The sequence below is a fragment of the Schistocerca gregaria genome, chromosome 2 (genome assembly GCF_023897955.1).
Source record: "Schistocerca gregaria isolate iqSchGreg1 chromosome 2, iqSchGreg1.2, whole genome shotgun sequence".
NCBI classification, from domain to species: Eukaryota; Metazoa; Arthropoda; class Insecta; order Orthoptera; family Acrididae; genus Schistocerca; species Schistocerca gregaria.
The window spans coordinates 702,893,190-703,181,547 of NC_064921.1; the positions used below are offsets into that span (position 1 = coordinate 702,893,190).

Sequence of the window (288,358 nt, forward strand, 5' to 3'; positions counted from 1 at the left end):
TATTGGAAAATACCTTTCTTTCTCTGTAGCATGCCCCTATTTTTCTCACATTTTACATTGTCGAGTGCTTCTTCCAGCTCGGCAAATCCTGTGAACGCGTCTTAATTTTTTATTTTTTTAGTCTTATTTCGATTATCAATCACAACATCAGAATTGCGTCTCTGATGCCTTTATATTTCCTAAAGCCAAACTGAACCTCATATAACACAGCATCAATTCTCTTTACCATTCTATTGTAAATTATTCCTGCCAGCAACTTGGATACATGAGCTGTTAAGGTGATTGTGCGGCAGTTCTCGCACTTGCCGGCTCTTGCGCTCTTTGGAATTGTGTGGATGGTATTTTTCCTTTAAGTCAGATAGTATATCGCCAGACTCATACATTCTGCTCATCAGCGAATAGTCGTTGTGATGCGACTTCGCCCAATGATTTTAGAAATACTAGAGGAATGTTATCTACCTTAATCGATCTTACGTCTTCCAAAGCTCTTTGAAATTCTAATACTTGATTCCCTATCTCTTCTACATCGACTCCTGTTTCTTCTTCTGTCACATCATCAGACAAGTCTTCCCCATGATAGAGGTTTTCAGTGTACTCGTTCCACCGCTCTGTCCTCTGCATTTAATAGTTGAATTCCCATCGCATTCTTGATGTTATCACCCTTGCCTTTCATTTCGTCGAAAGCAGTTTTGACTTTTTTACGTGGTGAGTCAGTCCTTCTGACAATGATTTCTTTTTCGATTTCATCATATTTTTCATGCAGCCATTTCACTCTAGATTCCCTGCACTTCCTATTTATTTATTTCACAAGTGAGTCGTATATTGGTATTCCTGAATTTCCCTCAACATTTTTGTATTTCCTTCTTCCTTCGATCTTAGTTTTCCTGCTACCCGTTGTTTCTTCCCAGTTACCCTCCTTGTTCTTATGTTTTACTTTCCAGATTCTGTGATTGTCCTTTCTGGAGATGTTCATTCGTGTCCAACTAAACCACCTACTGAGCTATTCCCTATCGCAGTATCTATAGCCTCAGACAACTTAAAGCAAATCTCTTCATTCCTTAGTACTTCCGCATCCCACTTCTTTGCGCATTGATTGTTCCTAACAAATCTGTTAAACTTCAGCCTACTCTTTATCACTACTAGTTATCTGAGTCAATATCTGCTCCTGGGTATAATTTACAATACAGTATCTGATTTCGGAATCTGTGCCTGAACATTTTCCAAGTATAGATTCTCCTCTCATGCTTCTTGAACAGATTATTCGCTGTTACTAGCCGAAATTTATTGTACTACTCAGTTAGTCTTTACCCTCTATTATTACTTGCACCAACCCTACATTCTACCGTAACCGTTTCTTCTACTTGTTAACCTCCAGCACATTCCAATCCTCCACGACTATTACATTTCCATCTTCTATTACTGAATTACTCATTCAGGAATCTTATATACTGCAAGCCGTTACTGCTTTAATCGTAAGTATATGTCTGAGTGATGCTAAATGTTATTATCTTAACATACAAAAGTGTTATCTTCTCAATAACCTTCAAATTGTGAGTTGCACCCTTCATTTCTCTGTGTGAAATGAATGAATTTACTCATGGCACTTTTGTTGCTTATGTCTGCGGTCACTTTCAGAACTCAATTTAATAACCAAATTAACTAATTTAATGAAATTGTACCTTGAGTTTCTGGTGTATCCATATATCACAACAAAAAAATAAAAACAGTGAATATTTGAGGGTGTATGAATAAGAACAGTGGCGTATTTAAGTTTACAAAAATAATTATTAGTTTTTATTAATCCTCTTATAACTGCAAACAGTTGATAAATCTTACAAAAAATGACGAACACAAATCAGGAAAGGGATGGTGCTTGATTGGCAAAGCACTAATTGGGGTGGAAGATATACAAATTCTCTCCTGCATCAATCCATTTTAAAACGCAATCTGACTTTGTTTACATGAATCTACTGTGAGACTCAATTTTATTTAAACGGAATCAACTATGACCACACACACCACAAAACTATGGTTCGCAGGAGAACACGGAGCTGTGAATATCATTTAACAACCCTATTTCGGTACAACAATGCTTTCCTCTTGTTCTGATTATGAGAACGTGGGAAGCTTCCCTATGAGTGCCCTGAAATCCAGGCAGATTTCAATGTCAGGCGCACCTGTTGGCTGGTGTGGCCTACCCAATTTGACTCACAGACACGACAGTCAGTGCTGGAATTGTCAAACATCAAACTGCCGACTCAGGAGGATTAAGTTCACCATCGTGACACACGATATGTCCGAGACAATACGCAGTTCCATTGTCGGTACAGTTGGAAAGTGCCACTGGCTCTTAGTCTACCACAAGTTACAGTCTCACCCACTAGGGAAAGACCTGAACTTCCCCACCAGGGGAGGAACGGAGGACGAAGAAGGCGAAGAATCACAATCTCTTTCCACCAAGCCTTGATGCCGAAATAGCAAAAACCAAACTGCCTCCACATTATACAAGCCAATGGAAATACTGATCCTCTACTCATTAAAGCTCACCTCTTTAGTGTTCTGTTTACCTGGTAGTCAATCCAGGCACAGCACCGGTGTTCCCAAGTTGGGGGAGCAAGCCTCTGCTTTGCATATCCTAGGAGGAGCCAATCAGCGAGCAAAAATCTCTCTTGTCTGAAAGAAGAAGGTTTTAGACTAGGCAGGCGTCGTTCTCATCGTAAGCATGCCCATGTTTTGGTAAAAAACATTTAACTAGACGGGACCACAGTCTTTTATGGACAGGTCTATTTTATGGAGAGATCTATTCTTTCCAGGCCGACCATTTCTAATTTCTGAAAGAAGGCTTTTAAGCTTCCCAGACAGTCGTGCCCATGAAATAAATGTTTTTCCTACTCGCTAAAAGAACCAGTCCCTTTTAAATGGCTTCTTCCACCCACTTTTCATACTGCTTCCCAGAGCCATTCGCACAGCCCGGTTGCTGGACTCAGCATTTATGGCCCGCTTCCTGTTCTTCGTCGCCTCCTCTATGGCCCCTTGGGTACAAGTTGTTTACAGCCTGCACTTGTAGTTGTATGAACATTCCGTCTACAACTTCCTTATGTAAAAAAGCAGTAAACCACACATACCAAACGTAGTACTGGGGAACACTGAGATCATGACCTAAAATATTAATATTAATCAGACTGACAGAATCGTTAAAGTGAGAGAGTGGCGTGCCATCTCTCAATACTTTCTCTATCCCTTCATCTTTGGCTAGCGATGTTAGCATGAATACCTGAACTATCGTTGTTGCTTTTTGTTTGCTGTCGCTTCTGATGAGAACAAACCTTTCACTGAAGTATCAACAATAGCTCACCTACCTTCCAATTCATAACCGATCCTACTCCTGTTATACTATTTTAAGCAGCTGATGATATTACCCTACACTCATATGAACATAAATCCGTATCTTCTTTCCATTTCACTTCACTGACCTCCATTATATCTAGATTGAACCTTAGCATTTCCCTTTACAGATTTTCTAGGTTCCTTATAACGTTCGTACTTATGACATTCTACGCCTCGACTTCCAGAACGTTATCCTTTCGTCGGTTAGTCAGTGACATACAGGGAAAAACCCTGCCGTCATTATGGTAGAAATTACGGTCCACAACGGGTGTGCTTCCCTCTCATATATGTTAAGAGGATACAGAGCAGTGCGCGATTCATTCAGAACGCCGTTCAACCCGTGCCATATATACAAAATTGGGGAAATCTGCTCTTTCAATAAGACAATGCCCACGCACGTCCTTCTAGCACTGCCAGTGTGGTCCACGTTAATGAAGACAACCTTGACCATTTGCGACGACAGGTCGATGCAAAGTGTAACACTATCTCACTGTACTATCTAACACATATGCTTCTTACTAATTTCTCTATTTTCGAAGGTATGATGCTCTCAATGGTCTGTAGGAGAATAAGGCAACGAAAATTTTGTCCGAAAAATCTGTCCACAGATGATAGGTTCTGAAGTTATAATCACTCACGGTGAATAGCAACATGTAAATACATGAATAAAATATCATACGTGTAGAAATATTTCTTCAGTGCTTTTGCTTTCCATTTTCCGCTTGTATTCATTCATTTTTAAAGTGAGCAATGAAATATTATAATGAAGGTCATTTTTCAGAAAAATAAAACGTTGCCTTCATTGCTTCTTCGTACGGAAACTGATTTTAGGTATTAAGACATTACTTTCATTCACTAATACTTTCAAATGGCGCTGAATAGGTACTCGAAATTTTAACCGGAAGTTTGAATTTCAGAGGAAAAATTTCAGAGAAATTCTGACAACAAAGACGTTTACCACACCTACAGCTCGTGACTATGTTTTCTGTTTCCGCTTTCCAAGAAAATATGTGCCCTCTTCATGAAGTGTATTCCTTCTATATTTCTCCGTTCACTTGGAAAATTGAAACATACTGAATTAGTTCTCCAAATTCGTCCCGTACTTTGTTACATTAAATGGTTTCGGCACCTACAATTGAAAATTCTAGCCGGCCGCTGTGGCCGAACGTTTCTACGCGCTGCAATCCGGAACCACGTTGCTACTGCGGTCGCAGGTTCGAATCCTGCCTCGGGCATGGATGTGTGTCCTTAGGTTAGTTAGGTTTAAGTAGTTGTAAGTCTAGGGGACTGATGACCTGAGATGTTAAGTCCAATAGTGCTTAGAGTCATTTGAACCATTTTTGAAAATTTTTGCTAAATGATACATCGAACATTAACCAACAATCACTAAGTTTAATCCTTTGCACATTAATAAAAGCAGAAAGTGGACAAGATTAAGTTTTTCAAATGCGGCAGAGAAGACTCAAACCGCTTTGCTGTTTCTTCAATGTTAATGTACTATACCTGCTGCCTTTGTTTTTAGTCTCTTTTATCCGCAGTTGCAGATATTCAAGTTGTATAGGGTAATTTCCGCCCTTAGCAACTGTAATACAAGTTTTAATAAGAGTTTTATCAAAAATACTAAAGATGGCATTTAACCAATAGAACTTGTATATATACTAGCTTCCTGACTTACAGATCCTGTAGAGACCTAAATTAAACTAAATTGACAGATTTTTTGCGAGTGCTTAGTATGCCTTAAATGTCGCTTTAGTTTACTTTCCACTTGTATTCGGGAGGACGACGGTTCAAACCTGTATCTGACCACCCTGATTTAGGTTTTCTGTGATTTTCCTAAATCGCTTCAGCGAAATGTCGGGATGTTTCCTTTGAAAGGGCACTGAAGACTTCCTCACCCATCCCTCCCTAATCTGATGGGGTCGATGACCTCGCTGTTTGGTCCCCTACCCCAGACCAACCAACCGTTTCTATTAGAGCCACAGCGCTCCCGCTTGTCTGATGTTGCTTTGATCATAATGTTTCCCACGCACTTTTCAGGGGCTCTGCTTAACCTGCTGCTATTCAAGGAAGAATCAAATTACCAGATTCTGTTTAGTTAGCCAGAAACAACTGCAACAGGGAATCGAGAGTCTGACTACATGGCTTTCGATTTAGTTTTTCATAAATCAATGTTTTATTTCTCTAAGTTTAAGTTTACTTGACTATGTGACAACACATATGAACAAATTTCAATTAAACAAGAGATGCTGGAGTCTCATTAAGGCGTTTCGCGTTATGTCATTCCGTTGCCAACAGGCGCGAGGGGCCTGCACCCGAATTGCGTATTACGAACGCCCACTGACTCAACGTTACGTCAGCCGCTGGCGCAATACGGCGCCTTACTCAGTAACGCCTTACCTTTAATGCATATTTAACATTACTCGGGAATAGTACCTTAATAAGAACATACGCACATTAAACGTTATTGTGGAATAGATTTCGTGTGAACATCTAAGCTTTAATGTTTTTTTTCTGTAAGTGATTTCTCACCTTCTTGGAATTCTATCTGCTGGTCACTAGTGATACATGAGATATTCGGCAAGCAGCAGTTTGTTTCAATGCTAGAACGGGGACACTAAAACAAGGGAAGAATTATTCATGACACATATTGGTACCTCATAAGATATTCAATATACATATTGATAACTCAATACCTATTCATAAAAACATCGTGAGCCAAACGCATGACCTTCGTCATAACAATTGTTATTATCACTACGAACTAAATCAGCAAATAATCTTAGTCAATACACTTATGCAATGTTGTGATATGTTATCAATAGGTTTTCTCGGAAAACAACGAGAACCGTGAGTAACAGGCTAACGAATCTATTCTCAACGTCTCCAAGACTAAGGGGGTCAATTTTATTAACATTTTATTGTGTGTAACTCCACAAAAAAGTCACAATCGTTAAGATATGCACTTCCTGCAGCCCATTCTGTCGGTCTAGGATGACCTGTCATTTGTCCTGGGAAGTGGTTGTCAGTTCAGATAAGAATACAATATGAAGGGGATTGTCTAGCAAAAATACAAGGTGTAGAGCGCTATCCCGATTCAGAATTTTTTAAAAGCGGTTACATAACCTTAAGTGTATTCATACTCTCTTCACTATTCATTGTGTCCTTTTAAAGATCATGATCTGTCACGCTCGTCGCTTTCATGCCACACTAGCCTATAACTTTTAACATAACTATATTCTTCCAACTAAAGGTTATGTCTATGAACACCAGTGGTGGTCACAATGACCAGGAGGAAGTTCGCGGGCTGATTTGGACGTCATGGTGAAAGTACTAATCCTTTATTCAAAATTTTATCAGTCGTATAATCTTGGACTTCTCATGATTCTCAGCCAGTCAAGTGCCAGGTTCCAGACCCAATCTTGTCTTCCCTTAGCCCCGTTGTACGTGGCGGCAGTGTCACAAAAAATGGAAAGAAAATAGGTATTCAACTGAGAGGCTGCACTACAGTTTTCAAACCTTCTTTACGTTTGTGGGATTTTAAATGTAGCATTTGAATACACCTTTGTGTTGCGTTGTTAGTTGACTGACGCGTTAGTCCTCCATGCTTAGCAAGTGGCACGTACGCATTTAAATTGAGCAAAACTAAATTTACGCACGTACTAAGAAAAAATAGAAACAAACCTCTTTCATATGGACTAGCATTCTGAACTAGCTATCTCAATAATCCTTATCATTCTTTCCTCAAATCACAAACTATATTCTGGAATTCATGTGACGTACACAATTTCAGTAAGTACTTCGGTCAACTGGTCGCATTTAGCAAGGTATTTTCATAAGTCGTGTGTAGCTAATTCCTCTATTTTTGTCTTGATGTGTAGGATATGCAAAAAGAAGACTAAAAACTAATGCTGGTTAATCAAGATATAAAGGTGCCGAGTTCGAGTCTCGGTCGGGCACACAGTTTTAATCTGCCAGGAAGTTTCATATCAGCACACACTCCGCTGCAGAGTGAAAATCTCATTCTGGAAACATCCCCCAGTCTGTGGCTAAGCCATGTCTCCTATGTATCCTTTCTTTCAGGAGTGCTGGTTCTGCAAGTTTCGCAGGAGAGCTTCTGTAAAGTAGCTTCTGTAAAGTTTGGAAGGTAGGAGACGAGATACTGGCAGAAGTAAAGCTGTGAGTACCGGGCCAGAGTCGTGCTTCGGTAGCTCAGATGGTAGAGCACTTGCCCGCGAAAGGCAAAGGTCCCGAGTTCGAGTCTCGGTCGGGCACACAGTTTTAATCTGCCAGGAAGTTTCAAGATATAAAGTCTTAGAATATATTGGAATTAACAATTATTTCAGTGCATTTCTTTCCAACGAGCAGTGGACCTCGATGAACAAAGAAACGCCATGTCAGTAGTGTATAAAGACCACAAGAAAGAAACACACAAAATTCTCACTATTGCGTCAACAGTTTTTATTTGTTGGGTATAAAATACTGATCAGAACACATTTACACACAATAAATACAAGAATTTGCACGCATCATTCTTTAAGTATCGTTTGCCTGCGAAGTTACTAACGTAACTTAACCCAGGATAGCCTTGCCGTAGGCGGGGGCGGCGTAGGCAAGAGGAGCAGCGACCTTAGCGATGGCGGGGGCGGCGTAGGCGACGGGGGCGGCCACCTTGGCGACGACAGGGGCGGGGTGGGCGCCGGCCTCCTTGTGCACGACGGCGTTGAAGCCGTTGACGGGGTCGGCGGTGTAGTCGACGGTGCGGATGGAACCGTCGGGCTCGACCAGGCTGTAGCTGCCCTGGACGACGTCTCCGTTGCGGGTCTCCTGCTGAGCCTTGGAGTCACCGGTGAGGGCGTCCTGCACGTTGTAGGCGTAGCTGTACTGGGGGTTGGGGTCGTACTCGGCGGCCACTGCGGCGGGGGCGGCAACGGCAACGGGGGCAGCCCTCACGGCGGGGGCGACGGCCAGGGGGGCGGCACGCAGCGCAGGGGCGGCGTAGGCCACAGGGGCAGCACGGAGTGCGGGGGCGGCGTACGCCACGGGGGCGGCGTAGGCGCGGGCAGCCAGAGGAGCGCCGGGGGCGACCACGGCGGGCGCGCCCAGGTAGCCGGCACGGGCCACAGCCACGAAGGCGGCGAGGACGATCAGCTGAAATATAACGTCATGTTATAAGGACACTGTGCGAGCTGAGACCGAGTAGTCACTCATCAGAAATGCTTATGGCAAGTGAGAAATATTAATCATAGCAATAAAAGCATATCAATAGTGACACAGCCTTAACAGCGATGGAGGAAGGAAGGAAGACAACTTCATCGTCTCGAACTTACCATCCAGTTCCCGTTCATAATTGTATAGTAAAATCACAGGGAGCCTAATTCAGGAAGTTTAGAGGCTATGAAACGTAATTAGTTGCTGCACTCTTGAAGACTTTAGAAATTACATTGTACTAGTTATTGTATTTGGGTTTTTGAGAGATTGTTGACATTTCTGAACAGTCTCTGTGTTCCATTGCTCCAGATTTCTCTGTACAACCGTTTCTAAGGATGCGATCTGTGAAATTGACAAACGAAACGAGTGCTGGTGCTTGTGGAGAAGAATGAATAATTTCTCAAACGGAGGCATAGCCTTTGAAGAACACAAGAACATTAACATTTACATAAATGTGCCATGGGTCACACACAATTCGATTCACTATTACCGGTTTCGATTGTCAGAGACGAGCTTTGTCAGATAATAATTGCCTTCGTGGCAACCCGTAAATATTTGTGCGCTGCTCTTCAAGCTTGGCAAAGCACAAACGTAGCAAACGTAGACATCGGCTCTCGGGGACAGAGTGACTTTGGAAAATGTACGTGTAAGTTCAAACCCAGTGATGATGCCCACGTTTGGCAAAGCAAAGCGCTAGTGGTGAAGGACATTGTCGCGATCTGTGACTGTTTTATCTGAATATGAATGAAATCTGGCATATATAAATTAACTGGCACGTCATTTAGCTGGTAAGTCTTTCAAAGAAGCAACCTTTAAGTAAATAAAAATATTCTCGGTTTTCAAGTCGATTTAATTGGCACTGCTTGAAACCCGAGAATCCAGTTATGCCGCTGCGAATGACTCAGGAGACACAGAAAGTGCAAGTAATTTCTGCAGCGCAACAAGCACATCACTTCTGATTCTGAGTTTTTAAACCACTTTCTGTGCTTGTTTGATTTCGTTAACAACATGTGTAGGTTTTATCCCTTGGTTCTGGATATCTAGATATATTACAATACCCACTTACACAGCGTATAACATAATTAAGGCATCCGCTGCATCAAATTATATTGCAGCTAACTCAAAACTATTAATTGTGTAATATTTATACACTGACGGAAAAAATATGAACACCAAGGAGTTGCGCGACAGAGACGAAACTAGGTAACCGTGTTTCTACATCTGAAAGATAATGTCTCTTCAGATTTCATGCCAGTCGCATAAGTATGGTTTAGTAGCGCCACTATGAGGATGCAAATCAAGTTTGCTTTAAATGCACGCCATAACGGTCGTGAGCGTTAGTTACATTTGAATTTGGACGAGATGAGTTGATGTTAGTCAAGAATGTCTGTAAGGCGACAAAGACGTTATTATCAACACCTCACTAAATTTGAACCAGGTCGTGTAATAGGGCTACAAGAAGCTCAAGAAGCTCAAGAAGCTGGATGTTCCTTCTACGATCTTGCAGGAAGACTTGCAGGAATGTAGCGACTGTACATAATTGCTAATGGTGGTGAAGATGAGATTGTACTGTCGCAAGAAGACGGGGCTCTAGACGGCCACATGACACTACCCACAGGAAAGACCATCGCGTTCGGCGTATGGATCTGGCGCATCGTACTATATCTGCAGCACAATTTGTGCAGAAGGTGGCACCACTATGACTCAATGAACTATTACTAATCGGTTACTTCAAGGACAGCTCCGAGAGAGACGCCCTGTAACGTGAATTCCACTGACTTCAAACTATCACCATTTGCTACTCTATTGGTGTGAAGCGAGGGCTCACTGAAGGGCAGGATGGAGCCCTGTTGTGTTTCCTGATGGACGTTGGTTCTACTCAGTGCCAGTGACGGCGTTTTGTTGGTTAGAAGGAGGGCAGTTGAGGGTCTTCTACCAACGGAGTGCGATTTCGTGTGACAGCAGGAGCCAAGCACCCTAGCTGCAAATTGGTACGTCAATCTTGGGATTCGACCTGTAGTGCTGTCATTCGTGAACACCATTCCAGGGGGTGTTTTCCAACTGGATAACTCTCGCCCACATACTCCTCTAGTATCCCAACTCCAATGGAGCACTCATCGGACAATTCCGGCGGCATCCACAACGATGATTCACTGTTCTTGTACTGACCAATCAAGTGCAACAGGCTTGTAACTCCATCCCACAAACTGACATCCGGCACTTGTACAACACATTGCATGCGGGTCTGCATGCTTCCATTCTACATTCTGGCGGTTACATCGGCTATTAATCTACCAGTATTTCACATTTGCAATGGCTGATCTCACGTTCACATTAATCTGTCGTCTTCCAATATTAATCACTTACATGTATTACCAAGATAAATGAATTCCCGAAATTTCTTTGCTCTACATTAATTACTTTTTGGTGTTGCGATGATATTTCTCCGTCAATGTATATACTGTCCACCTCCACAGCGGAACTGGCAGCGCATCTGACTGCCCTGCAGAGGACTGGTTTCATTTCCCAGTACTGCGAAGGCTTTCCTTAACGGAAAGACTGGAACGGGTCCACTAAATATCATGAAGTCAATGGAGGCACTCCTTGAATGAGAAGTTGCTGCCAGGAGAGCGTCGTTTTGACTCTAAGGCCCTCCGTACAGGGTGAATGACGCCGTAAGGCAGTGGATGACACGACAACCGGTCGCCATCGCGAGGTCCTCTGAGTCTGATCGCGGAGTTAAATTTTCAAGTGTTAGAACTTGTATATATCGACATTTGAGGCAGCCTTAAGCATTCCAGAAAAATAATTTATTCTATGCCACAATGAATCGTTTGCTCTTCTGTTTCCTTGTCTGCGTTTAACATATTGAAAAGTTTTGTTCGATAGTAAGTCAGAGAGTTTTCAGTTTGCTGAGCGGTAGGTGACTCGAAAGTTGAATATGAGTTAGTGAACTGTCAGGCAACAACTTGGAAAGCTGCGCTATTGAAACTGTGGTGGCTTTCTTGCCCCGAGACGTACCTTGCAGGCCATGTTGATGAGTTTGCCGACGGTAGCAGAGAACTGCCCGCTCGGTGGCCAGCTAGCTGTTATATAGCCGCCGCTGGGCGTGGTGGGTCGCGCCGCAGTTTTCGCAACGGGCGGCGGGCCGGCCGGCCCAGACCCGTGCGATTTCGCGGCCACTCCGACCTTGGGAACACTTACCCCACTTCTGCCGGCCGCTGACAGCCACGTTGATCTGCTGATCTGAATGCGTTTGGCGGAGAAAGCAGCGCACGATCGACAGACAGGTTAACACGTCACTAAAGTTCGATGTGGTACGAGTCCATAGTTTTCACATAATTATGAACGCTTAGATAGGAACATTGTTTTACAGTGCGTTTTGGGGAACACCGGGCCACGTTGATCTGCTGATCTGTATGCGTTTAGCGGAGAAAGCAGCGCATGATCGACAGGCAGGTTAGCACGTCATTGGAGTTCGATGTGGTACGGGTCCATAGCTTTCACATAATTGTGAAAGCTTAGGTAGGAACATAGTTTTACAGTGCGTTTTGGGGAACAACGGCCTGGGAGGCTGACAGTTAGTAGGAACATTCACCTGAGGGGCGAATGTCCCGTTTTCTGATATATACGAGAGTCGTTCAATAAGTAATGACCCACATTTTTTTTTTAAATGCCATTATTACACAGACAAACGTCCTTGTTTGTGCTTCACATCTGATGTTTGTAGTTTGCGTGGGTGAAGTTTCGAACCGTTCTGGCAGATGGCAGAGAGCCGTAGTACAGCGTCAAAATGCCGTCTACATACGACTCACGTTATAAGCAGCGTGCTGTTATCGAATTCTTGTGTGCAGAAGAAGAAACCGTGGTGAACATCCACAAACGTTTGTGTGCAGTGTATGGTAATGCTGCAGTTGATAGGAGTATAGTTGGGCGATGGGTAAAGAATGTCACAGTCTCAAGAAATTCAGAGATAGACCTCCATGATCAGCCACGCTCGGGACGTCCTGTCGCAGCCACTGCTCCAGACATGCTGATTCTTGTGGATGTCATTATTCGTGCACAACGGCGCATCACAACTCGACAATTAGCTCTACATTTGTCGTTCAGCATTGGAGGTGGGTCTGCAATGACCGAGACTCTCGGATATTCAAAGAGGCGCTCGCGATGGGTTCCACGAATGCTCACAGCAGACTACAAGGTTCAAAGAAAGGTCATTTCATCTGAATTCTTGGAGCGTTTTGAGACCGACGGAGAGGCCTTTCTGTCAGTGGTCGTAACTAGGGACGAAAGCTGCATGCACCACTTTGCGCCGGAAACAAAAAGGCAGTCCATGGAGTGGCATCATCCTCACTCACCCCAAAAGAAGAAATTCAAGACAACCCCTCTGCCGGAAAAGATTCTCTGACGAGAGTGTCAGTCATGCAGTGAAAACGTGACCACGCTTACAAGACAAAAGCTTTTACCAGCAGAGAATACATGCTCTGCCACAACGTTGGCGTACGGCCATAGAACGTGATGGAGACTACATAGAAAAATAGGAGATTGACAAGACATGTTGATATATATTGTCACCTAATTCTGACTCTTAACAATAAACATGTTCTGAGGAAAAAATGTGGGGCATTACGTATTGAACGACCCTCCTATTAAGCAGTTGTTGAATATTAGGACTTATCTGATGTTTTACAATGACTGAAGTGTTGAAATTTAATAATTCTAATTTTCAATTTAATTTCAGAAAGAAAATCCCGCAGTGTCAAGAAAGTTTTATCAGCCTTGTACGGTATTTTACCTATACAGAAGTAACGAACAGAGTCATTTTGATAATCTTGAGATAAGTTAACAGAGGAATTTGGAACACTTGGTGAATCTGGGTAGCCACATTCCGTGTTCGTCGTAGCTGACACATTATCATCAGAAAAGAGATTGCTCGCTTTTTCAGCTGGGTGGTGATCGGCTTTTGTAGTAATAGTCGCATTCTCTTCGTACATAATATTCTGATCTAGTTTTGTTTCGGATATTTCTGAACCTGAGTCATGTTCTACCGTTGGCAGATCTTCTTGGGCAAGAACATGTGAATGTCCGGAGACAACTCCAGAGACAGAGCCTTCAGAAAATATCTCCTCCGTCACCTGCAGAATCATCTGCTTCTGCTCGACAGATTTACAGGTATTTTTCGAGCCATAGCACTCTTGAAAACAGCCTGAGTTAGGAACCAACATATAGCTGTACTTCCTTGTTGAATGCAATTTATGAAAGGAGAAATTGTGTAAGAAGTAGCTACCTATCTTCAGAAACTAGCAAACAACCAAGAAACAATGGGAAAATGAATTAGCAATAATACATCAACTAAAATTTAATACTGTGTAAAGTACATACCTATGCGCAGAAGATATTTCTAACGAGTAAAACTTTAATTTATAAAGGAAGAGAACCTTACTAAAACGAACTGAAACTGCTCTTAAAAATAAGTAATTTGTTGATTTTATGAACCTTATTCAGTCCAAATTTCTGTAAGCATGATCACTAAAACATAAATTAAGCTTTAGAATAGTCAGTCAACTAAAAATGTCACTTAAAAGAACTTAAAGAGTAACTTGTACTATCTAGCTATGAGGCACAATAGCCCGAATTCAGGATGGTTGAAATGGCTCTGAGCACTATGGGACTTAACTTCTGAGGTCATCTGTCCCCTAGGACTTAGAACTACTTAAACCTAACTAACCTAAGGACATCATACACATCATGCCTGAAGCAGTATTCGAACCTGCGACCGTAGCGGTTCCAGACTGTAGCGCTTAGAACCACTCGGCCTCTCCGGGCGGGTCCGAACTCAGGAACATCAGTCTGTGTGGCGAGTGAATATTTTCTCTTACCTGGAAAATTCCCTTGTTAGGCGATGTACATCTGAAATGGAAGCAAGTGTTGTTGAATAAATCAACACTACGAGGAACGTCACCTTCACTGCACTACTACTATATACCAAATGTGACTCTCGTAGCCCGCTAGAAACGAAGGGCGACCTTGGGCGCCTCTATTGAAACAAACGCAAGCCGTATCAGACGGATGTTCCGTTCTAAGTGTTCAGCATGTCAATTTTCGCTTGCGGCTGTCAAAAGATATTTTATTTTTTATTAATTGCGATAGTAATTTCGAGTATGCTGATCTTCAAGCAGAAATCTCACCTGCAAGCTTTTTTCAGTTAATTTCCACCTACTGGGAGCAGGCCGGCAGGGGCCTTATTGGCATTATTAAACCGTTACAATATAAACTTTCACAATTTCAGTATTAAAAATTTTAGAAGGTGAAATAGTCTGTGACTGAACGATGGTGATGTGAAGCATGATTGGGATGCCTTATAAGCGTGTGTGCTTGTGGGAGGTGGTTCGGTGGATATTATGGGGAAAGGGTGCTAGCGTACTGTCGTCCCACCTTATGCAGTATCTGAACATCTAAGTGCGCGCTGACGCTTGTAATTTGATTCGAGATTTTGAAAGATGGTGATTGTCGATAGAACGGTAAGGAGGTAGACAGAGTGTGGTGCAATATTAGAATGAATGTCATGTCATGAGTAACTTGGTAATGTTCCTACTAACGTTTTGTAGCATTGTGGTTCGAATATTGTGAGGAACCGGACGAAAGCATAATTATAGGAATTTACTGTGTTCATTATAAAATGTAAAGTGCCGCTTCTCCACATTGTTTTTGTACACGATAACAGGAATTATTATCAAGATATTTTTGACTGTATCGTTTAGAAACTACAGTAACGTTACTAAACTGGATTGTCCTTCTCGTCCAGAAAACGTGTTTATTGACAGTACGGCGCCAGTACCTATAAAGTTTATCGTAGTACTAGCACATAAAATATCCTGAATTACTCATACAACAATGAGCAGTCAAGAATAAGTTCTGTCCACAAACATGTAAGTAACCGTCAGAAAACATACGCTGAAGTTTGTTATTTTCATTAAAGTATTTTCAAAATACGCTCGAGTGCATTTTTGAGCTTGTCACATATTATCCGCGACTCACTTTGCTGTGTACGTAGTTAACGCTTTCAGGCACGATCTGTTGTCGTGTGGGGAGTAAGTGATTGCATCCGATGTACTCATGAATGATGAGTTACTGATGTCAACTGTGTCGTGCTCGGATTAAATGTTAGTTAACATGCAAACACCACACTCGTATTATAAAATGTCAAATCAAAACGCCTTCAGCTGTCTAAACTTCCAATTTTATTTTATTTTTGCTACCAGTTTCGGCGTTAGACTATGCGATCTTCAGGACCTCTGACGGACGTGTAGGAAGAATCCCACCTCTTGTACAAACAACATAGTGGCCAACATAGTCACAGAAATCTATAGACTTTTTCTTAACAAAGCGATCCCTCTGAACATCACTTGCAGTAACTGCTTTGTTAAATAGAAGTCTGCGGATACCAATGGCTGTATGCTGGCCCCTATTTTGTTTGAACAAGAGGTGGGACTCTCCCTGTGCTTCGGTCAGGGGACTGAAGATGGGGTAGTGTAACGCTTAAACTGGTAGAAAAAATAAATCTGTAAATTTAGACGGCTCAAGGTGTTTTGATTTCACATTTTATGTTGAACAGCGGAGGTCCCGTGCCGAACCAGTATAAAGTTGGACTCACAAACACTGGTATTATTTTGTAATGCGTCATATATGGGAGTAGGTAGAGGTAGGCAACAAGACCAAATACGACAACGAAAAAAAAATGAACTGATATACTATTAGTTACGAATGGGGCTTGCAAGGGATCTAGGATCTCCATGTGTGAACGAAGTAATAGGTACGAAGTAACAGGTGATACGTAGATGTCAGGATACGAGTACGCCGCCAGGTGGCCAAGGAAAGGGTGAACTGGAGCCTCAGACAGAATGTGGTAGGATGCGTAGGTTAGGTTATGGGTAGCAGGAAGGGTAGATTTCAGAGATGAGTTTATAGACTGGTAGGGGAGGGACATTGAGAATTTGGAGATAGAGGAAAGGTGGGACGTATTGATAGAGGCACGAATGCGATCCAGCATTCTCAGAGATGAGGAGATCGTGTGGAGTTGAGTGTCAAATACTTGTGAGATGTATGCGTATGAGGAAGTGTGGAAACTGTGTGAGGTGATACAGGATACCAGTGGGAGAAGGTAATCGGTTGGGAAAAGTGAGGCGGTGTATGCGTCATTCCATGATTTCGAGGGACCGGTAAAATTCGGGTTAAGCAGAATTCCATGTTATACAGGTGAAGATCAAGTACAAAAATGTACACAGGCATAAATACGATGAGATCATCATGATATACAGGGTGTTACAAAAAGGTACGGCCAAACTTTCAGGAAACATTCCTCATACACAAAGAAAGAAAATATGTTATGTGGACATGTGTCCGGAAACGCTTGCTTTCCATGTTAGAGCTCATTTTATTACTTCTCTTCAAATCACATTAATCTTGGAATGGAAACACACAGCAACAGAACGTACCAGCGTGTCTTCAAACACTTTGTTACAGGAAATGTTCAAAATGTCCTCCTTTAGCGAGGATACATGCATCCACCCTTCGTCGCATGGAATCCCTGATGCGCTGATACAGTCTTGGAGAATGGCGTATTGTATCACAGCCGTCCACAATACGAGCACGAAGAGTCTCTACATTTGATACCAGCGTTGCGTAGTTGCGTAGACAAGAGCTTTCAAATGCCCCCGTAAATGAAAGTCAAGAAGGTTGAGGTCAGGAGAGCATGGAGGCCATGGAATTGGTCCTCCTCCACCAATCCATCGGTCACCGAATCACTTGTTGAGAAGCGTACGAACACTTCGACTGAAATGTGCACGAGCTCCATCGTCCATGAACCACATGTTGTGTCGTACTTGTAAAGGCACATGTTCTAGCACCACAGGTAGAGTATCCCGCATGTAATCTTGATAACGTGCTCCATTGGGCGTTGGTGGAAGAACATGGGGCCCAATCAAAACCTCTCCAACAATGCCTGCCCAAACATTCACAGAAAATCTGTGTTGATGACGTGATTCCACAATTTCGTGCGGATTCTCGTCAGCCCAAACATGTTGATTGTGAAAATTTACAATTTGATCACGTTGGTTGTAGCCTCATCCGTAAAGAGAACATTTGCACTGAAATGAGGATTGACACCATGTTGGATGAACCATTCGCAGAAGTGTACCCGTGGAGGCCAATCAGCTGCTGATAGTGCCTGCACACGCTGTACATGGTACGGAAACAACTGGTTCTCCCGTAGCACTCTCCATACAGTGACGTGGTCAACATTACCTTGTGCAGCAGCAACTTCTCTGACGTTGACATTAGGGTTATCGTCAACTTCACGAAGAATTGCCTCGTCCATTGCAGGTGTCCTCGTCGTTCTAGGTCTTCCCCAGTCGTGTGTCATAGGCTGGCATGTTCCGTGCTTCCTAAGACGCCGATCAATTGCTTCGAACGTCTTCCTGTCGGGACACCTTCGTTCTAGAAATCTGTCTCGATACAAAAGTACCGCGCCACGGCTATTGCCCCGTGCTAATCCATACATCAAATGGGCATCTGCCAACTCCGCATTTGTAAACATTGCACTGACTGCAAAACCACGTTCGTGATAAGCACTAACCTGTTAATGCTACGTACTGATGTGTTTGATGCTAGTACTGTAGAGCAATGAGTCGCATATCAACACAAGCACCGAAGCCAACATTACCTTCCTTCAGTTGGGCCAACTGGCGGTGAATCGAGGAAGTACAGTACATACTGACGAAACTAAAATGAGCTTTAACATCTTTTCTTTATTTGTGTGTGAGGAATGTTTCCTGAAAGTTTGGCCATACCTTTTTGTAATACCCTGTATATATTTCCATGTGGAACAAGTATCACAACGGTGTAGTATTGTAACTCCATGCAAAACCTCAGCAGAAAAAGCCGCAAAACCTGAGACCAGTTGCTCGAGGCTGGCCACTCATCTTCACAACAGCGCTTGCTCGCATAGCCCAAAAACTGCGTGAATAAGGCTCGGAAGTGTTGCCGCATCCTCCTTACAACCCGGACATGAGTCCACCAGACTTCGACTTGTTCCCGCAACTGAAAAAAACCTAGGTGTGGACGTCGATATCTTTCGCTGAAAGAACTTGTTACAACCGTTACCCGAGTCATTCGACAGATGGCAGAAATGGTGTTCTGGGTGGAATAATAGAGCTTCCGAGACGTTCGGGTTCAGTCATAGAGAAGCAGGGCGATTATAATGAAGGTCTGTAACGAGATATTGAGAAAGTATGAATTATTTATGAAATTTCCCTCGTATTTTACCCAACATTAAAACGATGAAGCCAATGACAGAGTGCTATTACAGCAGGTATTAAAATAAAGCAGCCAAAGAGAAAGTTGTTGTGAAATTACTCAAGCTTCATTTGATGTGCGTAAAAAAGGCGCGAAGATATGCAAAAAAAAAAAAAAATGGCTCTGAGCACTATGGGACTTAATATCTATGGTCATCAGTCCCCTAGAACTTAGAACTACTTGAACCTAACTAACCTAAGGAGAGCACACAACACCCAGCCATCACGAGGCAGAGAAAATCCCTGACCTCGCCGGGAATCGAACCCGGAAACCCGGGCGTCGGAAGCGAGAACGCTACCGCACAACCACGAGATGCGGGCGAAGATACGCAATATTTCCGAAAAAATTACGTAGCTTCATATGAATTGGCGCTCCTCAGTTGCGTAAACTGGCGTCTTCATACACACACACACACACACACACACACACGCGCGCGCGCGCGCGCTCACACGCACTTTTCTTTCGTGAGTCTTCATCATCACCAGCAGCATCACTATCTTCCTCGACGTGTTCTTCATCGTCATCGCCTCTTTCTTCTTCTTCTTCTTCTCCAATTTCTTTGCCTTCTGCCTTTATAAATATGTTGTTTTTTGGGTTCATTTCTAGGTCTTGGTCTGTCTTTTTTCGGAACCACTGTTCAGTGCCTCCACCATGCGCTTTCATAAACACATTTTTTTTCTTTGGGTTCACCTCCTTCTCCTTGTTCTGTCTCAATGTCTGTAGCGGATGAGAAAAATGTCTCTATGCTCTTTCCAATGCAGACACAGCTTCAGCTTGCCTTTTTTTCACAACCACAATTTTCTGTGGATATTTCGTCGAGATTCCATTACCTGGCTTTTAAGACAGATATTTCATCCAGTTGAATTGAAAGGCATATTGACAACCACAAAGCTAAACCAGCATCCGAACGTATTACAAGCGAACTCTATCAATTCATACCATTGCTGAGATGTATCGGATAATGTCAAATACAAATATAGTTTTCGAAATTCAAATTTTGGCTTTAATACAGACCATTTAAAAAACGGATAGGGTGCAGTTCGTTCAGACATTCTGTTTAAAAAACGAAACAGATCACAACTTCATTCATACAGACCGTGGTAATAAATGGAAAGGAGTGCAATTTTATTTACACATAACGTTTTAAAAGAGAAAGGAATTGGTATCTGAAAAACGGAACTGGTTGAAACCCCTTTCCCGTGTTAGAATGACCCAAGATTTTGACAGATATGGACTGGAAGGCATAACACGCTAAACGGTTCTACGTACCATCGAAAACTAGTCCCTAGAAACGTTTTTGGAATCTCGGAAAAGTAAAGAAATACGAATTTGTCTAATATAGGTCTAATATAGTAACACGGCATTGTTTGTTGTACATAACTAGACAAAGCTGACACTGAAAAAATTCAGAAACCTCTCCTTCGGCAACTAGAAACGCAACCGCGATTTTAACAAATGCTGAACACTAAGAACCTTCAAAGAGGGTGTGCGTTCAAGTCGACGACATAGAGTGTTCCAAGTAACTGGTGAAATAACTCAACGTATGTGATGAATTCATCATTGGAATACGCCCTGAAAGACAGCAATCGCATATAACTCAACGTTTTGCTCTTTCAGTCTGTCAGTACTTTTGTTACTGATTAATTGATGTTTCACATAATATTCAAAGCTACCTCCCGTCTCACACTCTACAATATCCGTCAGTGCTCGCAGCCTCCTTTGCGAAGATAGACGTGCACCTTGATGCTACCTTGCATGTTACACTTGGTTACGCAGACATAACATTGGCCCTACAATTCGAACAATATTTTCAATTCTTCTGTGAAATCGAATACGACTCCACAGCTACTACTCTTACATAGAATTCTGTAAGTGCAGTGGGTTTCACACAGTTTACCATAACATCCAAAGAATCAGTGTTAAATATATCTTTCCATTAGTTTAAAACCTTACGACATCTTTTCAGTTGCTAGATGCAGAATGTCGTACTCTTATGGTCAACCGAGTGGTCGCATTGCAGAAAGCATACCTTCATGGTTAAAGGAAGTTTGTGTGCTACAATTGGAGGAGTAGTTATACAGGTGTATAGCTGTGCGTATGTGTGGCCGGGTAATACGACAAGAATAACATCGTTTTTGTAGTAGGTATTTATTTTTCACAGTTAAAGTACAAAAATGTACATTAACAATACATTTTATATGTCAAACTATTTATTGGCTGTGAATTTATTACGACAAAACTGTTCCTACTGCGACTGACATAGGATTCCACATAGCAGATAACGAAAGGGATGGCGCACATTTGGAGGAAACAGAGCTATGTTTGCATGGAAGCAACAGCATTCCCATCTCTTCATCGAAACAAATTTTACATAGCTGAGCGTTGCCGATAGCATTCACAGTCACTTGGTACTCATATGACTAAACACTTGCTGCTTTCGGAGTAACAACTCTTACAGCTTCATGAAGACTTGGGGAAGTTACCTGCATCCGTCGCTATAATTAATACCTCTTTGTTATGACATGTAATACCTGCAAAGTCTTTATCCTTCACAAGAACCACAAACATAAAGGTGGGAAACCACGGTGATGGCGTAAGCTGTCGCCAGCATACCGGTTGGCAAAGACGAAGCGCGAAGATAGATAGTAGGCGCTCGATCAAGGATGCTTACCACGAGAGAGGCCAGAGACTCACCGACAAGTAACAGGCCACCAACGCCCTCTCGACAGCAAGTACTTAGGCCGCCGCCGTTGACCAGTTGGCCTCACTGACTGACTCATTCCGGTTTGGCGTCTGTCATTCGTTCGCAGAGCGGACGTAGTTCAGATCACCAGCTACGACAGTACATAGTGATCTTAGCGGCTTGCAGCGAGATTAAAGTTTGTAATGGCAAATGGTTCAAATGGCTATGAGCACTATGGGACTTAACAGCTGAGGTCATCAATCCCCTATAACTTAGAACTACCTAAGGACACCAGACACATCCATGCCCTAGGCAGGATTAGAACCTGCGACCGTAGCCGTCGCGCGGTTCCAGACTGAAGCGCCTAGAACCGCTCGGCCACACCGGCCGGCGTAATGGCAAGATTACCGGCGTTTTCTGCAAGAGATCTATTATTATTGAGGTTGTGCCACAACACATGGACTCTATTCAAGTTTAGTATCCAATACAAGTAAATAAAGAACCGTTTCAATTCATATGTGCATTTGTGTTCTAGAAAGAGGATACCGGCCACCCCTATCAACATCCTCTCCTTGCTTCCCTACGATAGAAGACTCTACAGTGGTGACGAGGATACTACAATCATAGGGTGTGCTCAACCAATGGATCCTGTGTTTCTTCCCAACATTTCAAGTCTCTTCCACAATGAAAAAATACGGTTTGATCTGTGTTACCAGAAAAAAAGAATACAGTTTCAAAGAGTCTGTCTGAACACGGCTCATTAGCTAGCGACCAATCACCGAACGCTGTTAATCTCGCCTCACTTTGAAGTATTTAGGATGAGATAACCCTATGTAGTTGAGGATGGTACGTACATCATACACTTAATTGTATGTTATTTCAGAAGGTAAATGCACACGTATTTCCATTTTCCCCTCCCATCCCTTCAGAACTGTTACTGAAATACGTCGGACAATAGAGCGCTACACTCGAACCATCAACACAGCTGGCGCTGCAGTATTTTACGACTTCCACATCGCTGTCAACGGGTTATGCACAATATTCACGACTTGTCTGAAGAACAGTAAAACTTTACAATATGTATCTATTTTGTGCACAGTTTAATTAGCAATGACTAATTATGGGACACGATCTTAATGTTATTGGAACCTCGTGCATCGGTCCACATCCAGTTAACCACTTCGCCTTACATGGGCTCGATTTTTCGCTAAACACACAATTCGCGCTTCCACTCAATCTCATGTCTCCCACCTCAGTTCCTCTGCCGCGTACTCGCTCTTACGTCACATTACTGGCGTCGGAGTCCACAAGAAATACTGGCCCCGCCACGTACCTGTGACGCCACACTAGTTGGCTTGTCCGCTACATTTCACGAACGCTCGGCTCCGTGCGGGGCCCACGAGAAATCAGTATATAATTAAAAAGTTATCCCCTACTGGTCTTAACTTTGTCGTGTGATATTAAAAACTTGCGTGCACTTGAACACGCAGTCAAGAATTATTAAACTCGTCTTCACTCTGTGACAAACAATACTACATTTCTCTAAAATTCCTTAAGCGTATAAATCCATTACATTTATATCATAATAAAGAAATAACTTACATAGGTTACCAAAACATCCTCCATTTTAAATTTACGAACGACATTTCAAGGTTTACACAGAACATAAAATCAAATAATACACTACTGGCCATTAAAATTGCTCAGCCACGAAAATGAAGTGCTACAGACGCGAAATTTAACCGGCAGGAAGAAGATGCTGTGATATCCAAACGACTAGCTTCTCAGATCATTCACACAAGGTTGGCGCCGGTGGCGACACCTACAACGTGCTGACAGGAAAGCTTCCAACCGATTTCTCGTACACAAACAGTAGTTGACCGGCGTTGCCTCGTGTCACGTTGTTGTGATGCCTCGTGTAAGGAGGAGAAATGCGTACCATCACGTTTCCGACTTTGATAAAGGTCGGATTGGAGCCTGTCGCGATTGCGGTTTATCGTATCGCGACATTGCTGCTCGCGTTGGTCGAGATCCAATGACTGTTAGCAGAATATGGAATCTGTGGGTTCAGGAGGGTAATACGGAACGCCGTGGTGGATCCCAACGGCGTCGTATCAATAACAGTCGAGACGACAGGCATCTTACCCGCATGGCTGTAACGAATCGTGCAGCCACGTCTCGATTCCTGAGTCCACAGATGGGGACGTTTGCAAGACAACACACGTCTGCACGAAGAGTTCGACGACGTTTGCAGCAGCATGGACTATCAGCTCGGAGACCATGTCTGCGGTTACCCTTGACGCAACATCAAAGACAGGAGCGCCTGCGATGGTGTACTCAACGACGAACCTTGGTTGGCAAAACGTCATTTTTTAGGATGAATCCAGGTTCTGTTTACAGCATCATGATGGTCGCATCCGTATCTGATGACATCGCGCTGTACGCACATTGGAAGCGTGTATTCGTCATCGTCATACTGGCGTATCACCCTGTGTGATGGTATGGGGTGCCATTGGTTACACGTCTGTGACACCTTTTGTTCGCATTGACGGCACTTTGAACAGTGGACACTACATTTCAGATGTGTTACGACCCGTGGATCTACCCGTTATTCGATCCCTGCGAAACTCTACATTTCAGGAGGATAATGCACGTCCGCATTTTGCCTTTCTGGAAACAGATAATGTTCGACTGCAACCGTGGCCAGCACATTCTCCAGATCACTCACTAATTGAATGCGTCTGGTCAATGGTGGCCGAGCAACCGGCTCGTCACCATACGCCAGTCACTACTCTTGATGAACTGTGGTATCGTGTTGAGGCTGCATGGGCAGTTGTACCTGTACACGCCATCCAAGCTCTGTTTGAGTCAATGCCCAGGCGTGTCAAGGCTGTTATTACGACCAGAGGTGGTTGATCTGGGTACTGATTACTCAGGATCTATGCACCCAAATTGCGTGAAAATGTAATCACATGTAAGTTCTAGTATAATATATTTGTCCAATGAATACCCGTTCGTCATCTGCATTTCTCCTTGGTGTAGCAATTTTAATGGCCAGTAGTGTATTTACAAAATACAATATTGGCACACTTTTGGGTGACACATCGGTTTTTATAGTTTCACAAGGGCACAAATGTCTTCCGATATACCATATAGCTGATATACTAAATATATTCGCAACTGCGAAGAAGATACCCATCATCTGTAGAATGGGTTGACGACAATGAAAATTTGTCGCTGATCTGGACGTGGCATTCCCTCTTATCGCGAGCGGTCGCCTTAGTATTTGGTTATCCGTGCACGACTCACAGCCATCCTCAAACCTTCATATGTCGTCAACCATGCGTCTACGACCTGGACTTGTACATTCATTATTTATATTCCCGTACAGGTCAGACGTTGTACTTCGTATATGTAGCTGAAGCCACTCACTAATTAGTAAATCCCACAGAACGGTCAAATTTAATGTTGCCTACTGCGTTTCACCTGATGTTTTAAGTTGTCTCTGACATTGGCCGTGGGACTCTGGTTGAGCGATTAAAAATGGTTCAAATGGCTCTGAGCACTATGGGACTTAACATCTGAGGTCATCAGTCCCCTAGAACTACTTAATTCTAACTAACCTAAGGGCATCACACACATCCATGTTCGAGGTAGGATTCGATCCTGCGACCGTAACGGTCTCGCGGTTCCAGACTGAAGGGCCTAGAGCCGCACGGCCACATCGGCCGGCCTTGAGCGATTAGGCGGGCCAATCGACATGCGTGAGTCTTCGCCAAAACAGTAACATATATGTGCAGCACTATGGCCGCGGCTGTCGTCATGTCGGAAGATGGTAGTGTCTACAGGAAACTCTTAATGAAGCTTTGAAAGAAAAGCAATATTTGATTGCCAAAAGTATTTCAATAAACATCCTGATTCGTGTTAATAGCATGAAAAATACCGTGAATCATCGCAGAACTGCTTCTGGCCTCAGCTAAACGCTCTGCACGCTATGGGTTAAACGCTTCCTAGGGCATTCCACGCGTTTCACCACTTGAAAAGAGACAAAATCGTTACTCCTAGGGCCACATTATGCACCTCTATTTGTCTACTGTCCAATTTGGCTCATTGAAGACATGCGGCATTATCCACTCCTGTGAGCTAGGGTCTTTTGCGAGACATCCGACTACAAACTCTATTGCATACAGTTTAATTCGTAATGTTTGCTCGGAAACTGATTGAAGTGGACAGGTATTCATAGACAACAAAGTAATTCCTGTCCTGTTTGAAACCGATTGTCCCTGACAAGGTGTAACACTCTACGTGGGCCCTGTCACTTCGATATTTTTACGAACACTGTTCTCATGAGACGATAGTGGTTCAAATATCTCTGAGCACTATGGGACTTACCACCTTAGGTCATCAGTCCCCTATAACTTAGAACTACTTAAATCTAACTAACCTAAGGACATCACACGCATCCATGCTCGAGGTAGGATTCGAACCTGCGACCGTTGGAGTCCAGCGGTTCCGGACTGCAGCGCCTAGAACCGCACGGCCACCGGGGCCGGCGACAAGCTAGTGAATTGCACACTATACCTTACAGATACGTTGGACAGCCATAGTTGATAAATGAACAAACCGGGCAACTTCATTCATTGTGTGACCAAGGGCATGTCCAAATACTGTAGCTCTTTTTTGCCAGTGTGTCACACCTCCACGTCGGCCCATCTCAGTACGGATTCATACTACTGACTCGTACATTCACACTACTTCATTACCATGACGCAGGTCAGCGGTGGCGAATGACCTGACCTGCTAGTGTCATTTCTGCATCGGCTAAAAAACAAAACTCCACCCAAAAATGCTCGGAAGGCCCAAAGATACCTCCCGACCGTCGTGTCCTTCTCGATTGATAAGCGTCACTGGATACGGATTGGAAGGGCATATGGTCAGCACATCACTTTCCTGCGATTAATTTTATCAGGAATCAGACGATCACCTACATAACGCAAACGTATTTGACGATATCGTAACAACATTTTAAATGTCTTGTTGGTTTAAACGTAGCGACCCGGTGGTGTAAGTGCCGTACAATCTATGAGAAGCCAATCTTGTGCTGCAGTATCACATCGAACTGCTCAGTATGCATTCCATATCCCTAGATACGGCTAAATCGCACAAAGGACTTGATTAATTTCAGTCACATAGCTCCTTTGGGCGTGATGTGGTGTATATTCACGCGTGTGTAGAGTCACCGTTCAACTGAGCACCGGCATTGTGGACAGTGCAACGAAGCACTTCCCAACCGAAGGACTGAAAACATTGTTGCAGTGGTCTTCTAGATACGCAACGTTTTTGTCATTTTTCAACAACAGAATATATTTCTGGAAGTCTGTGTAATCAGTCGATTACTTCCCTCCTTGGTGTCCATTTATAAATGACCCGTCTCTAACAGAGCCCATGGATAACTTGTCCAAACGTTTATTCACTAGGTATCGTCTGTAGACACCATAAAAGAACCATGCTTGCTCTGAGCAAGTCGGAACCCGGAAACCATTTAATATTATAGAATACGTCAGTTATTGTATTGAGTAAAGAAGCCCAAGAGTGAGAAGTAGAAAAAGAAGAAAACCAAGTGATTGTAATTATGATTAATGACGAAAGAAATAGTTCTCTGATAATTGGGGGGTGTTAACTGAGACTAAGGAGAGCATAGGAAGACAACACGAATGTTGTGCTAGATTAGAATACTTTCTGATTGTATTTCTTAAATTCAAATTATTATGCCTGAATACCGATAGCTGTTAGCCACAAAGGCGGCTAAACTATCAATACAAATAATTCATCTACGACTTTCCTCATTTGATTGCATGACAATCAGCAGATGTGGAGAACATTATACAAACTCTCTGATCGGACAGTAAAAGACGGATTTGAGGACGTCACGCCAAACCTCTGGGAAGTTAGCAGTAAACTTTGCCTGATAACCACGGTTAGTGATAGAGAGAAAAGAATGCAGGGTCGTGCAACATGTCTGCAAAACTTCTCAATCCTGATCCTTAGTCCCCCAGTCCTCCTTGATAACAATGGCATACCATTTTACTCTCTTTCTAAAATCCATAAATTTGTTTTTAAATCGAATTTGGTGGTCTCATGTTGTTCTCTGTTTTAGGATGCTGAAATAAAAGCACGTTTGCATAATATTCAGCAAGTATATGTACCAACTTCAAAGACATATAAACTAAAAGCATGGCCATTTAGGTTCATGATAATGTACGTTTTCTTTGTAGAAGGATGTATGTTAAGGAACAAGCCCTTTGAAGACTGTTGTACCTTTTTCTGTTGTATTTGATCATTGTGAGGGTTCATCTGAATTTTGTTACGTTTGTGGTCATATCACGTTCACTGGTGATGGATGATAGACACGAACGTTATCGTTTTAGTTTCTTTGAAACTAAAAGGAGAAAAAATATTCTGAAGTGGGTTGTCAAATCTTCTAGTTTTATAGCCACAGTTCCTCAAACCACAAGAGCAGAGGCCAGATGAATCTCAGGAAACTTGATAACTTTGTAGTTGATAAATGCTCATCGGATATTTTAAGAACGAATTTTATTCGTTTTGCATAAATACGCTGTACAAAATACATTTACACACAATAAATATGGAAATTTACAAGCAAGAAGAAAGAGTGGTTGTGTCAAGGATGAGGAGGAGGAAGGAAAGGGTAAGAGGACTTGCTAAGGGAACCATTGAACTGGCAATAGAAGTACAGAGAAAGTAATATTTACAATTTTGACCAGTGTTGACAACTCTTTGTGAGATTAGTGTATTGCTTCGTTTAACCAATTATTGCCTTTCCGTAGGCGAGGGGAGCAGCCACCTTGGCGATGGCGGGGGCGGCGTAGGCGACGGGGGCGGCCACCTTGGCGACGACGGGGGCGGGGTGGGCAGCGGCCTCCCTGTGCACGACGGCGTTGAAGCCGTTGACGGGGTCGGCGGTGTAGTCGACGGTGCGGACGGAGCCGTCGGGTTCGACCAGGCTGTAGCTGCCCTGGACGACGTCACCATCGCGGATCTCTTGCTGGTTCTTGGAGTCACCGGTGAGGGCGTCCTGCACGCTGTAAGCGTAGTTGTACTGAGGGTGGGGGTCGTACTCGGCAGCGGCCACAGCGGCGGGCGCGGCGACAGCGACGGGGGCGGCCCTTACGGCGGGGGCGGCGTACGCCACGGGGGCGGCGTAGGCGCGGGCGGCGATGGGGGCGCCGGGGGCGTAGACCGCAGGGGCACCCAGGTAGCCGGCGCGGGCCACTGCCACGAGGGCGGCGAGGACGATCAGCTGCAACATGGAATAATCTCTTACAGATACGACCACTTTTAGATTTTCTGTTCAGATTTCGATAAATAAAATTTTGGATACACCGTATTTTTATGAACCTGGATCACAGCCAGTACAGAATGGGGTACTCTGTCCCTAGCAGATTATGCTCTAACGAATAGAGTTTTCTTGATATCCCTCTCTTTTGCCCATAATTCTTCAGCACATCTGCTAGCGTGCACTGAGAATAATTATCGGATATTTCTCCACATAACAATAGTCATAACAGTGGCTGCATCAATATGCTGGACGTATGGTTTGCGACTGAGTTAGTGAAATTATGGTCATTATAGGTGATATTAGTTCTTCATCGTAATATTACCTGTTTCGGTAAAAAAAAAGAAAAAAAGTCGGGCACTAAGGACAATATTAACCGTAGCTCATACGTTAAACATGATCAGCATCCTATGTCCGCCCCCGGTAGCTGAGCGGTCAGCGTGACAGAATCTCAATCCTAAGGTGCCGGGTTCGATTCCTGGATGTGTTGGAGATTTTCTCCACTCAGGGACTGGGTGTTGTGATGTCCTAATCATCATCATTGACGCGCAAGTCGCAAAAGTGGCGTGAAATCAAAAGATTTGCACCCAGCTAACGGTCTGCCCGACGGGAGGCTTTAGTTACATGACATCAATCAATCAATCATCATCCTGTCTTGGAATGAGTCATCACCTAACTTGTGGCTCGTCTAAGCAATGTTCAATGCACTGAGAAAACATGACACAGACATCGATTTAAAATCCAAGCTTTCACTAATTCTTCTGTCTGAATCCTTGTTTATAAGGAAAGGAAATCAAATAGTTATCCATTTGAAACAGGTGATTTTAATATTATCCGTGGCTCATGTTGACTGCTTGTACATTCATCTTTGATAAATACATTGTGTTTATACGTGACTGGTGACATGTAGATTTACAGCACCTGGTGCAGTTCCAATACATACATATCACAAGTCGTACAAAAATTTACTGCGTCCATGTGAAAATAATAGAGCGAGGCCTGTATTTGAAGTTCTTTGACTCGCGTAAGCAACGGACTTTTTTTTTCATTTCGGTATATTTCCAACAATTCTCTTGCTAAATGTGAGCGATTGGAGTTGTGATTAAGGCACTGGACTCGCAAAGGGAAGAAGCGAGATTCAGTTGACTGTCTACCACTTTCTTCATGGAGTGTTCTGAGCTTAACTTTGTCTTTGTTACCAGTTTGCTATTCCAGTGGCTATTATGGTACTGATGCGTAGGTGCCCAGCTAAAAAAAATAATCTTGCATTATTGCACAGTGTCCAGTGTGTTCCTAGTTCCTTGTCGCACACTACGTGTTTCAGTTGGTGGGATGATGCATATCGGCAATAGCTGGCAGATAGACATCCATATAAATAGAATAACTAAAGTTTTCCACTACGGTAGAACTAGGACTCTCCATTAGTGATGAACACATAAAATCTTCGATTAGTTAATGCTATATGCCGGACCGATGGTCGAACCTAAACACTTCTGATTCATCGGCATTTTTCTTGTCTCTGGACTATCCGATCATGCCTCATCAGTCCTTGCTGACACGTAGAAAACGACGACTGTAAGTAATATAAAATGATATGTATTAATTACATGTATCAGTCAGGAAGTTTTGATTTCATCCGTAATGCTTTTCATGAAGTGGCATTCCCAACTTCAACCAATGTATAGTCTCTTTCAGTGAGGCTGAAACACATTGTTTCCACATTAAGGTCACAGTGCATCAAAACGTGCCGTAAATAATACAGAAAATTGTCTGACTTAGGTAGATAACGAATCTATATCGGTACAACGAAAAGCGATCCAAAGTTGCAAATTTCACTTTCTTTGTTTACTCGATGACTAGTTTCGGAGTAAATAAAAAAGTGAACTTTGCAACTTTGGCTGGTTTTTCGTTGTACTGATTAACTGAAGTTGCTGATCTACAATTATTCCAGCATGCTGTAAATTCGTATTCTATACTGTTTTCTGTAGATGCATTGCAAATCCCATTCTGTTGGAATCGGAGCCGTGTGGAGCGTCGCTTAGGACATTTCTTTCACATTCGGTGAGCATGGGGTTCTACTCCTCACCCAGTAATGCCAGATAATGGTTCACGTTGTTGCGATAAATCTATGAAGATGAATCAATTGTTTCAACACTTCATGGCCGATATTTTGTCCAAACCTTGTCCACGTACAGACCGAGCTTCTTCGATATCCGGCCGACCGGTGTGGCCGAGCGGTTCTAGGCGCTTCAGTCGGGAACCGCGCGAGCGCTACGGTCGCAGGTTCAAATCCTGCCTCGGGCATTGATGTGTGTGATGTCCTAAGGTTAGTTAGGTTTAAGTAGTTCTAAGTTCGAGGGGACTGATGACCTCAGATGCTAATTCTCATAGTGCTCAGAGCCATTTGAATCATTTTTTTTCTCCGGTATCCATGTCGCCGACTGGTCGTTGAACCCTAACCTTCTTTCGGGCCTTCTCCGTCTCGATTTTTCCATGTTGTGAAGTGCCCAGTCAGTGAAGGATAAGTGAACTAATAAAATTTTCTGTTTCCTATTTATTTTGTAGGGAACCAAGAATAAGTGAGCATCCGTCTGCAACGCAATTGAAATTTTATTCAAATGAAACTATATAGTTCCAGACACCTTTCCAAGTCTCAAACACCTGATCAAAACACATATGCCTGGGCTTCAGGAAGGATCCCCAGTTTCGTTTGATGCTAAGGTGCTATTCCTTAACAGTAGGACAGTCTCTGTGGCCTGAATGGGAAGCTGTGTTGAGAAGATAGACACGCTAAGTTAGTCCGTGCAGTTGTGCAACACCACTATGCCATGGCGGCATATTGGTTAGCGCATCTGCCTAGTGAGCAGGAGACCTTGGTTCGAATTCCAATCTCAGCACAAATTTTCATTCGTCGCTTCAGTCTGTATATACAGATCGTGAAATATTGTTTCCATTTCTTGCTACATTGATGGTTTTGAGTTCCTGCTAAGCGGCTTTGTCCCTCTATAAGAACTCCTACCTTTGTTTTAAATATGTAAAACTGTGATAAAATTATTGTTTCATGACGAATATGCATTTTGGTCGAAACGATTATGATGATCGTGAACTTCACTACCCCTAAGTCTCACTACCAACTTCAGTAAACTTAGTATTTTTCTCTGCGACTGCCGAAGCCATCCAAGGCCTCTCAGTCCAGGATGTGAGACGGAGCGTATCACTACTCGGCGAACAGCCCAGGTAACTTCGCAGTGGTGGCCGGTACGCACCTTGCAGGCCATGTCGATGAGCTTCTTGCCGTGAGGAGTGGAGAACTGACGATTGTCCTGCCGGGCACGCATTATATACCCGCGGACGGGCGTGGTGGGCGCTGCGTTTTCGCAACGACGAGGCGCGCGGCGCGGAGGCCAACATACCAGAGCTCGTTGGATCAACGCTGTCTGGATCGCCAACCACTGTAGTGGCAGCGAGAAAACTGCGTGGGCAGGAGCCCCCTTGTCTAGCTGTAGTTTATGAAGAGAAACTGTTCATCTTCTTTGTTCAGTCGATAATTACATAATTAAGAATCTACTACCTAGAGTTTTTAAAACAGATCGTACATTTAGCAATATTCATATTACAACAACGTAAATTGCTCCATTTTACAACCGTGTATGACTTTAGTAAATTTTTTCGTAGAAGATAAAGTAATAACAATTAATTACCAAGAAAATCCAGCAAATTAGAAATTGGAGATTAGTAAGAGCATACGGACGGTGTTAAATGTAAATTTTCCGGGAGAGAACAGGTAAAAAAGATAGATTAATACTGGAAGAAGGTGCATAGTCTGAAACAGTGCCAACCGGAATTGGACACGTTGTAATCAAACCTCGAGCCCTAGTGTTTTCTATTGACAAACTCATATTCAAATGTTACAGTGCTTCACTGTGACCGTGATTTTTCCGAATGGCCAGAATTCTCGTTCATTCCGGAAACGGCTTACAGTGTTAATAATTATTGTGCTATTCCCGTATTACAGGTAACTGGTATGTGTGGGTTGGTCATATTGTTTTGTTCATCAGTGATAGGGGTTTCGTCGGAAGTGTGATAGAAGCATTGTTATTTTCTATATACATTATTGGTCTGGCGGATAGGGTGAGCAGCAATTTGCGGCTGTTTGCTGATGATGCTGTGGTGTACGGGAAGGTATCGATGTTGAGTGACTGTAGGAGGACACAAATTGAATTAGAAAAAATTTCTAGTACATGTGATGATTGGCTTCTAGCTCTAAATGTAGAAAAATCTAAGCTAATGCGAGTGAGTAGGAAAAACAAAGTCTTCGTATACAACATTTGCAGTGTGCTGTCCTACACAGTGACGTCGATTAAGTATCTGGGCGTAAGGTTGCAGGGTAGTTTATAATGGAACGATCTTGTGAGGATTGTGGAAGGGAAGGTAAATGCTCCACTTAGGTTTGTTAGGAAATTTTGGGAAGTAAGGTTCAACTGTAAAAGTGACATATAAGACGCTAGTGCGGCCTGTTCTTGAGTACTGCCCAAGTGTTTGGAATTGGCACCAAGTCGGATTAAAGGAAGACATCAAAGTCATTCAGAGGCGCGCTGCAAGATTTGTTACTAGTTGGTTCGAACAACACAAAAGTATTACGGAAATGCCTCAGGAACGCTAATGGAAAACCCTGGTAGGAAGGCGACGTTGTTTTCGAGGAACACTATTGAGAACATTTAGAGAACCGGCATTAGAAGCTGACTGCATAACGATTCTACTGCCGCCAACATACATTTCTCGTAGGCGCAATGAAGATAAGATAGGAGAAATTATGGTTCATACGGAGGCATATAGACAGTCGTGTCTCTCTCGCTCTATTTGCCAGTGGAACATCAAAGGAGATGGATTACGAAGTATGTATGAAGTGTAGATATAGATGTAGGGGATGGACAAAAATACGGAAACACGATAACCAGAACACATTACTGTGGCTAATATGTTGAATAGGAATTCCTGGCATTCAAGACAACTTCTAGACGTCTCGGAATGGGTAAATACAATTCCTGCGCGGTTTTCAAGGGAATCTTGTAACATTCCTCCCGTAAAATTGTGAAAAGTTCAAGTAATGTTGATGGAGGTGGATTGCTATCAAGCACCCTTCCCTCCAAAGTATATCACAAAGGCTCAATAATACTGAGACCTGGTGGCCGGGCTGGATACGTGACATGCAACAATTCATCCTCTTGCTCGCAAAAGCCGTCCTGGACAGTGCGAACTATGTGAACAAGGTCTTGTCGTCTTGGAACACAGTATCACCAAAAAATTTTCAAATGTGTGTGAAACCTTATGGGACTTAACTGCTAAGGTCATCAGTCCCTACTTACACACTACTTAATCTAAATTATCCTAATGACAAACACGCACTCATGCCCGAGGGAGGACTCGAACCTCCGCCGGGAGCAGCCTCAAAATCCATGACTGCAGCGCCTAAGACCGCTCGGCTAGTCCCGCCCAGTATGACAGTTGGGGACAAATATTGTACAATGGGATGTACCTGATAAGCCAAAACAGTCACATAAACCTTGGCAGTAATACGACTTTGCAGAGTAACCATTGGATCCATGGAAGACTGTGAAATAGCTGCCCAAATCATCACCGAACTACCGCCAAGTTTAACTCTTGGTACATAAAATCGGGTCCGCAGCTCGTGGTCGTGCGGTAGCGTTCTCGCTTCCCGCGCCCGGGTTCCCGGGTTCGATTCCCGGCGGGGTCAGGGATTTTCTCTGCCTCGTGATGACTGGGTGTTGTGTGATGTCCTTAGGTTAGTTAGGTTTAAGTAGTTCTAAGTTCTAGGGGACTGATGACCATAGATGTTAAGTCCCATAGTGCTCAGAGCCATAAATTGGAAACAGCGTGCAACATGACTCATCCCAAGAAATAGTTTTCTTCCATTGCCACATAGTCCAGGTTTTACGACTTCAGCAGACGTTTTCCTATTACGGACACTTGAATTTCTGGTATGTGGTTTTGGAATTCCAGCTCTCTCTGCAATTCCTGGCTTATGAAGCTTCCTTTGTGTTCTTCTGGTGCTCTTTGCGAAAGCGACATTCAGTTCTGTAATGGCTTTTGCAGCTGTCGTTCCCTTCTTTTTCGTCACTGTCCTCTTCAATGGCGTCTGTCACGATCACTCAACATATTCTTTATCCGCATTGTGACTTAGTGGAAACTGGAAATTTGTTGTAAGGTCTTATGGGACCAAACTGCTGAGGTCATCGGTCTCTAAGCTTACACACTATTTAATCTAACTTGAACTAACTTAAGCTAAAGACAACGCACACACACCCATGCCCGAGGGAGGACTCGAACCTCCGACAGGGGAGCCGGTGACTTAGTGGACGATGTTTTTCGCTTGTGCGCGGTATAAATATAGTACTCGATACTGCGCCTCTTGAAACAACAAACGCATTGGTTACCTTGGTTACGAAAGCTCCCACCATATAAGAACCCACAATTTTTTCACAGCAATTTTCACTTCCCTCCGACATAATGTATTCACAAACCGTGGTCAAATACAATAACGCAACCTGCAGGCTTGGCTAGTATTTACATTTATGTTCATGTATGCATTTCTCACAGTGGTGCAATATTTTTGTCCAGCCCCTGTAGTGTCCGTTGTCAGCTATAACACAGATGTGACTTTTAGTGTAAACATCCAACAGTGTTCGGAAACAAGTGCTTAAAACAGATATCACACAAATAAACTAACTCAATACTTTTTTGTAATAAGAACAGTCATGTTTCGAACATCGATGTATGAGTGATCAAAACGGATGCGTGTGTCTGCATGTTTGTATTCTCGTGTCTTCATAGGTTTACATGTTGGAGCCTGCGTCACTGTTTGCGTTAGTGGCATCATTTTGGGTTCCCATTTGCGTTGTTCTTTACCCTTCATGTACTGCGATCGGTAATTTGATGAGAAATTCGTTGTTTTGGGTCCTTTTGTTTCTGACTTTTATACTTTCGTAGACGACGTCGTTCGTTATGTGACTTTGTCTGAGATGCACCTCCAGTAAAGGAGGTTGTTCAGGGAATCCTATCTTCACATTCGTGTAGCTAGCCTCCTGCCTGATTTTCATTCGTTGAAAACGGACCAGAATTAGTTAGAGAATGTACCATGCCTCCGATGCAACTGACATGTTCAGTTATTAACTGCTTCTTGACACTACAGAAAAAGTTGAAGATCCTACAGCTATCATCGCTTACCTTTCATTCCACCTGCCAGACGTTTCCCCGCCATTGTTTTTGGTGGTTACCTGTAACTGGCGTTTACACAATTTCTGTTACGTTTTCAGGTCCACCCATTTTTATCCAGTAGGGTGCAACTCTAAAATCTATGCGTATCGCGTATACTCCAAGAACTACGCTGAATCCATTCCCATTGTTTGTCGGCAGTTACTTGTAACTTGTGTTACAGAATTTCTGTTACTTTTTCAGGTCCACCCATTTTAATCCAGTAGGGAGCAGATAGGTATTTAATAGTTATGTCTATCGAGTATGTTCCAAGAACTACGCTGACTCCTTCTATTGACTTAATTCCGAGTGCCCTGATACTCTTGAGCTGCCAGTTTAAGCTTTCGTGAGGAGGCTAGGAAGTTACGAAATTAAGTGAAAAACGGCACTGTGACTTATTTCTACACAAATCGATTACAAAAACTAACAACGTACTAGTGCATTAGAGATCAGGAACAGTAGATACCTTCACTCTAGTATCTTACATATCATCACATCTATGCAAGATTCAACTATTATGTGCATCCCGTATCGGTTTTACCATTTACATTAATTGGTAAGAAATTATCATAATCATTCAGCCAGGGAAAGAGCCACTTTCTGTGTACAACGGTGTTCTGGGGGACACTGCAGCAGCATCCACGAAGATTGCGTTCACCACTCGAACAACAAGCAATCGGGCGTCCCCTGGAAACGACCTAGTCGGCCAATCCTGCAAATTCCGGAGCACCAAAACCAAAGCCACACTCCACAATGGAACTACTTGAGGAGGGATCTGCAGGATTCCAACTACCTTTTACAACTTGGAGGTCATTAAACCGGCTGCGCACTGGAGTAACTGGGTGCAAATCAAACCTATTTAAATGGGGTTACAGTGATAGCGATAGGTGTGAATGCGGAGCAATACAGGACTTGGACCACCTACTGATTTGCCCAGATATGTGTATAACATGCACTACACATCATATTTTGAAAGTTAATGACAAAGCAAACTACGTTGCTAATTACTGGGAAGGGAAGATATAATTGGTGCATCCGGATACGGAAGAAGAAGAACGGTCTTCTACGTATTAGATTCCCCTCACTATAAAGTATTTTCTCCCATGAACCATGTACCTTGCCGTTGGTGGGGAGGCTTGCGTGCCTCAGCGATACAGATAGCCGTACCGTAGGTGCAACCACAACGGAGGGGTATCTGTTGAGAGGCCAGACAAACGTGTGGTTCCTGAAGAGGGGTAGCAGCCTTTTCAGTAGTTGCAGGGGCAACTGTCTGGATGATTGACTGATCTGGCCTTGTAACAATAACCAAAACGGCCTTGCTGTGCTGGTACTGCGAACGGCTGAAAGCAAGGGGAAACTACGCCCGTAATTTTTCCCGATGGCATGCAACTTTACTGTAGGATTAAATGATGATGGCGTCCTCTTGGGTAAAATATTCCGGAGGTAAAATAGTCCCCCATTCGGATCTCCGGGCGGGGACTACTCAAGAGGATGTCGTTATCAGGAGAAAGAAAACTGGCATTCTACGGATCGGAGCGAGGAATGTCAGATCCCTTAATCGGGCAGGTAGATTAGAAAATTTAAAAAGGGAAATGGATAGGTTAAAGTTAGATATAGTGGGAATTAGTGAAGTTCGGTGGCAGGAGGAACAATACTTCTGGTCAGGTGACTACAGGGTTATAAACAAAAAATCAAATAGGGGTAATGCAGGGGTAGGTTTAATAATGAATAGGAAAATAGGAATGCGGGTAAGCTACTACAAACAGCATAGTGAACGCATTATTGTGGCCAAGATAGATACGAAGCCCACACCTACTACAGTACTACAAGTTTATATGCCAACTAGCTCTGTAGATGACGAAGAAATTGATGAAATGTATGATCAAATCAAAGAAATTATTCAGATAGTGAAGGGTGACGAAAATTTATTAGTCATGGGTGACTGGAAATCGGTAGTAGGAAAAGGGAGAGAAGGAAACATAGTAGATGAATATGGACTGGGGCAAAGGAATGAAAGAGGAAGTCTCCTGGTAGAATTTTGCACAGAGCACAACTTAATCATATGTAACACTTGGTTCAAGAATCATAAAAGAAGGCTGTATACATGGAAGAAGCCTGGAGATACTGACAGGTTTCAGATAGATTATATAATGGTAAGACACAGATTTAGGAACCAGGTTTTAAATTGTAAGACATTTCCAGGTTCAGATATGGACTCTGATCACAATCTATTGGTTATGACCTGTAGATTAAAACTGAAGAAACTGCAAAAAGGTGGAAATTTAAGGAGATGGGACCTGGATAAACTGACTAAACTAGAGGTTGTACAGAGTTTCAGGGAGAGTATAAGGGAGCAATTGACAGGAATGGGGGAAAGAAATACAGTAGAAGAAGAATGGGTAGCTTTGAGGGATGAAGTAGTGAAGGGAGCAGAGGATCAAGTAGGTAAAAAGACGAGGGCTAGTAGAAATCCTTGGGTAATAGAAGAAATGTTGAATTTAATTGATGAAAGGAGAAAATATAAAAATTCTGTAAATGAAGCAGGCAAAAAGGAATACAGACGTCTCAAAAATGAGATGCACAGGAAGTGCAAAATGGCTAAGCAGGGATGGCTAGAGGACAAATGTAAGGGTGTAGAGCCTTATCTCACTAGTGGTAAGATAGATACTGCCTACAGGAAAATTAAAGAGACCTTAGGAGATAAGAGAACCACTTGTATGAACATCAAGAGCTCAGATGGAAACCCAGTTCTAAGCAAAGAAGCGAAAGCAGAAAGGTGGAAGGAGTATATATAGGGTCTATACAAGGGCGATGTACTTGGCGACAATATTATGGAAATGGAAGAGGATGTAGATGAAGACGAAATGGGAGATACGATACTGCGTGAAGAGTTTGACAGAGCACTGAAGGAAATGAGTCGAAACAAGGCCCTCGGAGTAGACAACATTCCATTGGAACTACTGACGGCCTTGGGAGAGCCTGTCCTGACAAAACTCTACCATCTGGTGAGCAAGATGTATGAGACAGGTGAAATACCCTCAGACTTGAAGAATAATATAATAATTCCAATCCCAAAGAAAGCAGGTGTTGACAGATGTGAAAATTACCGAACTATCAATTTAATAAGTCACAGCTGCAATATACTAACATGAATTCTTTACAGACGAATGGAAAAACTAGTAGAATCCGACCTCGGGAAAGATCAGTTTGGATTCCGTAGAAATGTTGGAACACGTGAGGCAATACTGACCCTACGACTTATCTTAGAAGCTAGATTAAGGAAGGGCAAACCTACGTTTCTAGCATTTGTAGACTTAGAGAAAGCTTTTTACAATGTTGACTGAAATACTCTCTTTGAAATTCTGAAGGTGACAGGGGTAAAATACAGGGAGCGAAAGGCTATTTACAATTCGTACAGAAACCAGATGGCAGTTATAAGAGTCGAGGGTCATGAAAGGGAAGCAGTGGTTGGGAAGGGAGTGAGACAGGGTTGTAGCCCCTCCCCGATGTTATTCAATCTGTATATTGCGCAAGCAGTGAAGGAAACAAAAGTTCGGAGTAGGTATTAAAGTCCATGGAGAAGAAATAAAAACTTTGAGGTTCGCCGATGACATTGTAATTCTGTCAGAGACCGCAAAGGACTTGGAAGAGCAGTTGAACGGAATGGATAGTGCCTTGAAAGGAGGATATAAGATGAACATCAACAAATGCAAAACGAGGATAATGGAATGTAGTCGAATTAAGTCGGGTGATGTTGAGGGTATTAGATTAGGAAATGAGATACTTAAAGTAGTAAAGGAGTTTTGTTATTTGTGGAGGAAAATAACTGATGATGGCCGAAGTAGAGAGGATATAAAATGTAGACTGGCAATGGCAAGGAAAGCGTTTCTGTAGAGGAGAAATTTGTTAACATAGAGTATAGATTTAAGTGTCAGGAAGTCGTTTCTGAAAGTATTTGTATGGTGTGTAGCCATGTATGGAAGTGATACATGGGCGATAAATAGTTTAGACAAGAAGAGAATAGAAGCTTTCGAAATGTGGTGCTACAGAAGAATGCTGAAGATTAGATGGGTTGATCACATAACTAATGAGGAAGTATTGAATAGGATTGGGGAGAAGAGAAGTTTGTGGCACAACTTGACCAGAAGAAGGGATCGGTTGGTAGGACATGTTCTGAGGCATAAAGGGATCACCAATTTTGTATTGGAGGGCCGCGTGGAGGGTAAAAATCGTAGAGGGAGACCAAGAGATGACTACACTACGCAGACTCAGAAGGATGTAGGCTGCAGTGGGTACTGGGAGATGAAGAGGCTTCCACAGGATAGAGTAGCATGAAGAGCTGCATCAAACCAGTCTCAGGACTGAAGACCACAACAACAACAACTAATAAAACGCAAATAAATGTAACTTGTGCATGATTAAGATATTGGTCCTACGCTTCCATTCGCTAAGTAAGGCATCTTAAGTCCGTTCTTGCTAAACATCCAATTTGTTCGAACAGCTCGGAAGGCAAATGATTAGCGTGAAATGAGCAAACGCCAGTTGGACTTAACGCGTAGACTTTATTTGTTGAACGTCACTTCATATCTGTTACTGCAGACATCATCCGTCTCTAACGGTAACTTTCCGGACGACTCGTCACAATTCATGCCCCACTCACATTGCGTTCATCAAACACATGAAACAAATTGAGTAAATAAAATGATGATGAGTGTGGCAGTTTAACGTAATGGAGTTTTAACAGCAAGTGGAGCTTCAACTATTATTATCGTTCTCAGTGCAAAAATTTACGTCGGTCTTTATGTTTTCGTGTCACGAGCATTCTGTAACAGCCGGCCGGGGTAGCCGAGCGGTTCTAGGCGCTACAGTCTGGAACCGCGCGACCGCTACGGTCGCAGGTTCGAATCCTGCCTCGGACATGGGTGTGTGTGACGTCCTTCGGTTAGTTAGGTTAAAGTGGTTCTAAGTTCTAGGGGACTGATAACCTCAGGAGTTAAGTCCCATAGTGCTCAGAGCGATTTGAACCATTCCGTAACACATTTTTATTCTCGCGACCCCACTGCAACGAGACGATAAGACTTTTGTAATCAGTGATGACTGTTTCAGTTCTTTTATTACGCGGAAGTTTCAAGAATGAATGCTGCACGTTGCCAGTCTTCATCTCTATACGAGTAACCATGATGCGTTAGTGAAACAAAGTGTGTGACAGGTATTTGTGGTATGCGAGCCATTGTTAAGAAGTCTGTCATTCGCTGAGTGAAATGCCATGAATCGTTTAAATGTGTGACTATATATTCGCTTTCTATCAACGAGATTTATTCAAGAAAGCTGCATAAGGTCATCTTTCGTAGCTTGTGAAGCACTAAGATATTCTAACAGAATTTATAGTTACTCTGAACAGTCATCAAAGAATTCCAAAACACTAAAAGATGTGAAAGAAATACTTAATGAGACAAGGAAGAAATTCTTTAAACCTTTTGCCATTCACTGTCCCTCATTCGGAGAGTCGGTAAATTCACAATTCTTTGGTTTACCTGTGATCGTAAAACAGAAAAGACCAGTAGCTGCTGGTTTACTAAAAAGGATAAAATGTCAAAAAGTTATGCCAGTATTGTTTTTTATGAAACAAATATATTATGTCTGACTTTTCGAAAGTCCAATATAGATCTGTGTGCATGCAGATTTGCGTGAACTCACGCATACAAGGGCTAGAGGACCTTAAATTGAAGCCTGGTGCAAATAACAGTTCTTTTCTTGATAAAGAACCTCCAGAATTTCAAGAAGGTCAGTTAGAGTTTCGTGGAAACAGAATACAAGATTCATTGAATTATAGAAGTGTGCTGCCTGCCGCTGTTGGATAAGCAGCTGCAGCAGCAAGTCGTATACCCCTAGCTTACTTATTTGTTACATAGTTTAATTCTTAATTTCTTTGCGCGTTTTTGGGTACTTGCATTGTTTAATTCATAAATTTTGGGCGTATTATAGTATTTGACAGTTGTAGCATCGCGCTTTAGTGTTTACTTCGTAGGTTCTTACTTAAATTGCGTGTGAGTTTCGTACAGGAGGTGTTATTTTGAGTTTTAGCTACTGTAATCGTAAAATCAGGCATATTGTAGCGCAGTCGTTAGGCATTTGTACAGGTTAGTTCATACATTCTTTGCGTGTTTCCCTTGCGTTATCTAGGCACAGACTCGTGTTTCAGTAACGGTTGTTCAACATCGATTAGAATGGACAGGGACTGTGTTTCCTCTGTTCGGATGAGGGCTGAGTTGGCATCCCTTCGGTCACGGCTGCATGCGGCGCTGACCTCGGTCGTGCAGCTTGAGGCTGTTGCCAATGGGCACCACTGTAGGAAGCCGGACTTGGGTATCACGGGGACGTCAACCTCGTCCCGTCTGTCCCCAGATCGGTCTGCCGCTGTGGTTGCTCCGGTTGCTGCCCGCAGTGGAGCTGAGCCCTCGCCTGTGGTTGATTGGGAAGTCGTTCCAAGGCGTGGCAGGCAGCGAAAGACGTCCCCGGGGGCTGATCAGAAAGCCTCCCCGGTGCGTCTGACAAACAGGTTACAGGCACTGTCTCGGGCTGAGCCAGATGCAGCTGCCTGCCCTGTTTCAGAGGATGATTCTCAGCCTTCAAGGTCCGGGCAATCACAGAGGGTGGGCTTATGGTAGTTGGGAGCTCCAATGTTGGGCGCGTAATGGGGCCCCTTGGGGACATGGCGGCTAAGGAGGGGAAGAAATCCAGTGTGCACTCCGTGTGCATTTCGGGTGGAGTCATTCCTGATGTGGAAAGGGCCCTTCCGGACGCCATGAAGAGCACAGGGTGCAACCAGCTGCAAGTGGTGGCACATGCTGGCACTAATGACATGTGTCGCTTTGGATCTGAGGAAATTCTCTCTGGATTCCAGCGGCTATCTGATTTGGTGAAGGCTGCCGGTCTTGCTTACGAGATGAAGGGAGAGCTCACCATCTACAGCATCGTTGACGGAACCGACTGCGGACCTTTGGTGCAGAGCCGGGTGGAGGGTCTGAATCAGAGGCTCAGACGGTTTTGTGACCGTGTTTGCTGCAGATTCCTTCACTTGTGCCATAGGGTGGTGGGGTTTCGGGTTCCGCTGAATAGGTCAGGAGTTCACTACACTCAGCTGTCGGCTACACGGGTAGCGGAGGCTGTGTGGCGTGGACTGGGCGATTTTTTTAGGTTAGAAGGCCTCGGGAAAGTACGGGGTGGGCTGCAATCTCAAAGGGTGCATGCCAAATACAGGACGTGCTTGGATCAAGGAACAACCGGAATTGTAGTTGTAAATTGTTGTAGTTGTGCTGGGAAAGTCCCTGAGCTTCAAGCGCTAATAGAAAGCACAGAAGCTGAAATCGTTATAGGTACAGAAAGCTGGCTACAGCCTGAAATACGTTCTGCAGAAATTTTACGAAGTCTCAGACGGTGTTCAGGAAAGATAGATTAGGCAGAATTGGTGGTGGAGTGTTTGTGTCGGTCAGTAGTGGTTTATCTTGTACTGAAGTCGAAGTAGATACTCCGTGCGAATTGGTATGGGTGGAGGTTATACTTAACAGCCGAACAAAGTTAATAATTGGCTCCTTCTACCGACTCCCAGACTCCGATGATATAGTTGCTGAACAGTTCAGAGAAAATTTGAGTCTCGTAACAAATAAATACCCCACTCACAGGATTATAGTTGTTGGGGACTTCAACCTTCCCTCGATATGTTGGCAAAAATACTTGTTCAAAACCGGTGGCAGGCAGAAAACATCTTCCGAGATTGTCCTAAATGCCTTCTCCGCAAAATTATTTCGAGCAGTTCGAACCCATGCGAATTGTAAATGGTTGCGAAAACACACTTGACCTCTTAGCCACAAACAATCCAGAGCTGATAGAGAGCATCATGACTGATGCAGAGATTAGTGATCACAAGGTCATTGTAGCTAGGCTCAATACCGTTTCTTCCAAATTCACCAGAAACAAACGCAAAATAATATTATTTAAAAAAGCGGATAAATAGTCACTAGAAGCCTTCCTAAGAGATAATCTCCATTCCTTCCGAACTGACTGTGCAAATGTAGGCGAGATGTGGCTCAAATTCAAAGATATAGTAACAACAGCAATTGAGAGATTCATACCTCATAAATTGGTTAGAGATGGAACTGATCCACCGTGGTACACAAAACACGTCCGAACGCTGTTGGAGAGGCAACGGAAAAGCATGCGAAGTTCAGAAGAACGCGGAATCTCGAAGATTGGCTAAAATTTACAGACGCGCGAAATTTGGCACGGACTTCAATGCGAGATGCGTATAATAGGTTCCACAACGAAACATTGTCTCGAAATTTGGTCGAAAATCCTAAGAAATTCGGGTCGTATGTAAAGTACACAAGCGGCAAGACGCAGTCAATAACTTCGCTGCGCAGTGCCGATAGTACTGTTACCGACGACTGTGCCGCTAAAGCGGAGTTATTGAACGCAGTTCTCCGAAATTCCTTCACCAGGGAAGACGAATGGAATATTCCAGAATTTGAAACACGAACAGCTGCTAGCATGAGTTTTTTAGAAGTCGATACGTTAGGGGTTGCGAAGCAACTCAAATCGCTTGATACGGGCAAGTCTTCAGGTCCAGATTGTATACCGATTAGGTTCCTTTCAGATTACGCTGATACTATAGCTCCCTACTTAGCACTCATATGCAACCGCTCGCTCACCGATAGGTCTGTACCTACAGATTGGAAAATTGCGCAGGTCGCACCAGTGTTTAAGAAGGGTAGTAGGAGTAATCCATTTAACTACAGACCTATATCATTGACGTCGGTTTGCAGTAGGGTTTTGGAGCATATACTGTATTCAAACACTATGAATCACCTCGAAGGGAACGATCTATTGACACGTAATCAGCATGGCTTCAGAAAACATCGCTCTTGTGCAACGCAGCTAGCTCTTTATTCGAACGAAGTAATGGCCGCTATCGACAGGGGATCTCAAGTTGATTCCGTATTTCTATATTTCCGGAAAGCTTTTGACACCGTTCCTCACAAGCGACTTCTAATCAAGCTGCGGACCTATGGGGTATCGTCTCAGTTGTGCGACTGGATTCGTGATTTCCTGTCAGGAAGGTCGCAGTTCGCAGTAATAGACGGCAAATCATCGAGTAAAACTGAAGTGATATCAGGTGTTCCCCAGGGAAGCGTCCTGGAACCTCTGCTGTTCCTGATCTATTTAAATGACCTGGGTGACAATCTGAGCAGTTCTCTTAGACTGTTCGCAGATGATGCTGTAATTTACCGTCTAGTAAGGTCATCCGAAGACCAGTATCAGTTGCAAAGCGATTTAGAAAAGATTGCTGTATGGTGTGTCAGGTGGCAGTTGACGCTAAATAACGAAAAGTGTGAGATGATCCACATGAGTTCCAAAAGAAATCTGTTGGAATTCGATTACTCGATAAATAGTACAATTCTCAAGGCTGTCAATTCAACTAAGTACCTGGCTGTTAAAATTACGAACAACTTCAGTTGGAAGGACCACATAGATAATATTGTGGGGAAGGCGAGCCAAAGGTTGCGTTTCATTGGCAGGACACTTAGAAGATGCAACAAGTCCACTAAAGAGACAGCTTACTCTACACTCGTTCGTCCTCTGTTAGAACATTGCTGCGCGGTGTGGGATCCTTACCAGGAGGGGTTGACGGAGGACATCGAAAGGGTGCAAAAAAGGGCAGCTCGTTTTGTATTATCACGTAGAGAGTGTGGCAGATATGATACACGAGTTGGGATGCAAGTCATTACAGCAAAGACGTTTTTCGTCGCGGGGAGGTCTTTTTACGAAATTTCAGTCACCAACTTTCTCTTCCAAAGGCGAAAATATTTTTTTGAGCCCAACCTACATAGGTAGGAATGATCATCAAAATAAAATAAGAGAAATCAGAGCTAGAACAGAAAGGTTTAGGTGATCGTTTTTCCCGTCTTCTGTCAGGGTGTGGAATTGTAGAGAGATAGTATGATTGTAGTTCGACGAACCCTCTGCCAAGCACTTAAATGTGAATTGCGGAGTAGTCATGTAGATGTATATTAAGTACACGATCTGCAAATTGTTAGATATCTTGCTTATAAATTTGAATGAGAGATTAGGCGATTTTGATGCAATGACACAGCTTACGTACCATTGGATCCACGTCTACTTCCACGCTAGTTGGCGATTTTCTGCCTTCTGGAAAAGAGTCCTTCAGCGATGCTAATGCCACTGCTCTGCCCAGAGTCAAAGCATTCTGCTTTTTACGCCTTTTTACACAGTTCTTTCCATTGCATGGCTCAAGTTGTAATAAAAATTTCGTACGCTCCTTTTTTACATAAGTGGCAACACCCTTGCCGCAGTGGATACACCGGTTACTGTGGAATCACCGAAGTTAAGCGCTGTTGGGCGTGGCCGGCACTTGTATGGATGACCATGCAGCCGCCATGCGCTGTTGCCATTTTTCGGGGTGCACTCAGCTTCGTGATGTCAATTGAAGAGCTACTCGACCGAATATTAGCGGCTTCGGTCAAGAATACTATCATAACGGCCGGGAGAGCGGTGTGCTGACCCGACGCCCATCCTATCCGCATCCTCCTCTGAGGATGACACGGCGGTCGGATGGTCCCGGTAGGCCATTCGTGGCTTGAAGACGGAGTACTTACTTACATATATTATTAACGTCTAATCTATTTGCATTTGAGATTGGTTTAAATGTTCAATGTAGCAATGCAGTATTTGCATTTTGAATTGATCTCCTAGAGTGTCAACGAATGCATGTTCTTCTTGGTTTTAGTGATGGTAGCCCCTCTATTTCCGAATGTGGTCCTCGAAAAGAGTTCGATGAAGCCATCTTCGTATCCCTTAGGGATGTTCGCAATTTCAAAAGTTAAAAACTTTTGAAAATTTTAATATCCTATCACAGCAGAATTTTGATAACTGGTTCCATAATTGTGAGATGCCTAAACCGTGCTATCTGTTATATCTTGCTGTGATGAGCTTTGCCAGTCTTCCAGAATGAGATTTTCACTCTGCAGCGGAGTGTGCGCTGATATGAAACTTCCTGGCAGATTAAAAATGTGTGCCCGACCGTGACTCGAACTCGGGACCTTTGCCTTTCGTGTCAAGTGCTCTACCAAGCACTTGCCTCGGGACCTTTGCCTTTCGCGGGCAAGTGCTCTACCAAGCATTGTTTCTTGAAATTTCCGTGAATAGAACTTCGATGAGTGTGTATGTGGACCAGAAAAGATTTATGACTTGCTTACGTCCCGAGACACTTATCATTTCATAATTAAGGTTGTAATTACCAAGATTTAACAGAAAATGGGCACTTCCAAAACAAACTAAAGACAGACAATTCATAGCAGTGTTGCGGCGGGCCGGTCGCGGTGGTCTCGCGGTTCTAGGCGCGCAGTCCGGAATCGCGCGACTGCTACGGTCGCAGGTTCGAATCCTGCCTCGGGCATGGATGTGTGTGATGTCCTTAGGTTAGTTAGGTTTAAGTAGTTCTAAGATCTCGGGGACTGATGACCTCAGATGTTAAGTCCCATAGTGCTCAGAGTCATTTTGTTGTGGCGGTCCTGGCAACAGTGCCCCTCGCCACTTCTGACTGGCTCCATGTCAATCACTCTCTCAGTGAGAGCGTGTAAAATTTGGACCAGGGTAATGGAACCCGAGTAGGACTCGTGCAACGGCAGTCAGTCGGGTGGAGGCCGCCCGAGTCTTGCTCATGCACCGCGTAAGACTTAGTAGGTGCCAATACGCTTCCTCCCTCTATCGATAGCCATGTAGACAGCACAAGGAACGGTCTCGGCACTATGCTACCACGTAGTGTTAGAATTCTCACGTATCCGTATCCGTATTCGAATACAGCGCCTTGCGTGTTGCTGCTCTGTGGTTCGTCCGTACTAGTTTCGTCTATCAGTAACAGCCAGAAGGGAGAAGCGTGCTGACAAGAAACCTCCTGACGGTGTCCAAATTGTGGTGTCGCTCTTAGTAAGCCTGAATGTTTCAAAACATACCATACTGAGGCAAATTTTGTGCAACAACAGCGTATACAAATTTTCTATCGGAATTAAAATGTGGGTCAATTAAACTTACTGTATATCTACTAATTTTACTATCTCATAATCAATCTTTTACGAACAATAAAAGCAGATTTTATCGTTTCAAATGACGAATCACACTAATTTATTGCATTTGTAGTTATAATGATATGATTGTCGGAAAATCTCTTAAAATCAGACGTCCAGCTGCTGCAACCACGGTAACTGAGGTTCATCTCCACAGCGTTAAACAGCTACCTTCTCACTGCTTCTCACATACATATGCGCCGGTCGTAAATTCATGTCTTACTTGAAGCGGTGCAGGAGTCATATGCAGTCAGCAGAAGCAGCTACAGCATTCTGACGATGTAAGTGAATAGAATGAAGAGAAAGGTGAAGCAAATCAGAGATGGTTTACCCACATGGTACCTGTAGCTGTTACTAATGGCCAGCGCTGTCATGGGTCCCGCAATCAAAATGCCCAATTTTCTGGGGTAAAGTCAACTGTCAGTAGTTTTGAAGTGAAAATAATAACACCGTAGCGGTAGCGCTATTCCACACTGTAGCGCCTAGAACCGCTCGGCATCCCCGGCCGGCTACTGTTTAGGACGTTCAGCACTGGATGTATAGACAACTGGCCTACAATGATATTGAATTTCTGTGTTGAAGCTTACTTACATTCGTCGTAGTTGTCTCTTGCTGAACTCCACTGCCTGACAGAAAGTGAAGCACCTAGGCGGTATGGTCGGATATCAATGTAACACTATCGGCAGATGTGTAAATGATTAGATTTTCAATTCTTTGTGGCAAGTAGAACAGCCACCAGGGTCTTCTTCGACTTCAATGATGTTACCAGGCCTCGTTGGGTACATAATAGGAGCGAGCAGCGTCAGATCACTGGAGTAGTCACTGCGAGGTACACCGAAATGCCACATACTCGTGTGAGACATCATAAACAGCTGACATTGTTCGGAAGGGGTTTCATTGTGGGTTCCTATTTGGACCACTAATTGAATCATGCAATATCCATATTTGTGGTGCATTCGAATGTGACAGCCGCCCGATGTTGGACGGCATGAGAACGTGATAGCAGGCATAGTTGTATAGTTTTCGGTTGACCATATGTGATCGTTACAAGGGAGGATGGCCGCATTTCGGACCAACCACATCGTAAGCCATCCACATTTGATCCTGCTGTCCGAGAACTAGTAATCGGCTCTGGAATGTGTGTTCTTATAGGACAACTATCCAAGGAGTTCCACCCAATAATATCCAAACAGCATGCTCTGTACACAATTTATTAAATTGCCAATACTAAAATCTTATAAATAACAAATTCATATAATTTACAGAACTTAACAAATGGTTAAAAGAGTGAACTTTAAAAACAATAACGGCGGCTTGCCACCATAAAATCAAAGAATCTTTTACAATAATCCAATAATAAGTTAACATGGCATTACAATTTAAAATTATTAATATAAAAAAACTTTGATAGAGATAATGGCGCTTGGCACCATAAAATGAAAGAAACGCAACACACACCCAATAAATATAATAATTTGATACAACCAAAGGGCGAGGGCAACTCCTACTACCGCAATCACAGACGAGCGAGCTCTCAACACCTCGGAGGCTTCTCACTAGAAACGGTCCCCGAAATAAACCGCTGAGAGCTCCCCGACATGCCTTCCACAACTGCCCATCACTTACGCACCTTGTTTACGTTCTGTAACACACGACAGATAATATCAACACAAGATAAAATTCAACAATACAATATAACATACCCACAGCACATGATAACCACGGCGACGTTAACTCGGGTGCTCTTAATAAGTGCCGAAAGCCAACACACATAAATGTCAATAAACAATTCTCGCTTCTTAAAACGGAACAATAAAATCCAAGCGCACATGAATAGTGGAACCACAGTTTTAGAAGTGCCTTAACAACACCAAACGCGACTATTCCTCCAAGTTAATAAGAGCAGTAATAAAAATACAGAACATACCACTAAATGCTGTTACACAACCAAATTGACGAGATCGTGTTGTGCAGTTCCCAGAAGACCACATATACCAAGTAGCAGTGATTCATTATGTATATACTGTACAAAACCGCTCTTCTTAGGCAGACTTTACCTATCACATCGAATGCCAAATATATCATACATGAACGCAATTCCGGGCAGGACTCCAGTTGAGCAAATAAATTAGTACCAACAAATATCGTAACGAGCCACACACACACACACAGCAAACAGTTCCAACAACGCCGTCCCACATCAGAATGAAATTCAGAAACCGCTGCTGGAGCTTCCAGGGGAAAATCTGACGAACCAACCGAGCCCACACCCTAACCTGGCAGACGACTCCAAAATTCAGCAACTAGTTGTCTCCCGGGCCAGAGTATCACAGGACCCCACTCGACCTCCACATCAGACAGGCAGGAAGAACAAGTACGCCGACTTCAATTAATCACCACCACATGGCCAGCACAGCGGTGAGTCGCCTCAGCCCCAGACCACTCTGCTCATATTGCGAGGCACAACCACCTTAGCGCTAGTCACTTCAGGTCAGGCAGAGGGAACTTCACGTTCCGTGCAATACCCGGAAACCGACTACCTTCTCGCTTTCCGCCGGCCACCGCAAACACACGCCAGCGACGTCATAACAAATCGCTACCGGAACGCCACCCGCACCAGGACAGCCAACTATAATCGATTACAGTGCGCGCTCTGAACAAGATCACAGGATAGCGGCGCGCTATATCAGGCTCCCTGAAATATTTTGATCGACCTGCACAATTTATCGGAGATCAGCAGCAGCAGGACCAAGGAATTACTGTGCCATGCGTTGGCTGCTGTTAACCCCACAACACAAATGGCTGCGTTTGGAGTAGAACTGTTGACATTTTTAAAATTTTGGGAAATCGCTATACCGATATCTAAAAAGGTCGTTATCAGCATTATTAAATTATTATTATTAAATTATCGATAAGTCGATATTACATATATCGACATGCTTGCCCATAAAAAAATCGGCTGTTGTAAATATAATGGCTACTCTAAATATAATGCCGGGTTTAGAGTTGTATATTCAAGTATTAATTTATTATTAAATAGTCTGTCCATCAACAAGCTGGCATCCTGCCTATCCCCCTTAGAGCAAGAATCGAAAGGAAAACGATGAACGTTCACGCTGGGCTATAACCACTTTGCCAACAGTGGTAACCGCATGCAAGTGGCACAATAAAAGATGTCCGATAGATGTGCCCGTCATTCGGTTTCGTCATACATCGGATTTGTCCGGAACACTTCATGTTGACTTCCCAGATTTTTCGTTTCTACAACTCTACCAACCTATGAGTTATAGTGTCAATATTGCGTGGTGAATTTAAACGTTGCAGTTTCTGTTGATAGCACCGAGCACCGATTACGTCACCATTTTTCCTCACGCGTCTCCGCCTACCGTAAAGACCAATCTTATGATTTAGATTTTTGTTCCTCAGTCTCAGTACCCGAATGGTGATGTGAAGAAATAGCAAACAAGTTGCGTTAAAATTGTTGTGCTTTTTCTTCACATAGGAAATATTGTTGATCCCCCCCCCCCCCCCCCCCTGCAAATCTCGAATTGTCTTAAAGCAGTCTAGGAAAAAATTAATTATGAAACTCATTAGTTGATTCTCTCTGGTAAGCAGCATTTATCATGCATGCCTTGAACGACGCCATTAATCTATAAAAGAACCTAACTCCGCCCGAACGGGCATGAAGGCCCAAGGGTACCGACCAGCGACGGTGTCATCCACACCATACAGGCGTTACTGGATGCAGATATGGAGGGGCATGTGGTCAGCACACCGCTCTCCCGGTCGTATGTCAGTTTACCAGACCGGCCATTAATACATAGGATTGGACAAATACAAGGGACTGTGACGGATCACGTATTAAACAGAAATCTTCTACGTAGGGTTAATTGTGCAAACCGACAAAGTGTTGAGTATAAAGACAAGTAATCGCTCATTAATCTTAAAAACAAAAGAAGGAAACAGCAGATGATTTCGAAGGAAAGCCATTTAATAAACATGCAAGGGATAGCGATTTCTGTTGTTATTTCTTTGTGACAACTGACAAAATAATGATCAAATAATTCTCAAGCCAATTTAAACAGCTTTTAAATTATTTTAATTATCTTCTGCCTGAGCATTTCATACATGTATTTCTTCAAATTAAGAATATAACTAACGGAAACTCTTAACTCTGTGTTAAAATACCGTTGCAACAACAACAAACATGGTTCGTACAAAAATTTTCTACTAAAGACCGATACATAAATATGAAATTTCTAGAGTTTCTGAAAGACTAGAATCTACTCACGCGTAATTGTCCGGTTTGCATCACGGCTTGCAACTGCCCGAATTCTACGCGGAGACAATCGCGAACGAAAATCTTGTCTAGGAGCACCTTTTGCTCATATTTGTAATGATGTTTTACTCTTTTTCCATGAATGCTTGATCTCCAAAGATTTCTTTATACGACGAACGTCAGCGATGTATTGAGTCTTTATCGAACTGTTCACTGCTGTAACTGAGATATTGAAGCGGAACAATGCATTGTGCACATTATTGTCTTAACCATAAAGTTAAGTTAAATCAGCCTGATAATACGTTTCTTTTTGTAACGAGAAAATACAACATGGTGCAGAAGCTTTGAAAACTATTGTTTCTCTCTACTTGTTTACATCGTTCGTTCATTGTAGTTTTCTCCTGTTTTTTCTGTGATTAAAGTGACTTCTCAGCACGCCACTCCGGTTGTTACTTAAACATAAAGGATCTCATGGATTTGGCTTTACAGTGTATAGGTAGTTGTGGAGACGTTACCTTCATCCTGCTGAAAATGGAGAAAAGAGATAATATCTGTTCCCAAAATGTCTACTGTCCTAATTCTATACCGTCTAAATACAACAACAAAATAACAATGAAATTCGACCCAAACTTCTAATTCTGAAACGTCCCCTCAGAAAAAGTAATGAATAACTGTGCTCGTAAACCCCTTACGTTATATGATTTTCAAACAGCTGAGCAAAAGTGAACGTACTCAGACATTTCTCTCTTTACTTTTTCTGATCGTCAATAAACTGACACACAATATATTTAGCGCAACGCAATCTGACTTTCAATAATCCTTACAAAAGAATGGCCCTGACTAACAATAACTTATAACTTTCATGAATCACTTACCTCACAAAAATTTTCTTTACTCGAACTACTGCAATGCAGCGAGCGCCAATACGGCCAGCTAAACAAAAGATTCTAACTACTGAAGGCACTAACTACTGATAGGCATAGTTAGAAAATGAAAGATTTTGATAGAGAACAAACAATGTATTTACCTTAATAATGTTCCAGAGTTATCATATATATATATATATATATATATATATATATATATATATATATATATATATATATATATATATATATATCAGTTCATGATATCCAATATTACAAATTTACTCTTTCTGGTGGACACAGTCCAGATCGTCCGCTCCCAAAATTCTGCCATTTCTCACCCCACATGCACCACTGCTGGCGGCTCACCTCCAACTGCGCAACGCTAACGCGCTGTTCACATCCAACAGCCTAACACTACAATGGCGAATATTCCAACAATACCGACCAGCCTCAGACTGTAGACAGCACAGTCAGTGATTTTCATACAGAGCGCTACGTGGCGTTACCAACATAAAAACCTACACAGTCTACTTACAAATCTACTTCCGCCAGTACTCGTATATCGTCTCCTACCTTCAAAACTTGACAGACGCTCTCCTGTGAACCTTGCAAGACTACTCGTAGAACTCCTGGAAGAACAGATATTGCGGTGACATGGCTTAGGCACAGCCAGGGGGAAGTTTCCAGAATGAAATTCTCAGTCTCCAGCGACGTGCGCTGATATGAAACTTCCTGGCGGATTAAAGCTGTGTGCTGGACCGAGACTCGAACTCAGCACCTTTGCCTCGCTGGTGACTTTGGAAGGTAGAAAACGTGTTACTAGCGAAAGTGCAGCTGTGAGGACGGGTCTTATGTCGTGCTTCGGTGGCTGAATCGGTAGAACACTTGCCCGTAAAAGACAAAAGTCTCCAGTTCGAGTCTCGTTCCGGCATACTGTTTTAATCTGCCACGAAGCCGGCCGGTGTGGCTGAGCGCTTCTAGGCGCTTCAGTCTGGAACCGCGCCACCGCTAAGGTCGCAGGTTCGAATCCTGCCTTGGGCATGGATGTGTGTGATGTCCTTAGATTAGTTAGGTTTTAGTTGTTCTAAGTTCTAGGGGACTGATGAACTTAAGTCCGATAGTGCAGAGCCATTTGCACGATTTTGAATCTGCCACGAAGTTTCATATCAACGTACACTCCGCTGTAGACTGAAAATTTCATTGTGGAAATTGGGCTCTGGTAACCTTGACAACATAACTTGAAGTTTTAAAATTCCAAGCGATATACAGTTATGTTCGAGCAAGTAAAGGTTGAGTAAATAGACCAATCGATATTATGAGAACGAATTTTATTCGTTTTGCATAAATATACTGTACAAAAAACAATAAATAGGAAAATTTAAGAACACGAAGAACAGTGATTGAGTTTTTCACATGGGAAAATGGAGAGGACAGGAAGGGGAACTGGGAACTTAGTTACTGAATTGTGAAGGATACAATTCGACTGGCAGTACAAATGAAAGTGTTATGTACATTTCAAACACTTGACAGTTGCAATTGACACTTTAGTAAAGCGCCGTTCTTGTCAGAATAGAGCTGTGGAGAACATTTTGTTTAACCCAGGATGGCCTTGCCGTACGCGGGGGCGGCGTAGGCGAGGGGGGCGGCCACCTTAGCGATGGCGGGGGCAGCGTAGGCGACGGGGGCGGCCACCTTGGCGACGACGGGGGCGGGGTGGGCGGCGGCCTCCCTGTGCACGACGGCGTTGAAGCCGTTGACGGGGTCGGCGGTGTAGTCGACGGTGCGGATGGAACCGTCGGGCTCGACCAGGCTGTAGCTGCCCTGGACGACGTCACCGCTGCGGCTCTCCTGCTGGTTCTTGGAGTCACCAGTGAGGGCGTCCTGCACACTGTAGGCGTAGCTGTACTGGGGGTTGGGGTCGTACTCGGCGGCGACGGCGGCGGGGGCGGCGACTGCGACGGGGGCGGCTCTCACGGCAGGGGCGGCATAGGCGACGGGGGCGGCACGCAGGGCGGGGGCGGCGTATGCCACGGGAGCAGCACGAAGAGCTGGGGCGGCGTACGCCACGGGGGCGGCGTAGGCGCGGGCGGCGATGGGGGCGCCGGGGGCGTAGACCGCGGGGGCACCCAGGTAGCCGGCGCGGGCCACAGCCACGAATGCGGCGAGGACGATCAGCTGTAATATGGAATATGCTTTACCAAAAGTCCTACAGACAAATGGTTACCTTTTTATGTATAAGTTCAGACTAACGTAAAACTCGTTATGACTGAACCGTTAATTGTGAAGAAATTGTGTTGAGCATAAAGTGTGTGCCCTATCACCATTCGAAAACGAGTACACGTCTGTCATGCACAGTTCTCCAACCATTTAATCACTTGTCCTCTTCTCAGGATTCGAGTCTAACCATCACTTTATCGTCCCTATTATTTCTTCCGTCCTTGTTCAACTCTTAAAGTTCACGACTTTTTCTAAAAATGGCGTGGTTATCTGTTTTAGTCGCACAATTTTTATGATCAGTCAAATTTCGATGGCATACGATTGTTTTTACAGATGGACACAGTAAGTGTTTTTATGACTGGTCGTCTCCATGTGTGGATTTAGTGTAAATTCATACGTGCACACCATTATTCGAGTAGAAACATATTCTGTACCTGTGAAAACAGGAATTCAAGCCGTGAAAAGACGCGTGGATCACGATGAACTCGCTGGAACTAGAGCAGAAAACTGTTCTATTTTATTTTTTCTCCGTATCTTATACATTAACACCTGTTTTAAGCTAGTTGTGCGTTGAAACGCCTATTGAGCGTCTGACTGTTTAATATTGAAGACATTCAATCCTAATATTTAATAGGGAAGTGAAGATAAAGAATACTAAATATAATTTAACCCAGATACTGTTAAACTCTCCTCTTAAAAAGACGACACTCACTATTTCCTGCGACACGAATGTATCCTATGGTTATCTTTGGTCACTTAAGTTTTACACAGGAAGTGCAGTAATCAAAATTACGGCTGAAAATCTAAGACTGAATCATTACAGATGTGAAAACTTAGAACACCTGTTGTTCACTAATGTGACGTTCCGTATCACTGTACTCAGAAAGCCATGTTAGCTTCGTCGCAGTAGTTAGGGAGGAATGGCCACCAGTACGCACCTTGCAGGCCATGTCGATGAGCTTCTTGCCGTGAGGAGTGGAGAACTGGCGTTTGTCCGGCTCGGCACCTGTTATATACCCACGGACGGGCGTGGTGGGCGCTGCGTTTTCGCAACTTCGGCCTGCGTGGAGTGGAGGATAGGGAGCAGCGTTCGTTGGAATCGGGGATCACCAGCAAGTGTAACTGGACTGTACGGACAGTGAGTGAGCAGTTATTCCGTTATGTAGCTTAGAACACGCTAGTTCAATTCCAGTTAGCTCTGGTATAGATATTTCCCGTTCTCCTTTCGTTAAGATCCCTCAGCCGATCGGATTTTGCGATCAAAGATACAGTAGTACTGTGTCAAGTGTTTTTCTCACACATTAATAATGAACCGTAACTGATGTTTGTTGCAAATGACTGTGTACGATGCACTTTTAACAGTTTTCGCATAACAGTCCTCTGTAGGAGTCCAAAACATTTGTCATTTTGGACTAGTTAATGTAAATGAGAACAGTGAGAAACTTAACATTAGGATTAATGGTCAGGAAGTAGATGAAGTTAAGGAATTCTGCTACCCAGGCAGCAAAATGCCAATGAGGGACGGAGCAAGGAGGACATCAAAGGCAGACAAACACTGGCAAAAAGGACATTTCTGGCTAAGAGAGGTCTCTTAGTATCAAAAATAGGCCGTCGCTTTAGGAAGAAATTTCTGGGAATGTACATATGGAGCACAGCATCGTATGGTAGTGAAACATGGACTGTCGGAAAACCGCAACAGAAGAGAATCGAAACATTTGAGATCTGGTGCTACAGACGAATGTTGAAAATTAGGTAGACTGATAAGGTAGGGAATGAGGAGGTTCTGCTCAGAATCGTAGAGGAAAGGAATATGTGGAAAACACTGATAAGGAGAAGGATGATAAGGCATCTGTTAAAACGTGAGGGAATGACTCCCATGGTTCTAGAGGGAGCGGTAGAGGGAAAAAACTGTAGAGCAAACCAGAGGTTGGAATACGTAGAGCAAATAATTGAAGACGTGGGTTGCAAGTGCTAACTTGAGATGAAGAGGGTGGCAGGCGAGCCGCATCAAACCAGTCAGAAGACCGATGACTCAAAAAATGTAAGCTTAACTACAGCAGTCAACCAGCGAAACAGGTTCTGTCCAGCAAAGGGACAGCGTTGTTACGTATTTATTTCCTTTCAGTTTCATTTATTCTTTCCATTTACTAGCAGATTCCTGCTATTGGGTTAACTTGGATGGTTGTTATTCGGAAGGTTCGTCATTCAATAGCAATTTTAATTGTTTAAAGTTTCTCTTTGACTGGTAAGGCATATTGAAAAGCAGTTTATTATGTTGCTTTATTATATTTTTAACCAAAAATATTTATTGTAGTGTTTGCCCATGCACATCCAATTTTATCGGAAGAGTATTTATATAGCACAGTTGGCATATTTTGGCGTCGCTTTTTCACTATTTCTTTTAAATACAACGCATTAACCCCACACTGAAGATTCCATATTTTCTACTAGCCGGCCGCGGTGGTCTCGCGGTTCTAGGCGCGCAGTCCGGAACCGTGCGACTGCTACGGTCGCAGGTTCGAATCCTGCCACGGGCATGGATGTGTGTTATGTCCTTAGGTTAGTTAGGTTTAAGTAGTTCTAAGTTCTAGGGGACTGATGACCACAGCAGTTGAGTCCCATAGTGCTCAGAGCCATTTGAACCTTTTTTTTCTGCTATGTTTGTCTGCTTTGCCAGCTCCATCTAGCAGACACAGTTAACGTGTCTGATAATCGACTATTCAGCACCCGTCGTTCCTCCTCCTCATGCCTTTGTTGAGACAGTAAATTCATAGACGTTACACTTTAAATTGACAGAATGGAGATTAAGACGCCTTTCACACAACAGACAAGCATAAACTTTGATCAGTGACCGCTGATCATAATTACTGGCCTACAGTTAAAGCATAACTTACTAGAACCTCATACACGCAATGAAGAAAAGAAATAGCAAAAAATTTAAAAATCATGAGACTATACTGTTCTTACGGATACACAGGACAGCTGTAGTTCATAACGCATTGAATTTCGTGGCGTTGTCATATTATAGGTTGTTGACCTGCCAATCAACCACTGCATGTCTTTGGTCAAACAACTGTTCTCCAGGCTACTTATTTCTGCTTTCGAAGCCGGATCCCTTATTTCTCTTTCAAGTTGGTCCTGAGTTTGCCAGACAAAGGTGAGTGAAACTTGCCCCAGTCCTCACATCAAGGGATAATCCAAATTGATATTTAACCACGCAGCTACGAAGACGACCAGCAGTTTCACACCGAACAGGAAAAACTAAGTCAGTGCCGTATGATCTCCAATCGTACTTCCACGTATCAACTTTTCACATCTAAATTACAAGTGTCACTTGCATTGCGAGTAATCAAATCACTAAATAAATTATGCCTTTCATTGACAAAAAATAATTTCTTGTTCTAGTCATATCAACGGTAACGTACTCTTCACACGATACAAAGTAATCTATGTTGAAATGGGTCAATAATGCAGTGGCTTGAGACAGGCCATATCTCTCTCTACGATTTGTTTACGCCCAGCGAAGACAGATTAGGTTGGCCGTGGTTAACTGGTTGACAACATCCTGTACCAACGGAAGAAACTGGATATCTGTGAAGTTTTGTGAGCATCAACTACTTTATCACGGTGTCCTGGAAATACCACATAATGAGTACAAAGCTGTTGTTGGCTACGGGTACCATATGGCCGCGACTTAAAAAAAAATAACAGCGACAACAATCCAAGACAGTAGACTGCCCTCCTCAATTCTTATTCAGGCAGAGATCATAGCTCAGAGCTCTTGGTTCCTGATAAACACTAGTAAAATGTTAAAGGATCCAAATAATTTTGAAGTAAAGTAAGCCTGAAGATCACATCGCTACAAGTGAAGCAAGATTTCCTCAACTACAAGGTACTGTTGCCACTGAATAAAATCTTGCAAATGAATAAAATATTATTCAGTAATCATTGAAGATGAACATGGACCTTGGGAAATCCGTGGCACAGATGGATATAATGTGGTGCTGAAAAACGATAAGAAAAATAAAGTGAACAGGTATAGTAAGAAAAGAAGTACTGTTAAGAAGAGTGGGAGTGAAAAGAAGTGTGAAAGTTCTCACCGGAGGAAGAGATAGACATTAAGAACTAAGTAGCTTCCCGCTGGAAGAAGCATTCCAAAAGAAAAAAAAGTGAGGTCAGACGAAGACTGAAAATGTGTAACATGTTATTGCTTTATAAAGATAGGATAGGTTGTCGCGGAACTTCGTCGCTATTTATTATTCTTGTAGGTACACCGTCGTTATTAAATCGGCAAGTAGATAAGATACCAATTTCCAAAACCATACTCAAGTCATTTTTTTTATTTTCTTGACTGGTTTCAGAATAATACATTCCATACGACAACCATACCTCTTATGCCATGATATTGGTGCAGAAATTGCACATTGGTGGAGAAATTGCACACTCGTGGCAACAGTCAAATGCTGTGCCTAATCGAATATTACTGGATCGTAGTGTATGGCCCTATTTGCAAGCCGCGTCCTCCATATAACGATAGGATTGATATGCGGTCAGCTGTTGAAACGGTACAATTCTTCTCCTTTGCAGAGAAATAGAGGTTAGACAATAATGGGTCGTAACTTAAAGAAGAGCCCTTAGTTAAGTCGCAGACGAACGTGGAAGGTAACCAGTCGTGTTCTAGGTGACGGCAGTTTCACAAAATTGTCCAGAAGTTATTTAAGGATACCACGAAATACTTACATCCGAAAGTCAGATAGCTGTTTGTACCAATTTCCCTAGAAACCCCGTGCCAGTTATTTGAGACCATGATATAGTGTGGTATTCGGATTCAGAATTGTCATAATATACAATCAGCTACCAATCCCATCGTTTGTATTCAGTAAGTATCGTGACAAGTACAGGCGTAAGCACAGCAATCTTGGTTTCTTTCCTTCTTCAGTTTTAATTTTTTTCATGAAGAAATGTCTGACACAGCTCTTCGATTCTGCAACGTTGGTAATGAAAATAAAAATTAGTGTAATTTGGACTTGTGTGGTGAAGGTTACGGGCTATACATTTGCAGACACAGTCAGTGTAGTAGTGCTCTGATATAGTGACACAGGAATGGCTACTTCCGAGCACTTACCCACGAATGTTGTACTATATTCACTCCTAGAATCTAGAGGTTGGAGGATTTGGCTCAACAATGAAACAGACATTTTTAACCATTGATTAAAAGTGGACTTTCTATCGGTTTTCGTTACATACAGCGAAATTTGCTCTTGATTAGGTATTAGGATAGACAATCGTACAGTACGTTACAACCAAGGATACAATTTCCTCAATGTCTCTTAATTATTTGATTCTACTGAGCTTTCATTTTTTTAGGAATACTAGATAATTCTAAACATTATTTCTCATTTATTGTGATAGCAGCACTGACGTATAAATTTAGTTTCCATATATTTACGGTAATCGTATGTTTTCTTCCAGTTTACACTTTGAAACAGTATCATACGATTGTCTTTCGACCCACCAAGTCACCAAGTACAATCCATTAGGTAATCACAATAAAATATTTTAGCCATACCTCATATTTGCACAATAACGAGGTATGTGGCCTTTCATTACACCACAAACGAGATATTTACTGCCGACAGAGTCGAATGTGTGTCGAGTATTGTAACAGGTACGGGGGCGGGCTTCCCAGCCAGTAGGTCACGCCTTATTCTTAAGCAGATCGTTACGAAACGCAACAAGTCGCTGGCTGTCGTGCAATCGGCTCGCCGACCGTGGTCACACACTGTTTTGGACTCGTATCTATGCATGGTAGTCGCCAACATTCTGTGCGATAGATTTCATCATCAACCGCTGATGAGCGCTTCTTATTACACATTGGTACTGTAAGTGCTGGCGTATACGATATGGAAAGTGCTTATATTGCTTTAAATCTATCGTGAATTTTGCTCTCTTGGAGAGGTAGTATTTCCTGTCTGTCTACTGCAGAGCGAACCTTCAACCGGTTTCTCAAAAGAGTAATGGGTGCGCAGTCAGGTCTTCTGAACTTGAATCTGCAGACGTGAAGGTACTGGGTTAGCTGGTTCTGCTAGAACATCGTCTCATTTTGTACGGAAGTGAATATGCTGTCTAGAGTATGTGAGAGTAACGCAAGTGCTGTTCTCACATTGTACTGGATACCCATGAGAACGGAAAACTGTCAAGTCGGTTGTCGAGATTCTAAATACACTCGTGTCTATAAGTTAAGCGTAGTCAATAAAAGATGAAAATGGATACAGAACTGAAGAAAACGTGAGTAATGTTCGTTAAGTCTGATCTACAAGCCGGAATCACGACTCCCGTTCAGAAAGAAGTGTTTCGTTTCGCAAAGCTGCAAGTCAGCCACAGATACTGTAAAGTAATGCAGTAGACCTATAATGTCTGAGATGGTTTATTTGCATTCAGTGGAAGAATAATTTAGCTTCTTGACAATATTTACTATGTAATACCATAAAGGCGTAATCTGGACAACGTTTATCAGCATAGAGCCATCGTAGTATTCGAAGCAAGGCAAAGACTGATAGCAGTGTTAGCACCATTAAATGAACCACGAAGCCTTATTAGAAAACAAGTTTAGCACCCGCTGCTCCACTCGCTTAGACGGTATGGACTGCACAGTTTTTTTTTTGTTTTTCTTCGATGGAATTTTTATGCTATTCACTACCCGCATAGCCTTCTAAACATTACACGCTAATTAAGGCCATAGAAGCATGGTCTTTTTCGAACATTCTGGTATTCTGGTATTTGGAGTCCAAGATTTTTGTTAATCATGTCTCTTGTTTTTATTTCTAACAGGTTTATCTTCAAAAATGTTTGAATAACGAAATATTTCATTAAAACTTTCATTCTCTGTTTCACCCCCATAGGACTTGACCACCCCCCAAAAAAAGTGAAAGACGTATTTGTTTTTATTTCTAACCGAGAAGTCGAATTCACGTTTTCATAGATATTGCTTTAAAAATACTTTCATAATAAAATATTTCCATAAAACATTTGATCCACTATTTCACGCTCTTAGAGTCGGATTTCCAAAAATACTGAAATACACTTTTTTTATTTTTAACCGGAAAGTCAAATACCAGTTTTTTCATAGATGTAACTTTAAAAATACTCTATTAACTCAGTAATAATTATTTATTTAAAAAACTTTAATCCACTATTTCACCCACGTAGGGGTTAAAGTTCCAAAAATACTGAAAGCTGTTTTACTTCATTTCTGACCGAGAAACCAAATACCGAGTTTCGTAGGTCTAGCTTCAAAATTGCGGAAAAAGCGACATATTTTCACAAAACCTTTCATCCCCTATTTCAACCCCTTAGAAATAGAAAATCGAACGATCTCTTCTTAAAGGATGCCTACAGTATAAATTTCAAATTTCTATCCTTAGTGATTTGGGCTGAGCGACGATAAGTTAGTGAGTCAGTCAGTCGCGACATGACCTTTTATATAGAGACAGGATGCACTGGAAACATTCCTCGTAGGCATAACGTGAACCCAATGTAAACAATTCACAAATAGATCGCTATCGGACCTTCAATGGACGATAACACCTAATGATATTAGCAGAGCTTATAGCTACACCAGAAGTTGCAGTTTCCTGCCTTTGAGTTGCAAGTTCTGAGCTGAATTACCCTTATGCTGGAAGACCAACAGCGTCTCTTGAGCTCACTGCGGCGGAAAATAAAGCTCGGCTACTGCCACCAAGATACTGTAGAAAAATATAAGTTTGGTGGTGGAGGCTCATCTTTGGGCGGGAGACATATCACGTCCACATCCAGCCGGCAAATTCTCATCGCCGAAATCTCAAACATAAGAGTGTTAACCAGACTGACGGATAAAATATAAGACCTCACTCGCCGCTTGAGCGTCGCTTTTACCTTTTACTTCTCTCTTAATTTACAAATTAGCTGCAGGAACGCCTTAACCGTCGTATCCAGTCACTCAGATCTTTGTACTACCCTTCACCTTCTTAGTTTTTAATTAAGTATATTGTTTTTATAATATGATTGTAATTTTTACTGTCTATTGGGATATGATACAGTAATCTTCAGTTAGCAAGCAATGAATTCATTTCATCAAATAATTTTGACAAACATAATGTTTCAGAGCCCTTAGCTGTGTACATTTAGTTTTGTTATTGAAGAGGAAATGCAGTGCCTACATGACTGATAAGGTGGCACATCCGTTTCCTATATTTTAATCGTAGTAGGTTAAGCCACATCGGTATGAACAGAGCTACCAAGGTTCCGTGACGCTAATACATCAAGTTATATTTCAGAAGGGTCCGAATTTAATGATCAACATAATTTATTTTTTGATTTTGCAAATATATGGCTTCCAATAGGGAAAAAATGTGATAGAGACAATGAACGTATGGGACAACGCAGTGAAACCGACTTAGATGTGTAATCTTGCCAGAAAATTGCCTTTTCTGAATGTACTGGGAGACGCTCTTGGCTTTTCGTTCAATACATTAGAAGCTCCAGAGATTTTCACCGATAGTTTTGTCGTATATCACCTAATGATTTCACACATACAGAATCGTAAAAGGTTGCGTCCTATGGCAAAAGAAATATTCTTACCAATTCCAGGTGCTAACAGGTTTTTCATAAATTTTATAAATCACTTTTCTCCCATTGAACCACGAACAAATTCTTCTCCTTACATCGCTCCAAATCACTGCTGTACCGGTTCTTCCAACTCAACCATCAATGCGTTCATATCTGAACTTGTTCGAATGAGCTAAAGGTACAGTCTATGATTACTTTACTATCCCTTCGCCAAAGAAACGAAAAGTTTTGAGTGCGCCATTCAGACTGACGGCATAAGTTTTTCATGAAACCGTCGGGATACAATCTTAACAATTGTTTTGTATTGATATGTAATTTAATTATTAATAACATCAGACTCTACCTATCTTCCTACGTCGATGTAAGCGCATTGATGCCCGACGTGTCAACGTCAGTTGATAACACGTCGATATTTGGTGGTCGCGATACGTACTAGTCTGTCGCAGTTACGTTGCCAGCTATTTCTACGGTTATTATCACTGTTTTCTGTATTGCCTGCACATTATCCATAGACTGTCGCCGGCCTCTGTGTCCCCGATTGGCCAGCAACGTAATCGCTTTGTGCCATTTTTCATTTCCTTCAGACACCGTCGTAGCTGTCGCACTGGACTTTTTAGGCTTTTTGGACTCATTTCAACTCGAGGTTTTCTCTGACTTCCTCTTTCTGTAATTCCGGACATATTTACCAGTCATGTGAGACGACATTTTGCATAAATCTACAGTTTTCAATTTAATATCAGTTTTCACTTATATTCTGGCGCACATTTCAGTTGTCTCCCTTTGGGTGCTAGCAGTGCTCCGCAAGCTCTACATGATGACATAGAATCAGCGTCCTAGCTAAACGCGTTACCTCGGTACAATAATGTATAACTTTAAATAAAGGTAATTCGTAGCAATCGCGCGATTGCGCTTAGTCTGATACGACAGACACAATCTATCCGTTGTGGCATCAATTACTGTAAACGCATTATTAGTCTCGTACTTATTAGCGGTTCAGATCTGATAGTATTTTCTCACAGATGGAAATTTCACCGACGAGCGAATATCTCGTTTTAGCCCGATTTCGTGGTTGCAACACATTCGTTCACTTTGTGGAGCGTTGAAACTAGGATAGACTGGTAGTGCGTGCCAGGAAATGGGCATGCTGCCGATTGCCTCAGAACGTCGTGTCCAAGCTGTCGCGGGCAGCTTGAAGCGTCGCCTAGACGGACCTCACGCCTCTTGATCCGCGCTGCCAAGAATGCACAGCTCCACTTTCACCCACCGATTACCGGAGCAGTGAGCTGCTCCATGGCTTATGGAAGTGTGACCTCAGCTCCACTTGCTGGTATAGCTGAAAATACCGAGATTCGTAAATTCATGAGTGAATTCAATGTTGTCTGGTAATGTGTTATTTTTCATACTTAAGACAAACACTACTGGCCTTTAAAATTACTACACAAATCAGAAATGCAGATGATAAACGGGTATTCATTGGACAAATATATTATACTAGAACTGACATGTGATTACATTTTCAAGCAAATTGGGTGCATAGATCTTGAGAAATCAGTGCCCACAACAACCACCTCTGGCCGTAATAACGACCTTGATACGCCTGGGCATTGAGTCAAACAGGGCTTGGATGGCGTGTACAGGTACAGCTGCCCATGCAGTTTCAACACGATACCACAGTTCATCAAGAGTAGTGACTGGCGTATTGTGACGAGCCAGTTGCTCGGCCACCATTGACCAGACATTTTCAATTGGTGAGAGATCTGGAGAATGTGCTGGCCAGGACAGCAGTCGAACATATTCTGTATCCAGAAAGGCCCGTACAGGACCTGCAACATGCGGTCGTGCATTATCCTGCTAAAATGTAGTGATTCAAAGGGATCGAATGAAGGGTAGATCCACGGATCGTAACACATCTGAAATGTAACGTCCACTGCTCAAAGAGCCGTCAGTCCGAACAAGAGATGACCGAGACGTGTAACCAATGGCATCCCATACCATCACGCCGGGCTATACGCCTGTATGGCGGTGACGAAAACACGCTTCCAATGTGCGTTCACCGCGATGTCGCCAAACACGGATGCGACCATCATGATGCTGTAAACAGAACCTGGTTTCATCCGAAAAAATGTCGTTTTGCCCTTCGTGCACCCAGGTTCGTCGTTGAGTACACCATCGCAGGCGCTCCTGTCTGTTATGCAGCGTCCAAGATAACTGCAGCCATGGTCTCGGAGCTGATAGACCATGCTGCTGCAAACATCGTTAACTGTTCGTGCAGATGGTTGTTGTCTTGCAAACGTGGCTGCACGATCCGTTACAGCCATCCGGATAAGATGCCTGTCATCTCGACTGCTAGTGATACGAGGCCGTTGGGATCCAGCAAGGCGTTCCGTATTACCCCCCTGAACCCAGCGATTCCATATTCTGCTAACAGTCATTGGATCTCGACCAACGTGAGCAGCAATGTCGTGATACAATGAACCGCAATCGCGGTAGGCTACAATCCGACCTTTATCAAAGTCGGAAACGTGATGGCACGCATTTCTCCTCGTTACACGAGGCATCACAAAAACGTTTCACCAGGCAACGGCGGTCAACCACTGTTTGTGTATGAGAAATCGGTTTTCTCATGTTAACACGTTGTAGGTGTCGCCACCGGCGCCAACCTTGTGTGAATGTACTGAAAAGCTAATCATTTGCATATCACAGCATCTTCTTCCTGTCGGTTAAACTTCGCGTCTGTAACAGGTCATCTTCGAGGTGTAGCAATTTAATGGCCAGTAGTGTAGTTTCAGCGTTTGCCATCATTAGACAAAGTGAAACTTTATTTACGCTTGTAATGCGAGATACAAATAATATGCAAATAGGACGAAAACGGGAAAATACTAGTGCATGACAAACTACCACTATCTCAAGCAACTGAGACATTGTATCTAGTTACAAAGCCGTAAGGTCAGCATGGTTACAGACAAGTGCTAAAATTGTGTTTTCAACGCTCTGTATGAAAACTCCTTTACCAGCGCTCGTAGGTAGTGCATATGTAATGCGGAGTTTCTGTATGTTAACTGTGAAATTATATGTAAATAAACTTGCAACGTAATAACAGTTAACTTAATTTCATCATATAATGACATGATTGATGTCTCAGCCATTAATTATGATATGCCGTGAATTGCACAGTATTTATTTATTTCTGTCGGATCTAGCCAACTATGGATCACGAAGAACATTTATTTAGGGTTTCTTATTTCTAGTGGTATTCTTCTTTTTTCCCAATATTTTTTTCATTTTTTCATTCGGCTTTCTCCTAAGTTCCTCAGTGAAAAGCCTCATCCGCTTGTTTTTTTCCCATTTCTCTTGAAACCTTTAGTCGTTCATCATTTTGCTTCTAGTATTATCAGTATTTTAGATACCATCCTCAGTAACATTCATTTATTCTAGATCTTTTTGAACTTAATCTAGTTATTTAAGTCCTTTCTGCTGTTAAGGTATTGGAATACTGATTTAGTTTGTTTGTTTTCGTTCATTCTTTACTTATTTCCAACGAAAGTGGCATGTTTGTTTTCGAATTGCGCTCGAAAGTTTTTGGAATGTCCTACAGAGTTCCTTGTTCCTCAATAACACACATTTTCCGTTTCCATTTGTTCCCAGCCCAGAGTTTTTCAAAAGTTTTTCTCTTTCTTCTTTATTCAGTATTCATCTCTCTTTGAGTAAAGCAAAGTATTCTGCTGCGTTGAGTACTAGGTGTCTTATGGGGATATAGTGTCTGATTTTAGCGTTTATTGAGATTAATTTATTGTTGTTCACATTCTTAGAGGTTTGCTGTGCATTCTGAATCTTTTTGACTCTGATTTCGTTTATTTCATAATTTAATGCATTGAATTGCATAATTTCTCCAAAGTAGTTGAATTTTAGAACTTCACTGATCCATCCAAAGGTTGCAAACTGTTAACGCTTTCGTGGCCATTTGCTGAAAAATTGCCTGTTGGGTTTTGTTTTGGGTTCTTCAGCCGACGTTCGTCGGATGATTTTTCTGAAGTTTGGCCAGGCCGTTTGATTTCCAAAGATTGTTTCTAGGTATTTCGAAACGTCCAGTATCTTAGTCGTGTACTCCTTTTTGTAAGTAGATATGTTTAGGTATGTTTTCTCAGCAACTTTCCTTCAAAAAATTTTATGAATTATCGTTGAATTTATGTCTTTGACAAAGATTGCTAGGTCATTTACTTAAGCAGTTGATTTTTGATTCTTCTTGTTCATTCTTGTAATACCTCTTCCCATTTCCAGACGATTATTTTCAAGACGCAGTTACAAAGAACTATTGATAATCCACCATTGTGCCTGACTCCAGGTCTTATTTGAAATGGTTCTGAAAGTAAGTGAGTAACTTTAGATTTTATGTTTGTCAGGAATTGATAAAATTTGTCAATTTGTTATCAGTTTTTGAATTCCATACATGGTCAACCCTTGGTTATCAGGTTATCTATTTCAGTTTCTTAAGAATATCGTATCGTCACAAAAAATTTTTAAACCCGTTCTAGATCTAGTTTCATTTTTATTTACATAATTTCTCGTAGAAGTAGGAAAAGTATAGTCTTGGATAGCAACCTTGTTTCTCCAGTGTTCATGCCTATCGCGCAGAACTACTTTAAGCTAATATCTTAGATCACATTGTGTGTTTATTTTCAATGTTTACTTGTCAATGGACGACCGATGTAGCAGTTTCTCGCAATATGCAGGTACTTTATAGCACTGGAGTTTGTGTCTTGCTAGCGCTCATTTGTTTTCCGGTTATGTAAGTACGTCACCTTCCTAAGACGGGACTGCTTCACCAGGTCATGGTGAAAAACCGGAAATAAAACTTGGAAATACTGATTCTGAAGTTTTCGCTCCTAAATGGTTATTTAAATAAAAACTGAAAATCCCGAAACGCAGAGACCCGATAGACTTTTATTCGTAACATATATTTAAACGTTTCTTTCGTTGCACTCGCGAATCTTCAATAATGATGCCACAGGAAGTGACACTCGCTGCTCTTGGTAATGTGCGCCGCGTGAAAGAAATTGCTCTGCAGATTTAGTTGGAAGACTTGTGTTAATCCTCTACGCTGCATCACTATTAATTCGGTCTAAGAAAAGGTTGCCAATCACGCTTTGACCCTCGACACAGGTTAGAATTGTCTCTACACATATACCATTAATAAATACTCTGTGGCAGTCCAATTACTTCCAGAAGACTCTCAGATCCGGACACTTAATTTGAAAACTGACACCGCTAACAGCGACTACACAGCCCCCAAGTTGTCTGTGGCAACTCCGTCAATAATCTCATCCATAAATAAAACAGAATAACAGTTCTAAGACAGGAAGGGTAAAAACGTAAATACTACACCTCAAGTTTGGGTTGATACAGGAACCAATTTATTGTCTTCTTTTAGGCATCGCCAAATCCTCATCACTCATTAAAGACCATTTACAGCTGGCTAATGACCTCACTCCCTGCTGTGCGGTCTCTTCTTACCTAGCACGTTCATTCTCATTAAACTGCAACACTTGCGTAGAAAACTGACAGTTGAAGCTGGATTCCATGCACGCATTTGTGAACGCTTTCAGAGTTTTCTGTACTTAAAAATTTTTCCATTCCGTCGCGGAAACAGTTTATTCGTCATTGAGGATTATGTGCTCCGTGCTTGACATCCTCAACAAACATCATCTCCGCAATACAGGGCCCATGATTCGCTTTCTATGTCCCCGAGGATTGCCCTCTCCCTCTGTTTCGTGACTTCCAGGCAGCTTCACGAAAACTCCTTTCAGCAAGTCAGGTTCAGCAGCAAAGTGCAGACAGTTTCACTGACCATTTCTCACTCAGCCTAATACCACTCTTCTGCAAAGTACTGCTTCGTATTACAAAATTTCAAAAATGTATGTCCCACTGTGTTGGAAAACAGCTGCCATTATGGATAAATCACCAGATCTTAAGCAGACATATCAGCTCCCGACCACAATTCATTTAGTAGATTTGCTGTAAGGCTGACATCATCATCTCCTGGATGACAAAGCTTTCTTATGCGGGAAACCGCCTCTGGCCTCCATAACAGCCAAGAAAATAAGTCCTCAGGGGCGGCTGGCAATGATATACTAGACATTGAACCCATAAAATGTGAACACACAAGAGTACTGGGTTCGTCAAACTCGTACCCTTTCTGCTGGCCGGCTGGTCTGACGGTCTGGATTCTTCGATACGCTACGCTCCCTTTTTCGACGGCAGGGGCATTGTTGCTTCGCGACGTAATTTTTCAGTACTTAACGAGCAGACTTGAGGGTAGGTCGGTGCCGCGAAGCAGATGTGTTGGGCGGACCTTAAAGATGAGAAAATATTTGGAAATTTGTGGTAAGTTCCTATGGGACCAAACTACTGAGGTCATCGGTCCCTAAGTTTACACACTACTTAATATAACTTAAACTAACTTACGCTAAGTGCAACATACGCTCCCATGCCAGAGAGAGGACTCGAACCTCCGACGGGGGAGCCGTGCGAACCGTGCAAGGAGCCCTAGACCGCGTGGCTACCTTGCACAGCGAAGATGGGATAGATCACAGCTAGACACTGCTGAGAGGAAGAATTGTATTAAGTAGTCGAATGGATGTTCGTTAACAATTACAATATCAGACATAAGAAGAAGGAGCAGGTGTTAGGCTCTCTAATGTGGGTAGAACTGAAGCCACTAGTTACAATTTACTTGACTGAACGATGGGTGAGAAACTGTAGTAATAGTAGAAACTGGTGTCAATGAAAGAATTAAGCTCAGTTAAATAGTGTCTTCGAAAAGTGACTGTTCATAAGTATTAATCTGGAAAGCGAGTGTGTCGAAGAGGTAGTTAGAAATGTTCATTGCTAGGAACCAATAAACGAAGTTTATGTACATAATGTCATCCTTTATTACAGATCCTAATCTTGTGCAATTAACAAGTCGATGGCAATTAATTTACAGATACGTCACAGACAGTTAGACACATGGTTTATTTTCTATGTTTCTTTGATTGTTGGGAACCAATTAACCTAGTTTACATACAGCATGTCATCTTTTTATTATAGATCTTGATCATGTGCAGTTCACAAGTCGATGACCATTCATTTGCAGACACATCACGAACCATTAGATACGTGGTTTATTTATGTACCACATTCATGTGTTTTTTTAATTGTATTTTATGTTTATTCATTCATGGATCATCTCACAATGACATAGGATTCGTGAAGGTAATACAATGCCAGACAATACGTTAAAATATAACAAACACTATACCTAACACGCTTTAAGACGATATGACAGAATAGCCTACGGGGATGGAACAGGTGGTCGGCCGTGGCCTTGATTAAGGAACCATCGAACCATCCCGGCATTTGCCTTAGCGCTGTACGAAAACCACAGAAAACTCAAATCAGGATGGTGGGACGTAGCAGCTCCAGTCTCCAATACATGAGGTAAGAATCCTAACGGATGGACTCCCTCATTCGGTAATTCTCTATTGTATAATGTTCCTTCATTTACAAAAATTGTTTCAGATAATTTGCAATATGAGATGTAGTTTTCTTCTTCACTGTCTACACGCTGATGACAGCCCCTGATGACTCCTTGACTGCTTCCGATCCTTTGAAATGTAAAGCATAGTTCCACTTTTCACTGCTGCTTACACTAAGACACTCAGCGATGGGTCCTGGACTGAGATGTTGCTGTGCTCCTTGCTTCAATTCCGGGCACCGTATTCTACTATTCGTTATTTTACACCAGAAAAGCCAAGCCATCGGACATTATTGTCACGCATTATACCTCTTGACAAGTGATCCTTATGAAAGCAGTAAACCATAAACATGTACTGAGATGTGACAAGGTACTGTAGTTTTCCTTTTCGTTGCTATATGCTACTCTAAGCGCTCTAACTTTTCTGCAATTGTGTAATACGCATTACTTGTCAAGAATGTTTCAGCTGCCTTTTTAAACAAATGTGTTCCGGTAATTTTTTTCACTTCCTTTAGCAGTTTATTATGCAGATTTATCTGCTGATACAATATGCTTTTTTTGAGTTTCTTGTTTGTTTTCCTGGATAATGTTACTCCAACTGACTCTTGTTTCGTGATTAAGTACAGACCTATTAGTCCGACTATTACTTCCAGTTATTACCCACATACCCATTGTCTGCAGTTTAGAAACAGTGCCCATGTTTTGCGCCTGCGGACCCTTTTGAATTTTTTTCCCGAAGTGCTAGTTAAATCTTTTACTCAGTCCCTGGGCGTAATCTATTTTGTCAATGGACTGCACCATTTTCTTAGTCTTCTCCTTGAGAGGCATCCTACGGTACTGTGGTCTCAGTATGTACCAGGACTGCAGACACTTCATTGCATACAACAAGAAATCAAGTACGAAACTTTATTTTTTTCGAAGCTATAATTGAAACTTTATGACTACCGTCGTGTTTTGGAATATGACTTAGAAAAAAAGTGATGGAAGAATAATTATGGTTTAGCGTCTCATAAATTCCGAGTGCGGTTGAATGGAGATCGAAATTGGCTGTGTCCTATTCAGAGAAAACCTTCAGGCATTTGCCTTAAGTAATTTAGAGAAACTACTACAAACCAAAATTCGGATTGTCGGATAGTGATCTGAAATACCGTCCTCAGCGAATGAGGGTCCAGATTATTAACCACTGAATCAGCGTCCTTGCTAATGACTTCGAATTACTCAGGGCTATCATTGTACAAGGCGAGTTGTCTTCTCCGGTATAAAATGATGTGATTTTTACACTTCATGTCTGTTTTTCAGGAAATCTCATATTTTAAGTACAGAGTTTGCATTTGCACAATAGCAGTTTTATACATCTCGAAGACAAAAGAACTGTTTGTTGTTACAACTGCACATCAGGTGTAGTTTGGACGAGATAGACAGATACCTGAGGTTCAGCTAGAGCACATGCATGCGCCGAAAAACAGATCGCTTTGAAAACACATGGTTTTCTCGGTCCTTAGACAAAGGATTTTGACCTGGAAATTCATCGCTAGTATAATATTACCGTTCTCTTGGTGTAGCTTTAATACATCTTTCACGCCAGGACGAATAGTAATAACGAACTAAATTCGAGCTTTACTACTACTTTTATGATAAATTACTTGCTAATGCGGTGTAAACGTTGATCCAAGTTACAAACATTACATTTTTCTTGTGTATAATATTGTACAACAAACCAGGGAACGTCTATTTAAGGTTATTCGGAGACATTGTAAATCTCTTTTAAACCGAGGGAGCAGGTTCGCTCAAAGTCTCTGGCATTTCTGCCGGTTTTTAATGTGCCGTTATTATGAGATTCCTCTAAGTACATTAGCATCTACGTCAGAGAATATATTTGATGCCAACCCCGGTTGTTGAAGTTACTCCAAGCGAAGCTCACAAAGCAGGGAGGTTCAGTGTAATACCAACTCTGTTACCACCCGAGCTTCTTAATATAACGTATATAAAAATTAACATATAGTTTTGACATAATGTAGTACGTAACAGTTACGTATGTGTATTTCGTTTTTTGTCATGCATTGATAAAGTGCCTCCCAGTAATTACAGTAACCTTCAAGCAACTGCAAAATAACAGTGACATACTATTAATTATTGTTTGTCCCCCTATTATTATTTGCGTTATACATATTTAACAGCGAATACCATGACAAGTGTGTTGTTACGTTCCTTCGTAAAATGCTCATTTCGAAGAGACAAGATTATTTTACCGCAGTACCGAATTCAAAAAGTTGAAAGTTTCAGTTGACGCAAAAACGTGAATATGCGCTGATTGTACTGGTAATAAACACTTATCATCGATATGTTTATGTAATGTATGGTGAAATGAATATGTTTCACTTTAGTTAACCGCGATTTCTAATGCTTCGGACTTTTACGAAAACAATCTTGCTCTGTACTAGTAATTTTCTCATACACCGAGTCTACATTACATGTTAAAATGAAAATCGAGGCAGCGTTCTCACCGATATTTATGCTCGCCTTAGTAAATGGGGATTCCTTATAAACAGTCCATATTGATTCATCCACCCATCCAAATTAGCAGTTCCAGGAATCACGTTGAAGTGAATTATTCCAAACAAGATTTTTGGAGCACATAGTCAATGCAGTAACACTGGATGGAGTAGAGTCTTCAAGTCTCCCAAAATGAAATTATTGTTGATGCTATTGTACCAGGCATTCTTCTAGCTTTAGTGAAGGCTTGTGAGGTTCTTGTTTCTCGTTACCTGCATTTTGTGGATGTTAAAGGTAAAGCAGCCACCAAGGCCTAAGCTGGTTCGAATACCACAGTACATTATTAGGTGGCTGTAGTGTTTAACGCCGACTCCAAAGCACCTTGCATATCGGCATTTTTTACCTTAATAAACATTTACATAGGTGAAAGCAGTGATAAGGAACAAATAAAAATCCTGAGAATGATATAGAAGTTATCTAGAAAGTAATTCAGATGACGTTCAGATGTGTGTGAAATCTTATGGGACTTAACTGTTAAGGTCATCAGTTCCTAAGCTTACACGCTACTTAACCTAAATTATCCTAAGGACAAACACACACACACACACACACATGCCCGAGGGAGGACACGAACCTTCGCCGCGACTAGCCGGACAGAAAGTAATTCCCTTATATCATAAGAAAAAGCTGTGAATGTGAACGTACGTGTGACTGTTTTTTGTGTGTGTGCATGAGACAGAGAGAAAGAGAAAGAAAGAAATGCGTAACGTTGCTATTCGACAATAGTATCGCAGAAATAATGATTGAAACCAGACGTTTTATAGGCATTGAAAAAATTGTCGTATGTGGGGAACATAATGATCAAAAACATACTGTCCAATGACAAAACTGAGCAACGATTATTACGCATTGTTTCCGGTTTTAGGAGATAAAATTTTATGTCCCAGTAGTTGGCCACATTGTTTGAAAAGCGCTTATATCATATGATAGATTCTTTGAGATGGAGCTCGAAAACCGCTGCATCTACTCGAATAGAACTTAAGGGTAAAAACGTTTTCTTTTTTGTTAAAAAGGAAGGTGACCTCCCGGTTGATGATAGCGAGCTGAGAATAATATGCTGTTCTAAATAATTCACCATGTATGTGGGTGACATTGTAACCACATTCTAGGGCATGTGTTGGACGGACGACGGGATAGCAGGACAGAGGAACTGGACAATTAAAGTTGCTCCCTGAGACACTCTGGACTGAATTATTTGTTGGAATATTGCCTGGGGACGTGAAAAACATTTGCTAGAATCCAACTTCGATCATTATTTTAATCTCTCAGGAAGTTTCATGTGTAAATAGTGTGTTGGGACATGCTATGTGAAGATAATAAAGAGTCAACTTTTTTTGTTTAAGCAAGTTGTTTATTGCAGTGCATTAATGTAATGCACATAACGTGCAGCATGACGTAGTGGTATTTTGCTGCAGCTTCGTTGTTTAGGGCAGCATCAAACTGCCACATGCTGGTCGTTTTAACCCAGGATGGCCTTGCCGTAGGCGGGGGCGGCGTAGGCGAGGGGGGCGGCCACCTTGGCGATAGCGGGGGCGGCGTAGGCGACGGGAGCGGCCACCTTGGCGACGACGGGGGCGGGGTGGGCACCGGCCTCCTTGTGCACGACGGCGTTGAAGCCGTTGACGGGGTCGGCGGTGTAGTCTACGACGCGGATGGAACCGTCGGGCTCCACCAGACTGTAGCTGCCCTGGACGACGTCTCCGTCACGGCTCTCCTGCTGGTTCTTTGAGTCACCGGTGACGGCGTCAGACACGCTGTAGGCGTAGCTGTACTGTGGGTGGGGGTCGTATTCAGCGGCAGCCACGGCGGCGGGGGCGGCGTAGGCGACGGGGGCGGCCCTCACGGCCGGGGCGACGGCCAGGGGAGCGGCACGTAGGGCGGGGGCGGCATACGCCACAGGGGCGGCGTAGGCGCGGGCAGCGATGGGGGCGCCGGGGGCGTAGACTGCAGGGGCACCCAAGTAGCCGGCGTGGGCCACAGCCACGAAGGCGACGAGGACGATCAGCTGCAGATAAGAGAACAAGTCAGAATATGCTGCCTACGGCCTTCGGCGTTATGCGTTGAGTTGATTCACTACTAATTTGGTTAAAGGTCGGATGTCGTGTACTGAAAAATACATATGTTGTCGATACGTTTTTGCTAGTGTGACAGCAACATGCTCTGCGAAAATGGCTGTGGAAAATAGTTCACTGACTTTTCTCAATTAATTCAAAGTCTGTCACATTACAATTAACATGTGTGACTATGGTAGGTAATTTATATCTCTGAAAGTTCCATGTAGTAGTTTGGAACGCTCACGTATCCAAAAGTTACGTACAGCTTTCCCAGCCCTATGATTCACCTCGGTCTGGAGCAGCGATGAATGCCCAGCAAGATAATACTGTCTTGTCCCTCTTCGAGCTACGAGGATGGTGTGGCTGATACTGAAATATCATTCTTAATGGCAGTATCTAACTTCATAACTCCTGTGTGATACTGGCTGGAATATGATGTACCTGTGGAGGTATTAGTATCCATGTTACTGGTATTTCTTCATCTGCAGTTGTCACTGAGCAATGTGACATTGTGAATAAATTACAGCGCATGTATCCGAATGGAAATGAGTAACATCCCTACGTAATCATCCTGATTTACTTTTTCTGGTATTTTCCTAAATCAGATGTGAAGTATGCCATACCAGCTCCTTCAAAACGTTTGCTGCCATTTATTTGTGTAATCCTGCCCGCATCCATATTTTTTCCTCGACGTGAGACGATGTTAAATGATAATCTGGTTTTCTTTCCCTTCCCGTAGTTGTCTTTCAAGATCGATATAGTTTAGAGCGGCTGAAGGTAATCAGTTATCTACAGCCACTATCCACAGTAGTCTGTTGCCAACTGGCACAGACAACCGTTCAACATTTTCCGATATAATCCTGTAGTAAACTATGGAAAGTCAAAAGATAAAATTCCGGGAAGTGAGGAGTGATCGTTGCTAGACCAAAATGATATTGTACTTCAATACGAGTCAAAACCAAGAAACCCAAGTTTATAAACTTTCAGTATAAACCAAAACATTTTCTAGAATTCTTGAATATAGCCGCTATATGTCACCAAGTCCTCAAAACAGGCTACTTCTTTCACTTTGTTCCTACATGGTGGATGCTCATTCTGTTCTAACTCTCATGGCCCTAGTAATAACCCTGAAGACATAAATTTTCCATTAAATAATGGATATAGCGCTGTGTCAATGTATGTGAATATCTGGAAGCTCACTTTTAATTTTAGATGCAACTGTTACTTCTCTTTTGAAAAATTATCAATCCCGAATCTTACTAAAGCGTACCGATGTCAATGAGAGAACCAATTCTGCATGGATATAAGACGCTTTTAAGTCCACATAAGAGATAAAGTAAAAAAAAAAAAAATTCAATTATTTCTTAAATTTTTCAGGCGACCCTGAAGAGAAACATCACCCATTCCAGCCAGTATTATTGCTCTATACTGTATTCCTATGTTTTGTGTCACTGCAGTAGGTCTCTGTAACTGACAATGTCTTTTCTCATTCCTTCGCATCGAGAATTTATATTCAAGAAAACAACACTTGGAGACCGAAACTGAAACTGCGTCAGCGAAATGAGATCAGTTAGAACAACAAGACGAATATTTTCAAGTTGGTGTATGTGATATGTTCTTCCGAACACGCTGCTAATAGGAGAAACTAGCTGTTGCTGTCGCACAAAGCTCCCGATGAACCTCCTTTATTATCTGACAATGCGCTAATATCGTCGACTTTCCTCACCTTGCAGGCGACCATGTTGTAGTAGTGCGTTGGGCAGGTACTGTGTCTGTCGCAGCCTGGTCGTTCTTTTTATACCGAATTGGAACGCCGACCACACCTGCAGCGTCGGCGGGCTGCCCGCTCACCGGGTTGCATATCCCCCAGGGGTCTAGCAGATCGCCACGGACGATAAGATCGCGTGGGCCAGCGTGGATGTGGTTGGTTGTCTGATTGGGTAGCGCCCCTCCCACGAGGGTAACGCAACAGCAGCAGGTTGTGAAACGGCACGGACATACTGCACCGCCACTGTGTTGTGTGGACGGTCTCCAGGTCTATATCTGCACACGAAAAAAAGATTTTTGTCGCTGTGGTATATGTAAGAAAAAATATGCAATACTTCTGTCAACATGGTTTTGATATTGGATTTTGGTTTGGTTAGAGTCTGCTACGTAAGTGAGGAAAAGAACGGAATGGTCGATTCTGTTATGGCTTTCAGTTCGAAGAGCCATTTGATGCAGCTCACCTTTCTAGTCTATCCTGTTTAAGTCTCTTTATCCCTGCTTAACTGTTGCAAATTACATCCATTTGAACGCCCTTACTTTAACCAACCTTAATTTCTTCCCCATCCTCCCTTTCTTGCCTCTAGCATCAAATTAACTATATTTTAAAGCCTCAGGATATGATCTGTCACTTATTTTAGTGAAGTTGTGTCATAAAACTATTTTCTCCCCATTTCGATTCATTAGCCCCTTCATTACATGTTTAATCTTAAGCATTTTATTATGACGCCACATCTTAAGAAACTTCTATTTTCTTCTTGTCTGAACTTTTCATCTTCCGAATTTCACCTCATTGCAGGGCTGCACTCCTGACTAATAGCGTCAGAAAAGACTGACTAACACTATAATCTACGTTAGCACATTTTCCTCTTTCAAAAATTCTTTTCTTGTTATTGGCAGTTAGCTTTTTACACCCTCTCTAATTCGGCCTACATATTTTTATGCCCAAACAACAAAAGTCATCTACATCTTCTAGCGACTCATTTCCCAATCTATTTTACGCTACATCCACTGATTTAAGTCTACTCCGCTCACAAACTTTGTTTTGCTTTTGTTTATGTTTGTCATATAGCCTCTTTTCAAGATATTGTTCACAGATATTTAAGTTCCTTACTAGAATTACAATATCATCAGCAAACTTCAAATTCTTGCTTTGAATAATGAGAAACTGCAGGAGTTACTTGTTTTTTCATGCTTAGCACAACGTGTTTCGGGAAATTATTCTCCTCAATGACACAGTTACAGGTCTTCCAAAAACATCGATTGTGATGAACGAAATCAACTTAAACTTCTTACTTCCTCTGCTTAAACTTTAATTCTCTTGATAAATGTCTCCTTCGCTTCGCCGTCCGGTGTGACCGAGAGGTTCTAGGCGCTTCAGTCTGGAACCGCGCTACCTCTACGGTCGCAGGTTCGAATCCTGCCTCGGGCATGGATGTGTGTAATGTCCTTAGGTTAGTTAGGTTCAAATAGTTCTAAGTTCTAGGGGACTGATGACCACCGATGTTAAGTCCCATATTGCTCAGAGCCATTTTTGAATCTTTCGCTTTCTTCACTGCTTGCTCTGTGTATTATTTTGTTGTTTTGTTCATCTGTCCGAGGTATGTCCTGAAGCTTCTTCATCTCTGCGTATTTAGTGGACCCTCACTATCTGATCAAAAGTATCCGGACACTGGTATGTAACGCAGAATAAAGCACTAGATGTCACAAGAGGCAAGCCCGCCACGCAGTGGGCCAACTCGCTTCAACACCTGGACAGAATAGAAAAACGGATACAAAATCCTGCAAAACTGTGTTCCTTTCAGATTTTTCGGATCACTGATAACGAATACACAATTTACATAATCTAAAATGGCGGATCAATAATTGTAGATGTAGTGGATTCGAGTGAAATTCGTTTATAAAGCGTTTTGAGGTCGAATATAACGAGTTAGATGTCGTAATTTCCACGCGAAATGTTAAACTCCATATTTTATACTTTTTAATTCGAACAGTGGTAATATTCACCGCTTTCATAGTTATTGCTGCCAGAAAGGTCGCCATCGCGTTGTCCACTAGAAGATCGTTAGAAACTCAGAACGTTTACCTGAGTGGTCATCTGTTTATCTTCTTCAGTTAATGCGTTGTTGCAGATTACTGTACATTGTTGCGCAATGACTGCGTACCGTGTGGCACTGTCACAAGGTGGAAAAATGACTGTCCACTAAAAATGCACAAATAACCGAAGCCTAATTCATTTTCACTCGTTACCTATACTATTAAAGGAGTAGGAGAGTCATTTACAAAGTTGAGGCACCGTTAGTAAATTTTGCAGCCAACGATTTCGAATGACAATGGTGGTAGTTTATTTTTAAGTCGGTTAAGTGTCATTTCACCGGTGAAAAATGTTATAACATATCTTCTGTAGTGCTACCCATCTTATTTTATCCTGACAACCGGGCAGTACCGCTGTCGTATATTAAATACCGACACACAAAAAAGTCTGAAACATCCGTCCGATTCATTGTTTTCCGGCAGTTGTGCGGCACGTATCACATCGACTTGGGATTGCCATCGCAGCACTGGGCTCGAATACGCCCAAGTGTCACCTACACAAGAGTTCGTGGTACTAAAGTCCGGGATCGCACCTTTTTCTGCTTCTATATTTTCCTCGTTTTGAAACAACTAATATAAACGGAAACGAAGAGTGTTGTATTATCTGTAGAGAAGCAATAAGTGGATCGGTGAAGAGAGCTCTGTGACTTCAAACGTGGCTATTCACTGGATATCACCAGAGTCACAGATCCATCGGGCACATTTCAAACCTTCTAAATCTGTCGAAGTGACAGCTGGTTACACGATTGTGATGTGGAAACTACAGTTAAACAAAGACCAGGTAGATCTGACGGACTAACGGACAAGAATCGTCGAACATTGCGGAGTGTGCTTGTGGAAAACGATATTTAATCTGCGTAAGGAGTCAGACGCTATCAGCGGTCCGACTAGCACACTGGCTGTGAGTCGGGAATTAAGAAGACTGGAATACAATGGTCGAGCACGTGCTCATGAGGCACATATTTCTGTAGTAATTTGAAAATGACGCTTGAGGTGGTTTGAAGAACGGCTCCCATGGCAATGGCAATGGAAGGGTTTGGGTTTGGCGAATGTCTAAAGAATTTTACCTACCATTGCGTTTAACGCCAGCAGTGAAGTACAGAGGCGACGATGTTATAATATGGGGGTGTTTTTCATTGTTAGGGAGTGGTCCCCTTATTTAACTTGGCAAAACGCCAAATGTGTATGGACATAACACATTTTGCAGCATTGTGTACTGCGCAGAGTAGAGAAACAATTCGGAGACGAAAATAGTTTGTATCAGTGTGACAATGCACCCTGTCATAAAATATCAGTGAGACAGTGTTTTATGAAGAACAACATTTCTGGAATAGAGTGGCCTGCTCGGAGTTCAGAACTGAGCCCAATGGTACACCTTTGCGGTGCGTTAAAACGCTGACTTTGCTCCAGATCCCAGCGCCCAGTATCACTACCTTCTGTGGTTACGACTCCTGAGGAAGAATTGTCTGGCATTCCTCCAGAGGCATTCAGGCATCTCATTAAAAGTAATGAAGGCCTGACATAAAGTCACGTAGGAGGCAAGAGGCATTCTGCTAAAGATGAATATTTTAATATTGAATAGAATTTTAAGTATTAGGAAGTATTTTCTGAAGATATTTTTGTTATTTGGAAGTAAACAGTGTACGATAAACAGTAAAGACAAGAGAATAAGTTCTTTTAAAATGATTACCGGGGCATGCTGAAGATTGGATGGGTAGATCGAATAACTAATGGACGATGTACTGCGTCGCATTTAAAGGACAAGAACCTTGTGACAAAACTTCTCTGAAAATAATAGACAGATTGATACGACACTTTCTTAGCTATGAAGACAAGTTAATTTGTAGATCTGTAGTTCAGCTGGATAGGTCGCATAAAAATCATATAGTAGGTGAATAATGACCTTATTGATCATGAAGTATGCATGACGCGTTTCGGAATTATTTTCATCCTCAGCAATCCAAGTGCTAAGGTTGCACAACGACAAGAGCGTTACCAGTTGTGTGCGTAACGTGAGATGACAGACCAGTTATGTACGCACCTGCTAATGCTCCTGTCCTTGCGTTACCTTTGCATTTGGATTTCATAAGATGGAGAAAATTCCGAAAGCGTCATGAATATTTTGTGATCAATAAAGCTATTTTCCATCTACATGACTTTTTATACGACCTATCCAGCTTAACTATAGATGTACGCGTATTTACCCATTAAAAGTGTCCCCGGCAGAGTTCAAGCCGTCATAAAAGCGAAGTGTAGACATATCCCAGATTATTGTCCTCTTGCAGGTGTCCCAATACATTTAATCGGATAAAGTAAATCCATCTGAACACATTGACTGTAGTCGAGCAGTGACCCATTACTATTGTCGCTCCCCACACTTCCTTATATTACCAAATTAGCTGTCTTTCGTATCTCAGATGTGTCATATCAATCTGTCCCTTGATTCAGCGAAGTTATGTCACAAGGTTCTTGCCCCTGAAATGCGATACACTACGTTTTTCATTAGCTACTCGAGCTACCCATCCAGTCTTCAGCATTCTTCTGTAACCATACTTCCTAACACTTAAAATTCTATTCGATATTCAAATATTTGTTTTTCAGAAATGTTTTTCTTGTTATTGCCAGCCTGCATTTTACATCCTTTGTAATTTTACGATCATCCGTTATTTTGTTGCCAGATAGTAAACGTCATCTACTACTACTTTTAGTGTCTGTTTCCTAATTTAATTCTATCTACATCGCCTGGTTTAATTCGACTAAACTTAAATACCACTGTTTTACTGTTATTCATGTTCCTCTTACATCTTTTCATACCAACAACATTCAACTGATTTTCCAAGTCGTTTGCGTGCTATGACACATATGACACATTTGCAATTTCATCAGCCATTCGTAAAATTTTTATTTCTTCTCGCTCAACTTTAATTTCCTTTCAAATTTCTACTTACTTTCCTCTAACGGTTTTTAATAGATAGATTGAATAACGTGTGAGAAAGGCTGCAAGCCTGTCTCACTCGCTTCACAATTACTTCCTCGCCTTAATGCCCAACTCTTAACAACTACAGTGCGATATTCGGTCAAATTTTGCTCCGTGTATTTTATCCCTGACAACTCCAGTTCAGAAATCGTTAGGGAATTCAGTATTCCGAGATCCATAGTGTCAAGAGTGTACCTAGAGTACCACATTTCAGAAATTAGCTCTCACCAAGGACAAAGCAATGGCCGATGGCTTTCACACTTTCACATAACGACCGAGAGCAGCGGCGTTTGCCAGTGCTAAGAGACAAGAAACTCTGCGTGAAATACCGCAGAGATCAATGTGGAACGTACGACGAACGTATCTGTTAGGACAGTGCGACGAAATTTGGCGTTAATTGGCTACGGCAGCACACAACCGACGTGAGTGCCTTTGCTAATACGACTACATCGCCTGCTGCGTCTCTCCTATGCTCGTGTCACCAGACGACTGGAAAACCGTGATCTGGCCAGATGAGTCCCGAATTCGATTGGTAAGAGCTGATGGTAGGGTTGGTTTGAAGAACATTTTGGACAGTTGGAGCAAATTATTTGGCAACCCAGATCGCCCGACATGAATTCCATCGAACATTTATGGGACATATTCCAGAGGTCAATTCATGAGCAAAATCCCGAACCGGCAACACTTCCTCAATATTTATTTATTTATTTATTTATTTATTTATTTATTTAACCTGGCAAGATTAGGGCCATCAGGCCCTCTCTTACATCTAACCAGGCATTCTACTTATTTTACAGTCATATGTTTCAGTAGGCATGTTAAACTACATCTAATACAAAAAGTGAGATAAACAATTAGAAAGGTACACCTCGAAAAATGCATTATTGAAGAGAAAGATTTAAGATAGGAGTGCTGGCAGCAGGGAGTATGAGGGAGACTCATGGTGAAGGGAGGAGAAGAATAGAGAGACATGATGAAACATAATTAAGGAAAATATAAAGGAAAAGGAGACTGCGTGGCTAATAGAGATAGATGAAGAGGAAGGCATCTCAGCAGCAAGATACGAGACGCTAGCTTTGCTATTTGACAGATGAGAGGATTGGCCTTGCACATTAATTTTGTGGAGAATTTTATGCGGATGATAGTAGGAAATGCTTCAACTTCTTCTTAAAAGCCACAGGAGATTGAATTTTCCTCAAGGTAAGAGGCAGTTTGTTCCAGAGGCGGACAGCGGCAACTGAGAAGGAGTTTGCAAAAGTTTTTGTTTTGTGAGTGGGCACAGTTAGGATACCAGATAAGAGTGACCTCGTGTTTCGATTATGATGGCATGACAGGTTTTTAATCTCTGAAGCTAGGTACTGGGGTGCTTGCGCGATGAGGAGTCGGTGAAGTAGACATAGAGTGTGGTAGTCACGCAGTTTGTCTGGCCGCAGCCACCCTAGCTCGGAGTATGAAGCACTAACATGATCATATCGGCGAATGTTGCAGGTGTAACGCACACAGGCATTCATGGTTAGCTCTAGCCGTCTTTTGTTTTCACTACTCATGCCTTGTTGAATCACATCACAATAGTGGAGGTTCGGTAGAACGAGTGCTTGCACGAGCTGGCGTTTCAAGTCCTGTGGGAATATGTTCCGAAACTTTTTGAGAGCATAGAGACAAGCAGACGTCTTTCGGCACACTGCGACTGTATTCTCCGCCCAGTTGAGATGCTCGTCCAAAGTTACACCCAAGTTCTTCACTGTTTTCTGATATGGTATTGGAGTACCTTCGAGCAGAATAGGAGGTAGCCGTTGGCGGAAATCTGAACTTATTAATTTCTGATGGGCTATTAAGATTACTTGCGTCTTTTTTGCATTTAATTTAAGCCCCAGATTTTTCGCCCATGTCACTACTGAAGACAGATCATCATTCATCAGAGCGATTGCAGTGTTTACGTCTTCAGGTCTGACGCTTAGGTAGAGCTGGAGGTCGTCGGCATAGAAATGATGTTTACAGGAGGACAAAACCGACGAAATATCGTTGACATATAAAGAAAACAAAAGTGGTGCTAAGACTGATCCTTGTGGCACTCCCGAAGAAACATGTTTCCAGGAAGATTTTTCATTTGCGCAGACAACACATTGCTGTCTGTCTTTTAAGTAGCTTTCAAACCATCTCATTGCACTATCAGAGAAATTAAGCTGTTGCATTTTTCTGAGTAATATGTCAAAGTTAACAGTGTCAAAAGCTTTGCTGAAGTCCAGTAGCGTCAATATTGTTGCTATGGACGGCTATAGAGGCAGCATGGCTCAGTATTTCTGCAAGGGACTTCCAACGACTTGTTGAGTCCATACCACGTCGAACTGCTACACTACGCCGGGCAGATGTAAGTCCGACACGATATTAGGAGATATCCCGTGACTTTTGTTCCCTCAGTGTACATTCCGGTCAGCATTGTCAAATACATTCCTTAAGTCGACAAATGCTACTATCGTTGGTTCGCCTTTCTTCAATCCATTCTCTAAGACAAGTTGTAGAGTCAGTACTGCCTTACGTGTTTCAACATTTTTTCGAAACCTCAACTGTTCTCTCCCGAGATCGGCTTCCGCTGTACCAGAAGTTTCATCCTTCCGTGGTAATTTGTGGTAGTATTTTGCAACCAAGAATTTATAGATTGATGGTTCAATAATATATCTGTCAGCTCCTGTCTTCTTCTTTATTTAAATTTCCCATTTACTTGGACTCTCAGTCATACTGTTCGTACAATTTGCCTCTTCCAGTAGGTAAAAATGTAAATGTAAATGGCGTGTGACCACGGCCTCCCATCGTGTAGACCGTTCGCCTGGTGGAAGTCTTTCGAGCCGACGCCACTTCGACGACTTGAGTGTGTATGGGGATGAAATGATGATGATGGTGATGATTAGGACAACACAACACTGAGTTCCCGAGCGGAGGAAACCTCCGACCCAGCCGGAAATCGAACCCGGGCCGTTAGGTTTGACATCCCGTTGTGCTGACTACTCAGCTACCAGGAGCCGACACCGGTAGGTCAAAAAGATAGCATAATTGATTGACCGAACTGTCATCCAATATCACGAACCATAACCATATTGTCAACTAAGATACATTCACTCGCGTGGAATATTCTAAATGGCAAACATTCAGTAACATCTGAAAGCAGGAAATCCAGATTTAAGAAAAAGAAAAGAAAATTAGTGTGTGCTGCTTCATGCACAGCGAAGTCATTGCAGATATGCAGCACGAGCTCCTTTGCCACAGGGGTTGAGATGTAAAGTAGCCGTGTCCTCTTGTAAGTTGCCGTCGCTACGTTAACCTTCAGCGACATAGGCAAAGCATGGACAACTCAAATCTCGGTGACAGGTAGGGGATTTGGATTCCGCTTCTTAATTACAAGGTACGTAACATAGTTGTTACATGAGTCGAGACAATCCCAATAACTTCTCTCGATGACGTAGTGCACACACTGACCTTCCATTCGTCTCTGTACTGTTGCATCAGAGGCCTGATGTTGCCTACGCACAAAACGTGGAGGGTAACGATATTTCTCTGAAACCTGCTTAACAGCCTGAATATCTTCTCTAAGCACACGAAATATTGTTTTCGAAATTCTAATGCTCTATCAGAGAATAAAGAAACACTACAACTACTCAGTTATATGGGACAAAGAAATTGTAGTTTTCGTGACATACAGGGTGCTTCAAAGCCTTGAGTCAGACGTCTATGGGCGATGGTCACCTTATGGGAGAGAGCTTTTATTAGAGACAAAATGTTCGCTGACACTACCAGGTGGCGTTAGGTGTCTTGTAATAGATTTCGCCGGCCCTGGGACGACCAGTTTTCACCAAACTAACAGCATCTGCTTACCCGGTGACTGCATCTGCATACTACTTACCCCAGTAATTTGATGAAGTGATTTTCAACAAGAAAACCTTAGGAATGAACGACTCTAAGCAGAGAAAGATATTTTAGAAGGAAATCAGGAACTTCGACCTACCCCTTTCAAGCGAAGCGGATGACTGGATTACACGCAATAGGCACTGCATACTCACTCTGAAGAATTCCTACGCCCTGTCACTTCTTAGGGCCATGACCGATATTAAACGGTGCTTAGCGTCGCTGTCAAGTGTCAGCGAACATTTTGTATCCAACAGAAATTGTTTCCCATGTCGTGGGTTATCAACGCTAGACGTTTTATACAAAGTATTTGAAAAAAAAAACCTTTATGCACTGAGGTGACAAAAGTAATGGGACACCACCTAATATCGTGTCGGACTACATTTTGCCCGGTGTAGTGCCGCAGTTCGTCGTGGTAGGGACTGAACGAGTCATTGGAACTCCCCTGCTGAACTATTAACCCAAGCTGCCTCCATAGCCGTCCATTATTAAGAAAGTATTGCCAGTGCTAGATTTTGGGCACGAATTGACCTCTAGATTATGTCCCAGATATGCTCGATGGGATTCATGTCGGGCGATCGGGATGGCCAAATCATTCGCTAAACTGTCTAGAATGTTCTTCAAAGCAGTCGCGAGCAACTGTGGCCGGTGAGAAGTCCCGTTGTCGTCAATAAAAATTCCATCGTTTTTCGGAACATAAGTCTATGAATGGCTGCAAATGGTCCAATTAGCCGAACATAACCATTTCCAGTCAGTGATCGGTTCAGCTGAACCAGAGGACCCAGTCCATTCCATGTAAACTCAGTCCACACCATTATGGAGCCAACACCAGCTTGCACAGTGCCTTCGTGCGGTCTGCTCCACAATCGATCCCTAGCGTCAGCTCTTACCAACTGAAATCGGGACTCAACTGACTAGGTCGCGACTTTCCAGTCGTCTAGGATCCAATCGATATGGTCACGAGCCCAGGTGAGGCGCTGCCGGCGATGTCGTGCTGTTAGCAAAGGCACTCACGTCGGTTGTCTGTTGCCACAGCCCATGAACGCCGAAATCCAGCGCACTGTCCTAACGGATACGAACGTCGTACGTGTTACATTGATTTCTGCCATTATTTCACACAGTGTTGCTTGTACCTTAGCACAGACAACTCTATGGGAACTCCGCTGCTCTCGGTCGTTGTCTATAGTGAGAAGTAATGCCTGAAATGTCGTGTTCTCGGCAATCTCTTGACACTGTGGATCTCGTGATATCGAATTCTCTAACGATTTCCGAAATGGAATGTCCCATGCGTCTATCCCCAACTAACACTCCGCGTTCAGAGTCTATTAATTCCCGTCGTGTGACTACAATCACCTGAGTACAAATCACAGCTCCGACCAAGCACCGCTCTTTTATTCCTTATGTAGGCTATACTACCACCATCTGTATATATGCATATCAGTATCGCGTGACTTTTGTCACCTGGGTGCATAGTGGTCTCAGTGATAAAACTAAATTTAAAAAAAAAACTAGTTTAATAGGAAGGAGATAACATAATCTGAATAGTTTGTAACAGATTGAGTGTGTCATGTCATGAGAATGAAAGTTTATACTTGCTGTCGATATGTTTCAGTATGAGTAGTACTAAATCTACATCTTAAACTTTACTTCTTTGCATATTTACTTACATCTACCATTGTAAAATATGTGTCAGAGAATCCCAATTAACTAACCACACTCGTGAGCAACTGAATTAGAATTACCTTCCTAGTAACATCTCGCAGTACCTTTTTTCCACATCGCTGGTTTTTAGATTTTTATGCTGGTGAACGTTCAGATAACCTGAAGCATCTGATTTTACGAGGTAATTATTCCAGCAGGTGGGGGCAAAACTACAATGACAAAACTTGAATCACAAAAAGATAGAGTAAATGTACATAAACTGACTGGCGTGAAAAGAATCTTACAGTTTCCAGCAATGATGTGTTATAGCCGAAAGTATCTATTTTGTTAAATCAGAACAAATTTTATTATGCGTATATTAAGGTTTTGATGAACAAATAGCTTTATGACTAAAGTAATCGAGTCGACGTAGATAGAAAGCTTCTAACGGATCACATAGTAATTGAGGTTATAGTGATAAAAGGAGCAGAGTAATCAACAGAAATGCATCACATTCTCGGAATAGCTGCCACCTACCGTTGCCAAAATCTTCGCTCACGTGAATCACTTCCTCCTGTGTCCTTTAAAATGGTATCCCAGAACTGGTAGTTGGACTGTTAATGGATGTTCCATTAAAGGCGTTTTGTGCTTATCTGTAACAAATTTTGTGTCACGGGTGACTGTTCTACAAATCAGAATCATCAATAACGCTCTTAATAAGAACAGAAGAAAGTGCCCGAATGCCAGCTAGATCGAGAGTCACGTTGTGTTATGTTGGAGGTCAGGGTACGCTGTAAGGAAATATGGTGCATGCACGAGTGATATTCTCGATTATCCCTTTAAAGCATCAGTTATTGCACACATCGTCTCAGTGATATGTGCACCACCACAAAAACAAACGGAAAGGAAGAGCAGCCTCGTAGATAGCCAAACATTTAGACGCTGTCGTCTCAGCTTCCACAGTGGCAATACTGAAAGTACACGGCATCAGCAGATTAAGGATTTCTTACTGTCGGAATGTTAAACGCCACCAGAAACAAAAGCAAATAAAAATAATATCTAGTAACCCAAAACACGTTTACTTTTATATATGTTTTTATTATTTGTGCCGAATTCTTTTAATAAATTACTGTCCTCATTTGAAAAACTGCACTTATTTCTTCAAAGATGTTGCAGTTGGTCACATCTGGCACCTTAATTAGTAAAGGATTACAAAGCTTTTACATAGGTGATGAATGTTGACAGTTTCTTATTATAAAGCTTCTCGGTGTGATATGAATAAAGATAATTTTTAACGTTTGAAAATGAGCGACCCCTACGTAAAAATCTTTCTGCTATGGAAGCGTAAAGAATTTTCACTCGTCCGTAGTGTATTTCTGTATTGCTGGATATTTGTTACGCGCCGACAGTAAACGGATCACACGTATTTAAGCTGCCAATGTTTCTTTAGAACCAGCTGCCTGCTACATTAAACAGAGTGAAAGGCACACGGCACCGTGCATTATATTTGATGGCAACATTAACCTTGATAACTAACCGAATGAACTTCTTTGGTATTACATCATGTGACAATATTTATTAGTCGATGAAGAAGGTGGGTTGTTTCAACCACATATCTTTCCTTCATGACACGTTTTTACAGCTACTCCACTGGACCTTATCGCGAACTGCCTGGAGAAAAGACACAAAATCTTGACCTTCGAAAGTATTATTTTAACTGACATGATCATTTCTAAACTTCCTTACATCGACGAAGTTAACTTCAGAGAAAAATTTCAAAAATTTGGTGTAAAGTGAAACTGTTAGTTACAGAAGAGCTATTGTTTTTAACATCAGAATATGTTATGCTATAAAATCAGATTTTTAGATTCGACAGGAAGAAACCTATAGCATCTGAGTTCTGTTAAATTACGGCCCTTTCACAATACCTCAGTAGCCGTTTTATGCATCGAAATTTACGGATTCATTTTTAAATAACATGTACAGGCATTTGCGTTCCTGGAACATTTACTGTGTGTGTACTACCCAGTGGGATTGCAACCAGCGTATATTATTCCAGCCGAGACTTACAATACCTCTAGTAACGTTTTAGCCTATGATACTAGTCCTCATCTTCAGGGACTGTCAGTAGATATTCATACATAATTGTACGGGAGGTATTACGCAACTGTCTTTTTACCTTCTACTTTCTTGTGTTTGATTGAAACTCTCGCATTCTACACTGGACACCGAAGGAGAGTCATACGCTTTTTTTATTGTTAACTTAAGTCGAAGGTATTTTACAAGTCCAGCGATGAAATAAATGGTGCCAAAAAATATGGATGAGGGTTTATCTTGATTCTGAATAACTATCGAGGACTCATGTTGCCTTTGTCTGTGTTACCCTGCTCTTCCTCGAGATTCCCTGGAGAGTCTACCTTCATTCTAGAAATTCGGCCAACATCTGCTAAGCTCTACAATTTCCTCTGAATTTACTACGTGGATTGTAAATTCGTCGTCCTCGGCACAATTTTCAACGAGGGATCCCTGCTAAACTGCTTTTTGTACAGGAGAAGAGGTCTTACAGGAATGAATGAGAGTATTGTTGGATTCCTGTGTCAATGACAGCTACTGTGGGGAGGCCTCTTCAGCGTAGTTCGATGCATGTACCCTTAGAGAACCACAAACTGCAATAAAACACTTATATAAAACATTACGAGAAAAAGGCTTTCCCAAACTAGCGATTCTGTTGTTAAGCACACTTACATATAAATATAAAAGAATTACAAATTACTGCCTAAAATCTGTTATCTGGAGAACAAATCTGTTTCACAAAAGCAAGGTCTTGTACTGATAATGTTTTCACATTTAAACAAATCATAGAGAAATAAGGAGTGCTCAGTCACGAAACATACATCGCATTTATAGAATTAGAGAAAGCCTTTGTACATATAGATAAGAACATCTTATAGAAGATATTACACAGTAATGGATATCCACACCAAACACTAAGAGTGGTATAAAGCCTGTATAAAGGTACAAAAATAAGAATAAATACTAACCATGCTGTATCAGAAGACATACCGATAAACAGGGGATTCGATAAAGATGTACTTAATCATCCACACTTTTTTAATATTTGCTTTGACTATATGATTGAAACATAGGAACAACAACTTGATCGGGACTAGAGATTATCATATATTTTCTATTACGATGCTATTCGAGACGATCCTGCCAATGTACAGGATAGCGAGACTTCGCTACAAAGACCAATCTATAGACTGAACCAAATTTCTAAAGAACATAATATGACAACGCCCATTCAAAAAAGAAGAGTGATGGGTTTCAAAGAGACAAAAGGCTGTGAATCTAAGGTCTTAATAGGAAACGAAACCGTTGAACAAGTTAGTCCCGTCAGTTACCTTGGAATTATTATAAGCTACCACAGCGAACTCGGCGTTGAAAATAAACTGCAGAAATATCAAATGATATGCAGAACAGTCAATAAAACATTGAGAAATAAAGTGAGAAAAAACACAAAAATCCAGTTTTACAAGGTAATGGGCACCCCCACATTGCTATTTGTAAGCGAAACCTGCACAACGACTAAGAAGCGAGAAAGTAGAATCCAATCGACAAATATGAAATTTCTGAGAGAAATTAAGGGCTATACAAGATTAGATAGACTGAGAAACAAAGACATAAGAGCAGAGCTTGGGACATGTGCTACAAATGAGAAGATCAAGTGCAATTGACAAAGCAGACTGGAATACCTGCAAAGACTGCCAGATTCAAGACTACCAAAACAAGCCTTAAATTTTAAATCGTTAGGTACAGCATCCGTAGAAAGATCAATAACAATATGGCTGGATACTTGGAAGACGGAACAAGCCTATGGCCTAAAACATGATGAAAAAAGAAAAAGAAGAATTACAAATCGTTGCCGTCTACACTGATGAACCAAAACACTGATTACTGTTGACCATGATATTGAATGCAGACTGGTGGCCATGTTGGCAGATGACGCTGCAATGGAAGAATAGAAGCGAAGCAGAGACGAGGGAGATCGTTCTAGCGACGAAAATGCAGAGACATAAATGACTTTGACCAAAGGTAAATTGTTATGACCCAGTGGCTAGGTAACTAGCATATCGGAAACAGAAAAACTGGTCGACTAATCGCTTGCTACTCGTACTTTCCTGAATATTTATGGAAAGTGGGTGAAGGACGGTGAAACTATGAGTAGGTAACATTATGATGAACCCCCACGTCTTATCATAGAACGTGGAGATCAGAGCCTTTCCTACTCCGTGAAGCAGGATAGGTGGTTATATGTGGCAGATCTAACGACAGGGTATAGTGTGGTGCAGGCACAAGTATTTCGGTGCATCCTATTCAGCGCACATTGTTTAACACGGGGCTCTGAAGCAGAAGACTGCTGCGTGTTCCCATGTTGAACCAACGGCATAGTCAGTTACGGTTATATTGAGCAAGGCATTATCGAGATTGGACCGTGGATCAATGGATGAATCGCGTATCTTGTTACACCAGGTTGATGTTCGTGCCTGGACTCGTCGTCAACCAGCAAACGACTGCCTGAAACAAGCCCCTCACCACGGCTGCTAGCCAGTTGGGCATTATTATGATGTAGGGGACGTTCGCCTGGCCTTCCATTGTACCTGAAGTAATCATCTAAGGCACCAAGAGGAGCGTGTACTACATGAACGTTCTTGCGGACCAGTTCATTCCTTCAGGACTGATGTCGTCTCCGATGCCGACGAAGTTTTCTAGAAGGACATCTATACGTCTCACAAGGTCAAGCTCGTGATTCAGCGTTTTGAGGAGAGTGGTAGTAAACCCACGTTGAAGTTGTAACCACACAAATTCGATGGTCTTAACCCAGCAGAACACATCTGAGACACTATCAGGCACCAGTTCCGCACGTACAAAGAACCAGATTGAAAATTTTGCGAATTCATGACCTGTTCATAGACAGCTGATACCCCATACTTCCAGAAAGCTACCAAGGAACTGTCAAATCGATGGAACGCACAGTCGCTGCTACATCGTATTCCAAACGCGGACTAAGATACTGTTAATCAGTAAATTGAAGATGGAGGTAGGTGAAAGAAGTCGAAAGGGAAGTAACTAATAACATCAGCTGCATCGGGAGTTAATGCAGGATCAGCGGCGACGAGTGAAAATGTGTGCCACATCAGGCATCGAACCATGGACCTTCTGCTTAATAGATGAGGTATGGTGTATCGATACCACCTCACAATGTATCAAGGTTGGTAATGGAGTGGCAAGTTTCCGTCTGACGCTGATAGCATTCACGCATGATCTGGTGGACCCAGTGGTGCACGTCTGATGAGCCACACTTCCAGCTCTGTACTATGAGCGCTCTCTGCCACTGTAATATACGATGCCCAGGGCAGCTGCTCAACCCCCCACTTGCTCTCAGAGCCACTTTGCTACTTGTTGCTATGCAGGCGCCACCTAGTCACGGATTCATCATTTGTGCAGAGTTCAGAAAGCGTCCTCCTTATTAACGTTGTGACAGCTAGACTCTGTTTCTTGCTGTAATAAGTGTTTGTGTGCTTGGAGAAATACAAAATAAGTAAGTCTTCTGTTTGTTATGTTAACTTGTGTGGTAATCATTTCTGCTCCTGTCCAGCTACAATGACCACAGTTGCCACACCTCTCTGTAGCTCATCTCTTTTTACTGTTTTGTATGAAGTACTAATAACGTAGGCAGTTGCTTTAACCACTGCGCCATAACTATTTAGCAGGTAGTCATAATTTTTTGGCTAATCACTGTACATTAGAACACATATGTCAAACATAGTCACATACAGTTAATACAAAAAGAATAGTCGTCGCTTATCATCTGCATAATTATTATGGAGGAATGATACATCCTCACCCTCTTTACCTGTGTCCATATACAGGGTGAGAAAAATAAAAAAATGAGCTGGAAAATTCACTGCCACACAAAAAAGCGGAGCACCTTGAAGATTTCGCATCTGCTATTTAAGATGTATCATGAATAATCCACTCTTCTACCAGTGCTTAAAGCAACAGTACCTTATCATACCTCTTTTGATCAGATGAGTCATATTAAAATCTAAGGTCGTGTACTCGCCCCCTGAGGGTTAGGTAACAACGAATTGATACTGATAGGTGATTAACTTCTCATTGTTGTTACCGAGCAGCAGTTAAGTTGCAGTTCAGCCGCTAAGGGGGTAAAAAAGTGGGTGGACATCTTTTTAAAAATAAATCATTATTAAAGAACTACTTAGGCATTTTTAAAGCTAGATGTATGAAAATTGGTATTTGACCTCTCTCTTAGAAATAAAAATATACGTCTTTCATTATTTTTAGATATTCCATCCCTAAGGGAGTGGAATTGAGGATAAAATGTTTTATGAAATTATTTCATTATGAAAAAATTTGCAAAGATAAATCTATGAAAATTTGAATTTGGCTTTTTGTTTCACTGTTTTAAGCAATTCAACCACAAAGAGACTGAGAGAGGGGATGCAAATTTTAAGAAAGTATTTCCTTATGTTAAAATTTTTTTAAAGCTACACCTATGAAAACTGGTGGTTCACTTCTCGGTAAGGTATAAAGAAATTGTGTTAAGGGATGAAAGTTTCTATGGAAATATTGCGATGAACAGATCATTAAACACGTGTGCCCTTCTCACTCACTCAAATGTAATGACACAGGGAGTACTCGGGACTGAGCGTGCAGGAGAAGCGCGTGCGCAGACATGTGACAGCACCAGATTGGTACATCGAAGTCACGATTTCCGGCATTTCATGTGTTGGGCAGTTTTTATGTTCATTAGCAAGGGCCAATTTCGCGCCAGCCAAATATTTTCCGGGCCAGTTTCATTTTGCCCATCCTACATTATGCCACTGTTACGATGTTCAGAGTAATATACTTGAGGCTCTGAAGATTACAATATCAAGAAAGACTATCTCAAATGATTCTAAAACAAGAGAATGAGTAGCCCTATATGAAAGCAATAAATTATCCAAACAGCAGAGACCTATTAATAACACAATATAAGTAGCGCTTTCTTAAAAAAAAGTTTTCAATCTGTTTTAAGCGGAAAGTTTACTACCAGTATCAGATGTAAATCACCATCAATTACCAGTTACTAAAGCAAAGTGGAGCACTACACCTGCTAAAGCCTCTTTGATTCCAACGTAAAATGTTATTACGTAAATTTAATTTTTAATACATAAGACATGTTTATAACAATAGCGGAACGTTGATTCCCAACATTTTGCTATCATGAACTGAGGATTTTAACAACTAAAGATCGCACTAGAATAATGTCTCTCTTGGTGGACCTATTCATTAGGCTAACTCCAGAATTATGCCACATATTAACCAGAAGAGTAGTGGTATACTATTAAAATTTGATTAAACGACTTATTTCAAAAGTACTCTTCATTCGACTAATGAACAAAAATCATGTAAAACACGTACAACTGTAGCCACATCCTATCAGCTAAATTAACATTATTAAAGTATTAATCATAATATTAAATTGCCAGTAACTTCAGAAATGCGGTATTACAGACTCACGAAAGCTAGGACCAGTTACGGTTGACAAATTTTAAACATCAGTTCATAGTCGTTGTAAACTGAGTAAATATTACATTTATTCTATTTTGCTAAGGTCAATTCGTAGTCATTTTTAAGTGTATAAATATTACGTTTATTTTATTCTGCTAAGATTCAAGAACGAGTTGTGGAACGATCAATGGATCCGGTGTGTTTACTACAGTGCTAATATATATTTCGACTAATTTACTTTTGCTAAGATTCCAGAACGAACTGTGGAATGATAACTGTAATCAAGTATGTTTGCTAGGGTATTAACATATATTCCGACTAATTTAATCTATAAAGGTAAAACTCTTTTACTCTAATGCTAATGTACAAAAATAGCACTGGCTTTAAGGTAGCTTAGTTCTATTATTAAGTACATATTTATACTTCGCTTTTGTGATCTCACATCCGCTAAACTGGTGTCCAGAAGCATGTCTATAAATAGATTGTGAAGATGCGCCAAAATGCATCTCAGAGCGAAGTAGCGTTGGGGTAGGTCTTGTATATCTACAAAATGTTTGTATTTCTTTGAGCGCTTTCCAAAATTACCGTAGCTTTCTCAGTGAAGTAGTATTGGAAACGTTGGAGAATGACCGCTAGCATTCAACGAACGATTATGGCTCCAGCATGAACTGGGTCCCACCATGCATTGCCGTTGATGTCAGAGAACATTTAGACAACCTATTCGCCACTTGTTGCATTGGGAGGGGTGAGCAAACATCATAGCCACCACGTGATCCTAACTTCACTACTACAGATTTCACTTTCTGGCGGATAGCTGAAGCGTTTGGTGTAAAAGAAGCCGATAGACATTCCAGAAGATCTGGTTACCCGTTTAACTGAAGCTGTACCCATTACTCTTGAAACACTTGATTGTTCTGAGGGTGTCAGACCATCATTAGCATGCAGATTCCAGTTGTTTCATCAGCATCTCTTAAACAATATTCATCACAGAGCAGTTTGAACAGTATCTTTGAACATCACTAATGTCAAAACCTTAATAGACCACTAGCGGTAAAACGCCGTATCTGTGAAATTTTTGTCACATAAGAAAAGTGTTCTTTATACTCTTCAAACACTCTCATATTTGTAATGTTAGTTTTTACACTCTGTAAACTAGTCTAATGAAATAGTGATAACACCGATATTTTTAATAATTTAGAGTCATAAGTAAATCGTGATCAAAACCTTTTTGACTCTGTCCCCTCAGAAAATTTCGTATAAGCCCACCGCTCTCGGGATAAATACGTCAAGGTTGGGAATCTTTTCCCTTGAGAGTCAGCCGCAAACACTTCCAACGTCACCGTGGTGGTTTAAGATGGTATCCTGCATTGTTGATTGGCATAGTGGGGAAACGCTTACTATGTCGGTTTGAGACGCCACTGAAATCACCGTGTAACAAGTATTCTTGCGCTAGAGCATAATCTAAAAAGCAACCTCCACATCACGGGACTTTGAGAGCCTACGATACTGTCGTATTTTCAGACAAATCCACATCCTATATTTCACTAGGCAACGCCTGGTCATTTGTGGCGTAAAATTTGGAAGCTTTCCTCGATGAGCCCCTGTTACTACAGCCTTCTTGACCTGCACATTTATCTGAAATGTCTCCCGTAGAACGTGTCAAACATGTGGTTCGTAAACAACTTATTGGCCATGCTTCACTACGATCTCTGTTGATGCTTTGACGACCTGCACAAAAGACGCCCTGGAGCTTACCGTATAAGGTAGACAGGCACTCTTTGATTCTATGACAATATGTTTATAGGATATGGCTGCAGGACGTGGAGACTTTACACCATAAGTTAAGTACTGTCCTGTATATATTTTCTGGCATGAATGTCAATACAAGCGTTTGTATCCTTTTTCTCGGTGTCACAAAATTGAAAAGCGCTTTCTGTACTGTACAAGAATGCAACAAGTTATAAAATTTTAAATTTCTGAAATTTTCTTCACATTAACTTGTGATTAAAGTCATCATCTGTAGCGATATCCCGTGGCGCTCATGTTCACTGTTCCTACCGCTTAACGCTGTTGAACCGTCGACACAACTGGTAAGAATTAAACAGACGTTTACAACAAGTCGCCTTCTCAGAAAGTTATTAGATTGCTTCTGAAAGCTGCGGTAGTTATAAGTGCATTGTATACTCCGTATGATTCTGTGCGTACTGTAGGACGTCACATCAGACGAGTGGATTGGTGCTCTGGTGTGTCTTGATGACAGCTTGTAACCTCCGTTACTTGGTATTGCTGGTATTTTTAAGAGCAGTTATGGCGTATGGGATCTTGAGAGCCCAATGCCATATTCATTTCAGAACTTACTTTAAAATTCAACAACGGTAGGCTACTTCTTCCCTGATTCTATTTCGAAATTGCCCTACAAGTGTCACACGATACTTAGTATCTGTGAACTCGAATTGGAAAATCGTAGTTGATAATATTTCCCTAACATAATGGCTTTCTATCAAGACTATCTCTGGCCTAGGATCTTTCATAAGAAAATGGTCCTCTTTTACCGTAAAGTAGTTGTATTACATAGAAAATTTCATCTTTCATTTGTGTGCTTGCATTATTGTCGATTAAAATTTCAACACCATGAAGAAAGCAAGCAATAAATTCAAATTGACAAGTCTATCGATAAGATTTAAATAGTACCACCGCAGAATGCAGGCAGGAATAACGTAATCTCCATGCTCTATATGGGGAAAGATTACGCAGCGAATTTCAGATCCAGAATCACATGTGAGTGTTAATTATTTATGAGAGGATCTTCTAAGGCAAATTTAAAGGAGAAACGTCTACCAGAACGTGTAAGGAATTGACGGCGGCAGCATCATTGCCTATCGACTGTTGTTGCGTTGTTCGTGGTCCTACGATTGTTATGCGAATGTGGACTCAATCGTTGAGGAGGGCCATACTCAAGGCAATGCAAGATCATAGAGACACCTAGCGCTTGACGCCCGCAAGGACAGACATACTGTTCACTCTGCCGTACAGGATGGATCAACACTTAGAGTACGGCTTCTAGAACGCAACTTTTCCTTAATCTAGCTTTTAATATAAGTCGTAGGGTCAGTATTGCCTCACGTGTTCCAATATTTCTACGGAATCCAAACTGATCTTCCCCAAGGTCGGCTTCTACGAGTTTTTCCATTCGTCAGTAAAGAATTCGCGTTAGTATTTTGCAGCCGTGAGTTATTAAACTGATAGTTCGGTACTTTTTACATCTGTCAACACCTGCTTTCTTTGGGAGTGGAATTATTATGTTCTTCTTGAGGTCTGAGGGTATTTCGCCTGTCTCATACATCTTGCTCACCAGATGGTAGAGTTTTGTCAGGACTGGCTCTCCCAAGGCCGTCAGTAGTTCTAATGGAATGTTGTCTACTCCTGGGGCCTTGTTTCGACTCAGGTCTTTCCGTGCTGTGTCAAACTCTTCACGCAGTATCATATCTCCCATTTCATCTTCATCTACATCCTCTTCCATTTCCATAATACTGTCCTCAAGTGCGTCGCCCTTGTATAGACCCTCTATTTACTCCTTCCATCTTTCTGCTTTCCCTTCTTTGCTTAGAACTGGGTGTCCATCTGAGCTCTTGATATTCATACAGGTGGTTCTCTTTTCTCCAAAGGTCTCATTAATTTTCCTATAGGCAGTATCTATCTTACCCCTAGTGAGATGAGCATCTACATCCTTACATTTATCCTCTAGGCATCCCTGCTTAGCCATTTTGCACTTCCTGTCGATCTCATTTTTGAGACGTTTGTATTCCTTTTTGCCTGCTTCATTCACTGCATTTTTGTATTTTCTCCTTTCGTCAATTAAATTCAGTATCTTTTCTGTTACCCAAGGATTTCTTCTAGCCCTCGTCTTTTTACCTACTTGATCCTCTGCTGCCTTCACTACTTCGTCCCTCAGAGCTCCCATTCTTCTTCTACCGTATTTCTTTCCCTCATTCCTGCTATTTGTTCCCTTACGCTCTTTCTGAAACTCTGTACAACCTCTGGTTTAGTCAGTTTATCCAGGTCCCATCTCCTTAAATTGCCACCTTTTTGCAGTTTCTTCAGTTTTAATGTACAGTTCATAACCAATAGATTGTTGTCAGAGTCCACATCTGCCCCTGGAAATGTCTTGCAATTTAAAATCTGGTTCCTAAATCTCTGTCTTACCATTATATAGTCTATCTGATTCCTTTTAGTGTCTCAGTATGGATGTTAAGTCAGCTGAAATCCATCGTCAACTTGCAGAAATTTACGGTGAAGATGTAACGACTGATGGAACGGTGAGAAAGTTGGTGAGACAATTCAATGATGGACAAAACAATGTTGATTACGAAGCTCTGAGTAGGCGACCTTCTGTTGTCAACGGCGGTTTGCCTGAGAAAGTGAATAATTTGCGAAAACAGACAGCTCAGATTTGTGATGAAATTAAAAAGTTTAAAATTTGGTTTTGCGTGAGAGTTTCACAAATCGCTTAAATTTTCGCTAACTGTATTCTCGTTACAAAAATATTTACGGATGTTCACAAAAAGAAGCGACTTGGCTATCCTTTGACATATCTGATGATGGAACTTGTGTTTGCCATGTCACTCGAGAATCAAAACAACACTCCATGGAGTGGAGGCACTCACGACCCCCCTCAAAAAACAAAAATTCAAAACAACGTTGTCAGCACAAAAAATCGTGTGAGTGTTCTTGGACAGACAGGGCGTTCAGCATGTTGAGTTCCCTCCCAGAAGTGAAACGGTCAATGCAATATGATACTGTGGTGCTCTGAGAAAACTTCGGGTCCCCATTCAAAACAAAAGGTATGGAATGCTCGTCCAAAGGATTCTGTTGCTTCATGACAATGCACGTCCCCATTCTGCTGGTGTCACTCAGAACCTTAGTCGGCAATTCGGTTGAGAGCAGTTCGATCTGCCGCCGTGCAGGTACGATCTCGCACCTTCTGACTACCACTTACTCTTGAACTTGGAAGCGTCATTTTCATGGAAGGCGCTTTGACAGCGATGATCACGCAAATAACGGTGTTCAGCGGTGGTTGCCTTCATTGTCGCCATCTTTTTCTGAAGAGGGCATACAAAACTTGATAGAAAACTTGCCTTCTCGCTACGACAGATGCCTGGATAATGATGGCAACTACGTAGAAAAATAGTTTAGGAAATGCTCTTTCCTGTAAAAATAAATTTTAGTTTATTTCTTTTTTTTTAGGAACGGTACTCACTTTCCGGTCCCATGCCTCGAACTTTATCTGCCTATTTTATTGTGGTTGCTCTGAGTTTGGAGGGAAATATTTCGAATCGTGATGGTGATATACATTTTGTTCGCCAGTATTTGTCTTGCAATAGACAAAGACAGTGACGTACATTTCCTGACCACCAGATGTTAGGTATCTTCGCACACTTCCTAAACGTCTCCGCAGTGTCTCATGGAGTGACGGTACCTACCACTCTTAGTACTGGTCGGCCAGTCAGGTGACGATGTTAAACTGATTATCCCTTTGGTGCGATGCAACAGGTGAACTGGCAACGAATTTCTCCGTCTCTTCTTCTGCCCCGCAACCTCAGTGCCAAATACACGAAAACGAGGCGTCAGTATAGACAAAGGCAATGGTCCTTTGCATGCGCCACAAAAGATATTAATTTAATCTTTAGTGCAAATGTGATGTACATGCCTTAGTTTTCATCCGTGCCTCTTAAGTCGGTGATACAGATACGTCAGTTGTCACAAAGCCCACTATGCATTTAGCCGAAGCAGTTTCATCACAGTGCAGTAGCAAGCTTTACACTTTCGTGTTATTGCGTAGCCTCCGACGGACCGTTTCCTAGTATGAGAACAATCCGTTACTGGGTTGCGCAGCGGCTGACCTGCTTCTGCATTCTGGTTGCCACTGACGGAACACGCCTCTTAGGAGTGGCCGTTGGAAACAGCCGAACGGCGACGTAAAACCTGATTTTTACACTTTACTACCAGCGTGTCGAGTTTCAGCGGCGTTGCCGTTACTCGACGACATTATTTTCGGTATACTGGCTGGATGGCAACCAAATAGCGTAGTTTGCGGTTTATACAGGGAAGAAGGAGGTGGCGACTAATTTGAAATAAATAACAGATTAACTTGATGATTTTAACTAATTTCGTGGTATGGCAATATACTCGTCTCCTGCCCACCTTAAGAACAAACTTAAATAAAGAGATAACGAGCGCGTCGGGGTATTCCAGGTTGCTAAACCACTATGAGATTCGATCGCAGGGCAATTGGATCAGACCGAGCTAATAAAAAAATTGTCTTATAGTTCATTCGTGGGTAGCCCAGAGAAAGTTTGAGACACCATTTCTAGGTTCTAAACAGTAATTCATCATCCTAGTTTAGTTACCAGTCGTCTACACAGTTCATATTTTTGCCGTTGGCGTTCATCATTTGGAGAGAGACGTGAAGCTGGGTAACCGACTTTCCGCGTTTCAGTACGATTTGATACTGGCCTACGTTCAGAGCCAAAAATCAAACTGTGTACGTGTTTGAAATGAACACAAATGGTGCCAGACGTCTGCTGGCAACGATTTTTTAGACTTCGATTGCTAGTCTATTGGATTAATATCTGAACCCACTGGCACTGAAATATAGCATTAAGTTCTGAACCTCTCCCTAGACGTGATTCTTCCATTTACCGAAGCATTCAGCATAGCTGCACATGAGTCTCTGCTAGAAATACCTGAGATCACTCGTGTGGATATAACTGTAAGTAACTTTAGCGTATCCTTCAGGTAAAGAAATTGAGACCGTGGCAGAATACAGTTACTAATCTGAGAAGAAAAATGGAAAAGAAACATCTGAGGACTGTACGATGGAGAATGGAAACGATTTGGAGCAACAGAAATAATACGTGTCAAGTTGTATCTTGACTGATACAAATAAGAGTCTGGATATGATTCGAAACACTTGGATGGTGCTATGCTTAGTTTCCTAACAAAATTTAAGTACGACATGGTGTATCCTATGAATGACGGAGACGGCCAGTACTTGATACATAATTCACTTAATTCACTATGACACATAAACGGCCGGCTGGAGTGCCCTAGCGGTTCTAGGCGCTATAGTCTGGAACTGCGCGACCGCTACGGTTGCACATGGATGCGTGTGATGTCCTTAAGTTAGTTAGGAGGTTTAAGTAGTTCTAAGTTCTCGGGGACCGATGACCTCAGAAGTTAAGTCCCATAGTGCTCAGAGCCAGTTGAACCATTTTCTGACACATAAACTGATACAAATATTGTTGAGCTGGTTCTCGACAATTGTGTTGTTGAGATATTGAGAGAAAAATAGTGGATGGCGGGAGGTAGTGGTTGGCTCAAACAGAGCCACTGAAGACGCATAAAAGAGTGACAGAAGTTTGGATGTGAGCACTAGACGCAGTACGCCACCTCCTCGCCCTGCGCCGGCCTTGTCTCCACCAGTGCGGTAACAGCAGCAGTTGCCACCCTCGTTTCAACGACCTGGCTCTCCTTGAACACCAATAGCATCGCTGCATGGAGCACCTGCTCATATATAGTGTTCGGTCTCTTCCGACCCGCACTAGGATGTCGTGTAGACCTGACGGGATGGTTCAAATGGCTCTGAGCACTATGGGACTGAACTGCAGAGGTCATCAGTCTCCTAGAACTTAGAACTACTTAAACCTAACTAACCTAAGGACATCAGACACATCCATGCCCGAGGCAGGATTCGAACCTGCGACCGTAGCGGTCGAGTGGTTCCAGACTGAAGGGCCTAGAACCGCTCGGCCACAGGGTCCGGCTCCTAACGGGATGGCTGACCTTCTTCAACAATAATGAAATGATCTCACATAACTGACTCTTATAGTAAGTTATAGTTATAGAGTAGTTGTTACTGATTTGTGGATATAATTAGTATCAGTAAGAGAAAAAGACTAAACTAATAGGGCAACGACAGGTCTAGGTAAAGAAAATATAACACACATTTTCGGAAATAAAGCAGTGCCGTTAGGATGCATTAACTGTGTCGCCTCAGTTATGCGACTGGATTTGCGGCATCCTGCCAGAGAGATCACAGTTCGTAGTAACTGACGGGAAGTCGTCGAGTAAAACAGAAGTAAGATATGGCTATCCACAAGGAAGTGTTGTAGGCTCTTCCTGACCTACATGAAGGACAAAGGAGACAATCTGATTATCCTTTTTAGATTATTTGTGGATGATGCTGTCATTTACCGACTTTTAAAGTCATCAGATGGTCAAAACCAATTGCAAAATGATTCAGACAAAACATCTGCATGGTGCGAAAAATGTCAGTTAACTCTAAGTAATGAAAACTGTGTAGTCATCCACGTGAGTATTAAAAGTAATTCGCTAAATTTCGGTTACGCGATAAATCACACAAATCTCAAGGCTGTAAATTCAACTAAATGCTTAAGAATTTGAATTACAAATAACCTAAATTGGAACGATCACACAGATAATGTTGTGGGCAAAGCAAACGAAAGACTGCGATTTATTCCTAGAACATTTAGGAAGTGCAATAGGTCTGCTAAAGAGACTGCTTACACTAGGCTTATCCGCCCTCTTCCGGAGTATTTTTCTGCGGTGTCGGATCTGCATCAGATTAGCGTGACAAAGGAAATCAAGAAAAGTTCAAAGAAGGGAAGCTTGTTTTGTATTATCTGGAAATGGGAGAGGGTGTGCCACGGACATGATACGTGAATTGGGGTAGCAGTCATTAAAACAAAGGTGTTTTTCGTTGGGGCAAGATCTTCTCGTGAAATTTCAGTCACCAACTTTCTCCTCCAATTGCGGAAATGTTCTGTTGGCAATCACCTACATAGGGAGAAAAAATCCTCACGATAAAATAAGTGAAATCAGAAACTTCACAGAAAGATTTAAGTGCTTGTTTGCCCCACGTGCCATTTCAGAGGGGTACGGTAGAGAAAAAGCGGGAAGGTGGTTCAGTGAGCCCTCTGCCGGGCACTTAATTTTGAACTGCAGAAAAATCATGTAGATGTAGATTTAGATTAAATAATCAGCAGTTATAAAGCTGCCACTAGTGACAGACGACCACCAATGAAAGAACTGAAAAAGTGATGAGCCTCTGCTGGAGTTAGCAAAGCCTGTGTCCTACTGACAGTAATCACATCGTCTTAACAAGAGGGCATTTGGTCCACTTGCAGTTCTTGTTGTTTATTCACTTATACAACAGCCATATGGTTCCTAATTATGTTTGCGTCCTTGACTTTAACGAACTTTCATTCTGAAAATTTCATTTCTTTAACTCTTTTACCATTTCCATCAGTCAAATTACTGGTGTTATCAATATTGACTAATACTTCAAATCTCGTTACTTCCAATTTGTACACTGCCTCACACAAACGATGCCGTGTACAGCACTCCATTTCTTGAACGTAGGCAGCTGGGTTAATGAGGATTTCATCGCTTTGCTTCCGATACTGAGAGCTATGACTGTGCAATCCGTTTCGTATGCTTCTCACGGCATTTGTGATGAATAAAAAAATGCCCTTAAAAATGAACGACAATATTAATTCAGTGAACAAACCATGGTAGAGAAAGGAGTGCACCATTCCTCAGGCTGCATTTCCAATGGACTTTCAGCAATCAAAATTGAAATGTTTCTATTATTCTTTACAAGAGTTCCTCTCAGTAGTTGAAAGTATTTGGCTGTTCGTGTTGCTTATTTATGCACATTACCGCGAGTACTGAATTTTTAATGTTTTTAGTTCTTAAATTTACGATCAGTATGTTGTGAATTGTGCAGTGGCTCGCCCCATGACAGAATCGCATTGTCTCACAAGATTTTCGGGAGCTTAGGCAAAATAAACAAGTATATAGATCATAACTACTAAAACCTATGTTATCCACACAGCTCTGATTTGCAAACCAACGTACGCAAGGGCAGCTTGTAAATAATAGCCTGGTACGAGGTGAAGTAACAAAAAAGGTCTGAACTTGGGTTGAACTAGAGGTTACGCACTGCCTACTCAAAAATATCCGGATACACCTATGTAATTCGGAATTAACCACTAGATATCACCAGAGGAGGACAGTTACTACACAACGAGGATGGGAGTACTGTCAGTAGGGAAGCAGTAACTCAGAATGGGCCGATCAGGGAAGCTCAGTGACTTCCGACGTGAGCTAGTCACTGGATGTCATCTGAGTAACAAATCCATGAAGGACATACACTACCTCTAAATCTGACCACGTCGACCGTTTTCGGTGCGATAGTGAAGGTTCAAACGAGAAGTAACTAAAGCAAGACCAAACACTCCTCATATACTGATGGTCAGGGACAGTCTAGCATTGCTCAGAATGTAAAAAATCGCATGAAATCAGCGGAACGAGTCAAAGTGAATGGTGGAGTAGCTCCTCACAAACCACAGATTTCTGTAGTCAACGTTTGCGACGCTTGAGGTAAAGTAAGTAATGACGCTATTGGAAAATGGATAACTGGAAACAAGTGATTTGGAGTGATGAATTACACTGTACCTTGTAGGAGACCGATGGGAGGGTTCGGGCTTGACGGATGCCTGGAGAACGTTACCTGCCATCATGTGTAGTGCCAACTGTGAAGAAATAAAGAGGAGGTGGTTTTACGGTATGGCGGTGTTTTTCGTCGTTAGGGTGTGCCCCCCTTAATTGCGCTTAAGAAGGAGCTAAATTCGCAAGAGTATAAACACATTTTACAGCGTTTTGTATTGCGTACAGTCCAGGAACAGTTCGGAGACGATAATAGTTCGTTTTAGCATGATAAAGCAAGCTGTAGTACTCCGTTAGGCAAGGTTTTGTGGACAATAACCTCGCTGGAATGAGATCAACGTTGAATGCGCTGCAGACTCTAGCATCCAACAGCGCTGTCTTCTCTTGTTTCGGCTCACGAGGAAGAAAGGACTGCCATTCCTCCACAGATAATCAGACACATCATTGAAAGTGTCCCCAGCAGAGGTCAATATCAACTAACAGGTGTCCGCGTACATTTGATGAGATTGTTTGTACAGTTGCAGGAGCAGTCATCTACCATTGCCTGAAGGGAGGTTGTTGTAGCTGCGTTTGTGGTTACATGCGGAAAGGCAACGTCGTCGAATAGCAGTCACCATAAAGTGCTCCAGAACGTTATATAAATGAATGTACCATATCTTATGCGAGTATATAACACTGTATTATGGTCGGTTAAGTTACAGGAGATGTGAAGACAGGTGAAAGTAGCCACAGTAAATGTCTGTATATAAATATTCTGGAGATCATAAGATAAATATAATGTGACTGATAAACGCAATACGTGACGTGCAACAACGATCCCTGTGTAACTGTTTGGAGTGCCAATATGTGTCCATGGTAATACAGTCGGTAATGTTTACGCTTTTGAGGGAACTCGGGAGTTTCCACTTTCCTCTAAGCAATGGCAAACACATCTAACAAGAAAATACACTACTGGTCATTAAAATTGCTACACCACGAAGATGACGTGCTACAGATGCGAAACTTAACTGACAGGAAGAAGATGCTGTGATATGCAAATTATTAGCATTTCAAAGCATTCACACAAGCTGGGCGCCGGTGGTGACACCTACAACGTGCTGACATGAGGAAAGTTTCCAACCGATTTCTCATACACAAACAGCAGTTGACCTGCGTTGCCTGGTGACACGATGTTGTGATGCCTCGCGTAAGGAGGAGAAATGCGTACCATGAAGTTTCCGACTTTGAAAAAGGTCGGAGTCCAGCCTATCGCGATTTCGGTTTATCGTATCGCGACATTGCTGCTCGCGTTGGTCGTGATCCAATGACTGTTAGCAGAATGTGGAATCGGTGGGTTCAAGAAGGTAATACGGAACGCCATGCTGGATGCCAACGGCCTCGTATCACTAGCAGTCGAGATGACAGGCATCTTATCCGCATGGCTGTAACGAATCGTGCAGCCACGTCTCGATCCCTGATCAACATATGGGGACGTTTGCAAGACAACAACTATCTGCACGAGCAGTTAGATGACGTTTTTGAAAACTCGGAGACCATGGCTGCGGTTACCCTTGACGCTGCATCACGGTCAGGAGCGCCTGCGATGGTGTACTCAACGACGAACCTGGGTGCACGAATGGCAAAACGTCATTTTGGCGGATGAATCCAGGTTCTGTTTACAGCATCATGATGGTCGCATCCGTGTTTGGTGACATCGCTGTGAACGCACATTGGAAGTGTGTATTCGTCATCGCCATACTGGCGTATCACCCGACGTGATGGTATGGGGTGCTATTGGTTACACGTCTCGGTCACCTCTTGTTCGCATTGACGGCACTTTGAACAGTGGACATTAAATTCCAGATGTGTTACGACCCGTGGCTCTACCCTTCATTCAATCCCTGCGAAACCCTACATTTCAGCAAGATAATGAACGACCGCATGTTGCAGGTCCTGTACGGATCTTTCTGGATACAGAAAATGTTCGACTGCTGCCCTGGCCAGCACATTCTCCAGATGTCTCATCAACTGAAAACATCTGGTCAATGGTGGCCGACCAACTGCCTCGTCACAATACGCCAGTCACTACACTTGATGAACTGTGGTATCGCGTTGAAGCTGCATGGGCAGCTGTACTTGTACACGCTATCCAAACTCTGTTTGACACAATGCCCAGGAGTATCAATGCCGTTATTACGGCCAGAGGTGGTGAAATTGCGTGAAAATGTAATCACATGTCATTTATAGTATAATATATTTGTCCAATGAATACCCGTTTATCATCTGCATTTCTTGTTGGTGTAGCAATTTTTATGGCCAGTAGAGTACGTTAAAGGAAACCTGCGGAATATCCTCAGGGATCAATCAGTGCTCCACACGTTTGAAATACAAGCATTGAACACCTTTCTTAGTGTACAGGCGCACTTAACTAGTAAAGTGAGCCATCTTTGTGGTGGCAGTAGATACCGCCGCCATTTTGGACAACAGAGACTCTGAGGTGCTTCGTCTAATACAGCAGTTGTGTTGACGATAGACTGTCGGCAGTAGTGCGAAAAACTTACGCGTCTATATCCGAAGAGTGAAGTATTACTGAACGCGTAGACTTGGTGGAATCATTGTTACAATCAAAATTATTTGTCACTATTTTGACTAGACCTGAGCACATGAAAGTCATAGTTACAACAACGGGAAATCTTACTTATAAACTGACTAGTGTTGAAACAACAATGTACGGTATACAATAACCATACGATAAGAGTGTTCTAGGTACTGTAATGTCGCCAGCTTCACAATTAATATTTACGCTCTCTGCCCAGTTCAGTAATAGGAGAACACCACGACTCGGGCAGTCCGATGTGTGTGGATTGTTACACATTCCACGATCACTTCACAACGACTCATTTGCAACATCTTACAAGCACTCGGTATAGCTGTCCACTTTATAAAGATAAACTGCAGTATAAATGTTCCACGTTGTCTCGACAAGAGGGTCTTTCAGTGCCGACATACTCCTTCAGGGAGTACATGGAATCTCCTTCCTTCGGACAACGCACAACCGTCAGATTTCAACGTCTTCTTCTTTGCTGTTATGCACATGCCCTCAACCACTTTACCTGTGTTCCTGTTTACAGTAGTAATAACTATTTGCAGACAGCTGTCTATTGTTTTATGTCTTTTAACTTGTCGAAAAGACAAGAAAAGAAAAAACGATAACGAAACGATAATAACTACTAACAATGTGTGCTACAATGTCCATTTTATCTAAAGCCACTTACTACTTACTACTTACTACGTAATGGCAATATACACAGTTTATTTATTGCTTCCTTGTAGTACTAAATTGTAGTAGTAAATTGACTGTTCATCAAATACCATAGGATTATACCACAAATTAGGATAACCTTCATCTTTAGTGTTATAATTACACAGACCGCCACAGGTTTTACAATGTTTGCCCACTATGGTTATAACTCATCGTGAAGCTTTAAAAAGATAATCACCCAATTACATACACATGGGCTCAAATCAAATTTTGTTCGTCCATTTTATACCAAACAATTCTCCTCAAAAATTTTGAACACAATTATCCAGTATCTACAGCATGTGCAGATACTTCTACCCATTAACATTTTATGATTTTCTTCTATATATCTTCTATTCAACAGGTCTTGCCGCTTGATAATTCATGGGGATAGCAAGTAATAAGTATCTTCCATAACTAATTGGCAGTGCTCCTAATACCATAAAAGGGCAAATGCGGTACAAAATTACAGTTCTTAGCAATTATTTTAAAGGTATGACTTTACTGAAGACGCTTCACAGATGTTTTGAAGGAAATTCTGAGTAAATTCAAATGGTTTATATGGCTCTGAGCACTATTGGACTTAAGAGCTGAGGTCATCAGTCCCCTAGAACTTAGAACTACTTAAACCTAACTAACCTAAGGACATCGCACACATCGATGCCCGAGGCAGGATTCGAACCTGCGACCGTACCCGTCTCACGGTTCCAGACTGAAGCGCCTAGAACCGCTCGCCCACACGGGCCGGCGAAATGCTGACTTTTTTTAGCACAAAACCTAAGAGTCTTCTGTTTCAAACTTTTGTCTGTAATGTCGGTAAATTTGTATTTTCATATTTTCGATTAACACTATTGTTTTGGCAAACCAAATACATCATTGAGTTAACCAAATACAAGGTAGCAGAGCAACATACCTAAATTCTAAATATGTCAAATATAAGAGGCTCTGAAATTGTCGAATCGTAATGGTGCATAACGATAAAATATTTAAATGCAGCACTGCTTCATAAATCATGCTCATGGAACAGACCAGACTTGCTACATATGAAATTCAGCATTTCAACGAGAATTTGGTTCAAGGTAAACGTGATCGTACGCCACCAACAGACGTGATTTCATTTAGAATATTAATGAGTTATGTAAATTTATTTCTAGACGTTCTGTAACATGGCCGATGCGGACAAGTGCAATGCGTGAAAGTTAAACAAATGTCAACCATATAATGAACGATAAAAAAGTTGTAGGGTGCAATTATGAAGGCAGTATCACATTTCATCATTTTACGTAAGTGCGTTCAGTACTTTGTTTTAGCACACAAGTGCTGGTGGTACTGACTAGGGGCGCGGCCTGTGGCTTCCCCTCAAGGTAGAGAATGTTACGAACACAAACTCCGAAAGTACCTCTAACTTTCTCTGTACACGCAGTATATACCTAAATACTTTATCAACTCCACCCTATCCGATAAACGGATGGTATCAATTTGCCACATCCGTTATATTTTTAGTGCCTGTTGTAATAGTAGAAGTAGTAATATAGCAGTAACTCGTCTCGGTAATCCGACATACCGGCCTGTCTGTTGTGCTTCCACTGTAGACAAGTCCGGCATACTGATATCTCCGTTAACCTAACTTCGACCGAAAGGCAACATTCTTTTTTTTTTTAGGATTCCGGATATTCGATATCTGTCGATGGTAAGTTTGTCATTTGCCCGAGACAAACCTCTCTGTGCTCTCCTTTCCATTAAGTGAGGAATAGGAGCACCTTAAATGACGCAAATAATTCTCCCATAAATATCGGATGGAATACAGGTAGCGGCGAAAATATTGTTACAGAAAAGTTGTTCAAAGATTACAAATACTTTAAAACTGAAGGCATAATGTCTCCCTGCGCAGTTTATGCAGTCAGTAGTTTTGAACGGAACATGAAAGGACAATGTACTGTTTCAGCATGGAATGTATCACCCATGATTATAATAACTCTTTCTGTCTTTGTGTTTATGTGCTAGACCACATTGTTTCTCGTACTGAATCGCAGTGAAGCAAAAGCTTCATATGACTGGCAGTTTGGGTGCCTGTCTTCTGAAGAGACCGCTGACACTGGAAACTGCTGCACTGAACGTTCGCTTTTGCTGCGACAGGTTTCGCAACATGCATTGCGTCACTACACGTCTGTCTCCTTGACACAGACACGCAGAAACCTTGGAACTGTCGATTTCAAGGTTGACATTCTGAAAAGCGTGTCGAATTCTTGCGTTTAACTGGCCACGAGTGAAATCCCCGATATCACGAGGTATCCTTCCCTCACATTTCCTTGTTCGTAGTGAGTGCAACAATAACGCGCAGTCTTTCTGTATACGGTCAGTTCGCCTCGGGTACATCGGCCTGAACCTACTATGACAAGTAGTAAGTGACGTCTACTTTTACTACGTACATCTTGTAAAAAAGCTGGTTCTCTACTTCTAAAAACAAAAAGAAAACCCTTTTAAATAATAAAACGTGACCTACACAAGGAAACTGATTACCTCTGTTAGTCATGAACGAAAAAAAAAAAAATAGGTAATTCAGTACAGTTATTATATAGATGCGATAAATCACTTTAACAGGGGCCAAATGAACAATTAAAGTCAACATAATTCCAGTAAACCTGTAAAAGGAAAAACAAATTATTGTAGGGGCCTACATAGACATCGCGCATCTGCTAGATATCCACGAAATACATAATTTTGTTTTGAAGCTGACAGCCAATGAGAAAACAGGTGCAGTTTTCAAGCAGTAATGGAGGACAGCATCAGCTGATAATGTACGTAATTTTATGGTAGCTAATTTTACTACACAAAAAAATATGTACTCCCTCCTAAAGAAGTTACAAACAAACATTAAAATAAAATTATAATGAGCAGCAAAATGTCTGAGAAGAATTTTGAAAGAAAATTATTAATTGAACTTTAATTTGGCGGAGTTTCAACACCCAACAAGACGAAATAATGGAAAGTATTTATTGGAAACTAAACAAAATTGATATATTGTGACATTATTTTTAAAATAGTTAAGTTAACTGCAATTGTCTTTAATTTTCAAATGAGAGGGAGCGCAATAATTTTCTTTTAATGTCTTAACTGTTGCTGCAATCAGTGCGATGACGTCAGCGGTGGTCCGCGCGGACGATGTGTGAAGTGAATTCTCGTCCGAGGCGTGAAGGTAATGGTGGCTCCTCCTGTTTCATTAGTATTCCAGTTACGGCGGTGGACCACGTCTCCATTGCCGTCTAATCAGCTGGCAGAACTGGCGCGATAATAATAGTTCCATTATGTGCCTTGTCGTTACGCGCGCAGCGTGTTATTATTAAAAGTTTATTAATCACGCGCTGCGGGTAGGTCGGAATTATGCAACGTCTTTAGCATTTAAGATATATATCCGGTTAATGCCAATACTTCGGACAGTTCTTTCACCGTGTTGTCACAGGAAAACAAGTCACATGTGTTTTTCACTGTAACAGTCCGTTAAATATCGGTTCAATTTACGCCGTCGTCTTTAAGACAGTTTGGACGATATAATAAACGTTTCTTGATCAAATCACAGCAATGTTCTTTTACTTAACATTTTGGTTTGTTCCACATTCACGCAATTCTAACAGTTAGTGTCTGCACATGCCAATGGTGTCTGGTTCACGGCTAATTGTCACAAGTTCACACAGTTTGTGAAATCGTCACCGCAAACACTCGATATACTTTTCAGGTTTTACTGTTCACTTAATAATGCACAATGTCCTATTAACACAGCGGACGCACTGTAATTAATTGTTCCTCCGCGTATCACCGTCTTTCACGCAGAACTTTTCAACGTTTTTTCACCCGCGAACCGACCACGTACCACAACAACTCGCACGCTCTCTATCGATAGTCGTTCGCTCTCTCTCTCTCTGACACAATACTTCTCCGAGCCTAACCAAAGATTTACAAAGCATATAGAAGCAGAACATTCATATTCGTACAATATAAAATATAAAACAGGAGCAAAATTAATGAAGAAACAATGTGACGTGTTAAAAAAATAAAGAATAGTTGAAATAAATGATACATACGTACTATGACAATACAATGCACAACAGAAAAAAATATTATCAACTTTCGGGGAAAGCAATGTCTTTACAAACTGCACGTAGACAAGCACTTTATTTCTTCTCGTAAATCCTTGTAGGTGCTTCTATTTGTTGTATTTTGTTACTACTGTCCTGTTACCAAATGTAAGTACTAGTTCTCGTATAACTTGTCTCAAACAACTTTAACTCCGAATCAACTCTATTCGATGTACGTTCTAGTGTTCTGTCACTTTACATTTCAAAAAGTATTTTCTACTGCGACAGCTGTTTACGCAATCGCTGACCACAGTATTAATATTCTGTCTTTATGTAGTTAACCGTACAAGCAATCAAAATTCGTTAAAATACAAGGATGCTTTACGTCTAACAGAGTATTAAGCTTGGTCTGTGTACTATCTTTTTTAAATGATGAAACGTTCGAATCCATATCTTCAGCGCAATAGCCGAGGCATTTGATAGTGCCAACGATAAAATTTGATTAGAAAAGTCGAACGAAGGGTAACTGAGAAGATGGTCCATGTGATATCCTCTGATACTATTAGCGGGTAAATAGAACCGATATATTGACCAGTCGTTGTTTGTGCATGTATCTAGGAGAAAAAGAAGTAGTGCTGCAGGGTAAAACTGATTTCGAAGATATACGGAGTAGCTCATAACGAAGTTAACATTGGAAATAGTGCATTACCGTGGGTATAAAGTAGAATAAACATAGGCACACCACTATCTTACCTATCTCAAGCCAGAAACGGAAGGTGCACCTTGCAGAATAGGCTGTGCCTACACTGGCCACCACGAAACAATGTTGCCCACAAAATAATAATTACCACATGGAAGCTGTATCGCATTGTACATGCGACTAAGAGCGCTGGGTCTCTCCCTTACATTCAAACCACAGTATTAATATTCTGTCTTGTATGCAGTTAACTGTACAAGCAATCAAAGTTCGTTAAAACATAAGGATTCTTTACGTCTAACAGAGTATTAAGCGTGGTCTCTGTACTATCTTTATTGTATCTACAAATTTCCACTCCCTCCAATAGACCCATAACATGGCCTATTTCCTTTCTATGAAGGATTACAAGATTTTTCAGCACGACTTGTGACAGCACGCCCTTCTTCCCGCAGGTGAGAGATTAATGCCGATTTGAAATTTATTAAATTAAAATGTTCCTCGACCCTTTTACTGAACGACCCATCAGTTTGCCCTATGCATTTTCTTGGGAAATTTTTGCATTTGCTGAAGTTTTACCAGCTGTCTGCAGTATTTTCATTTATAATGTCCATCAGCAGCTGCGGATGCGCTGCTTATCAAATAGTTTGTATGTTCATATCTTCTAACACAAGCCAGTGAATATTAAGCTGAAGTGCAATTGGTCTTCAAATTATTCGACGTTGAGCCTCAACACCCCACTTGATATTTTAAAAAATTAAAACGAATAATGAGCACTCGCTTTGCAGCTCGCAAGACCCTACTGTAAATTGTGTATCATCTGGTACTTAATACTCTTGAACTGCACATGGCAAGATTTATTTAAGTAATGTCAAAGCAGTGTCATTTATTTCAGCTAGTAGCGGTGGAAAGTGACTGCAAGGCGAAGTGCAGCCGTCAGTTGTAGCACAGGTAATCCAAGTGATTATTAAGTTCAGAGCTGAATAGCTTTGTATACATAGGGGATGGTGATCGTCCATTCAGATATTAGTCAGGAAGACACAACTGCTTCGAAATTAATTCTGATAGTATCTTGTTCAGTGTTAATTTAAGTGTTTTGCATTGGAAATTTAAATACCGAAATTATGCATAAAGTATACTCAGCTATATGGTTATCACATATTATAGGTCAGGTGCATACTGTTTATAAGGATTGCTTACAGTGTACATAATTATGCATGCAAATAGTTCGAACATAGAAGTGTCATATGCACTTGATTAATTGTTGGATACAGCTACTAGTAAGCATGAAGTTACATCACATTCACAGTCAGATTAAAGTCTAGAGATTTTATTAAGATGAAAAAGTAAGAACTCTCTTTTGAGAAGTTCGCACAGTATAAAAGTTACTCTGAACATGAGAGTTAAGATATACAGATAGGTAAATTAAAGCATAAAAATTACGCTTGACAACTTTACCAGAAGACGAAATTACTGGAAGGTTTTGGTTGTGCATTTAGATGAAGGTTTTGCTTTGTAGTTCCATTTACCATTTCTGTAACCGATCTTATTGTCTATATGCATGCAGCATAGCATTGCTAGTGAGATGCACTATTTTATGTGGCAGCGTTGTATAAAAATTTATAGTGCTTTTGGTTAGTCAACTTCCCCTGAACAAATTGGAAAGGTTGACACAGTAATAAGTTAGGAGGTAGTACCAATGAGAATGCTGAGTACAGTTGTCATGTAATAGTAAGCTAATTAGCAATTCCTCTAATAGTGAGTGTGGTAGTAGATCAGAATCCACTATACGGTGAAACAGATAATGATGATATGAACGTCCACAACTCGTGGTCGTGAGGTAGTGTTCTCGCTTCCCATGCCTGGGTTAGATTCCCAGTGGGGTCAGGGATTTTCTCTGCCTCGTGATGACTGGGTGTTGTGTGATGTCCTTAGGTTAGTTAGGTGTAAGTAGTTCTAAGTTCTAGGGGACTGATGACCATAGATGTTAAGTCCTATAGTTCTCAGAGCCATTTCAACCGATTTGATGATATGAACCAAGTGGTAAATTAAATCTTGTCTGAAACTGAAATTATATCTGTACATATTTATCAAGAAGTATGTGTGGCATTGTATGGCATTAGAGTCTGATACCAGTAACATTAAAATTAGACCTGAAGACACAGAGGTAGAACCAAGCAAGCCAATCATAGTATTCACAGTGTCGGATAGACCGTCTGTGGCTGAGCACCTCGTGTTCCTGCTGCTAAGAAGACAAGTACACTGTTCGCTTGTTGTATATTTTTATGAACTTCCAGCAGGAGTGACTTATTTATTTACAGATACCTGTGTAGCTATTAGATTATTTTTGTAATTTCTTGCGTATTCGAGTGCCTACTAGGCACAATATTTTATTTTAATAACAGTGTAGCATACCAAACCACCGTTGCTATCGACCCTTATGTCGACCCTCGGATCGTACAGGCTCTTGTTTGTTTTGGTTAGTGTATCTCAGTGTCGTTAGACCATTAGTGAGAGAGCACTTACAATTCCTGCTGCTAACAAGCTGAATACACCATTCATTTGTTGTATATTTTTACAAGCTTCATACAGGAGCGACTGCAGTAATGGCTAGGAACTGTGCTTGCTGTGTACAGATATGAGCTAAGTTGGCGACCCTTCGATCACAGCTCCAGGCTGCACTGGCTTCTGTCACATAGCTTGAGGCTGCTGCCAAGGGGCATCACTATGGGGGTTGGACACAGGGACGCAAGAGACATTGAGCACATCCGTGTCCCCTGTTCCATACACAGCTGTGGCCGCCCAAGGTACTGCCTGCACGGAGGTTGAACACTCACCCATAGTCGAGTGGAAAATCATTCCAGGCAGCAAAAAACAATCTGAAGGACTGATCATAGGAGTCCCCATTTAGTTTGACGAACAGATTTGGAGCGTTATCTGTGACTGACGATGTCTCTGAGCTGGATGCAGTCGTCCACACTGTTCTAGAGGAAGCTTCTCAGCCTGCAAGGTCTGGGCTTTCACAGAGGGTGGGTTTACTGGTAGTTGGGAGCTCCAGCATTAGACGTGTAATGGAGCCCTTTAGGAACCTGGCTACCAAGAAAGGGAAGGATGCCAGTGTGCACTCCATGTGCATACTGGAGGGAGTCATTCCAGACATGGACAGGCTGCTTCCAAATGTCATGAAGAGTACAGGGTGCAGCCAACTGAAGGTGGTGGCTCATGTATGTACCAGTGATGTATGTCGGTTTGTATCAGAGGAGATCCTCTTTAGGTTTCGATGGCTAGTGGGAATGGTAATGACTGCCAGTCTTGCTTGCAGGATTAAGGCAGAGCTCACCATCTTTAGTATCTTCGATAGAACCGACTGTGGTCCTTTGGTGCAGAGCGGAGTGGAGGGTCTGAATCAGAGGCTCAGGCAGTTCTGTGACCATGTAGGCTGCAGATTCCTTGACTTGCGCCGTCGAGTAGTGGGTTTCCCGGTTCTGCTTAATAGGTCAGGAGTCCACTACACACAGGAAGCGCCTACATGGGTAGCAGGGGCTGTGTGGAAAGGATTGGGCGGTTTTTTTAGGCTAGAGGGCCTCAGAGAACCGCGGAAAGGACCTCTGTCTAAAAGGGGGCATGTAAAACACAGTACGGTAGTTGTAGAAACGATCGGTATTGTAGTTGTAAATTGTCGTAGCTGTGTTGGGAAAGAACCAAAGCTCCAAGTCCGAATAGAAAGCACTGAAGCTCAAATAGTTGTAGGTACAGAAACCTGGCTAAAGCCGGAAATAAGCTCAGCAGAAATTTTTTCTAACGATCTAACAGTGTTCAGAAAGGACAGATTAAATACAATTGCTGGTGGAGTATTTATTGCTGTCAGAAGTAGTTTGCCTTGTAGTGCAATTGAAGTAGGTAGTTTGTGCGAAATAGTAGGGTTGAGATAATACTTGACAATCGGACTCAGAAGATATAGTTGCTAAACAGTTCAAAGAAAACTTGAGCCTCATTTCAAATAGGTACCCCAATCATACAATTATAGTCGGTGGTGACTTTAATCTACCCTCGACATGATGGAAAAATTATACGTTTAAAGCCGGCGGCAGGCATAAAACATCATCCGAAAATGTACTGAATGATTTCTCAGAAACTTTTTTTGAACAATTAGTTCATGAGCCCACTCGAAGTGTAAATGGTTGCGAAAGAATACTTGACCTCTTAGGAACAAATGATCCTGGACAAATAGTGAGTATCGCGATGAATACAAGGATTAGCGACCAGAAGGCAGTAGCTGCTAGGCTGAATACCGTAACCCCTACAACTATCAAAAGGAACTGCAAAGTATATCTATTTGAAAAAGCTGATGAAAATGCTCTTAACGCCATTTATGAGACAGTTTGCACTCCTTCCAATCTGATCATGTAAGCGTAGAAAAGTTGTTTATTGATTTCAAAGAGATAGTATCGACAGCAACTGAGCGATATATACCACTTAAATTAATAAGTGATGGTACTGATCCCCCGTGGTACACCAAACGGGTCAGATCGCTGTTGCAGAAGCAGCGAAAAAGCGTGCCAAATTTAAAAGAGCGCAAAAACCCCAAGACTGGGAAACTTTTGCAGAAGTTCGAAATATTGCGCGTACTACACTACGAGATGCTTTCAATAATTTCCACAACGAAACTCTGTCTCGAAATTTGGCAGAAAACACAAAGAGATTCTGGTCATACATAAAGCACACCAGTGGCAAGACGCAATCAATACTTTCACTGCGCGATAACAACGGTGAAGTCACTGAGGACAGTGCCACTAAAGCAGAGTTATTAAACACGATTTTTCGAAACTTCTTCGCCTAAGAAGACGAAGAAAGTATTCCTGAATTCGGAATTAAGAACAACTGCCAAGATGAGAAACACAGAAATAGATATCCTGGGTGTCGCAAGCAGCTTAAATCGCTTAATAGAAGCAAGGCTTCCTGTCCACATTGTATACCAGTCAGATTTCTCTCAGAGTATGATGATACAATTAGGTTTCTCTCAGAGTATGATGATACAATTGCTCCATATTTTGGAATTATATACAACCACTCGCTCACAGAGAGATCCGTACCTAAAGACTGGAAAATTGCGTAAGTCACACCAATACCCAGAAAAGGAAGTAGGAGTAATCCGTTGAATTACAGGCCCATATCACTAACGTCGATTTGCAGTAGGGGTTTGGAACATATACTGTATTCGAACACTATGAAGTACATCGAAGAAAACGATTTATTGACACGTAGTCAGCACGGATTCAGAAAATATCGTTTTTACGAAACACATCTAGCTCTTTGTACTCATGAAGTAGTGAGTGCTATTGACAGGGGATGTCAAATTGATTCCATATTTTTAGATTTCCAGAAGGTTTTCGACACCGTTCCTCACAAGCGTCTTCAAACCAAACTGTGTGCCTATGGAATATGGCCTCAGTTGTGCGACTGGATTCGTGATTTCCCATCAGAGAGGTCACAGTTAGTAGTAATAGAAGGAATGTCATTGAGTGAAACAGAAATAACATCCGGTGTTCCCCAAGGAAGTGTTATAGGCCCTCTATTGTTCCTGATCTATATTAACGACATAGGAGACAATCACAGGAGCCGTCATGGATTGTTTGCAGATGATGCTGTCATTTACCGTAGAGTCATCAGATGTCCAAAATGCATTGCCAAATGACTTAGATAAGATATCTGTATGATGCGAAAAGTGGCAATTGACCCTGAATAAGGAAAAGTGTGAAATTATTCACATGAGTACTAAAAGAAATCTGCTAAATCTCGAATACGCGATAAGTCACAGACATATGAAGGCTGTAAATTCAACTAAATACTTGGCGATTACAATTACAAATACTCTAAATTGGAACGACCACATAAAAAATGTTGCGGGTAGAGCCAAACAAAGACTGATTTATTGGCAGAACATTAGAAGGTGCAACAGATCTGCTAAAGTGACTGCTTACACCACGCTTGTCCGTCCCATTCTGGAGTATTGCTGTGTGGTGTGGGATACGCATCAGATGGGACTGACGGATGACATCGAAAAAGCACAAAGAAGGGCAGTTCGTTTTGTATTATCGCGAAGCAGGGGAGATAGTTTCACAGACATGATACGTGAATTAGAGTGGCAATCATTAAATCAAAGGCGTTTTTCGTTGCGACGGGATCTTCTCATGAAATTTCAAACACCAGTTTTCTCCTCCAATTCGAAAACATTCTTTTGGCACCCACTTACTCAGGGAGAGATGGTCATCAGCATAAAATAAGAGAATCAGGGCTCACACAGAAAAAATTTAAATGCTCGTTCTTCCCGTGCGCCGTTCGAGAGTGGAACGGTAGAGAGACAGCTTGAAGGTGGTTCATTGAACCCTCTTCCAGGCACTTTATTGTGAATAGCAGAGTAATCACGTAGGTGTAGACGCAAAGATGGATACAGAGTATTGGAAAAACTTTTCATATATATATATTGTGTTCATACACAAGAAGTTCAGGATGTGATCTTTATAAAACAAATAATGTATTATATAATGTACGTTGTGACATTTTGTATGGGAAACCTACGAAAGAAGTCTGAGAGTAGACTTCGGTATATTGAAATTATAACAGATCATTACATTGAACAGTATGAACTGAATGTAGGCTGTTGTTGTTGTTGTTGTCTTCAGTCTTGAGACTGATTTGATGCAGCTTTCCATGCTACTCTATCCTGTGCAAGCTTCTTCATCTCCCAGTACCTCCTGCAACCTACATCCTTCTGAATCTGCTTAGTGTATTCATCTCTTGGTCTCCCTCTACGATTTTTACCCTCCACGCTGCCCTCCAATACTAAATTGGTGATCCCTTGATGCCTCAGAACATGTCCTGCCAACCGATTCCTTCTTCTGGTCAAGTTGTGCCACAAACTTCTCTTCTCCCCAATCCTATTCAATACTTCCTCATTAGTTATGTGATCTACCCATCTAATCTTCAGCATTCTTCTGTAGCACCACATTTCGAAAGCTTCTATTCTCTTCTTGTCCAAACTATTTATCGTCCATGTTCACTTCCATACATGGCTACACTCCATACAAATACTTTCAGGAATGACTTCCTGACACTTAAATCTATTCTCGATGTTAACAAATTTCTCTTCTTCAGAAACGCTTTTCATGCCATTGCCAGGCTACATTTTATATCCTCTCTACTTCGACCATCATCAGTTATTTTTCTCCCCAAATAGCAAAGCTCCTTTACTACTGTAAGTGTCTCATTTCCTAATCTAATTCCCTCAGCATCACCCGACTTAATTCGACTACATTCCATTATTCTCGTTTTGCTTTTGTTGATTTTCATCTTATATCCTCCTTTCAAGACACTCTCCATTCCGTTCAATTGCTCTTCCAAGTCCTTTGCTGTCTCTGACAGAATTACAATGTCATCGACAACCTCAAAGTTTTTATTTCTTCTCCATGGATTTTAATACCTACTCCAAATTTTTCTTTTGTTTCCTTTACTGCTTGCTCAATATACAGATTGAATAACATCGGGGAGAGGCTGCAACCCTGTCTTACTCCCTTCCCAACCACTGCTTCCGTTTCATGTCCCTCGACTCTTATAACCCTGTAGTCACCTGACCAGAAGTCTTGTTCCTCCTGCCACCGAACTTCACTAATTCCCACTATATCTAACTTTAACCTATCCATTTCCCTTTTTAAATTTTCTAACCTACCTGCCCGATTAAGGGATCTGACTTTCCACGCTCCGATCCGTAGAACGCCAGTTTTCTTTCTCCTGATAACGGCATCCTCTTGAGTAGTCCCCGCACGGAGATCCGAATGGGGGACTATTTTACCTCCGGAATATTTTACATAAGAGGACGCCATCATCATTTAATCATACAGTAAAGCTGCATGCCCTCGGGAAAAATTACGGCCGTAGTTTCCCCTTGCTTTCAGCCATTCGCAGTACCAGCACAGCAAGGCCGTTTTGGTTATTGTTACAAGGCCAGATCAGTCAATCATCCAGACTGTTGCCCTTGCAACTACTGAAAAGGCTGCTGCTCCTCTTCAGGAACCACACGTTTGTCTGGCCTCTCAACAGATACCCTTCCGTTGTGGTTGTACCTACGGTACTGCTATCTGTATCGCTGAGGCCCGCAAGCCTCCCCACCAACGACAAGGTCCATGGTTCATGGGGGGGGGGGGGGGGTGAATGTATGCGTAAAATTTGAAATTAGAGACTACTGGAAAACAGTGAGGTTCAACATAATAAAAATTTCTTTGCATGTGGAAATGTTGCTAAGCTTGTGCGAATAATAATTTCACAATTTTATTTATTTATTTATTTATGCATTTATTTTACCTGGCAAGACTAGGGCCTTCAGGCCCTCTCTGACACCTAACCAGGCATACTCAGATTGAACGAGTTACAGTTTCTACATAACGTTAAGGACATATAACGTATTATGCAGTATTGATGTTAAAGAGAAAAATAGATATTATAACAGTAGTACAATGATAATTATAACAATAAAAATAATTATAACAATCAAGAATAATAACTATGTATATGAAAGTTAACATACTTTTCGTTTGTGAATGTCAATCCCATTGTTAGTTGGGAATTTTCTCGATGTTCTTGCAGCTTGTGAGTTATTCTCATCGAGCAGAGACATAAGACGAAAGAATGGGCTGAAAGAGATATATAAGAGGTAGATAGGTTAGAGGAAGAGAAATAGAATGGTAAAATTCGTGGCTGTGATGGAGAGGAGAAAGAAAGAGATGGGAGGGGCACAACAATGGTGGCTATACCGTCCCTAATATGTAAGTTTTGAGTTCCCTCTTGAATGTTGAGTAGTTCTGGATAAGATGCAGATCACAGGGGAGCGCGTTCCATAGTCGTATGGCTGAGATGGAGAATGACACGGAGAAAGATTTTGTGTTATGTAAAGTTACAGCCAAGATGATAGACGTATCCGATCTGGTATTGCGATTGTGGAATGATGATAGGTGTTTAATGTGAGAAGATAAGTATTGGGGGCACCAGTGGCTAAGTAATCGATGAAGTAAGCACATCGTGTGGAGATCGCGTGCCTTATGTGGGCGTATCCAACCTAGCTGGGAGTATGAAGGACTGATATGATCATACAACCGAATATTGCACACGTATCTAACGCAAGCATTCATCACTTGCTCGAGGCATCTAGAATTTTCACTATTTGTGCCGTGTTGAACTACATCGCAGTAGTAAAGATTAGGCAAGACTAGTGTTTGGACTAAATTTTGTTTAACATGGGTTGGAAATATTTTTCTAAATTTTAGAATTGCATGTAGGGAGGAGAGCGATTTCCGGCAAGCTGTGACTGTTTGTTCTTCCCAGTTTAGGTGTTCATCCAAGATTATTCCACGGTCTTTTGCTGTTTTTTGGTATGGTAGTTGGGTACCATTGAGGAGTATTTTAGGGACTGTTTCGCGAAAGTACTGGCTGATTAACTTTGGATGAGATATAAGTATGACCTTGGGATTTCTTGGGGTTTAGTTTCAGACCTAGGTTCTGTGCCCATCGAGAAACAGAGGAAAGATCTGCGTTCATACTTGCTACTGCGCCATCAATGTTTTTGGGGCTTGCACTTATGTACAATTGGATGTCGTCGGCATAAAGATGGTAGTTGCAGGAGTGAATCACTGAAGAAATAGGGATCCAATTATTCATTTGCTGGAGTAAGAACTAGCGACTACCACACTGTCAGCTGGGTAGAACTTTGTGTATCTTATTCCAAGTCTCACTCCTCTACCCATCTTCTTTCCTACCTTTAGATTCAGGAAATCGTAATGATCATAATTCAAGACTGTTCATTGAGCAAACCTCGAGTGTAGCTGTAAATGCATAATGAACATCCATTAAAAACAATAGCTTCGTTTTAATAACTGACATGGACTTTTTAACGAAGATTAGTGCTTGTAAAGTTATGTATGTGAGGTAGATCTTAACAACAAATAATGCCAGTCTGTAGAGAAAACAGATACGTTTAGTAGTGGGAGGTGCTATGTTACTGAGTATTTTTACTTCCAGTAATTTATGAATTTCCATTTGTCAGTGTTGTTATACAATACTCTTTCTTATCACATAGTTTGTTGTATGTGTGGACTTTGTTTAATTGCTAATTCCTGTATTGAAATTCTTCTGTGTCACAGTATATAATGTAAAATTTTCTGATCTATTATGGATGAAATTTGTGTTATACATTTATGCTGAATAATTGCATACTGTTTCAGAAGAAGATGATGTATATATATTACATATACTGTATTAACAAGGATCATGTACACATTCAAGGATGTATGATAGGATGTTTGATCTTCAAGTCTATTGTCGTAATGTTAGGAATATGTTTGATTGTATCTTGCTTGGCTGTGAGTAATAAATTATAAAGTAAAGATGAAATGATAAAATATAAAGAATTTGTGAGGAAACATCGATGCTACAGGTAAACAGATGAAAGAGGATTTTTTAAGCATAAATATAAAGTAGTAACAAGTTTATTGTGTATTTATTACCATTTGTTGTAATTTGGTATATCTGTGTAGTAAGATGTAGCGAGTGGAAGAGTGCCCTGAAAATGATAATAATGCTCCAGTTTTCTTCATAGTTGTTCATAATAACTGAAAATACTATAAATGATATACAGAGTATTACCAACAGTGTAATAAAATTCATTTTATTACACATTGATACTATGTCCATGGCACTGCTTGCCTTCATTATGTAATATGTGCAAGACTTAGAATTTTCGTTGTATAAGATACCTAGGGGCATTATAGATTTGTGTTTTCTTTTGTGATACATCATAGTCTCTGTATATCAAACAGTATATAGTTGCTCATTTAATATTTCATTCCAGCTCTTATACTTATTTACCAGTATACTGTCTAATTTTCCTTAGATTAACATTTCATGTATTGTGGACAAGTATGGGAGGTACTCACTTCTATATAGATGTGCAAGCACACATTACAGCATGCATTAACTTGACGGGAGCTCTTGTATTTATGGTATGAACATTGAAGTTTGATGTGCAGTTCTACATCAATTAGCAGTGGATCAGAGACACTTATTTCAGCACTGTGTCAAGTGTTCTAAAATGTAAAAATTACCACACTGCTGATTCACAAATTTTCTCAGTGCATGTCTTTTCACCAGAAATGGACAGGTAGCAATCGATGATGAAAGAGCCGACACTAATGATATTTTTCAGTTCTGAACGTTTGGGTTGTCAGTGTTGGAACTGACTCAACTTTTGTCCCCCCTGAGTCTGCCTCTTTCAACATTACTCTTATTTCATCGAGATATTCGAATTGTCAGTGGAGAAACTGATGACTTTAGTGTGAGCCATCCATCTAACCTTTGTCTGCAAATATTTACCTTTCCCTTCAATTGTGACTACATGAATCAATCAACAGTATGTCCTCTATGAAAGAAATTGTGCTGCATGTGATATTTTGCCATCAGTCAAACATTTTCACTTCCCAGAACATGACTTGATCTCATACATATATTCTCCTTCACTTTAGAAAGACAATTGACATATTATTAAACACACTTAATATTTTATTGTCAGTAGTTGTAAATCATTCAGCTCATTTCCTTGCTTCAAGATGTACATTATTTCTTATTGTTGTTCCATATGTTACATTATTATTTTTACACACAATAATGTATGCACTACACAGTGTTCTATAGATTGTTTTAATTTTGAAGTTTGTTTCATTAATTTCCTCATGAACATAACAGCCTTGGTTCTGTTTTCTGTTACTAATGACATCGTAGATATTTAACTGTCCACATTACATTAACACCACCCATACTTTTTAAATATGTTTTTTATGCTTAGTGTTTCAATTCGCAATGCTTTTGCTCCGTTTTGTAATTGCTGCATGCACAGCTTTATGTATTTTTCACTATTTTTGCGTATATTTATACACCAGTAATCCTATTTCTTATTTTCAAAAGAATCTCTTGAAAATTCATTGTTATATGTCTTAGCAAAAAACATTCTACAAAATTCTTCTTTGGGACTGTGGGGGGGGGGGGGGGTGATGAAAGGTTCTTACATTATGAAAAGTCGCCGTTTTCTCGGTGATATCTGCTGCAGTAAACACTTTTCCTGAGTACATTCATTCCAGAGTTTATTTTGTTGTCAAGTAATCAATCCATGGAAGAGAGAAGCTTTGGCACTGAGTTTTTGTGTCTCCAACCTCTGATGGAGGTTTGAGGGACTTCAGCTGTTCACTTATGTAATAAGATGGAACATCTCCAGCTGTCCTTGCGATGTTATTTATTGTACAGCTACCAGTTCTGGTGTTTCAGTGCACAATCTTCAGGCTTGTATGAATAAACATAACGATAGCATCAGCAATGTATCAATTATGCTATACAAAGACTGATTTAAAAAAGAATAAGAAACAAGGACAATACTCTATAATTTAATTTGCAACAACCATTTGATAAAACCAACAGATAGATCCATTGTCACATACCTAAAATATACCATAATGAATTTTCACTCAATACATTGTACAAATATACTATTTATTATTAAATTCATAAATTAAATATTCCATTATTTTATTGGTCAGTTGGAAGATACATTAAACTGTAAAATCCTGAAATAATGTGCTAAAAGACAAAAATATCTGTGGAAAATGATAGACTTATGAAAGAACTAAAACTTCAGAAGTAAGTAAACCAAAGAAACATAATCTATGCCCAAGTACTCCTAGCAAAAGGACAGCATTACATCATTGCTATACAATGGTCAGCTGAAAACCGAATATAGGCGAATTTATGTCTCACGTACAAAATGAATGTCCAAGAACATGTCAAGAGGCCAAATGCAGAGAACCACCTATGTCGTGGCATGTGCCATACACAAAAATAAAGAACTCAAGATAATGCTAAGAATGGACAACATCTACACATCTGCAGAAAAGTAGGCCTTGCTGAAGGATAACCGAAACGAAATATAAGTGTCAGTATGGTAAGCTGTCAAACTGACAATACAGTGTCATTTCAAAGTATAAAATGTTGGGGTGTAAACAGTAGAGGGACATACTTATGGCATTTACATAAAATTAATGCCCAAGACGTGTCAAAGGAAGAAATATAGGAAACACCTATATCATAATATGAATATATGAAAAATCCTTACAAGAAACTATTCAGGGTAAACAACATTTATGTGTGAATACATCCATATATCCTGTGGTGCTTTAAAATAAATATCACACAGGGACAACTATCTAAGCTGCCTGCAAAAATGCAGTGCACTATAAAGGACAATCCAACAGCATCTGTTCATGAGGTACCAGAAAAGTTTTCTGACTAGTGAACCACTTACAAAGTTACCTATATACATTTAAACACATGTGTACACAAAAAAATAAAATGAAATTTAAAATTGCATATATCTATGAATAAATATACTGCTGTTTAATGAGCTGACTATACATACACTATTACAACAAAATCTCTGGCAATACCACAAGTCATGTCCAGCAGAACCCAAGTGAGAATAAATGCAAACATATGTAAAACTGAAGACAAGTTCATAACCAGTGAATATGTCACATATGATTAAAGTAACTGTATGTCAATTACTACATTCTTGGGCTAACTGAAGCAGGCCTACTACCAAGCATGTAATGAAAGGCCAATGACACCAATGTATACATCAACATAGATCATTACACGAAATATCCTCTAAAGTACGCTACCCACCATTTTTCATATAGTAAACTGAGCATGATTAGATAAACCAAACTAAGTCCCGTAACAATTGTACCATAGAACCACAAAACTACCAATGAGAGTAGGCTAGAGGCATGTACATAGTCGATTCTGTAGAGTTGACAAGGGGGGGGGGGATGTGACATGTGGCCTATTAATAATAGGCAGTGGGCAGATGGGAGGGAGAGAAGAGAGAAAAGAAAAGGTTACAGTAATTTCACAGTCATAAGATTGTAATAGACACCCAGCAACTCACAATTACAAATGATGTACCTCTAATAAGAGAACAATCCAAAAACCCCACAAATATAACACTTTATCAAGAAAGCGTATGTCAGTACAGGAAAACCCTCACCAACGGTTACAGGACTTGCGCCATACACCCATATGAAAAATGAGCACAAAAACACCGAGAACACTGAGGAACTCACCTTAACTAACGCTGAGAGGTAAACTCCAGTCATATATACGATTCATCAATGGCCAATAACTATGAATTGATTTTGGCAGACTACCTTCAGAATGACATACAAACAATGAATACCAGAATGTGCAATTCAAATAACCACCATTAAGTGAATGCCACAAGTACCTGTAACATGATGTGTCTCCAACCATCAACAACCAGCTGTCTGGAGAAAATTCAAAATAGAACGTTAAAGATATAAGTCAACGAATACTCAAAGAAGTTGCATGAAATCAATGGTAAAAGTGTAAGAGTACGTCACTACCAATCAATAAACGAAACAAATAATGTGTACAAGAATATCGCAATTGAACTATGTTGAATAAGAGAATAAAATCCAAAAATGGAGTAGTCAAAGAACTAATAGAAATAGTAAAAGTTTCCATCAAAACCATGTAGGTCATTACCTAGAGATTACAACCTGTCTGTACAATATTAACAACGATGTGTTCTGATTACTATGGCAGGATAATTTCAAACATTCAAGGCACAAATTAATGTCTTTGTAGATAAAAATTACGAAAACAATCAAAGAATAATTTATTTTTCGACTCAGTTTGTTCGTTCAGCAAACAATTTGGTTCTTTGTGGGAATATATATAAATTTCCAAATCTTCTATGATGTCCATTATACCCACTTTAAAAACTTTTAGATTCTCATCTACACCTATGTCAGTATGTCTGATTGTCTTCAAATGTTCTTGGAAGGTTGACTGTTTAATAGTATGTACTGAAGTAAGTTTTCTATACTTTTCTCTAAAAGTTCTAATACTTTTGCCTACGTATATGGATTTACAATCAGTACAGGCTATTTTGCACGTGCCTGATATCTTTATCGGACCTGACTGTTCCACAGAATGTGTCAACAACTTTGATAACGTGTTCTTATTTCTGAATCCTACATTAACATTAATTTTGAGATAAATACGTGCCACATCATTTGACAGAGCGCCCATGCAACTCATATTGGTAAAAATGTTCCGCTTATTTCTATATAGGTACCTCTAAAGAAATTTTATGTAGTAAATCAGAACTCTTTTTAATGATCTTTCAGTATATTTGGTCAATTAATTCTGGCTTAAACACATTTCTGAACGCTATATCCTTTAAAACATGTTTTCCTGTTCTCTTTCATCAGCTTCTAATGGAATCAATAACAGACTGCCAACTGAACTGTAACAGAAAGATGTTTTCTATCCGTTAGGGTGAGCAGAATGACATGAGATAATCGCACCTATAGCTGTTGGCTTCCTATAAATTGCAAATCTGTGACTTCAATTACTATTCATTTTATAATGTCCAGGAAATTACGTTTACTGTTCACATCACTTTTGTATAAACTGTATATTGGGATGTAGAGTATTGAATGCCTCAAAAATTATCTTTAGACACAAATTCTCTTCACTAAATAATAACAGCGTACCATCAACAAATTGATAATAGTACATAATTAAATCGCTTTTTTATTTTTATTTTTATTTATTTATTTCATATTCCATGAACCCATATAGTGATGAATCGCTTGAATGTGGAACGAGTCAGGTTTACATCTTTATAGATGTACAACAAATGTTAGTACAAATGACAAGAATGTAGCAATCTGGTGATAAAAGTGTATAGGGTGAACTAAAATTAAATAGAGCTCAAATAAACATGACATGAACTACTGATAGTAACTTTTGGTACACAAAAAAGGAAATTCATACACTGATCATCTTGGGCAGCAAAGATGGATTACAGCTAACATAGTAAAAACAGAGACTAGAATATAAATCGAAAATACAATAAAATTACAAAGACTGTCACTGATTAGGCCTCCTCTGCAGGTACTCAATGACAGAGTAGAAGGACTTATCCATAAGGTAATTTCTTAATTTAAATTTGAGTGTGTATGGGTAATTAATGTGGGCTTTGATATCAGATGGAAGAGAATTGAAGCGCTTAGTGGCACAATAATGAAAACTTTTTTCTACAATATGTAGCTGTTTTAGATCTCTGTGTAAATCATTTTATACCTTGTATTGCGATCATGGTATGCATTATTGGATAGGAAAAGAGAAGAGTTATTCAAGGCAAAAATCATCCAAGAAAATAAGTACTGACATGTGGTGGTTAATATTTGGAGCTTACAGAACAGGTTTCAGCAATAATATCTTGGATGTGAATACCATTTATGATTCTAATTTCTCTCTTTTGTGCAGCAGAGATCTTTTTGGTTAAAGGTTGATTACTCCAAAAAATTATACCATATGACATGATGGAGTGAAAATAGCCCAAGTAAGCTACTTTGATAGCATTCATATCACCAACAGGGCTAATTACATGCAGGACGTAAGTTGCTACACTCGCTCTTTTATGAAGATCTAGAATATGCTCAGACCAGATCAACTTGTCATCAGTTATATTGCCCATAAACTTAGAGGTGGCACTGCATAACACATTCTGACTGTCACAGTATAGGTTGCTTCATTTTCTTGCGTTGATGCATACAAGTGAATATGTTGTGTTTTTTCAATATTTAGTGTTAATCCATTAGACTTAAATCAGAGTAGGACATCTACGAGTACAACATTATATTTATTTGATAGTTCACAGATTGATTGACTTCCAAGCATTCTAACAGTGTCATCAGCAAAAGAATAATGTTGCTCTTACTGTTTCTACAGAGTGGGAGACCATTGACAAAGAGAAGAAACAGTTAAGTCCCCAAAATGGATTGTTATGGAGCTCCACACTTTATGTGCCCCAGTCAGATGACACAGGACAACAATCAAAACCATTTATTATCATCTTCATCTTCTGCTTCTGTTTGTGTACATATGATACAATCCATCTACCAGTACTATCATTCAAACCATAAACATTGGTCTTCTCTAAGAGAATGTTGTGATCAACACAGTGAGAAGCCTTTGAAAAGAAACACAAATCAAGGAAACTGTCGAACTACATGTCTTACCGGACAGCAGTGGAAAAGTGAGAAAAAGTACACTGTCGTAACATACACTAAGCTCCAGGGCAGGTAACTGGGGCGTTAGCGGCCACTAGGCAGTAAAGTACCACTGGCTGAACTTGACAAACAATAACATAAAGGATGCAACAATTTCCAGTAAACATGGGTTCTAAAACGCGTACCTGTGGAGCTATGAGCACTTGTTCTTCTTCGCTAGTGTGAAACTCATCTCCTCCATTGAACAAGAGGTCATAGACCTTAAGGTATGTTTACTAGACATTTTTCTTGTTTTGGTCCATACTACCACCTCTGAAAGTTGTCTACCCTGCAATCATAGCAACAACAGTACCAGTGCATGTATTCCACAGTTAGGTGTCTGAGAATTGTTTTCGCTTATAATTTTCGACTCGTTCGTTTCCGAACCATGGGCTGATACATTTATCCTTCTCCATCATTCTTGAAAGTCTGTAACATCATCACGGAACCACTTTGATTATACATACATTTACAGGCGCCGGCGCCTATAGCATTGACGTTCTGTATGATGTTTTCGGGCATGTGTTGCAATTTAAAACTTGATCTATTGAGTCCCCTTTGTAGCCTCTAGAAGTGTATAACATGAAATGTGAAAATCCATTTCATCTTTCTAGAATAATGTGAAAAGTGCACACAGAAATATTTGCACCCAGTATTGATGGAAACCAACTGCTCACTACGTCATGACCTACCTGCACCCTGGGAGTCTTCGTCCGCCGTACACGCTCGCTACGCCCACGGTGAACGGCAGAACCGCTGAGTCGATGCCGCCATACAAGTAACCAGCAATGTGAAACATCTTGCTGACAGAAAAAAAGATAATCCAGTGCTCGAATAACTCTCTATTTTATGCCATCTTACAAATGCATATTGTACAAGTTGTAGTTGTTGTAATATTTAAATTCTGTTTTTTTCTTTATTGATACAAACTCTGTCCTAATACGAAAAATCATGTTTTCCTTCGCCATCTCAAAAATTTTGACTGTAATCTGCTTAGTAAGTAACATTGGGATGCATACGCTGTTCATTTAAAGATTATCTCACTTGATATACAGTTTTATAATGTTCATATATCTTGCCCTTATCAATAATGACAATGATATCCAGAATTATTGTAAAGAAAAAGATTCATGTTTGGTATCATATCTGGTGGACGCACTTATGTGGGAGGAAATGTCTTTTGTAGCTTACGTTCTGCTGCTGCAATCGTTGCGGTTTTAGCAACTCTATTTCATCTTCAGGATTGCTGACATTCTACGCAGTGTCACGATACACGACATTTTCCGCCACGTTTCCACGTTTATTTTTGTTGACTCTCTCATAACAGTACCCCCCGTATCAGGGAGTCTGTGACAGAACCATCATTTTTTTCATAAATCATCGTATGATTAAGTTCCAGACAGTGCTCGGTAATGGCTGATTTAGTTTTCTGTCTCAACCGGGTGATGTTCTTGGTATCCGATGTCCACTGTCCTAGTTGTTTGGCAAATATACGACATGTCACGTTGGTCAGGTAGACTACATATTCCTGGTTTTCATAAATCAAGATCATCTTTCACATATCCTAGTAGTCTTCTTGTTGTGATAAGTGGACAGAGGACACTTGATGTTATGCTTATGTGTTTACGTTACATGTGTCAACATTAGAAATCTCGATTTTCACTGGAATCACACCACTTCTAGCGAAAGCTAACTTAAAAAGTTTCGAGAAACAGTGTAAGAATTTAGAAATCTTCTTCGTGCTCCCACATATCGCTTCAGTAGAGGCCATGAATTACCGAAATTACGGCTCGCGTAGAGAGACAGTAATCCTTCCACATGTAACTGGAAGGGAAGCCAACAGGTGGTACCATGAAACTACCCTCGGCATGCCCTTCACAGTGGTTGATACAGTATGTCTGTAGGTGTAGATGCCGAAAACTTTTAATATGCCTTAATGCAGAGTCATTTAATATAGCACATGGGCGTTCTTGAGTATGGCTTTAGTCTCATAAGAAATCAGACGGCGTTTAGCGATCCCTAACAGAGACTAATTCAAAGAATGAGAGAATCTCCATGCTTTCGTTCCCTAACACCTTCACTATCCGTTAGTCAGAGACACTTTCCATGAATACAGTGACCTTTATCTCTGTTTTCGGCAACAACTAAGATAAATAAACCGGTGGTGCTGTACGTGCCTTATGCTGTATTATAAGAAGCACTAGCGGTGGATGAGGAAAAAACCGTCATCGGAACGACACAAGAATTCACAAAAAAATTTGAAGCGAAGGAGGGTCACATTGGATTCACGCTCAAGTGTTTTCTGTGCGTTCAGCGTCGAAATTTACCTTGGAATTTCAAAATTATTTTAGCATTAATTTCTCCACTTTCAATAGTAAGGTTGTTGCATTAATTTGAGGTGTAAGCCGTGCTGCTATTCAAGACCATAAAAGTGGGTTAAAACCTGAGAGCTATGTGAGGCAGTTAACCTTGCATTACTGCCCAACTGTTTCACCAGGTATCCAGTCTAGCTTACCAAATTCCCAACCAGACTAACATTAATTATAATCTTTTAATCGTCATACGATAGCCGGTGATATATATATATATATATATATATATATATATATATATATATATATATATATATATATATGTGTGTGTGTGTGTGTGTGTGTGTGTGTGTGTGTGTGTGTATACAAAAAGAGAAATTAAATAAAAAGAAATAAATCAGTTTATATTTGGAAATTTATTTTAATATTGATTATTGAAATTTCAGCATACTAAACTTGATTCATAACTGAACTGGTGCCTTATTTAGGATTGTGAAAATGTGAGTATGTAATCTTACAGAGCACATCAAATATGGAGCCAAGATTGGGAGAGTGCTTACAACAGTGCATTCATAAAATAACACACGAAGAAAGTTGAAACATATGCAAGAGGAATTTAACCACAACCAACCGATTCAATTTTCACCCAAAGAAGTTACATTCGTAGCGCAATCCTGTCCGTCATGTAATTACCATACACTGGTATACTAAATTCATACTAACTCTCTGTGAAATTTTCCCAAAAAGAATAGCTGAGGGCTACTTTGATGATTACATCACATGCTTCACGTGGTCAACTTGGTTTACACAAAGAGTGTAACTCCACAATAATTTTGATAATTAAAATAAATTAGATCGAAAAGCAATTTACAAAAGAAAAACCTCGAACTGGTTACTATCGTCTTACTATTAACCTGATGGGTCAAACAACTGTATAAGCACGTGGTACTGGTCTCACAAAGTTCACCCCACGTGGGTTGAACATAAGGAAAAGATGCTACATTGAAAAATATTGTCAAGACGAGACGTTATAATCTCACGCACATTCGCATTTAAGATTGATGATCTTAGTTAGAGTTACTGATCAACACGTGGTTCCACTTTACTCACAAAGTAGTGACAAAGCAACTACTGGAAGATATTCTGAAATTCACACTCGAAATACACTGCGTTGCAATTTAAGACAACATTAGATATTTTAGAGCTAAACCTGAAATAAAGGTGATTAAATTTTCAGTTAGGCTGAACTTAAGAAATCCATTGTCCTACGGACTTAGCAGAGACGGGTTTAGCCGGAGATCTTACCACTGCAGACGCTTGCTGCGGACAGACTGACCTGCGCTCCTACCGAGCGTGCTTCCCAGATAGAAACGGAAGTGACCAGAGAGACAGCTTCCTATGCCAACATGACAAGGGACGGACAGGAACATACTAAGAATGGAAACCTCTCTGCTTTTAGAAAGCGTAGCTACCTGTTCCGACGTTGGTCCTACTGTTCTCTAGCAGACAGGCTGCTACCATCAAGCATGTAACTAAAAATACATTTGCTCATTCATCCTCTCACACAGAAGGGAAGGGGGATGACAGTATCTTATCATATACAATATATAAAAGAAAGCGCATGTAGATTCCGTATGAGACTGTGTGACATAAATTACATATAAACTGTGTTTATAGTGTAGTAGTGTAACAGCTCGTTCTTGTTTATACGTAAAAGTAACACGTTTCACTGCTGAGTCTCCTCCCAGATAGTCAGAAACACCACAGTAAGTTTAGAAGAGGAATTTATGCCGTAAATGACAACATATTTAAGAAATTAACATGACAGGAATCCAACAGAGACCTTTCACAATTTCATCGGTACTTCTACTCTGTATGCGCAGAGGTTGATGTCGACGTCGATATTAGCTCTGGATATGTTATCATAGATGGTCACCAGTATAATCCACTTCTCCAACACATAACCGCAACATAAAGGAGAGATTAATTTCCTTCTCGTCAATAAATGTAAGTAGTTTTTAAACAGACTTTTCACCCATTCCTCCGTGCCATCTTTCCGAATAAAAGGCGTCAATAGTCTTCTCTGTAGTGCCTGTTTTGGTATGACAGACGCATCTGCCGTGATGTTCATAACAACCTCTCTGCACTTCATAAAACTGCAGTTTATTACCAATCCTAGATCTATACTTCATGAAACTGTGAGCCAATACGCTGCTAGTTGGTGATTCGTTCAGAACTACGTATCAGGTGAAAATATCGTGACAGAACTCGTGATTTTTTGTTGATTCCTTTGCATTACGAGTTACTTTCTCATTGCCCACTTGTTTGGTTCAATGGAATTCCCTGTCTGGCTAAGTCCTTGTACTCTTTCGTCAAGCAACTTAAGTAACAGCACTGAACAGACAATATAATAGGCTGTTTCTTCATTGATTTACTAACACTACATTCCATTTTTATATGGTAAAAGATCATAATTGGCGCTCTTTATCTCTGGATTAATTCGTTATAGATTGACGCTATTAAGCTCTGCGAGCCAAGTTTCAACCTTCCACCAAGGTTAGCTTATTAGACACGTCAAGGCAGTCAATCGCCTTTCACCCATTCTCTTTTTGTGGCGTAATTTTTAGGGTGCCTACATGTGCATTTAACTTCTGACATGTGTTACATACTCTGAAGAGCCAAAGAAACTGGTACACCTGCCTAATATCGTGTAGGGCGCCCGCAAACACGCAGAAGTGCCGTAACACGACGTGGCATGGATTCAACTAATGTTTGAGGTAGTGCTGGAGGGAACTGACACCATGAATCGCGCAGGGCTGCCCCTAAATCCGTAAGATTACGAAGAAGTGGAGGTTTCTTCTGAACAGCATGTTGTAAGGCATCCCAGACATGCTCAACATTGATCATTTCTAGGGAGTTTGGTGGCCATCCTAAGTGTTTAAACTCAGAAGAGTGCTCCCACAGCCACTCTGTAGCAGTTCCGGACGTCTGTGGAGTCGTATTGTCCTGCTGGGAACGCCCAAGACCACAAGAATGCACAATGGACATGAATGGATGCAGGTGATCAGACAGCATGCTTAAGTACGTGTCACCTGTCAGAGTCGTACCCAGACGTATCAGGGGTCCCATATCACTCCAACTGCACACTCCCCATATCATTACAGAACCTCCACCCGTATGAACAGTCCCCTGGTGACATGCAGGGTCCATGGGTATCCGTACTCGTCCATCCGCTCGATACAATTTGAAACGAGACTCGTCCGACCAGGTAACATGTTTCCAATCATCAACAGTCCAAAGTCGGTGTTGACGGGCCCAGGAGGGGAGCAAAGCTTTGCGTCGTGCAGTCATCAAGGGTACACGAATGAGCGTTCGGTTTCGAAAGCCAATATTGATGGTGTTTCATTGAATGGTGTCCGCCCCCGGTAGCTGAGTGATCAGCGCGACAGAATGTCAGTCCTAAGGGCCCGAGTTTGATTCCCGGCTGGGTCGGATATTTTCTCCGCTCAGGGATGTGTGTTGTGTTGTCCTACCCATCGACGTGCAAGTCATCGCAGTGGCGTCAAATCGAAAGACGGTCTACCCGACGGGAGGCCCTAGTCACACGACATTTACTTTTTACATTGAATAGTTCGTACGCTGGCACTCGTTGAAGGCCCAGCATTGAAATCTGCAGCAATTTGCAGAAGGGTTGCACTTTTGTCATGTTGAACGATTCTCTTCAGTCGTAGTTGGTCTCGTTCTTGCAGGATCTTTTCCCAGGCGCAGCTTTGTTGAGATTTGATGTATTACCGGATTCCTAATAATCACGGTACACACGTTAAGTGGTCGTACGGGAAAATCCCCTCTTCACCGCTATCTCGGAGATGCTTTGTCACATTTCTCGTGGGCCCACTATAACACCACGTTCACACCCACTTAAATCTTCATAACCTACCATTGTTGCAGCAGTAACCGACCCAACAACTCCGCCAGACACTTGTCTTACATAGGCGTTGCCGACCGCAGCGCTGCATTCTGCCTGTTTACATGTATCTGTATTTGAATACGCTTTCCTATACCAGTTTCTTTGGCGCTTCAGCGTAGTCTCTTATTTTTTCATTGTTGCTGGTTAGGAAGGTAGCAACAGTTCATCGAAGCCATGAACTTCCTTCATATCTTATTGTTTTACTGGCTTTACTCATTTTGAATTACTCAACATGTAACCGTTGACATTATGATCAAATTCTGAAAAAAAAAAACAGTTTGAACTTCAATGCTGATTACGCAGAACCTGAAATGTAGTCGCAATGCCTAATAATAGTTCTACTATGAACGATGGTGAAACATAAATCAAGATATGGTTGTGATTAACTTTCTGATATAAATAAAATGTCTATAGCGTCAAATATGTTAGGTGAGAAGATCTAGTGTTCTCACGTATACTAAACGAACCCGTGACGAACCCCCCCCCCCCCCCCCCCCCTATGAACCATGGACCTTGCCGTTGGTGGGGAGGCTTGCGTGCCTCAACGATGCAGATAGCCGTACCGTAGGTGCAACCACAACGGAGGGGTGTCCGTTGAGAGGCCAGACAAACGTGTGGTTCCTGAAGAGGGGCAGCATCCTTTTCAGTAGTTGCAGGGGCAACAGTCTGGATGGATGACTGATCTGGCCCTGTAACACTAACCAAAACGGCCTTTCTGGTTTGGTACTGCGAACGGCTGAAAGCAAGAGGAAACTACAGCCGTAAATTTTCCCGAGGGCATGCAGCTTTACTGTATGATTAAATGATGATGGCGTCCTCTTGGGTAAAAAATTCCGGAGGTAAAATAGTCCCCCATTCGGATCTCCGTGCGGGGACTACTCAAGAAGACATCGTTATCTGGAGAAAGGAAACTGGCTTTCTACCGATCGGAGCGTGGAATGTCAGATCCCTTAATCGGGCAGGTAGGTTAGAAAATTTAAAAAGGGAAATGGATAGGTTAAAGTTAGATATAGTAGGAATTAGTGAAGTTCGGTGGCAGGAGGAACAAGGCTTTTGGTCAGGTGAATATAAAGTTGTAAATACAAAATGAAATAGGGGTAATGCAGGAGTAGGTTTAATAATGAATAAAACAATAGGAGTGCGGGTAAGCTACTACAAACAGCATAGTGAACGCATTATTGTGGCCAAGATAGACACGAAGCCCACGCCCACTACAGTAGTACATGCCAACTAGCTCCGCAGACGATGAAGAAATTGATGAAATGTATGATGAGATAAAAAAAAATTATTCAGGTAGTGAAGGGAGATGAAAATTTAATAGTCATGGGTGACTGGAGTTCGACAGTAGGAAAAGGAAGAGAAAAAACATAGTAGGTGAATATGGACTGGGGCTAAGAAATGAGAGAGGAAGCCGCCTGGTAGAATTTTGCACAGAGCATAATCTAATCATAGCTAACACTTGGTTCAATAATCATGAAAGAACTTTGTATACATGGAAGAACTCTGGAGATACTAAAAGGTTTCAGATAGATTATATAATGGTAAGACAGAGGTTTAGGAACCAGATTTTAAATTGAAATAAATTTCCAGATGCAGATGTGGACTCTGACCACAATCTATTGGTTATGAACTGTAGATTAAAACTGAAGAAACTGCAAAAAGGTAGGAATTTAAGGAGATGGGACCTGGAGAAACTGAAAGAACCAGAGGTTGTACAGAGCTTCAGGCAGAGCATAAGGGAACAATTGGCAGGAATGGGGGAAAGAAATACAGTAGAAGAGGAATGGGTAGCTTTGAGGAATGAAATAGTGAAGCCAGCAGAGGATCAAGTAACTAAAAAGACGAGGGCTAGTAGAAATCCTTGGGTAACAGAAGAGATACTGAATTTAATTGATGAAAGGAGAAAATACAAAAATGCAGCAAGTGAAGCAGGCAAAAGGGAATACAAACGTCTCAAAAATGAGATCGACAGGAAGTGCAAAATGGCTAAGCAGGGATGGCTAAAGGACAAATGTAAGGATTAGAGGCTTATCTCATGAGGGGTAAGATAGATATTGCCTACAGGAAAATTAAGGAGACCTTTGGGGAAAAGAGAACCACTTGCATGAATATCAAGAGCTCAGATGGAAACCCAGTTATAAGGAAAGAAGGGAAAGCAGATAGGTGGAAGGAGTATATAGAGGGTCTATACAGGGGCAATGTTCTTGAGGACAACATTATGGAAATGGAAGAGAAGGAAGATGAAGATGAAATGGGAGATATGATACTGCGTGAAGAGTTTGACAGAACACTGAAAGATCTAAGTCAAAACAAGGCTCCGGGAGTAGACAACATCCCATTAGAACTACTGACGGCCTTGGGAGAGCCAGTCCTGACAAAACTCTACCATCTGGTGAGCAAGATGAATGAGAAAGGCGAAATTCCCTCAGACTTCAAGAAGAATATAATAATTCCAATCCCAAATAAAGCAGGTGTTGACAAATGTGAAAATTACCGAACCATCGGTTTAATAAGTCACAGCTGCAAAATACTGACGCGAATTCTTTACAGACGAATGGAAAAACTTGTAGAAGCCGACCTCGGGGAACATCGGTTTGGATTCCGTAGAAATGTTGGAACACGTGAGGCAATACTGACCCTACGACTTACCTTAAAAGAAAGATTAAGGAAATGCAAACCTACGTGTCTAGCATTTGTAGACATAGAGAAAGCTTTTGACAATGTTGACTTGAATACTCTCTTTCAAATTCTGAAGGCGGCAGTGGTAAAATACAGGGAGCGAAAGGCTATTTACAATTTGTACAAAAACCAGATGGCAGTTAGAAGAGTCGAGGGACATGAAAGGGAAGCATGGTTGGGAAGGGAGTGAGACAGGGTTGTAGCCTCTCCCTGATGCTATTCAATCTGTATGTTGAGCAAGCCTTGAAGAAACCGAAAGAAAAGTTCGGAGTAGGAATTAAAATCCATGGAGAAGGAATAAAAACTTTGAGGTTCGCCGATGACATTGTAATTCTGTCAGACACAGCAAAGGACTTGGAAGAGCAGTTGAACGAATGGACAATGTCCTGAAAGGAGGGTATAAGATGAACATCAACAAAAGCGAAGCGAGAATAATGGAATGTAGTCGAATTAAGTCGGGTGATGCTGAGGGAATTAGATTAGGAAATGAGACACTTAAAATAGTAAAGGAGGTTTGCTATTTGGGGAGCAAAATAGCTGGTGATGGCCAAAGTAGGGAGGACATAAAATGTAGACTGGCAATGGCAAGGAAAGCGTTTCTGAAGAAGAGAAATTTGTTAACATCAAGTATAGATTTAAGTGTCAGGAAGTCGTTTATGAAAGTATTTGTATGGAGTGTAGCCATGTATGGAAGTTAAACATGGACGATAAATAGTTTGGACAAGAAGAGAATAGAAGCTTTCGAAATGTGGTGCTACAGAATAATGCTGAAGATTAGATGGGTAGATCACATAACTAATGAGGAGGTATTGAATGGAATTGGGAAGAAGAGGAGTTTGTGGCACAAATTGACTAGAAGAAGGGATCGGTTGGTAGGACATGTTCTGAGGCATCAAGGGATCACCAGTTTAGTACTGTATTGCAGCGTGGAGGGTAAAAATCGTACAGGGAGAGCCAGAGATGAATACACTAAGCAGATACAGAAGGATGTAGGCTGCAGCAGATGCTGGGAGATGAAGAGGCTTGCACAGGATAGAGCAACATGGAGAGCTGCATCAAACCAGTCTCAGGACTGAAGACAACAACAACAAACAAACAAACTGTTATTTCTACCTTGCGAGGGTCACAGACGTATGAGCTCCACTCAAGAATGGGTCGTCAAGGGACTTTTAAGCTACCTGGTTCATAATCGAATTACATTACTTTAGGACTTTTCCAACCTAGACTGTCATGTGTTTTTCTTAACAACTAAATTTGTGTGGGCGTTACACTTTAGTTCGCACCGTATACATGCTCCCACACACATTACCGTGGTTATTGTTTCCAGTGGCTTTTTGCCAGTCGGGTAATTGAACAAGAGCCTATTTGTTTTTATTGATGGTCTTCTGTCAGTCTTTCACCAACCAATATTCGATTATGTGGAGATCTTCCTGGATTTCGCTACAGTTTTCTGGCGTTCCAACTTCATATGTTGCAACGGACTACGAACAGCTTCTCGGTGGTTCTTTCATTAGCCACCAGATCTTTTATGTACACAATTATAGCTCTACGGAACAAGAAGGCATCTGGGTGTTCTGTAAGACGCCACATGTCTCTCTTTATATATCCTGTGCCTTATTACTTACGTGATCTAACCTAAAAAATGTTGTCAAGTGTTTCAAATAAATTTTAGATTCTTACTGGAAATACATTTTAAACTGAGCAGCGATCCGTGCGTCATCAGTATTCCATTCAAAGTATATACCGCATGTGTCATCACAAATCTAGACCGTCGATTGTAATTAGTTTCGAATTTGGTGCCGTGATTTGTTCTACCCTTATTACATGTCGCCAAAACCTATGGGTTTGAGAAACCCATTTCCTCTGTGACAGGACACAGTACAGCTAGCTCGGCATAAAGATACCTTGAAAAGTTCTGATTAGCCCAGCTGGTAACACATTGCTAATGTCAGTGTCACAGATGAACAGTGGTACGTGATGACCATCTTTCTTTACTTCCGTTGATTCTTTCTTCTGTTTCTAAATAATCAGTTCTCTCCATACGTTGTCATTTTAAAAGTATCGAGTCACGTGTAGGCTTTCTCAAAACTGAAAAATCTCGTTTTCAACTTACGAATCTTACTAGGATGTCTCGGAGCAGCTATGTAACTATAACATCTAATTCGTGTCGCTTTCCACGTCCTCCTAGATATCATGTTTGACATATGTGCTGCTACTTATTAATTTTTTGTCGATAATATGATAAAGGTTCTAAGTTACGTTACATTCTATACACTAAGTGATCAAAAGTATCGGGACACCTGGCTGAAAATGACTTACGAGTTCGTGGCACCCTCCATCGGTAATGCTAGAATTCAATATGGTGTTGGCCCACCCTTAGGCTTTATGAAAGCTTCCACTCTCGCAGGCATTCGTTCGATCAGGTGCTGGAAGGTTTCTTGGGGCGAATGGCGGCCCACCCTTCACGGAGTGCTGCACTGAGAAGAGGTATCGAAGTCGGTCGGTGAGGCCTGGCACGAAGTCGTCGTTCCAAAACATCCCAAAGGTGTTCTATAGGATTCAGGTTAGGACTCTGTGCAGGACAGTCCATTACAGGGATGTTATTGTCGTGCAACCACTCCGCCACAGGCCGTGCATTATGAACAGCCGCTCGATCTTGTTGAAAGATGCAATCGCCATCCCCGAATTGTTCTTCAAGAGTAAAAAGCAGGAAGCTGCTTAAAACATCAATGTAGGCCTGTGCTGTGATAGTGCTACGCAAAACAAGGCGTGCAAGCTCCCTCCATGAAAAACACGACCACACCGTAACACCACCGCCTCCGAATTTTGCTGTTGGCACTACGCACACTGGCAACATGACGTTCACCGGGCATTCGTCATACACACACCCTGCCATCGGATCGGCACATTGTTTACCGCGGTTCGTCACTCCAAACAACGTTTTCCCACTGTTCAATCGTCCAATGTTTACGCTCCTTACAGCAAGCGAGGCGTCGTTTGGCATTTACCGGCGTGATGTGTGGCTTATGAGCAACAGCTCGACCATGAAATCCAAGTTTTCTCGCCTCCCGCTTAACTGTCATAGTATTTGCAGTGGATCCTGATGCAGTTTGGAATTCCTGTGTGATGGTCTGCCTATTACACATTACGACCCTCTTCAACTGTCGGCGGTCTCTGTCAGTCACTAGACGAGGTCAGTCTGTACGCTTTTATGCTGTACGTGTCCTTTCCATTATCCACATCACTATCACATCGGAAACAGTGGACCTAGGGATATTTAGGAGTGTGGAAATCTCGCGTGCAGGCGTATAACACAAGTGACATCCAACCATGTTGAATAATACTTTTCTAGCAGCCACAGGACGCTGTGTTACGACTCAAACTGTGCGCAGTAGGCTGCATGATGGGCAGCTTCACTCCCGACGTCCACGGCGCGGTCTATCTTCGCGACCACAACACCATGTAGCGCGGTACAGGTGGACCCAACAACATGCCGAATGGACTACTCAGGATTGGCATCACGTTCTCTTCACCGATGAGTGTCACATATGTCTTCAACCAGACAACGGTCGGAGACGTGTTTGGAGGCAACACGATCATGGATAACTTCTTAGACACACTGTCCAGCGAGTGCAGCAAGGTGGAAGTTCCCTGCTGTTTTGGGGTGGCATTATGTGGGGCCGACGTACGCCGCTGGTGGTCATGGAAGGCGCCGTAACGGCTGTACGATACGTGAATGCCATCCTCCGACAGACAGAGCAACCATATCGGCAGCATATTGGCGAGGCATTCGTCTTCACGAACAATTCGCGCCCCCATTGTGTACGTCTTGTGAATGACTTCCTTCAGGATAACGACATCGCTCGACTAGAGTAGCCAGCGTGTTCTCCAGACATGAGCCCTATCGAACGTGCCTGGGATTGATTGAAAAGGACTTTTTTTGGAAAACGGGACCCACCAACCACTCTGAGGGATCAACCCCGAATCGCCGTTGCGGAGTGGAAGAATCTGGACCAGCAGTACTTTGATGAACTTGTGGACAGTATGCCACGACGAATACAGGCATTCATCAATGCAGGAGGACGTGCTACTGGGTATTCGATATACCGGTGTGTGCAGCAATCTGGACCACCACCTCTGAAGGTCTCGCTGTATGATGGTACAACATGCAATGAGTGGTTTTCGTGAGCAATAAAAAGGGCGGAAATGATGTTTACGTTTATATCTATTCTAATTTTCTGTTCAGGAACTCTCGGAACCGGGGTGATGCAAACCTTTTTTTGATGTGTGTATAATGATCCTCTGTGGTGCCTGTTAAATATGAATGAGTATGATCAGACTAGGATGTGGATTTCAAATCTTCAAAATAACAGTGCAGCATCTTAACCTCAAAGCCACCACGCTCTGTTCATTTCCAGTGCGTTCGATGAAGGTTGTCAGTGGCGTTGATAGCGGAAAATATCAAGTTCTCACAGTATATGTCTCGTGGATAAAACGCTACGTTAATTTAGTCTCTCCTTGATCGTGAAAACTACTGTGACTACGATATAAGTGTGTAGGCTTCCATGACAAGTTTCGACTCGAATAAAATCATTTTTATTCATAGGACCCGCCATCACCATATTTTATTTTTTATATTATATGCCATGTTCTGTAAGATTAAACTGATACGTACGTCACCGTGGTCATGGAACAAGTCGGAACATGAAATTATAACAGAAGAGTAATAATAGATAAAACAGAACGTACATGAATGCTATACAGACGACAAACCTTAAATTTAAATAAACGTAATTAACAACGTAACACAGGATTTAGCTTAATTTTTTTTCAGGAGTTCCTCGGCAGAATAGGAGGAGAAAGGCATAAAGAAAGTCTTCAATTTGTGAACGCGCGTGGATTGCTGCTAAAATTTTTGAATTCTGGGTTGTTGAAAATGGATGCAGCACTAAACTGTACGCCTTTCTGCACAAGAGTAAGGGAGATGCGTTCCAGATGCAAAGTGCATTTGTGCCTAATATTAAATGAGTGAATACTGCTAACTCTTGGGAATAAGCTGATGTTGCTAATAACAAACGACATTAAGGAAAATATATATTGAGGCTCCATTGTGTGAATTTCCAGAGTCGCCAAGAGGTTTGCGAACTTACACAGCATACTGCTCGAACCACCCGTTTCTCCGCCAGACATATCGTTTTTGAACCATAAGAGGTATCCAAAAAATAAGACCATATGTCGTAAGCGAATTAAAGCAAGCAAAGTAGAATACTGTTCGTGTAGAACTGTCACTTATTTAAGATAATGTTCTAATGGTAACGGCATTTACATTTTGAACAAGACATGGACTTTTCACGACAGTTTACTATCTCCAGAATGAGATTTTCACTCTGCAGCGGAGTGTTTGCTGATATGAAACTTCCTGGCAGATTAAAGCTGTGTGCCGGACCGAGACTCGAACTCGGGACCTTTGCCTTAATATGCCAGGAAGTTTCATATCAGCGCACACTCCACTGCAGAGTGAAAATCTCATTCTGGAAACATCCCCCTGGCTGTGGCTAAGCCATGTCTCCGCAGTATCCGTTCTTCCAGGAGTACTAGTGCCGCGCGGGATTAGCCAAGCGGTCTGTGGCGCTGTAGTCATGGACTGTGCGGCTGGTTCCGGCGGAGGTTCGAGTCCTCCCTCGGGCATGGGTGTGTGTGTTGTAGTTAGGATAATTTATGTGAAGTAGTGTGTAAGCTTAGGGACTGATGACCTTAGCAGTTAATAATATTTCACACACATTTGAACATTTTTGAGGAGTGGTAGTCCTGCGAGGTTCGCAAGAGAGCTTCTGTAAAGTTGGGAAGGTAGGAGACGAGGAACTGGCAGAAGTTCAGCTTACTATCTATCTGGAAGTCTAGAGGTTTCAGCTGTTCAGTCTCGCTAATCATGTGTACATTACGTGTAATCGAAATCTCAGTTTTTGTCGAACTGTGTGTTAGAAATCGTAAAAACTGAGTCTTGTTGTGATTTAGCGTCAATTTACTATCTAAAACACTCGGACTTATGCCCTGAACTGCGTTATTTGATTCTGTGTCAATATTGCGCACGGAATCCTTGACTACCGAGACAACCATAAAACCGACGTTTCGATCGTCTTTTGCAGCAGTCCTCTTCAGGCAACTAAACAGCATATTGTAGATTCATACCGAGAAGTGGGAGACTGCGGGAAACATAACAAAAGCAGAACAGAAAGCAGTTACTGAGTGAACCAAGTCAGTGCCGTTTATTTGCGTACATTCACAGAATGTGCAGAAGGTGTTTCGCTAAGCTGTATGTTCTTCCGTGATGGCGAGTCCGGGCCGTCTTAAGCGATGATCGTCCTGGCGACGCCTGGGGCAGCGTAGACGGGCGCTGCGCGGAGGACGGGGGCGGGAGCGACTGCGGCCTCCTTGCGGACGACGGCGTTGAAGCCGTTGACGGGGTCAGCGACGTACTCGACGATGCGGACGGAGCCGTCGGGCTCGACCAGGCTGTAGCTGCCCTGGACGACGTCGCCGTCGCGGGATTCCTGCTGGCTCTTGGCGTCTCCGGTGATGGCGTCCTGCACGCTGTAGCCGTACGTGTACTGCGGGTGCGGGTCGTATTCGCCGGCGGCGATGGCGGCTGCCAAGGGTGTGGCAATCGGCGCGCGTGGCACTACCAGCTGAGCGGCGGCGGCGCACACCACGGCGGCGAGGACGATCAGCTGCAAGCGGGCAGGCCAGGCTCACTTAGTACACCCCGTCAGATGGATGGCTCCGAGCACTACGGGACTTAACAACTGAGGTCATCCGTCCCCTAGACTTCCAACTACTTAAACCTAACTAACCTAAGGACATCACACACATCCATGCCCGAGGCAGGATTCGAACCTGCGACCGGAGCAGCAGCGCGGTTCCCGACTGAAGCGCCTAGAACCACTCGGCCATAAACCGCGTCCCTCTGCAGTCACCCTACACCTCAGACACGTCTCCCATAAGCTACTGCCGACTCCAGAACAACAGAGAATCTGAATGACTCTCCTCGAGGCTCCATAAGCGGACCACTCTTTTTCGTCTCAAATCCAGAATGTCTTCTTCTGAACCGAATGAATTATCTTAGGAATCATAATCTATTTTCTTCTCCACCCTTTACGTTCTAATTTTGTGGTCTGTCTATAATGACCTTGTAGTGGACGAGAAGTTTAATCCTAATTTTCATCCTTACTTGGTAGAACCTTTCAATCCCTGAAGACTGTCGATATTTCGCTGTATTCTAACAAAAAGAAAACTATAGTGCTCGGAATTCGTTCGATTATTAACGTAAGAGATGTGGAGTACGCTAATACACTACTGGCCATTAAAATAGCTACACCACGGAGATGACGTGCTACAGACGGGAAATTTAACCGACAGGGAGAAGATGCTGTGATATGCAAATGATTAGCTTTTCAGAGCATTCACACAAGATTGGCACCGGTGGCGACACCTACAACATGCTGGCATGAGGAAAGTTTCTAACCGATTTCTCATACACAAAAAGCAGTTGACCGGCGTTGCCTGGTGAAACGTTGTTGTGATGCCTCGTGGAAGGAGAAGAAATGCGCACCATCACGTTTCCGACTTTGATAAAGGTCGGATTGTAGCCTATCGTGATTGCGGTTTATCTTATCGCGACATTGCTGCTCGCGTTGGTCGAGATCCAATGACTGTTAGCAGAATATGGGATCGGTGGGTTCAGGAGGGTAATCCGGAACGCCGTGCTGTATCCCATCGGCCTCGTATCACTAGCAGTCGAGATGACAGGCATCTTATCCACATGGCTGTAACGGATCGTGCAGCCACGTCTCGATCCCTGAGTCAACAGATGCGGACGTTTGCAAAACAACAATCATCTGCACCAACAGTTCGACGGCGTTGCAGCATCATGGACTACCAGACCATGGCTGCGGTTACCCTTGACGCTGCATTACAGACAGGAGCGCCTGCGATGGTGTACTCAACGACGAACCTGGGTGCACTAATGGCAAAACGTCATTTTTTCTGATGAATCCAGGTTATGTTTACATTGACGGCGCTTTGAACAGTGGACGTTAAATTTCATCTTTGTTACCACCCGTGGCTCTACCCTTCATTCGATCCCTGCAGAATCCTACATTTCAGGAGGACAATGCACGACCGCATGTTGCAGGTCCTGTATGGGCCTTTCTGGATACAGAAAATGTTCGACTGCTGCCCTGACCAGAACATTCTCCAGATCTCTCACCAACTGAAAACGTCTGGTCAATGGTGGACGAGCAATTGGCTCTTGATGAACTGTGATGTCGTGTTGAAGCTGCATGGGCAGCTGTACCTGTACATGGCATCCAAGCCCAGGTGTATTAAGTATTAAGGCCAGAGGTGATAGTTCTGGGTACTGATTTCTCAGGATCTATGCACCGAAATTGCTTGAAAATGTAAACACATGTCAGTTCTAGCTAATTAGGGGACGTATTGTTACCAATACCTATAATCTCTGGCGTGCAAAACTGGGAACCAAACGGCGACGGTTTATAAACTGATTTTGGAATTTATTAACTGTTCACTGAAAATTATTTCGTCACGGAGGTAACAAACAGTTCGTTGGCCGATCGCTCTCCTTTCACGTCACCTCTCCCCCCCCCCCCCCCGCCCCCTCCCTGCCTTTAGAGTAACGTCGAAGAAAATAGCCATGAGCACCATCATTCTGACAGCTATTATTGATACAATACAAAAGCGAGGAATGATAGGGAAAATCGAGTATCTTCAATACAGTTTAGAAACCTTTTGAAATTAATAATTCACTTCATTTTTACGTATGTAAAAATAAAAATTCTTGATATTACTTGTAAGTTCAGAAATGTTCAAAATACTGTCTCTAGAATTTGTAATGGATTGAAATGAAGCTAATAGCAGTGCAAGCCATAAATTCAATGGATCTTCCATTAAAATTTATTGTGAAATATTTCTCATATAATAATTTGCCTAATTTCAGGCGTTTCGAAGAGTCATCCAAGAAGCGAACATGTGTTGACTGTTTGTGCTTTGTTTACTTGATTTTTGAGGTTTCCTGAGATTATCTGAACCCTAAGTATTCGGTTTTGAAATGAATAAGCTACTGACTTGAAAACATAAATAGAAAGTGAACAAAGAGCTGTGATATGGCATATGTGAATGAATGCTACACTACGATGCTACAGAATAAAAGAAATGTACAACAATAGAGTCTTTTAGTTCCCGTTTTACGTTCAGTAGTAAGCACTGATAAGTAAAAAGAAAAGAAGTGGACCGGTTACGTAGCCCTTGGGCAACCCTCACTTTGAAACATTCCGGTCGTATTTAGGTTTCTCTTTTCTTAAAACTGGACAGCAGCTTTTCGCTTTATGATTTATAGACACTTCTTTACATGATGCTCAAACTTACGCAAGAGTAAAAGGATTAGACAATAGTAGTAGGAACACAAAGGTATGACTATTGGTTTATGATTAATCTGCATCGCAATGAAAGTTCTCTTTGTGCTGTAGTTGCCAGTTCTTCGCTAGTGGCAGTGGACATTGTGGTTGAGATATACTGCAGACTTGTGTTGGTTCCGTGACAATAGTGCAAACCAACAACGATTATCTGGAGCTACTGTATTTTGTTTCCTGGTAGTATACAAAATTCATGGGTAAATTTCACCTGCCAAATATAATAGTGGAAGAGAAGCTAACCTTACTGATGGTATAAGGAGGCAGGCAAGACCGTTATAGTTCTGATAAGAAGAGTAACAGTAACACAGTACCACGAAAGTGATTTCTGATCATAATATGCGTTTAAAGAGCGCAGAGTCTACAGGACAATGCAAGCGGCACTGAACAAACGAAGACTTCAAGAAATAGCTGTAATTTCAAAACATTTTGTATGGATTTTGAGCGCAAACATGAGGTTTCGGTGATGCAAGGAGCATCACACCTAGACTGGATAACACTGTAAACATGCTAGCTTGGCGATGTTCGCTACTGAGTATGCTTTTCCATCTCGTTAACTCCAAGAAAAGCAGTTATTAATGTGACAATGGTTTGGGTACTCATAAAGCGCTTCGAGAGCGTCCGTCCATGCGATGGCTTTTGTTCCAGGGAGAAAATAAAAGTTGTCAGTGGCCGCTCTCCCAGGGCCGATCGGTTATACGTAGGTTGGAACTTAAATACTGGCAACACTTCTGTGGAGACACTATGCAATGGAATTTGCTACTGTCGCTGATAGCACAAGTTGGTGACATACCTAGCTCATCTCCGAGCAAATGGACTCGCCCGTTCCAAGTCACCGGCGTCCGCACAATAGAGGGAAACACAGTAACTTTTGAGCGAGCAGTCTAACGTAACGGTGTCACTATGTTTTCGAAACAAGAACAACGGAGTTGGATCAAGACTGAATGTGCCAGAGGTCATACAGCACGACAGTGACATTAAGGTCTTCAAGAGGCGTGCGGGGAATTGGCGTTGCCGTGCAGAACAGTGGCATGCTGGGTAAAAGCCTTCAACGAAGGTCAGCAAACTGTGGCGGACATGCATAGGGCAGCTCGCCTAGCGTCTCTGAAGAAGAAGTGCATGCTGTTGCCGCATTCGTTGACAGTGATCGACGCCATACGATTCGTGTGCTCGCCCACGAAACCGGATTAGTGGATACGACTGTGCTTCGCATCCTGAAGGAACGCCTGGGTATGCGAAAAATTGCATCACGATTGGTTCCGCATGACTTGACGGAAATGCAGAAATGGATGCGTTACGACGCTGCTCAGAAGCACTTAGAGCGCTATGAGTGCGAAGGAGAGGCTTTCTTACGCCGTATCGTAACAATGAATGAGACATGGGCCACATCGTACGAGCCAAAACTGAAACGCCAATCCAACGAATGGCGTCATTATGTGCTGGCGCGAAAGTCGAAAGTGCGTCAGAGCCCCAGTATGGTGAAAGTTATGGTGATTCTCGTGTACAACTGTGTTGGTGTTATCCTAACGCATTACGTTCCTCCACGGCAGACAGTCAACGCACAGTATTACTGTTCGTTTTTGGAGCATCACCTGCGACCAGCTTTGCGAAAGAAGCGGCAACACTTTCTGCGCAACCCACACATCATTTTGCACGACAAAGCGCGGGCGCATACAGCGCAAGTTGTCGCTGCTCTGTTCGGTCGATGACACTGGGAAGTGCTGTACCATCCACCATACTCCCCGGATTTAAGTCCTTGTGATTTTGATTTGATTCCGAAGACGAAGGAACCCCTTCGTGGCATTCGCTTCAGAACTGCTCCCGGCAGTAGACCGCTCCATTCACGCCATCACCAGAACAGGCTCTACTAACGGTATACTACGCCTTCCACATAGCTGACAACGGGTTTTACACAACGCTGGTGACTACTTTGAAGCACAGTAACAGGTGCAAACATGTAACTCTTTCGTATCAGTTGTGAATAAATAGTTGCCACAATTTAAGTTCCAACCCTCGTATTTAAAAAAAGTCTCCTCTGGCCTCAACAACATCTGATTTTGAAAATTTGTGGAACTTCCATCGTCATTCAGTAATTTCAGTTTCTCGGCACATTCGTGATTTATATACGTCAACCCCAAGATAATTCAGGACGTTCTGGGAGATGAAGATGGTCCTCCAACGTAGAACGTAGATTGCAGGTTCCAGAATGAGCCGTCTACTTCGCAGCAAATTGTGCTCGATCTTGAACTCTTCCTGGCAGATTCAAGCTGTCTTCGCTGACTGCCAATCATATCTGTAATCTTCGTTTTAGGGGCAGTTTTGCTATCGGCTGAGCTATCAAGTGAACGACTCACGAACAGCTCTTACTGCTTCGCGCCTACCAGTACCTCTTTCTTACTTTACAAAGTTCACGGAGGTCCCCTGCACCCCATGCTGGAATCACATTCCAGGAAGTCGGATTACTAGGGAGAAATAAGTTGGCCAAAGCTTATGGCATTATTTCCAGAAGGAGTAATCCAATCTGCAGCGGAGTTTGCGCTGTTCTGAGACATTTACAATGACTGTGCGTTGAGAGTTAAAACTATGTACAACGGTTGAGCAGCTCCTCGTAAGTTACTCTTTTCAGTAGACTGTGCTTAGCTATGCTTGAGATGGTGTAAACAGCGACATCATGGCACAGTGGATGACTGGAAACCAGTGGTAATCCTATGGAAGGGTCTGGGTTTGGCGAATGACTGGAGAACGTTGTCTGCGTCATGTTTAGTGCCAACTGTGAAGTATGGAGGAGGTCACTATGTATCTCCTACATGTACATGTTTAAATAGTGGTGTACCTATGTGTCGCTATCCGGTTCCCGTCAGATCACCAAAGTTAAGCGCTGTCAGGTGTGGCCGGCACTTGGATGGGTGACCATCCGGGCCGCCATGTGTTGCTGCCATTTTTAGGGGTGCACTCAGCCTCGTGATGCCAATAGAGGAGTTACTCGACCGCATAGTAGCGGCTCCGGTCAAAGAAAACCATCTTAACGACCGGAAGAGCGGTGTGCTGACCACACGCCTCTCCTATCCGCATCCTCAGTGAGGATGACACGGCGGTCGGATGGTCCCGATGGACCGCTTATGGCCTGATGACGGAGTGCCTTTATGTGTCGCTATTCTGTGTAGATGATATTTATAGACCTTCACAAATATTAGTTCTCTATCCAACTATTCTTACAGGGCGTACAAAGAAAACTTTTCGTTAGTTTAGATATACAGAGTGATTCAGCTGCCGATACCATTAGGTTTTATGCAACCCACAACGCCTTCAAATACCACATGCAAATTTTCATATTCTCTCGCTCGCTAAACGCAGACTATTAGTCTTACAAAAAAAGTTAACAGGACCTTTTTGCAGGAAATTTAATGTAGTTAAATTTTGTACTGGGATACGGTTTCACTGGAGGGCACAGATTTCCAGTTACGGCCGCTATCGATAACGCATTTCAGTGTAAAATTTGGCTACATTAAATTTCTTACACAAAGGTCCTGGTCATTTTTTCGTAGGACTAACAGGAGTATGTAAATATTGCACGTCGTATTTGAAGGCATTGCCGGCTGCATCACATACTGTGGTATGAGCAGCTGAAATATCGTGTATAGCCATTAATATGGACTGAGTTGGGAATGTCCCACACATGTACCAACGGCCACTTATCATTTCTTATGTGTTACCAGTATGATTTTTATAGCATGCTACCAGTGTGTATCCTGTATTATATTTTCGTCTTGTTTACTCATTATAAAAAGTGTTCAAATGGCTCTGAGTACTATGGGACTTAACTTCTGAGGTCATCAGTCCCCTAGAACTTAGAACCACTTAAACCTAATTAACCTAAGGACATCACACACATCCATGCCCGAGGCAGGATTCGAACCTGCGACAATAGCGGTCGCGCGGTTCCAGACCGTTACTCGTTTTAGTACAATCTGACTGTAAAACTTGTTTTATGTCTAATCAGTCGTTTGTTAAGCATATGTAACGTCGTACCAGTCTATGTCTACCATAACTTCCAAAAATCTTGTAATATAACATTTCCTGTATTGAAATGGTTGTATGTGCAGAGTCAGAAAGCTGATAAATTTTTTTAAAAATTTTGGAGGATGTGGTGTTATGGTATGTGGATGTTTTTCGTAGTTAAGGTGTGGTTATCTCACTGCGCATGCCGACTATTTCTATCAGTATGATAATGCAACTTGGCGCAAAAAAGTATACGTGAGTCAGTTTTCTGTGGACAGGATATTCCTGAAATGGGCTGATCTGTCCTGATTCCAAACCTAAACCCAATGCGTGATCAATAATTCAAAATGACAGTCACAATCGCATTATTTACTATGCCACCAACCCGTTTCAACCCGCGATAGTGTCATCTTCAGGGCAATTTACACCATTTGGTCGCTCGCTGGAGTCGTCACCCTGCCTGTGCACGATTGGTAACTCAACTGTGACTGTCATTTTGAATAAATGATTATAAGCAAATTAATAGATGTTTATCTCCATACAACTACGTTGTCTAAAAACCAACGGGTGAATTAAAATATCGACTGCAGACTACACCGTTTCTGGTGTCGGTGTTTGAGCAGCACTGGACTACCATTCCTACACAGGCATTCAAACACCTTATTAAATGTGTCTTCAGCACAGTTCAAGCCTTTATAATGGCGAAGGGTGGACACGCCTAGTATTAATGTCCACTAATGGATAGCCGGGTAGGTTTGATCAGATAATGTGTGTAGTTTAGTTCGCGCTACCAGTTACGTGCACTGTTTGAGCAGGGCCAGAGTTGCCATAAAGCGCTTGGCGAGTGTAAACGATGCGGAAGGCGTCAGCGGGGCGTGCTGTGTGCAGCGGAGCGCGCCGCACTTGGCGATGCACCGGCTACGGGCGCGGGCACTTGGCTACCCGCTCTGGCGAGGCGCTGGCCGCTCGCGTAACCGCGGGCCCGCCTGCCAGCCAAGGCCTTCGGGCCGAGCTGGCACTGTGTGGGAGAGCAGAGCCAGCGTGCTAGTGTCTGTGTGTGTGTGTTTGTGTGTGACCCAGTTTGGGCGGCCGGGAATTGTTTTTGCGTTAGATAATAGCCCGCCAGCCGACTGCCGCGTCACTGCCCCTTGAGTTACCGCGCCGGTGAAAGCTGCCGTGTCTACCTGGGCGTGTGTGTGTGTGTGTGTGTGTCGCTACTGGAAGCTGGTCCCCTGCCACGGGCTACGCAGGCCAGTTTTGTTACATCTGAAGGTCACCTTCTCCGTAACATATCGAGCGGACTTCTTAAAAGCGTATTCGACCGAACAGACGGGAAGCTATTCTGAATTCTCAAGGAACATTCAGGGTCTTTGCGACTCAGTAGTCTAAGCTGTAGATTAGAGGTATCTCTCACGACATTCAAAGGAGATCTTAAAAACAGTGTGCCATTTAAATGGTTCAAATGGCTCTAAGAACTTTGGGACTTAACTTCTGCGGTCATCAGTCCCCTAGAACTTAGAACTCCTGAAACCTAACTAACCTAAGAACATCACACACATCCATAACCGAGGCAGGATTCGAACCTGCGACAATATCGGTCGCGCGGTTCCAGACTGAAGCGCCTAGAACCGCTCGGCCACTTCGGCCGGCGTGCCATTTAAGTTTTAGTCTCGTTCTGTTGGTATTTATCATCTCTCGTGTGCAACTGACCGAGCGAGGTGGCCCTGTGGTTAGCACACTGGACTCGCATTCTGGACGACGACGATTCAAATCCCCGTCCGGCCATCCTAAGTAACGTTTTTCGTGATTTCTCTAAATCACTTCAGGCAAGTTCCTGGATGGTTCCTTTGAAATGGCACAGCCGACTTACTTCCCCATCCTTCCCTCATCCGATCGGACCGATGACCTTGCGTTTTCGTCTCCTCCCAGCAACCAACCAACAAACAATCTTGTACAACTTCAATTAGCAAGCTGACTTGCAAAAAATATAAATGTAATCAATACTCTATTTTCAGTACGTAATTATTGTTAAAGCTTTACAAACAAACTAAAGACATTGCATATATAGATTATATGGATTCAGTAGAATTTTCTACAATTGGAAAACATCCACAACTAAAAATAAACTTATGAATCACTATGGAAAAATCCACTCCGATCAAAAACTGTTGTTTAAGGCAAGGAAAGGAAACAAATATCGGGTCTGGTGGTTCAGCGCTAAAGCGCGTGCTTCGAAACTGAAAGCTGGCGGGATCGAATACCGGTCGGAACAAAACTTTCCAGCCTTCGTTTTAACCTAGCCTTCACCTCTGAGCTATGTCAAAAACGATATGTGGTTCGGATTTCACGTTAAACTGCAGGTCGCTTTTCCCCGGTTGGATAACTGGGGTAGGTTAGCGAAATAGTAGTCGCCGAAGTGGCAGCCGATTAAGAGACTTGCACCAGGCCTTTGAGCCACGCGAAATTATTAGTATTATTACAACAAGTCTTCAGTTCTAGATGTTTAGGATGCGATATCAGCTTAAATAACGATAATGATGAAAATAATAAAATCAATAAATTTCGTCACATATGTGGAACTACAAACAAAACATTAAAGAAGAAGACGAGGAAAGACACAAAATTAAAATTTTGCAAAATAATAGCTGATCCTGTCTATCTGGCTCTATGGCAGTGGATCTTGGACTGAATAAAAGAAAGGCTAAACCGCAATACAATCGCCTGAAATGAGATTTTTAAGATCGTTTAAAGGTTGCCCAAGGATATTATAACAAATCTGAATATGCGGAAGAACTAGGAATTTATACTTTCAACCACCACGTGGAAAAATGTTGGGAGATATGGAAGCAACGTCTTTAACGTATGGAAGAAACAAGAATTCCAATCATTCAAAACAAGTACAAACCCTCAGGAAAGAAGGAAAGGAAGACCGAAAAGAAGATAATCTTAAAAACGTGAAGCTTGAACAGGCATATTGCCTAAACTTTGAAGTGAAGAAGAAGAAGAAGAAGAAGAAGAAGAAGAAAGTATTTAGAATTGGCTTTACTTGTAAATATCTTCCCCTTCAGCCTTTTTGATTTAAGTTTTCTTGGGCTCATGTCAGTCAAATGCTAGAATGATTCCTTCCATAAAACGATGACCTACTTAGTTCAATAGATGTGTCCATGTGAACTAGTGCCGTGTATGTAGTCACCATGACACTGGCTAGATGGTAAACTGCAATGAGCGCTTGTTATTTTCTTCTACTGACCTATAACAAAATTAGTCGAGAAAAGACGCCAGCGTACATTACGTGAGTCTCAAGTCATAATATCCTTAGCAAGTTTGAGTGCCTCTTGTTAAAGGGTTGATTCCGTACGCATTGGGCTAGGATCGCTTAATTTGAAATCAAGCAAACAAAAAATGTACTTTTCAAACGCACTTACATCAGTTTCTTATTCTTTGTAGTGCTAAAACTGTTGAATGTTTATGATTTCGCGTGTATGCTCATTAATATTTGGAGATCTTTTCTGTAAACTATCGTAACACTGCGCATAGCTTGAACTTATTGAGCAACAGTGTCGCAATTCGAAAAGCATATTTTTGTTCCAGTAGCACCTACTGTTGACGGCACAAGAACTGAATTTTTTTATATAAATTCATAAATATCCCCTACACATATTTCATGATAAGATAGTGGACAGGTATTTAAAAATGTAAAAAGGGACCAGTGAACTTATTTGCAACTAAACAGTGATTATTTCCTCACAAAGACTGAAACAGAAAGATGAAGCTTACTGAAACGTTCGATATCTATTATCCGTTATAATGAACAGTCATAAAAGAGGAAATGCAATGCAAATATTATTTAGTACAGAGTGATGTTGGTATTTATTTGATTCTTGTATCAGATGTTGCTACTGTAATGCACGAAAACTTGGCCGACTGAGCTGGAGTCAGAATAACATTTGGAAAGAGTTGGGACGAAATCCCTTCCGACTACCGTGCTGGTTTTTCTAAAAAGATTCGGCTAATGCTGTAATAGTTCCTCTGAAGGTGATACAGTTAATCCTGCGTTATCCTTTTCCAGTTCGAGCACGTGTTCGACAGCATGCTAGTGATACAGGAGCGGTGATGAGAGAATGAGTTTACCCTGTTCCACGAAGCTAACGAACGCATTAATATTGCCTGCATTCAAACTGAAACTTAAATCGCCTTATGTAGTGACACTTTCACTAAGGATACTTAAGTAAAATATTTATTGCTACAAATTAGCAGTGAAATAAAATACAATAATCGCAGTGGCTGTTGCTGTGCTAATGGGCACAGCACTGTGTGACTGGTAATGTTGGTGGCGACCGGACACCAAATACTACCGGCCTACAGTATCCAAACACTGCAGTTTCAGAACTAGGGAGTCCAGACGCCATGATAATGTGCCCTAAAATATATGAGAACAGAATGCTGAGTGCCGATCGCTTTTGTCGGATAGTTCTACTAAATTTCTTCCTAAATCACTAAATGATACGTAGCAAAATTCTGATTTTATAAGGAATGCGTTGATGTACAGGCTTTTACAGATGCACTGCTTTACTTCTGCAGAAGAAAACTGCGGTCCTAATCAAATATTTCATCACTGCATCCATACGAGTTTAGCTGAAACTGTTGAAAACAGCCGGGCATGTACGACAACCATTGACTATAGCCATGATTTACACCAAGCAACCGCCTCAATAGTCAAGATCATAAAAGTACACTTGTGATGCTCGATCTGGAAGTAGCTGTTTCAAATCCTGGTGGAGAAGAAGTTTTCACCGCTAATATTTCGCTAGCGTGTTGAAGAAAAATAACAACCGTAATGTTCTTGATCACTACCTACGACACAAACTGTACACGCAATCATTGCTGTCACTTACACGAAACAGTCACGCGCAAGATCACAGAAACCAAAACGTTATGGGGAAGACGAACCAAAGACGGCGTTTCGTTGGCAGAACACTTAACAGATCAATAACTCTATTAAACAAACACCTACAATACGCATGTCTGTCGCCTTCTGGAGTATTGGTGCGCGGCATGATATCCTTACCAGATAGGATTGACGGAGGACTTCGGAAAAGTTCAAAGAGGGGTAGCTCGTTTTCCATCACGGATTTGATACGTGAGCTGGGGCGGCAGTCATTGAAACAAAGGGGTTTTTCGTTTCAGCAACATCTTTCACGAAATTTTAGTGACCAACTGTCACTTCCGAATGTGAAAACATATGGAGAAATGTCCGTAATAAAGTATATCAGAGCTCGCACGGAAAGATTTAGGCGTTCATTCTTTCCACTTGGTACTCGAGGGTGTAGCGGTCGCGAAAGCGTTCTATGCTCTCCCTGCCAAACGCGTCAGTGTGAAATGCAGAGCAGTCATGTAGATTTAGATGGGTATGTAGACACGTGACATACCACCCACTCAAGAGGCAGCAATCAAGCCGTGAACCTTCTCTTCATTCACGTGGAGCAACGGTGAATACAAGCTTCCTATTAGCGACTAATTTTTATCCAAATCCCCTCTGAAATTGTATTTAGCTCCCGCTTCGACGTATCAAGTGAAATAACTATCCAGTCGTTGGTCTGGAATTGCTCCAGAAGAAAATAATCCACTTAATTTCTACCGGAGCGTTGTGGGAGTTATCGTCTTGGAGGAAACCACTGATATATCCGTTCGTACATAAGCGTTCACAGACGAACACTATTTTGTACGGTCCTCCCATTAGTAAAAGGTAAAAGAGAGACCAGATATTAAAAGTGTCTTCTGCGTACCACTCAGTTACTTAAATACGGTACGCTATCATCTGCCTTTGTTATACGTTGTGTTTACTGTTACTTCTTGCTCCGCAGCTAAAACAACTGATACTCTGAAAGCAGTACTCTGGATCCAATGTATTCATAGAAACACAAGCTTCTGTCGTAATTTGTATCATTTATTATGCAAATCGAGCTTTATCCATCACCGTATACGGTGAAACATAGACTTATCTGACAAATAGTTTCATAATATTATCCCAAGAAATGAGACCCATCACTTGGTCTGGTATGTTACTTTACAGATGTCCGTTTCTAAGGTATTCACTAGAATGATCACGTAATCAAAAATACAAGAGGGTGCAATTTCTTTCCATATTATTGGACATTTCTAGACCGAGCCGATCATCTTTAATCACACTCGGCTCTCAGTCTCTCTGAAATTCTTCAGTGTAATTATGTCCACAAAATCTATATGTTTCTGATTCCCACTCACTTAGAGTAAAAAATTGTATCCTGTAAAGTTAATACTACGATTTGGACATGGCAAAAATGTAGTGCAGCTGGAAATTTTTGTCTTTCAGTCTATGGACGCTCTTCCTGGCACTGGAGCAACTCACCTTAGAAGCCATGTTGTTGTTGTGGTGTGCTACTGGAGGTGTACACTGGCAAGACAAAGTGAAGCCCCGCTTTATATACCCACTGACCAGATGCAGACCCACTCCTAAAACCAGCCAGCCTGCATTTTTTCTGCGACGGAAGCTATTTTGAGCACGGACCATCTGTTGGAGCGAATTAATTTATATTTGTGCAAAGGTGCTCGAGTGTGCCTTTAACAGTACGGTATCGGATAATTAATGACTGTGGGTGGCGAACGCTGAAAGTGGTCTCCCCAGCATATGGTACGGAGGTCTCCTGAAATACGAGCGAGGCTGCCGCAGTTACGAGAGTCTCGGCAGGCCATCTGCTGTTCGCTGTGGGAAGTCATGAGTACCTGCTCCAGTCTTGGGCGGCGACATCTGTTGCCAAGGACGCGTGGGCCTGTGGAAAGTATTGCTAGCCTTGTCTGCTACCACGCCTATTGCAAGCCAGAACACTACGAGATATATAGTTAATAAAAACTACCAAAAAACAACGCAAAGACATTTTGATACGGCCAGATTTAATCACACTGCAACAGTAGTCTATCAATTCACGTTAAATGAAATGTTAACACTTCATAAAAAAAATATATGTTTTTTCCTTGTTGAACATCACTATCAATTTGCTGGGGTAGGCGGCAAGCGTAGTTGTTAGATTCTCCTAGTTCTGTGCAATCTCGTAATCCCAATTAGTAAAGAAAGCCTTGTGCTTCCGGGCAGCTTCAACTAACATTTTGTCTCTAGGTAGACTATCACGTCTAGACGTTTCATGCAAAGACTTTAAAACACACTGTATGTAAAAATTAGATAAGATTTGACGAAGTCAGTTGTTATTTTACAGGATGATTTCGTCATGAAGTTACAAACTTTCGGGGTCAATGGAGGAGGGTAAATGTATTAATCTCAGTTAAGGGACCATGATCCGGAATCGACCGATTGGGAAGTTATACGCGAACATGGTTGTGGTGTCTGATAGTGCAATACACGTATAGGCGCTACTGTTGTTGCTAAGGTTGTAGGATAGGCACCTTTCAGAGGTGATAGTAGGGAGCAAAGTAAGAAAAAAATGTCCAGTAAATATGGGCTCTAAAGCGCATGTTCCATCAGAGCTATTGGCATTGTTTCAGTCCAAGAAATGCTTTTGAAAGTGGTGAAAATGAGCAGCTGCTCGTAGCTACCGGGTGATCAAAAAGTCAGTATAAATATGAAAACTTAATAAACCACGGAATAAAGTGGATAGAGAGGTAAAAATTGACACACATGCTTGGAATGACATGGGGTTTTATTAGAACAAAAAAAGTTATCGGAACTGTTTTCTTCGAAGAAATGCATGATTCTGGTCTTGTAACTGCTACCGTGACGGGTGAGAGGTACGCCGATATGTTACAGAATCGCACCATCCCCAGCCTAGCTGACAAACACCTGTTGGAACGTACGATGATTATCCAGGATGGCGCTCCACCCCATATTGCTAGACGCGTGAAAGATCTCTTGCGTGATGATCGTGTGCTCAGCCGACACTTTCGTCATGCTTGGCGTCCCTGGTCCCCAGATCTCAGTCCGTGCGATTATTGGCTTTGGGGTTACCTGAAGTCGCAAGTGTATTGTGTTCGACCGACATCTCTAAGGATGCTGAAAGACAACATCTGACGCCAATGCCTCACCATAACTCCAGACATGCTTTACAGTGCTGTTCACAACATTATTCCCCGACTACAGCTATTGTTGAGGAATGATGGTGGACATATTGAGCACTTCCTCTAAATAACATCATCTTTGCTTTCTCTTACTTTGTTATGCTAATTAATGCTATTCTGATCAGATGAAGCGTCATCTGTCGGACATTTTTTGAACTTTTGTATTTTTGTGGTTCTAATAAAACCCCATGTCATTTCAAGCATGTGTGTCAATTTGTACCTCTCTATCTACATTATTCCGTTATTTATTCAGTTTTCAAATTTATACAGACTTTTTGATCACCCGGTATTTTTAGGTTCGCACTTTAGTGCCCATATTTAATTCACATTTTTTCCTGTTTTGGTCCATACTACATCCTGAATAACATGGAAACCAAAGAGATTGCATCAGAAATATATGTGTTTCATAGTATCAAGTGCTCATAGCTCTCATGGTATCCATTTTAGACCTCGTGTGAATTGGATATTTTTTTCTTGTTTTGGTACATACTACCAGCTCTGGAAATTGCCTACGCTACAATGTAAGCAACAAGAGTACTCTCATGGTATCCATTTTAGACCTCATGTGAACTGGATATTTTTTTCTTGTTTTGGTACATACTACCAGCTCTGGAAATTGCCTACGCTACAATGTAAGCAACAAGAGTACGAGTACGGTACATACTACCAGCTCTGGAAATTTCCTACGCTACAATGTAAGCAACAAGAGTACCGGTACATGCATTCCAGTGTCAGAAGCATCAGAATGATTTTCGCTTGCAGCTTTCAACTTGACCGTTTCCGGATCAGGATCCCTGAACTCAAATTAATACATTTACCCTTCTCCATCATCCGTTGAGAGTTTGTAAATTATCGCAGAATCACCCTACGTAACTAATCTAGCAGCCTTACACATTACATAATGGATTCGAAAGCATTTTCTGAAACTGTGCATTTCAAGCGTTTCCGGCGATAACATGTTAGCATAAAATTTATTACGCACAGCTACACAAAGATCGTAATAACTTTTTAAAAATTCAACGAATTTGTATGTAAACATATTTAGGAATTTTGTATAAATTGTGAGGCCCACTTGTAACGCATAAGGATACAAACAAATTGCATATTAATAATTGCTTGATAGTAAAAACTCCGTCCACGGGTCCTGGCTGCCAAAGCGGTATTTAGCGACCGCCGTGCCATGTTCTGCGAATGACGTCATTGGATGCGTTATGAAGGGGAGCAGGGTCGGCACAGCAGTCTTCCGGCCTTTGGCGATTTTCGTAAGCTGGAGCCGCTGATTCTCAATCAAGTCGCTCCTGAACAGGTCTCAGGAGGCCGAGTCTTACCAACAAGAAAAAAATTCCCGGCAGTACCTGGAATCGAACCCGTGTCCTCCGTATGGCCATCAGACGCGCTGATCAGTCAGCTACGGATTCGGGCAACTTCGTGGTAGTGGTCAGCAAATAAAACGTCTTTTCAAATACTGAAATGATTGAAGAACAAAAATCAGAAAAACTGTGACAATTTTTATAGAGTAAGCTTGTTTGTCAAGGCTGACTTCAGATAATACTAATCTTAATGAGAAATGTAACATTCGTGTCTGTAAGTTGAGCGATCTTTGAGCCCCACGAAAACAACAAAATGCGTACTTAAACCGGAGCGGAACATCACAGAAATTCGTGATGTAAATGACATTCCAGCACGACTCCGATTACTGAAAATACCAGTAAAATTCACCCCCGACTGTTTACAGAATCTAATTCCTATGTATAATTCAGCTTGAAGCGTTTGATTCTTGTACAAATGAGTTAATGTGTTAAATGTTTATGCTGAAAAAATAAGAGAGAAATGTTCCAAAATGTTTGAAGTTGTGTTTGAAGACTGTTGGAAGTCATTAACTGCTCTAATTATAAAGCACTGGATGAATATAGTATAGGTAATTTGCATTCCGTTTTCAGTAAAAACTAGTTATTCATTCATCTAAAGGTTTATGACGGTTTCTGAACTTTCTTACGATGACGTAATTTTTCAGGTACATTCAGTGATACATGTGAATAGTGAATGCAAAATATATTGCAAATAAGGTTAGTGTGAAGAAGTAAAAAATTAAAACGTCATGGTTGATGTTGCAGTTTCAGTGCGCGAATAGCGATAATGTAGTAAGTGACAGACTTTTTCCTTTCATCATTTTGTGGAGGTTTCCAATCAGATAAAATTTCGCAAAGGTTTGAAAGTATGTGTAAAGTTTGTAACAAGTTACAAAATGCTCTTATTCTCAAATAATGGATGAGTATAATCTGGGTATTTCTGTGTGGTGAGTATGGCGTCTCAGGACATATAAACAGTCTAACTATAACTGTCTTACTGTATTAAACCATCAACATAAGATTGTACCTCTTAATGAGTAGATTGTGACAGTATTTTAAATTTTTAAATTCGGTCAGTAATTATACACGCATCGAGAGTGTAATTTTTGTTGACCCTAGAAGCTTTCAGATGGGCAACCTGCAACTAATTATGGACCATGTTAGCCATTTAGCTGCAAAACTCTCTGCCCACCAATGACGCAACTGCTTCTTCAGCAAAATATCCCGCCAAGAATGCGTGTCACGTTAAGAAACTATCACCTTTTCTAAAAACTTTACTCTGTTTTTTCCGACCTCATGATGTCGAAAAATTTTACCAATCGGCGTTCTCGCCCCCAGCAGCTAGCGACACCTCCAGCCCCATGAATCCATGGACTCTGCATGTCAGCAGGGTTCACACCGGTGGAGGCTCTGTAACGCATGCAGTTTGGGACCCCTGCTACGTCTGGATACGACTCTGAGAGATGACACGTACGTAAGCATCCTGCTTTATCAACTGCGTTCATTCATATCCATTGTGTACTGCGACTGACTTGGACAATGCTAGCAGGGCAATGCGACACGCCACGTGTCCAGAATTGCTACAGACTGGCTCCAGGAATACCCCTCTGAGTTGAAGCACTTGCGCTTGAACATATATGGCGCACCTTGCAACGTGCTGCTCAGATGAGGTTTCCACCCCCTCGTACTCTTAAGGATTTATGGACAGTCCTGCAGGATTCATGGTGTCAGTTCCCTCTAGCACTACTTCAGACATTAGCCGAGTGCATCCCACATCTTGTTGGGGCACTTCTGCGTGCTGGCAGGGACCCTACACGATATTAGGCAGGTGTACCAGTTTCTTTGGCTCTTCAGTGTATTTCACTTACAGAGAGTAGTGAAGATCCAAGTCAGCTGTGAAAAGTTTATATGGTGAAAGCACATTTTACATTTTACATTTATACTCAGAGTCCTCGCTTCAGCATATCACAGCACGTCACGAACCCATTGTTCTTACCAATGGTAAAAAATTTTTGTAATTGTTTCCTCTAGTTTATTTTCGACGAGTATCAATCAGATAATAAAACATTTCAGTTTTGTTAACGAAATCATGTTCCTAAGTTCGCCTGCAACACCCCGAAAATTCTACATCTGCATCGCAAGTCACCTGATGCTGTGTGGTGGAAGGTACTCTGTGTAATACTGTCATATATCCCTTTCCTGTACCAGTAGCGACTGGTGCGCGGCAAGAACTTAGATTGGTAACCTACTGTGAAAGCTCCAATGGTTCAAATGGCTCTGAGCACCATGCGACTTAACTTCGGAGGTCATCAGTCGCCTAGAACTTAGAACTAATTAAACCTAACTGATAAAAGGACATCACACACATCCATTCCCGAGGCAGGATTCGAACCTGCGACCGTAGCGGTCGCTCGGTTCCAGACTGTAGCGCCTAGAACCGCACGGCCACTTCGGCCGGCAAGATCCAATCTCTCAAATTTTTTCTTCATGGTCTTTTCACGAATTATTCTTAGAAGGTAGCATTATACAGACTGACTCTTCTGAGAAGAAACGATCTCGTAATTTTAACAGTAATCCACATGGTGACGTACAGTGCTCTCTTGTACTCTCTGCCACTTGACTTGGGAGAGGATCTCAGAGTGACGCTTCCACACATACTAAACGAACCTGCGACAAAACAGGCTGCTCTTTCTAGAATAAGTGTTTCTTTAGCTACTATACATTCTCAGGATTCATGCAGTGAATATGTCTGGCACCTTACTTTCCTGCGATTAGTTTAATGTGATCGTTCCTCTTTAAATCGATCTATACAAATAGTTCCAGATTCTTAAAGCGTAAGTAAACAGTAATAAGTATTTCAGCCTTTTAATGCGTAATGCGTTAATTTTTTATGTTTATGGTCAATTGTCAATTCCTGCATCACGCGTAGATCGTCTACAGGTTTCCTTGCAAGTCGTTATAATATTTTAGTTTTGATATTTCTCTATACACAACAGTATCATCTGAAAACAGTCTCCCTGTACTTACGATGTTATCCACAAGGTTATCTACATGTGCAGTAAACGCAAATGGTCTTAAAACACTTTCTTCGTCTGCACCTGCAGTTACATTCTACAAGTGTAAAACGTTTGAAATATTTACTTCTTATTTCTTTCGATTTTCGATATCTTGGCAGTTGTGGCCAACTATTTATCGAGAAGGAAGGACTTTGTGTGTGTGCCAACGTCAATGCCTTGTACCTCGGCACGTCAGTGTTTGGTGATTCTCTCCGCGTAAGGGAGTTCTGCTTGTTATGCTACGGGCAGCCCGCCATGCAGTCACGTAATGTGGGTTGCCTGCCCACGATTGTCGACACACTCATTTTACGGAAGAAAACTAACGTGCCAATTCTCCCGGTCGAAATAATTACACAGAGAACACATAGATGTGGAGTGGCTATGGCATTCTCTAATGGATATTTTGGGGAGCAAATTCCTTGTCCGTTTGTTCAAATTTCCTGCGCTGCAACGAAAACGTCCACCAAACGCTAGAAAAGTACGCGCCTAGTAGCCCGTGGAGACGCCATTTTGTAATCAAACACTGTGAGGAAGCTTCTTAGGAAACATTGACTAAGACAGAGTTACAAAGTAAAGCATAACTTTGCAGACAGGAACATGTGAATTTAAACGCTCCCAGCTGCATGTCAGATAATACGTGTAGTCTCCACTAACTAACGTGGCAATGTGTTATTGCAGGACCTTCCCCAATACTGGTAATACGTGGAAGCTGCTAATACATAGTGCATTGATATTCTTCTGCATCTACAGGTATGCTCTTCAAGTCACCTTATGGAGTGTGGTGGAGAATACTTTGTGTATCGTTAACAGTTCCCCCTTTCCTGGTCCAGTCGCGAAAGCTGTGTGGCAGGAACGATTGCTAGTAAGCCTTCCTGTGAGCTACAGTCTCTCTAACTTTACTTTTATAGCCTTCACGCGACATAATCATTTAAGGAAGTAATGTTCAGGATGAACCAGAAATCCACCGACAAACTTTCGAGAATGTTCAAGAATAGTTCCAGAGTATTTTGGTATAAGGACGCCAGGGTCTGCAAATTACAGAATGATAATGTCGTTATGATTTATTCGATATGTTACCTCAGTTAAAACCATTTCTCTTAAAATGTCTGCAAAACAGTAAACAACCAAGTAATAATCCATTGTAACATGGAGGGACCCACTTTCTAGTAGGCGAGTATTTACAGAAGCTAAACTACTTTGAAGTAGTTGCAATCACCGCGAAAACAGTTCAGCATAGCGTCGTTGTACAGCTGTTTCACTGCATCTAGCGAACCCCTTGCGAGAGGTGAATGTCAGCCACCTCTTCATCAGTAAACTCATTCGTAGTGCGACTCACGAAACGTTCTCACAGCTTTACTTTCGCCAGTATTCATACCGCTATCGTTTACAGCAAATGTACTATTAAGATTGTTGGAAAACAAGCCTAAGCATTGCTGAATGCAAGCTTGAGGGCGAAGAGGAAAACTGGCTTAACTGTTGTCAACAGCAAAAACCGTGAGTGAAATGAACAAATTTGTTCTTAAACAAGATTCACTGCGCATACCGTCGATATTCTCACTGTTGCGCAGATATTTGCAGCACAATACCGATACAAAACTAATTTGAGCAAGAAACCAAACGAAACGGAATAACTATACAGAGGGGTCCAAAAAATGTATCCACTGTTTAAAAGTCCATAACTGGCAAACCAATTGACGGAGTTGTCTCACCTTTGGTAGTGCAATAGTCTGTAGTTCGGACAGTCGACACACAAGAATTCGATGAAAGGAAGTCAGTTTTTAAGTAGTATTTTAAGTACGAAAACATTGATGAGGTTCATCGGCAACGGCGAAATGAGTATCAAACAGAGTCGTTGACACGTTTAACGATTCGTCGCATTTGAGACAAATTTGAAGGTGAAGGCTGTGTTAAAGATGTACACAAACAATGGTCTGGAAGACCTGTAACAGTAACAAGTCCAGCTAACTCCCGTCGTGTGTTACAACAATTCACTCGCTCACCTCAGAAGTCTGTGAGACAGTGTGCCCGTGAAACTGTAGTGAGTCGCTCAAGTGTTCGGCGAATTTTGAAGACAGCAAAGTGGAAGTGCTACATCCCACGATTGCTACACGCAATGCTCGAGGACGACCCAGATCGTAGAATGGAGTACTGCGAGAGATTTACTAACATTGTGCACAACGATGAAGAATTTGTAGAGATGATTGTGTGGTCTGATGAGGCACAGTTCAAACTCAATGGTACAGTAAATCGCCACCATTGCATCACTGGGCCGCTGAAAACCCGAACGTCCATTTAGACAAAGCCGTGAATCTGTCAGGAGTAAATGTGTGGTTTGGGTTGTCTTACCGGGGCTTGATTGGGCCATTCTTCTTTGAAGGCACATTTGCCGGTGAGGTGTACCGTCAGAAGCTTCAGATATCCATTTTACCTGCCATCTGGGATTTGTATGAGAGATGGAAGAGTTTACTTTCAACAAGATGGTGCCCCAGCCCACTACCAAAATCGTGTTAGGGCGTATCTCGACAAAAATCTACCAGGAATATTGGATAGGCCGTAGAAGTGCTGTGGAGTATCGACCACGTTCCCAAGACCTAGCTCCTCTGGACTTTTACCTGTGGGAAACACTAAAGAATGTCGTTTATCGACAAAAGCCACGCACATTGGATGAACTTCAAGAATCCATCGTACATTCATGTGCAAATATCCAACTGAACACGTTGCAGTCAGTAGTTCGTGCTGCAGTTCGGCGGCATCGTTTGGGTGTGGATATTAATGGTGACCATTTCCAACAACTACAGTGATATCTTTAAGTTAGACTTTAAGCTACACTGTCACCAAAAATGAGTCAACTCTTTCAATTAGTTTGCAAGTTATGGACTTTTAAACAGTGGATACATTTTTCTGGACCCCTCTGTATAATGAGACACCGGAGTCCGTGAGACACTGATGCTAAAACACTCAGAAGGTATCTATGAACAACCTCTGAGAGTTCCTCGATGGAGCTCTGGTTCACGCTGTGTATAGTGACTCTTTTAGCAAAGTATGTTCTCAGAATTTTAGTAGTGTGGCACACCGTAATTCACGAGACGCCTCTCTTGCAGCGTTTGTCACTGGTGTTGTGTGAGCATCGCCGTGGCGCTTTCGCTCTTTCTAAACGAAATTGTGACGATATGCACCGCTGTTTTTTGGATCTTCTGTATTTCCTCTATCTGTCCTATCTGGCAAGAAGTCTTGAGTATTAATATTCAAGTATAGGTCTAACGAGGCTTTTGTAAGCTACTTACTATGTGTGTCGACTAAAGCTTCTGAGGATTCCTCCAAGTTACAGTTTGGAACCTATTAGTTGTGTTTAAAAAAACTAAATCTCTAACTAAAATAAAAAAAACAAAAGTCGCTAAAACACAATACAGCCTCAGTACTGACAGAAGCGCTGTGAGGTTCGCGAGTGAACTAGCTACATTCTCGACCAAAAATTATCTGAGATCGCTTGCGTAAGAAATGTGAGGTCTGTTTGTAAAAAGAAATATCAGAACTGATCCTTAATACCACCGTTCTACACCATTCACTTTTATTTGTCGAAGACTTCTATTGTTCTGAATTCAAATGTTATAATCTACCTTACAAAAAATCACCATGATAGAAGCCAACAAGACAATTTCCTGAAATTACGATCGCATGTTGTCCAACAGGCGCTAATCATACAATGGTAACCAGGTTGAATCTGTTTCTAGAGTTTCTAGATTATTTTGATAGATAGGCACACTGCTGTCTACTTAGGAATATAGGTTCACACTAAATATCTGACAAGGTTTGAAATTAAATTGAGAGAACACAAAAACTCATCCTGGCTGGAGAACCATCTAAAGACAAAGTAATTATAACGAATTTGCCACAGCGAAGCTTAATTCACGTAATTCGTTAATGACTTAGTGGATGTATAAGCTGCAACCTCAAACTTTTCTCAGGCGATTATGTCGTCCATGACTAAGTTTTATGTCATAACAATCATAGTAATTTCCTGTTCGATCTATTTCCGAAACTGGTAACTCAATCGTAGCATAGAGGTGTCTGACGTTGTACAGTCGTTACACAATTTATGAATCACGGTTACAGATATTCATGTATCTATGAGGAAAACTTGTGTATGTATATGGAGTAGAACGGTAACATCCGCTCATCTGTAGATAAAACAAATTATAAGTTTCGATTTATTTGTAGAAGAATGGGAGACTGCAGATTATCTGCATAAGAGAGCGATATCATAATTCTTGTGCACCTAAAATTGTTCAAGAGTGTGGGATAAATGCACACAAAGCACAGCAACACAAATTTCTCTATCTTTCTTCTTAAATATCTATTTCTACGAGTAACATGTCTATAGGCATATCCCGCAAACATTAATAATTTTCATTTTTGTTCATCATAAAACTCTGACCCATACATTGAAAACTGGACTCCTGGTTAGCAGTGATTTTGGTTGATTTTTAACTTGGAAACAGCAACAAAATTTCGCTCTTTCTACAATTGCCTCAAATACTTGTACAGCACTGGTTAGTCTAGTGACCTATTTTAATATTGTAACCTAACAAAATTTAAGGTCGCAGTTACGTTTCTGAATTTCTAAGCCAAAACACAGTAAGTTTCGTTTTCAATTCGTCATTTACAACTTTCGTTAAAAAGCTCAAATACTTTTGTATGAGTGCAACGACTTCGAAAAGACTCGAAGTGAGAAGAAAAAATAACATAGGTGAGATTGAGATGGAAATGAGAATTGCACACTGAGATGACAAAAGTCTACATCTACATGGATACTCTGCAAATCACATTTATGTGTGTGGCTGAGGGTTCATCGAACCACCTACACAATTATGTGTTCTTTCAATCTCTTAAAGGGCGCGGAAAGAACGAACACTTGTATCTTTCGGTACGAGATCTGGTTTCCCTTATTTTATCATGGTGATCGTTTCTCCCTATGTAGGTCGGCGTCAAAAAAATATTTTCGTATTCGGAGGAGAAAGTTGGTGATTGTAATTTCGTGAAAAGATTGCTCCACAACGAAAAGCGCTCCCAAATCCTGTATCAGTTCAGTGAAACAATCTGCCCTATTTCGAGATAACACAAAAGTATTACCCTTCTTTGAACTTTTTCGATGTACTCCGCCAGTCCTATCTGGTAAGGATCCCACACGGCGCAGCAGTATTCTAAAAGAGGACAGCCAAACGTAGTGTAGGCAGTCTCCTTAGCAGATCGGTTACTTTTTCTAAGTGTCCTGCCAATAAAACGCAGACTTTGGTTAGCCTTCCCCACAACATTTTCTGTGTTCTTTTCAATTTAAGTTGTTCGTAATTGTAGTTCCTAGGTATTTCGATGAATTTGTGGCCTTTAGAATTGCCTGATTTATCGTATAATCGGAGTTTAACACATGTTTTTAGCACTCATGTGGATGACGTCACACTTTTCGTTATTTAGGGTCGATTACCAATTTTCGCACCACACAGTTATCTTTTCTAAATCGTTTTGCAACTTGTTTTGATATATTCATGAATTTACTAGTTGATAAACAACAGCGCCATCTGCAAACACATAAGACGGCTGTTCAGATTGTCTCCCAAATCGTTTATATAGATAAGGAACAGCAAAGGGCCTATAACATTACCTTGTGGAACGCCAGAAATCACTTCTGTTTTACCCCATGACTTTCCGTCAATTACTACGAAGTGTGACCTCTCTGACAGGAAATCACAAATCCAGTCACATAACTGAGACGCTATACCATAATCACGCAATTTCACTACAAGCTGCTTGTGTGGTACAGTGTCAAAATCCTTCCGGAAATCCAGAAATACGGAATCACTTTGAAATGCCATGGCAATAGCACTCAACACTTCGTGCGACTAAAGAGCTAGTTGTGTTTCACAAGAACGATGTTTTCTATATTCGTGTTGACTGTGTGTCAGTAGACCGTTTTCTTCGACGTAATTCATAATGTTCGAACACAATATAAGTCCAAAATCCTGAAGACGTTAATGATATGGGCCTGTAATTTAGTGGATTACTCCTACTACCTTTCTTGAATATTTGTGTAAGCTGTGCAGCTTTCCAGTCTTTGGGTACGCGTCTTTCGTAGGGCGAAAGGTTGTATATGATTGTTACGTATGAAGTGTACTCTAAAAGGAATCTAATTGGTGTACAGTTTGGCCCAGAAGTTGTTTCTGTAACAGCGTTCTGGCTCGTTTTGTGTACCAAGGAGGATTAGCTCCGTCGTTTGTTAATTTATTTGCTATAAGTCTGTCAATAGCTGCCGGTACTATTTACTTGAATTCAAACCACATCTAGTCTACACTTATATTGTTAATTTGGAAGGAATGGCGATTGTCTGTCAGGAAAGCGTCAAGTGAACTTTTATCTACTCTCTTGAATAGGTATATTTTTCGTTTATTATTGGATTTGGGGGTTAAAATATTCAGTCTCGCTACGATAAACCTGTGATCACTAATCCCTGTATCCGGTTTGATGCTCGTTATTAACTCAGGAAGCTGCTAAGAAGTCAAGTGTGTTTTGACAACCATTTACTATTCACGTGGGCTCATGAACTAACTGCTGGAAATAATTTTCAGGGAGTGCGTTTAACACAATTTCGGATGATGTTTTATGCGTACTTTCGGAATTAAACATGTATTTTTGTCAACATATCGAGGGTAAATTACACCACTAACTTCAATTGTATAAGTCGGGTACGAGTTTGAAACCAAGCTCAAGTTTGCTTTGAACTTTTCAGCAACTGTATCATCCGAATTGGGAGGTCGGTAAAAGGATCCAGCTATTATTTTACCCCGGTTGCCAACAAAGACTTCTGGCCATACTAACTCACAGGAACTATCTACTTAAATTTCGCAACAAGATAAACTACTTCTAACAGCAACAAACATGCCACCGCCAACCGTGTTTAGCCTATTCTTTCGGAACACTGTTAGATTCTTCGCAAAAATTTAGGCTGAGTTTATCTCCGGGGATAGCGATATGCACGTATACAGACGACAGCAATATCACATACACAAGGTATAAAAGTCCAGTGTATTGGTTGAGCTGTCATTTGTTCTCAGGTGATTTACGTAAAAACGTTTCTGACGTGATTATCACCGCACGACTTTGAACGCGAATGGTAGTGGGAATTAGACGCATCGGACATTCTATTTCGGAAATCGTTGGGGAATTCAATATTCAGAGATCCATAATGTCAAGAGAGTGCCGAGAATACCAGATTTCAGGTATCACCTCTCACCAAGGACAACACAATGTCCGATGGTCTCCACCTAACGACTGAGAGCAACGTTGTTTACATAGAGTTGTCAGTGCTGACATACAAGCAAGTCTGCGCGTAATTATCATGGAGGTAAATATGGGACGTACGACGAACATATCTGTTAAGAAAGTGCGGCGAAATTAGGCGTTAATGGTTTATGGCAGCAGACGACCGAGGCGAGTGCCTTTGCTAACAATACGACATCGCCTGCAGCGTCTCTCCTGGGCTCGTGGCCATATCGGTTGGACACTTGAGTGGAAAACCAAGGCCTGGTCAGAAGATGAGACCCGATTTCAGTTAGTAAGATCTGATGGCGGGGCTCTAGTGTGTCCCAGACCCCACGAAGCAAAGGGCTCAAGTTGTCAACAAGGCAATGTGCAAGGTGGTGGTAGCTCCATTATGGCGTCAGTTGTGTTTACAAGAAATGGACTGGGTCCTATGATCCAACTGAACCGATCATTAACGGGAAATGGTTATGTTCGATTACTTGGAGATAATCTGCAGCCCTTCAGGGTCTTCATTTTGTGGATGACAATGCGCCATGTCGCCGGGCCACAATTGTTCACGGTTGGTTTGCAGAATGTTCTGGACAGTTTTAGCGAATGATTTGCCGACCCAGCCGCGCTCGATTAGCCGAGTGGACTAAGGCGCTGCAGTGATGGAGTGTGCGGCTGGTCCCGGCGGAGGTTCGAGTCCTCCCTCGGGCATGGGCGTATGTATTTGTCCTTAGGATAATTTAGGTTAAGTAGTGTGTAAGCTTAGGGACTGATGACCTTAGCAGTTAAATCCCATAAGATTTCACACACATTTTAACATTTTGCCGACTCAGATCGCCCCACATGTATGAGACGTAATTGACAAGTCGTGTGCAAAACCTGCCCCAGCAACACTTACGCAACTATGGACAGCTACGGAGGCTGCACAGCTCAATACTTTGCAGGGGACTTCCCTTGACGTCCATGCCACATCGAGTTGCTGCACTATGCAGGACAAAAGGAGGTCCGACACGATATTAGGAGGTATCCACGTCTTTTGTCACTTCAGTGTACGTGTCTCGAAAATTTATTACAAAGGTAATCAAAGAATTAAGTACGAAACCTAAACTATGTGAATTAAAAAGTGACCTTTTTATATACTGGATGATGGTATGAGCAGTATGCATAGCTTGCACGAATTATAAATCAGATCTTGAACTGACTGTGAGCCATATTCAAACTGCTAAAATAACCCAGAAGTTAGGCTATCATAGAAGCAGATGGCAGCTTCAAATCCAACTGGAACCAAAAACGGTCATGTGCATAACATATACGTTCACATTCGCTGTCTAGGAATGACTTCTCACACGTTCCCGTACCATATGGCAGTACCCTCGACGCGTCATTTCTTATGCAGTCACACCATAGCAGCTGTGCATACCTGATGACTCGATACAGAGGCGTTCTTGTGACTCACATACCTATTTCTTTCGATAACTATGTTCTCACCATTTCAGTAAACGGTTGAAAGCCATGTCACTCGCTCCCAAATGGATGACGTAAGCGCGCTCGCATGCGAGACGAGCGTGGAAAGAAGTGAGGAAGTTTAGAGACTGCAGACAAGCTTCGGCTGGGATATGACAGAGAAATAATACACGAGACCCTATCAGAACAAGCATCCTAGCATTTGCCTTAAGCGATTTAGAGGAAACACTGGCAAGCGGTCTACAGGGGTTGGAAAAAAATTACGGAAATACCGAGAGAAATGCATGCTTGAACGTAAATGCAGTTGCTAGCAAAGCCTGCAGGTTGCGCTATTGTATCTCAACAGGAACGGGACCCATGAATGTCCTCAATACTTTGCAAGTGTCAGTCGTCGTCAAAATAGTGTTCTCTGGGATTGTGAGTACATTATTTCGGAGCTAAGTACGTTCGCCGTGGGCAAACAGTAGGTGCCCGTATGGCAGGTGGCTCTATAACCAACCCAGCTTGAGTGTTTGGTATATCAAGAGCTCCGTACAGAAAGCTTATACCATATACAGTGGAAGAGGAAAAACATCATACGCTAAGTTACAACCCGGACGTTAAGTGTGTGTTGAGTGCTCATGTCGGTCGGTCATTTAAGAAGAAAGTGACGAAAGAGAAGCGGATGACACCTGCAAAAGTCACTGCAGAACCGAATGTCGCATTCGGGAACCTGGTCATCTTCGAAGGGAGCTCCATAAACTGGGAATTGTAAGGCGAGCTGGAAGTCTAAAACGTCACATCAGTGCTACAAATTCCCGTAACAGCAAAACGTGATGCCAAAGCTATACCCAGTTGACTATGGTGCAATGGAAGACTGTCATTTGGTTGGATTGGTCTTGTTTCACACTGTTCCCAGCTTCTGGCCGAGTTTACGCTCCAGTAGTGAAACATGGTAGGCGTTCAGCGATGATTGGGCAGCAATATTGTGGTATTCCGTGGGCCCCAGTGGTTACTCTGCGAGGTCGCATTACTGTCAAAGATTATGTGACCATTTTGACTGAACAGGTCCTTTCCGTGGCTAAATGCCCGTGGTGCAGAGTTTATTCTCCAGTGGTGACAATACGTTGCAATACCGCAGGGACCCTGTTCACACAGCTCACACCATCCAGGACTGGTTTTCTGAGCCCAAGGATGAACTTTCGCATCTCCTCTGGTCGCCACAGTCACCAGATTCATTATTCTTTAGATTTTGTGGTCTACTTTGGAGAGAAGGGTGCGTGATTGCTGTCCACCTCCATCATCATTATCTAAACTAGACATTAATTTGCAGGAAGAATGATACAAGATGCCTGTGAAAACCGTACAGGACCTGCAGATGACTGGAAGCTCTTTTAACGGCTTCCCCACACCGCATATTAGGCACGGTAATGTGTTTTTAGTGATTCTATATTTTTGTCTAACCTCTGTATAGCCACATAGATTACATTGTATACAATCAAAACAAAGGGGATAAAAGTTATGCACATATGTAATTTTGTAGGGACGTATAATAGAGCAATTTCATCAGCCAATTTGTCCCACAGTAGCGACAAGCTGTTTTTTATTGTTATTTTAACCACTCTATAGATAAGAAGTTCACTCTAGGGCAAAAAAAGACGTACAACGAAGGAATTATCCGAATGGGACGAAAATTAGTAGATGTGATGTACACGTACAGTCGAACAAATGATTAAAATTTCAGAAAATATGGACAGTTTATTCAAGAGGAAGAGCTTCACGAACTGAGCAAGTGAATAACACGTTGGTCCATCTCAGTCCCGTATGCAAGCAGTTTTTCGCATTTGCTTTGATTGATATAGTTGTTGGATGTCCTCCTGAGGGACACCAACCGAAATTTTGTTGATTGGCATGTCAGATCGTCAAAATCCCGAACTGATTGGAGAGCTCCGCACATAATGCTCCAAATGTTCTCGATTAGGGAGAAGTCCGGCGACCTTGCTGGCCAAGATAGTGTCTGGCAAGCACGAAGCCAAGCAGTAGAAACTATCGCCGTGTGTGGGTGGGCATTATCTTGTCGAAATGTAAGTGCGGGATGGCTTGCCATGAAGGGCAACAGAATGGGGGCATAGAATATTATCGATGTACCGATGCGCTATAAGAGTGCTGCAGATCACAATCAAAGCAGCCTTACAAAAAAAATAATAATAAAAAAAATAAGACACGTCAGAGCATCACTCATGGTTGTCGGGCCATATGGCTAGGCCATAGTCAGGTTGGCATCCCACTGCTATCCGAGGCGTCTCCAGACACGTCCTCGGCCTGGAATCTCACTGACTGGAGTACAAACATTTTCCGTGGTGAGTCCTGTTTCGAACTAAGGCCTTGTAATGAAGCTGTAGAAGTAATGGCAACTCTTCATCACTGGGGTTGCTGAAATAATTTTGCTGATTCTTGTTCACGGTAACATCGACTAGTGGACTCTAACCATTCTACAAAATACAGCCCAAACATCACGTACCTATTGCTGTTTAAACTCCTCACTGGACCATCGGAGTACTCGACACCTTGAGAGATTGCAGGGCACTCTCACTTCTAATTCGGAGTTATGCCGCTTCATGTTCTTAGAGAAGTTGATATTCATTACGATTGGACTTCATATATCATTATCAAATGGTGGGCAGTAGTTAATGCTCTCGCTTGCATGCTCTAGGGAAGGAATAACGGTAAGCTTCACCTGCATTCGAAGGAATAGGGTGCTGATTTAAACGACTGCAGTAAAAGTATGGCGACAGTGGGCCGAGGTAAGCGCGTTTTTTCTGAGGAACCTGGGTGGAAACATTTCCGGACAGCCGAGTTCCGCTATCTCATTGTGCAGACACGTTTTTTGGCGCCAGTTGGGAGGCAGCTGCATCCAGGTAGACTGACTATAGTCGAGAAGTCGGCACTGCAATGGGCAGTGCATTGTAGACCGGCAATAAAGCAGAGAATGGACCCTTGTTAGGCAGGAAGCCGACAAGACAACTGTGAGCGTTCTGCGAATTTCCGTAGGACCACTCACTGGCGCCCAGACTCTGTTACAAAACATATCTGTCGAAGCACGAGGCTTTTATAGAGTTTATGGCCGTTCTTCGGAAGCTTCGAAATGTACACAACAGGGGAGATAACAAGCTTTTTATGGAGAGCTGTGGTTCCATGCCGGTAATAGTGTTAGCAGAATACATGGCTTAAATGCGTGGGAAAGAGGCCGCGAAGCTATTTTTTTGTTTTTGTTTTTGTTTTTCCCGATTAACTTCAAAGTCTCTGGTTGGTCAGATCAGTGTATGCAGAGCAAGGGGCGCTCTCCGAGCTTCGTGATTGGCTTATGCTAAAGTGGGGGAAGTATAAGATGAAAATAGACTTTTGCTACCGAGCCGAGGAGGAAAGTGGACAGAAAGAGAAGATCACTCTTGTACTGGTGTTTCGCTAGTAAAAAACTGCAGGTCTTTACCTATAATGGTGAGACTTGTGTCCTTTGCTAGTGTGCCACTCAGAGCCTATGCCAGTCACCTTATGAATCGTCAGAGGTACTGCTTCCTGCATCACGCACACAACGAGTGATGCGTGGGAGTACTTATTAGTCTTGAGTCGGCCGTCTAAACATCATAGTAGTGGACGGAGTTGAATTGGTTTGGCAGACCAGCAAACGGGTGCAACTGCACGCTGGAATCCACTGGGGTTTCAGAGGCTCATAGGGAAGTACCTGCATTCCGAATGAACCGAACGCGAAACAGCGTACTTGCTTTTTTCGGGTGCGCGCCATTAATAACAGATTGCGGCCGCCCATGACTTCAGTCGCCGAACGCATCGTGGTGTGCCGCCTTGACCAGCAGGAGGGTAAAGTATTCGCTGCTACGGCGTAGGGCTACAATATATGTTTCTCAGCACCCTGTTCTTTCGAACCATATTTTTCTTTTTTTGAATAGTAGAGTACAGATGCTTGATGGTGGCGTAGTTTTTGTGCCACAACCTGGATTCACGTGTATGAAGTCAGATAAAAAGATTAGTGTTCTGGTTAGAATCATGTGTCGATCCGCAGCTGATCACTTTGTCCACCACAGACCCCATGTTTGTGAAAGCATTTGTCAAATGAAAATGTTTGTGTGGCGGTTCTTTAGTCATTTTTGTTGTCTTGGGATGTTAAGAATGAATAAATCTGTTGTCATTTAGATCACAACTTATCTCCGTGTTCTGATTAACAGTACCATGCCATTTATATTGAAGTCTAGGTTATAAAAGAAAGTAGCAAGCTTGCAACCTGGCATCATTAGAAAAGAAGAGGCAAAATGGCGAGGTGGACTACACAACACACCCCCAACCAGCTACTGTCAAGTTTCTGTGTTGTTTGACCTGCTCAAGACTTCTCATTCAGAGCAAGGACCCTTTGAGAGATAACCGACTCCAAATCTGCACTGCATCAGTTCCCTTAGCAGTGTTCGCTCAGAAAGGAGTTATGATGAACCTGCTTTCACTGACAGTAGAAATTATTGCTAGGGTATAACAGTAGTCTGCCGTCCCGGTCAGTTATATCTTTCTACACGTCCATGTCCACTGTTGTTAAGCCACGCTACATGGCTGCGAGTGGTATACTGCTTCTTGTAGACACTTTTGACAGTCTACACTGATACAGCAAAAAAATCGGTCATCTAAACACCATACCAGTAGCTCCTTTCTGACATTCTGTCACGTTTTCACATGACTCCGTCTTACTGCCCTGATTCCGTACAAACTACTGCCACATATACACCACCTCACTGACATAATCGGTGACACATGAACGCGTATCATCAGTTCTGCAATGCTCCAAAGCGAACGTAGGTAAAATTTTGTTCCGTGAACGTGCTGATACAAGCAGAAAACTACAAACCTTTATCATTTGTGGGTACCCTACATTATTTTATTTTATTTTTTGGCTTCCAAAATTTGTCAGTACAGTCAGCCTTAGGTTACTGATAACATGCTCTAATCCTGGATGTATAGAGAACGCATTAAAATTCACAAATATTAGAAAAGTGTATGTATCTTTGTATTCTCCACATCTCCTCCTAAACCACTGGATCGATATTAACCAAACTTGTTACAAGTATCACTTACTTTCTGGAAAGAACCACCGTGATGATAAGAAACACTCACCTCTCAAAAGGATGGGGGGGGGGGGGGGGGGAGGGGAAGGAGCGTAGCTCACGACACACTACACTAATAGCCAGACTACATTCATCCAGAAGTTGACAATGAGTACACTTAGTGACTTACAACCAACTCTACACACAATTTCAAGCCTTTGCGAGACTTTCTTCGATGACACATCCCACAAAATGAGAAATGAAAAAGTTCCTCGCTTACCACATCTTCTCTGTTCATGCTGCTAAGTTCTGCATGAATCATGAATTTTAGTGTATTTCTTCTTTACTACTAACTGTATTCGCACCACATTTTTCAGACAGTATTCGCATATACCACTGATTGTACCGCAAAAAATATATCATTGTCCTACACAAGGCCCGCATCTCGTGGTCGTGCGGTAGCGTTCTCGCTTCCCGCTCCTGGGTTCCCGGGTTCGATTCCCGGCGGGGTCAGGGATTTTCTCTACCTCGTGATGGCTGGGTGTTGTGTGATGTCCTTAGGTTAGTTAGGTTTAAGTAGTTCTAAGTTCTAGGGGACTGATGACCATAGATGTTAAGTCCCATAGTGCTCAGAGCCATTAGCCATTACTACACAAGGTGCAGGAGATTTTACGTAATAAGCACTAAGATGCACGAGAAACTGCCGCTTCATGCATGGCGGTTTAATTTATTACTTCGTTACTGCTAACTCTATCCACAACACGTCATAGGCAGTAGCCACATCTACCACTGAATGTACCTGCAAAAATTATATTATACAACACACAGTTCAGGAGTGATGAGGTCATAAATCTGAGATACACTGGTGTTCAAGATTAAAGCAACAAACATAAATGTTGCAAAGTTGAGTTTATTTTGCACAAAACAGTATAAAGAGATGATAGTAAAGTAGAAACAATGTAACAATACAGAATGAAATAACTGCAACATGCATAATGGTAGACAAATATCTTCTTCGTTTTTTCCAGCTTGACGGATTTAGCCACACATTCCGACAACCGGTTAATTTGCTCAGTATGGTGTGTGACCGCCTCTAGCAGCAGTACAGGCCTGACAACGATGGAGCATGCTGTAAGTGATGTCATCAATCTCACGTTGAGGCAATAACGCCCATTCTTTCTGCAGGGCTGCTCGCAGGTCTTGGAGAGTGGTTGGAGGATGCTAGCGTGATGCAACCGGTGTCCCTAGTGTATCCCAGGCTTGCCCTTTGGGATTCAAGTCGAAGGATTGAGCAGGCCATGCAAATTCTTCCGTTTCCAAGAAAATATCAACCATCTGTGCTCTATGCGGCCGAGCATTATCCCCATCAGTACGAAGTCTGGGCCCACAGGACCTCACAAGAATCTCAAATGAGTCCCAATATCTTGTCACGATTCCTGACAGCAGATAAAGCTTGCCGATTCAACCATAAAAGTTCATGAAGCGTTCGTGTGGTCAACACAATCCCTCCTCACTCCATTAGGGACCCTCCTCGATATCGATCTCTTTCCACAATGTTTGAGTCCGGAAATCGTGTTCTATATTCCCTCCAGATGGGAATCCGTCAAGAAGCACTCTCCAGACCAAGTCGCGACTCATCTGTGGAAAGAATATTGACCCACTATTCGATCGTCCAGATGGCATGTTGACAATTCCACTCTGGACGTTCACTTCTGTGAAGACAAATCAAAGGTACACATACAGCAGGTCTCTGGCAATAATGGCCACCCTGCAAGAGCCTTCTGTGCACCTTTTACCTCGATACCACACGTCCAGTGGGTGCTGCGAGGTCAGCTGTCAGTTGAAGTTCAATACTACATCGATACCATCGTCCACTTACAGCCAAATAAAGGTCATCTCTTTCTGATGTAACATGTGGTCGGCCCTGCTCTGGTCTTCGGGATACAGTTTTGGTCTCTATGAACTGTCGCCACATCCGGAAAACAACAGACCGACTCGCGTTAAGCCCTCAGGCCACATCAATTTGCAACTTTCTGCTTCCATTCCTCCTACGTCCCTCTGCAGCAGGGAGTCTGGTAGGCGTTTCAACTCTGCCATACAGCACTGACTATGACTGTGTACGCAGCGATTGTCGATTTGAATTACCTGGCGAACACTACCCTATTTAATAGGTGCCCTTACGTCATTGTTGGCGTGGTTGTTCGTTGACTGGTATGCTGTCTTCCTTGCAGAACACCGCATTACGAACATCTGTTGACAGTTTATATGATTATATCATGAATTAAAGACAGGACGGGGAAATAGTGGTTTGTTACTTTAACTTTGCACACCAGCGTATATGTACAGATTCTTGTGAAATATGTTAGATATACAGGGTGTATCAAAAAGGATGGCGCAAACGTAAGCTGCTGAAAGTACACGATAGTCGAAGCATAAATATCAAGTAAACATGGGCTCTAAAACGCATACCTCAAGAGCTATGAGATATTCTTGATTTTCAGTTTTTTGAAACAAATCTCTTCTACTGCAAGCTCTTTGCTTTCCGTGTTTTGGGAAGTGGTAGTATGGACTGAAACAAGAAAAAAATGTCCAATAAACATGTGTTCTAAAATGAATACCTTAAAAGTTATGAGCACTTGTTCATTAGAAGAGTTGTGTTCCAAACAAGAAAGAAATGTCCACTAAACGTGTGTTCTAAAATGCATACCTTAACACCTATGAACACCTGTTCGTTTTTAGTAAACAAGTGCTCATAGCTGTTAAGGTATGCAGTTTAGAGCACATGTTTAGTGGACATTTTTTTCATGTTTTGGTCCATACTACCACTTCTCAAAATATGGAAAGCAAAGAGCTTGCAGTAGAAGAGATTTGTTTCACAATATTGAAAATTAAGAATATCTCATAGCTCTTAAGCTTTGCTTTTTAGAACCGATGTTTACTTGACATTTGTGCTTTCAGCCGTGTGAGTTTGCGTCATCCTTTTTGATACACCCTGTATATTAAATATATTTGAGAATGCATATGTGGGTAAAGTCACGGTATTCGCGTCCTAAGCCCCTGGAACGATCTGAATCAAATTTGATTCACAAATAGGCTACGATTGCGAAAGAAATACTGTGAGAGTAAGAATCACCAGCGTCATATTGCGGTAAGCGTGATAACGTGGAGAGATAAAGGGACAGGAAGAAACAGACAGACTGCAAGATGGGAGGAAGAGATTGTTACAGATATTGGGGAGGAGGAGGTGGAAAGAATGAAGGGGAGAAGGAAATGGACAGAGTAAGGAAAGAAGATGAGATGGACAAAGAGATGGGAGAGAAGTAAAAGAGGATAATGGCAGAGAGAGGATGAAGGACGAGATGGACATGGAGAGGGGGAAGGAGATGGAGTAATAGAAGACTGGAGTAAATACATACCCCGGAAACGCTGGGCACTCAGCTAGTAATTCTTTAAAAGTGTTCAGTATCCAACGAACGGAAAGAAGCGTCGAACTCCCAGCTGATATCAGTGTTGTCTGTTAAACGAATGAGCAAAATTATGTATAATCATACGCAGTTTACCTTTTTCTGGTGATATCTCACTCTAAAATATTTTAATTTTTGTGGAGTTTTCTTCAGCTTTGGCACAATTGTCTTCGTGTAAATGCCTAAGACAATTATTAGTTCTTACATTCTCTCAGATCCTTTACATATAACTCAGGCATGTAGCACGTAAACTAACTTCCTAAGTTGCCTTAAGCTCTCTGAAAAAGACTTCAGTGCTAGCTGTTTGTTCTAATAAAATGCTGCTTATAGAAAATTGGTCAAATAAAGAGCTGATTCATATTGTTCACAAAATTGTTTACTTTTAGACTGCCCTATGATATGATGATTAGCCCTTCTTCTGGTTGGTACTGATATGTAACGTCGGAGGAAGTCTCAGCATCAGAAAACAGATCTTGTTAGTGTACAACGGTGTAATTGGGACTAACATACAGTCACAGATCCAAGGGGTGTAGGTGGGAAGGAGTTGAAATAGATGACGTGACAACTCGCCCAGAAGCGAAGAACTTGTACTACTCACTAATCCAAACTAAGTATTACGATTATTTTGTAACATATTACATACACTGCCAGACAAAAAAAGTGAAGCACTCACAAGACATGGTCGGATGTCGACACAATTTCATACATGCACATGTGATCTAGAGTTTAAATTCTCTGTGACTGGTGAAATGACCACGAGAGTGCATTAGTGTTATTCGCATTTAGTATTGTTATCAGACATTGTAGGATACATAAGGAACGTGAAGAGGGTCAGATATTGAGAGACACAGAGATGCCACATATTCGTGAAAGACATTGTTATCAGTATGGACAAAGGTGCCTCATTATGGGTCTCCATTTGGCCGAATCATGCAATGTCCAGATTTGCGGGCATTCGGATGTGGCAGTAGCCCGATGTTGGACTAAATGGGAATGAGAGGTCAAGCATACTTGTCATCAAGGTTCCAGTCGATCACATCCGATCATAATGGAGGGCCGCCATATTGTGAGCCAAACACAACGTAACCACTTCAAATTCACATCTGCCACCTGCCACCTGAGAAAACATAATGGACTCCCTGCCACATTGTGTGTAATCCATCTCCATTTATAGGAGACTAGCAGTAGGTGGGCTAGGAATTACCCCCCAATGTATGAAATGCAGTTGACACCACAACACAAACGGCTGCATCTGGAGTGGTGCGATGACAAGGAAGAAAGAACTGCTGATAAAGAGCGTCGCATTGTGTTCACTGGTGAATTGTGGATGTGCATTAGCTTGGATGACCATAATCTGGAATACGGCGGTGACTTCCGATAGGTCCCATTCTTCCAGTGGTTTATGGAGGCACAGCGGTGGTGCCGCTGACGTCATGGTGAGGGACGTCATCAGGTATGGCTTCGGTCACAGCTGGTAGTAATTGAGGGAACTGTTATGGCACAGTGGCATGTTGTACAGTTTCTATGTCCTTATGTGTTACCTCCATGCGACAATATCGTGGTGTTATTTTTCAACAGGACAATGCTCGTCCACACACGCCACGCGCCTCTAAATACTGTCTGTGGTTCAAATGGTTCAAATGGCTCTGAACACTATGCGACTTAACTTCTGAGGTCATCAGTCGCCTAGAACTTAGAACTAATTAAACCTAACTAACCTAAGGACATCACACACATCCATGCTGAGGCAGGATTCGAACCTTCGACCGTAGCGGTCACGCGGTTCCAGACTGTAGCGCCAAGAAACCGCACGGCCACTCCGGCCGGCTTACTGTCTGTGTAATACTGAGATATGGCCGTGGCCAGCAAGAGAGACATACCTCTCCCTGATACAGTCCTGATACAGTTTGTGTGCGACGAGATCAGACATTAACTTCATCCCAAAGACCATTTATTAAAGTTGTGGGCCATCTTGCATCAAGTGAGGATACAACATTGCCATGTTCTTTATAAACGTGACTCGATTTTGTAATCATTGAAATACTGCCATATACCATCTGAATCAGTGGAGTTTAGTTTCCTTATCCCCTTCTTGGTGCTTCACTTTTCTGTCAGGGAGTGTATTCTATTTTTGTTATGTGTGGGTGTCACAGTATGTTATACTGGGGCCGGGAGAAGGGGAGGCAGGAAATCTTTGACCCATGCAGTCCCCGCGCCTGATAACGTTAACAACGTGGGAAGTTTCTTCTGGATGTCCCTAGGTTCCCTACGTATTCGCCCACGACTGGGAGACAAGGTGTAGCACACAAAGTTTCACCGAAAACTCCGTAATTGGTTGCACCTGAGCCTCTCGCCAATGCTTTCTGCATTGCGCTAAGGGGGCAGGTGGGTGGCGCAAGGCCGGCTGGACGCAGAAGCGCTGTTGCCGAAAACTCGAGCAGCGCGACGGACGGCATTGTGGAGGTCGCCGGCGTGTCCGCGGCCAGAGACCGGTCCGGCCGGCCGGTTAAGCAAGCGCGCCAACCGCTCGCTCGCCACGCCTCGTGCCGTACAGCAGCGCCGCTCCCCGGCGTGGCGAGTTGCGCAACCTCGCGCCCACCCTGCTGCGGCCAGACGAGAACAGGGCAGGGCGCGCCCGCAGAGGTATTCGCGCGACACAACCGGGGCACTGCACTTGCGCTGTCTGCTGCTCCCGTTACGGCGCCCGCCGACGCAGTCGTCAAGGTCGCACGCCGTACCACTTCATCATTTCTGTCACTCGCGTTATTAACGACACTAATGTCCAGGCTACAGTTCCGAGTGCTATGTGACAGGGTCTGTCACACCCCAGTTTTCTGTTCACTCCTTTAGTATTACTTAATTTTCAGGTCGATTATTCTAGCAATACTGTTACACGAACTTTGTAAAAACTGCAAGACTGATAAACAATAGACCCAATGACTCAAAACGGTTACACCATGAAACACCAGTCCCACATTTACCAAAGCTTGAGGAGATGTGCATCACACAGCGGGTATTAAGCGGTGATTGATTTCTTTATTAATCCATGTAACAATTTACATTGTGTGGATTTCTTCAGCAAAATCATATACAATACAATATACCTACAATTATACACATAAAATAAGTATTTACACACATTTTTGAGGTATCTTAAATTAGTTTTATATCTTTACGTAATTTGTAATTTTCTTATAGTACTGTACAATTCTGGATTTCATATTATAATTATTTCCTCATGTATTACAATGCAGGCTACTTTAAGTACACTACATGTTTTAATTCAGATAGTCCGTTACTGCATAACAACTTTTATTTAATAAAAAAAATAGTTTTGTTTTGAACTGTCCGATTGTGTCAATATCTTTTATTTTTTGGGGAAATTTATTATATATTTTAACGGCATTGTACAACAAGCTCTGCAGAGTTTCAACTTTATTTTTCCTTTCTAGGTGCAGATTGTATCGGTTTCTAGTTTCATGGCTGTGTACTAAAGAATTTTTCATATAGGAGTCAATTTTTTTTATGTATACATAATACTTTGAAAAATGTATACACAGGGGACAGTTAGGATTTTCAGCTTTTGGAAACGTTCAAGGCAGTGAGCCCTACTGCCACTCTTGGTTGTTATACGAATTGCTCTTTTCTGTAATTTGAAAACTATTTGAATATTTTTACTATTGACTCCCCAAAATATTATTCCATAGGTAATAACAGAGTGGATATAAGAAAAAATATACACATCTGACACATGTAGTATCACACACTGCAGCCAGAATTCTAAGAGCATAGCATGCTGTAGCGATTCTGTTACGAAGTATTTTAATATGGTCTTCCCACTTTAACTGACTGTCAACATACATACCAAGAAATTTTGTGTAGCCTACACATTCTATAGTTTCATCGTTTAACTTAAAGTTGTTATAGTGTGGTTTTTTGCAGACATAGAAGTTAACAGCATTTGTTTTTTTAGTTTATTATTGGATGCCTACTCACGAACATTGTTTAGTGATTGTTCGGCTTTTTCTTTCAGCGCACCTGGTGATTTGTCACTGATTAGAACATTTGAGTCATCTGCAAACAATATTGTTTGTCCATGCTTGATGCTCTGTGGGAAGTCATTTATGTAAATGAGGAATAGTATTGGGCCAAGGACACTATGCTGTGGGGCACCTATATTTACATAATTTGGGTGTAAAGTATGCTTTACAATATAGTTTGAGCAACTTGAAATATGTGAGATTTTAGTTATTTGTCTTCTATTTTTTAGATATGACTGGAACCACTTTTTCACAAGTCCCCTTATTCCCAGTTCATGTAACTTATTTAACAATATGTTGTGGTCTACTGTATCAAATGCTTTAGTTAGATCAAGAAATATACCTGTTGTGTAGGTTCCTTTATCCAATGCTTCTAGAATGTGTTTTGTGAGGTGAGCTGTTGCTGATTCTGTGCTTTTCCGTGATCGAAATCCAATTCGGAAAAGATGTTCATCATCAAGTTGTGACTACCACTGTCACAAATATGAAGCCTATTCTTTTATTAAGGTCCGATCGGATGCGGAATGGAAACGACAGTGAAAGTTAAAAATGTTTCACTTGCGACAGGTAGATACACCTTCCAGCTACGTCTCTACACAGGAGCCTCCCCGAATTAGACATTCGTCGCAGGGTTGTACCAACTTTACATTACCCTCGTCATAGAAGGCAGCCGCCTAAGCTTCCTGATAATTCTTTACACTGGCCTGCACCTTGTTGTGTGTGTCAAAATGTTGTCTTCACAGCCAGCAGTTCATTTGAGCAAAGATGAAACTTAGAGGGAGCCAGGTATGAGCTGCACGGTAGATGATCAAACACTTTCCATCGCAAACGCTGCAGGAGCGTCTTTATTGCGCCTGCAGTGTGCGCCCGAGCATTGTCATGAAGAAGGAAATGCATGACACTCACATTACATGAATTGCGTGAAATCAGGCGAAATCTCTCAGCAGCCACTTATACTTCGTAGGAGACACTTTTGTAGGCATCTTTGCATGCTCACTGTGCACTCAGAACAGGAAAGAGCGAGCTGACGCAATCGACAGGCATACAGAGACACTGTCCAGCACATATGTGCAAAGATTCATCGTATTTTCACTGTGGTTTCCATTTCACGATCGGTCGGACCTTACTTTCGAATAGCCCTCGTAGATTCTGTTCGCTGCTACATGGAAGCAAACAGCCTCCAGATGTCATGTAGAGGATTTTCTTGCGCTGCCTGAAGCACATGCTGTCAGTTCGTGGAGACTGCTGGTTGGGGACAAGTATGAAAGTAAGATATACGTCTTCCCATCACCTCCCAAGCATGTTCTATGGGTGACTAATTAGGGGACTGGGTGTACATTCCTCAAAGCAGTGTGTGGTCTTGCATTATCCTGCTGGAACATGCCATTTGTTGCCCTGTTCGTTGAGGGTCTGACAACTGGGTGTCCATTTTCACCAGATACTGACTAGCACTATTCCTTGAGCCATTATCGAATTGGTCCTATTGTCATATCCATTAACACCCCACATCATGAATCCTGGAAATGGAGAGTTGTGGGTCTTGAGAATCGCTGCTCACTCTAACCTTTCCCTAGGTCCTCTTCGGACACTCTGGCCCCGATCTAATCCCCGCAGATGAAAGCAAGACTCATCACTGAACATAACAGAATTGCATGCCTTGTCATAGTTCGACTCCACTACACATTCAGTATCTAGGCACCTCGCCTCTCTAATAGCCAGACTCAAATGTAACCACAGATGTTTCTGTACACATTTTGGCGGGCTCCACATCTCAGAGACACCTTTCTTATCTTGTGTAGATGAAGGGGGAGCAGATCGTCTTTGCTTTGGGTGCGCCAGACTACGCAGAAGTACCAGAATCTTTTTGCAAGCGCATGTGCAGCTTGATCATCCGTTGGCAACCTGCGAGACGGCATTGTTAGCAACATAGGATCACAGATTGTACCACCAATAAATTATATAAAAATACATACAAATCTGTATTGTCTGTGACGCGGCGTTAACCGTAGATGACGCATGACAACTGGTGATTTCAAACCAACTTCCAAAAATATGTTCACGATGGTTTGTGATGACCCTCCACCCAAATTTCAGCTGGTTTGATCCGTCTATTCTTCAGAACCAGTCGGGAAATCGTACGATCTTCTTGTGATGTATTGCTTCTGAAAGGACTAGTGCCTACATTGTTTGCCTCAATCAATCTTCTCGCAACTAGTTCTGCAGTCATTTCACGACAGCCCACCTCACCATATGGCGATGTAGTGCTCCCAGGTGCCTTGTGCTAATGATTCGGCCTTTTTCAGAGTCCGAAAGATAATAATGAACTCATGCAAATTATTCGGCCTTTATTAGCTTAAAAGATATCAATAAGCTGCATGTGCATATCCTTGTATTCAGGGTGACGTATAGGTCCCGTAGTGGTACGTGTAGTGTGATTTGAGTTTCGTATGGTTTTTTTGTAAGTGGCGAGAAATTAACAATTTTAATGCAGATGTCACGCTCAACACTTTATTTTTTATGACACGGAGAACGAAGTTACTTGTCACTTACGAATCCTTTGTTTGCAGTTCGTTTAGTAAGTTTATACTGCATTTTTAAATCTACGCTGTGCTATACTTGTTGCCAGTAGCTTACGTCTCGACTTACATCTTCTTTTACGTGTAGCAATCCGTTAATACTATTCGTAATAATTGACGGAAAGTTATCGAGTAAAACAGAAATGATTTCTGGCGTCCCCCAAGGTAGTGTTATAGGCTCTCTGCTGTTCCTTACCTATATAAAATATTTAGGAGGCAATCTTAACAGCCGTCTTAGGATGTTTGCAGATGATACTCTCGTTTATAGTCTAGTAATCTCATCAGAAACTCAAAAAACTGCAAAACAATTTAGAAAAGATATTCTGTATGGTGCGAAAACTGGGAATTGACCCCAAATAGTGAAAAGCGTGAGGTCATCCATACGAGTGCTAAAAGAAATCCGTTAAACTTCGGTTATACGAAAAAAAGTCAAATAAATATCTAGGAATTACAATTAGAAACAACTTAAATTGGAAAGAACACATAGAAAATGTTGTGGGAAAGGGAAACCAAAGACTGCGTTGTATTGGCAGAACATTTATAAGATGTAAAATATATACTAAAGAGACTGACTATACTATTCTAGCGGTTGTAGGCGCTACAGTCTGGAACCGCGCGACCGCTACGGTCGCAAGTTCGAATCCTGTCTCGGGCATGGATGTGTCAAATGTCCTTAGGTTAGTTAGGTTTAAGTAGTTCTAAGTTCTAGGGGACTTATGGCCTCAGAAATTGAGTCCCATAGTGCTCAGAGCCATTTGAACCATTTTTATACTATTCTAGTCCGTGGTCTTTTGGAGTACTGCTGCGCGATGTGGGATCCTTACAGGATACGATTAACGGAGTACATCCAGAAAGTTCAAAGAAGGGCAGCACGTTTCGTATTATCGCTAAATAGGGGAGAGACTGTCACAGGACATGATACAGGATTTGGAGTGGACATAGTTGCTGCGGAACCTTCTCACGAAATTTCAGTCACCAACTTTCTCCTCCGAATGTGAAAATACTTCGTTGACTCCGATCTACACAGGGAGAAACGATAATCATAATAAAATAAAGAAAATCAGAGATCACACGGAAAGATTTAAGTATTCGTATCTTTCCGCGCAATCTTCGAGATTGTAATAATAGAGAATTATTGTGGAGGTGGATCGATGAACCCTCTGCCAGGTAGTTAAGTGTGATTTGCAGGGTATCAATGAAGACGTAGTTGTTAATATAATTTTCAAGGCGAGTTGAGGTGGTGGAGTACAGTTCCCGCTCACCCAGCTGTCCTAAACTGAAACTGAAGTATCTGAGATTAGGGTATGTGACACTGTTGGCGGTACACCTTCTGCAGAAGAGCTAAAAACTCGGAGGCCCGCTTGGTGCTAAGAAGATGCAATGTTACGGTCTCTTTTGATGAAGATAAACGTCCAGTTCACGTCGTGGGAGAAACAATTCACCATCGCTGCTTGTGTAGCCATGTGAAAGCTGGCTCAAAGGCTACAAGGGGGGAGTAAATATCCTTACCGTCTAGGCGCCAAAGCCCTGCGGCGTCAGACACAACATTTGGGGATAGAACCTGCTCTCGCTTGCTGCCAACACCGCACTGCTTACCGCCTTAATATAAACGGACAAATCACAGGCCGGAACATACATTTTGGATGTTCTCTTTACTACAAAAGGCACAGTTAAGTTCATCGCAAATAAGTAATGAGTGCTCTGTTCCAGCACTTCATCTGGGGAGACATTTTCGCCTTGTGCAATCAGAAGTTGATATAAAAATCAATAATAAAGGTTTGAGAAACGTCGGGGATCTGACGGATCCTGATTGGCTAATGCAACCACTGGCTGTGTGAGCCTGTTAGGAGGTGAAGGTTCAAAACGACACTAGTTACTGGAACCTCGAGAGGAGTAGGCGTGCCACGTTTAAGTGATGTGCTTTACTGCCGAGGTATGGCTCATCCATCATTTTGCTCATTCGGCGTTGTGTCTTCTACTCAACCATCCATTCGTGACTTTGTTAATTTTAAAGGAAAGAGTTATCCTAGGATAGAATCTGCACTTCCTTACAGCCTTTCAATTATGTATTCGTGTTCAGTGATTAATACTGTAGCTGACATATACATCTTGAGTGATAAGAATTTTTGTGTGATTCCATAAGGGCAATTGTAAATGGGACATGTCTATAGCAAAAAACATCTAATTAACATGACTTTCAAATGTTCAGTTCTGGGCAGTTATCCAGCGGCGATCATGGTGTTTTAGTCATTCCTTTTGATATTGTACACCTACTACATGCAGAGAGTTGTGTGTGTTTGTCGTGCAACAGGGCACATATGTGACAGTGTGGATTAGGAATACTGGCGGTAGGGCAACATAACCCTGGTCTCGATCTGTTCGATTTCGTGGGTAACAGAAATCCGCACGCACTAGGCCTCTCAGGTAACCGCACTATACCTTCATCCTTCATATGTGCCTTTCCAGGACGAAGGTAGTGCCAGTTCATGATAGTTTAGATACCATCATACGTGTCAATCCATAGTCAGGGTGTTACGGACATTCCGTCATACAGGACGACTTCAGACGAGTTTTTTCCGCCAAATCCAACACCTATAACATATTCTACTCATCTTTCTGAAAGTAAGGGAGCAAGGGGTTGTACCGAGTACTGGCGTACCTCGCATCAAGGCAGTTGGCATAGTGACTAAGACATTCAAAGAGTGTACTTGTGTGGCTCGTTTGTCCAAGTAGAACTTGTTCTACATCTCTAAGGACTTAATCGTTGACGGAACGATGAAATCCTGAGCTTCTCCCTTTAAGAACACCGGAAGGACATGCACGTAAAATGTTTATATTCAAACCAACCGGTAGCCACTGTCGTTGAAATATTAAATTAATTACTCCGATTGAAAGAGACAAGATTAATTCACCTACGCCCGCCCGTCTGGCCGTGCCGTCTAACGCACGGCTATCCGGGCGTGAAGGAGCGCCTGGTCCCCGGCACGAATCCGCCCGGCGGATTTGTGTCGAGGTCCGGTGAGCCGGCCAGTCTGTGGATGGTTTTTAGGCGGTTTTCCATCTGCCTCGGAAAATGAGGGGCTGGTTCCCCTTATTCCGCCTCATCTACACTATGTCGGCGATTGCTGCGCAAACAAGTTCTCCACGTACGCGCACACCACTACTCTACCACGCAAACATAGGGGTTACACATATCTGGTGTGAGACTTTCCTTGGGGAGTCCAACGGGGGCCGAACCGCACAGTAACCCTGGGTCCTGTGCGGGGCGGTGGAGGGGTGAAGTGGGTGGGGTTGCAGACTACTGCGGCTGCGGCGGGGACGAAGCCTCAACGTCGTTTCTAGGTCGCCGGTTAACATAACATAACATAACATACACCTACGGTTGAAGCATGTAATTTGGATTGAGTTCGATATTTGACAAAAAGCTATGATGCATGAAAAATTCTGGCCTCGGGGGTGGGTGTGTGTATTGTTCTTAGCAAAAGTTAGTCTAAGTTAGTTTAAGTAGTGTGTAAGTCTAGGGACCGATGACCTAAGCAGTTTGGTCCCTTAGGGCTTCACACACATTTGAACGTTTTTGAAAAAGTCTGACTAAATACATTCAACACACTGAGGTTCTGCGTAAAGTAGGAACACGTAATAAAACTTTTACAATAGCTTTATTACTACATCCTCAACCTAAGCTGCCTACCGTGAGGGACAGAGTGTAAAAATTTTGCCGTTTAATCCCCAAAACTCTGCCAACGAGCCCATTCGATACAGAAATGTATCTAACTAAGACTAAGATAAGCAACGAATCGGCTGTGACATTTCCGAAGGACTCATTCCATGCTCTGGTTTCAAGAAAGTCTACCGTTCTGTCAGTGTACCCCCACTCGACAGCTATAGGCCAGGATTCACAGTGGAAGACCACTGTTTGGATTTCAAACCAGTTACGTAGAAACTGTTGCACTCATGTGTTCGGGCCGTTTCTGTATTCTACATCTACATCTACATCTACATCTACATGACTACTCTGCAATTCACATTTAAGTGCTTGGCAGAGGGTTCATCGAACCACAATCATACTATCTCTCTACTATTCCACTCCCGAACAGCGAGCGGGAAAAACGAACACCTAAACCTTTCTGTTCGAGCTCTGATTTCTCTTATTTTATTTTGATGATCATTCCTACCTATATAGGTTGGGCTCAAGAAAATATTTTCGCATTCGGAAGAGAAAGTTGGTGACTGAAATTTCGTAAGAAGGTCAAAACAGGTAACGGTCCAGTCCTTGTTGTTAAATGTGAGAAATTGATTGGTACCAACTGACCTTGCTGCCGAATGGACGTTGAACTTCAGTTGGAAAAAAATGTAATTCCTCTAAAAATGTCGTTCACAGCTGGCGAGAAAGAAAAACAGATATTTACAAATCGTTCGACATACGTTATTGCCCTCTTTTTAACTGAAAATACTGTGGGTAGCGCTGGTATTACATGTTACGTAGTGGAAACTTTTCTCTTTAAAATATTCTCTCGAGCTTTTGTATGATTCTGCGCTATTGAAACCACTGCGTAATTTGACCAAACTAAACTATCAAATATGATATTGCACTGCCTGTGTTATTCCGAATTACGATGTATTATTCCTTTGGACGTGCATGCATATCCGAAGGAATACACGCTGCGGAGATGGTTCAAAATGGCTCTGAGCACTATGCGACTTGAGAGGTCATCAGTCGCCTAGAACTTAGAACTACTTAACCCTAAGGACATCACATACATCCATGCCCGAGGCAGGATTCGAACCTGCGACCGTAGCGGTCGCTCGGCTCCAGTCTGTAGTGCCTAGAACCGCATGGCCACTCCGGGCGGTCGCTGCGGAGACTACAGCCATCATGAAACGTATGAAATGTATTCGCAGTTGCAAATATGGGCTACCATCAGCTGTATAATGGAATGACGACAATGAAAATTTGTGCCGGACCGGACTCGAACCCGGATTTTCCGCTTACCGCGAGCGGTTACCTTCCCCTTTGGCTGTCCGAGCTGGACTCAAGTCCCAGGCCAAAATTCTAAATATCGTCAACCATGTGTCTATAGCTCTACTCGTATATCCATTACGTATATTCCCGTACAGAGGAGACATTTCACTTGAGAGTCGCTTGCCCGGCGTCGAAGGATAAATATGATATTGCAGAGCCGTGTTATTCCGAATTACGAAGCAATGTTCCTTCGGAGACGCAATTTGTTTTGATTTCTATGCCGTGAAGATTATGAAAGTTTCTTTGCAGTCGACGATTTTACTTTGAACCTGCGCTTTAACCGTTTACGTTGGCTGCCTTAAGATAAATGAATTAAACCATCTGCTTTAAACGGGGCAGTACTTACTTCAAAACCTACTAGCTTGGTAGAATTTATTGCGTGTTAGTTGTTCATTCTTCTATTTTTTTAGTTATCTAGTTGTCTTTTCTGTACAATTATAAGTAAGTCTGTCATTTTCTGAGTCACTTATGGTCCAGTCTACCAGTGTGACCAAAAGCGCTAGGGGTAAACAATTAAAAATTTAAATTTTTGACTAGAAAGAGGTTCGCGAAGGATTGTGTTTAGCAAAATAATACTGATGAAGAAGCTACACCATTCGAATCTCGCAATTCTAGCTCTTGGAACATTAGTATATTCAGAGCTTCAACAGTCATTACGCAGCATTATATTCACAGATTCGTCAGGTAAGACTTGTGAAATAAACATAATCATAATGTATCTATTAGTAAAATCTAAGATTACGAGGTGAATCGGTTTTACGTCGGATGAAATAATGATCTCACTTGACTGATCTCATGAATGAAATGTGAGTCGCGGTTCATATGTCCGTGAGATCTAAAACAACCGGATGTCTGATTCTAGTCTTAGTCTACATGCTTCAGCCATCAAGCGCCACATACGCTTCTCGTTATAACGTAAAACGTTGGCTGTAGAAGAACCTTGTATTATTGTTAATAAAATGAAAACATACATGTTTGTAGATCGTAACCCCCAAATAGCAGCGTATTAGACGTCCCTTTTAACTTACAAATAATCGAGATAGATGCGTCACCTAAGTGAAAAGACGAGACTGCAGGTTATTGAAAGACATACGGTTAAAGTGCGGTCGGGCATTTGTGCACAATAAATCAGTATGGAGTGTGTCTGAAAGCTATCAACAGGCCCCAGTTTCCATAGAAGACGGCCTTACAAAGCACGACAGCGTCATACAATAACATCGAAGAGCTCAGTTCTTGGCCACTACGACTGTTGCATGACCACAAGTTTGTAAACGACAGGGTTAAGAGAACAAAGAAAAATCCTGAGAATCTTTTGTGCTGTACATAAGTAGTGGTTATAATACCCACTCCGCGTGTTTGCATGGATTCTGCACATTTTACTGAATCCGGTATACACGCCAAACACGAAAACATGCGTATAGTGAGATCCGAATACATCAGCTGTTATTATAGACGTTATTGTGTCTAGTCGTAACCTTAAGGCAACTTTGAATGTACGTCCTAGGAAATAAATAGACACAAAGTCCACTGAAGTTATCTGAATACAATGATACACACCGCTAATCGCCAACACCCTTCCTCTCCTTGACGAACAAACAATTAGTATCGAAATTATCTTCAACAAAGGAGATCCGAAGGACCAACTTCGGTTTGAACGTGTCAGCACTAGCGTGCCTTAAGTCGTCGTCACACGGACCGTGCTGTCGAACGTTAACGTTGAGCGAGACAAGGTCAACGTGCTGCTGAACGCTCAGGAACGATGCGACTTGTGCATACGGTACGTGGGCCCCAACGTGGTATACGCGATCGCTACGCACTCCAGCGGTAGTTGAGGGATGTTCTAGTTCGTAATTCACACTGTTCACTCAACGGGCACGCATAAAACTCCCACGTTAGCTTTATTAAAACGCACATTTCCTCCATCGTTCACGAAAGGAAAGTACCACGTACAATCAATAAGGACACAGGATTATAGAAGTTCCATTACAAACAGTGCAGTACAAATTTGGAATACTTCTCCGCATAAGATAAACATTATTTCATCATTCCCATACATTAGTAAAAGCCCAAGGTCAGTCTTACTTGATCACTGTTACTACCCAGTAGCAGAATCTTTGCAACATGTGAATTACGAAGCGTAAAAGAAAAAGGAGCAAAATATCTTTATACAAATAGCGCAAGCTGCCCTGCAGATTAAGCCAATAGAACAAAGTCACTCCTCAAAAAAAGGTGAACTTATGTTTACACAACATCAAATATTAGTGTACATACTTATATTAAACTAATAATAAAGTATCAGAACCTAATAAAAACGCCAATGTTAGGAATAGTGTCAATACATGAACCACCGCCGCATGAAACAACTTTACATAGGACAGTGATGCTAGTCATTACGCTTTTTTTTTATTTGTTCATTTTTTTTGTAACAGCAATAAAGTAAATGACAATCCTAGTCACGGGCGGACTCCCCAGCTATCGGGAGGATTGTGAAAAACACTTCCTAAAAAATTGGAAAAGTAAGTCCTGTATTTCGTATGACTCCGTATGAGCTCGTGTTGTTCTTGTAAATATATCGTACGAAAACAAATATTTCGTCGCATGTCCAGCGATCCAATTGACCGCATATGTCTTTTGTTTGGGAAAAAAGGTCTTGTCCGGTAGAAAAAGTACATCCGATGTGATTTCTGTGTAGTTAGTGCGCTGAAGGAAGGCCAGTATTCGACGCGTCAGCATCCAGACGTCCCTCGCTGCGCCACACATTAAACCATGTTCTTCCGTTGCTAACAGTCCACAGTTGGTGCAAAGAGGAGAATCGACCATATGAATTGTATGTAATCGACTCCTGGTCACAAGTTTACAGTTTATAAGAATATACCACATCGATCTCGCTGCTGATGACAGTAATGGAGTATGCACTGCACACCAAATGTGGTTCCACGTTCTCGACGGGTATTTGAATTCCATTATATTGCGGCCATGGTGATCCATCAAGCATCTATAGATCTCCCGAGTCGTGGGTATTCTCGTCGAAGGTACTTTCAGACGAACATAACTGTAATCAACAAGAAACGAGGCAATGTGTGCAAGAGAAGGCGAAATATTGCCCATCGCAATAGGGGGTTCGTACGAAGGCGGAACAAGTACTTCTATCAGAGCTGACGTTATGGTATGCCTTCTTTGTTGCCAATTTCGTATCATCGCTCGCATGTAAAGCGCCAGAGCTTTGTTTCTCACGTTTGTGAGGTTGAGGCCACCGTTCCGGAACTGTAGCGTTAACGTATCATATTTGATCTTAAATAACATCCCAGTACTAACATAGTAACCAAAGGCAGCCATGAGGCGATCTGCAATACCCTTCGGTATTGGTAGGATCTGCGCTAAATGGAGCAGTCGTGACGCTATGTGAACGTTGGTGTATGCCACACGTTGGATCATGTCAAAGGCTCTCAGTGAGTTGTTGCGTATCGTCAGACGAACATTCTGCAGAAGCCGCCGAGAACTCGCCGCCGCCGACCGCCGTAGTGAACGGGTAAATGTAATCCCCAGACATCTCAGCGATTCCACCGTCTGAAACGGTCCCGATACGTCTTCCAGACCCCGTCCAATGTGCATAATTTTGGATTTCGTCATGTTAACGACACTGCCTGCCGCCGTCCCGTAAGAGTCTAGATGTTCAACAGCCTGACGCACTTCATGTCCTGATCTGACAAGGAGGATCATGTCGTCCGCATATGCGCGGCAAACGAAAGAGTTCTCATTAAGCACTATCCCAGTAAGTGAGCGCCTCATAACACACATCAGCAGCTCAAGCGCTACCGCAAACAGCACCATGGAGAGTGGGCACCCTTGTCGGACTGAGCTGTTAATGGGAATCGAGCCCGCTTCCCGGCCGTTTACAATCACCTTCGATGTAGCCCCTCGTATTAGCCTCATAACGATGGAGATGAAAACAGGTGGAATCGCCATTCGGCTCATGACTGACGCCAAGAAGTCATGGTTTATCCTATCGAACGCTCGATCGAAGTCCACAGATATCATCGCTGCTCGCATTTTACACGTTTCCGCAAGGGCGATAACGTCACGGTATTCACTTAACGCCGAGGAGATGTTGCTTCGCACCCCTAGGCAAGCCTGATCAGGGGATATTGTCCTGGATATCGCCAGCTTGAGACGAGACGCTAGTAGTCTTGCAAAGATTTTATAATCGGTGTTTAGCATAGTGAGAGGCCGATATTGATTAATATTGCGACTCCCCGCCATCTTCGGGATGGGAAGAAGAAAGCCCATTACAAAATCCGACGGTAGGCGCATGTCCGGACGCATCGCCTCATTGTACATCGACACCAACTGTGGCATCATCATGTCCACGAATTCTCGATAAAACTCTAGCGTAATCCCATCTGGCTGTGGTGATTTATGGGCCGCTCCTTTTTTGAGTGCCACCTTTATATCGTCTTCTGTGAGTGGCTCCATAAGCGCTGCCTTATCCGTCTCTGTCAGTGTCGTTTGCAGATGTTGCAGTATCTCTTCCCTCACGAGACGGTCCGTCGGTGTACCGGCATAGAGGTGGCGGAAATGCTCTAAAAATTCATTTGCAATGTCCTGTTGTGTTGTCAGTTGACGGCCATCTAAACCGTGGAGCACTGTTACCAATGACCGGCGGTAACGTTTATGTTCCCGCGACACATGGTGCATCGAGGTACGTTCCCCAGTGATGGTGTCGAGACATCGTGCCCGTATTGGGATGCCACCCAGTCGTCGTCGCGTGATCGATAGGATTTGTGCCTTGACACGACGAACTTCCGCTTGATGTTCTGGAGACGGCACCTGGAAGGACAGCTCACGAAGCATGGTGTAATAATAAAGAGTGTCTCTTTGCCATCTCGTCTTATCCCGACCATACTGTATGAGCGCTCTTCTTATTGTCGGCTTAGTACACTCGAGCCACCATTGAAGCACGGAGGTATATGTTGGTAGACGGCGTTGACATGTGGCCCATACCTCCTCGACTCTCTGACGACATTCGGTGTCTGCCAAAAGTGACGAATTGAGCTTCCATGTCCCGCGGCTTCTCCACACACTTTTCCTAGGGAGTGCTATGGTACATATGTAAGCCAGATGATCAGTAAATGCCGCAGGCCATCGTTCCGCGTCGATCACCTTATCCTGTAGGCCAACCGTAACATATATTCGATCGAGTCTGCTCGCTGAGTGACTGGTATAAAAAGTATATCCCTCACGGTTCCTATGAATCATGTCCCAGGTGTCGCTTAACTCCATATCCCGGCATAGCACATGCAATTCACGAGAGGTATTGTAATGTGGAGTCTGGTCTTTTTGGGCTAAAACACCATTGAAGTCACCACCTATAATGAAATGATCGAATCTGCCAGTAAATAAGGGCACAATCTCTTCCGAATAATATCTCGCACGCGCCCGTCTGTTGTCGGTGCCGGAAGGGGCATAAACATTGAGAATGCGAATTCCATTAACAGTTATCGCCAGTCCTCGTGCCGAAGGTAGATAAGCCAGGTCGCGAACCGGAATCCCGTCCCGGACCAATATTGCCGTTCCACTGTCGTTGTTCGAGTGCGGCGAGGTGTAGGAGATGTAGCCATGGACTTCCTGGAACTCAGGAATGTAGAGTTCCTGTACCATCAGTATATCCACATCCGACGCGTATATCATGTCCCTAAACAACTGCTGTTTAACGGGCGATCTAATGGTATTTACATTCACTGTCCCTATTCTGTATGCCTGGGGTCGAGTAGCTGTCATCTCCACATGATGTTAAAATGACAAAGTTGCACCGTATCGACAGTCCCTTTGCACATCCGCAGAGGGTCGCCCGACGGACGAGTCCCTGCGGTATTAGGTTTCTTGAGATGCAGACGGATGCGAGTCCCCACCAGTAGAATGGTCCGCATCGGTGATTTCATCGTCCTGCTCATACCAGCTGATATCATTGTGGTGCTCCAAATTTTCCTGTGCAGCATTGATGAGTGACAGCTGTTGTTCTTTCGCAGCTTGAGACTCCACCGCAGAAGGGGTAGCAGGCCCCTGAGCGGATGCGTCGTCTGAGCGACATGACATCTTTTCACTGTCCGAATTCATATGGTCTGCGAAATCGGAAGCTTGTGGTTCCAAGTCAGACAGGTCCATAGTGTTAGTCTCCTCTGGGCTTCCAAGAAGAGAAGATAGCGTCTCCGAAGAGTTTAGTCGGCGCTTCTTGGGGCGCTTTGGCGAGCGTTGTTTGCGGGCCCTCACCTCGGCCTCTGGTGTCGGTGAATCTTGTATCTCCTGCAGTCTCGCCGTCGCCACAACGCCCTGGGGCCGTTCCACTTCTGCCTCCATGCCTGTTGTGACGCTGTCAACCTCTTTTTGCACCACCTGTAATGTCTGGGATTGGAGGTTTGTCGGAGCCATTCCTTCGTCAGTGGGGTCCGAAGGCGCCTCAATCAACTGCGGCGTCGGTTCGATAGTGCGTTCCGACCTCGGCGTCACCTCCCCACGAAGCGCCGCCACGTAAGTCATCGGCAGTGACGTTGGTGTAGTCGGATTCTGGAGGTCTCCGCTAGGGAGTTGCACGAGTCTCCTCTGCATACACGCAGATCGAAGATGTCCTTCACCACCACACCCGGAGCATGTCCGGGGCTGTCCATCATAGATGACAATAGCTCGACAGCCGCCGATGTTGATGTATGATGGCGATTTAGTGACCAATGATTCTGGTACCTCGAAAGGCAGCTCGAAGACTCGAATCGTACGCACGCCCAGGCCAGAATGAGCGACTAAAACTTCGCCACTATGACCATCGGAGTGTCGGAACTGGAATCCTCGTTTGGCGGCTTCAATGATCCTATCGCATGCTGCGTCGTCAATCATCTTTACATAAAGAGTGCTGCTCACGATTGATAAATGAATTCCAATGATCTCCGTGTAATTAAGTTGCAATTCGTCCCTCAAGAAACGTTCGATTTCGAAAGCCTTCGGTCGTGCATACTCGTTACAGAACGTGAACTGTATCGTGGTTTTTCGGAAATGATGTGCCATGGCGTTCGATTCAAACAGCAACACACGCGATTGACGACGGTGTAAACACCGCTTCTTCCGCGAACGTTCGCAGCCGGGACGTAAACAAGTCCGAGCTGCTCCGCGGCTAAAGGCGGACTGACATAAAACTCCCACGTTAGCTTTATTAAAACGCACATTTCCTCCATCGTTCACGAAAGGAAAGTACCACGTACAATCAATAAGGACACAGGATTATAGAAGTTCCATTACAAACAGTGCAGTACAAATTTGGAATACTTCTCCGCATAAGATAAACATTGTTTCATCATTCCCATAAATTAGTAAAAGCCCAAGGTCAGTCTTACTTGATCACTGTTACTACCCAGTAGCAGAATCTTTGCAACATGTGAATTACGAAGCGTAAAAGAAAAAGGAGCAAAATATCTTTATACAAATAGCGCAAGCTGTCCTGCAGATTAAGCCAATAGAACAAAGTCACTCCTCAAAAAAAGGTGAACTTATGTTTACATAACATCAAATATTAGTGTACATACTTATATTAAACTAATAATAAAGTATCAGAACCTAATAAAAACGCCAATGTTAGGAAAAAAACTTGGAAGTGTCAATACATGAACCACCGCCGCATGAAACAACTTTACATAGGACAGTGATGCTAGTCATTACGCTAAACCAACCGCGTATGCTTAACACTCAGTATAGTATAGTATAGTATAATATAGTACCCTTTGCTGAAAAACTTAATCGTAGATATGTTACTAATTGAAATTTAATTATAACAAATTGTACCAAGAACAATGCGTTTTGGGTGGCTCTTCAGTGTGTCGCTGCCTTCAAACAGCCTACTCTCATAATACGCAAGCCACAATAATTCTTTTGCCACGAATATGATGTTTCTCACTATTTTATTGGAACGAATCACACAGTTATCAACGGGCTTTCCAGTGATTCTCAATTTGCTGGTGCTCAGAAACGGCATATATACATATAGGCTTGAAATGAATGCCAATATGGCTCCTCACAACTCTGTACTGGAGGAAGACGGCGTGCGTGTGACGTAGGTGGCGTTGTGCCATTTCATTGGTCAACGCTCAGACGCACGCTCAGAATATTTGACATGCCAGATACTGCTCTGCACGTTCGGAAAGACTCCCGAACGTGCTATTCCAAGCTATGACGTCAGAAACTCGGCACGCTCAAAGCTCAGCGTTCGGATGCACGGCCCGTGTGCCGACGGCTTTAAGCTCATATCGTCAGAAGTGTGTACGACTTGTGGACCAGTGGTCTTAGCCATCTTGTCTAAAGAGCCGTAAGCTACGAAATATGTCCGCTTTCAGTAACAAGTTAATTCCATACTATACCATTAAAAAGGACGATTAAAACAGTGATGTGCAATAGATATTATGTTAATACAGGATGGCAATATTCAATCTTTCAGTAGCAGGTAATTACAGTATGACATCATTAAAAAGTACGGGGTAAACAGCGATGGAAATAGATATTATATTGATAGAGGAATGTTTTCGCGATTAATCTGCTGATAATTCGTAGATTACTTCTCCACGTTAGGGAGCCCAAATACAGCAGTAGCCTTAATACGTTATGAAATTAGAACTATATTAATATCTTCAGCTGCCAACGGGCGTTGATATTTATCAACAGGGACAGGTGAAAATAAGTGTCCCCATCGAGACTAGAACCCGAGGTCTCATGCTTACATGGCAGACGCTCTATCCATCCGAGCCACCGAAGGCACAGACGATAATACGACTGCAGGGACATATCTCGCGCACGCCTCCCGCGAGACCCACATTCTCACTTTGTATGTCCGGACACTATATTCGTAGTGTCCCACCCCATCACACTCATTACTCGTTGAAGACATTCTTACCAAGTCCCGCAAGAGTGTGTATCCGCACAGAAGAAGAAAGTCATGGCCGGTATTGCCAGAACTATATACTTATATGGATAAGGTGTCTGTTCTTTCGGACATGTCCGAAAGAACAGACACCATATCCATATTAATACGTTATTGTGCTATGTTCACACAACAGGCGGCCTGCAAAGTTGCCTCACGCCTATCATCACCCGTATTCTGTTTTGTTTAATAGAACATTTAGAAGACGCTTATTACATTCTTTGCTGTAGATTGACCATTTTCTCCACTGGCTTATAACACAGACCTTCCTTTCCTGCGGCAATAATACGATTACTAAAGATATTTGTAAACTGCTGTTCCTGGCATCACAACTGTATTTCGAAGCTACAAACGCAAAGTAAGGGACCACATAATGAAAAATATATTGCATAAGTGATATCTGCTTCGAATATTTTACGTATTTGTGTAATGGAGCCAACGTTTCTCGATAAACGTGTCACGAACACTAGTAATATGACTTGTATCACATCGCGAAAGCTGAAAGTGAAATAGTCCGTAGAACAATATACATGAGAGGTACTTTCTGAGTAATAAATGAAAAGCACAACATTTGCTTTAACAAACAGTGTTTGCAACGCAAAAATTACGCCAAAATACGTCTCCATAAAGTCAAGAAGAACATCCGCCGCTGCAAACAAAGCCGTTGACGTCGCAAGATACACGTGGATAAAGGAAGAAATGAAGAAATAATACTCAGTAAATGTCTGAAGATGGCCTTGTAAGCCGAAACCCGGTTAACAATAAAAGTAATATTGTAGAACAAAAGCAAACTGGTGCTTTTCATTTATTATAATGTTGTTCTACCAAGAACCGACGGCAGATTCTGTTAATGCTTTCTGAGTACCTTAAAAATATCAATAGTCTTTGCTCTAAAATAATTCTCCAACACTTCACTCGGAAAAGAGATTGTTATTGTGTCCTGGAACTTACTTTCGAAACAGACTTCCTATTTTGCAAATCCACTAAGGTAATCTAACAAGCATATGGTACAGCGTGCGGTGACTAGCAACAGGTCCGACAAGTTGCATCAGGCTTCCGCGTGTGCCAAAACGGCCACACCAGGCCGCTGGTCCCGTTCCGTCACATGCTGACGAAACTCAGAACAGGGCATTCTACGGCGCCGAGTGTGGACCATACGAGTCGATACATCTATCGGAAAAGAATTTTTTTAAATACTGGAAGAGTTCACAGTATTCAGTTTAAGCATTCTGAGCCCTTTGTCTATAAGTATCCAAGATTCAAGCTATGACAAAGTTCCAATGGGCTTCATCTTAGTATCGGCCCCAAAACTGTATTTACATGCGCTAAAAACCAATAAATTATTTTAAAATATGGAGATCCAACAAGGTGAATTGACTGTAAAACCTTGCGTTTGGGCCGGCCATGGTGGTCGAGCGGTTCTAGGCACTTCAGCCCGGAACCGCGCGACTGCTACAGTCGCAGGTTCGAATCCTACCTCTGGCATGGGTGTGTGTGATGTCCTTAGGTTAGTTAGGTTTAAGTAGTTCTACGTTCTAGGGGACTGATGACCTCAGATGTTAAAGTCCCATAGTGCTCAGAGCCATTTGAACCAACCTTGCGTTTGGGTACAGCCGGATCAGAGACAATAGACGCACAACTCGCAGAAGAACACTGTCGTCTAAAAGACAATAATGGCGAGCAGATCTACAAGGGCGGTAAATGGGGCAACGTCTGGCAAAAAACTAAACATTTTCTTAAAACAATTTAGAGGACTACAATAATGATTCATTCTTTTTCAAAGTTATATATTTCCTAAAATATTGCCTGTACAAATGTGACCCATAAATAGAACCGTAAAGACACTGAGCTTATATTATGGCTGCCAGCTGGCGTTACGAATGCAGCGCATTGACAAAATAGCGAAGAAGAAAAGAGTTTTTGTTTATTGGCCGTGCGACTGCTACGGTCGCAGGTTCGAATCCTGCCTCGGACATGGATTGTGTGATGTCCTTAGGTTAGTTAGGTTTAAGTAGTTCTAAGTTCTAGGGGACTGATGACCACAGCAGTTGAGTCCCATAGTGCTCAGAGCCATTTGAACCAATTTTTTATGTTTTTGTTTTTGTTTTTTTTTGTTTATTGGAATGTGCGAGATGTTATCTGTTAGAACAATGTGCTTTGAGAAGCAATTATGGGAAAGAGACGCCAAGTAAACAGTGCGTTGCGCATCGATATCGACAATTTAGGGACACTAGTTGTCACTTTAAACACAAAAGCACTGGCAGATCAGTTGCAACCGTGGAGAGGGTGCCGGAGTTTTGTACGCGCTCCGAAAACGTCAACGGTCCGTCGTAAGCCACGATCTTGGAATATCACAGCAAAGTGTGTGGAAGATTTTGAGGCAGCCGTTACATTTCAAATAGTTCCCTCTGCAGCTCGTGCAACAAATACAAAAATGGTTCAAATGGGCCAGAGCACTATGCGACTTAACTTCTGGGGTCATCAGTCGCCTAGAACTAATTAAACCTAACTAACCTAAGGACATCACACACATCCATGCCCCAGGCAGAATTCGAACCTGCGACGGCAGCGGTCGCTCGGTTCAAGACGGCAGCGCCTAGAACCGCACGGCTACTACAGCCGGCCAACAATTACAACCAGAAGACTATGGCCGACTCCTTCAAATGGTTCAAATGGCTCTGAGGACTATGGGACGTCTGAGGTCATCAGTCCCCTAGAACTTAGAACTACTTAAACCTAACTAACCTAAGGACATCACACACGTCCATGCCCGAGGCAGGATTCGAACCTGCGAACGTAGCGGTCGCGCGGTTCCAGACTTAAGCGCCTAGAACCGCTCGGCCACATGCCCGGCGACTCCTTCAATTTTCATCACAATGCAAGTAGCACTTGAATCATGAACGTTTCACTTCCAAGTTAATATTCGGTGGCGAATGAACCTTCAATGTACCTGGGAATGTTAATCGCCAATATATGAGAGGACAAGGAACTGAAAATCCTCCTGAAACGAGATTCGAAGAAGGTTAATGTCTTCTGTGCAGCGTCAGATACAAAGCTTCTGTGAGAATACTGTGACGAGTCTTGCAGTTGTGGTTGTTTCCACATCTGACTGCTGATTCTGAAAATTTTTTCTTCCAACAAGACGGGTCATCCCCTATAGAACATCGATGTTCGCCACCTACACGACGAACTAAAGCTAGTGATGAAGATGATGTAGCCCTGCTCCCTTGATCCCCCTTGTCACCCGGGTCGCAGAGGATTTTTTCCCTTGGCTATTGCCCTGGCACTTTTTTTCCTCTGCCCCTACAACCGCTACCCTTCAATCGCTTTCGACCACTTCTATCTCCTGATGGACCATGTTAATGAGTAATCTTACCCAGACGCATGGACAACATCACAGCCCGCATCCTGTGACGCCTGATTTAAAAACTAACATGTTTACGGAGGTGACAGTAGAACTTTTGGTTTGGTCACCACGTTGGTGTGGGTGTGGAGGGGCCCCATCCTTTGCGAAAATTGTCACCCGGCCTGACGCCTTGTGAATTTTTCCTTCGGGAGGTTACATTCAGGAAAATGTTTATGTACTCCCATCACCAAGCTCATTGGACCGTCTTGGAGAATGCATCAACGCTGATGTGATGACCACTGACCGGTTGTTGCTAAATAAGGTATGGAGCGAACCGGACTATCACTTGAACGGGTGTCGTGTGAGCAGAGGATAGCTTATAGACCACTTGTAGAGTGCAAAATACAAAACTCGGTGAATTAGCGTTCTATTCATGCATCAGTTTAATTTTTAATTTTTTTTCAATCATTTATATTAGCCCTTTATGTTAACACATGCATGCTTACAGAGACATATTTCCCAAAACAGATATTGCTGCGCTGTCTGACATTCTTTCATTATTCATCATGGAAAGGCAAATGTGTAAACTGAAGGAAGTAATTAAAATACATCAGACGGAAAAAGTAGACGTACAAGACAGAGGCAACATGTCGAAGTGTTGCACTATTTTTGGTGTATTCGATCTGCATCATCTCAGTATCGAAAGCCAAAGTGACCACATTACCCACACCTTTACCACATGCTGTTGGAAATCCTGACCTTGAGATGTGTGATCTGACACCCAAATGGCCATCGAGTCACGGTAATACACATATGACGATACTTTGAAATCGATGTTATCTTCTCTCTAAGGAAACTGATGGAAATCTGTAAACCAGAATTAGGGACGCATAATTTGCGTTAATATTCGCCCCGCTTTCTATCGGAAAACCACATCCATTGACCACAGTATGAAAAAATTTAAGAATCAAATTAAAATCCTTTCTCCCATCCTATGAGCAGCAGCTAAACAGCGATAATCAATTCAGTTATGACTTATAAACAATTTTTACGTACAATTAGCTATGTGACAGCTTGAGTTACTCAAAATTTAAGCACAGTTTGTACACCTACTAGCTATTTATTTAGGTTTCAGTCAACGTTGCTTATAATCTTTAATGGTCATTAGCTTAGAACGACTTCATTCATTTTCAAACCATTGCCTGCGTTTCTAATACCTGAATGTAGCTTAATTCAATGGAAGTATCGAAAGCCTTCTAACTTAATTTCAGTCAAAGTTTCGAAAGCCTTGTTCGTATACCAGATTGACATAACTTTGATCTTGTGTATGAACAAAGTTTTCGAATGTTCCATTGGAATTATGTTGTAATCAGATATCGGGGACGGAGACAATGATTTGAAATTGAATGAAACCGTTTGAAGCCAGTCAACATTAAAGATTACAGGGTGTAGAAAAATTTCCGCTGCCAATCACAATAAGAGATTATTTATTCGTCACACGACCGATTTTGGACTTGTGCCCATTCTCAGGTGTTTATATATTCATGTATATGTTTATATTGCTGGAGATCACTGTATAAACACAAAGAAAATTATTTGCTGATGACTAAACAGATACAAGTACAACAATTATAAGTGGCAGGACAGCATTTGTCGAAAATATATCTGTAGTTACATAAAGATGAAGCATCATTATTATAATTACGCCGTAGTGGCAGTTTTTACATTTAGTTGAACATTTGTTATCATTTTCACGTCCATGTTTTAGTTTTATAAATGTTCGCTGCATATTTAACTGTTGCGACGTGCACTTGTGACATACACTGTATTTACAAACAAACATGTAGGCTATGGTCAAAGAACTTAGACGTAGGAGGTGTAAAGATATTGCTCATACAGAAACGTATAGGATATGGTAAAAATACTTAGTCATAGAAAGTGCAAGGATGTTGCACATATAGAAACTGAAAAAGCTATTATAAATAGTGATGTTTTTTGATCCACATTATGAAATTTTTTATCCACGTTTTTGTCCAAGATTTAGACCTAGGAGGAACATTGGTGTTATGTATATGAAATTACTAAAAGCTATTAAAAATTAAAAAATGACAGAACTGTTTTGAGCCACACTGTTGCCAGAGAACGTAGATCTAGGAAGTACAGTGATGTTCTACACATGAAATTTTGAAAGCTATTACAAATTACGAAAATAACAGTTAACGCTTATGTTTACAGTATGACTTTTACAGATTACGATAACGACAAAGGAACTGTTGTATGACTGGTACATCGGATTTCCATGTCATATTACTTTGTTTTTATATCAGAGGATAATGAGGTTTTGTTTTCGAATATTTCACGAAGTATGTGGAGATAAGATTTGTTTGCAAGCTCCACTTGTCCGTCGAGGGTAAGGTGTGGTGAATTGGAGCTATGGATGTAAATTTCTAGTTCTTCAAGCAGATTCATTTTCTTTCCTTTGTTAACAGTGTGTAGCATTTGTAGGTCGTCTGAAATGGCTATGGCTGAGTGACCATGTTCTTTTAGATGCATTGCAAAGGTGGATTTATCAAAGGTATTTAGCCGGAAGGCAACCATATGCTCACGGTATCTTATAGTGAAATTGCTTCCAGTTTGGCCTATGTGGCACTGTGAGCAATTTTCACATAAAAGTTTGTAAATACCTGATTTATGGTGGCATTGGTTATTTGTCTTACTATTGTAGATGATGTATTATTGAAGGTTGTTTTTAGTGCTTAAAGAAATTTGAATACCAATTTTCCAAAGGAGGTTGTCAATTTGGTATGAAATTTTACCTATAAAGGGTATGTGGGAAAAAGTATTTAATCCTTCTTGTGATTCTAATTTGGGAGGTGCGCATTGTTTCTTTTTGATTTTGTTGTTAAGTTTATCAATTACATCTGGGTTGTATACATTTCTACGTGCAATTTCTTTGAAAATTGTAATTTTTTTCTGTTCACCATTGGAGCTGAATGGGATTTTATGTACACGATTAAGTGTAGATCAGAAAGAATGCCATTTTGTGTTCTACTCGATGACATGAGGAGTTGTCAATGACAACGTCACAAGTGGTGGGTTTTCTATTTTTCTGTTTACATTAGATATCGTAAGGTAAAGAAAATTGATGCCATTATTTACTTGATGTTCTACAGAGAAGTTGATATTGTTGTGCATGCTGCTGAGACCTTTAGCTAGTTTCTCAATCTCCTCAGTTGTACCATTGTACAAGACAATAGTATCAGCCACATATCTTTTGGACATAGAAAAGCTTTACACCAACATTTCTATAGATGAAACTATTCAGATAATTAAAAACAACATATTAAAACAAAAAAGCTATCCAAGGTTGCAATCTGTGAATTCATTGAACTGCTAGAACATGTCCTATCGCATAATTATTTTACTTTTTACAACAAAATTAATAAACAAGGAGATGGTCTTGCAAATGGGCAGTAGTTAGGCAGGAATACTTGCAGATATTTACATTAACCACATAGAAAATAAATTTTTCAGATCAAATCGTTCACTTGAAAATAAAATAATATATTACACAGCGAATGTGGACGATACTATTATCTGCCTGCTCTTATTGTTTAAGTTATTTTAACAGATTATATGGTCCAGTTACAGTAAAGTAGTAACTTTACTTACACCGAAATCTGCTTTTTGCCATCACCAATCCTGATAATTAAACTGTCGTTTCGAAAGAAGAATTAGCTTGTATAACCGGGTTATCCTTCTACAACTAGTGTAGTTAATTGATACTGCAACCGATGAACTGTAGCAGTATAATGTCTTTGCCACCATGGGCGTCTTCCGCAGCAGCTGTTGAAATCAATTGTTATTGATTTTTCTGTCTCATGCTTTCTGTAAATAATCAGAGAGTATTTTATATTAGCCGTGTTTCGTTTTTATTTATAAAGCATTTTATGTGGTCTTTCTAGAAATATGCATAATATATTTGTACATTTTGGTATTTGTAGATTAAAATCACACGAATATGTAAAAAAAAAACACTTAGACAGGTGGCCAGCGCTCACAGTCTACACCGAAAATATACGAATAAAAGTAAACACTTGTCTGAGTGCTGAACACGTGGCACTACAGTTGCGTTTCTGTCGTCGAGTTTTACAAAGTGTGATGAAGTGGAGCAAGGCCGACGCATCGGAAGAAAAAGTGTTTTCAAGGAAGGGGAAAAATTACCGGGAGTGACTGTGCAGCCAAGTTTCTTTCGTCCTCAACCTCCGCTAACAACAAAGAATGAAGCAGAGGTTTGCACAATGCGGAAACAAGAGGCAAAAACACCAGAAGTAAATTGTACGCAAATGTTACGAGGAATGATTGTTTTCAATTTACAAAGAACCAAAAGCAAATAAATATTATAAATTCGTATTTCCAGAATGACCACAGAAAATGCTTAATAAATAGAAACGAATCGCGTCTGAGGTAAAATACGCTTTAATTCCTGTAAGCTTAAGACGGAAAAACAATAGTATTTTATTATAACAATGCACCCTTACTTACAAAAAGATACAGTAATCGAAATGACTAATTTGAAATGGAAAGCAAGACAACAGTAATTGTTCACAATTTGAGTAATTTAATTATCTTTATCGTTGAGATGAACGGGTGGCATGGACAGAAATAACATTTGCGTTATATGCTACGCCTTTTGACAGGAAACAAAATGCAACTTTCGACGCACTCAGTCCAAATTTACGCCCGTCCACGTAATGTGATTATATTCGTTTTCTACTGGACCCTCTCTGTATGTCCAATGAAATTCCGTCTCTTTTAGGACGAATTAAGAAGTGGGCGAAAGCTACCTCCTTCGAAATTAGGAGATTTTGGGCGGGGCTTATTTTGTCAGACTATTACTCAGTAAAATTCCTTCAGTAAGTGTAACAGCTACTAAGCAGCTGCTTTGAACGACTTGCAGTAACATTTTCGAAGAGAGCGTAACTAACGATCACTGCGAAACGGTTTCATAACACACGTGCGCACCTTTCTGGTCAATTCATAATACCGCGGATTAGGTGCAACAGCGCAGCTCGTTGCGCAGTACCAGAGACAGCCTTCTTATGTAAGGAGACTACCGAGGCGCGTGCGGCGATTAATGACGTCCAACACAACGTTGCCGAGGCATTACTTACGTACGTGCTCGCTCAGTAGCGTAAAGGCTGCCTCGAGTCTGAAGACGAATCACGCTTCGATGATGCCCGTTGATGTACATGCCGATGATATTTTATCTACTCCTTCAGCAGTAAAAATATTTCTTGACCTAATAACAAATATTCGCCACTGTTTAGTATGTATTAATGAGGTTAAAACTAAAAAATTTAAATTACGAAATAATAATTCGATAAAAATGTACCTTGGAGGATGCGACATGTCTCCAACAGGCTCATCCACGGAGATATGAACTACCTTTAAGGACGCGGGGCGTTTAATAAACAATATAAAAGTTTCTTTCTTAGGTCATTTTCGGTTCAAAAAATGCGGAATTTGTTGTGGGACATCGTGGCCCTTATAGCTTCATGAAGTTCCGATAGGTGGCGCCGCTATATGTAGTCTCTGTAACAGAGGTGCAATCCAAGCAGAGAACTGTCATTGAGTTTCTTTTGGCTGAAAATCAAAGCACCGCAGATATTCATAGGCGTTTGCAGAATGTTTACGGAGACGTGCCAGTGAACAAAAGCACGATGAGCCGTTGGGCGAGGTGTCTGTCATAATCGTAAGTACACAGGCGACTGCCGCTTACAACTCTGCAAAGGTAGTGTGATATTCGTTCGTCAAACACTTTTGATTGTCCTATGCGGCGGTTTGCATCGATGAAAACGTTGTCTCTGCAATACTGAAGGTTCACTCCAGACAGCATTGACTGCGGAAAACCGAATTCTTGAGTAAATCCCGATGTGTTATGACCCATGCGTCTTGGCACAGATTATGATCCCCTGTTTTGAAGTCGCTGAACTCGCAACATGCTGCCATAATCATTGCACACGGGGCTGTAACGGAAGTTTGGATGTCGTGTCTACACTAGTGCCATCCAGAGTATCTCATCCCAACATTCTTGCATCATACATAGCACATCTGCAAATAGGGCAGCCCTTCCGGTGACTGTTGGCCATTCATTTTATTTGGTTTGAGATGCCACGTCTCTACCTAATACCTATAACGATTTTCTTTGCTGCTGTGACAATAGCTTGCTTCTCTAATAAAGAAAATAAAAAACTAGCACTGTTGTAAAAATTAAATCAGCTCATAAAACATAACTTGTAAATAGACTTCATATACAATACAATGGAAATAAAAACCAAATAACGTTTCTAAATACCATGTTTATGTTCCTACGGTGTATATTTTTAATTTAGGGCACGCCACTTTCTCACTTTAACAACACTGTCAGCCACTTTAACGTTCATATTTTATGTCATGGTCTCATTGTTCTCCAGTACTGCGTTTAGTATATGTGGTTTATGACTTTTTTACATGAGGAAATTGTGATCAGAATGTTCATATAATTGCATCTATAGCCTGTAGAGAACTTATACCCCAGGGGCGATAGTAGAGACGAAGGGGAACAAGGAGAGAGATGGATTGCAGTCCATAAATGCTGAGTCCAGCAACCTGGCTGTGCGAGTGATTCTGGGAAGCAGCGCTCCGTGGATTGTCCGTGCAGAGGGACTTCAGGCCGAAGCACTGCCCTCTTTCCACTTAAGATCGGAACAGGTGAGCACCCATTCGCAAAACATTTTACCTGGGCCAGGAGACAGTCCATCGCGAAGGTAGCCAGTTGACGGAAAGTGGATGGAGGAAGCTTTTTAAGACAGAGTGCTGTAAGCTCAGCTTTTGAGCAAACGGTGAGCAGGTCATAAAACTCTGAGCATTCTCTTGTTAGAAGTTGGACGGTACGGACAGAGCAGTTGGTGCACGTGTTCAGTGGAGGCTAGAATATATCTCCCCTGACGCCAGGAAGTCACAAGGGTCTTTTAGTGAGCGGCAAAAACATATATTTCACGGGAATGACTGTCTGGGAACCTTAACAGCCTTCTTTTAGAAATTGGAAATGGTCATCCTGGAAAGTATAGATCTCTCCATAAATGAGTATCTGTGATCCTGTCTAGGTGGACGTTTTCCGCCTAAACATGGCCGTGCTTACCATGAGAACATCGCCTCCCTAGTCTAAAATCTTCTTTTTTCAGGCAAGAGAAATTTTGAGTCGCTGATTGGCTCTGTTCAGAATTTGCAAACCAAAGCCTTGCTCCCCCGGTGTGGGAACCCCGGTACTGGGCCTGGATTGTTTACCAGCCCAAATGATTGGTCAAGAGGGAAGATTCAATGAGTAGAAGATAGTTGTATTGGTTTGTATATTGTGGAGGTGGTTTCGTTTTGGCTAATTCGGCAGCTGTACTGAGGCTTGGTGGAACGTGATTGTGATTATTCGGCTTCTGCTCCTACCCTGGTGGAGAACTTCAGGTTTTTTCCTTAGTGGGTGAGACTTTAGGTCTGTAGCTTGTAGTGGATGGACTAAGAGCAAATGGCAGTTTACAACTGCACCGACAGTGGAATTGCATATCATCTCGGACATCTCGTACGCTGCGAGGGTAAATTTGTCCCTTAGTCGGCCATCTGATGTTTGACAATTCCAACACGCCTGTGAGTCAAATCGGTTTGACCAGACTAGTGAAAGGATGCCCCTCACACTGAAATTTGCCGGGATTTCAGGGCTCTGATAGGGAAGTTTCCTGCGTTACAATAATCAGAACACCAGTCCGCGTAGTTTGCAAATTTTCGTGGACCTGTCAGAACTTTGCAGCTGCCGCAGCTCACTGCTCCTCTACCACAGCGCCCAGTTTTCAGCTGCTGGCTGAATTACGGTGAAAGGGTAAAGTATTGCTGCACCGGCGTAGGGTTGTTAAATGATATTCACAGCTCCCTGTTCTCCGGTAAACCATAGTGGTGTACTCGGTCGTACTTGATTCCATCTGAACTGAAATGGACATCACAATGGACTGATTTAAACAAAGTCAGATTGCGTTATTAAAGGGCTTAATTCAGGGGAGAATATGTATAGATTCTACGCCAATGAATGCTTTGCCACTCAAGCAACATCCCTTTTCTGATTTGTGTTTCTCGTTGTAGTTATAAAAGGATTAATAATTTTGTTAACTTACACACGCGACTGTTCTCATTCATACTCCCTCAAATATTCACTGATTTTATTTTATTGTGGTGTTACATGGGTACACCAGCAATTCAAAGTTCAATCTTATTAAATTAGTTAACTTGATTATTAATCTGAGTTATGAAAGTGACTGCAAACACAGGCAACAAAAGTGGCGTGAGTAAATTCACTAATTTCATATATAAAAAATTAAGGGTTTAGCTTCCTTAAGTAAAAGTAATAACCTTTAGCATCACTCTGATGTGTACTTACGATTAAACCAAGTGAAGGCTTGCAAATTTTTCTCATGTTGTCAGCTGAGTGACAGTATTGTCTCGATGCAACATTTCATCGAGTTTCTTGCTCGTCAGCTTTAAACGGAATGACTTCGAATGGTAATGAGTAGTGAACTCCCCTAAACGTTGCTTCGAGACGACACTACCACTCGCCTTGTAACCAAAGAAAAATTTAATCAGAATGTACACTGACCAACAACAATGGAAGGTCATTTTCTTGAAACCCTGTCATTTTCTCGTTTTGCGACGCGTAAGTTTGAAATATGGGTCGAAGGTACCTACAACCTTCCTCTGCAACAATACAGAAGCGTGGCGCTCTGCAACGCTTCAGCTAGGTGTCGAAACATGCGAAAAGCGGCCAGAGCCCAGTTCATGTAAGGTGTAAGGTGGGTTTAAAGCTCATACTGAAACGAAATTTCATCATCGATCTACTCAAAGACGCCCTGGACGTGTCACTCCATGGGAAGCTCGTTACACTTCCCCTTCCTCCTTCTCTTGATGCCTCTGTAATGGAGGAATGAACGGTGATCCCTGGTGTTGAAATCACACTGGTTTATTACGGGTGGCCAAAGAGAATGTTTGGGACTGAGCACTACTGAGAATCCCTTTGAGGGCGGTTAATGAAACCACATCATCCCTTGGAATGTAATTTTTGCACATTTCAATGTTGGAAACTACAATTTTGATGTGATTTGCAACACAACGTTCACGATAACATATGATATTGCCGACCCCCTTCTAGGACGATTCAGCCATTCTCTTAGGACACTGTAGGTCTGCCACCCCACTCAAAGGGTTCTCATCAGTTTGGAGTATAGTGTGACCGTAATTTTTGCTCTGGTATACAGAGTGGAACAATTAGAGACCGCTAATAACCATTCGACGAACTCTTGTTATGATGCAAAGTAGAAAATTGTTTTATGCTTTTTCATTCCTCCATTTTCAAACTCTTCTGTGGTGGGTATATGGGGAAGAGGAAGGGAGGATGAAACATTTTATTTATTTATTTATATGTGTCCATAGCATCATATATTAAATATGATTCATCATACATATATATATATTACAAGGTTTACAGAGAATATGTGCATATTTATATTCCATGTGCTGTCCAGAATTCTGCTGCACACACTGCCTTATGATTGGTGATAATCAGATCGTCCATGGACACAGCTTCCGACAGTTTCCTGCAGTTGACTAGATGCTGATCGTCTTGAGGTTCACCACACCCACGTAGTTCCTCCCCTGAGATGTATCCCCATTTCTTCATGTTCTCCTTACACCGAGATACTCAAGTTCTCAGTCTGTTGGGTACCTTCTATGTCGTGTATGGGAGATGATGACTTGCAGCAAGTTCTTCCTTGGTGTTGTCCCAATATTTCTCTGATGATGAGCTACGCCAGACTTGTAGTCTGTGGTCTGCAGGTGATGTCTAGATTGGTTGCGTTATCCGGAGAAAACTTTTTCTCGACTTGAGTCTTGGTGTTTAATGTTCGCATCCAAACAGGGGGTGTCCCTGATCCGTCTCCCGCTTCTTTCTCTCCACTTCAGCTGCTGTTTTCCTTCGGATGTCTGGAGGTGCTACGTCCATGAGGTAGTAGATTTTGACAACAGGGGTTGCCCGCAAGCAGCCGGTTACAACTCGTCCTGTTTCATTTAGGGCAATATTTACCTATTTGGTATGGCACGCCATACAGGTGCTGCATATTCAGCAGTGGAGAAGCACAAAGCGAGGGCAGATGTGCGGAGGACCTGTGGGTGTGCTCCCCAGTTGTTGCCGGTCAGTTTGCTAATATTGTTGTTCCTCGCACTGAATTTCATTTTTGTATCTGTACAGTGGTCCTTAAAGGTAAGAGAGTGGTCCAACTTCAAAGTATTTCGGGATGTCACAATGGGTCAGCAGTTGACCTATCCAGCCTATTCTCAGTTTCCTCAGTGACTCTCTGTTCTGTAAGTGGAATACACACACTAGTGTTTTGGAGGGGTTTGGCTTCAGGTAGTTGCTGTCGTAGTAGTTGGATAATGCCTCAAGACAAATACGTTAGTAAAACGGCGAACACTTTAAAAATGTACCTGTGCAGAGCCAGCCAAAACTCTCGTATTTCCTCTTGTTTTAATCCGTTTCTTTCAGTTTTTTTTTTTTAGATAGTCCCATTGATCTTCTCTTAAGTCTCTTGATCTCATTGCTTTTGCATTCCGTCTTTCCTAGCTTTCCTTGGCTGTCCACATTTTCTGCCGTTCGGTGGCATCCTCAGAGCAGTCTTCTAAGGTGACCTGGATTCATCTATTCATTGGACATGATGATACCGTATTAAAGATTTCCATTCGATGTCGGTTGTTGCTGGGCCTTCTACAACCACTCATAATCAGACGTCTTACTTAGGTATTTTCTCTCCTCTGGATATTCGCAATGACCCTCTGAACACAGCTATTTGTCTGGCCTCCAACTTTCCATGTCTATTACCTACACAACAAGGAACTTTTGATTAGATTTACATAAATAATGTATCTTCATTTGTTTCCTACTTCACTGCTGCATACTATTCCGTTTACACGAGAAGTCAGACTTCATGGCTTACATTCGTTTTGTAATTTCTTGATCATCTTTACCTGTTGCATATATTCTACACTACTGGCCATTAACATTGCTACACCACGAAGATGATGTGCTACAGACGCGAAGTTTAAAAGACAGGAAGAAGATGCTGTGATATGCAAATGATTAGCTTTTCAGAGCATTCACACAAGATTGGTGCCGGTGGCGACACCTACAACGTTCTGACATGAGGAAAGTTTCCAATCGATTTCTCATACACAAACAGCAGTTGACCGGCGTTGCCTGGTGAAACGTTGTTGTGATGCCTCGTGTAAGGAGGAGAAATGCGTACCATCACGTTTCAGACTTTGATAAAGGTTGTATTGTAGCCTATCGCGATTGCGGTTTATCGTATCGTGACATTGCTGCTTGCGTTGGTCGAGATCCAATGACTTTTAGCAGAATATGGAATCGGTGGGTTCAGGAGGGTAATACGGAACGCCGTGCTGGATCCCAACGGCCTCGTATCACTAGCAGTTGAGATGACAGGCATCTTATCTGCATGGCCGTAACGGATCGTGTAACCACGTCTCGATCCCTGAGTCAACAGATGGGGACGTTTGCAAGACAACAACCACCTGCACGAACAGTTCGACGACGTTTGCAGCACCATGGACTATCAGCTCGGAGACCATGGCTGCAGTTACCCTTAACGTTGCATCACAGACAGGAGCGCCTGCGATGGTGTACTCAACGATGAACCTGGGTGCACGAATGGCAAAACGTAATTTTTCGGTTCTGTTAACAGCATCATGATGGTCGCATCCATCTTTGGCGATATCGTGGTGAACGCATAATGGAAGCGTCTATTTGTCGTCGCCATACTGGCGTATCACTCGGTGTGATGGTATGAGGTGCCATTGGTTACACGTCTCGGCCACCTCTTGTTCGCATTGACGGCACTTTGAACAGTGGACGTTACATTTCAGATGTGTTACGACCCGTGGCTTTATCCATCATTCGATCCCTGCGAACCCTACAGTTCAGCAGGATAATGAACGACCGCATGTTGCAGTCCCTGTACGGGCCTTTCTGGATACAGAAAATGTTCGACTGCTGCCCTGCCCAGCACATTCTCCTGATCTCTCACCAAATGCAATCGTCTGGTCAATGGTGGCTGAGCAACTGGCTCGTCACAATACGCCAGTCACTACTCTGGAAGAACTGTGGTATCGTTTTGAAGCTGTTTGGGCAGCTGTACCTGCACACGCCATCCAAGCTCTGTTTGACTCAATGCCCACGCGTATCAAGGCCGTTATTACGGCCAGAGGTGGATGTTCTGGGTACTGATTTCTCATGATCTACGGCCCCAAATTGCGTGAAAATAAAATCACATGTCAGTTTTAGTATAATATATTTGTCCAATGAATACCCGTTTAACATCTACATTTCTTCTTGGTGTAGCAATTTTAATAACCAGTAGTGTAGATCTATTTCTTCGTTAGCAATCATGACTTCATCATCCGCAAATTGCAATGTATACAAGCAGGTTTCATCCACATCTAAGTCCATTGCTCTGAATATCCTTTTCCGCTGACTTAGAGCTTTTCTGTGTATAGGGTGATCAGAAACAGACCGTAAAGCTTTTGCGAGTGTTACAGGGGAGGATGTTGTGAGAAGTAATTGTTGGGGAAACAGTTCGATATCTTGCGCCGTTTCCGCGTTATTTAGCACTGAAGTTAGCCAATCAGGTCGCTGCACGCGCAAATTCAAGCATTTGCAACAGCTAAAATGAGGTAATGCACAGACATCTGTGGCTTTGTGAGTTACCACTTGTTGAAATGCTCGTTACCATTAAAGATTTGCCTTTTTCGGATGAAATAAATTTAAGGCAGGTGAGCAAAAGCTGCGTTTGTTCGGTATCAGGAAACCAAAGGAAGAACATATTTGGTGACACTCTCCCCCACGGCAGGCTGCTAGAATCTGTGCGTACGACGACAGATTGGATAACTTAATGCCAAATAACTCGGAAACGGCGCAACGTGTCGAATTTTTTTCTTAACCGTTGTTTCTTAGCACAACTTTCCTACTATAACCTTACCAGATTTTCAGACTGTTTCTAATCACCCTGTACATGTTAAACATGGTAGGTGACACTCAATAGCCTTGACGCAAACCCTTTACGATAGGAAACCTTCGAGATCGTCTATTACGAAGTATTATTCTTGATGTTAAACCATTATACAAATTCTTCAGAGCCCTTATTAAAGTGTAATTGATGTTTGAGTCCTGTAGTATTTTCCAGAGCTTTTGAATAGGTACAACATCAGTGCCTTATAACGGTCTACAAACCTAAGAAGGGCTTCTTGGTTGACGCTTGATCTTTTATCTCTTACTTCTTTCAAACAAAATACGATTGTCGGTGCAAGTCCTACCAACTCTGAATTCTGACTACTGTTGTTCCTTTTGATCTCTGTTTCCTGACTGCACTAAGTATCTGAGACTCCCTTTATACAAATGATTCATCATATTTATCACTGAAATGCCTCTATATTTTTTTTTTTTTTTTTTTTTTTTTTTGTAGTTGAATGGAACCGAGGCATCATTCCACTGATTTGATATAGGAGCGCCGTTTAAGAACCTATTTGAAGGCCCACACCAGGTCAAGGTATTGAATAGTTTCCTTGTTCCACAGTTGATGAGTTCTGCTGGGATTCCGTCTGGACCTATATGTCAATATTTATCACTTCACCTTCCATTAATATTTCTGTTTGTGAAAAAGTTTTACATTCATCCCTGTTTTCTGTTAGTAATAACCCATAGTAGTCTGCCCCCATTATTGGTATACTGGTGTGATTCTTCTCATCTAACATAACTCTTTTAACTAATTTCAATTCTTCTAAACATCTTGCTCCTCCTAAATACGTATTAATTTCATTGCACTTTCTATACCACATTTGTCGTTTATCAGCTGAAATTGTTTGCCTTGTCATTTTCTTCAGTTCCTTATGGTTTCCTTTATCTTTCTCAGTTTTACTAACAATTTTTGGTTTAGATATTGTTTATCTGCTTCACGAAGCTTCTTATTGTGGTGTTGTTAATCTTTCTGTATGCCCACAGAATCCTAGTCCATTCTTTTACGTCGGAATAAGTGTCAATCTACTTTTGAAATTTCTTATACGTTAGCAATCTGTATATTCCTCCTCCAGTACACTTCGGACCAGATTCAAAACAGCGCCCTCTCGTCAGCAGTCAGCAGTTTCATTCTACAATCAAGTCTTTAGTCTGCAGCTAATTCATTTCTCAGCAGTAGCCTTTCTACCAGAAGTGCTAGTTCTAGAAGATTACGGGAAAGTTTGTGCGTGGTTTGGAAACAAGGATGTAAATATAGGCAGAATTCCGTCTGTGAGGAAGAGTCGTGATTCGCGTCTGAGCTCAGTTGGTAAAAGCATCTCCCGTAAAAGGCTTGTTCTGGATTTCCATGTGTGGGAGTTTCTGAATGACAGAAAGTTTCTTTATTTATTATCTAGGCCACGCAGCAAGCTCACTCACCTTGAACTTCATCAAGGTTATGTTGATGGAACGCACACTTTTTTATTTACAGTCTGCACATGTATGTTGCTGTGCTTCAGCTGGGTTGTACCCACGTAATACGAGAGCATTTAAAATCCTTATCCTTGCCAGAGGCAGGAATCTAGCCCTCTAGCACTGATTCCTCTATAGATAAAGTAGTGCCGGAAACTTACCACGCCAATGCGTGTCTGTAATAGAAGTCTGTAATAGAAGTTATCATTTGAGTGAAGAACGTACATATTAATAACAAATTCACTTCACATTCATGCGGAGCAGTAGTCTGTCCATGATCCCCGCTGCGGTATTCATAACAATTAAGTCAATTATGACAAAAACTTTCACTAATCAAGAAGTGAGAAAGAAAATTCTGCTAAATATTTCAATCATGCGTCACCTTCGTATGAGAGAGAGAGAGAGAGACAATCAGAGCGAAAGTCGACGATTTTGGCAAATCTGTCGTATCTCCTAAAATTTTCTAATTCGAGTTTGTGGCCACAATAATTCAAAGTATGAGTATAGTGACTGGAATATATGTTTTAGGTTCTAAAACCGAAGGAAGTTCGAATGACATACAGAACCAATTTAGCACTCGTCTGTACCGATGTTGGCAGAGAGACGCTGCGAAACGTTATTACGGAAGCTTAGTTCTCTTTCAGAGACGCCCTTCCCACTTTCAAAACCAGTTGGCCGAGGCTCGACACGAGGAACTCATGTGTTAGTTTCGCAAGTATGTTGTTTCGAAAACTTTCTAAGGTTGAGGTTTGGATTGTAAAATATAGCGTTACTGGGTGACAGTCTACTCTTGTTACTCTCCTTCATTAGAAGAACATTCTTCGAATTTTGAAAATGAAAACGTAGTCCATGTTGGCTTTATTATTTTTTATTATCTATGTCGCTGACCAGTTTCGACCTTTGGTCATTTTCAGGCACGTATCTTAAGCTTACAGCTTCATTTCACATTATAATAAATCGCTGGCACATGTCGCCAGGAATACATCAAAGATACGTGCTTAAAAATACGCCAAGGTCGAAACTGGCCAATCGCATAGATAATAAAAAGTAAAAAAACCTACCTGGACCATGTTTTCATTCTCAAAACACGTCGAGGCTGTCGACCTGTACAAAAACAAAATTTGAAAATTCTTTGAATTCAAGCAGTGAATTACTACAAATACTGTTAGAAAAGCATCTACCGATGTTTTGTACACAGGAAAGTCATATGACGGTGCTAAATCTTGAAGTGGTTAAGAAGGTAATGTGTACGTGTATATATGAAAGCAGTATAAACAGTTTATCAGTCTTTCTTTTTGTTGCACTGCAATGATATTTTAAAGTAATCGAAGCCTTGTCAGAGATAATTATCTGCATAACCGGAAACAAAAGTCGTAAAAATCATCTTACAAAAATCGAAAAAGAAGTAAGGCGGTACATTAAAAAATCTATCACCTAAAATGTACGTGTAATTTCAACATTGAGTTTTGTCTCATGGATCAAGCGTTTTAATATATAGAGTTCTGTCAAGAATTCAAGTTCTCATTTAAAATTCAACGATATAAACAGCGAAGCCGATCTCTTTGAATTATTTCTTACCGATATTAACCTAGTCCACTGAAAATTCACTTAAACAAGCGCAGACATGAGCAATAAAAATTCTGGAGCGAGTTTCTTCAAACGAAAAGTGGAAAAAATTAAAATATTGCTACGCTAAAACATAGTAAACAAAACTCTGCCGTGTAAAATGCCACATTTCATTCACTCTTACGAAACATTAAGCTTACAACAATCTTACTCAGTAGCTGATTCGATTTTTTAGCGTTGTGTATCCGGTTGTGATGTGAAAATACAGGGATCAGAAGATAAAACAAAAAAGGCATATAATGTTGCATAACAAGCAGTTAGTGAAGAAGAATATCGGTTACTGGGATGGCAGTAACCAAAATATCTCATTTCAATTAGTAGTGGAATTATCAAGCGCTGAGCAAAGATCCCTCAGTGACGTCATATACTTCACAGGTTGTCACTATATTCTTTGGTAACATCAGCTGCAAAATTTCGTAGCTACAGAGATGTCACTGTTCGGGAAAGTGAAATAAAATATTGCATCTACTGCATCACGGCATCTTACGTAAGGTAATGTCCACCCTTAGCACTCATTGCCAGACACATTTACATACAGTAAATACGATGTTAGCGAAAAGTAAACGTGAGAGCTTGTAGAGGCAGTTATAGCTCTACTTTCCTTTAATTCTTCTTCTTTACTATAATTATTGCCCTTCCCATGCCGGGCACTTATGTGTGATTTGCAAAGTATCCATGTATATGTATATGTAGAGGTTTACTTCGGTATCATAAAGCTGAAATCACAACTCAAAACGAGGGCGTGCAGGGAAAGTAATGCCTCCGGATTAAAGCTTTTCTGACAAAACGAACGTTATTAACATTCTACAACTTCATTCTTCATGTGGATACATTTATTTTTCAACATCGTCACCCTGGCGACGAACACACTTCTCCCAACGAGAGACCAGTTTGTTGATACCGTCACTGTAGAATGTTTGCCTTTGTTGATGGAGCCAAAACCTCACCTCTGCTTGCACCGCTTTATCATTATCAAAGTGAAGTCGTCGAAGATGTTGTTTAAGATTTGGAAACAGATGAAAAACGGATGGGGCCAAATTGGGACTGTATGGGAGATGATCGATGATCGATGATCGGTGAATCGATGACCCTGATCCCAAGGCGGATCGATGCAGATGTCGCAGCGCTCTTGTGTGGTCTGATATCGTCATGCTGAAGGGAAGGGTGCTCCGTGCTTTCAGTTTTCTGAGGGCTGCTCACGCACAGAAATAGTTACGTTACACACAGACACGTTACACGCTAAAAGTCGGAGCCCTCTAGCGAAGGAGGAGGGTTATAACTGGCGGTAAAGTCGACCGAGTATATCAGAACTGATAATGATAATAGAATGAAATATATGAATGCGTTGCTTTTCAGCACGGCCTCGTATATGATTCAACAACTACAAAGCACTGACACATGCAAAATTTACGTAATACGAACATTAAAACTGTGCTGCTACACTGCCTTAATTTATTGCTGGCTACTAAAAAGTGTACATTGGTAACCTGCAACCAGATACAAGATTATATGCATTTTATTGACTTCGGAATTGTTCCCCTTCAATCAAACAGGACCATTTTTAGAAATATTTTTCATTCTCTGCATAGAGAATACTGACGCGTGTAGAGTCAAGGATTTTTTAGCCAAATAATATGCGAGCTCTGAACAAGACAGAGGAAGTTCCAAATGGGAATATTTGGAAAGGAATTATCAGTTCTTGCGTTACATCCAAGAGAAACCCCCCTAAAAACTTTTGTCAGAACCGACAGATGGGAACTAATTTTAACTCAATTCTGGGGCAGTATTTCCCAGACTCTTTTCATCCACAGATTTATTATCCTACCCGAAAATTTTTAAGCTCTTTCCATGAACCATTGTTCTTGACCTGGTGGGGTGGCTTGCGTGCAACAACGACACAGATAGCTGTACCATAGATATAATGGAAGGGAATCCGTGGAGAGGTCAGACTAATCTGTGGGTCCTGACAAAGGGCAGCAGCCTCTTCAGTAGTTGCAGGGGCAACAGTTTGGATAATTACCTAATCTGGCCTTGTAATATCAGCCAACACGATCTTGTTGAGGTGGTGCTTCGAATGAGTGAAAGGAAGGGAAAACTACAAGGGTTATTTTTTCCCGAGGACGTGAATCTCTACTGTATGGCTTAATGATCATGGTGTGGGCTTGGGTAAAATATTCTGAAGGAAAATAGTCACCCATTAGGATATACGGGAGGGACCCACTCAGGAGGCAATAGATACCAGGAAGAAGAAAACTGGCATTCTACCGGATGGAACATGGAATATTATATCCTTTAATGGATAGGTAGATTAGAGTATTTAAAAAGGGAAACGTATAGGTTGAAATTAGATGTAACTGGGGTTAATGGAGTGCGGTCGCAGGAATGGCAGAGCTTCTGGTCAGGTCACTTACAGGGTTATCAACACAAAATCAGGTAGGGGTCATGAAGAAGGGGGCCTAAAATGAGTAAGAAAATAGGAATACGGGTAATTTACAATAGCACGATGATCACATTACCGTAGCCAAGACAGACACATTATTACAAGTATATATGCCAATAGCTCCGCAGATGATGAAGAGATTGAAAAAATGTATGATGAAATAAAGGACATTATTCAGAAAGGTAAGACAAACGAAGATTTAATTCCTATCTGTGATTGGGATTCAGTAGCAGGAAAAGGAAGAAAGGGAGAAATACTAGGGGAATAGGGACTGGGAAAGAATTAAAGAGGGTGTCACCTGATTCCTGTGCAGTGCACATCATTCTGGGACCCTTTGCAGGGAGGATTAATCGAAGAGATAGAGGGGATCCAAAGAAGAAGAGAGCATTTCGTCACAGGATCGCTTAGTCGGCGTAAAAGCATTACAGAGATGCTTTACATACTCCAATGGCAGACTCTAGAAGAGAAGTGTAGTGGCTCATAGAGTAGTTTACTATTAAAATTCCGAGGGAGTACGTTCTGGGAAGAGTCGGACAACATCTTACTTCCTTCCACATACGTCCCGCGAAATGACCACAATGAAAAAATTAGAGAAATTAGAGCTAATACAGAGGCTTACCGACAACGCCATTCGCGAATGGAAGAGGGAAGTGAGTCTGAGATAATGATACCAGAACTACCTTGCGCCACACACAGTAAGATGGCTTGTGGATTTAGAAGTACAATTTTTGCGCTGAGCCTAATTTAATCATCACTAACATTTGATTAAAAAATCATGAAAGAAGATTGTTTTTAATAGAACTGATAGATAAAATTTTAAAACCAGATTTTAGAATGTAAGGTATTTCCAGGGGCAGATACGGACACTGACCTAATTTATTGATTCTGAACTGCAGACTGAAACTCAAGGCATTGCAAAAAACTGACAAATCAAGGAGATGGGACATGGATAAATTGAAATTGTGAAGAGTTTCAGAAGCAGCATTAGCCAGCGTAGGCCTGGAGAAGGAATAAAATTAAAAACGAAAAGGTTACTTTGAGATACACTATGTTATCAAAATTGTCCGGGCACCTGGACCATAACACCACCTCCTCCGAATTTCACTCTTGGCACAACACACGCTAGCAGATGACGTTCACTGGACATTCGCCACACCCACACCCTGCAATCGGATCGTCACGTGTGTACCGCGACTCGTCACTCCACACAACGTTTTTCCACAGTTCAATCGTCCAATGTTTACGCTCCTTACACCAAGCGAGGCGTCGTTTGGCATTTGGCATTTACCGGCGTGATGTGTTGCTTACGAGCAGCCGCTCGACCGTGAAATCCATGTTTTCTCACCTCCCGCCTAACTGTCATACTACTTGCAGTGGATGCTGGTGCAGTTTGGAATTCCTGTATGATAGTCTGGATAGATGTCTGCCTATTACAAATTACGACCGTCTCCAACTAGCAGCGGTCTCTGTCAGTCAACAGACGAGGTCGGCCTGTACGCTTTTGTGCTGTTCGTGTCCTTTCACGTTTCCACATCACTAACACATCGGAAACAGTGGAACTGGGGATGTTTAGAGAGTGGAAATCTCGCGTACAGACGTATGACACAAGTAACACCAAATCACCTGACCACGTTCGAAATCCGTGAGTTCCGCGGATTGCCCCATTCTGCTCTCTCACGTTGTCTAATGACTACTAATGTCGCTGATATGGAGTACCTTGCAGTAGGTGGCAGCACAATGCACCTAATATGAAAAACGTATGATTTTGGGGGTGTCCGGATACTTTTGATCACACAGTGTATGATACTGAGTGGGTAGGCACTTAATCTCACATGGGTAAAATGATATGGCGTCGTAGAAAATCGTAGATAATAAGCAAGATATTGAATTTCAATGACGAAAGAAGAAAATGCAAAATGCGGTAAATAAAGCAGTGGAAAGTTAATACAGACGGCCAAAAAATGCGATTGGCAGACAGTGGGAAACAGTTCAGCAGAAATGGTAGAGGATAAATGCAAAGTTGTAGAAGTATACATAACTGAGGGGAAGATAGACAAGAAAATTAAAGAGATCTTTGGAGAAAAGAGAAGCAGCTATATAAATATCAAGAGCTCAGATTAGTAAGCAAGCATGGGAAAGCTGAAAGATGGAAAATTCGGCAGAGGGCTGAGTGTTCTAAGTCGGAACAAAGGGTCTGGAGTAGACGACATTCACTTAGAATTTTTAAGATCCTTCAGAAAGCCAGTAATGACAAAATTATTCCACCTGATGGGTCGGATATGTTACATAGACGAAATACCTTCGGATTTCAAGAAGAATACAATAATTCCGCTCCCAGAAAAGGCAGCCGGCTGGAGTGGAGGAGCGGTTCTAGGCGATTCAGCCCGGAACCGCGCGACTGCTACGGTAGCAGGTTGGAATTCTGCCTCGGGCATGGATGTGTGTGATGTCCTTAGGTTAGTTAGGTTTAAGTAGTTCTAAGTTCTAGGGGACTGATGACCTCAGAAGTTAACTCCCATAGTGCTCAGAGCCATTTGAACCATTTAAACCAGAAAAGGCAGATGCTGACGGGTGCGTATACGGCTGAACAGAAGAATGGAAAAACTGTAAACGTCGACCCCAGGCAAGGTAAGTTTGGATTTCCAAGAACTGTGGAAACACATGAGGCAATACTGTCCCTATGACTTATCCTAGAGAATATGCTGAAGAAAGGTAAACCTACGTTGATAGCATTTGTAGATTTAGAGAAAGCTTTTGACAATGTTAACTAGACTACACTCTTCTGAAGGTAGCAGGGATAAAATAAGACAACGAAATGTTGTCTGCAGCTCGTACAGAAATCACATGGTGGTTATAAAAGTCAAAGGACATGAAAGGGAAACGGTAGTTGAGAGTTGAAAGACATGGTTGCAGCCTATCCACGATGCTGTTAAATCTACACACTGAGGAAACTGTGAACGAAGCCAACGAGAAATTTGGAAAGGGAATTAAAGTTCAGGGAGAAGGAATGGGAACGTTTAAGGTTGCCGATCATATTGTACTTTTGTCGGAGACGGCTAATGACGTAGAAGAGCAGTTGAAAGAACTGAATAGTCTTGAAAAGGCAGTAGAAGACGAATACCAACAAAAGTAAAAGAAGGGTGGTGGAATGTAGCCAAGTTTAATCAAACGATGGCCAGTGAACTATTTTAGAATAAGGACTCTTAAAGCAGTAGATGAGTTTTGGTGTTTGGGCAGCAAAATAACTGATAACGTTCGAAGTACAGAGAATAGAAAAATGAACTCCGGCAATAGCAAGGAAAGCATTATGATTTTGTTCATAACAGTTTTTTTTGCCGAAATAAAACTCGCTATTCAACTGCACAAAAGTTTTTAATTTAACTTTATTCGTGTCAACTGATTTATCTGTCATACTTATATGTCATTTTCGGAAGTTTGATACAGACTTAAATGAAATTAGGGTCGTACTATAAAGGCGTTCTTAGCTACACTACAAAAAATGTAGCACATAATGAAAAGTGCAGAAAAATACACTGAAAAGCAACCAACAAACTGATTATCACCATTGCTTTCCATCGCATTTATTCTGTACTTCTCGCTGTGTGTTACAGTTTCTTGTTCTTTGACGAAGGACGCCTTTATCGTCCGATTCTTAGTTGACACAGGCTTACCTATGATTTAAGGCTGTAACACTTCTGTAGATGACATATTAATATTTTCAAACTGGTAAAGTGAAATTAAAATTTCTGCGTACTTAACGACCAAAACAGAGGAATTTGTTAACATTTAATACCCATAGAAGTGTTAGGAAATCTTTTCTGAAGGTATTTATCTGGAGAGTATCTTGTATGGAATTGAAAGCCGCCAACTAGTATCGCTGATTCCTCTTTAAGCTGAATCACTTCTCTTATCGAATAAAATAAAATATCTTAGAACTGTATGTTGGTGACAATAATTTATCAGTTGTACTGATCGTCGAGCTTCGTGGCTATGGATTTTATTACTTTAAGAAATACGGCAACCAGCCACTTTTTTTTTATTACTTTAAGAAATACGGCAACCAGCCGCTTTTTCGTGCCTCTCGCGCATCCTGCTACACATCAATCCAACAAACAGCGTTATTCGTCTCTCGCACAACACATCGCTCCTTCAAATGTCTCCATTTACCTGTTCTTCACATTTTACAATGGAAATATAATAAGGGGAACTGGCGCACAGACTTTACGCCGTCCACTTGTGTGAAACGTGTTTCCTTTGCACTTTAGACTGTAATCAGAACGACATCTACATCTGTAAATTTATCAACTGAAGACGTAAAGGCTCTGAGCACCATGGGACTTAACATCTATGGTCATCAGTCAACTAGAACGTAGAACTACTTAAACCTAACAAATCTAAGGACATCAAACAACACTCAGTCATGACGAGGCAGAGCACAAACTTTTACACTTTACTGTTATCGAATTCGGCTACTGGCATCTTCAGATCTGTTACAAACAAAAACAGTGGTGGGAACAAATAAGTCAATTTGCTGAAGCTGAATCTATAAAAGATTCGGTGCTACATTGTTGTTGTTGTTGTTGTTGTTGTGGTCTTCAGTCCTGAGACTAGTTTGATGCAGCTCTCCATGCTACACTATCTAATGCAAGCTTCTTCATCTCCCAGTACCTACTGCAACCTACATCCTTCTGAATTTGCTTACTGTAGTCATTCCTTGGTCTCCCTCTACGATTTTTACCCTCCACGCTGCCCTCCAGTACTAAATTGGTGATCCCTTGATGCCTCAGAACATGTCCTACCAACCGATCCCTTCTTCTAGTCAAGTTGTGCCACAAACTTCTCTTCTCCCCAATCCTATTCAATGCTTCCTCATTAGTTATGTGATCTACCCATCTAATCTTCAGCATTCTTCTGTAGCACCACATTTCGAAAGCCTCTATTCTCTTCTTGTCCAAACTATTTATCGTCCATGTTTCACTTCCATACATGGCTACACTCCATGCAAATACTTTCAGAAATGACTTCCTGACACTTAAATCTATACTCGATGTTAACAAATTTCTCTCCTTCAGAAACGCTTTCCTTGCCATTGCCAGTCTACATTTTATATCGTCTCTACTTCGACCTTAATCAGTTATTTTGCTCCCCATATAGCAAAACTCCTTTACTACTTTAAGTGTCTCATTTCCTAATCTAATTCCCTCAGCATCACGCGACTTAACTCGACTTTCTCTAAGTCTACAAATTCTAGAAACGTAGGTTTGCCCTTCCTTAATCTAGCTTCTAAGGTAAGTCGTAGGGACAATATTGCCTCACGTGTTCCAACATTTCTACGGAATCCAAACTGATCCTCCCCGAGGTCGGCTTCTACTAGTTTTTCCATTCGTCTGTAAAGAATTCGCGTTAGTATTTTGCAACTGTGACTTATTAAACTGATAGTTAGGTAATTTTCACACCTCTCAACACCTGCTTTCTTTGGGATTGGGATTATTATATTCTTCTTGAAGTCTGAGGGTATTTCGCCTGTCTCATACATCTTCCTCACCAGATGGTAGAGTTTTGTCAGGACTGGCTCTCCCAAGGCCGTCAGTAGTTCCAATGAAATGTTGTCTACTCCGGGGGCCTTGTTTCGACTCAGGTCTTTCAGTGCTCTGTCAAACTGTTCACGCAGTATCGTATCTCCCATTTCATCTTCATTTACATCCTCTTCCATTTCCATAATATCGTCCTCTATATACTCCTTCCACCTTTCTGCTTTCCCTTCTTTGCTTAGAACTGGGTTTCCATCTGAGCTCTTGATGTTCATACAAGTGGTTCTCTTATCTCCAAAGGTCTCTTTAATTTTCCTGTAGGCAGTATCTACCTTACCCCTAGTGAGATAAGCCTCTACATCCTTACATTTGTCCTCTAGCAATCCGTGCTTAGCCATTTTGCACTTCCTGTCGATCTCATTTTTGAGACGTCTGTATTCCTTTTTGCCTGTTTCATTTACTGCATTTTTATATTTTCTCCTTTCATCAATTAAATTCTATATTTCTTCTGTTACCCAAGGATTTCTACTAGCCCTCGTCTTTTTACCTACTTGATCCTCTGCTGCCTTCACTACTTCATCCCTCAAAGCTACCCATTCTTCTTCCACCGTATTTCTTTCCCCCATTCCTGTCAATTGCTCCCTTATGCTCTCCCTGAAACTCTGTACAACCTCTGGTTCTTTCAGTTTCTCCAGGTCCCATCTTCTTAAATTCTCACCTATTTGCAGTTTCTTTAGTTTTAATCTACAGGTCATAACCAACAGATTGCGGTCAGAGTCCATATCTGCCCCTGGAAATGTCTTACAATTTAAAACCTGGTTTCTCAATCTCTGTCTTACCATTATATAATCTATCTGAAACCTGTCAGTATCTCCAGGCTTCTTCCATGTATACAGCCTTCTTTTATGATTCTTGAACCGTTAGCTATGATTAAGTTGTGCTCTGTGCAAAATTCTACCAGTCACCCATGACTATTAAATTTTCGTCACCCTTCACTATCTGAATAATTTCTTTTATTTGATCATACATTTCTTCAATTTCTTCGTCATCTGCAGAGCTAGTTGGCATATAAACTTGTACTACTGTAGTAGGTGTGGGCTTCGTATCTATCTTGGCCACAATAATGCGTTCACTATGCTGTTTGTAGTAGCTTACCCGCATTCCTATTTTCCTATTCATTATTAAACCTACTCCTGCATTACCCCTATTTTATTTTGTGTTTATAACCCTGTAGTCACCTGACCAAAAGTCTTGTTCCTCCTGCAACCGAACTTCACTAATTCCCACTATATCTAACTTTAACCTATCCATTTCCCTTTTTAAATTTTCTAACCTACCTGCCCGATTAAGGGATCTGACATTCCACGCTCCGATTCGTAGAAAGCCAGTTTTCTTTCTCCTGATAACGACATCCTCTTGAGTAGTCCCCGCCCTGAGATCCGAATGGGGGACTATTTTACCTCCGGAATTTTTTATCCAAGAGGAAGCCATCATCATTTAATCATACAGTAAAGCAGTACAAGAAGTTTTAAAATAAAAACACGTCTATAAGTCGAAACGTTCCAGCATGACAAAACAGTTAAATCATAACCGTACTTACAATAAGATAATTAACAAAACAGTGACCATTAATTAAACTGTCGATAGTTATGCGATCAAGACGGACATGTAAATTTAAAAAATACCTGTCAGTGACGCAAGCTAGCTAGCTTTTTTTTTTTTAAACGCTTCCACCATAGGCCAATAATTTGCCCTACTAACATGGCGGAAGTTGACTTCCAAGTATGTGACGTCGTAACAACTCCCCTTATTAGTTAAATGGATTTTACGTTGATATTAATTTCTCTGGTCATAGTACTTAAATTTCAAAGTATATGCATGTGGAATATTTATACTCATAAAGGTTTACATGTTTCGGATAATGTAAAAAATATAAATAAAAACACGCAAAGAGATTTCCGTCTCTCAGTTAAATGATTTCGTGCTGTGTATTCCAAAGCTTGGACAAATTACCTATGAAGTAGTCAGGTTACCAGCTAATCCTTAATTGATTTGAGATGACAATAAACTGCAGCGAGTAAAACTTTGTAAATAAACTTAAGACGTGAAGACAGGAATGAAGTGGTGAAGTAAGTGCGTGCTACATTCATGCGTTCTGTAAGAGACTGTGGTACACTCTGCAGTGCGTACGCGAAGCTGCACTCAAGATAAGCACATGTTTATGCAGAATGACAGAGCAATGAATGAAAATCAGGAAGTAGTTGATGAAATATTCAGAGTAGTATTACATAATTTGTTTTACACTTTGTTTCGTAAGACAATTTCTTTTATGGTGCGTTATTTAGCACGTCATTTCAACTGAGTTCTAGTTACAGTTTAGTACTCGTAATCATAAGCACGCCCTAACAGTTCATTAGCATACGATAAACCACTAATGGAGCAGACTCGCGCCAAACGTGTTATGAGATAACCAGCGCTGTTGCTCTGATGAAAATGGCTTCATAACTTACTTCTTATTACAATGCAACACCCGTGTGCAGCAAATATAGTCCTGAGCGACGCCAGTACACAATAGAAATACTGACCACCAAACGATATGCAACGTTGCTATAGAAAAAGGCATTATTTGTGAGTGCGTACAGTTCTGTCCTCCGTAGAAAAATGCTGTCACATTAGTGCTAATAAATGTGATCTTGTGTCATTTACGCTTTAGCTGTTTCATACAAATTTACTAATACTTTTCTTTAGAAACTACACATAAGTAATAGATAACTTCTAGACAAAATTTTTCATTGCTTTTTCGTGCATTCGAGTACATTCCTGGCTGACCACTTTTCTACTTTTTGAATCCAATCTATAACGAAATTATTGGAAGGGATGTACGCTCCTTTTCTTGGAAGAACAGTCCCTATAGTAGAATGGTTTGAGGAATCGAAGGGAAATTTAAATAAAAATGAGTTGACATGCATATTAACGTCACTGCGTAAACAATCACTTTTTCTGTCTCTAGATTGTCCATGAAAGACGTTCCCAGAAAAAAGGGCTGCAAAAGATCCGATCCTGCCACGTTACAGCTGCCACACTCCAACAGACCTGTTACTTTTGATTTCTTGGTACGTACGCCGTATAAGCGCTACTTAAACGTTGGAAAAATCTTTTTAGCAAGGAATTGTAGATTAACTAATATTTACTCCTTCATGCTCTCCTTTTCGCGGAGTATGGAGGAGAAGGGGTGGGGGGTAATGGTGAAGCGACGAGTTTCCAGTGTAAAGGGTGTTCGGAAATTCCCGTTACAAACTTGTAGGACTTGTAGAAGGGATTGAGTAGATAATATTTTGATGTTCTGAACTGGAACCCATGGCCGGAAACGTATCATTCCTGTGCTACAGTCATTGGAAAGCTTGCCGGTAACGCGACTACTATTTCAAGTAATTTATATGGCGTGATGTGGTACATCATTTGCGCTACAGTTTCCAAAGAAACAAAAAAGAACCTTAATCGTTTTCACAAACCCTTTTGTTTACAGTACGGTCTCTCCCAATCCGCGTGTGCCACGTCTCCTACTGCCACAACAGTCACGCCTGCTGACAGTGATGTTACCCCTTTCTCGAGCACGTTGCGTAACTGTGTCGGAAAGAGTATGCGATGGAGCTGGACGTTGTGAATAACGATCTTGATGAAGGTGAACTTCGCCATACAGATGGATCATGTCGGTGTATTCTACAAACCTGCACTCAACCATGTTGCTCTGACATTTACAGACGTGTGAATGAAGATCGAACCAGGTCAGAGAGCTAAGACTGATGTCAAATGACATAAGCCGATCCGACGTAAACATCACCCCCACCATAACTATCCTGTTGCATACCTATCAAGCAAACACGTTTGCAAACGGCTAAAGCATAGAAACGGTACGTTTTCGGAGAAGGATTCCAGTTCAAAATATTGTGTACTCAGTCCCCTCTACAAATTCTAGGAGTTTGGAACGAGAATATACAAACACTCTGTACATAATTTGCACGCTTGTACGACACTGCACCGAGCGGGGTGGCGCAGTGGTTACCACACTGGACTCATATTAGAGAGGAAAATGGTTCAATCCTGCGTCCGACCATTCTGATTAAGGTTTTTCATGATTAACCCTAGATCGCTCCAGGCAAATGCCGGTAAGGTTCCTTTGAAAGGCCGCGGCCGACTTCCTTTCCTAATACGATGAGACCAATGACCTCGCTGTTTGGTCTCCTCCCCTAAACAACCCAACGCTACAACACTGCACGGAATAATTCAAGACAGAAAGGGTGGAAATTTCCGAAAGGACGTTTAGCTCTTGTGGAAAAACAGAATTCACAATAGGAAAGAGAAACAGAATGCTACTGCGCAACCAGATATTGATTTTGTTACAGACATAACAGTTTCGATAATATTGTAACATAGGAAATCAACGATGGTTGAATCCGCAGCTCGTGGTCTAGTTGCTAGTGTTGTTGCCTCTTGATCAGAGGGTTCTGGGTTCGTTCAAAAAAATAGCTCTGAGAACTGTGGGACTGATCTTCTGAGGTCATCAGTCCCCTAGAACTACTTAAACCTAACTACCCTAAGTACATCGAACACATCCATGCCCGAGGCAGGATTCTAACCTGAGACCGTAGTGGTCGCTTGGTTCCAGACTGTAGCGCCTAGAACTGCTAGGCTACTCCGGTCTGCTCCGGGATCGTTTCCCGGCCGAGTTGGGCATTTTCTCTGCCTGAGGACTGGGTATCTGTGTTATCATCAACATTTCATCGTCATCATTCGTGACAGTGGCTAGATCGGGCTGTGTCAAAATTGGGGCTTGTATGGGCGCTGATGACTGCGCAGTTGATCGCCCCACAAACTAATCATCAGCATTAACGATTCGTTGGCATAATCGTGTGAAAAATAAAAATATAGATGATAGACATAAGAACCAGTTTTACTGTCTGGAATACATACTCTGAGCCATTATGTGATAATATCTTTTTAAAACTGCATTATTAATTTTGCCTTTCACCAAACATCAAGACTCACTGCACAATTACAATTTAGAATCATCGATATTTTAAATAACCATCATTTTCTCTAAGTTGTATTGTCTCTAATGCTGCTTTAGTATCACAGTTATTTTTCGCAAACTAATTAACATTTATAATAATCAGCGACCGGTTAAATCGTTTCGTTATCATTTGTGCAAAGCGAGAATTGTAAATGGATTTAAAGTCTTGTCCACACAGTAAATTTTTTGCTAGATAGTAAGCCATGCTGACTAAGTTTGGTTGAAATTTCTCCGCGCGTTGTGGAGTTACACTAACATGTAATGCCTTTTCCTTCTCTACCTCAATCCCCACACCCATCTCAAGGTGCAAGGGTTGTCCTAGCCCCATAATATTATTTTTAGATAGCAAGTCATAAGTGTACCAATTTTCATCAAAGTACTTAAAGCCTTCCAAATGATATGTCTCGCTTGCTTCTACCACCATCATAGCTGTGGATTAAATTTCATTGGCCTGTCGCCAATCAGTTCAGCAATCCCGAAAAGTGTGGCTTGAACAGAAAGGTAAACCCTCTCCAATTTTTTTTTAACATGTCACCCATTTCAAATTCACAACCCAAGAGTATGCTTTTCCACTCCGGGGGTCGTTTATGTATGAGTGCGACCAAGAAGTTTCCGTTTAAGGGATTTGTTGCAGGATATGCAAAGTATGGCGACTCAGATGCACGTATATAAGCACCGACTTTTAGGCAATGGATGTCATATTTGTGTTTCTTCGAAGTGCATGCGGTAAAAGCAGAAGCGTTAACTGTGGCAGCGTTATTAACAAATGCGTCCAAATAGAACCAACGTGCTGTTCTTTTTTTGTAGACTGCCGAAGGACAGACACCGCTATATTTCCATCGCAGAATGAAGGCTGTGTATGGAGCAGGATATTTATCGAAAACCAGTGTTGTCGAATGGAGCTTCAAGGGATGCTGCTGCCTCATGATAACGCACGTCCCCATATCGAAAATGTCGTAACGCAGAGGTTATTTCAACTCAAGTGGGAGACACTCAAGCATCCGTTCTGTCGTCCCGATCTCTCCCCATGCGATTATCATGGCTTCGGTCCCTTAAAAAAAAAACCTGAAGGGTGATTCCTGTGGAACGAGGATGTGCAACTGGCAGACAACAAGGCACGACACGGTCTTCTACCAAACGGGTATCTTCAACTTGATGCGTCGGTGGGATGGTTGCCTCAAAGCTCAAGGCGATTTCACCTGATTGGCATTCCAGTTCTGGGCTGTATTGTCTTCGAACGAAAACTTTTTGATCGCCCCTTATACTAAATGTGATCGAAATTAAACCTGACGTTATAGAGTTATTCTTCCTTGTTACGATTTTTGCACACCGAAGACCAAAATTAGAGGTCTCACGAGGAAAGAGATCACTGAACACAGCGAAAGCCTTTTCCAATTATGTGGTAAAACTACCTCTCCGGGTCTCTCATCATACAAAGCCATACAGGTTTCCTTCTATTGAAATCATTTCCGTGTTGGAAGTAGCAAATGCACAGACGCTTGTTACTCGAATTTTCAGTCTCCATACATAGTATTTGAACCATTTGCGATAGATGTTTTCGTGAATGTAATTTGTTTCTGCTGTTTCGAAAAAAAATTTAAGACACCAAACAGAGAAATACTACAGGCCAATGTTTATCCCCGACTATTGTTTCAGAAATTCTCTATGAATGTTAAATATCGAGGGAAAAGTAAAGCATCAGAAATAAATAAAAACTGGGGTGTGTTTAGCAAGAGAATTATAGAAATGAGAGATCTGACGCTAATTTCCTTATGTGTATTGGGACTTTTGAATAGCTAGGAAGAGTGAAATAACAGGCTTACGACACCTCAAAAATTGTTAGAAACAAGCTCTTCTCGATAATGAAAGTATGCTTTAATCAGAGCGAGGTCAGAGAACACGTTGCGTCACCTGTAATAAAAGTGCTGCACATTACTAAACGCGATTTGTAACGGGAAGCAGGAACACTGTAGTACTGTTTCTTGCGAAGGAAATGATTCTCTCACATTTTCCTTGACATTTACTTGTACAGTAGGTAATGGTCTTGGAGATTCGAAGGCATTGCTGTAACATAACTGATTAGGTCAGATTCATTACTTTATGGAAGCTCAGTTTCCCGTCCAGAAGGCATTTCAAACATCACTTTCATTCTCTTCCATTTTTTGTTCTGTTTTGAAGAACATGAGCGGTCATTGTTAATATTTGAAAACAGGAATTTTCTAACTTATTCAGTTATCAATGTGACCTGAGCAAGAGTATCATTAATACAAAATATTGAATTTGTCATGTTGTGTCGCGTGTGTTTTGTTCAAGATGAAAGGAAGAAATATTAAGGTTTAACGTCCCGCTGACATCGACGGAGCACTTTCTCGGACTGTTTCAATGATGGGGAAAGAAATCGGCCGTGGGCTTTCAAAGGAACCGTGCGGTCATTTGCTTGGAGCGATTTAGGACAATCCCCGCGGAAGATTTAAATCTAGTTGATCAGTCGGGGATTCGAACTCTAGTTTTTCTGAATGCGAGTCCAGTATGATAACCATAACGCCACCTCGTTAGGTGTGTTTCGTTTAAGTTGATGAACTAGAATGGAAACCTACCGTGGTGGCGCTGTGATTAGCACAATGGAATCGCATTCCGTAAGACGTCAGTCAAGGCAACTATTGGGCGGTTCCTTTGAAAGTGGAACAGACAGTTTTCTTCCTCGTACTTAATCGGTACGAGTATGTATGCCTTCAAAGATGTCGCTGTTCACGGACGTTTGATCCCAATTTTTGGAAACCGTCTCGCTGTAAAATTCGCTTTGAACTGTTTTCCCAACACGAACTCATCTGAAGCTTTATAATAAGAAGCTTCCTCTACTTTCAGCAGTTTGTAAATAGGCGGTGAAGCTGATGAAGTCTTAATTCTATTATTGGAGATAATCCTCTTGACGCCTCCCCCCCACCTCCATATTCGCAGTCACACATGAAAACATTGAAACAGGTCGCAATATAGTATAGGATGACCGACTGCTAAAGATCAATGAAATGGCTGACAATATAGCTGTATAAAAAAAGGGGTATACATACGACATATATTTGAAAACCAGTGCTCCTGCACAAAAAATCTCGTTTTTTTCTGATTACGTTCTAAGAGGCAAAATAATTACTAGTGAATACTACGAAAGTCATCTGGACCAGCTGGTGAAAGAAAGGGCGAGAAGTGGTCTAGTTAGGCAAATGAAAAATGAATCCCTCATAATGACTTTCAAAGATGGTTAGAAAATGGGAAAACTGAGGGAATTTAATTACACGTGTGAGTAACTGACACTCTCCGAGCTCCACGTATCTCACTTCAAAAGATATTTGCACCTGGGAATCGTTTTCATGCCAATAAAGGGATAGTAACTGCCATAGATGTGTATCTTACAGACCTTCCAAGTGTGGAATCTACTGACTGGAAGCAACAAAAATCGTTGGATTTCATGAGCCGGTATAAATGGCGACTACCTCAAAAGCACAGTCTTATGCTTACCAGGATGGAAATTTTAGCATTACACTCACATGAAGAGATGCAGTCAGAAAATGTATTGAAATAATTCGGGCCAGCGGAGCATCCGTTGATGCAAAGGATACCATTTCTACGAAATTTTCACTATTAAGAAAGTGATGTGTTTTGGGTCTGGTTAGGTGAAAAACGCTTAGCACTAAAGGTTATAATTTTCGGTGTAATCAACGTTTATTTTCATATTTGTTTATTACTTCTAGTTCGTTAAGAACTCGGAATAAAAGTGGGAAAGAAAAAAAGGAAAAACAGACTCGATTTCAACGTCACGTATGCGTCAAGGAATTAAGAGATGAAGAATTAGTTCAGCAAAGGAAGGATCATGGAAACAAGAACTCTCGATAATCAAAATATCCACGGGTGTACTGCCGGTCTATAGTGTCCAACGGGCAAGAACTCTCGATGTTTGTAAGAGACCGCTTCGAATTCATATGGATATGTAAATGGGGGTGGCGGAGGGGAGTTTTAATCCGTCTCATCGAGTAGCTATTGCACAGCTTCGCTCGGTCGGGTCTTGGACTCGCGATGGATTTACGGCGGTGTTGGGCCATTACAACCCAGTCACTTGAGCAAGATAGTCAGTATATGACTTTCTCGTTCTTCTCTAAGTGTCTGTGGTATGAATAAAACATACGACAAATTTCTTCAAACGCCTTGAGTCACTATAGTTGTAGTCAGCTATATTCCTGTTTTGCACATAACAATATTTCGAGTGCTGCTCCCACGCTTATGCAAAAATTGAGTTTTGTTTCACTTTCGCCTAAGTATCTAACGTTACTTCTGTGTCTTCTTCAGCTGTTTTGAATAACGGTAATAAATTCTGGCAGTATTCCACAGTTTAACTTAAAAATTTTCCTTCTTCAGGTTCTTTTTACTTTCTCTTGCAAGCACGGCTTACGTTCTTAAGTATACACTGTAACTATTTCGTCCAGGTGAGTTTGATTAATGTCTATAGTGTAGTACTATATTGATTGCGTTGTTGCTACTGATGGTGAGAGAAGAGGATGCAAGGGTTTTAATCTAGTGCCTGCACAAAGCCTACCAGTCTCCATAGCGCAATATGTGGTTTGTAATTTCCAAGCATTTACTTCAATATATATTTGAAATCTTATTCAGTTCCTCACTAGTAAGTTTTATTCGTAATTATAAGTCTAAAAGTATGGCCGTGCTTCATGCGTTTTGACGTGGTCACCTTATTGCTCTTAAAATAACGCTAAATGCGGAAGGATGTTGTTGTTGTTGTTATGGTCATCAGTCCTGAGACTGGTTTGAAGGAGCTCTCCATGCTACTCTATCCTGTGCAGGATTCTTCATCTCCCAGTACCTACTGCAACCTACATCCTTCTGAATCTGCTTAGTGTATTCATCTCTTGGTCTCCCTCTACGATTTTTACCCTCCACGCTGCCCTCCAATGCTAAATTGGTGATCCCTTGATGCCTCAGAACATGTCCTACCAACCGATCCCTTCTTATAGTCAAGTTGTGCCACAAACTTCTCGTCTCCCCAATCCTATTCAGTGCTTCCTCATTAGTTATGTGATCTACCCATCTCATCTTCAGCATTCTTCTGTAGCACCACATTTCAAAAGCTTCTATTCTCTTCTTGTCCAAACTATTTATCGTCCATGTTTCACTTCCATACATGGCTACACTCCATGCAAATACTTTCAGAAATGACTTCCTGACACTTAAATCTATACTCAATGTTAACAAATTTCTCTTCTTCAGAAACGCTTTCCTTGCCATTGCCAGTCTACATTTTATATCTTCTCTACTTCGACCATCATCAGTTATTTTGCTCCCCTAATAGCAAAATTCCTTTACTACTTTAAGTGTCTCATTTCCTAATCTAATTCCCTCGGAATCACCCGACTTAATTCGACTACATTCCATTATCCTCGTTTTTCTTTTGTTGATGTTCATCTCCTTTCAAGACACTATCCATTCTATACAACTGCTCTTCCAAGTCCTTTGCTGTCTCTGACAGAATTACAATGTCATCGGCAACCTCAAAGTTTTTATTTCTTCTCCATGGATTTTAATACCTACTCCGAATTTTTCTTTTGTTTCCTTCACTGCTTGCTCAATATACAGATTGAATAACATCGGGGAGAGACTACAACCCTGTCTCACTCCCTTCACAACCACTGCTTCCCTTTCATGTCCCTCGACTCTTATAACTGCCATCTGGTTTCTGTACAAATTGTAAATAGCCTTTCGCTCCCTGTATTTTACCCGTGCCACCTTCAAAATTTGATAGAGCGTATTCCAGTCAACGTTGTCAAAAGCTTTCTCTAAGTCTACAAATTCTAGAAACGTAGGTTTGACTTTCCTTAATCTAGCTTCTAAGATAAGTCGTAGGGTCAGTATTGCCTCATGTGTTCCAACATTTCTACGGAATCCAAACTGATCTTCCCCGAGGTCGTCTTCTACTAGTTTTTCCATTCGTCTGTAAAGAATCCACGTTAGTATTTTGCAACTGTGACTTATTAAACTGATAGTTCGGTAATTTTCACATCTGTCAACACCTGCTATCTTTGGGATTGGAATTATTATATTCTTCTTGAAGTCTGAGGGTATTTCGCCTGTCTCATACATCTTTCTCACCAGATGGTAGAGTCTTGTCAGGACTGGCTCTCCCAAGGCCGTCAGTAGTTCCAATGGAATGTTGTCTACTCCGGGGGCCTTGTTTCGACTCAGGTCTTTCAGTGCTCTGTCAAACTGTTCACGCAGTATCGTATCTCCCATTTCATCTTCATCTACATCCTCTTCCATTTCCATAATATTGTCCTCAAGTACATCGCCCTTGTATAGACCCTCTATATACTCCTTCCACCTTTCTCCTTTCCCTTCTTTGCTTAGAACTGGGTTTCCATCTGAGCTCTTGATGTTCATACAAGTGGTTCTCTTATCTCCAAAGGTCTCTTTAATTTTCCTGTAGGCTGGAAGGATATGAACACATTTTACAGCATGGTGCACTGTGCTCAGTATAGGTACAGTTCGGAGACAATGATTGTTTGTATCAGTATAACAATGAAGCCTATCATGAAGTAGCATGTATGAGACAGTTGTTCGTGGGAAATATTGATATTGAAATAGACAGAGTGTCTCCAGGAACTCTGAGTTTGAAGACTTCTGATGGCCACCGAAATCATCAGGCATGAACGTTATTGAGCATATCTTGGGTGCCTTGCAACATGTTCAGAAGTCACGACGAATTATTTCATATAGTTCAATAATGGTCTCCTGTACCCGCCCCCCCCCCCCCCCTGGTACTTTTACAGATTTATGGACAGCCTTGGAGGATTCACGGTGTCAGTTCCCTCCAGTACCATTTCAGACATTAGTCGAGTACATGCCACGTCGTGCTGCGCACTTCTGCGTGCTCGCGGGGAACCTAGACTATATTAAGCAGGAGTACCAGATTTTTGGCTCTTCTGTGTGAATGTCTGGGTACTTTTAATCAGATCGGTTACTATTCCCTGTTTCTCAACAGAAGCCGCGCAGGATTAGCCGAGCGGACTAAGGCGCTGCAGTCATGGACTGTGCGGCTGGTCCCGGCGGAGGTTCGAGTCCTCCCTCGGGCATGGGTACATGTGTTTGTCCTGAGGATAGTTTAGGTTAAGTAGTGTGTAAGCGTCGGGAGTGATGACCGTAGCAGTTAAGTCCCATAAGATTTCACACACATTTGAACATTTTTCTTATCAGAAAAATTAAAACTCGTATTTCGTGTCAAATTATTCAGGTAGCGGACAATGAAAAAAAATGGCGGGAGAGCAATCGTTGAACAATCAAACGGTAGCCGAACGTTTGTTATTGTTTTCTGATTGCCCGTTAGTCTTACAGCTCGTTAGTTTACTGTTACTGTGTAAGAACGCCCGATGGACAGCGATGGGGGCAATAAGAGGGACGGGCAAATCCCGTTACCCGCATGGGGCAGAAAATATAGGCAGCCTTCTTAGCAGAAATAGCGACAATTGTCACTGGACTTTTTTAGTCGTCCACCAGACTCGATTTCAGAACCCAAAGTCTGGACGCTTCGTAGCTTAGATGTGGCTGTTTAAGACCGGACAGTGCCGGAGCTCCGCGAGCCAGCCGGTGTGCCATCAGCGAACCGCGCGTCGTGAGAACGCGCCCAGGCGGTGACGGCAGGGTAGGTATGGGCTCCAGGCCACTGCGGCTGCGGCTGCGGCTGCGGCGGCATTCTTGCACTGGGCGTGACCACTTTCGCCGCGTGGCACCAGCTGTCCCGGCCGGGCCGCGAACTGCACGCACGCCGCGCCGCGCAGCGGTCACTCGTAACCGGAGCACGCCCGGCCCTGCCCGGCCAGGTGGCCCCAATTCTCGTTACAGAATGCCGCCAGGCCGTTGCGCACTCGCCGGCTCACCGGTCAGCCCCCTGCACGGTGCACGCCGGGGACACATGCCGCCGAATCCCTGCCTTGCCTCACTGCTGCTCCGCAAACAAAGTTACTCAAAGGCCTAGCAATCAGAAACCTCTGCAATGAAAACGCCAGAATACTTCCAGTAAGTGATGCCATCAGCTCCTGGCCGGTGTGACAAGCGGTTCTAGGCGTTTTAGTCTGGAACCGCGCGACCGCTACGGTCGCAGGTTCGAATCCTGCCTCGGTCATGGATGTGTGTGATGTCCCTAGGTTAGTTACGTTTAAGTAGTTCTAAGTTCTAGGGGACTGATGACCATAGATGTTAAGTCCCATAGTGCTCAGAGCCATTTGAACCATTTTTTGTCATTAGTTCTCACCCAAAATTTATAGCTGGAGGGTCCTGACAAGGACCGTGTGAGTCCAAGTCTTGTGTCAAATTCATCTCTGGGATTAGCTGTCTGCTTCTGAGCTTTAAATACACTCCTGGAAATTGAAATAAGAACACCGTGAGTTCATTGTCCCAGGAAGGGGAAACTTTATTGACACATTCCTGGGGTCAGATACATCACATGATCACACTGACAGAACCACAGGCACATAGACACAGGCAACAGAGCATGTACAATGTCGGCACTAGTACAGTGTATATCCACCTTTCGCAGCAATTCAGGCTGCTATTCTCCCATGGAGACAATGGTAGAGATGCTGGATGTGCTGGACGTGCAGACCGCGTGAGACGACGCTTCATCCAGTCTCAAACATGCTCAATGGGGCACAGATCCGGAGATCTTGCTGGCCAGGGTAGTTGACTTACACCTTCTAGAGCACGTTGGGTGGCACGGGATACATGCGGACGTGCATTGTCCTGTTGGAACAGCAAGTTCCCTTGCCGGTCTAGGAATGGTAGAACGATGGGTTCGATGACGGTTTGGATGTACCGTGCACTATTCAGTGTCCCCTCGACGATCACCAGAGGTGTACGGCCAGTGTAGGAGATCGCTCCCCACACCATGATGCCGGGTGTTGGTCCTGTGTGCCTCGGTCGTATGCAGTCCTGATTGTGGCGCTCACCTGCACGGCGCCAAACACGCATACGACCATCATTGGGACCAAGGCAGAAGCGACTCTCATCGCTGAAGACGACACGTCTCCATTCGTCCCTCCATTCACGCCTGTCGCGACACCACTGGAGGCGGGCTGCACGACGTTGGGGCGTGAGCGGAAGACGGCCTAACGGTGTGCGGGACCGTAGCCCAGCTTCATGGAGACCGTTGCGAATGGTCCTCGCCGATACCCCAGGAGCAACAGTGTCCCTAATTTGCTGGGAAGTGGCGGTGCGGTCCCCTACGGCACTGCGTAGGATCCTACGGTCTTGGCGTGCATCCGTGCGTCGCTGCGGTCCGGTCCCAGGTCGACGGGCACGTGCACCTTCCGCCGACCACTGGCGACAACATCGATGTACTGTGGAGACCTCACGCCCCACGTGTTGAGCAATTCGGCGGTACGTCCACCCGGCCTCCCGCATGCCCACTATACGCCCTCGCTCAAAGTCCGTCAACTGCACATACGGTTTACGTCCACGCTGTCGCGGCATGCTACCAGTGTTAAAGACTGCGATGGAGCTCCGTATGCCACGGCAAACTGGCTGACACTGACGGCGGCGGTGCACAAATGCTGCGCAGCTAGCGCCATTCGACGGCCAACACCGCGGTTCCTGGTGTGTCCGCTGTGCCGTGCGTGTGATCATTGCTTGTACAGCCCTCTCGCAGTGTCCGGAGCAAGTATGGTGGGTCTGACACACCGGTGTCAATGTGTTCTTTTTTCCATTTCCAGGAGTGTATTTGTCTTGAAGTGAGCACCACCCAGAGGACACGTGTGACGTAAGAAATGACACAGACGCTAATTCATACAAATTATAGAAATGGATATACAGGGTGACAATTATTGAGCTGTATGAAATAAAATCGTCATGACGTCTGAACGGTTTACGTTAGGACGTTCAAACTATACGGTTGGCAGCGGAGCATGATGAGAATAAGCATGCACTATATTGTTTTATTTAGCGAAGAAGTCCACTTTCATTTGGATGGGTTCGTCAATAAGCAAAATTGGCGCATTTGAGGGCCAGAGAATCCGCATTTCCCGATCGAGAAGTCTCTTCACCGTCAATGGGTGACTGAGTGGTGCAGAATGTCCAGTCACGGAATAACCAATGCGATATTCCTTGATGGCACGGTGACTACCGTAACGTAGGTGACGGTTTTGGAAGATGGTTTCATCCCCAGTATCCATAGTGACCCTGATTGAGACAAGATGTGATTCATGCAAGCCGGCTGCTGTGGCCGAGCGGTCCTAGGCGCTTCAGTCCGGGACTGCGCTGCTGCTACGGTCGCAGTTTCGAATCCTGCCTTGGGCATGGATGTCCTTAGGTTAGTTATGTTTACGTAGTTCTAAGTCTAGGGGACTGAAGACCACAGTAGTTAAGTCCCATAGTGCTCAGAGCCATTTGAACCATGTGACTGATAACCTCAGATGTTAAGTCCCTTAGTGCTGTGGAGCCATTTGAATTTTGATTCAGGCAAGACGATCCCATCGACGCAGGAGAGTGTTTGATGTCCTGGACGAGCACTTTGGGGACCGCATTCTCGCTCTGGGGTACCCAGAGGCCACTGCCATGGGACTCTATTGGCGCCATACACTCCGGATGAACGCATGCGACTCCATTTTGTGGGGCTGCATTAAAGACAAGGTGTACAGCAATAACCACAAAACAATTTCTGAGCTAAAACAACCATTCAGGAGGTCATCGAGAGCATCGATATTCCGACATTTCAGTGGATGATGCAGAATTTCGCTGTTCGTCTGTGTCACATCATCGCCAATGATGGCAGGCATATCGAACATGTCATAATCTAAATCCGAATATCTGCAGTGACTTTACATGTTGAATAAAGTGTCCGCATGCAATTGTCTGTAACTGATTTACGTTTTTTTTTCCCCCATATAGTTGAATAATTGTCGCCCTGTATGAAGTATGATGTATGTTACACATCTCCCCTAAATCACAGGACCGATTTCAACCAAACTTGGTACGCGTAGCAGGTCTATTTACTGTCTGCAAAGAATCACTGTAGGGGTAAGAACCACATATCTATGATAGGGGTAGTGGTGGGCGCGAAAAAGCAGTGTCGTCATCGACGCAAGAATACTCATACTTTAGTGAACCAGTATTTGAGAATGCTAGCACTTAGAGACTTGCAACAAACTTTACACCCATTTTCGAACCTTAACTAAATTTTTTTGCACTGACGACGGTCACAAAATGATGAAAGCAAAATACGTTTGTCGTTTACTACGTTTTCGCTGTTCATGTATTAAATCTGGACATGAAGCACGTCATTTCAAGTCTGTACTTATTTACTACTAACTCTATTCATGGCAAATTTTTCGGTCAGCATCACATACTCCAATGAATGGACCAGATACGACTTCATCAATAGTGAAAGTGTGAAACTACCGCATCGAGCTAAACATTTTAATTTATTACTTCTTTGCTACTAACTCTATTCGCGACGCATTTGGCAAACAGTATCCACAAATAACGCTAAATGTATCTTCATAAATATATCAATGTGCAACACAGTTCAGGAAAGGTGACTTCAGATACTGGTATGTGTGAAAAACTGCCACATCATGTGTGATATTTTAATTTATTTCTTCTTTATTTCTAATTTTATTCACAGCATATTTTGCAGACAGCATCATATATGTCACTGAATGTGTCTAGAAAAATTTATCATTTTATGACACAAAGTTCAGGAGATATGATCTCATAAACGCTGAGATGCTTGAGAAACTGCCATGTCACGCATGACGCTTTTGATTTATTACCTCTTTACTACCAACTCCATTCGCAACACATTTGATAGACAGTAGACTGGATGTACCTGCAAAATTATATTACTGTACAGCTCATAGTCCAGGAGATACTACACCATAAATATTAAACTGCCTGAAAATTAAACTGCTGGGCGAAATATGCGTACAATACGCGTGAAATATCCTAAACGTGTGTGAAGTATATTTTACATGTGCGTACGCCAACAAACCCGCGGGGAAAATGCTTATCCTAAAACTTTGGAAAGATTTTTTTCTTTTTTGGTAATTTATGGTAAACTTCTGTGGAACCAAACTGCTGAGGTCATCGGTCCCCAGACTTAACACTACTTCATCTAACTTAAACTGACTTACGCTAAGGACAACACATACACCCATGCCCGAGGGAGGACTCGAACCCCCGACCGGGAGAGCCGCTGGAACGATTTCAATCAAATTTGGCACACATGTTGATTGCAGTCTGGAAAGAAATACTGTAGAGGAAGGAACCACCAGCCTCCTATTGGGGTAGTATGATAATGTGGAGAGGGGGAGGAGGATGATGAGATGGACAGACAGTGAAGGAGAAGTAAGAGATGGGCACAAATAGTTGGAAGAGGAGGAGGAGGAAACTGACAGAGATTGGGGGGGGGGAGGGGTTCAAGCGGAAAGGGAGAGGGGGAGGATAAGCAGAAAAAGGAAAGAGGAGGAGATGCACAGAGACAGTGGGAAGACGAAAGAGGTAGAGAGATGGCAGAGGAGGAGATGGGCAGGGAGGGATGAGGAAATGGACAGAGAAAAGGAAGAGGAGGAGATGTGCAGAGAGAGAGCAGAGGAGGAGATGAACACAGAAGGAAAGTGGAGGAGATGAATAGGGAGAGCGGGAAATCGACAGGGGAGGAGAGGAAAGACAGATGAGGAGGGGGTGATTGAAAAGAAAAGGGAAGGAGGGGATGGAATTCGAGGAAAGAAGAGAATATGGGCAGAGGAGGGAAGAGCAGACTGGGAAAGGGAGAGGAACAGATTGTCAGAGAGAGGGTGGATTAAGAGATGGATACAGAGAGGGTGAGGAGGAGAGGAACGGGAAGCTGGGGGGGGGGGGGGGGAGGGAGGAGGCGGACAGAGAAAGGGGACAATGGAGATAGAGAGAGGCGGAAAGGGTAGACTGAGCAGAAAAAGACTGAAATAAATACATAACCTGGCGAAGCCGCGTACTCAGCTGGTTTATATATACATGTGACATTCCTCCAAAAAAGTCCAGAAAGTTCCGCTATCCGAATGGCTGGGCAATAGCTACCCAACACAAATCCTTCGAAGAAAGTGCAGGAATCTAAAGTTCTGATCTAGATATCTTAAGCCAAAACTTCTGTAAATGGAAGCTACAACTTAAATCAGATAAAACAGAAGTTGCTTGTGTGAATCTGGCCACTACGCACACAGAGACTTTGACGTCTCTTTTGAAGAATGCAAACTACGTCATAACATGCATCCACAGGCATACCGTCGAACAGGGCACTTTCTTTTAATCACATGACGTGAACATCTGCTAAGCTAAAAACGAGAAATGACCTTCTCCATAAGCTCTGTGGGACTAGTTGGTGACTGTTAGTAGATGGTTCAAATGGCTCTGAGCACTATGGGACTTAACTTCTGGCTTAATTGTCCATAGACAGCCTACATATTCCACCTCCTGATATCAGACGGAAGAGTACGCTACTACTTGAATACCAGAATACTATATTAGCCGGCCGGTGTGACCTAGCGGTTCTAGGCGCTTCAGTCTGCAACCGCGCGACCGCTACGGTCGCAGGTTCGAATCCTGCCTCGGGCATGGATGTGTGTAATGTCCTTAGGTTAGTTAGCTTTATGTAGTTCTAAGTTCTAGGGGACTGATGACCTCAGACGTTAAGTCCCATAATGCTCAGAGCCATTTGAACCAGAATACTATTGGTAACCCCGACCTTCCAATATTGAACGAAAAAGAGTGAAAAAGATTAAGTTCAAGATATCCCACTCAGATCATGGTCAGGAACTCAAGGTATCGACGAATGAAAACTCTGTTTGCACCAAAACTGTCCTCCACAATGCCTGTAACTGCCCCGCAACCAGGGAAGCCGCCTGTACTTGACCAGACTCGGGCAATTTGGACTTCCCTAAATCACATCCGAACAGGCCATGGAAGAGTTGCAGTCACTCTTGACAAGCGGGTCAACTCTTCATCTCCTTCTTTTGACTGTGGTGCGGAATGACAGATATTTACTACCGCTGATTCATGTCCCGCACGTTCTTACAAGGATTCTTTCGAAGATTTCCTGACAGTGACGACTGGTCTAATAAACTAGACAGACCTTGATATTCGCCAGTAGCTATTGTCTTTTGTGTTATATTATGCTGAAGACCTATGCTGAAATGTTGATACGCAGTGGTTTAGTAATCTTTGTATACGTACAGCTGTTCTTGTGATTCAAAAGTCCTTAATATATGCCACCATAAAAGTAAACACTCACTTGTTGGATCCCACAAGTTAAGCTGACAATAAAAATTCTATTTTCATTGTTTGCATTCTTAAGCAGAGTTCTGTAGCTTAAAAAGGTAGCACCGGATGAAATTACTTTTTCGGAAGACAATGAGATAAAATTTTCCATTCTTCGATCACATCCCATTCCACTGTGTAAGGATTATATCTTGAGTAGCATCCGTATTTAACGCGTGAGTTCGTCTTATGTTTACGTAGGATGGGTGGCTATTCCTAAGCAAAGCAGTAAATCAATCTCCATGGAAATGGAAATAAGCGTTTGGCGTCATTGGCCGGGAGGCCCCTTACGGGGCAGGTCCGGCCGCCTTGGTGCAGGTCTTATTACATTCGACGCCACATTGGGCGACCTGCACGCCGGATGGGGATAAAATGATGATGAAGACAGCACAACATCCGGTCCCTGAGCGGAGAAAATTCCCAACCCAGCCGGGAATAAAAAAAAATGGTTCAAATGGCTCTGAGCACTATGGGACTTAACATCTGAGGTCATCAGTCCCCTAGAACTTACAACAACTTAAACCGAACTAACCTAAGTACATCACACACATCCATGCCCGAGGCAGGATTCAAACCTGCGACCGTAGCTGTCGCGGGGTTCCAGACTGAAGCGCCTAGAACCGCTCGGACACACAGGCCGGCAGCCGTAAATCGAACCCAGGCCCGTAAGACGGCAATCCGTCACGCTAACCACTCAGCTATCGGGACGGACAATCAATCTCCATCAAACCGTACGATATAGTAACAAACTGCTCAGTAACTCGCGGTTGTTCAAGAACTGCATACAAGAGAAGATTAAAGCTAAACCTTTTAACATCGACATAGCTTCCGCCCGGTGTATTCCAACTCTCTTCCGTCTGTTTAACAGCGAACAAGTGTTCCTGTCACATTGTTAACTGTAACCCAGCTTTCCAAAGCCCTGTCTACAAGAGGCAGTCTAACGAAAACCACACAGATGAAAAAAAAAGTAAACTGTTAATTATTTCAAAAGTTACAGCTGGAACTGTTAATACATGTATCCCACCTTGAGACACTATAGTTGTGGTGTCACCGCCAGACACCACACTTGCTAGGTGGTAGCCTTTAAATCGGCCGCGGTCCGTTAGTATAAGTCGGACCCGCGTGTCGCCACTATCAGTGATTGCAGACTGAGCGCCGCCACACGGCAGGCCTAGAGAGACTTCCTAGCACTCGCCCCAGTTGTACAGCCGACTTTGCTAGCGACGGTTCACTGACTTCTACGCTCTCAATAGCCGAGACGATAGTTCGCATAGCCTTCAGCTACGTTATTTGCTACGACCTAGCAAGGCGCCATTATCCGTACTATTGGTATTGTGAAATATGTACCGTCCAGACCGACGTTAATCATTAATGGATTAAAGTTAAGTTTTCCACCAGCTACGTCCGTTCTCCATTCTAATTCCCTTGTCATGTTCCAGACCTCACAACAGCCTGCGTGAGCTGAGACGCGTGCATTTCGGCCTTCTTTAGTAATACGGTGTTGGCTCTCCTGTCAACCACAACAATAGTCTATGCCTTCAGGCGAAAATGTTTGCTTTTGCTTACAGAACCATGACTATACCTAGGTGTGCACCTCTTCGCCCGAAGATCTGGAAATTGCTAGCGATGTGAAGATCGGCGCCCACCTTTTAACTGTTCGAGGAGTCAACACCAACACTTCGTAATTCAGTAATTTGATACTGGATGGGTCCAAAGCCGGCACACAGTTATTAAACATGGTTGTTTCAGATTTCAGCTGTCAAACAGCTCATTTTTTATTTATTGCGATTTCAATATTTTTATTTGATGTTTCTTCCTGATTATGAGTAGTGACACCCGAAATTGCAATCGCAATAAATAAAAAATAAATTATTTGCCAGCCATAAGTGAAAACAACCACGTTTAATAATTAAATAGGTCGTACTGATGATAACACCGAGCTTTAAAACTCTAACGTGTAGCCATCAGGCAAGGATATCCAATGATGCCTTCGTCTGATGAGTGAAACTAGTCAAACAAATCAGATAATTAGAACACACAACATTACATTCTGTTCACAAACACATACACGCAAACAAATATACAGAACACATACGCACGGTGTATATACATACGTTAATTTCTGGCTAAGATAATGTCCTCAACGAAGGACAATGTCCCAGAAATAAATTAACTCCAATTCCTGGGTTCCGACCAAGGTTCTTCGGAGTTTTCCCTTGCGTTTAAGATGGATGCCAGAACTGGTAAAACCCTCGTATTTGTTTCCCAATTGGGACTTGCTGTGACCCCTTATCAGTTCGCTTGGTACCTGGCTGAATAGAACTACCTCTCTTTAACAGGCTGTATCTATGACACTTCTTGGAGTAGAAAATGAAAAGGTTTAAAAAATAAAATAAAATAAGTAAAAAATTAAAGAAATTTTACATCTGTATCTTGTTAGGGAACAGTCTTTCCAAAAACTGCTCCATAACCTGATTAATAGCCCAGTATCCAAATTAGACTACCCAAATTAACGCAAATTACTAGTGACACAGAAAAGTGCAGATATAACTGAACCAAACATCAATGATTGCAAATCTAATAGGTACTTCTCAACGTCATTTCTTTGGTGAAGGAAATGTCTTACTTTTTTCTGTAAGCTGAATCCACTGACTGACTGTGGGAAAGAGAAGGACGCAGAAGTACTGTACATCGGCAAGAAAGTCATAAAACTGTTTTCAGCTAGCAGGCTGAGCCCGGAGCCTGGTATAAAAGACGGACGTGCGCTGTCAGAGACAAGACCCTCGCAGAGGCACGAATCGGCCAGCTGCAAACTTCCATAGTGGGAAGCAGCGTAAAGACTACTTTCGAAATAGATATAGATTGGCAGGGGGATGAGAAATATGATGCACTCAGAGCTGGTAGAATCTGTGGGTTCAAAGGAGGTCAGTAGTACAACATGTTTAGACTTTGTAAGGGAGGCCCAGATTGGTTCACCAGAATTATTTCCGGAGCGGTAAGGAAGACTCCCAACTATGTACGTGCAGCTCCTATCATTGGCAAAAACAAGAAACTACTCTCTTATTGGGACAGAAGTTCTTTTCTGAGAGAGAAGTGTGTATTACTGCCGGCTTGGGTGGCCGTGCGGTTCTAGGCGCTTCAGTCTGGAACCGCGTGACCGCTACGGTTGCAGGTCCGAATTCTGCCTCGGGCGTGGATGTGTGTGATGTCCTTAGGTTAGTTAGGTTTAAGTAGTTCTAAGTTATAGAGGACTGATGACCACAGATGTTAAGTCCCATAGTGCTCAGAGCCATTTGAACCATTTTTGTGTATTACTGGTTGATCACAGTAGAGTCTTTAGACAAAGGGAGATGGTTGCTAATGTTATAAATTTCTCATTAATCAGAACGTGGACGGTCTCCTGCAATTGACTACTACAATCCAGTGATGATAGAATGAGTAAGATTTTGAGGAGGAGACGAGATAAACCGTCGGTTCTTTGATTTTCCTGGAGAGACGTGACTTCGTCTTAGATCATCAAAAGGAAAACTTCATCTTGGAGACTCAGGGGGGAGTTGCCATCACTTTAGAACTGCAGGGAGGGAGCACTTCGTCCTAAAGTTGACCATATGTGGCAGGCTGAACTTAGAACGCTCAGCACTGCTACAGCCATCCACTGCACATGATTTTACATTGATGGCAAGTATAAGCCGCATTTGACAAATCGTGATGAGGGGACAGCAAAATCGTTTGTTTGAAATCAGATTCTTGCTTTCCTAATTAATTCATGGAGGCACCTTGTTAAACTCTACACGCGCTTCGGCAGGTGAACTGGCGCTTCTGTGTACTTTACTCGGTCTTTTCCTTAATCTCTTGTCTGCTTGAGCGACCACTGTCGGTTTACGTGGACATAGCAGATTGTATCACTTCATTCTCAATTCCACCCACCTGTGCTGACATTTTGTTGTGTCGCTTTTATAATTCTTTTGAACCTTTGTACATTTTACAATTTTTTGTTTTCCCTAGCCAATAATTGAAATCAAGCTTATTCATCTTAGTAATAAACAGGATTTTATCGTAAACGTTGGTTTCCTTTCGTAATTCAAAGAAATCCCTTTCTCATCATACCTATGTCAGCTATAGTACCCATATTTCATGTTTAATTGAGCCATCCCTGTTTAAATTCAGATGCTTATTAGTTTCCAGTTAGAGACTTTGTCATAATATTTCACTTGGTCTCACGGAGAGCGGTCTGTTCACTGTATAGGTCACTGGGTTCATAACTTGCTATCTTCTCAGGGGTATACTAAGTGCTTTATTGTAGGCTCATATTCTACCTTGACGTCTACTTGCTAGCATTATCGTTCGAATACTGGCGTTATTCTAATATACGCAGTCGTCTTATAGGTCGACAAAGTGAGAATTTGCCACTCTGGACTAGGATTTTTTTCAGACATCCGCGGTTTTCTTATGTCTGCAGTCACTTTATAACAAGCAAAATTAATAATTTTTGCAACTTCTAGGCTAAAATTTTTTCGACCACCCGTGTTTTTCTGATGATCAGCTGTCCCTTTTTTACCATTTAATCATACATTCCAAGTCAGAAAATAAACCATGATAATAACAAACTTCACGTCATTAAAATAATATTCAGTAGTGGTGCTGTGTGAATTTTTGCCTTTCTTGTAGCAAGAAGGAGGTAAGAATGGTCAGTCATTGTCCTGAACTTTTGGAGATTTGTTTATCAGTATTTTCCGCAAGGCTTTCATTGCGTTTCTTGCGTGCGTGGCTTTAGTGTACAGTCACAGGAATTTTGTTGGCGTCATATTTAAAGTCATATTTAAAGTATTAGTACCTGTGCAATTGGTTGAAAAATATCGCCGTGTCCACTATTCCAAGCAAAGTTAGTGCAGGAAACTGCATTGTCTATATGAATTAGTTCAAGGGAAACACCCGAGATCCCACTAGCTGAGAGCAGTGCAGTCTGACTTGACATGGGGCACCTTGTACCCGATCAGTGCCAGAATTTTGTGGAATGAACAAGTGTTATTGGCACACGGTAAGGGAATATGAGGGATGCACTTGACAATGTATGTGAAGGAAAAAATAAACAGGGTTTCGACACATACAAAGGCGACATTTGATGTTTAGGAGTAATTATTTAGGTAAGCTTACCGCTGGGAAAATTATTAGTGAAAAGATTTTACAATGTTTTCCACCATAAGTTTGGCATGGCAAGGCCAGTGTTAGGATTTAAATTCGTAAGGGGACATATTTCATTGGATGCATTTACACTTGGTTTCTGATCTTGCATGCCACGTGTGCCACCGGGATCGCTGGATACAGGTTGTTGTTATTCATTCATCTGTTGTGTCAGAGTGGAGTATATGTGTTGCAGTATTTAGCGTGTGAAAAAGCGTTTGACATAGCTAGTATGCGGGGACCGAACTAGAGAGGCTAGTAGGTTCAGTAATGGAATGCAGATGAACATCTAATTGGTTACCACTGGCTAGCGATTCTTTTGTTGGAAAGGTATCGATTAGTCTTTAACGACAGAACTGGTGAACTGAAAAATCATCCACGGAAAGATACATTATGCAATAGCAAGAAATGTCAGTCGGAAGACGAGTAAACTAGAAATCAGTGATCAACTGGTCAGCATGATGAATGCATGTATGGAAACTAAGAAAAGTGAGTATGATATTAAGGTGTAATTACAAGTGCAGGAGGAACAAAGTGGTAACCAGACAGAGATAATCAAGTTACGTCAACAGCACAAGCTAGTGAAGACTTGGTATCGAGGATCATAATTTCTGATTTACTCACCACCCCGAGAACTGATTTCATAACGTAGGCTACATTAGCAGAAAATATCAAAGGTAATAGGGAGCAAGTCACAGAAATCCACCAGAGGAGTGAGAAACTATCGTCAATCCTGATGAAACAGAATGAGGCCCAAGGTAGCGGGAAAGATGAAATGTTCTGCAAAATGGAAAGACACACTGCCAAATTGGTAGTGCAAACCAGTTTGCAAATACCCACAAAATGTTGAAGAAAAATGAAAGCAAAGCAAAGAAGAGTGTAGAGTGTTTCCTCCAAGGTGAGGAGAGAGTGATTGCAAAGATGAGAAGAGAGTGATTGCAAAGACAGGCGAGCAGGTGCAGAAGACAGAAACAACATTAAAGACGATCATGCAAGTGCATCACATCCTTACGGCAGAAATCAACAATGATTTAAAAGCGGTCAAGGAGTGTCGCAATAAGCTGAACTAGAGGTAGCTATTCCGACCGTTAAGGTATAAAAATTCTTAGGTGAACATAATACGAGGTGTGTAGAAGCTAGATGTACGAAGAGTAAGGGAAACGAAGTCAGTTGTTGCTCTTCGCACACGCGAGAGTCAAATGAGCACAACAGGGAAACCACAGAACCGGACACAATGTGCAGAGACCGTATTATAAGCATACTGAAAATCATACCAGATTGTCGACCTCCATCCAAAACTCTGGATTGGTCAATTAGACAGTATAATGCCACTTACGCGGCCGCAAGCTCCATTAATGAGTTTCATATGCTTGTTTCTGTGAGAGCAACCAGCGACAGTTTTGAGTATACGTCGAAATCATGCAGTATTTACGATGAATTTCTGCAGTAATGCCTGAACAATATTGGTCACAAGTACAGCATGAACACGAAAAAAGAGACATCCTTGTACTACCAAAGCAACCAAATTTCAGGTTCAAACAACCCAACAGTGTGCTTAAAAAGTATGGTTACGAAGAACAACATATGTAACAAAGGATAATAAAGAGCTGTTTTGTAAAACTACCACAACACGTGAGCAGAGAAATAGCATTAGCCAGGCGAGGCATGTTTGACATAGCTCAGTTTAAGAGATCGTTAAGAGAAATAGGATTCAATTATGGGATGAGAAGACCCACCGTGCATGAAGTATTAATTGTTTAGAATGGCTGAAGTTCGTGTCCATGCCGATAAAGAGACAGTTTGGTGTTAAATGTAAGAATTTTCACGTGACTTAAATTTATGAGTCTAATAATATCATTTGTGTTAAATTTATGAGCTGTGTGTGCAGTATAATATAATTTCTTGAACTGGCCACACTGGGATATTTTGCATGACGTATTGGTGCACTGCTGTAAGGGAGATTTACGAGGTATTTTTTTTTTTTTTGAAATTAATGGATGGTCCATAATTAGAGTTTATCGTACATGTGAATAGCATTTTTGGAGTCTAAGGAGACTATTAGGTATGTATTTGTCATAACAGTTAGTTAAAAGGGAACATCGAATGAAGTGTTGGAGGAAATTGTATGATTTTGATACCAGTAAATCTGACAAGGAGACAGCGGCGAGGCCGCACTGCACTAGGAATGACTGACTATAAGACAGCTGCAAGGCAGTACTGCGCCAGATGAGATTTGTGTTAAAATAGGTATACTATCCGCGAGGCTGCACTTTGTGGAGAATTTTTTTAATGATTTTGCATGACGTGAGATGCACCACACCCAAGTGTTAATTGAACAGGCTAGAAGGTGGGATGTTCTGTGCTGTCATTGAGGATTAAGATGAATAGCAGGGCACGAGGTCGCACTGTGCTGTATTGAAAATACTAGAACCGAGGTGGCTCTTACGTACGATTGGTAATTATGAGGACAGGCTGGACACCAGGTCACGCTGAGCTCCAAAAGAACTCCTCTTGTCAAGGAGGCAGATGCAATTATTCATGAAGAAGTACATAAGTTCGAGGTCCTGATGAGACAGGACTTTTTTGTTTTTTATTATATTGTTCACAGGGAGGAGAGCTGACATTCGTAACAAGTCCTTATCACTAATAGTAAATAAATAAGGATGAAATTCATAAAACAGAGGTAATCATATCGCCAAAATGAATAAATAAAGAATTATAAAATTTTGCCTACCCAAAGACTGGAATCAAGTTAATGCATCTTAGTAAAGAGAATTTTGTTGTGACCTTTGGTATCATTTCACTGTTCGATGAAATTCCATTCTTTTATGACTATGTGAGCTGCAGTACCCATATTTCATGTTTAATTGCGGCACCCCTGTTTAAATTCAGACACTTAACCAGTTTCCGTTGTGTAACATGAACATATGTTGAGTAGTCCGTTCACTATATAGGTAAACCGAAAATCGAATCAAGAACAAGCGTCAGCATGAGAAACTTAGAAGTAGGTAACCTAGGTGCAGCAGAGCAGGTTAAAACATTTTAGATAGGTGAGGCTTCCGTTCCAGATTGTATACCAAACGAGTTGCTTTCAGAATATGCTGATACAATAGCTCATCACTTAGCAATCATATATAACTGCACGCTCGCAGAAAGATCAGTAACCAGAGGCTGGGAAGTTGTACAAGTCAGAGCAATACCCTAAAAAGCAAATAGGAGTAATCCGCTGAATTACAGAGTGATAACACTAACGTCAATTTGCAGCAGGATTTTGTAACGTATACTGTGTTCGAACGTTATGAATCGCCTAGAAGAAAACGAGATTGACAAATAGCCACCACGGATTCAGAAAATATCGTTCTTGTGAGACACAACTATCTCTTTATTCTCACGAAATAATGAGTGCTATAGACAAGATTTTTAGATTTCCAGAAGGTTGTCGACACCGTTCCTCACAAGCGACTTCTTATTAAATTGCGTGCCCATGGAGTATCACCTCAGCTGTGTGACTGGATTCGTGATTTTATGCCCTAAAGGTCACAGTTCGTAATGACTGTCAGAAAGCTATCGAGTAAACCAGGAGTAATATCTGGCGTTCTTGGAGGAAGTGTTAATAGGCCGTCTATCGTTTCTGATCTATATAACCGATTTAGGAGAAAATATGAGCAGTCCTCTTAGGTTGTCTGCAGATGATGCTGTCATCAAACGATCAAAACGAATTGCAAAATGATTTAGACAAGATATCTGTACGGTGCAAATGAAGCAGTCCACACGAGCACTAAAAAGAATCCGCTAAATTTCAGTTACACGTAAATCACCCAATCTATAGACTGTAAAAGCAACTAAATACTTTGATGTGGATTTCTCACTGCACAGCAATACTCCAGAAGTGGACGGACAGGTGAAGTGTTAGAAGTCTCTTTAGTAACCCTGCTACATTTTCTGAGCGTTCTGCCAATAAGTAGCAGTAATTTGTTTGCTATCCCCACAACGTTATCTATATGATCGTTCCAATTTATATTATTCGTAATCGTAATCCCTAAGTATTCAGTTGAAAATGTTCAATGAAGGGCAGCTCGTTTTGTACCGCCGCGAAATACGGAAGAAAGTGCCAAGGATATGAGACACGAATTGGGGTGTTAGTTAGTAAAACGAAGACGTTTCTCGCTGCGGCAGCACATTCTCGTGAAATTTCAGTCACCAGCTTTCTCCTCAGAACGTGAAAATATTTTGTTGGCGCCAACCCACATGAACATAATAAAATAAGAGTCATCAGAGCTCGCAAAGAAAGTTATCAATGTATACCTTTCTCACAAGCTGTTCGAGAGTGGAATGGTAGAGAAATAGATTAAGGGTGGTTCGATGAACCCTCTGCCAGGCACTTAATAGGGAATAGCAGAGTGATCATGTAGGTGTAGAAGTAGCTTTCTAGGTTCAGATCTTGCTAGCATCTCAGGGGTACGCTAAATGCTCAACTGTGGTGGCACAACCTACAAACATACTCCCCACGCTACCACAGCTGCATCGCGGATTGTAACATGTACCACTACTAGTCACTCCCTCTTCTTTTGGAGCGAGGCAAAAACGACTGTCTATATGCCTCCGTACAAGCCCTAATATCTCTAAACTTGCCTTCGCGGTCCTTATGCGAAACTCACGTTGGCAGCAGTAGACTCGTTCTACGGACAGCCTCAAAACCCGGTTCTCTACATTTTCGCAGTAGTGTTTCGCGGAAAAGAACATCTTCTTCCCTCCACTGAGTCCCATTTGAGTCCCTGGAGCATCTCCTTGATACTCGAGGGAACAATTCCAACAGCACACCTCTGACTTGCTTCGATGATATCTTTAATTCGACCTGTTTTGTATCCCAAACGCTCGAGTAGTACTCAAGGGTGGGTTGCTCTACTCTTCTAAACGCGATTCATTTATAGAGGAGCTACATTTTTCCAGAATTCTGCCAATAAACTGAAGACGGCCATTCGATTTCCCCACTACCGACCTTACGTGCTCATCCCATTTCATATAGCTTTGCATCGTTACGTCTAGATATTTAATCGCGTGGCTGTATCAAGCAGTACACCACTAATACTGTATTTCAACACTACAGGATTGTTTGTCCTACTCGTCTGTGTTAACTTACATTTTTCCACATTTGGAGCCAGCTGCATTTCATCACACCGAATAGAAATTTTGTTTGTCATCCTGTGTCCCCCTGGAGTCACTCAACGATGACCTGTGACTGTTTGTATGAATATTCATCACCTAACAATTTTTAAGCCAAATCAGGTGGGACAACGAATAAGGTACTGGATATACATTCAGGAGAACTGAGGTTCATCATTCGCGGATGCTTATGCACGTTGCTAGTGACCTTCCTAAATTACTACAGGAGTGGACACTTTAAACAGGACACGGCAGCTGATTCTTTCCCCACTGTCGTCCATTTCACCTGTGTTCGGTCTGTAACGATCTCTAATTTTTCGCCGGCCGTTGTGGCCGAGCAGTTCTAGGCGCTTCAGTCCGGAACCGGGCTTCTGCTACGGTCGCAGGTTTGAATCCTGCCTCTGGCAAGGATGTGTGTGATGTCCTTAGGTTGGTTAGGTTTAAGTAGTTCTAAGTCTAAGGGACTGATAACCTCAGATGTTAAGCCCCATAGTACTCAGAGCCATTTGAACCATTTTTCTAATTTTTCCCTACTTTCCCTATGAAACATGTGAAATTTGATCGGAGGTCCGCGAGCATGGTAACATTTATGCATCAGTTCAGTCTGTATTGCAGTCCATTAATATCATTTTATAAGAGTTCTAATGGCTCGGTGGAGGAAAAAAAGTGCTTAGCCCCATAGTATGGATGCAGAGGTCTGGATTTCAATATCTGGTTGATACTATGATTTTTACCTGTCACTTATTTCTTTCACGTTTGGCATGTTTATTAATGGGAAAAATGTCAAGTTGCACCATAGTTCAGAGTACACATAAAACTGTAAGACCCCCTATAACTGGTCGCGTAAATTGTTTCAAAGGCAAGGTAGGGGCATAAAGTCATCTTCAAAACGACCATAGCTAGTAGAGCACCGTGGTGCTCAAACTAACCTTCGGGTCGATGACAACTGTAAGCTTTCGTCCAATATCTATTTTCAAAATCAAAAGAACTTGTTATATTGTCACCTAGTACTATGAGACTCCAGGAAGAAAGTTAACACATGTGATCCTACGCTAAGACCATTGCACAACAAGAGTGGTGCATTGTCGGAAGAAAGTAGCCGGTTTCCTGCTGCTGACAGTTCTGCTGCGGAACGGGTAACAGGTGAGTCACAGTGTGCTAGTGAAGTGACGTGGCAGCTGAAAACGTACTCCAATGCTGAAGTACGTGGAGCAGTACCATTCTTTCGGACAAAACGCCTAAATTCTACATGAATTCACCGTGATATTCTGCTCCTACATGGACCAAACAAGATGTCGCGTCCTCCGGCAGTCAAATGGTGCCAACGATTTGGCCAAGGCCGTCAGACGTGGGTGATTGTGATCGGGAATGAAGGCCATCGACCTCGTCCTCGTGACCACAATGTCCTCGCAAGCGGGGCACTCATGTATTCGCAGGTTGACTATAGCGGCCATTGCTCAGCAGAAGCGTATCTCAGTAGCCAGTGATCGTTCCAGCGCACCAAATCGTCAGCAGTATCGGGAATTGTGCGCAAGCTGGGTTCCACGATCATTATAACCTGCACACCAAGGCGCAAAATTTAAAGATGACGAGGCCCGGAAAGAAAGTTGTTCTCCTGCAAGACATTGCAGCATCCTACACTGCTCGGACAACACAAACTGATGTTGTAGATTTATGGAACACGTTTAACGCTTAAGAATTGGGGAACGAAAATCTCCTCTATAAACTCAACATGGGTTCCGCAAAACTCAACTCCTTCTGTTCCTCCATGAGATCCACAGCGTTGCGAACAACGGCACTCAGATTGATGCTGTGTTCCTAGACTTCAAGAAGGCATTTAATACAGTCCTGCACTGCCGTGTAATGAAAAACAAAATACGAACTTACCAAGTATCGTATGAGATTTGCGACTGGATTCAGGACTTCCTAGCAGACAGAACGTAACACATCACTCGTAAGCAAATAAAATCGACAAATTTCGGTAATACCCCAAGGAAGTGTGATAGGACCGTTACCGTTTACAATATATATGAATGATCTAGCAGAAAGCGTCCGAACTCTTTAAGATTGTTCGCAGATGATGCAACGCCGGAAGACAATATGAATATGCAGAATGTTCTGCAGAGGACTGGTGAAAGCTGCAGGCTCCGGCTGCTGACCCTGAACGTAAATAAATGCTACATATTACCTGTAGATAGGAAAAGAAAACCACTACTGAACGAACAACCACACTTTTTATGACAAATTTCTGGAAACGATATCTTCTGTAATAAATTTAAAGCAATCTGAAGTGGAATCACCACGTAAAAAATGATAGGAAAAGCGGATGGCATACTGAGATTCATGGGGAGAACCTTAAACAAATATAACTCATCCACGGAAGAAGTGACTTACAAGATACTTGTTCAATGGACTCTTGAGTGTTTTCTTTTTGGTCGAACAATCGGGCACCATAGCAGAATGGAAACACCTATGGCAACAAGCAGATGTTAACAATGGACAGCTCATTAAGAACCCGGCTGATCGTGATCCTGGCTTCATCATCCCTAGAAGAAACTGGGTGGCACTAAACAGAATGAGAACTGGCGTTGGACAGTGCAACGAGGTGAAGCCAAATGGGGCTACGTGGACGATCCTCACTGTGACCGCGGCGAAACACAGACGATGCACCACATAATCGAATGTGAAATTCATGTATTTTTTTATTTTTGGGACCTTTCACTAGAGGATCTGCATAGACTCACAGACTGTGCCATTTCTTGGCTTTGTAATTTAAATGTTTCTGCTTGATTGTCAATTTTTTTGACAGATTACAACATGTATGCACTATAGGTTTAAAATTACTGTGATGTTTATAACTAAATTTGTGATGAAGAATGTTTTGTTACATTTGTATGTTAATCAAGTTTCCCATTCTGAATGTGTATAGTACTGTAACGCACCTGGCATATCGAACGCAAAATAAAAATAAATAAATGGGACGCTTACCAGCTAAAACTGATAGGAGATGGAGAAGATCCTGCGAAAAGTGGCTTATTTCTTACCGTGATAGCTTAGTCGACATGAGGGCATTACGGAGATGCTCATCAAATCTTTTATATTAAATTACTTGTCTCAGCGTGATTTACGTCGCTTCGGTGTCTTTTAAACGTTAACACCAATCACCCTCTCTATATATTTAGTTCTTTCTTTAGAAACTGCTCTTTTTCGAAATGAATAGACCCGTCCGCTGTGGCCGAGCGGTTCTAGACGCTTCAGTCCGGAACTGCGCTGCTGCTACGGACGTAGGTTCGAATCCTGCCTCGGGCATGGATGTGTGTGACGTCTTTAGGTTAGTTACGTTTAAATACTTCTAAGTTTAGGGGACTGATGACCTCAGATATTAACCCCGTAGTGCTTGAAATACATAGAGTGTGCAACTAAATAAACTACGATCCAGCCTGAACTGTTGCGTATAAGTGTCCTTACTTTTCTACACTCTTCAAACATCTACCGCTGCTGTTGACACTAAGCAACTGTAAAATGGGTCAAATGGCTCTGAGCACTATGCGACGTAACTTCTGAGGTCATCAGTCGCCTAGAACTTAGAACTAGTTAAACCTAACTTAACTAAGGACATCACACACATCCATGCCCCAGGCAGGATTCGAACCTGCGACCTCAGCGGTCGCTCGGCTCCAGAATGTAGCGCCCAGAACCGCACGGCCACTCCGGCCGGCAAGCAACTGTACTTGACACTTGACTTCATAAATCGCGAATGAAAGATGCTCATAAGCGCAGATAAGGAAGATCTATCAAATCTGAGTGGTTCCAACATTGTTCAGCTACTTTAATGATGCATCGAAAAAGTTATCGATGATGTAACGAAGAGACAAATAAAAATAAAAGATTCCGTATATACCAGTTTCACATTATTTGTTGTTAAGTTCGATGTAACACGGTAAACAGTTTATGTCCTTATTAGTTTGAGGGTCCATACTGCTGTGTCGGAAGTAGCTCGTGTCATTCAGATGCAATGCACTTGCTGCGGAAAATGAACTCGGTGTCTGAAATTCGCCGCATGTTTTAAAGCCTCACACCTTCAGAAGTTTGTTCTCTGTACGGCAATAACAACGGTAGTCTGCCGCACTGCTCCCCCCCTCCAACCCCCCCCCCCCTTCTCCCCCACCTGTCCCACGCTGCCACTCCCTCAATTGGAGCAGCGGCGAGCAAGCTTTCTTTCTTTCGTCACCGCCACCCGGCGCCTATCAGTTACCCATATCTCGCCACTTCTGCTCTCTCCTCTATTACTGCCTCGCAAGGCTCCAGCAGCACTGCCAGTTTTTTTGCCTATGTACCCTGCAATTCCTGTAGCTAATTACCATTAGCTGGATAGTGTATCATTGTGCAACCTCGCAGTACTAAGTAGAACTAGTAACTTCACTGTGAGCATTCCGTTGAAAACATACTCAATACCGTTTTATGTCCCTTTTAGTATACTTAAGAGGAAAACTATGCGACAAAATCCTTTAACAGCCTTGCTTCACTGCTCAGCCACCATCGCCCAATGACAATGCAATGCTCTTACGCACACACAATGAGTTCCAGATCTTTAGGGCTAGAATGATGCAGACGGTAGACGGTCCTAATGAGTAGTTTGAGGTTGGGAACCGATGACCGGAAATGAACATATCAGCACCGTACGAGTTCTCAAGCGAGCGATGTGTGTGTTTCTTCACAAGCAACTGCTCGCCACATCGACCTTACTGGTGCTTTTTGAGTAAAAGAGAAACAATACGTGTGATGTGTTCTCGTTGAAGTTTACCACTGTTCACAGTTAATAACTTGTTGTGAAAGACAGAGTATTACTCATTGCTGGAACTCGTAAACATGGGTTTAATGTGTGGTGCAACAAAATGTAGTGCTCGTGAAGCCGGTTTAATGTGTGGTGCAACAAAATGTAGTGTTCGTGAAGCCGAATGTCTGTACAGAGAAAAATTCCGCAGCTGAAGGATATTTATATTTGTGTTTTTATTTATATTACTAGCTGACAAACGCGGAATTGCCCGGGAATTCATTTTGCCAATTTTCTATTATAAACGGAAACAGAAGATGAGCTGCGTTTGTATTATTGTGACACTCGATATAAATTCGTTTGCATGTATTCGTGAAAACACTATGAACCATTAAACAGTCGTATAAAGAAATATGCGTAATGTACAAATACAGGGTGGTTCATTGATCGTGACCGGGCCAAATATCTCAAGAAAAAAGCGTCAAACGAAAAAACTACAAAGAACTAAACTTGTCTAGCTTGAAGGGGGAAACCATATGGCGCTATAGTTGGCCCGCTAAATGGCGCTGCCATAGGTCGAACGGATATCAGTTGCGTTTTTTAAATAGGAACCCTCATTTTTATAACATATTCGTATAGTACGTAAAGAAGTATGAATATTTTAGTTGGACCACTTTTTTTCGCTTTGTGATAGATGGTGCTGTAATAGTCACCGGCATATTTTCAGACGATTGCTTCAATCACTGAGTGAAACATTAGGACAGGATGGTCCAGTCCGATGGACGCTATTTTGAAAGTGATGCAATATCGGTGACTTTCTGTAAAATACAGAATGTGTAGTTGAGTAATGGTAGGCACTTTTGGGTCTGCGTAGTAAACTGCAATATTCTTAACGAACATACATTGCATAAGGATTGAAGCAGAAAAGTGTAGAGACCTATATAACTGGTTATAAATGATCTGTCCATTACGAATCAGTACCTTAACACTAATCGACATTGTTATTCATCATTATGAACTCTGATATTAAAAAAGCAGGTCAAGTTATTTTAGATGAAAATATTGACAATTTGTACATGTCATATAAGGGGATACAGATGCCTGTACATCGTGGACAACAACGAACCCACAGTGGCAAGCAAGCGCATCTCTAGGAGCAACATAAAGCTTAAAGTTGCGTTTATGCCCTCTCTTCACCTTTAAAGCCAATATATGCAGTGGAGAGTTCTGCTCCCCAAAGGTAAGACAGTCGACTCAGATTCGGAAGCATCAGGTTTCTAATACATGTCCAGTCATCCAGAATTAGTTTTTCTGTTGTTTTTGTAAAACGCATAACGGAAATGCCGGAGTGATCGCTTTGAAAAGGACATGTCCAACTTGCTTTCCTGTTCTTGTCCAATTCGAGCTTCTTCTCCCTCTCTAACAATGCCATCGCCTATGGAAGATTAGACCCTAATCTTCTTCCCTTCCTTTCCGCCACATCCTCAGTGGTGTAAGTAATTATGTGCTCTTGTCAAAGAGACAATCATTTTCATGAATGGTCGTAACAGTTCATACTTCGAGAGAAAAAGATAACCTTCATTCTCAATAATCCATACATACCACAGGACGGATTGTAATCAAACTTGGAATACACATCCCTTACTGTTAGACAACAATCGCTTGCGGTGCAAGAATCATCTACTTATCATAGTTCAGGAGATCTGACGTCATAAACAATGAGATGAGTGAAAAATTGCAGCAACGTACATGACGTTTAAATTTATTGCTTCTGTGCTGCACGGCGGCTACACGGGTAGCGGAGGCTGTGTGGCGTGGACTGGGCGGTTTTTTAGGTTAGAAGGCCTCGGGAAAGTACGGGGTGGGCTGCAATGTCAAAGGGTGCATGGCAAATACAGGACGTGCTTGGATCAAGGAACAGTCGGAATTATAGTTGTAAATTGTTGTAGTTTCGCTAGAAAAGTCCCTGAGCTTCAAGCGCTAATAGAAAGCACAGAAGCTGATATCGTTATAGGTACAGAAAGCTGGCTAAAGCCTGAAATAAGTTCTGCAGAAATTTTTACGAAGTCTCAGACGGTGTTCAGGAAAGATAGATTAGGCGGAATTGGTGGTGGAGTGTTTATGTCTGTCAGTAGTGGTTTATCTTGTAGTGAAGTCGAAGTAGATACTCCGTGCGAATTGGTATGGGTGGAGGTTATACTTAACAGCCAAATTAAGTTAATAATTGGCTCCTTCTACCGACCCCCAGACTCCGATGATACAGTTGCGGAACAGTTCAGAGAAAGTTTGAGTATCGTAATAAATAAATACCCCACACATACGGTTATAGTTGGTGGGGACTTCAACCTACCCTCGGTATGTTGGCAAAAATACTTGTTCAAAACCGGTGGTAGGCAGAAAACATCTTCCGAGATTATCCTAAATGCTTTCTCCGAAAATTATTTCGAGCAGTTAGTCCACGAACCCACGCGAATTGTAAATGGTTGCGAAAACACACTTGACCTCTTAGCCACAAACATTCCAGAGCTGATAGAGAGCATCATGACTGATACAGGGATTAGTGATCACAAGGTCGTTGTAGCTAGGTTCAATACAGTTTCTTCTAAATCCATCAGAAACAAACGCAAAGTAATTTTATTTAAAAAAGCGGATAAAGTGTCACTAGAAGCCTTCCTACAAGACAATTTCCATTCCTTCCGAACTGACTATGCAAATGTAGACGAGATGTGGCTCAAATTCAAAGATATAGTAGCAACAGCAATTGAGATATTCATACCTCATAAATTGGTAAGAGATGGAACGGATACCCCGTGGTACACAAAAAAGGTCCGAACGCTGTTGCAGAGGCAACGGAAAAAGCATTCGAAGTTCAGAAGAACGCGCCCGAAGATGGGCTAAAATTTACAGACGCGCGAAATTTGGCACGGACTTCGATGCGAGATGCCTTTAATAGGTTCCACAACGAAACATTGTCTCGAAATTTGGTAGATAATCCGAAGAAATTCTGGTCGTATGTAAAGTACACAAGCGGCAAGACGCAGTCAATACCTTCGCTGCGCAGTGCCGATGGTACTGTTACCGACGACTGTGCCGCTAAAGCGGAGTTATTGAACGCAGTTTTCCGAAATTCCTTCACCAGGGAAGACGAATGGAATATTCCAGAATTTGAAACACGAACATCTGCTGGCATGAGTTTCTTAGAAGTAGATACCTTAGAGGTTGCGAAGCAACTCAAATCGCTTGATACGGGCAAGTCTTGAGATCCAGATTATATACCGATTAGGTTCCTTTCAGATTACGCTGATACTATAGCTCCCTACTTAGCACTCATATACAAGCGCTCGATCACCGATAGATCTGTTCCTACAGATTGGAAAATTGCGCAGGTCGCACCAGTGTTTAAGAAGGGTAGTAGGAGTAATCCATTTAACTACAGACCTATATCATTGACGTCGGTTTGCAGTAGGGTTTTGGAGCATATACTGTATTCAAACACTATGAATCACCTCGAAGGGAACGATCTATTGACACGTAATCAGCATGGCTTCAGAAAACATCGCTCTTGTGCAACGCAGCTAGCTCTTTATTCGCACGAAGTAATGGCCGCTATCGACAGGGGATCTCAAGTTGATTCCGTATTTCTAGATTTCCGGAAAGCTTTTGACACCGTTCCTCACAAGCGACTTCTAATCAAGCTGCGGACCTATGGGGTATCGTCTCTATATATTTACGTAGATTGAGTTTTTATGAGAAAAGAATTCACTATCAGAGTCAGAACAAAATCGAAGATCCTCAGTGATCTCAATTGCAGACTGTTACTAGCAGTTGTCATGTTTTGGATGTTTAGCTCCTCTTACTTCCCGCGCTTGATGAGAAAAACTGGAGAGAAGTTCCGCCTTATGTAAGACACCGTTTGATTATCCTATTTTAGCCAAACATATTTCAGCCCTCTTTGTACTATCTTCAGTGAGTTTTTACTTATTTTCTTTTCTAACATTGGGCTATCACCTCTGTATGACGACAGTAATATATGCTCTATATTCTCCAGGTTCTCATGGTTGTTTAATGCCGTGCTCTTACTTCTGTCGTCTGTGATGCGTTGAAACACTTATTTCTTTTGCTATCGTTGTTTTTAGCTGTTACATGAACCTTTGGTATACATCATCAGCAAAACATAAGATTCCTGCTGCCTTTCCACCTGTATTTGCTGACAATGTATATGAAATTCATGTGGTACAGCTACAAAATACAATAATAAAAGAAACAAGTGCTTCAATAACGGACGCAGGATCACAGTGTCAAAAGAAAACGACGAGATGTAAAATGTGTGTAAGACGTCAGTTCTACCATCATACATACCTGATAGTGTCATGTGGGAAAGAAACAACATAAAGTCTCCTGAAGATAGCACTGAAAGTACTGAAACATGTTTGCGTAAAACAAAACAGATAAGGCGGTGTCTTGCATAAAGCGTAATTTCTCTCCAAATTCTCTAGCAATATTCCGACAGTAACTAATTACATCTCGTAAAGGTAAATTTTGTATTACACGAATCAGTATAGTTTGTAAGGGAGTGAAGAGGTGTGAATCACACGTTTTTCAACCAAAATAACATCCTCGCAGCAAAAGACTGATTTCCTAACAGATCATTATTTAATGAAAATATGAATGTACGAAGTCATGGAGAAAATTCCTGGACTTGACATCACACAGCGTTGATATTAATAAATTTTTTATCGCTGCATTGCGCTATAACGTAATTCAGGTGTCAATATGATCTACTGTACAGTTTTGTCTACATTGCAATCAAAAAAGTAGTTAGAAGTCCTTGGCCTTGCAGAAAATGTCAGTTGGTTGTAAAAGAAAAGTAATTTTCTGTTAGAAAGATCTGCCCATAAAGCCTCTATGGCAATGGGAGAATTCAGCGATTCGAAGTACGAATTGTTGGTGCAATTAATTTTTGATCAGATTTGGTACCCTCCAATTTCCCTCTTTCCCCGCATATAATAGCACTTTGAGTCCAACGAAAAAAGTCTATAAGCTGCAGATCGGTTTATTTTTTATCTTTTATTTCCAGAATCACATTTTATGAACAGAATGTAAGCAAAGGAAAAACTGTCGACAAATTTGGTTCATCACGGATGGTTTACTGTAAAAATCACGTACCTTATTCCAAGAGGAGTCAAGCATCGTATTACTTTGTCCCACGTATATATCGTGTCATGACAACTACGTTCAAATCAGAGAAATTGGTCTTTCCTTTTAAGCATAAGTCTGCTTATGACTGTCAAATATTTTCAACATTTTTTGTATGAAACTAATACCTGAATACGTATTGAATTGGAAACCCGAAATTTTATCTTCAACAAAAGAAAAGGCAAGATAAATCGCGACTCCTTTACAAATGAAAGTTGTTGAAAATCTCATAGTAATGATAAAAAGATGACATATTAGAATGTGGTTCTTTCTTTATGCATCCGCTATTTTCTTGTTTTCGATTTTTAATCTAATAAAAACACTACACTATAACAGATATTTCCACAAATAATCAACATAAAATGGGTAAGATGATAAAATAATATGTATACTTTTCGTAATGTTCAACAGGAATCAGATTTTTTATAGTCTTCAGTCTTCGCAGACAAAATGGCGGTTTAGTAAAGAAGAAGAATACTTAGTGGCGTCTGAGTACTGGAAACATAGACACGTTCTGTTATTCTGCCGCATATTTTTCGCGACCTAATAATGGGAGGTGGACTTTTATGGTAAAATGAACCTGCATTTCTGACCAGTCACGATTTGTGCGACCTTTTCGGACGTGGTTCGAAAGTGGTCGCTGCGCAAGGTAATTAGTATGTAGCCTTGACCGACAAACGAGACAGACGGCGGGCGTACCTGGAACCATTTCGCCTCACGACAATTACTGAACCCGTTCCGCTTCTGTAAATCTCTACATTTAAATACCAGTGAGACGTGCAGTTGTTCAGAGGTCACCCGCTGATTGTCTTAGAGCTGTTCCTTTCTTTCCCTCTGCACAGTAGACAAACTGTTCTTTACGTCGAAATAGCTCACGATAAGTTGTACCTAGCACTAGTAATTACTGCTGCAATGTTGCAGGGAACGCTTTCTGAATCATGACCACAAAGACCGTGCATTGCTGTTGTCTGCGTTCAACAGAAATAATTTTGTTGATAGTCTGAATGATAATTTATACCCATAAATGGAAATATAATGAGGACAAACGATGTGCTACTAAATAGATGCCAGTAATGTCACCGCCATAAGCGATTACTCTTTGTGTCAGTAAATGCGCATGTTATGATCCAATTTCTTTAGAGGTAACATCACACTTCTTGACCTTCTAAAAAGACTGCTTACTTTTTTCTGTCTCCCATATATTACTGAAGAAATTAAGCGGAAGCCATAAGTTTACGTGAAATATCACACACATCTGTGCAACTGTCGTTACGGCTGAGATACTGCCAATGTATAGAACTGTTAAGAATAGGAGGTAATGCAAGGCGAATTTCTTGGGGGCTTATTACACATGTAATGATGCTCACTCATCACTAAAGTTACACATTACGTTTAGTGCCTTCAGTAATAGTTTACTCCGTACAAAACCGATCCTCATTTCTCGGTAGGACGGAATACGTGGTGAACTTTTCGTTCACTGATTAAATATCCAAAAGATATTAATAGAATTCATCAGTCATGTAACGGAGACGCTCAGACGTTCACAGAATATGAAACCCTCTAACGACACTTCTGCCCTGAAAGTAATACGCGAAGCCTGCGAACTCCTTCATGATCGCTGTAGAAAAGGAAGCGCACGTTGAGTTGCGTGATGCAACAAGTGGACTATGATAGCGGCAGTAGATCACAATCAACTGCTTGCATTTGTATGGTACATGGACTTGGAACAGTAAAAATATTGATAGTGACAATAATGTTTAACCTGCAACTATCTTGCTTTATTATGAAGCATTAAGCCCGTAAGCGGTCCATAAGTGAACCGAGTTCAGTGTTAAAGATAGTTAAACGACAAAAAAAAAGTTCAAATGTGTTTGAAATATTATGGGACTTAACTGCTAAGGTCATCAGTCCCTAAGCTTACACACTACTTAAGCTAAATTATCCTAAGGACAAACACAAATACCCATGCCCGAGGGAGGACTCGAACCTCCGTCGGGACCAGCGGCACAGTCCATGACTGCATGACAAGTGTACAGGGTGGTCCATTGATAGTGACCGGGCCAAATATCTCACGAAGTAAGCATCAAACGAAAGAACTACAACGAACGAAACTCGTCTAGCTTGAAGGAGGAAATCAGATGGCGCTATGGTTGGCCCGCTAGATGGCACTGCCATAGGTCAAACGGATATCAGTTGCGTTTTTTTTTATATACGAACCCCCAATTTTATTACATATTCGTGTAGTACGTAAAGAAATATGAATGTTTTAGCTGGACCACTTTTTTTCCTTTGTGATAGATGGCGCTGTAATAGTCACAAACGTGTACGTACGTGGTATCACGTAACATTCGCCAGTGCGGACGGTAATTGCTTCGTGATACATTACCCGTGTTAAAATGTACCGTTTTACCAATTGCGGAAAAGGTCGATATCATGTTAATGTAAGGCTATTGTGATCAAAATGCTATGTATGCTGCTCAGTATCCTGGACGACATCATCCAAGTGTCCGGACCGTTCGCCGGATGAATACGTTATTTAAGGAAACAGAAGTGTTCAGCCTCATATCAAATGTCAACCACAACCTGCAACACATGATGATGCCCAAGTAGGTGTTTAAGCTGCTGTTGCGGCTAATACGCACATCAGTAGCACACAAATTTCGCGAGAATCGGGAATCTCAAAAATGTCGATTGCACCCGTACCATATTTCTATGCACCAGGAATTGCATGGTGACGACTATGAACGTCGTGTACAGTTCTGCCACTGGGAACAAGAGAAATTACGGGACAATGACAGATTTTTGTACACGCTTTCTGTTTAGCGAGGAAGCGTCATTCAGCAACTGCGGTAGTGTAAACCGGCATAATATGCACTATTGGGCAACGAAAAATCCACGATGGCTGCGACAAGTGGAACATCAGTGACGTTGGCGGGTTAATGTATGGTGCGGCATTATGGGAGGAAGGATAACTGGCCCCCATTTTATCGATAGCAATCTAAATGGTGCAATGTAAGCTGATTTACTACGTAATGTTCTATCGCTGTCACTACAAGATGCTTCACTGCATGACAGAATGGCGATGTGCTTTCAACATGATGGATGTCCGGCACATAGCTCGCATGCGGTTGAAGCGGTATTGCATAGCATATTTCGTAACATGTGGATTGTTCGTCGAAGAGCCATACCATGGCACGCACGTTCACCGGATCTGACGTCCCCGGATTTCTTTTTGTGGGGAAAGTTGAAGGATATTTGCTGTCGTGATCCGCCGACAACGCCTGACAACATGCGTCAGCGCATTGTCAATGCATGTGCGAACATTACGGAAGGCGAACTACTCGTTGTTGAGAGGAATGTCGTTACACGTATTGCCAAATGCATTGAGGTTGACGGACATCATTTTGAGATTTACTGCATTAATGTGGTATTTACAGGTAATCACGTTGTAACAGCATGCGTTCTCAGAAATGATAAGTTCACAAAGGTACATGTATCACATTGGAACAACCGAAATAAAATGTTCAAATGTACCAACGTTCTGTATTTTAATTTAAAAAACCTACCTGTTACCAACCGTTCGTCTAAAATTGTGAGCCATATGTTTGTGACTATTACAGCGCCATCTATCACAAAGGGAAAAGAGTGGTCCAACTAAAACATTCATATTTCTTTACGTACTACACGAATATGTAATAAAAAAATTGGGGTTCCAATTTTTAAAAAAACGCAGTTGATATCCGTTTGACCTATGGCAGCGCCATACATCGGGCTAACCACAGCGCCATCTGGTTTCCCCCTTCAATTTAGTCAAGTTTCGTTCTTTGTAGTTTTTTCGTTTGACGCTTATTTCTTGAGATATTTGGCCCGGTCACGATCAATGGACCACCTTGTATAGTTATATGCTTTTAACAATTGAATGATTGTAGTTTTGAAGATAAAACTTATATCTAATGGCATTCGAAAATTTATTTAATTTCAAAATGTGAACTTCTAGTCATAGTGTAATTACATCTATGTGTAAATATACTTTTCTCTTCCCTTTTTCTTTTCTTTGCTGTGCTAATGGTTACGAGGCTGCACCTGCGTTGCTTTGTTTGTTTCTGAGTGACAGAAGTTAGTAAGCAAATACTAGTACAAAAGCACAAATTTTGCTTTCGAAGAAGTGAGAAGGTTTCATGATGCATACATACGCTGATGATGCAAAACATAATAATCACATGCTTAATAGCGTGTTAGTCCGCCTTCGTAATGCAATATAGCAGCGATTCTGCGTGGCTTGGGATTGACAAGTCTTTCACAGGATTCAGCAACCAGCTAATTTAGGGGACAGTGGTTAGTGAGCACGGAGCTAGTGCCCAGTAACGCCAAAAAATGTTTTCCGTTCAGCTAGAATCAGGCGAATTTGGTAGACAAGACATCAACGTGAGTTCAGGAACATTCTCCAAAAACTACTGTAGCACAATACTGGCCTTGTGACATGGACATTCATCCTGTCGGAAGATGTCATCACCGTCGGAGTAGACACCAAGCATGATGGGATGCAGGTGGTCCACAGTAACTTTCATGCAACCTACAGTAGTCATGGTGGCTTCGATTACTACCACAGGTCCCGTGGTAGCGTAGATCAATGTCTCCCGTAGCTTAATACTCCCCCCACTGGTCTGTGTTCTTGGCGGTGTGCAATTTTCGAGCAGCTGTTCGTCTTGATGTTGGCGTATCCGGACACGTCCTTCAGGCAGATGTGACAAGAAATATATTTCATCCGACCAGGCGGCACGTTTCCATTGTTCCACGGTCCGATGTCTATCCTACCGTGCTAACAGCAGTAGTAATTTTCGACGTCGTTGAGTCAAATAGGAATGCGTAGAGGTTGTCAATTTCAGAATCCCATGTTAAACAATGGATGCCGAACGGTGTGTTCCGAAACACTTGTGCCTTCACCAGTATTGTACTCAATCGTCAGATCAGTCACAGATCACCGCCTACAGTACTTCACAGCGTGGGAGTCTCTCAGATCAATAAATTCTGTGATGAGGTGTGGATGTCTACATCTACATCTACATTCATACTCCGCAAGCCACCCAACGATGTGTGGTGGAGGGCACTTTACGTGCCACTGTCATTACCTCCCTTTTCTGTTCCAGTCGCGTATGGTTCGCGGGAAGAACGACTGTCTGAAAGCCTCCGTGCGCGCTCAAATCTCTCTAATTTTACATTCGTGATCTCCACGGGAGGTATAAGTAGGGTTCAAATGGTTCAAATGGCTCTGAGCACTATGGGACGTAATTGCTGTGGTCATCAGTCCCCTAGAACTTAGAACTACTTAAACCTAACTAACCTAAGGACATCACACACATCCATGCCCGAGGCAGGATTCGAACCTGCGACCGTAGCAGTCACGCGGTTCCGGACTGAGCGATATAAGTAGGGGGAAGCAGAATATTCGATACCTCATCCAGAAACGCACCCTCTCGAAACCTGGCGAGCAAGCTACACCACCATGCAGAGCGCCTCTCTTGCAGGTTTGCTAAACATCTCCGTAACGCTATCACGGTTACCAAATAACCCTGAGACGAAACGCCCCGCTCTTCTTTGGATCTTCTCTATCTCCTCCGTCAACCCGATCTGGTACGGATCTCACACTGATGAGCAATACTCAAGTATAGGTCGAACGAGTGTTTTGTAAGCCACCTCCTTTGTTGATGGACTACATTTTCTAAGGACTCTCCCAATGAATCTCAACCTGGTACCCGCCTTACCAACAATTAATTTTATATGATCATTCCATTTCAAATCGTTCCGCACGCATACTCCCAGATATTTAACAGAAGTAACTGCTACCAGTGTTTGTTCCGCTATCATATAATCATACAATAAAGGATCCTTCTTTCTATGTATTCGCAATACATTACATTTGTCTATGTTAAGGGTCAGTTGCCACTCCCTACACCAAGTGCCTATCCGGTGCAGATCTTCCTGCATTTCGCTACAATTTTCTAATGCTGCAACTTCTCTGTATACTACAGCATCATCCGCAAAAAGCCGCATGAACTTCCGACACTATCTACTAGGTCATTTATATATATTGTGAAAAGCAATGGTCCCATGACACTCCCCTGTGGCACGCCAGAGGTTACTTTAACGTCTGTAGACGTCTCTCCATTGATAACAACATGCTGTGTTCTGTTTGCTAAAAACTCTTCGATCCAGCCACACAGCTGGTCTGATATTCCGTAGGCTCTTACTTAGTTTATCAGGCGACAGTGAGGAACTGTATCGAACGCATTCTCACGTACTCGTGGTTTCATCGTTCTAAAACCAGCTTCCATAGATGCTAACGGCAATAGCTCGCGAACGTGGAACTAGTTTCGCCGTTTACGAGATGCTCATTCGCAAGCACCGGATCATAACAATCTGTCTCTTCTCAAAGTCGCTTATGTTAGTAGACTTCCCCATCTGCGCCCATATCGATGCACCACGAAGAAATTATCCGATATGGACAGATATCGATAGGTGTGATGCACAGACAAACAAATGATTCCAATTTCAGAAAATTTGGATATTTTATTTAAGAGCAAGAGGTTCACAACTTGAGGAATTCAATAACGCATTGGTCCACCTCCGGCCGTTATAAATACAGATTTGGCATTGATTAACAGAGTTTTTGGATGTGCTCCTGAGCGATATCGTTCCAAATTCTGTCCAGCTGGTGCATTCGATTCCAAAAATCCCGAGCTGTTTGGAGCGTTCGCCCCTAATGCTCCACATGTTCTCAGTTGGGGAGGGATTCCATTCACGTGTGGACTGCTATTAACAATCTGCATTACATGATCCTAGCTAAAATTCTGCATATACAATTCCCACTACCTGCTCGTACACATTTCTAGAAACGATCGCAAAACACAGAGTCAGGTTCCACCGAGACTCGAACTCGGATCGCTGGGGAGGGATTCGGCAACCCTGCTGGCCGAGGTAGGGTTTGGCAAGCACGAAGGCAAGCAGTAGAAACTCTCACCGTGTGTGGGTGGGCATTGTCTTGCTGAAATGTAAGCCCAGAGTGACTTGCCATGAAGGGTAACATACTGTGGCGTACAATATTGTTGACGCACTGCAGTGTTTTAGGGGTACTACGGATCTCAACCGAAGGGATTCTGCTATAAAATAAAATGACACACCAAACTACCACTCCTGGTTGTCGGGCCATACGGCGGACGACAGTGAAGTTGGTATCCCAGCACTATCCAGGTCATCTTCTCTGGTCATCGGGATTCACTTCGACGCGGGACTGATGAATGAAGACAATTCTACCCCAGTAAATGGAATTTCAGGTCATAGTGGTATCTCAAGAGGCATCGGACTCAGGTGGGACACCAACCTGATTGTCGCCCCGCCATGTCTGCCATTTTAGCACGATAATGTCCGTCTGCGCGCTGCGATAGTTTCTTCTGCTTGTCTTCGTGTTTGGTTACCCTACCCCGACCAGCAAGTTCGCCATATCTCTCCCCAATTATTAACGTTTGGTGCATTACGGAGCAGGTCCTCTAACCATCTCAGGATTATGACAGTCTAACGCACACCAATTGGATATAATTTGGCACTATCTCCCACAGAAGCAAATCTAGCAATTCTATCAGTCAGTGCCAAATTGAATAACTGCTTGGATAACGACCAGAGTGTAATTTCGTTACCGTTTCACGGGACCTAACGCCGCCAAGCGACATTCAGTCTCGCAGTGTCCATTGGTCAAAATGTTTTTGCTCATCAGTGTATATTTATAAGGAAAGTAATATAACCAAACGTATTACACAATAGAGCACAGAATTCTTGGCTGGAGAGGGTGATTACTTATATTTGCTTCATTTGGAACCGCTGGAGTCTGTTGCGTGAGAATCTCGCTGCGTACCTCAGCGTCAGGTATCCACGACCCCTGCAGTATTGCGACAGTACCCTGGTGACGTGCTGTCCGCAGCGGCACGAGGTGAGATGTGGACTCCACGTCGCGTGCCAGCATGCGTTGCTATTGTCCGCTTCGGTGCACAGGAGAGCATGACTGATATATCTGCAGCCTATTGACGTCGCTGATTTCGCTGACAGCGACTCTTAAAGCTCTCCAATGTGGTTCATCTAGAACGGCGGACTACCCTGCCTCTGTCAAATGCCATTTAGTCTAAACGTATCTGAACTAATATGCGAAACTCTGTTGTGAACAGTGCTAGTTCTGCAAGGTATTCAGGAGAACTTCTGAGAAGTTTGGAAGGTAGGAGACGAGGTACTGGCGGAATTAAAGCTGTGGGGGCGGGTCGTGAGTCGTGATGGGTAGCTCAGTTGGTAAAGCACTTGCCCGCGAAAGGCGAAGGCCCCGAGTTCGAGACTCGGTCCGGCACACAGCTTTAATCTGTCAGGAAGTTTCAAGAATATTGTTACTTCACTTCTGAGAAACGTACTAAATAGTTACAACAAAAAATATATAATGAGTTTTTAAAGGAAAAGATACGAAATGTCATAACAACTAAATCGGTTGAAATTTCCACATTCCGCTTTGGGATAACGTAGCGAGACAATTAGGTATTGGAAGCACGCGTCGTCTACCTCCCCTATAAAATTCAAAGCTGTGCCCTCAGCAGGCAAGGTGATGCTCACCGTCTTTTTCGCCGTCCGAGGTCCTATATTCATCGAATTCCACAACCACGGAAAGACCATTATCCGTGACGTGTACTGTGAGACACGCCGTAGGCTACGTCAGTTAATCGGGTGCAAATGGCCTGGGCTGATCACGGCCGGAGTGGTTCTGCTCCACGATAGCGCGCGTCCACACGTCTCCAAGGTCACACAAAGTGTACTGCCCGAGTGCAAGCGGGAGAAGCTTGAGCATCCGCCCTGCAGCCCGGACATGTTACCCTGCCTGCTCCATGCGTTTGATTCGCTAAAAAAAACATCTCAAAGGGAAGCGCTTCAGCTCGGATGACATACTGAGGGGCACAGTGGCAGTCCGGAACCGCGCTGCTGCTGCGGTCGCAGGTTCGAATCCTGCCTCGGGCATGGATGTGTGTGATGTCCTTAGGTTAGTTAGGTTTAAGTAGTTCCAAGTCTAGGGGACCTCAGATGTTAAGTCCCATAGTGCTCAGAGCCACTTGAACCATTTCATTGCAAGAGCTCTGTGATACATTTCATAAAATATATGTCGCTAGACGACGAAACAACTGCCTTGTCAATATCTCATCTTACGAGAAAATTACAAGTGTTTACTACTAGGGAAACTATCGCTTTTCTCAAAAAAATGGCTCTGAGCACTATGGGACTTAACTGCTGTGGTCATCAGTCCCCTAGAACTTAGAACTACTTAAACCTAACTAACCTAAGGACATCACACACATCCATGCCCGAGGCAGGATTCGAACCTGCGACCGTAGCAGTCGGGCGGTTCCGGACTGAGCGCCTTAACCGCTAGACCACCGCGGCCGGCATCGCTTTTCTGTATGGCATTACATCTGTTTATGTTGCATCACTTTTCACAGATTTTATTTCGAGGGTTCTGTAAAATAGTGAAATATTAATGGTATCCACGCGTATCTCTTTATATTCGATGAATTATTCTGATACAATTCTACCCATGAATGATGTTTACTAATTTTCTATCTTCATACTCGCAGAATCCATGCGCAAAGTAGTTTCATAAAATAGCCATGCCATGAGCGCAGAATTATTCTTTGAAGTACTCTCTCTGGTGGTTGTTAAAAAAAAAAAAAAAAAAAAAAAAAAAGCTTCCGAGATTGTCTTCGTGCCGATTAGCCTGAGCATTATTTGGAGAATTGTAATCTGAATATTGAGATTTATGACAAAAGATAACTGATACTAAATTGTACGCTTAAAATTGCTCCTTCATACGAAAGGTGTGTATTTGATATTTGAGAATTAATGATATTCATCGATATATTGCGTAGTTGTTAATCAAAAGGGAACTTCCGAAAGACTGGATACGAACCTGCATTTAATAATCCAAGAGCTCCATTACTTCTTCGGAAGATTAAACTTCATCAAAGCCAAATATCCGCTTGATCTGAGGTTTCCCGACTGATTATACAAAGCTCCCAAAAATACGAGGCATTTTATTTGTATAGATTAGCAGACTGCTGCAAATCACGAGCCTGCAGAGAAGAAGAATCAGCTCCTGATTTCATTCTAACAAGTAAAATTTCTGAATCATTTTGAGTGACTGAGCTATGACTGCGTTTCCTATTATGAATGATTGATTGCTCGAACGAATTGAGAACTACATAACTACATAATTATATAGATAGGAGGAAAAATTACAGTCACACTATGTTTCACATAAAAAGTGTCATTGATGGCAAAGATGATCGATGCAGAACTGTTTGTGGACTTGTTTATTGGAACAATGCTTGCATTTGACCTAAAGGAATTTATGAAAAACACGGGAAACCTAAAGAAGGATGGCGTGATGAGGATCTGCACACCAGTGCTGCTGTCACGCAATCCATTGGCTCACCATTACGTCATCTTGCCTGGCAGCCTGATGATTAGATCAACCACCTGTTAGAATGCTATTACTGACATCGAATGCCTGACACGAAATTTTAGCACCAGATGACGATATTTCTGCACAGATCTGAGGCAGCACCCGGGCTGAACCCCACCCGCTGTAAGATTAGTTGCCCTGGGCAGAGAAAGTGTCCTTGAGGCAGAAGTGGAGTTAGCCCGGCGACATGCGACGGCTGTAAATCGCCCGCTGCCCCGTTTCGCAGGCTGCCGGCCCGGCTCTGGCCGTCTCGCACGGCTTTACCCACGCACCGTATCTGTCCAGTGCATGCGACTCACGCGCCACCTCTGGAATTCCATTGGTCACGCCGACGTGGGAAACACTGGTTGTGAAAACAAAAGAGGGGAGTAGTGGCAGTGAAACGCAGCCTTCGGTTTCATAGCCACCGTATTTCTCACCTTTTCCCAGAAAGAAAGTGTATACTTTGGTCACAGCTGCTAAATTTTCATCCTATGCCGATATGAGCATCCTATTATTCTTGTCGTGTCTGGTGTTTGTCTGATGCAACTAATAAAGTCAATTCACAGTTGGTAAGTCAGTTCGCCCGCCTTACTATTCAATACCTGTTGTCAGTGTCACTGACATATTTCCATTCAAAAAATTTCATTACAAGGGTACCTTTCGAGTCGTAGAACAACATTATTTAAGACGGAATGAATGAACAACAGTACACCAAAAAGAATGTTGAACGCTACAAAATTAACTTAACATAACATAATAGGGTGTAAATGTGTTACTTACCATGCAAGTATTTTCTAGCCGTTGGAGACACCCGATATCGAGGGTGTAACGGGTGAAAGTGCAGATATTATTATATGTGGTAACTTAATATTGTTGGTTGTTTTCTCTCTGCATCGAACAACCTTCCCTCAAACACGTCACATAAGTCACTACCCGATGTTTCCTGCACAGTCGCAAATGCACCACTAAGTGGACTACGCCCGTCGGTATAGACTAACCGTTTTGCGTTCACACGTCACACTCCAACACCTGACTTGCTGTCCAGGGGAAATAGAGCATTAATAGCTTACTCTTGCCTCATGTACTTGAGGTAACGACCAATTTAATAGCATACTACTCCTAATAGCTATAATTATTAACCCGCAAGTGACGTAAATACTGATGTAATGTTGTTGAGTACACCGTCCTCAGTCAGCAATAGAAATATCTGCACTTATACTGTGTAAAAAAGATGTGTAAGTTGGACTATCATCAATACACAGTAGTCCCAGTTGGATAATCATTAAGGAAGAAAGATGCTTTCAGCTCCAAATGACCATTTCTTACACTTTCCAGAATATCGAACAAACATTCTGGAACATCCTATACACAGATTGAATTATATTATGGTACAGCAACGTTGAAATCTTGTAGTTTTTCTGTCGATTTCCTAAATCGCTTCAGAAATGATAGCATATCCAAGATCGAATTCTTCCCCCGCGATTATCCAACTCAAACTGTTGCTTCGTCTCTAATGATTTAGATTTCGTGGGAGATTAAACTTTGTTCGTTCCTTTGCCGTTTTAACTTGAATGGCATCTTGCAGGTTACAACGGCCATATAATCTCTAATATTTTATGTATTTGAGCTATACGGTGGCGAATTAAGACAAGCCTTCTTGCAGACGAAGCTCTTATTACGTTATGAGAAGTGGAATAATCGGGTCTACTGCCGGATGTTTGTGTCGCTCTGGCACAATATCGGCCACGTAACTCGTTGCCTTCTTCAGGTGCTACCTGAAGAAGGCGTGTGTGTGTGTGTGTGTGTGTGTGTGTGTGTGTGTGTGTGTGTGTGTGTGTGTATGTGTGTGTGTGTTTGTGTGTGTGTGTGTGTGTGTGTTGGGGCAACGTCGAGGTCATCAGCGCCCTGACACACATTAAAGGGAACAAATGTGGACAAACCGAATAAAACTGAAACACACACGCAAAGGAAGCAGGAAAAGAAGGAAAATGCTACACATGAAAGTAGAACGTAAGGAAAGGGAAAACGTAGCAACAAGAATGCCACAGTAAATTGTCATTGGCTGGCCACTTACATAAAATATGGGCGAGCTTGTCACACAGTGAGCGAATTAAGATCCTCTCCCTAAAATCTTTGTAAAAACATTTGAGGTGGCACAGAACTTTAAAACTTTAACCACATTCGTCCGAGTGTTGCCTGAAAGAGATGGCAGGTCCGCTGGCAAGTCAGCCGCGGCCCGCTGGTCAGAAGATAAAACGCAATCCAGTATAACGTGGCGCACAGTGACCTGGACGCCACAAGCACAACACATTGGAGGGTCCTCCCGCCGGAGCAGGAAGCCATGCGTCATAGGGCTGTGGCCAACCCGAAGCCGAGTGAGGAGAACCTCGTCCCATCGACGGGGCTGAAGTACACCACACACGCGTTGTGGGCTTGGCTTTACGGAGCTTATGTGGGTCAGTCACTTCCAGCCACTCATCCTACCACTCGTGAGCTCAACAGCGAGGTGAGTGCGTGCAGGGGAAAAGCACACTGAGATACTTGTGGATCGAGACACGCCTCCTTGGCTGCGAGATCTGCCTTTTCATTCCCAGCAATGCCGACATGCCCCGGAACCCAGCAGAAAGCCACCACTTTTCCCAATCGGTGTAGATGGAGGAGGTCATCCTGGATGGTCTGGACTATTTTATCTGCTGAAGAAGGCAACGAGTTACGTGGCCGAAATATTGTGCCAGAACGACACAAACATCCGGCAGTAGACCCGATTATTCCATATGTCAAGACCTCGCCGGGAAAGCCTGAAGAGCTACATTATGAGAAGTTAACTGGAGGCGAAGTAGCAGTAACAAGCAGAGGCAGTGTATACTGAAGGGAACAGTATGTTGACGAAAGACACAATTTCGAATATGGCAGAACACACACTGAAGATATTTCGTCACGTAAGAAATAGAAACACAGTTATTAAACGGATTAATGGCGGTTGTTTGGGGGAGGAGACCAGACAGCGACGTCATCGGTCTGATCGGATTAGGGAAGGACAAGGAAGGAAGTCGGCCGTGCCCTTTTAGAGGAACCATCCCGGCTATTGCCTGGAGCGATTTAAGCAAATCGCGGAAAACCTAAATCAGGATGGGCGGACGCGGGGTTGAACCGTCGTGCTCCCAGATGTCAGTCCAGCGTGCTATCCACTGCTCTATCTCGCTCGGTCACCAATTGAGGCATAGTTCCCATGCGGAACAGGTTATCGGGATTTGCACTTACGGTACAAAATTCTATGTTATTTTACAACTGTGAGAACATTATGGGGCAAAAATTCTACGGCAAATCAAGAACTGAAAGAAGGGCATAGATTAATGAGCCCGTGGCTCTATAGAGTAAAAAACCTTTAATCGTGTTCGCCGCCAGCTGATGTGGTAGACGATCCAGAATCATGGAGTTCCAGAGAAGTCAAATGTCCAGCAGGATTACTGTTAGGCAACTGGGTGACAGTGTACGTATATCAGAATTTTCTTTGTTCTGTATACTGTTTATCGTGTGAGATGTACAGAAATAACTCCAGCACAGTCTACTGTATGCTAACGATGTCATGCTCCTTGCCACAACCAGAAAAAAGCAGAAAATTGGTCTATGTGTAATTGCGCACAAGATCAACTATTTTGAAAGCATTGCAATTCCTTGTTTCATTGCATCAAGCTGGATCGTTCCAGAGAAGAAAATTGTCCGTGTATGGAAATCTGCATTAAAAGCGATGGTGCCGTATTTGGTTTTGCACGGCACAGAGGCAATGCAGAATGCATCCATCGACACTAGGTCACCAAATTCTAAGTGACAAAAACATTACACTACATTACACTACACTACACTGCATTACACTACATCTTATAGCGCATATGTACAAATCAGAGGTACTAATTGCCCCTGTGTCCATCATAGACTTTTTGTTCAATGCCAGGACCGCTAAGCAATATCCCACGTCATGGTAAAGCGGCTTCCGCGTCAGATAACTGGAGTAGGCCTACCTTTGACAGCCTGTGTAAGGAACAGCACCATCAGGCCGTAGGTCTGCGTGATGTCAATCGCCGAGGAAATGCTAGAGGGCCGCCTCCGATGGTATGGATGTGTACAGAGTGGTTCACAGGGCACAGTGATACAGTCTTCATATTAACTGAATGCCGATAGGCGAAGATCACTAGGAAACCCATAGCAAAGGTCTAAATCAATGAAGACACGCCTATTGTAGACCTACAGTGATCATTCCGAAGCTAATGCTTCCTTATTTTTATTTTTCGTTGGCTTTGAGTGTCTGAGACAGATTATAATGTGTAGTACATAATGAACAGCGAATCGATGATCCATCCGTGGAGATAGGTTGGTTGTGAGCAATGAATTCTGTCCACAGCTGAATGTCGGCTACAACGCCTTAGGTACCATGTTATGCACCCTCGGTTACAGCAAAGTGTGTGCAAGTTGGGTCCTGCAGGCGCGTACACGGGACCGAAAAAATTGTCAAAAAATGGCTCTGAGCACTATGGGACTCAACTGCTGTAGTCATTAGTCCCCTAGAACGTAGAACTACTTAAACCTAATCAACCTAAGGACATCACACACATCCATGGCCGAGGCAGGATTCGAACCTGCGACCGTAGCAGTCGCAAGGTTCTGGACTGCGCGCCTAGAATCGCGAGACCACCGCGGCCGGCGAAAAAATTGTCGAATCGAAATTTGTCGGGACCTATTGAACCAGTGTGAGGCTGCAGGTGAAAATTTTTCATCAGCAGACATGAGACATGGTGACACCACTACAAACCGAATCTAAAAGTATTTGTGAAGTTGATACGTCATTAGTCTCCAATAAAAGGGAAGTTCAATACACAGACATCGACATCGATCAGCAAAGTAAGGTGCACAGTTTTTTGGCATAATGTTCGATGTGTTGGAACCTAAAGTAATTGTTAGTTCAAATCGTTACAAGACGACACTGACTGGACTGAAGGCACGAATTTCCAGAGTCAATCTAGAGAAGAAGAAGTCGGACTTCCGCTTGCAACACGATAACGCGACGCCCTGCAGTATTTTTACAACCATGGAACTTATTGCCAACGTTGTGTGAACTGTCCTGCTACATCCACCGTACAATCCTGATTCAGTACCTTCAGACTTCCACCTCTTTCAGCGTATGAAAGACTACATGGCAAACATTTTCGAGACTCGGGTGTTGTGGTCAAAGCTGCTAGACAGTGCTTCAGGTTCTTACGTGAGCGGCATCGTTGGCAAAATCCATAACAAACCGTGATGATCCTCCGAAAGGACGATTGCTGGTAAGCCTCCGTTTGAATTTGAATCCTTCTTAATTTATCTTAGTGATGGTCCCGCGAGATACAGGGAAAAGTAAGTACTGTCCTGGAATCCGTACATATTATAAAAATGGGTATACGTGTATAAATTTACATACGTTTATAAAT

At 42.1% G+C, this 288,358-nt stretch overlaps 2 protein-coding genes across 5 annotated transcripts; both read right to left on the reverse strand.

The window, feature by feature from the left end:
• Positions 1 to 7,821: 7,821 nt before the first annotated feature.
• On the reverse strand, positions 7,822 to 56,747 carry LOC126334808 (cuticle protein 21). Of its 4 annotated transcripts, XM_049997442.1 has the most exons (4): positions 56,704 to 56,747; positions 55,241 to 55,723; positions 28,497 to 28,538; positions 7,822 to 8,055 (listed from the first exon to the last, which is right to left on the reverse strand). In XM_049997442.1, exons 1-4 carry the CDS (start codon positions 56,713 to 56,715, stop codon positions 7,957 to 7,959), a joined length of 636 nt encoding a protein of 211 aa, XP_049853399.1. In that variant the 5' UTR covers positions 56,716 to 56,747; the 3' UTR covers positions 7,822 to 7,956. The 4 variants fall into 4 exon arrangements, with proteins under 4 accessions (XP_049853399.1, XP_049853400.1, XP_049853401.1 ...); XM_049997443.1 differs by lacking the exon at positions 28,497 to 28,538; XM_049997444.1 differs by lacking the exons at positions 28,497 to 28,538; positions 55,241 to 55,723; positions 56,704 to 56,747 and adding an exon at positions 11,617 to 11,654 and having other exon boundaries at positions 7,822 to 8,535.
• A 19,020-nt stretch (positions 56,748 to 75,767) lies between these two features.
• On the reverse strand, positions 75,768 to 161,165 carry LOC126335945 (cuticle protein 19.8-like). Its single transcript, XM_049999422.1, has 4 exons — positions 161,082 to 161,165; positions 147,559 to 147,937; positions 78,219 to 78,274; positions 75,768 to 76,443 (listed from the first exon to the last, which is right to left on the reverse strand). The coding sequence occupies exons 1-4, from the start codon at positions 161,091 to 161,093 to the stop codon at positions 75,898 to 75,900; spliced, it is 993 nt and encodes a 330-aa protein (XP_049855379.1). The 5' UTR covers positions 161,094 to 161,165; the 3' UTR covers positions 75,768 to 75,897.
• Between the last annotated feature and the right edge of the window lie 127,193 nt (positions 161,166 to 288,358).

Bases quoted from the DNA above. Each gene is read 5' to 3' on its own strand.
- LOC126334808 (XM_049997442.1), bottom strand. The intron at 28,539-55,240 runs GTGGCCGCCCCC...GTCGTCGCCAAG, and splicing joins CCGCCCCCGTCGTCGCCAAG to GTGGCCGCCCCCGTCGCCTA. The intron at 8,056-28,496 runs GTGGCTGCTCCC...GTCGTCGCCAAG, and splicing joins CCGCCCCCGCCATCGCCAAG to GTGGCCGCCCCCGTCGCCTA.
- LOC126335945 (XM_049999422.1), bottom strand. The intron at 78,275-147,558 runs AAGACGGCCCGG...AAGAACGACCAG, and splicing joins CGCCAGGACGATCATCGCTT to GCTGCGACAGACACAGTACC. The intron at 76,444-78,218 runs GTGAGGAAAGTC...TCTTATCTGCAG, and splicing joins ACAACATGGTCGCCTGCAAG to CTGATCGTCCTCGTCGCCTT.